Source organism: Pimephales promelas, chromosome 18 (assembly GCF_988280905.1).
Source record: "Pimephales promelas chromosome 18, fPimPro1.hap1.1, whole genome shotgun sequence".
Classification (NCBI taxonomy): Eukaryota; Metazoa; Chordata; class Actinopteri; order Cypriniformes; family Leuciscidae; genus Pimephales; species Pimephales promelas.
In genome coordinates this window covers 7,884,243-8,155,316 of record NC_142786.1, presented here as the reverse complement: position 1 = coordinate 8,155,316, position 271,074 = coordinate 7,884,243, and the positions used below count along the sequence as shown (strand labels likewise).

Sequence of the window (271,074 nt, the reverse complement as noted above, 5' to 3'; positions counted from 1 at the left end):
TCTCCAATCTTCACAAATTCTGATAGAGGGCCATGAGACTTAGACCTGAGTGCAAAAATGGAGGCTCTAGCCCCTTCCAGAGCTGAGATATCGAAACTCAAAAATTCGGCCCGAAAAAAAAACGACAGTGGTACCCCTTACGTTTTTTTTTTTGGGCGAAAAATTAAGTTTCTCCAATCTGCCCAAATTCTGATAGAGGGCCATGAGACTTAGACCTGAGTGCAAAAATGGAGGCTCTAGCCCCTTCCAGAGCTGAGATATCGAAACTCAAAAATTCGACCTGAAAAAAAAACGACAGTGGTACCCCTTACGTTTTTTTTTTTGGGCGAAAAATTAAGTTTCTCCAATCTTCCCAAATTCTGATAGAGGGCCATGAGACTTAGACCTGAGTGCAAAAATGGAGGCTCTAGCCCCTTCCAGAGCTGAGGTATCGAAACTCAAAAATTCGGCCCGAAAAAAAAAACGACAGTGGTACCCCTTACGTTTTTTTTTTGGGGGGCGAAAAATTAAGTTTCTCCAATCTTCCCAAAACTCTGGATTCTGATAGAGGGCCATGAGACTTAGACCTAAAATGCAAAAATGGAGGCTCTAGCCCCTTCCAGAGCAGAGATATCGAAACTCAAAAATTCGGCCCGAAAAAAAAAACGACAGTGGTACCCCTTACGTTTTTTTTTGGGGGGGCGAAAAATTAAGTTTCTCCAATCTTCACAAATTCTGATAGAGGGCCATGAGACTTAGACCTGAGTGCAAAAATGGAGGCTCTAGCCCCTTCCAGAGCAGAGATATCGAAACTCAAAAATTCGGCCCGAAAAAAAAAACGACAGTGGTACCCCTTACGTTTTTTTTTTTTGGGCGAAAAATTAAGTTTCTCCAATCTTCCCAAATTCTGATAGAGGGCCATGAGACTTAGACCTGAGTGCAAAAATGGAGGCTCTAGCCCCTTCCAGAGCTGAGATATCGAAACTCAAAAATTCGGCCCGAAAAAAAAACGACAGTGGTACCCCTTACGTTTTTTTTTTTTGGGCGAAAAATTACGTTTCTCCAATCTTCCCAAAACTCTGGATTCTGATAGAGGGCCATGAGACTTAGACCTGAGTGCAAAAATGGAGGCTCTAGCCCCTTCCAGAGCTGAGATATCGAAACCCAAAAATTCGGCCCGAAAAAAAAACGACAGTGGTACCCCTTACGTTTTTTTTTTTTGGGCGAAAAATTAAGTTTCTCCAATCTTCCCAAATTCTGATAGAGGGCCATGAGACTTAGACCTGAGTGCAAAAATGGAGGCTCTAGCCCCTTCCAGAGCTGAGATATCGAAACTCAAAAATTCGGCCCGAAAAAAAAACGACAGTGGTACCCCTTACGTTTTTTTTTTTGGGCGAAAAATTAAGTTTCTCCAATCTGCCCAAATTCTGATAGAGGGCCATGAGACTTAGACCTGAGTGCAAAAATGGAGGCTCTAGCCTCTTCCAGAGCTGAGATATCGAAACCCAAAAATTCGGCCCGAAAAAAAAAACGACAGTGGTACCCCTTACGTTTTTTTTTTGGGCGAAAAATTAAGTTTCTCCAATCTTCCCAAATTCTGATAGAGGGCCATGAGACTTAGACCTGAGTGCAAAAATGGAGGCTCTAGCCCCTTCCAGAGCTGAGATATCGAAACTCAAAAATTCGGCCCGAAAAAAAAACGACAGTGGTACCCCTTACGTTTTTTTTTGGGGCGAAAAATTAAGTTTCTCCAATCTGCCCAAATTCTGATAGAGGGCCATGAGACTTAGACCTGAGTGCAAAAATGGAGGCTCTAGCCCCTTCCAGAGCTGAGATATCGAAACTCAAAAATTCGACCCGAAAAAAAAACGACAGTGGTACCCCTTACGTTTTTTTTTTTGGGCGAAAAATTAAGTTTCTCCAATCTTCCCAAATTCTGATAGAGGGCCATGAGACTTAGACCTGAGTGCAAAAATGGAGGCTCTAGCCCCTTCCAGAGCTGAGGTATCGAAACTCAAAAATTCGGCCCGAAAAAAAAAACGACAGTGGTACCCCTTACGTTTTTTTTTGGGCAAAAATTAAGTTTCTCCAATCTTCCCAAATTCTGATAGAGGGCCATGAGACTTAGACCTGAGTGCAAAAATGGAGGCTCTAGCCCCTTCCAGAGCTGAGGTATCGAAACTCAAAAATTCGGCCCGAAAAAAAAAACGACAGTGGTACCCCTTACGTTTTTTTTTGGGCAAAAAATTAAGTTTCTCCAATCTTCCCAAATTCTGATAGAGGGCCATGAGACTTAGACCTGAGTGCAAAAATGGAGGCTCTAGCCCCTTCCAGAGCTGAGATGTCGAAACTCAAAAATTCGGCCCGAAAAAAAAACGACAGTGGTACCCCTTACGTTTTTTTTTTTGGGCAAAAAATTAAGTTTCTCCAATCTTCCCAAATTCTGATAGAGGGCCATGAGACTTAGACCTGAGTGCAAAAATGGAGGCTCTAGCCCCTTCAGAGCTGAGATATCGAAACTCAAAAATTCGGCCCGAAAAAAAAACGACAGTGGTACCCCTTACGTTTTTTTTTTTTGGGCGAAAAATTACGTTTCTCCAATCTTCCCAAAACTCTGGATTCTGATAGAGGGCCATGAGACTTAGACCTGAGTGCAAAAATGGAGGCTCTAGCCCCTTCCAGAGCTGAGATATCGAAACCCAAAAATTCGGCCCGAAAAAAAAAACGACAGTGGTACCCCTTACGTTTTTTTTTTGGGCAAAAAATTAAGTTTCTCCAATCTTCCCAAATTCTGATAGAGGGCCATGAGACTTAGACCTGAGTGCAAAAATGGAGGCTCTAGCCCCTTCCAGAGCTGAGATATCGAAACTCAAAAATTCGGCCCGAAAAAAAAACGACAGTGGTACCCCTTACGTTTTTTTTTTTGGGCGAAAAATTAAGTTTCTCCAATCTTCCCAAATTCTGATAGAGGGCCATGAGACTTAGACCTGAGTGCAAAAATGGAGGCTCTAGCCCCTTCCAGAGCTGAGATATCGAAACCCAAAAATTCGGCCCGAAAAAAAAAACGACAGTGGTACCCCTTACGTTTTTTTTTTTGGGCGAAAAATTAAGTTTCTCCAATCTTCCCAAATTCTGATAGAGGGCCATGAGACTTAGACCTGAGCGCAAAAATTGAGGCTCTAGCCCCTTCCAGAGCTGAGATATCGAAACTCAAAAATTCGGCCCGAAAAAAAAACGACAGTGGTACCCCTTACGTTTTTTTTTTTTGGGCGAAAAATTACGTTTCTCCAATCTGCCCAAATTCTGATAGAGGGCCATGAGACTTAGACCTGAGTGCAAAAATGAAGGCTCTAGCCCCTTCCAGAGCTGAGATATCGAAACCCAAAAATTCGGCCCGAAAAAAAAACGACAGTGGTACCCCTTACATTTTTTTTTTTGGGCGAAAAATTAAGTTTCTCCAATCTTCCCAAATTCTGATAGAGGGCCATGAGACTTAGACCTGAGTGCAAAAATGGAGGCTCTAGCCCCTTCCAGAGCTGAGATATCGAAACTCAAAAATTCGGCCCGAAAAAAAAACGACAGTGGTACCCCTTACGTTTTTTTTTTTTGGGCGAAAAATTAAGTTTCTCCAATCTGCCCAAATTCTGATAGAGGGCCATGAGACTTAGACCTGAGTGCAAAAATGGAGGCTCTAGCCCCTTCCAGAGCTGAGATATCGAAACCCAAAAATTCGGCCCGAAAAAAAAAAACGACAGTGGTACCCCTTACGTTTTTTTTTTTGGGCGAAAAATTTAGTTTCTCCAATCTTCCCAAATTCTGATAGAGGGCCATGAGACTTAGACCTGAGTGCAAAAATGGAGGCTCTAGCCCCTTCCAGAGCTGAGATATCGAAACTCAAAAATTCGGCCCGAAAAAAAAACGACAGTGGTACCCCTTACGTTTTTTTTTTGGGCGAAAAATTAAGTTTCTCCAATCTGCCCAAATTCTGATAGAGGGCCATGAGACTTAGACCTGAGTGCAAAAATGGAGGCTCTAGCCCCTTCCAGAGCTGAGATATCGAAACTCAAAAATTCGGCCCGAAAAAAAAACGACAGTGGTACCCCTTACGTTTTTTTTTTTTGGGCGAAAAATTAAGTTTCTCCAATCTTCCCAAATTCTGATAGAGGGCCATGAGACTTAGACCTGAGTGCAAAAATGGAGGCTCTAGCCCCTTCCAGAGCTGAGATATCGAAACTCAAAAATTCGGCCCGAAAAAAAAAACGACAGTGGTACCCCTTACGTTTTTTTTTTGGGGGGCGAAAAATTAAGTTTCTCCAATCTTCCCAAAACTCTGGATTCTGATAGAGGGCCATGAGACTTAGACCTGAGTGCAAAAATGGAGGCTCTAGCCCCTTCCAGAGCTGAGATATCGAAACCCAAAAATTCTGCCCGAAAAAAAAACGACAGTGGTACCCCTTACGTTTTTTTTTTTTTGGGCGAAAAATTAAGTTTCTCCAATCTTCCCAAATTCTGATAGAGGGCCATGAGACTTAGACCTGAGTGCAAAAATGGAGGCTCTAGCCCCTTCCAGAGCTGAGATATCGAAACTCAAAAATTCGGCCCGAAAAAAAAACGACAGTGGTACCCCTTACGTTTTTTTTTTGGGCGAAAAATTAAGTTTCTCCAATCTTCCCAAATTCTGATAGAGGGCCATGAGACTTAGACCTGAGTGCAAAAATGGAGGCTCTAGCCCCTTCCAGAGCTGAGATGTCGAAACTCAAAAATTCGGCCCGAAAAAAAAACGACAGTGGTACCCCTTACGTTTTTTTTTTTGGGCAAAAAATTAAGTTTCTCCAATCTTCCCAAATTCTGATAGAGGGCCATGAGACTTAGACCTGAGTGCAAAAATGGAGGCTCTAGCCCCTTCAGAGCTGAGATATCGAAACTCAAAAATTCGGCCCGAAAAAAAAACGACAGTGGTACCCCTTACGTTTTTTTTTTTTGGGCGAAAAATTACGTTTCTCCAATCTTCCCAAAACTCTGGATTCTGATAGAGGGCCATGAGACTTAGACCTGAGTGCAAAAATGGAGGCTCTAGCCCCTTCCAGAGCTGAGATATCGAAACCCAAAAATTCGGCCCGAAAAAAAAAACGACAGTGGTACCCCTTACGTTTTTTTTTTGGGCGAAAAATTAAGTTTCTCCAATCTTCCCAAATTCTGATAGAGGGCCATGAGACTTAGACCTGAGTGCAAAAATGGAGGCTCTAGCCCCTTCCAGAGCTGAGATATCGAAACTCAAAAATTCGGCCCGAAAAAAAAACGACAGTGGTACCCCTTACGTTTTTTTTTTTGGGCGAAAAATTACGTTTCTCCAATCTTCCCAAAACTCTGGATTCTGATAGAGGGCCATGAGACTTAGACCTGAGTGCAAAAATGGAGGCTCTAGCCCCTTCCAGAGCTGAGATATCGAAACCCAAAAATTCGGCCCGAAAAAAAAACGACAGTGGTACCCCTTACGTTTTTTTTTTTTGGGCGAAAAATTAAGTTTCTCCAATCTTCCCAAATTCTGATAGAGGGCCATGAGACTTAGACCTGAGTGCAAAAATGGAGGCTCTAGCCCCTTCCAGAGCTGAGATATCGAAACTCAAAAATTCGGCCCGAAAAAAAAACGACAGTGGTACCCCTTACGTTTTTTTTTTTGGGCGAAAAATTAAGTTTCTCCAATCTGCCCAAATTCTGATAGAGGGCCATGAGACTTAGACCTGAGTGCAAAAATGGAGGCTCTAGCCTCTTCCAGAGCTGAGATATCGAAACCCAAAAATTCGGCCCGAAAAAAAAAACGACAGTGGTACCCCTTACGTTTTTTTTTTGGGCGAAAAATTAAGTTTCTCCAATCTTCCCAAATTCTGATAGAGGGCCATGAGACTTAGACCTGAGTGCAAAAATGGAGGCTCTAGCCCCTTCCAGAGCTGAGATATCGAAACTCAAAAATTCGGCCCGAAAAAAAAACGACAGTGGTACCCCTTACGTTTTTTTTTTGGGCGAAAAATTAAGTTTCTCCAATCTGCCCAAATTCTGATAGAGGGCCATGAGACTTAGACCTGAGTGCAAAAATGGAGGCTCTAGCCCCTTCCAGAGCTGAGATATCGAAACTCAAAAATTCGACCCGAAAAAAAAAACGACAGTGGTACCCCTTACGTTTTTTTTTTTGGGCGAAAAATTAAGTTTCTCCAATCTTCCCAAATTCTGATAGAGGGCCATGAGACTTAGACCTGAGTGCAAAAATGGAGGCTCTAGCCCCTTCCAGAGCTGAGGTATCGAAACTCAAAAATTCGGCCCGACAAAAAAAACGACAGTGGTACCCCTTACGTTTTTTTTTGGGCAAAAAATTAAGTTTCTCCAATCTTCCCAAATTCTGATAGAGGGCCATGAGACTTAGACCTGAGTGCAAAAATGGAGGCTCTAGCCCCTTCCAGAGCTGAGATGTCGAAACTCAAAAATTCGGCCCGAAAAAAAAACGACAGTGGTACCCCTTACGTTTTTTTTTTTTGGGCAAAAAATTAAGTTTCTCCAATCTTCCCAAATTCTGATAGAGGGCCATGAGACTTAGACCTGAGTGCAAAAATGGAGGCTCTAGCCCCTTCAGAGCTGAGATATCGAAACTCAAAAATTCGGCCCGAAAAAAAAACGACAGTGGTACCCCTTACGTTTTTTTTTTTTGGGCGAAAAATTACGTTTCTCCAATCTTCCCAAAACTCTGGATTCTGATAGAGGGCCATGAGACTTAGACCTGAGTGCAAAAATGGAGGCTCTAGCCCCTTCCAGAGCTGAGATATCGAAACCCAAAAATTCGGCCCGAAAAAAAAAACGACAGTGGTACCCCTTACGTTTTTTTTTTGGGCGAAAAATTAAGTTTCTCCAATCTTCCCAAATTCTGATAGAGGGCCATGAGACTTAGACCTGAGTGCAAAAATGGAGGCTCTAGCCCCTTCCAGAGCTGAGATATCGAAACTCAAAAATTCGGCCCGAAAAAAAAACGACAGTGGTACCCCTTACGTTTTTTTTTTTGGGCGAAAAATTAAGTTTCTCCAATCTTCCCAAATTCTGATAGAGGGCCATGAGACTTAGACCTGAGTGCAAAAATGGAGGCTCTAGCCCCTTCCAGAGCTGAGATATCGAAACCCAAAAATTCGGCCCGAAAAAAAAAACGACAGTGGTACCCCTTACGTTTTTTTTTTTGGGCGAAAAATTAAGTTTCTCCAATCTTCCCAAATTCTGATAGAGGGCCATGAGACTTAGACCTGAGCGCAAAAATTGAGGCTCTAGCCCCTTCCAGAGCTGAGATATCGAAACTCAAAAATTCGGCCCGAAAAAAAAACGACAGTGGTACCCCTTACGTTTTTTTTTTTTGGGCGAAAAATTACGTTTCTCCAATCTGCCCAAATTCTGATAGAGGGCCATGAGACTTAGACCTGAGTGCAAAAATGAAGGCTCTAGCCCCTTCCAGAGCTGAGATATCGAAACCCAAAAATTCGGCCCGAAAAAAAAACGACAGTGGTACCCCTTACATTTTTTTTTTTTGGGCGAAAAATTAAGTTTCTCCAATCTTCCCAAATTCTGATAGAGGGCCATGAGACTTAGACCTGAGTGCAAAAATGGAGGCTCTAGCCCCTTCCAGAGCTGAGATATCGAAACTCAAAAATTCGGCCCGAAAAAAAAACGACAGTGGTACCCCTTACGTTTTTTTTTTTTGGGCGAAAAATTAAGTTTCTCCAATCTGCCCAAATTCTGATAGAGGGCCATGAGACTTAGACCTGAGTGCAAAAATGGAGGCTCTAGCCCCTTCCAGAGCTGAGATATCGAAACCCAAAAATTCGGCCCGAAAAAAAAAAAACGACAGTGGTACCCCTTACGTTTTTTTTTTTGGGCGAAAAATTTAGTTTCTCCAATCTTCCCAAATTCTGATAGAGGGCCATGAGACTTAGACCTGAGTGCAAAAATGGAGGCTCTAGCCCCTTCCAGAGCTGAGATATCGAAACTCAAAAATTCGGCCCGAAAAAAAAACGACAGTGGTACCCCTTACGTTTTTTTTTTGGGCGAAAAATTAAGTTTCTCCAATCTGCCCAAATTCTGATAGAGGGCCATGAGACTTAGACCTGAGTGCAAAAATGGAGGCTCTAGCCCCTTCCAGAGCTGAGATATCGAAACTCAAAAATTCGGCCCGAAAAAAAAACGACAGTGGTACCCCTTACGTTTTTTTTTTTTGGGCGAAAAATTAAGTTTCTCCAATCTTCCCAAATTCTGATAGAGGGCCATGAGACTTAGACCTGAGTGCAAAAATGGAGGCTCTAGCCCCTTCCAGAGCTGAGATATCGAAACTCAAAAATTCGGCCCGAAAAAAAAAACGACAGTGGTACCCCTTACGTTTTTTTTTTGGGGGGCGAAAAATTAAGTTTCTCCAATCTTCCCAAAACTCTGGATTCTGATAGAGGGCCATGAGACTTAGACCTGAGTGCAAAAATGGAGGCTCTAGCCCCTTCCAGAGCTGAGATATCGAAACCCAAAAATTCTGCCCGAAAAAAAAACGACAGTGGTACCCCTTACGTTTTTTTTTTTTTGGGCGAAAAATTAAGTTTCTCCAATCTTCCCAAATTCTGATAGAGGGCCATGAGACTTAGACCTGAGTGCAAAAATGGAGGCTCTAGCCCCTTCCAGAGCTGAGATATCGAAACTCAAAAATTCGGCCCGAAAAAAAAACGACAGTGGTACCCCTTACGTTTTTTTTTTGGGCGAAAAATTAAGTTTCTCCAATCTTCCCAAATTCTGATAGAGGGCCATGAGACTTAGACCTGAGTGCAAAAATGGAGGCTCTAGCCCCTTCCAGAGCTGAGATGTCGAAACTCAAAAATTCGGCCCGAAAAAAAAACGACAGTGGTACCCCTTACGTTTTTTTTTTTGGGCAAAAAATTAAGTTTCTCCAATCTTCCCAAATTCTGATAGAGGGCCATGAGACTTAGACCTGAGTGCAAAAATGGAGGCTCTAGCCCCTTCAGAGCTGAGATATCGAAACTCAAAAATTCGGCCCGAAAAAAAAACGACAGTGGTACCCCTTACGTTTTTTTTTTTTGGGCGAAAAATTACGTTTCTCCAATCTTCCCAAAACTCTGGATTCTGATAGAGGGCCATGAGACTTAGACCTGAGTGCAAAAATGGAGGCTCTAGCCCCTTCCAGAGCTGAGATATCGAAACCCAAAAATTCGGCCCGAAAAAAAAAACGACAGTGGTACCCCTTACGTTTTTTTTTTGGGCGAAAAATTAAGTTTCTCCAATCTTCCCAAATTCTGATAGAGGGCCATGAGACTTAGACCTGAGTGCAAAAATGGAGGCTCTAGCCCCTTCCAGAGCTGAGATATCGAAACTCAAAAATTCGGCCCGAAAAAAAAACGACAGTGGTACCCCTTACGTTTTTTTTTTTTGGGCGAAAAATTACGTTTCTCCAATCTTCCCAAAACTCTGGATTCTGATAGAGGGCCATGAGACTTAGACCTGAGTGCAAAAATGGAGGCTCTAGCCCCTTCCAGAGCTGAGATATCGAAACCCAAAAATTCGGCCCGAAAAAAAAACGACAGTGGTACCCCTTACGTTTTTTTTTTTTGGGCGAAAAATTAAGTTTCTCCAATCTTCCCAAATTCTGATAGAGGGCCATGAGACTTAGACCTGAGTGCAAAAATGGAGGCTCTAGCCCCTTCCAGAGCTGAGATATCGAAACTCAAAAATTCGGCCCGAAAAAAAAACGACAGTGGTACCCCTTACGTTTTTTTTTTTGGGCGAAAAATTAAGTTTCTCCAATCTGCCCAAATTCTGATAGAGGGCCATGAGACTTAGACCTGAGTGCAAAAATGGAGGCTCTAGCCTCTTCCAGAGCTGAGATATCGAAACCCAAAAATTCGGCCCGAAAAAAAAAACGACAGTGGTACCCCTTACGTTTTTTTTTTGGGCGAAAAATTAAGTTTCTCCAATCTTCCCAAATTCTGATAGAGGGCCATGAGACTTAGACCTGAGTGCAAAAATGGAGGCTCTAGCCCCTTCCAGAGCTGAGATATCGAAACTCAAAAATTCGGCCCGAAAAAAAAACGACAGTGGTACCCCTTACGTTTTTTTTTTGGGCGAAAAATTAAGTTTCTCCAATCTGCCCAAATTCTGATAGAGGGCCATGAGACTTAGACCTGAGTGCAAAAATGGAGGCTCTAGCCCCTTCCAGAGCTGAGATATCGAAACTCAAAAATTCGACCCGAAAAAAAAAACGACAGTGGTACCCCTTACGTTTTTTTTTTTGGGCGAAAAATTAAGTTTCTCCAATCTTCCCAAATTCTGATAGAGGGCCATGAGACTTAGACCTGAGTGCAAAAATGGAGGCTCTAGCCCCTTCCAGAGCTGAGGTATCGAAACTCAAAAATTCGGCCCGACAAAAAAAACGACAGTGGTACCCCTTACGTTTTTTTTTGGGCAAAAAATTAAGTTTCTCCAATCTTCCCAAATTCTGATAGAGGGCCATGAGACTTAGACCTGAGTGCAAAAATGGAGGCTCTAGCCCCTTCCAGAGCTGAGATGTCGAAACTCAAAAATTCGGCCCGAAAAAAAAACGACAGTGGTACCCCTTACGTTTTTTTTTTTTGGGCAAAAAATTAAGTTTCTCCAATCTTCCCAAATTCTGATAGAGGGCCATGAGACTTAGACCTGAGTGCAAAAATGGAGGCTCTAGCCCCTTCAGAGCTGAGATATCGAAACTCAAAAATTCGGCCCGAAAAAAAAACGACAGTGGTACCCCTTACGTTTTTTTTTTTTGGGCGAAAAATTACGTTTCTCCAATCTTCCCAAAACTCTGGATTCTGATAGAGGGCCATGAGACTTAGACCTGAGTGCAAAAATGGAGGCTCTAGCCCCTTCCAGAGCTGAGATATCGAAACCCAAAAATTCGGCCCGAAAAAAAAAACGACAGTGGTACCCCTTACGTTTTTTTTTTGGGCGAAAAATTAAGTTTCTCCAATCTTCCCAAATTCTGATAGAGGGCCATGAGACTTAGACCTGAGTGCAAAAATGGAGGCTCTAGCCCCTTCCAGAGCTGAGATATCGAAACTCAAAAATTCGGCCCGAAAAAAAAACGACAGTGGTACCCCTTACGTTTTTTTTTTTGGGCGAAAAATTAAGTTTCTCCAATCTTCCCAAATTCTGATAGAGGGCCATGAGACTTAGACCTGAGTGCAAAAATGGAGGCTCTAGCCCCTTCCAGAGCTGAGATATCGAAACCCAAAAATTCGGCCCGAAAAAAAAAACGACAGTGGTACCCCTTACGTTTTTTTTTTTGGGCGAAAAATTAAGTTTCTCCAATCTTCCCAAATTCTGATAGAGGGCCATGAGACTTAGACCTGAGCGCAAAAATTGAGGCTCTAGCCCCTTCCAGAGCTGAGATATCGAAACTCAAAAATTCGGCCCGAAAAAAAAACGACAGTGGTACCCCTTACGTTTTTTTTTTTTGGGCGAAAAATTACGTTTCTCCAATCTGCCCAAATTCTGATAGAGGGCCATGAGACTTAGACCTGAGTGCAAAAATGAAGGCTCTAGCCCCTTCCAGAGCTGAGATATCGAAACCCAAAAATTCGGCCCGAAAAAAAAACGACAGTGGTACCCCTTACATTTTTTTTTTTTGGGCGAAAAATTAAGTTTCTCCAATCTTCCCAAATTCTGATAGAGGGCCATGAGACTTAGACCTGAGTGCAAAAATGGAGGCTCTAGCCCCTTCCAGAGCTGAGATATCGAAACTCAAAAATTCGGCCCGAAAAAAAAACGACAGTGGTACCCCTTACGTTTTTTTTTTTTGGGCGAAAAATTAAGTTTCTCCAATCTGCCCAAATTCTGATAGAGGGCCATGAGACTTAGACCTGAGTGCAAAAATGGAGGCTCTAGCCCCTTCCAGAGCTGAGATATCGAAACCCAAAAATTCGGCCCGAAAAAAAAAAAACGACAGTGGTACCCCTTACGTTTTTTTTTTTGGGCGAAAAATTTAGTTTCTCCAATCTTCCCAAATTCTGATAGAGGGCCATGAGACTTAGACCTGAGTGCAAAAATGGAGGCTCTAGCCCCTTCCAGAGCTGAGATATCGAAACTCAAAAATTCGGCCCGAAAAAAAAACGACAGTGGTACCCCTTACGTTTTTTTTTTGGGCGAAAAATTAAGTTTCTCCAATCTGCCCAAATTCTGATAGAGGGCCATGAGACTTAGACCTGAGTGCAAAAATGGAGGCTCTAGCCCCTTCCAGAGCTGAGATATCGAAACTCAAAAATTCGGCCCGAAAAAAAAACGACAGTGGTACCCCTTACGTTTTTTTTTTTTGGGCGAAAAATTAAGTTTCTCCAATCTTCCCAAATTCTGATAGAGGGCCATGAGACTTAGACCTGAGTGCAAAAATGGAGGCTCTAGCCCCTTCCAGAGCTGAGATATCGAAACTCAAAAATTCGGCCCGAAAAAAAAAACGACAGTGGTACCCCTTACGTTTTTTTTTTGGGGGGCGAAAAATTAAGTTTCTCCAATCTTCCCAAAACTCTGGATTCTGATAGAGGGCCATGAGACTTAGACCTGAGTGCAAAAATGGAGGCTCTAGCCCCTTCCAGAGCTGAGATATCGAAACCCAAAAATTCTGCCCGAAAAAAAAACGACAGTGGTACCCCTTACGTTTTTTTTTTTTGGGCGAAAAATTAAGTTTCTCCAATCTTCCCAAATTCTGATAGAGGGCCATGAGACTTAGACCTGAGTGCAAAAATGGAGGCTCTAGCCCCTTCCAGAGCTGAGATATCGAAACTCAAAAATTCGGCCCGAAAAAAAAACGACAGTGGTACCCCTTACGTTTTTTTTTTGGGCGAAAAATTAAGTTTCTCCAATCTTCCCAAATTCTGATAGAGGGCCATGAGACTTAGACCTGAGTGCAAAAATGGAGGCTCTAGCCCCTTCCAGAGCTGAGATATCGAAACTCAAAAATTCGGCCCGAAAAAAAAACGACAGTGGTACCCCTTACGTTTTTTTTTTGGGCGAAAAATTAAGTTTCTCCAATCTGCCCAAATTCTGATAGAGGGCCATGAGACTTAGACCTGAGTGCAAAAATGGAGGCTCTAGCCCCTTCCAGAGCTGAGATATCGAAACTCAAAAATTCGGCCCGAAAAAAAAACGACAGTGGTACACCTTACGTTTTTTTTTTTGGGCGAAAAATTAAGTTTCTCCAATCTTCCCAAATTCTGATAGAGGGCCATGAGACTTAGACCTGAGTGCAAAAATGGAGGCTCTAGCCCCTTCCAGAGCTGAGATATCGAAACCCAAAAATTCGGCCCGAAAAAAAAACGACAGTGGTACCCCTTACGTTTTTTTTTTTGGGCGAAAAATTAAGTTTCTCCAATCTTCCCAAATTCTGATAGAGGGCCATGAGACTTAGACCTGAGTGCAAAAATGGAGGCTCTAGCCCCTTCCAGAGCTGAGATATCGAAACTCAAAAATTCGGCCCGAAAAAAAAACGACAGTGGTACCCCTTACGTTTTTTTTTTGGGGGGCGAAAAATTAAGTTTCTCCAATCTTCCCAAAACTCTGGATTCTGATAGAGGGCCATGAGACTTAGACCTGAGTGCAAAAATGGAGGCTCTAGCCCCTTCCAGAGCTGAGATATCGAAACTCAAAAATTCGGCCCGAAAAAAAAACGACAGTGGTACCCCTTACGTTTTTTTTTTTGGGGCGAAAAATTAAGTTTCTCCAATCTGCCCAAATTCTGATAGAGGGCCATGAGACTTAGACCTGAGTGCAAAAATGGAGGCTCTAGCCCCTTCCAGAGCTGAGATATCGAAACCCAAAAATTCGGCCCGAAAAAAAAAACGACAGTGGTACCCCTTACGTTTTTTTTTTGGGCGAAAAATTTAGTTTCTCCAATCTTCCCAAATTCTGATAGAGGTTCATGAGACTTAGACCTGAGTGCAAAAATGGAGGCTCTAGCCCCTTCCAGAGCTGAGATATCGAAACTCAAAAATTCGGCCCGAAAAAAAAACGACAGTGGTACCCCTTACGTTTTTTTTTTGGGCGAAAAATTAAGTTTCTCCAATCTGCCCAAATTCTGATAGAGGGCCATGAGACTTAGACCTGAGTGCAAAAATGGAGGCTCTAGCCCCTTCCAGAGCTGAGATATCGAAACTCAAAAATTCGACCCGAAAAAAAAACGACAGTGGTACCCCTTACGTTTTTTTTTTTGGGCGAAAAATTAAGTTTCTCCAATCTTCCCAAATTCTGATAGAGGGCCATGAGACTTAGACCTGAGTGCAAAAATGGAGGCTCTAGCCCCTTCCAGAGCTGAGGTATCGAAACTCAAAAATTCGGCCCGAAAAAAAAAACGACAGTGGTACCCCTTACGTTTTTTTTTGGGGGGCGAAAAATTAAGTTTCTCCAATCTTCCCAAAACTCTGGATTCTGATAGAGGGCCATGAGACTTAGACCTGAGTGCAAAAATGGAGGCTCTAGCCCCTTCCAGAGCAGAGATATCGAAACTCAAAAATTCGGCCCGAAAAAAAAAACGACAGTGGTACCCCTTACGTTTTTTTTTTTGGGCGAAAAATTAAGTTTCTCCAATCTTCCCAAATTCTGATAGAGGGCCATGAGACTTAGACCTGAGTGCAAAAATGGAGGCTCTAGCCCCTTCCAGAGCTGAGATATCGAAACTCAAAAATTCGGCCCGAAAAAAAAACGACAGTGGTACCCCTTACGTTTTTTTTTTTTGGGCGAAAAATTACGTTTCTCCAATCTTCCCAAAACTCTGGATTCTGATAGAGGGCCATGAGACTTAGACCTGAGTGCAAAAATGGAGGCTCTAGCCCCTTCCAGAGCTGAGATATCGAAACTCAAAAATTCGGCCCGAAAAAAAAACGACAGTGGTACCCCTTACGTTTTTTTTTTTTGGGCGAAAAATTACGTTTCTCCAATCTTCCCAAAACTCTGGATTCTGATAGAGGGCCATGAGACTTAGACCTGAGTGCAAAAATGGAGGCTCTAGCCCCTTCCAGAGCTGAGATATCGAAACCCAAAAATTCGGCCCGAAAAAAAAACGACAGTGGTACCCCTTACGTTTTTTTTTTTGGGCGAAAAATTAAGTTTCTCCAATCTGCCCAAATTCTGATAGAGGGCCATGAGACTTAGACCTGAGTGCAAAAATGGAGGCTCTAGCCCCTTCCAGAGCTGAGATATCGAAACCCAAAAATTCGGCCCGAAAAAAAAACGACAGTGGTACCCCTTACGTTTTTTTTTTGGGCGAAAAATTAAGTTTCTCCAATCTTCCCAAATTCTGATAGAGGGCCATGAGACTTAGACCTGAGTGCAAAAATGGAGGCTCTAGCCCCTTCCAGAGCTGAGATATCGAAACTCAAAAATTCGGCCCGAAAAAAAAACGACAGTGGTACCCCTTACGTTTTTTTTTTTGGGCGAAAAATTAAGTTTCTCCAATCTGCCCAAATTCTGATAGAGGGCCATGAGACTTAGACCTGAGTGCAAAAATGGAGGCCCTAGCCCCTTCCAGAGCTGAGATATCGAAACTCAAAAATTCGGCCCAAAAAAAAAACGACAGTGGTACCCCTTACGTTTTTTTTTTGGGCGAAAAATTAAGTTTCTCCAATCTGCCCAAATTCTGATAGAGGGCCATGAGACTTAGACCTGAGTGCAAAAATGGAGGCTCTAGCCCCTTCCAGAGCTGAGATATCGAAACTCAAAAATTCGGCCCGAAAAAAAAACGACAGTGGTACCCCTTACGTTTTTTTTTTGGGCGAAAAATTAAGTTTCTCCAATCTTCCCAAATTCTGATAGAGGGCCATGAGACTTAGACCTGAGTGCAAAAATGGAGGCTCTAGCCCCTTCCAGAGCTGAGATATCGAAACTCAAAAATTCGGCCCGAAAAAAAAAATGACAGTGGTACCCCTTACATTTTTTTTTGGGGGGGCGAAAAATTAAGTTTCTCCAATCTTCCCAAAACTCTGGATTCTGATAGAGGGCCATGAGACTTTGACTTGAGTGCAAAAATGGAGGCTCTAGCCCCTTCCAGAGCTGAGATATCGAAACTCAAAAATTCGGCCCGAAAAAAAAAACGACAGTGGTACCCCTTACGTTTTTTTTTTTGGGGGCGAAAAATTAAGTTTCTCCAATCTTCCCAAAACTCTGGATTCTGATAGAGGGCCATGAGACTTAGACCTGAGTGCAAAAATGGAGGCTCTAGCCCCTTCCAGAGCAGAGATATCGAAACTCAAAAATTCGGCCCGAAAAAAAAACGACAGTGGTACCCCTTACGTTTTTTTTTTTTGGGCGAAAAATTACGTTTCTCCAATCTTCCCAAATTCTGATAGAGGGCCATGAGACTTAGACCTGAGTGCAAAAATGGAGGCTCTAGCCCCTTCCAGAGCTGAGATATCGAAACTCAAAAATTCGGCCCGAAAAAAAAACGACAGTGGTACCCCTTACGTTTTTTTTTTTGGGCGAAAAATTAAGTTTCTCCAATCTTCCCAAATTCTGATAGAGGGCCATGAGACTTAGACCTGAGTGCAAAAATGGAGGCTCTAGCCCCTTCCAGAGCTGAGATATCGAAACTCAAAAATTCGGCCCGAAAAAAAAACGACAGTGGTACCCCTTACGTTTTTTTTTTTTTGGGCGAAAAATTACGTTTCTCCAATCTTCCCAAAACTCTGGATTCTGATAGAGGGCCATGAGACTTAGACCTGAGTGCAAAATTGGAGGCTCTAGCCCCTTCCAGAGCTGAGATATCGAAACTCAAAAATTCGGCCCGAAAAAAAAACGACAGTGGTACCCCTTACGTTTTTTTTTTTTGGGCGAAAAATTAAGTTTCTCCAATCTTCCCAAAACTCTGGATTCTGATAGAGGGCCATGAGACTTTGACCTGAGTGCAAAAATGGAGGCTCTAGCCCCTTCCAGAGCTGAGATATCGAAACCCAAAAATTCGGCCCGAAAAAAAAAACGACAGTGGTACCCCTTACATTTTTTTTTTGGGCGAAAAATTAAGTTTCTCCAATCTTCCCAAATTCTGATAGAGGGCCATGAGACTTAGACCTGAGTGCAAAAATGGAGGCTCTAGGCCCTTCCAGAGCTGAGATATCGAAACTCAAAAATTCGGCCCGAAAAAAAAACGACAGTGGTACCCCTTACGTTTTTTTTTTTTGGGCGAAAAATTAAGTTTCTCCAATCTTCCCAAAACTCTGGATTCTGATAGAGGGCCATGAGACTTAGACCTGAGTGCAAAAATGGAGGCTCTAGCCCCTTCCAGAGCTGAGATATCGAAACCCAAAAATTCGGCCCGAAAAAAAAACGACAGTGGTACCCCTTACGTTTTTTTTTTTGGGCGAAAAATTAAGTTTCTCCAATCTTCCCAAATTCTGATAGAGGGCCATGAGACTTAGACCTGAGTGCAAAAATGGAGGCTCTAGCCCCTTCCAGAGCTGAGATATCGAAACTCAAAAATTCGGCCCGAAAAAAAAAACGACAGTGGTACCCCTTACGTTTTTTTTTTTGGGCGAAAAATTAAGTTTCTCCAATCTTCCCAAATTCCGATAGAGGGCCATGAGACTTAGACCTGAGTGCAAAAATGGAGGCTCTAGCCCCTTCCAGAGCTGAGATATCGAAACTCAAAAATTCGGCCCGAAAAAAAAACGACAGTGGTACCCCTTACGTTTTTTTTTTTGGGCGAAAAATTACGTTTCTCCAATCTTCCCCAAACTCTGGATTCTGATAGAGGGCCATGAGACTTAGACCTGAGTGCAAAAATGGAGGCTCTAGCCCCTTCCAGAGCTGAGATATCGAAACCCAAAAATTCGGCCCGAAAAAAAAACGACAGTGGTACCCCTTACGTTTTTTTTTTGGGCGAAAAATTAAGTTTCTCCAATCTTCCCAAATTCTGATAGAGGGCCATGAGACTTAGACCTGAGTGCAAAAATGGAGGCTCTAGCCCCTTCCAGAGCTGAGATATCGAAACTCAAAAATTCGGCCCGAAAAAAAAAACGACAGTGGTACCCCTTACGTTTTTTTTTTTGGGCAAAAAATTAAGTTTCTCCAATCTTCCCAAATTCTGATAGAGGGCCATGAGACTTAGACCTGAGTGCAAAAATGGAGGCTCTAGCCCCTTCCAGAGCTATATCGAAACTCAAAAATTCGGCCCGAAAAAAAAACGACAGTGGTACCCCTTACGTTTTTTTTTTTTTTGGGCGAAAAATTCAGTTTCTCCAATCTTCCCAAAACTCTGGATTCTGATAGAGGGCCATGAGACTTAGACCTGAGTGCAAAAATGGAGGCTCTAGCCCCTTCCAGAGCTGAGATATCGAAACTCAAAAATTCGGCCCGAAAAAAAAAACGACAGTGGTACCCCTTACGTTTTTTTTTTTTTTTTTGGGCGAAAAATTAAGTTTCTCCAATCTTCTCAAAACTCTGGATTCTGATAGAGGGCCATGAGACTTAGACCTGAGTGCAACAATGGAGGCTCTAGACCCTTCCAGAGCTGAGATATTGATATATTTATAAGGGCATAAATGTTATGTGGGATCTCAATATCTCAGCTCTGGAACGGTCTAGAGCCTCCATTTTGGCACGCAGGTCTAAGTCCCATGGCCCTCTATCAGAATCCAGAGTTTCAAGAAGATCAGAGAAACTCAAAATTTCGACGCTGTTTTATGGTGTTAGATATATCCTAGTACCTCCGTTATAAATCATTCACCTTCTACCTTATTTTGTTTATTCTCAGGTAAGGTAAAGATGGTTGAATCCTACAATAGAAAATAAGTACACACATTCATACTTACACCCCAGTACAAAGACCCCTCCGTGGCTAAGTTCTTTACCGCAAGCAGTGACTCTTGGCAGGCAAACTTTTTTTTATCTATTATTTGTATTTTTATTGTATAAAGTTTTCCAGAGTTTTTCTTTCAAACAGGTTAACAAAATTAGTTCAAAAAATGCAGTTCACAAGTTACACCAGTAGGTGTCAGGCTTGGATCATCAAACAATGGAGAGTCTGGTCCAGTTTCCAGAGTCTAACCTCATACATTTCAATGTACTTTTTATAATACATTTACATGTCACACCTCTTTCAAGTCATATGCACAATCATAGACCTGGATCCATATTTAACTCTTTCAGTCCCTTCAACAATCTCGGCCTTCTTTAGCTTGATCTTCCTTCTCCTCACACGGTTTCTCAGCATCCTTCGTCTTTTAGTCTGGAACAGAACATTAAGGTAATACATTTTTTCTTTTACTACCTACATGCATAATACTGGTTACATTCCATTAATAAAGCATACTTGTTACAATATGTTTCTGTGTCTTTCTTATAAAACCAATAAACAAATATTACAATATGTTTCTGTGTATTTATTATAAACAGTTTACGTATAAAAACTGTATAACTGGAGACTATCTATAAAGTCTTTTACATATGGTTTCATACAAAAGCTGTTTTACATAAGACTGTTCTATAAAGTCTTTACAAGCAGTTTACATATAGTTTCATAAAAACGCTGTTTTACATAAGAGACTGTTCTATAAAGTCTTTACAAGCAGTTTACTTATAGTTTCATATAAAAGCTGTTTTACATAAAAGACTGTTCTATAAAGTCTTTACAAGCAGTTTACATATAGTTTCATATAAAAGCTGTTTTACATAAAAGACTGTTCTATAAAGTCTTTATGAGAAGTTTACATGTAGTTATTATAAAATAAATTGCATCATTCCACACAACAACGCCAAAAAAAAAAGAAAACGGCAGTGTTACCCCTGTCGTTTTTTTTTTGGTGCAAAAAAATAAGTTTCCCCAATCTTCTCAAAACTCTGGATTCTGATAGAGGGCCTTGAGACTTAGACCTGAGTGCAAAAATGGAGGCTTTAGACCCTTCCAGAACTGAGATATCGAAACTCAAAATTTAGGCAAGAAAAAAAAACGACAGTGTTACCCCTTATGTTTTTTTTGGGGAGGGCGAAAAATTAAGTTTCCCAAATCTTCTCAAAACTCTGGATTCTGATAGAGGGCCATGAGACTTAGACCTGAGTGCAACAATGGAGGATCTAGACCCTTCCAGAGCTGAGATATCGAAAATCAAAATTTCGACCAGAAAAAAACCCGACAGTGTTACCCCTTATGTTTTTTTTGGGGGAGGGGGGGGGAATTAAGTTTCCCCAATCTTCTCAAAACTCTGGATTCTGATAGAGGGCCATGAGACTTAGACCTGAGTGCAAAAATGGAGGCTCTAGCCCCTTCCAGACCTGAGATATCGAAACTCAAAAATTCGGCCCGAAAAAAAAACGACAGTGGTACCCCTTACGTTTTTTTTTTGGGGCGAAAAATTAAGTTTCTCCAATCTTCCCAAAACTCTGGATTCTGATAGAGGGCCATGAGTCTTAGACCTGATTGCAAAAATGGAGGCTCTAGCCCCTTCCAGAGCCGAGATATCGAAACTCAAAAATTCGGCCCAAAAAAAAAACGACAGTGGTACCCCTTACGTTTTTTTTTTTTTGGGCGAAAAATTAAGTTTCTCCAATCTTCCCAAAACTCTGGATTCTGATAGAGGGCCATGAGACTTAGACCTGAGTGCAAAAATGGAGGCTTTAGACCCTTCCAGAACTGAGATATCGAAACTCAAAATTTAGGCAAGAAAAAAAAACGACAGTGTTACCCCTTATGTTTTTTTTGGGGAGGGCGAAAAATTAAGTTTCCCAAATCTTCTCAAAACTCTGGATTCTGATAGAGGGCCATGAGACTTAGACCTGAGTGCAACAATGGAGGATCTAGACCCTTCCAGAGCTGAGATATCGAAAATCAAAATTTCGACCAGAAAAAAACCCGACAGTGTTACCCCTTATGTTTTTTTTGGGGGAGGGGGGGGGGGAATTAAGTTTCCCCAATCTTCTCAAAACTCTGGATTCTGATAGAGGGCCATGAGACTTAGACCTGAGTGCAAAAATGGAGGCTCTAGCCCCTTCCAGACCTGAGATATCGAAACTCAAAAATTCGGCCCGAAAAAAAAACGACAGTGGTACCCCTTACGTTTTTTTTTTGGGGCGAAAAATTAAGTTTCTCCAATCTTCCCAAAACTCTGGATTCTGATAGAGGGCCATGAGTCTTAGACCTGATTGCAAAAATGGAGGCTCTAGCCCCTTCCAGAGCCGAGATATCGAAACTCAAAAATTCGGCCCAAAAAAAAAAACGACAGTGGTACCCCTTACGTTTTTTTTTTTTGGGCGAAAAATTAAGTTTCTCCAATCTTCCCAAAACTCTGGATTCTGATAGAGGGCCATGAGACTTAGACCTGAGTGCAAAAATGGAGGCTCTAGCCCCTTCCAGAGCCGAGATATCGAAACTCAAAAATTCGGCCCAAAAAAAAACGATAGTGGTACCCCTTACGTTTTTTTTGGGGGGCGAAAAATTAAGTTTCTCCAATCTTCCCAAAACTCTGGATTTTGATAGAGGGTCATGAGACTTAGACCTGAGTGCAAAAATGGAGGCTCTAGCCCCTTCCAGAGCTGAGATATCTAAACTCAAAAATTCGGCCCGAAAAAAAAAACGACAGTGGTACCCCTTACGTTTTTTTTTTTTTTTTGGGCGAAAAATTAAGTTTCTCCAATCTTCCCAAAACTCTGGATTCTGATAGAGGGCCATGAGACTTAGACCTGAGTGCAAAAATGGAGGCTCTAGCCCCTTCCAGAGCTGAGATATCGAAACTCAAAAATTCGGCCCGAAAAAAAACGACAGTGGTACCCCTTATGTTTTTTTTTTTTTGGGCGAAAAATTAAGTTTCTCCAATCTTCCCAAAACTGTGGATTCTGATAGAGGGCCATGAGACTTAGACCTGAGTGCAAAAATGGAGGCTCTAGCCCCTTCCAGAGCTGAGATATCGAAACTCAAAAATTCGGCCCGAAAAAAAAACGACAGTGGTACCCCTTATGTTTTTTTTTTTGGGCGAAAAATTAAGTTTCTCCAATCTTCCCAAAATTGTGGATTCTGATAGAGTGCCATGAGACTTAGACCTGATTACAAAAATGGAGGCTCTAGCCCCTTCCAGAGCCGAGATATCGAAACTCAAAAATTCGGCCCCCCAAAAAAAACGACAGTGGTACCCCTTACGTTTTTTTTTTTTGGGCGAAAAATTAAGTTTCTCTAATTTTCCCAAAACTCTAGATTCTGATAGAGGGCCATGAGACTTAGACCTGAGTGCAAAAATTGAGGCTCTAGCCCCTTCCAGAGCTGAGATATCGAAAATCAAAATTTCGACCCGAAAAAAAAACGACAGTGTTACCCCTTACGTTTTTTTTTTTCTGGGGCGAAAAATTAAGTATCCCCAATCTTCTCAAAACTCTGGATTCTGATAGAGGGCCATGAGACTTAGAGCTGAGTGCAAAAATGGAGGCTCTAGCCCCTTCCAGAGCCGAGATATCGAAACTCAAAAATTCGGCCCGAAAAAAAAACGACAGTGGTACCCCTTACGTTTTTTTTTTTGGGGCGAAAAATTAAGTTTCTCCAATCTTCCAAAAACTCTGGATTCTGATAGAGGGCCATGAGACTTAGACCTGAGTGCAAAAATTGAGGCTCTAGCCCCTTCCAGAGCCGAGATATCGAAACTCAAAAATTCGGCCCGAAAAAAAAAACGACAGTGGTACCCCTTACGTTTTTTTTTTTGGGGCGAAAAATTAAGTTTCTCCAATCTTCCAAAAACTCTGGATTCTGATAGAGGGCCATGAGACTTAGACCTGAGTGCAAAAATGGAGGCTCTAGCCCCTTCCAGAGCCGAGATATCGAAACTCAAAAATTCGGCCCGAAAAAAAAACGACAGTGGTACCCCTTACGTTTTTTTTTTGGGGCGAAAAATTAAGTTTCTCCAATCTTCCAAAAACTCTGGATTCTGATAGAGGGCCATGAGACTTAGACCTGAGTGCAAAAATGGAGGCTCTAGCCCCTTCCAGAGCTGAGATGTCGAAACTCAAAAATTCGGCCCGAAAAAAAAACGACAGTGGTACCCCTTACGTTTTTTTTTTTTGGGCAAAAAATTAAGTTTCTCCAATCTTCCCAAATTCTGATAGAGGGCCATGAGACTTAGACCTGAGTGCAAAAATGGAGGCTCTAGCCCCTTCAGAGCTGAGATATCGAAACTCAAAAATTCGGCCCGAAAAAAAAACGACAGTGGTACCCCTTACGTTTTTTTTTTTTGGGCGAAAAATTACGTTTCTCCAATCTTCCCAAAACTCTGGATTCTGATAGAGGGCCATGAGACTTAGACCTGAGTGCAAAAATGGAGGCTCTAGCCCCTTCCAGAGCTGAGATATCGAAACCCAAAAATTCGGCCCGAAAAAAAAAACGACAGTGGTACCCCTTACGTTTTTTTTTTGGGCGAAAAATTAAGTTTCTCCAATCTTCCCAAATTCTGATAGAGGGCCATGAGACTTAGACCTGAGTGCAAAAATGGAGGCTCTAGCCCCTTCCAGAGCTGAGATATCGAAACTCAAAAATTCGGCCCGAAAAAAAAACGACAGTGGTACCCCTTACGTTTTTTTTTTTGGGCGAAAAATTAAGTTTCTCCAATCTTCCCAAATTCTGATAGAGGGCCATGAGACTTAGACCTGAGTGCAAAAATGGAGGCTCTAGCCCCTTCCAGAGCTGAGATATCGAAACCCAAAAATTCGGCCCGAAAAAAAAAACGACAGTGGTACCCCTTACGTTTTTTTTTTTGGGCGAAAAATTAAGTTTCTCCAATCTTCCCAAATTCTGATAGAGGGCCATGAGACTTAGACCTGAGCGCAAAAATTGAGGCTCTAGCCCCTTCCAGAGCTGAGATATCGAAACTCAAAAATTCGGCCCGAAAAAAAAACGACAGTGGTACCCCTTACGTTTTTTTTTTTTGGGCGAAAAATTACGTTTCTCCAATCTGCCCAAATTCTGATAGAGGGCCATGAGACTTAGACCTGAGTGCAAAAATGAAGGCTCTAGCCCCTTCCAGAGCTGAGATATCGAAACCCAAAAATTCGGCCCGAAAAAAAAACGACAGTGGTACCCCTTACATTTTTTTTTTTTGGGCGAAAAATTAAGTTTCTCCAATCTTCCCAAATTCTGATAGAGGGCCATGAGACTTAGACCTGAGTGCAAAAATGGAGGCTCTAGCCCCTTCCAGAGCTGAGATATCGAAACTCAAAAATTCGGCCCGAAAAAAAAACGACAGTGGTACCCCTTACGTTTTTTTTTTTTGGGCGAAAAATTAAGTTTCTCCAATCTGCCCAAATTCTGATAGAGGGCCATGAGACTTAGACCTGAGTGCAAAAATGGAGGCTCTAGCCCCTTCCAGAGCTGAGATATCGAAACCCAAAAATTCGGCCCGAAAAAAAAAAAACGACAGTGGTACCCCTTACGTTTTTTTTTTTGGGCGAAAAATTTAGTTTCTCCAATCTTCCCAAATTCTGATAGAGGGCCATGAGACTTAGACCTGAGTGCAAAAATGGAGGCTCTAGCCCCTTCCAGAGCTGAGATATCGAAACTCAAAAATTCGGCCCGAAAAAAAAACGACAGTGGTACCCCTTACGTTTTTTTTTTGGGCGAAAAATTAAGTTTCTCCAATCTGCCCAAATTCTGATAGAGGGCCATGAGACTTAGACCTGAGTGCAAAAATGGAGGCTCTAGCCCCTTCCAGAGCTGAGATATCGAAACTCAAAAATTCGGCCCGAAAAAAAAACGACAGTGGTACCCCTTACGTTTTTTTTTTTTGGGCGAAAAATTAAGTTTCTCCAATCTTCCCAAATTCTGATAGAGGGCCATGAGACTTAGACCTGAGTGCAAAAATGGAGGCTCTAGCCCCTTCCAGAGCTGAGATATCGAAACTCAAAAATTCGGCCCGAAAAAAAAAACGACAGTGGTACCCCTTACGTTTTTTTTTTGGGGGGCGAAAAATTAAGTTTCTCCAATCTTCCCAAAACTCTGGATTCTGATAGAGGGCCATGAGACTTAGACCTGAGTGCAAAAATGGAGGCTCTAGCCCCTTCCAGAGCTGAGATATCGAAACCCAAAAATTCTGCCCGAAAAAAAAACGACAGTGGTACCCCTTACGTTTTTTTTTTTTGGGCGAAAAATTAAGTTTCTCCAATCTTCCCAAATTCTGATAGAGGGCCATGAGACTTAGACCTGAGTGCAAAAATGGAGGCTCTAGCCCCTTCCAGAGCTGAGATATCGAAACTCAAAAATTCGGCCCGAAAAAAAAACGACAGTGGTACCCCTTACGTTTTTTTTTTGGGCGAAAAATTAAGTTTCTCCAATCTTCCCAAATTCTGATAGAGGGCCATGAGACTTAGACCTGAGTGCAAAAATGGAGGCTCTAGCCCCTTCCAGAGCTGAGATATCGAAACTCAAAAATTCGGCCCGAAAAAAAAACGACAGTGGTACCCCTTACGTTTTTTTTTTGGGCGAAAAATTAAGTTTCTCCAATCTGCCCAAATTCTGATAGAGGGCCATGAGACTTAGACCTGAGTGCAAAAATGGAGGCTCTAGCCCCTTCCAGAGCTGAGATATCGAAACTCAAAAATTCGGCCCGAAAAAAAAACGACAGTGGTACACCTTACGTTTTTTTTTTTGGGCGAAAAATTAAGTTTCTCCAATCTTCCCAAATTCTGATAGAGGGCCATGAGACTTAGACCTGAGTGCAAAAATGGAGGCTCTAGCCCCTTCCAGAGCTGAGATATCGAAACCCAAAAATTCGGCCCGAAAAAAAAACGACAGTGGTACCCCTTACGTTTTTTTTTTTGGGCGAAAAATTAAGTTTCTCCAATCTTCCCAAATTCTGATAGAGGGCCATGAGACTTAGACCTGAGTGCAAAAATGGAGGCTCTAGCCCCTTCCAGAGCTGAGATATCGAAACTCAAAAATTCGGCCCGAAAAAAAAACGACAGTGGTACCCCTTACGTTTTTTTTTTGGGGGGCGAAAAATTAAGTTTCTCCAATCTTCCCAAAACTCTGGATTCTGATAGAGGGCCATGAGACTTAGACCTGAGTGCAAAAATGGAGGCTCTAGCCCCTTCCAGAGCTGAGATATCGAAACTCAAAAATTCGGCCCGAAAAAAAAACGACAGTGGTACCCCTTACGTTTTTTTTTTTGGGGCGAAAAATTAAGTTTCTCCAATCTGCCCAAATTCTGATAGAGGGCCATGAGACTTAGACCTGAGTGCAAAAATGGAGGCTCTAGCCCCTTCCAGAGCTGAGATATCGAAACCCAAAAATTCGGCCCGAAAAAAAAAACGACAGTGGTACCCCTTACGTTTTTTTTTTGGGCGAAAAATTTAGTTTCTCCAATCTTCCCAAATTCTGATAGAGGTTCATGAGACTTAGACCTGAGTGCAAAAATGGAGGCTCTAGCCCCTTCCAGAGCTGAGATATCGAAACTCAAAAATTCGGCCCGAAAAAAAAACGACAGTGGTACCCCTTACGTTTTTTTTTTGGGCGAAAAATTAAGTTTCTCCAATCTGCCCAAATTCTGATAGAGGGCCATGAGACTTAGACCTGAGTGCAAAAATGGAGGCTCTAGCCCCTTCCAGAGCTGAGATATCGAAACTCAAAAATTCGACCCGAAAAAAAAACGACAGTGGTACCCCTTACGTTTTTTTTTTTGGGCGAAAAATTAAGTTTCTCCAATCTTCCCAAATTCTGATAGAGGGCCATGAGACTTAGACCTGAGTGCAAAAATGGAGGCTCTAGCCCCTTCCAGAGCTGAGGTATCGAAACTCAAAAATTCGGCCCGAAAAAAAAAACGACAGTGGTACCCCTTACGTTTTTTTTTGGGGGGCGAAAAATTAAGTTTCTCCAATCTTCCCAAAACTCTGGATTCTGATAGAGGGCCATGAGACTTAGACCTGAGTGCAAAAATGGAGGCTCTAGCCCCTTCCAGAGCAGAGATATCGAAACTCAAAAATTCGGCCCGAAAAAAAAAACGACAGTGGTACCCCTTACGTTTTTTTTTTTGGGCGAAAAATTAAGTTTCTCCAATCTTCCCAAATTCTGATAGAGGGCCATGAGACTTAGACCTGAGTGCAAAAATGGAGGCTCTAGCCCCTTCCAGAGCTGAGATATCGAAACTCAAAAATTCGGCCCGAAAAAAAAACGACAGTGGTACCCCTTACGTTTTTTTTTTTTGGGCGAAAAATTACGTTTCTCCAATCTTCCCAAAACTCTGGATTCTGATAGAGGGCCATGAGACTTAGACCTGAGTGCAAAAATGGAGGCTCTAGCCCCTTCCAGAGCTGAGATATCGAAACTCAAAAATTCGGCCCGAAAAAAAAACGACAGTGGTACCCCTTACGTTTTTTTTTTTTGGGCGAAAAATTACGTTTCTCCAATCTTCCCAAAACTCTGGATTCTGATAGAGGGCCATGAGACTTAGACCTGAGTGCAAAAATGGAGGCTCTAGCCCCTTCCAGAGCTGAGATATCGAAACCCAAAAATTCGGCCCGAAAAAAAAACGACAGTGGTACCCCTTACGTTTTTTTTTTTGGGCGAAAAATTAAGTTTCTCCAATCTGCCCAAATTCTGATAGAGGGCCATGAGACTTAGACCTGAGTGCAAAAATGGAGGCTCTAGCCCCTTCCAGAGCTGAGATATCGAAACCCAAAAATTCGGCCCGAAAAAAAAACGACAGTGGTACCCCTTACGTTTTTTTTTTGGGCGAAAAATTAAGTTTCTCCAATCTTCCCAAATTCTGATAGAGGGCCATGAGACTTAGACCTGAGTGCAAAAATGGAGGCTCTAGCCCCTTCCAGAGCTGAGATATCGAAACTCAAAAATTCGGCCCGAAAAAAAAACGACAGTGGTACCCCTTACGTTTTTTTTTTTGGGCGAAAAATTAAGTTTCTCCAATCTGCCCAAATTCTGATAGAGGGCCATGAGACTTAGACCTGAGTGCAAAAATGGAGGCCCTAGCCCCTTCCAGAGCTGAGATATCGAAACTCAAAAATTCGGCCCAAAAAAAAAACGACAGTGGTACCCCTTACGTTTTTTTTTTGGGCGAAAAATTAAGTTTCTCCAATCTGCCCAAATTCTGATAGAGGGCCATGAGACTTAGACCTGAGTGCAAAAATGGAGGCTCTAGCCCCTTCCAGAGCTGAGATATCGAAACTCAAAAATTCGGCCCGAAAAAAAAACGACAGTGGTACCCCTTACGTTTTTTTTTTGGGCGAAAAATTAAGTTTCTCCAATCTTCCCAAATTCTGATAGAGGGCCATGAGACTTAGACCTGAGTGCAAAAATGGAGGCTCTAGCCCCTTCCAGAGCTGAGATATCGAAACTCAAAAATTCGGCCCGAAAAAAAAAATGACAGTGGTACCCCTTACATTTTTTTTTGGGGGGGCGAAAAATTAAGTTTCTCCAATCTTCCCAAAACTCTGGATTCTGATAGAGGGCCATGAGACTTTGACTTGAGTGCAAAAATGGAGGCTCTAGCCCCTTCCAGAGCTGAGATATCGAAACTCAAAAATTCGGCCCGAAAAAAAAAACGACAGTGGTACCCCTTACGTTTTTTTTTTTGGGGGCGAAAAATTAAGTTTCTCCAATCTTCCCAAAACTCTGGATTCTGATAGAGGGCCATGAGACTTAGACCTGAGTGCAAAAATGGAGGCTCTAGCCCCTTCCAGAGCAGAGATATCGAAACTCAAAAATTCGGCCCGAAAAAAAAACGACAGTGGTACCCCTTACGTTTTTTTTTTTTGGGCGAAAAATTACGTTTCTCCAATCTTCCCAAATTCTGATAGAGGGCCATGAGACTTAGACCTGAGTGCAAAAATGGAGGCTCTAGCCCCTTCCAGAGCTGAGATATCGAAACTCAAAAATTCGGCCCGAAAAAAAAACGACAGTGGTACCCCTTACGTTTTTTTTTTTGGGCGAAAAATTAAGTTTCTCCAATCTTCCCAAATTCTGATAGAGGGCCATGAGACTTAGACCTGAGTGCAAAAATGGAGGCTCTAGCCCCTTCCAGAGCTGAGATATCGAAACTCAAAAATTCGGCCCGAAAAAAAAACGACAGTGGTACCCCTTACGTTTTTTTTTTTTTGGGCGAAAAATTACGTTTCTCCAATCTTCCCAAAACTCTGGATTCTGATAGAGGGCCATGAGACTTAGACCTGAGTGCAAAATTGGAGGCTCTAGCCCCTTCCAGAGCTGAGATATCGAAACTCAAAAATTCGGCCCGAAAAAAAAACGACAGTGGTACCCCTTACGTTTTTTTTTTTTGGGCGAAAAATTAAGTTTCTCCAATCTTCCCAAAACTCTGGATTCTGATAGAGGGCCATGAGACTTTGACCTGAGTGCAAAAATGGAGGCTCTAGCCCCTTCCAGAGCTGAGATATCGAAACCCAAAAATTCGGCCCGAAAAAAAAAACGACAGTGGTACCCCTTACATTTTTTTTTTGGGCGAAAAATTAAGTTTCTCCAATCTTCCCAAATTCTGATAGAGGGCCATGAGACTTAGACCTGAGTGCAAAAATGGAGGCTCTAGGCCCTTCCAGAGCTGAGATATCGAAACTCAAAAATTCGGCCCGAAAAAAAAACGACAGTGGTACCCCTTACGTTTTTTTTTTTTGGGCGAAAAATTAAGTTTCTCCAATCTTCCCAAAACTCTGGATTCTGATAGAGGGCCATGAGACTTAGACCTGAGTGCAAAAATGGAGGCTCTAGCCCCTTCCAGAGCTGAGATATCGAAACCCAAAAATTCGGCCCGAAAAAAAAACGACAGTGGTACCCCTTACGTTTTTTTTTTTGGGCGAAAAATTAAGTTTCTCCAATCTTCCCAAATTCTGATAGAGGGCCATGAGACTTAGACCTGAGTGCAAAAATGGAGGCTCTAGCCCCTTCCAGAGCTGAGATATCGAAACTCAAAAATTCGGCCCGAAAAAAAAAACGACAGTGGTACCCCTTACGTTTTTTTTTTTGGGCGAAAAATTAAGTTTCTCCAATCTTCCCAAATTCCGATAGAGGGCCATGAGACTTAGACCTGAGTGCAAAAATGGAGGCTCTAGCCCCTTCCAGAGCTGAGATATCGAAACTCAAAAATTCGGCCCGAAAAAAAAACGACAGTGGTACCCCTTACGTTTTTTTTTTTGGGCGAAAAATTACGTTTCTCCAATCTTCCCCAAACTCTGGATTCTGATAGAGGGCCATGAGACTTAGACCTGAGTGCAAAAATGGAGGCTCTAGCCCCTTCCAGAGCTGAGATATCGAAACCCAAAAATTCGGCCCGAAAAAAAAACGACAGTGGTACCCCTTACGTTTTTTTTTTGGGCGAAAAATTAAGTTTCTCCAATCTTCCCAAATTCTGATAGAGGGCCATGAGACTTAGACCTGAGTGCAAAAATGGAGGCTCTAGCCCCTTCCAGAGCTGAGATATCGAAACTCAAAAATTCGGCCCGAAAAAAAAAACGACAGTGGTACCCCTTACGTTTTTTTTTTTGGGCAAAAAATTAAGTTTCTCCAATCTTCCCAAATTCTGATAGAGGGCCATGAGACTTAGACCTGAGTGCAAAAATGGAGGCTCTAGCCCCTTCCAGAGCTATATCGAAACTCAAAAATTCGGCCCGAAAAAAAAACGACAGTGGTACCCCTTACGTTTTTTTTTTTTTTGGGCGAAAAATTCAGTTTCTCCAATCTTCCCAAAACTCTGGATTCTGATAGAGGGCCATGAGACTTAGACCTGAGTGCAAAAATGGAGGCTCTAGCCCCTTCCAGAGCTGAGATATCGAAACTCAAAAATTCGGCCCGAAAAAAAAAACGACAGTGGTACCCCTTACGTTTTTTTTTTTTTTTTTGGGCGAAAAATTAAGTTTCTCCAATCTTCTCAAAACTCTGGATTCTGATAGAGGGCCATGAGACTTAGACCTGAGTGCAACAATGGAGGCTCTAGACCCTTCCAGAGCTGAGATATTGATATATTTATAAGGGCATAAATGTTATGTGGGATCTCAATATCTCAGCTCTGGAAGGGTCTAGAGCCTCCATTTTGGCACGCAGGTCTAAGTCCCATGGCCCTCTATCAGAATCCAGAGTTTCAAGAAGATCAGAGAAACTCAAAATTTCGACGCTGTTTTATGGTGTTAGATATATCCTAGTACCTCCGTTATAAATCATTCACCTTCTACCTTATTTTGTTTATTCTCAGGTAAGGTAAAGATGGTTGAATCCTACAATAGAAAATAAGTACACACATTCATACTTACACCCCAGTACAAAGACCCCTCCGTGGCTAAGTTCTTTACCGCAAGCAGTGACTCTTGGCAGGCAAACTTTTTTTTATCTATTATTTGTATTTTTATTGTATAAAGTTTTCCAGAGTTTTTCTTTCAAACAGGTTAACAAAATTAGTTCAAAAAATGCAGTTCACAAGTTACACCAGTAGGTGTCAGGCTTGGATCATCAAACAATGGAGAGTCTGGTCCAGTTTCCAGAGTCTAACCTCATACATTTCAATGTACTTTTTATAATACATTTACATGTCACACCTCTTTCAAGTCATATGCACAATCATAGACCTGGATCCATATTTAACTCTTTCAGTCCCTTCAACAATCTCGGCCTTCTTTAGCTTGATCTTCCTTCTCCTCACACGGTTTCTCAGCATCCTTCGTCTTTTAGTCTGGAACAGAACATTAAGGTAATACATTTTTTCTTTTACTACCTACATGCATAATACTGGTTACATTCCATTAATAAAGCATACTTGTTACAATATGTTTCTGTGTCTTTCTTATAAAACCAATAAACAAATATTACAATATGTTTCTGTGTATTTATTATAAACAGTTTACGTATAAAAACTGTATAACTGGAGACTATCTATAAAGTCTTTTACATATGGTTTCATACAAAAGCTGTTTTACATAAGACTGTTCTATAAAGTCTTTACAAGCAGTTTACATATAGTTTCATAAAAACGCTGTTTTACATAAGAGACTGTTCTATAAAGTCTTTACAAGCAGTTTACTTATAGTTTCATATAAAAGCTGTTTTACATAAAAGACTGTTCTATAAAGTCTTTACAAGCAGTTTACATATAGTTTCATATAAAAGCTGTTTTACATAAAAGACTGTTCTATAAAGTCTTTATGAGAAGTTTACATGTAGTTATTATAAAATAAATTGCATCATTCCACACAACAACGCCAAAAAAAAAAGAAAACGGCAGTGTTACCCCTGTCGTTTTTTTTTTGGTGCAAAAAAATAAGTTTCCCCAATCTTCTCAAAACTCTGGATTCTGATAGAGGGCCTTGAGACTTAGACCTGAGTGCAAAAATGGAGGCTTTAGACCCTTCCAGAACTGAGATATCGAAACTCAAAATTTAGGCAAGAAAAAAAAACGACAGTGTTACCCCTTATGTTTTTTTTGGGGAGGGCGAAAAATTAAGTTTCCCAAATCTTCTCAAAACTCTGGATTCTGATAGAGGGCCATGAGACTTAGACCTGAGTGCAACAATGGAGGATCTAGACCCTTCCAGAGCTGAGATATCGAAAATCAAAATTTCGACCAGAAAAAAACCCGACAGTGTTACCCCTTATGTTTTTTTTGGGGGAGGGGGGGGGAATTAAGTTTCCCCAATCTTCTCAAAACTCTGGATTCTGATAGAGGGCCATGAGACTTAGACCTGAGTGCAAAAATGGAGGCTCTAGCCCCTTCCAGACCTGAGATATCGAAACTCAAAAATTCGGCCCGAAAAAAAAACGACAGTGGTACCCCTTACGTTTTTTTTTTGGGGCGAAAAATTAAGTTTCTCCAATCTTCCCAAAACTCTGGATTCTGATAGAGGGCCATGAGTCTTAGACCTGATTGCAAAAATGGAGGCTCTAGCCCCTTCCAGAGCCGAGATATCGAAACTCAAAAATTCGGCCCAAAAAAAAAACGACAGTGGTACCCCTTACGTTTTTTTTTTTTTGGGCGAAAAATTAAGTTTCTCCAATCTTCCCAAAACTCTGGATTCTGATAGAGGGCCATGAGACTTAGACCTGAGTGCAAAAATGGAGGCTTTAGACCCTTCCAGAACTGAGATATCGAAACTCAAAATTTAGGCAAGAAAAAAAAACGACAGTGTTACCCCTTATGTTTTTTTTGGGGAGGGCGAAAAATTAAGTTTCCCAAATCTTCTCAAAACTCTGGATTCTGATAGAGGGCCATGAGACTTAGACCTGAGTGCAACAATGGAGGATCTAGACCCTTCCAGAGCTGAGATATCGAAAATCAAAATTTCGACCAGAAAAAAACCCGACAGTGTTACCCCTTATGTTTTTTTTGGGGGAGGGGGGGGGGAATTAAGTTTCCCCAATCTTCTCAAAACTCTGGATTCTGATAGAGGGCCATGAGACTTAGACCTGAGTGCAAAAATGGAGGCTCTAGCCCCTTCCAGACCTGAGATATCGAAACTCAAAAATTCGGCCCGAAAAAAAAACGACAGTGGTACCCCTTACGTTTTTTTTTTGGGGCGAAAAATTAAGTTTCTCCAATCTTCCCAAAACTCTGGATTCTGATAGAGGGCCATGAGTCTTAGACCTGATTGCAAAAATGGAGGCTCTAGCCCCTTCCAGAGCCGAGATATCGAAACTCAAAAATTCGGCCCAAAAAAAAAAACGACAGTGGTACCCCTTACGTTTTTTTTTTTTGGGCGAAAAATTAAGTTTCTCCAATCTTCCCAAAACTCTGGATTCTGATAGAGGGCCATGAGACTTAGACCTGAGTGCAAAAATGGAGGCTCTAGCCCCTTCCAGAGCCGAGATATCGAAACTCAAAAATTCGGCCCAAAAAAAAACGATAGTGGTACCCCTTACGTTTTTTTTGGGGGGCGAAAAATTAAGTTTCTCCAATCTTCCCAAAACTCTGGATTTTGATAGAGGGTCATGAGACTTAGACCTGAGTGCAAAAATGGAGGCTCTAGCCCCTTCCAGAGCTGAGATATCTAAACTCAAAAATTCGGCCCGAAAAAAAAAACGACAGTGGTACCCCTTACGTTTTTTTTTTTTTTTTGGGCGAAAAATTAAGTTTCTCCAATCTTCCCAAAACTCTGGATTCTGATAGAGGGCCATGAGACTTAGACCTGAGTGCAAAAATGGAGGCTCTAGCCCCTTCCAGAGCTGAGATATCGAAACTCAAAAATTCGGCCCGAAAAAAAACGACAGTGGTACCCCTTATGTTTTTTTTTTTTTGGGCGAAAAATTAAGTTTCTCCAATCTTCCCAAAACTGTGGATTCTGATAGAGGGCCATGAGACTTAGACCTGAGTGCAAAAATGGAGGCTCTAGCCCCTTCCAGAGCTGAGATATCGAAACTCAAAAATTCGGCCCGAAAAAAAAACGACAGTGGTACCCCTTATGTTTTTTTTTTTGGGCGAAAAATTAAGTTTCTCCAATCTTCCCAAAATTGTGGATTCTGATAGAGTGCCATGAGACTTAGACCTGATTACAAAAATGGAGGCTCTAGCCCCTTCCAGAGCCGAGATATCGAAACTCAAAAATTCGGCCCCCCAAAAAAAACGACAGTGGTACCCCTTACGTTTTTTTTTTTTGGGCGAAAAATTAAGTTTCTCTAATTTTCCCAAAACTCTAGATTCTGATAGAGGGCCATGAGACTTAGACCTGAGTGCAAAAATTGAGGCTCTAGCCCCTTCCAGAGCTGAGATATCGAAAATCAAAATTTCGACCCGAAAAAAAAACGACAGTGTTACCCCTTACGTTTTTTTTTTTCTGGGGCGAAAAATTAAGTATCCCCAATCTTCTCAAAACTCTGGATTCTGATAGAGGGCCATGAGACTTAGAGCTGAGTGCAAAAATGGAGGCTCTAGCCCCTTCCAGAGCCGAGATATCGAAACTCAAAAATTCGGCCCGAAAAAAAAACGACAGTGGTACCCCTTACGTTTTTTTTTTTGGGGCGAAAAATTAAGTTTCTCCAATCTTCCAAAAACTCTGGATTCTGATAGAGGGCCATGAGACTTAGACCTGAGTGCAAAAATTGAGGCTCTAGCCCCTTCCAGAGCCGAGATATCGAAACTCAAAAATTCGGCCCGAAAAAAAAAACGACAGTGGTACCCCTTACGTTTTTTTTTTTGGGGCGAAAAATTAAGTTTCTCCAATCTTCCAAAAACTCTGGATTCTGATAGAGGGCCATGAGACTTAGACCTGAGTGCAAAAATGGAGGCTCTAGCCCCTTCCAGAGCCGAGATATCGAAACTCAAAAATTCGGCCCGAAAAAAAAACGACAGTGGTACCCCTTACGTTTTTTTTTTGGGGCGAAAAATTAAGTTTCTCCAATCTTCCAAAAACTCTGGATTCTGATAGAGGGCCATGAGACTTAGACCTGAGTGCAAAAATGGAGGCTCTAGCCCCTTCCAGAGCTGAGATATCGAAACTCAAAAATTCGGCCCGAAAAAAAAACGACAGTGGTACCCCTTACGGTTTTTTTTTTTTGGCGAAAAATTAATTTTCTCCAATCTTCCCAAAACTCTGGATTCTGATAGAGGGCCATGAGACTTAGACCTGAGTGCAAAAATGGAGGCTCTAGCCCCTTCCAGAGCTGAGATATCGAAACTCAAAAATTCGGCCCGAAAAAAAAAACGACAGTGGTACCCCTTACGTTTTTTTTTTTTGGGCAAAAAATTAAGTTTCTCCAATCTTCCCAAACCTCTGGATTCTGATAGAGGGCCATGAGACTTAGACCTGAGTGCAAAAATGGAGGCTCTACCCCCTTCCAGAGCTGAGATATCGAAACTCAAAAATTCGGCCCGATAAAAAAACGACAGTGGTACCCCTTACGTTTTTTTTTTTTTTGGGGCGAAAAATTAAGTTTCTCCAATCTTCCCAAAACTCTGGATTCTGATAGAGGGCCATGAGACTTAGACCTGAGTGCAAAAATGGAGGCTCTAGCCCCTTCCAGAGCTATATCGAAACTCAAAAATTCGGCCCGAAAAAAAAACGACAGTGGTACCCCTTACGTTTTTTTTTTTTTGGGCGAAAAATTCAGTTTCTCCAATCTTCCCAAAACTCTGGATTCTGATAGAGGGCCATGAGACTTAGACCTGAGTGCAAAAATGGAGGCTCTAGCCCCTTCCAGAGCTGAGATATCGAAACTCAAAAATTCGGCCCGAAAAAAAAAACGACAGTGGTACCCCTTACGTTTTTTTTTTTTGGGCGAAAAATTAAGTTTCTCCAATCTTCCCAAAACTGTGGATTCTGATAGAGTGCCATGAGACTTAGACCTAATTACAAAAATGGAGGCTCTAGCCCCTTCCAGAGCCGAGATATCGAAACTCAAAAATTCGGCCCCAAAAAAAACGACAGTGGTACCCCTTACGTTTTTTTTTTTTTTTGGGCGAAAAATTAAGTTTCTCCAATCTTCCCAAAACTCTGGATTCTGATAGAGGGCCATGAGTCTTAGACCTGATTGCAAAAATGGAGGCTCTAGCCCCGTCCAGAGCCGAGATATCGAAACTCAAAAATTCGGCCCAAAAAAAAACGACAGTGGTACCCCTTACGTTTTTTTTTTTGGGGCGAAAAATTAAGTTTCTCCAATCTTCCCAAAACTCTGGATTCTGATAGAGGGCCATGAGACTTAGACCTGAGTGCAAAAATGGAGGCTCTAGCCCCTTCCAGAGCTGAGATATCGAAACTCAAAAATTTGGCCCGAAAAAAAAACGACAGTGGTACCCCTTATGTTTTTTTTTTTTGGGCGAAAAATTAAGTTTCTCCAATCTTCCCAAAATTGTGGATTCTGATAGAGTGCCATGAGACTTAGACCTGATTACAAAAATGGAGGCTCTAGCCCCTTCCAGAGCCGAGATATCGAAACTCAAAAATTCGGCCCCAAAAAAAAACGACAGTGGTACCCCTTACGTTTTTTTTTTTGTGCGAAAAATTAAGTTTCTCTAATCTTCCCAAAACTCTGGATTCTGATAGAGGGCCATGAGACTTAGACCTGAGTGCAAAAATGGAGGCTCTAGCCCCTTCCAGAGCCGAGATATCGAAACTCAAAAATTCGGCCCAAAAAAAAACGACAGTGGTACCCCTTACGTTTTTTTTTTTGGTCGAAAAATTAAGTTTCTCCAATCTTCCCAAAACTCTGGATTCTGATAGAGGGCCATGAGACTTAGACCTGAGTGCAAAAATGGAGGCTCTAGCCCCTTCCAGAGCCGAGATATTGAAACTCAAAAATTCGGCCCGAAAAAAAAAACGACAGTGGTACCCCTTACGTTTTTTTTTGGGGGCGAAAAATTAAGTTTCTCCAATCTTCCCAAAACTCTGGATTCTGATAGAGGGTCATGTGACTTAGACCTGAGTGCAAAAATGGAGGCTCTAGCCCCTTCCAGAGCTGAGATATCTAAACTCAAAAATTCGGCCCGAAAAAAAAAACGACTATGGTACCCCTTACGTTTTTTTTTTTGGGCGAAAAATTAAGTTTCTCCAATCTTCCCAAAACTCTGGATTCTGATAGAGGGCCATGAGACTTAGACCTGAGTGCAAAAATGGAGGCTCTAGCCCCTTCCAGAGCTATATCGAAACTCAAAAATTCGGCCCGAAAAAAAAACGACAGTGGTACCCCTTACGTTTTTTTTTTTTGGGCGAAAAATTCAGTTTCTCCAATCTTCCCAAAACTCTGGATTCTGATAGAGGGCCATGAGACTTAGACCTGAGTGCAAAAATGGAGGCTCTAGCCCCTTCCAGAGCTATATCGAAACTCAAAAATTCGGCCCGAAAAAAAAAAACGACAGTGGTACCCCTTACGTTTTTTTTTTGGGCGAAAAATTCAGTTTCTCCAATCTTCCTAAAACTCTGGATTCTGATAGAGGGCCATGAGACTTAGACCTGAGTGCAACAATGGAGGCTCTAGACCCTTCCAGAGCTGAGATATCGAAAATCAAAATTTCGACCCGAAAAAAAAAACGACAGTGTTACCCCTTACGTTTTTTTTTTTCTGGGGCGAAAAATTAAGTATCCCCAATCTTCTCAAAACTCTGGATTCTGATAGAGGGCTGTGAGCCTTAGACCTGAGTGCAAAAATGGAGGCTCTAGACCCTTCCAGAGCTGAGATATCGAAACTCAAAATTTCGACTCGAAAAAAAAAACGACAGTGGTACCCCTTACGTTTTTTTTTTGGGGCGAAAAATTAAGTTTCTCCAATCTTCCCAAAACTCTGGATTCTGATAGAGGGTCATGTGACTTAGACCTGAGTGCAAAAATGGAGGCTCTAGCCCCTTCCAGAGCTGAGATATCGAAACTCAAAAATTCGGCCCGAAAAAAAAACGACAGTGGTACCCCTTACGTTTTTTTTTTGGGGCGAAAAATTAAGTTTCTCCAATCTTCCAAAAACTCTGGATTCTGATAGAGGGCCATGAGACTTAGACCTGAGTGCAAAAATGGAGGCTCTAGCCCCTTCCAGAGCTGAGATATCGAAACTCAAAAATTCGGCCCGAAAAAAAAACGACAGTGGTACCCCTTACGGTTTTTTTTTTTGGGCGAAAAATTAATTTTCTCCAATCTTCCCAAAACTCTGGATTCTGATAGAGGGCCATGAGACTTAGACCTGAGTGCAAAAATGGAGGCTCTAGCCCCTTCCAGAGCTGAGATATCGAAACTCAAAAATTCGGCCCGAAAAAAAAACGACAGTGGTACCCCTTACGTTTTTTTTTTTTGGCAAAAAATTAAGTTTCTCCAATCTTCCCAAACCTCTGGATTCTGATAGAGGGCCATGAGACTTAGACCTGAGTGCAAAAATGGAGGCTCTACCCCCTTCCAGAGCTGAGATATCGAAACTCAAAAATTCGGCCCGATAAAAAAACGACAGTGGTACCCCTTACGTTTTTTTTTTTTTTTTGGGCGAAAAATTAAGTTTCTCCAATCTTCCCAAAACTCTGGATTCTGATAGAGGGCCATGAGACTTAGACCTGAGTGCAAAAATGGAGGCTCTAGCCCCTTCCAGAGCTATATCGAAACTCAAAAATTCGGCCCGAAAAAAAAACGACAGTGGTACCCCTTACGTTTTTTTTTTTTTTTGGGCGAAAAATTCAGTTTCTCCAATCTTCCCAAAACTCTGGATTCTGATAGAGGGCCATGAGACTTAGACCTGAGTGCAAAATGGAGGCTCTAGCCCCTTCCAGAGCTGAGATATCGAAACTCAAAAATTCGGCCCGAAAAAAAAAACGACAGTGGTACCCCTTACGTTTTTTTTTTTTTGGGCGAAAAATTAAGTTTCTCCAATCTTCCCAAAACTGTGGATTCTGATAGAGTGCCATGATACTTAGACCTAATTACAAAAATGGAGGCTCTAGCCCCTTCCAGAGCCGAGATATCGAAACTCAAAAATTCGGCCCCAAAAAAAACGACAGTGGTACCCCTTACGTTTTTTTTTTTTGGGCGAAAAATTAAGTTTCTCCAATCTTCCCAAAACTCTGGATTCTGATAGAGGGCCATGAGACTTAGACCTGAGTGCAAAAATGGAGGCTCTAGCCCCTTCCAGAGCTGAGATATCGAAACTCAAAAATTTGGCCCGAAAAAAAAACGACAGTGGTACCCCTTATGTTTTTTTTTTTTGGGCGAAAAATTAAGTTTCTCCAATCTTCCCAAAATTGTGGATTCTGATAGAGTGCCATGAGACTTAGACCTGATTACAAAAATGGAGGCTCTAGCCCCTTCCAGAGCCGAGATATCGAAACTCAAAAATTCGGCCCCAAAAAAAAAACGACAGTGGTACCCCTTACGTTTTTTTTTTTTGTGCGAAAAATTAAGTTTCTCTAATCTTCCCAAAACTCTGGATTCTGATAGAGGGCCATGAGACTTAGACCTGAGTGCAAAAATGGAGGCTCTAGCCCCTTCCAGAGCCGAGATATCGAAACTCAAAAATTCGGCCCAAAAAAAAAACGACAGTGGTACCCCTTACGTTTTTTTTTTTGGTCGAAAAATTAAGTTTCTCCAATCTTCCCAAAACTCTGGATTCTGATAGAGGGCCATGAGACTTAGACCTGAGTGCAAAAATGGAGGCTCTAGCCCCTTCCAGAGCCGAGATATTGAAACTCAAAAATTCGGCCCGAAAAAAAAAACGACAGTGGTACCCCTTACGTTTTTTTTTTGGGGCGAAAAATTAAGTTTCTCCAATCTTCCCAAAACTCTGGATTCTGATAGAGGGTCATGTGACTTAGACCTGAGTGCAAAAATGGAGGCTCTAGCCCCTTCCAGAGCTGAGATATCTAAACTCAAAAATTCGGCCCGAAAAAAAAACGACAGTGGTACCCCTTACATTTTTTTTTTTTTTGGGCGAAAAATTAAGTTTCTCCAATCTTCCCAAAACTCTGGATTCTGATAGAGGGCCATGAGACTTAGACCTGAGTGCAAAAATGGAGGCTCTAGCCCCTTCCAGAGCTATATCGAAACTCAAAAATTCGGCCCGAAAAAAAAACGACAGTGGTACCCCTTACGTTTTTTTTTTTTTGGGCGAAAAATTCAGTTTCTCCAATCTTCCCAAAACTCTGGATTCTGATAGAGGGCCATGAGACTTAGACCTGAGTGCAAAAATGGAGGCTCTAGCCCCTTCCAGAGCTATATCGAAACTCAAAAATTCGGCCCGAAAAAAAAACGACAGTGGTACCCCTTACGTTTTTTTTTTGGGCGAAAAATTCAGTTTCTCCAATCTTCCTAAAACTCTGGATTCTGATAGAGGGCCATGAGACTTAGACCTGAGTGCAACAATGGAGGCTCTAGACCCTTCCAGAGCTGAGATATCGAAAATCAAAATTTCGACCCGAAAAAAAACCGACAGTGTTACCCCTTACGTTTTTTTTTTTCTGGGGCGAAAAATTAAGTATCCCCAATCTTCTCAAAACTCTGGATTCTGATAGAGGGCTGTGAGCCTTAGACCTGAGTGCAAAAATGGAGGCTCTAGACCCTTCCAGAGCTGAGATATCGAAACTCAAAAATTCGGCCCGAAAAAAAAACGACTATGGTACCCCTTACGGTTTTTTTTTTTTGGGCGAAAAATTAAGTTTCTCCAATCTTCCCAAAACTCTGGATTCTGATGGAGGGCCATGAGACTTAGACCTGAGTGCAAAAATGGAGGCTCTAGCCCCTTCCAGAGCTGAGATATCTAAACTCAAAAATTCGGCCCGAAAAAAAAACGACAGTGGTACCCCTTACGTTTTTTTTTTTTGGGCGAAAAATTAAGTTTCTCCAATCTTCCCAAAACTCTGGATTCTGATAGAGAGCCATGAGACTTAGACCTGAGTGCAAAAATGGAGGCTCTAGCCCCTTCCAGAGCTGAGATATCGAAACTCAAAAATTCGGCCCGAAAAAAAAACGACAGTGGTACCCCTTATGTTTTGTTTTTTTTTGGGCGAAAAATTAAGTTTCTCCAATCTTCCCAAAACTGTGGATTCTGATAGAGTGCCATGAGACTTAGACCTAATTACAAAAATGGAGGCTCTAGCCCCTTCCAGAGCCGAGATATCGAAACTCAAAAATTCGGCCCCAAAAAAAAAACGACAGTGGTACCCCTTACGTTTTTTTTTTTTTGGGCGAAAAATTAAGTTTCTCCAATCTTCCCAAAACTCTGGATTCTGATAGAGGGCCATGAGTCTTAGACCTGATTGCAAAAATGGAGGCTCTAGCCCCTTCCAGAGCCGAGATATCGAAACTCAAAAATTCGGCCCAAAAAAAAACCGACAGTGGTACCCCTTACGTTTTTTTTTTTTGGGCGAAAAATTAAGTTTCTCCAATCTTCCCAAAACTCTGGATTCTGATAGAGGGCCATGAGACTTAGACCTGAGTGCAAAAATGGAGGCTCTAGCCCCTTCCAGAGCTGAGATATCGAAACTCAAAAATTCGGCCCGAAAAAAAAACGACAGTGGTACCCCTTATGTTTTTTTTTTTTGGGCGAAAAATTAAGTTTCTCCAATCTTCCCAAAATTGTGGATTCTGATAGAGTGCCATGAGACTTAGACCTGATTACAAAAATGGAGGCTCTAGCCCCTTCCAGAGCCGAGATATCGAAACTCAAAAATTCGGCCCCAAAAAAAAACGACAGTGGTACCCCTTACGTTTTTTGTTTTTGTGCGAAAAATTAAGTTTCTCTAATCTTCCCAAAACTCTGGATTCTGATAGAGGGCCATGAGACTTAGACCTGAGTGCAAAAATGGAGGCTCTAGCCCCTTCCAGAGCCGAGATATCAAAACTCAAAAATTCGGCCCAAAAAAAAACGACAGTGGTACCCCTTACGTTTTTTTTTTTTGGTCGAAAAATTAAGTTTCTCCAATCTTCCCAAAACTCTGGATTCTGATAGAGGGCCATGAGACTTAGACCTGAGTGCAAAAATGGAGGCTCTAGCCCCTTCCAGAGCCGAGATATTGAAACTCAAAAATTCGGCCCGAAAAAAAAACGACAGTGGTACCCCTTACGTTTTTTTTTTGGGGCGAAAAATTAAGTTTCTCCAATCTTCCCAAAACTCTGGATTCTGATAGAGGGTCATGTGACTTAGACCTGAGTGCAAAAATGGAGGCTCTAGCCCCTTCCAGAGCTGAGATATCTAAACTCAAAAATTCGGCCCGAAAAAAAAACGACTATGGTACCCCTTACGTTTTTTTTTTTTGGGCGAAAAATTAAGTTTCTCCAATCTTCCCAAAACTCTGGATTCTGATAGAGGGCCATGAGACTTAGACCTGAGTGCAAAAATGGAGGCTCTACCCCCTTCCAGAGCTGAGATATCGAAACTCAAAAATTCGGCCTGATAAAAAAACGTCAGTGGTACCCCTTACATTTTTTTTTTTTGGGCGAAAAATTAAGTTTCTCCAATCTTCCCAAAACTCTGGATTCTGATAGAGGGCCATGAGACTTAGACCTGAGTGCAAAAATGGAGGCTCTAGCCCCTTCCAGAGCTATATATCGAAACTCAAAAATTCGGCCCGAAAAAAAAACGACAGTGGTACCCCTTACGTTTTTTTTTTTGGGGCGAAAAATTCAGTTTCTCCAATCTTCCCAAAACTCTGGATTCTGATAGAGGGCCATGAGACTTAGACCTGAGTGCAAAAATGCAGGCTCTAGCCCCTTCCAGAGCTATATCGAAACTCAAAAATTCGGCCCGAAAAAAAAACGACAGTGGTACCCCTTACGTTTTTTTTTTGGGCGAAAAATTCAGTTTCTCCAATCTTCCTAAAACTCTGGATTCTGATAGAAGGCCATGAGACTTAGACCTGAGTGCAACAATGGAGGCTCTAGACCCTTCCAGAGCTGAGATATCGAAAATCAAAATTTCGACCCGAAAAAAAAAACGACAGTGTTACCCCTTACGTTTTTTTTTTCTGGGGCGAAAAATTAAGTATCCCCAATCTTCTCAAAACTCTGGATTCTGATAGAGGGCTGTGAGCCTTAGACCTGAGTGCAAAAATGGAGGCTCTAGACCCTTCCAGAGCTGAGATATCGAAACTCAAAATTTCGACTCGAAAAAAAAAACGACAGTGGTACCCCTTTCATTTTTTTTTTTCGGGCGAAAAATGAAGTTTCTCCAATCTTCCCAAAACTCTGGATTCTGATAGAGGGCCATGAGACTTAGACCTGAGTGCAAAAATGGAGGCTCTAGCCCCTTCCAGAGCCGAGATATCGAAACTCAAAAATTCGGCCAGAAAAAAAAACGACAGTGGTACCCCTTACGTTTTTTTTTGGGGGCGAAAAATTAAGTTTCTCCAATCTTCCAAAAACTCTGGATTCTGATAGAGGGCCATGAGACTTAGACCTGAGTGCAAAAATGGAGGCTCTAGCCCCTTCCAGAGCCGAGATATCGAAACTCAAAAATTCGGCCCGAAAAAAAAACGACAGTGGTACCCCTTACGTTTTTTTTTTGGGGCGAAAAATTAAGTTTCTCCAATCTTCCAAAAACTCTGGATTCTGATAGAGGGCCATGAGACTTAGACCTGAGTGCAAAAATGGAGGCTCTAGCCCCTTCCAGAGCCGAGATATCCAAACAACAAAAATTCGGCCCGAAAAAAAAAACGACAGTGGTACCCCTTACGTTTTTTTTTTTTTTGGGCGAAAAATTAAGTTTCTCTAATTTTCCCAAAACTCTAGATTCTGATAGAGGGCCATGAGACTTAGACCTGAGTGCAAAAATTGAGGCTCTAGCCCCTTCCAGAGCCGAGATATCCAAACTCAAAAAATCGGCCCGAAAAAAAAAACGACAGTGGTACCCCTTACGTTTTTTTTTTTGTGCGAAAAATTAAGTTTCTCTAATCTTCCCAAAACTCTGGATTCTGATAGAGGGCCATGAGACTTAGACCTGAGTGCAAAAATGGAGGCCCTAGCCCCTTCCAAAGCCGAGATATCGAAACTCAAAAATTCGGCCCAAAAAAAAAACGACAGTGGTACCCCTTACGTTTTTTTTTTTTGGTCGAAAAATTAAGTTTCTCCAATCTTTCCAAAACTCTGGATTCTGATAGAGGGCCATGAGACTTAGACCTGAGTGCAAAAATGGAGGCTCTAGCCCCTTCCAGAGCCGAGATATTGAAACTCAAAAATTCGGCCCGAAAAAAAAAAACGACAGTGGTACCCCTTACGTTTTTTTTTGGGGGCGAAAAATTAAGTTTCTCCAATCTTCCCAAAACTCTGGATTCTGATAGAGGGTCATGTGACTTAGACCTGAGTGCAAAAATGGAGGCTCTAGCCCCTTCCAGAGCTGAGATATCTAAACTCAAAAATTCGGCCCGAAAAAAAAAACGACTACGGTACCCCTTACGTTTTTTTTTTTTTGGGCGAAAAATTAAGTTTCTCCAATCTTCCCAAAACTCTGGATTCTGATAGAGGGCCATGAGACTTAGACCTGAGTGCAAAAATGGAGGCTCTACCCCCTTCCAGAGCCGAGATATCGAAACTCAAAAATTCGGCCCAAAAAAAAAACGATAGTGGTACCCCTTACGTTTTTTTTTTTGGGCGAAAAATTAAGTTTCTCCAATCTTCCCAAAACTCTGGATTCTGATAGAGGGTCATGAGACTTAGACCTGAGTGCAAAAATGGAGGCTCTAGCCCCTTCCAGAGCTGAGATATCTAAACTCAAAAATTCGGCCCGAAAAAAAAACGACAGTGGTACCCCTTACGTTTTTTTTTTTTGGGCGAAAAATTAAGTTTCTCCAATCTTCCCAAAACTCTGGATTCTGATAGAGGGCCATGAGACTTAGACCTGAGTGCAAAAATGGAGGCTCTAGCCCCTTCCAGAGCTGAGATATCGAAAATCAAAAATTCGGCCGAAAAAAAAACGACAGTGGTACCCCTTATGTTTTTTTTTTTTTTGGGCGAAAAATTAAGTTTCTCCAATCTTCCCAAAACTCTGGATTCTGATAGAGGGCCATGAGACTTAGACCTGAGTGCAAAAATGGAGGCTCTAGCCCCTTCCAGAGCTATATCGAAACTCAAAAATTCGGCCCGAAAAAAAAAACGACAGTGGTACCCCTTACGTTTTTTTTTGGGGCGAAAAATTCAGTTTCTCCAATCTTCCTAAAACTCTGGATTCTGATAGAGGGCCATGAGACTTAGACCTGAGTGCAAAAATGGAGGCTCTAGCCCCTTCCAGAGCCGAGATATCGAAACTCAAAAATTCGGCCAGAAAAAAAAACGACAGTGTTACCCCTTACGTTTTTTTTTTCTGGGGCGAAAAATTAAGTATCCCCAATCTTCTCAAAACTCTGGATTCTGATAGAGGGCTGTGAGCCTTAGACCTGAGTGCAAAAATGGAGGCTCTAGACCCTTCCAGAGCTGAGATATCGAAACTCAAAATTTCGACTCGAAAAAAAAAACGACAGTGGTACCCCTTTCATGTTTTTTTTTTCGGGCGAAAAATGAAGTTTCTCCAATCTTCCCAAAACTCTGGATTCTGATAGAGGGCCATGAGACTTAGACCTGAGTGCAAAAATGGAGGCTCTAGCCCCTTCCAGAGCCGAGATATCGAAACTCAAAAATTCGGCCCGAAAAAAAAACGACAGTGGTACCCCTTACGTTTTTTTTTTGGGGCGAAAAATTACGTTTCTCCAATCTTCCAAAAACTCTGGATTCTGATAGAGGGCCATGAGACTTAGACCTGAGTGCAAAAATGGAGGCTCTAGCCCCTTCCAGAGCCGAGATATCGAAACTCAAAAATTCGGCCCGAAAAAAAAACGACAGTGGTACCCCTTATGTTTTTTTTTTTTGGGCGAAAAATTAAGTTTCTCCAATCTTCCCAAAACTCTGGATTCTGATAGAGGGCCATGAGTCTTAGACCTGATTGCAAAAATGGAGGCTCTAGCCCCTTCCAGAGCCGAGATATCGAAACTCAAAAATTCGGCCCAAAAAAAAAACGACAGTGGTACCCCTTACTTTTTTTTTTTTTGGGCGAAAAATTAAGTTTCTCCAATCTTCCCAAAACTCTGGATTCTGATAGAGGGCCATGAGACTTAGACCTGAGTGCAAAAATGGAGGCTCTAGCCCCTTCCAGAGCTGAGATATCGAAACTCAAAAATTCGGCCCGAAAAAAAAACGACAGTGGTACCCTTTATGTTTTTTTTTTGGGCGAAAAATTAAGTTTCTCCAATCTTCCCAAAACTCTGGATTCTGATAGAGGGCCATGAGACTTAGACCTGAGTGCAACAATGGAGGATCTAGACCCTTCCAGAGCTGAGATATCGAAAATCAAAATTTCGACCAGAAAAAAAAAACGACAGTGGTACCCCTTACGTTTTTTTTTTGGGGCGAAAAATTAAGTTTCTCCAATCTTCCCAAAACTCTGGATTCTGATAGAGGGCCATGAGACTTAGACCTGAGTGCAAAAATGGAGGCTCTAGCCCCTTCCAGAGCCGAGATATCGAAACTCAAAAATTCGGCCCGAAAAAAAAACGACAGTGGTACCCCTTACGTTTTTTTTTTTGGGCAAAAAATTAAGTTTCTCCAATCTTCCCAAAACTCTGGATTCTGATGGAGGGCCATGAGACTTAGACCTGAGTGCAAAAATGGAGGCTCTAGCCCCTTCCAGAGCTGAGATATCGAAACTCAAAAATTCGGCCGAAAAAAAAACGACAGTGGTACCCCTTATGTTTTTTTTTTTTTTGGGCGAAAAATTAAGTTTCTCCAATCTTCCCAAAACTGTGGATTCTGATAGAGTGCCATGAGACTTAGACCTAATTACAAAAATGGAGGCTCTAGCCCCTTCCAGAGCCGAGATATCGAAACTCAAAAATTCGGCCCCAAAAAAAACGACAGTGGTACCCCTTAAGTTTTTTTTTTTTTGGGCGAAAAATTAAGTTTCTCCAATCTTCCCAAAACTCTGGATTCTGATAGAGGGCCATGAGTCTTAGACCTGATTGCAAAAATGGAGGCTCTAGCCCCTTCCAGAGCCGAGATATCGAAACTCAAAAATTCGGCCCAAAAAAAAAACGACAGTGGTACCCCTTACTTTTTTTTTTTTTGGGCGAAAAATTAAGTTTCTCCAATCTTCCCAAAACTCTGGATTCTGATAGAGGGCCATGAGACTTAGACCTGAGTGCAAAAATGGAGGCTCTAGCCCCTTCCAGAGCTGAGATATCGAAACTCAAAAATTCGGCCCGAAAAAAAAACGACAGTGGTACCCCTTATGTTTTTTTTTTTTGGCGAAAAATTAAGTTTCTCCAATCTTCCCAAAATTGTGGATTCTGATAGAGTGCCATGAGACTTAGACCTGATTACAAAAATGGAGGCTCTAGCCCCTTCCAGAGCCGAGATATCGAAACTCAAAAATTCGGCCCAAAAAAAAAACGACAGTGGTAAACCTCACGTTTTTTTTTTTTTGGTCGAAAAATTAAGTTTCTCCAATCTTCCCAAAACTCTGGATTCTGATAGAGGGCCATGAGACTTAGACCTGAGTGCAAAAATGGAGGCTCTAGCCCCTTCCAGAGCCGAGATATCGAAACTCAAAAATTCGGCCCGAAAAAAAAAACGACAGTGGTACCCCTTACGTTTTTTTTTTTGGGGCGAAAAATTAAGTTTCTCCAATCTTCCCAAAACTCTGGATTCTGATAGAGGGTCATGTGACTTAGACCTGAGTGCAAAAATGGAGGCTCTAGCCCCTTCCAGAGCTGAGATATCTAAACTCAAAAATTCGGCCCGAAAAAAAACCGACTATGGTACCCCTTACGTTTTTTTTTTTTTGGGCGAAAAATTAAGTTTCTCCAATCTTCCCAAAACTCTGGATTCTGATAGAGGGCCATGAGACTTAGACCTGAGTGCAAAAATGGAGGCTCTACCCCCTTCCAGAGCTGAGATATCGAAACTCAAAAATTCGGCCCGATAAAAAAACGACAGTGGTACCCCTTACGTTTTTGTTTTTTTTGGGCGAAAAATTAAGTTTCTCCAATCTTCCCAAAACTCTGGATTCTGATAGAGGGCCATGAGACTTAGACCTGAGTGCAAAAATGGAGGCTCTAGCCCCTTCCAGAGCTATATCGAAACTCAAAAATTCGGCCCGAAAAAAAAACGACAGTGGTACCCCTTATGTTTTTTTTTTTTGGGCGAAAAATTCAGTTTCTCCAATCTTCCCAAAACTCTGGATTCTGATAGAGGGCCATGAGACTTAGACCTGAGTGCAAAAATGGAGGCTCTAGCCCCTTCCAGAGCTATATCGAAACTCAAAAATTCGGCCCGAAAAAAAAACGACAGTGGTACCCCTTACGTTTTTTTTTGGGGCGAAAAATTCAGTTTCTCCAATCTTCCTAAAACTCTGGATTCTGATAGAGGGCCATGAGACTTAGACCTGAGTGCAAAAATGGAGGCTCTAGCCCCTTCCAGAGCCGAGATATCGAAACTCAAAAATTCGGCCAGAAAAAAAAACGACAGTGTTACCCCTTACGTTTTTTTTTTCTGGGGCGAAAAATTAAGTATCCCCAATCTTCTCAAAACTCTGGATTCTGATAGAGGGCTGTGAGCCTTAGACCTGAGTGCAAAAATGGAGGCTCTAGACCCTTCCAGAGCTGAGATATCGAAACTCAAAATTTCGACTCGAAAAAAAAAACGACAGTGGTACCCCTTTCATGTTTTTTTTTTCGGGCGAAAAATGAAGTTTCTCCAATCTTCCCAAAACTCTGGATTCTGATAGAGGGCCATGAGACTTAGACCTGAGTGCAAAAATGGAGGCTCTAGCCCCTTCCAGAGCCGAGATATCGAAACTCAAAAATTCGGCCCGAAAAAAAAACGACAGTGGTACCCCTTACGTTTTTTTTTTGGGGCGAAAAATTAAGTTTCTCCAATCTTCCCAAAACTGTGGATTCTGATAGAGGGCCATGAGACTTAGACCTGATTGCAAAAATGGAGGCTCTAGCCCCTTCCAGAGCCGAGATATCGAAACTCAAAAATTCGGCCCCCAAAAAAAACGACAGTGGTACCCCTTACGTTTTTTTTTTTAGTGCGAAAAATTACGTTTCTGTAATCTTCCCAAAACTCTGGATTCTGGTAGAGGGCCATGAGACTTAGACCTGAGTGCAAAAATGGAGGCTCTAGCCCCTTCCAGAGCTGAGATATCGAAACTCAAAAATTCGGCCCGAAAAAAAAACGACAGTGGTACCCTTTATGTTTTTTTTTTGGGCGAAAAATTAAGTTTCTCCAATCTTCCCAAAACTCTGGATTCTGATAGAGGGCCATGAGACTTAGACCTGAGTGCAACAATGGAGGATCTAGACCCTTCCAGAGCCGAGATATCGAAACTCAAAAATTCGGCCCGAAAAAGAAAACGACAGTGGTACCCCTTACGTTTTTTTTTTTGGGCAAAAAATTAAGTTTCTCCAATCTTCCCAAAACTCTGGATTCTGATAGAGGGCCATGAGACTTAGACCTGAGTGCAAAAATGGAGGCTCTAGACCCTTCCAGAGCTGAGATGTCGAAACTCAAAATTTCAACCAGAAAAAAAAACGACAGTGTTACCCCTTACGATTTTTTTTGGGCGAAAAATGAAGTATCCCCAATCTTCTCAAAACTCTGGATTCTGATAGAGGGCCATGAGACTTAGACCTGAGTGCAACAATGGAGGCTCTAGACCCTTCCAGAGCTGAGATATCGAAAATCAAAATTTCGACCAGAAAAAAAACCGACAGTGTTACCACTTACGTTTTTTTTGTTGGGCGAAAAACTAAGTATCCCTAATCTTCTCAAAACTCTGGATTCTGATAGAGGGCCATGAGACATAGACCTGAGTGCAACAATGGAGGCTCTAGACCCTTCCAGAGCTGAGATGTCGAAACTCAAAATTTCGACCCGAAAAAAAAACGACAGTGTTACCCCTTACGTTTTTTTTTTGGGCGAAAAATTAAGTATCCCCAATCTTCTCAAAACTCTGGATTCTGATAGAGGGCCATGAGACTTAGACCTGAGTGCAACAAGGGAGGCTCTAGACCCTTCCAGAGCTGAGATATCGAAAATCAAAATTTCGACCCGAAAAAAAAAACCGACAGTGTTACCCCTTACGTTTTTTTTTTGGGCGAAAAATTAAGAATCCCTAATCTTCTCAAAACTCTAGATTCTGATAGAGGGCCATGAGACTTAGACCTGAGTGCAAAAATGGAGGCTCTAGACCCTTCTGGAGCTGAGATATCGAAAATCAAAATTTCGACCAGAAAAAAAACCGACAGTGTTACCCCTTACGTTTTTTTTTTTGGGCGAAAAATTAAGTATCACCAATCTTCTCAAAACTCTGGATTCTGATAGAGGGCAATGAGACTTAGACCTGAGTGCAACAATGGAGGCTCTAGACCCTTCCAGAGCTGAGATAACGAAAATCAAAATTTCGACCAGAAAAAAAAACGACAGTGTTACCCCTTACGTTTTTTTTTTTTGGGCGAAAAATTAAGTATCCCCAATCTTCTCAAAACTCTGGATTCTGATAGACGACCATGAGACATAGACCTGAGTGCAACAATGGAGGCTCTAGCCCCTTCCAGAGCTGAGATATCGAAAATCAAAATTTCGACCCGAAAAAAAAACGACAGTGGTACCCCTTATGTTTTTTTTTTTTGGGCGAAAAAGTAAGTTTGTCCAATCTTCCCAAAACTGTGGTTTCTGATAGAGTGCCATGAGACTTAGACCTGATTACAAAAATGGAGGCTCTAGCCCCTTCCAGAGCCGAGATATCGAAACTCAAAAATTCTGCCCCAAAAAAAACGACAGTGGTACCCCTTACGTTTTTTTTTTTTGGGCGAAAAATTAAGTTTCTCCAATCTTCTCAAAACTGTGGATTCTGATAGAGGGCCATGAGACTTAGACCTGATTGCAAAAATGGAGGCTCTAGCCCCTTCCAGAGCCGAGATATCGAAACTCAAAAATTCGGCCCCAAAAAAAACGACAGTGGTACCCCTTACGTTTTTTTTTTGGGGCGAAAAATTAAGTTTCTCTAATCTTCCCAAAACTCTGGATTCTGATAGAGGGCCATGAGACTTAGACCTGAGTGCAAAAATGGAGGCTCTAGACCCTTCCAGAGCTGAGATGTCGAAACTCAAAATTTCGACCAGAAAAAAAAACGACAGTGTTACCCCTTACGATTTTTTTTGGGCGAAAAATTAAGTATCCCCAATCTTCTCAAAACTCTGGATTCTGATAGAGGGCCATGAGACTTAGACCTGAGTGCAACAATGGAGGCTCTAGACCCTTCCAGAGCTGAGATATCGAAAATCAAAATTTCGACCAGAAAAAAAAACGACAGTGTTACCCCTTACGTTTTTTTTTTGTTGGGCGAAAAACTAAGTATCCCTAATCTTCTCAAAACTCTGGATTCTGATAGAGGGCCATGAGACATAGACCTGAGTGCAACAATGGAGGCTCTAGACCCTTCCAGAGCTGAGATATCGAAAATCAAAATTTCGACCAGAAAAAAAAACGACAGTGTTACTTACCCCTTACGTTTTTTTTGTTGGGCGAAAAACTAAGTATCCCTAATCTTCTCAAAACTCTGGATTCTGATAGAGGGCCATGAGACTTAGACCTGAGTGCAACAATGGAGGCTCTAGACCCTTCCAGAGCTGAGATATCGAAAATCAAAATTTCGACCAGAAAAAAAAACGACAGTGTTACCCCTTACGTTTTTTTTGTTGGGCGAAAAACTAAGTATCCCCAATCTTCTCAAAACTCTGGATTCTGATAGAGGGCCATGAGACTTAGACCTGAGTGCAACAATGGAGGCTCTAGACCCTTCCAGAGCTGAGATATCGAAAATCAAAATTTCGACCCGCAAAAAAAACGACAGTGTTACCCCTTACGTTTTTTTTGGGGGGGGGGGGGGGGGGCGAAAAATTAAGTATCCCCAATCTTCTCAAAACTCTGGATTCTGATAGAGGGCCATAGACCTGAGTGCAACAATGGAGGCTCTAGACCCTTCCAGAGCTGAGATATCGAAAATCAAAATTTCGACCCGTAAAAAAAACGACAGTGGTACCCCTTACGTTTTTTTTTGGGGGCGAAAAATTAAGTATCCTTAATCTTCTCAAAACTCTGGATTCTGATAGAGGCACTGGTGATTCTAGGGGGTCAGGGCCACCCCTGAAAGCTCATGGCCACCCCTGTGGCCACCCCAGATCTGATAGGTAGTTGGTCAAGTTCGTCAACACAAGAAACAAGAGAAATGCTGTCAATCAATGGTGACAGCTGATCAACCGATTTAGGTCCAGTTTTACCTTTTTTAATAACATAGTCCTACTGAGGCTCTGAGAGCTGATTTCTGCTCAGCAGACGTTTGGCCATGCAGGTCAGGTTACTAATGAGATGCGCGCGCTGGCTGCTGCTCCGTGAAACAGGTGGACAGTCTTGCAACAGCAACAAATACAACGATAAAAACGCGGGAATCTGTAGATTGAGAGGTATGGTAATTTAATGTTTAGTTATATTGTAGTTCCCTGTGAATGTGTAGGAAAACTGAAAAAGTCAAACTACACTGTACTAGCTAGATTAGCATCCTGAGAGAGTGCAGACGGTAAAGAGGACGCGTGCAGCTCTTAAAGGGGCCACACCTTATTTCCACTCATACATCGCCATGAAATATAAAACGCTATTTTCTGGAAGACAGATGGTGGTTTTTGCAGATGTGTGTGTTCAATTATAGCTAATGTTATATTTTTCGCCAACCAGTGTGTTAAATATAGTGTGACAGTAGATTTAAGTTAAAACGACAAAAAAAAAAAAACAAGCTGTGACTTATTTATTTGCTCTGTGGTTTAAGGGGAGTTTAAAAAGGACTTTTTGTTTGTGTCAATTAGCTCATCTTCACAGTCCACATATATTTTTAGAAGTTTAAATAGGCAGAGTAAATTGCATTAAAATGGCACAAATGTCATAAGTTAAATTATGAAGAAGCATCTTAACTATTTATAATTTTGAGTCTTAACTTTTTGATTTTAAAAACATATTAATGTATGCTGAATCAAAGCCAACGTTTCAATTTATACTTTCATCAAGGCCTTGGACATGAATACTGTCTGGGTTGAAAAACACTTTTTGCACATTTTCATAAATCACAAGGCATCCTAATGAAATTATTCAGTCATCAGGCCACTCTCTGTGTTACCTGTGTTTGCTTTACTTATTTAAGTCCCCTCTTGTGGTTAAATAAAAATACTCCTGGCAAAGAACAAACTAAGAAATTCAAATTCCAGTATCTCTAACAAATTATATCTAAGCTAAATAATAACATAAACTAAACATGTAAAGAACAACAAATATTTTGTTTTTTTCCTCACAAACTTAGTTTTTTCTTTTGCTTTTACAGATACACTTTTGAATAAGGTCCTATCTTTAAGCATGTTGGTTTGTCCTGTTGGATTTCTGTGTTTTCATGTAACCACAAGATGGTGCCTCAATTAGTAAAGCAAACTCAGGTAACAATACAGGTGACACAGATGATGAGCTGACGACTGATACATGTTATTGTATAGGATGAGTTAAGAGCAGTTTAATTTTGCTAATCTAATCTAACTTGTGAAGTGACAAGGACTTAAATCCACTACAAGAAAATAGCTCTTAGAAAATATTTACCCTATCCTGACCATAATTACTGATTAAAAATAGACATGTTAAAATAACCAGAGATACTTGAGGACTGTCTGTGATTGGTGGTTAGGACTGTTTTTAACAGGATAGACACTTTTATTTGACAGTTATGAGAAAGAAAATCATGGGAGAGAGAGAGGATGTGACATGCAGCAAAGGACCGGGATTTGATCCATGGTCGGCTGCGTATCGCATTTAACTTCGCTATGCCATGGCCACCCCACTCTAGCTTTGTGTCCCATCTTGGCCACCCCCCAAAAAATGTCCTGGATACGCCACTGCTCTCCACTGGAGCGTGTTAACGCAAACGTGTAAGTTTCACGTTTGAGGGGGTTAAACCGTGACATCTACACATTTTCCAAAGTGGACTATTTAGGCTGCTTCATTAAAAATGTGACATTTAGACGTTTTTTTCGCCGTGGATCGAGGCAAATGAATCCTTTTCACCTTGAAAATAATAAATGTTTTTTGCATTTTAAATAATAGACCATTTCTCAGTGATCGTCAATAAAACAAAATTCCATTTTTCTCGGTTTAATGAAAACCAACAGGTCGTGATGGTAAGTTTCAGTTTAAGTGTAAGTTTCACGTTTGAGGGGGGTTAAACCACGTGACATCTACACGTTTTCAAAAGTGGACCAACGTTCACGTCTTGTCGTGATACCGGAGGGGTATTCCAGAAAGCAGGTTATATGAGTACAGTACTTAAGTACAATTTTGAAGGATCTGTACTTTACTCGAGTATCATTTTTGGGGAGTACTCATGACTTTACTCAAGTATATTTGAGAGTGAAATATTGTACTCTTTACTCCAATACATTTCTATCCATAACCATGAGTAAAAAGTAACTACTTCTAAAAAAAAAAAAATGGAAATAAGAAAAATCTCGGAAACCCTCAAATTGTTGTTTCCCTCTCAAACGTGATTGGATTGTGCAGGATCCACTGATTGGGACAACCTATCAGCAATCACCTTCAGCTTTCCGGCAAAGTCAACTCCATGGTCAGATTTGTATAAGAGACCAAACCATGGACGGACGAAACCAATGGATGAAGATGCAGCAGGTCCATCCCGGGAATGTGCCAGCCCGTGGCCCCATCCCGCCAGACTATTTAAATTTTCTGAATTTTCTGAAATTTTCTTAAATGTTAAATAAAGCAACATGGTAAAAAGATGAATACGACTTGATTTTACTTTCAATTCCTTTTACATTCTCCAAGGTATTGACTTTAACATTTTTCATAACTCCATGTAGGACGTTTCTGTCCATAAATGTAAGCACGGTGGCAGTTGTAATGCAATATTTAGAAAATGTACTTTTGTACTCTTGATACTCTAGTACTTTTAAAAACAAGTACTTCAGTACTTTTACTCAAGTAGACATCTGACTGTAGTACTTTTACTTGTACTTGAGTCAAATTTAGCAAGGGGTATCTGTACTTTTACTCAAGTAAAGCTGTGTACTCTGTCCGCCTCTGCGGAAAAATAGACATTACTCATTAGGCTGCTTAATTAAAAACGTGACATTTAGACGTTTTCTTCGGCGCGGATCAAGGCAAATGAATCCTTTTCACCTTGAAAATAATAAATGTTTTTTGCATTCTAAATAATAGAACATTTCTCAGTGATCGTAGGCTACATAAAACAAAATTCTATTTTTCTCGGTTTAATGAAAACCAATAGTTCGTTATGGCAGAGGCGATTGCGTGTAGAATAGGTCAACACGGGTATCTCTCCACTGGAGCGTGTTAACGCAAACGTGTAAGTTTCACGTTTGAGGGGGTTAAACCGTGACATCTACACGTTTTCCAAAGTGGACCATTTAGGCTGCTTCATTAAAAACGTGACATTTAGACGTTTTGTTTCGGCGTGGATCGAGGCAAATGAATCCTTTTCACCTTGAAAATAATAAATGTTTTTTACATTTTTAACAATAGACCATTTTTCAGTGATCGTCAATAAAACAAAACCCCATTTTTCTCGGTTTGATGAAAACCAATATGGTATAAGTTTACAAGACATTTTCACATAAAAGTTTTCAAGTGTAACTTAGGCCTAACGTTACTGAATCCAAAGCTGTAAACATAAGACACATGCAACCTATTATAAAGTGTTATGAAAGCCACAATTATATTTGACTCTTCGTTCTCTTTTCTTTAGATCATTGTGATATGAAAATAGCATTTCTTCACTAAATCTCTCATCTTTGACAAAGTCCATCATTGATATAAATTATAAAATTAAATTTGTCTGAACATTGGCTTGTTAGAGAGCATAAGCTAATAGAGTAGAATAATGTTTGTTATTGTACAAGCACAATAAGATGAGTTTTCATTCAAAATGCCCTCATTAATTCAAGTTTGAAACTTTCAAATTAATTTTATAATACAGCTTAAAAATACAAATGATTGGCTATATAAAATAAGCATATCTAAAAAGTATCCGGCAGTATATCAATAATGCAAATAGCTCAGATGTGCATTAAAACCTAAACAGAACACACACAAAAACGTACAGGTACTTTCAACAATGCTTTTCTTGTGCTAATTATTTTATTCTTATTTGGCAGATGCTGTGATGACCAACTTCATGACCAGCAACAGAGTTTTCTATTTTATTATCTTAAGTTGTTCATGTTAAAATAATTTTATATTTTTAATTTTAATATGTGGTTTGGTAATTTTTGTTTTGAAGTTACGTAATGTTGTTCTTTTGCTAAATAAAGCCTTTTATGTATATATTTTGATGATGGCTTGTCATTTATGAGAACCTGTTATATTTGAGTGAAAAGAATCTTTTAGCCATTTTGTTGTCTATTCTATGTATGTAGTAATTTAATAGTTGTCTAAGTGATGACTAGTCTATTCTTGGGCTACATTTAGACGTCTATTAGATTTTCACTGACAGCCCAAATTTAGCCTTGTTTTAGCCTAGACCCATATGCACTGTCTATTAAACGTATAAATGTAGTCGTTCAATAGCCGTCTAATTGTTGACTATAGTCTATTCTTGGGCTATGGTTAGACGTCTATTCTTGGGCTATGGTTAGACGTCTATTAGATTTTCACTCACAGCCCAAATTTTGCCTTGATTTAGCCTAGACGTCTGGGCTATGTTTTGACGGCTATTAGACGTCTTTTAGACGCAAAATTGCTTGCTGGGTAACGTTACTTCAGGCAGATTAAAATAGCATCAATTTGTGAAGAACAAGGTTGCAAATGTTAGCAATTACCAGTAACGTTACGTACCCGATTTCAATGGACTGATGGAAGAATAAATGTTATCTAATCAAAGCAGACGAACCGTCACCATCCACTCAGATAACGAGAACTAATAACGTTTTATTTGCGCTATAAAAATACATGTGTAACGGTAACAGTAAATTACATAACGTGAAGATAACTTACCTTCGTCCCAGAATTGCTTCTTTTCCGTCTTCTTGAATGACGGCTTACTCCCAGAATGTACGTTTAGGACTAACCGCCTAAAAATTCAAAATTCAGACCGCGAAGATCCCATGATGCAACGCGGTGGCTGTAAAACCATTGTAAAACTCCAGTGAAATTACAATAATAATACAGGACTGTCCAGTGCATTGCCTTTTACAGGTAAAACGCAAATACAATACATTGTTGTAAAATTTCCTGTAAAAATTACATCAATTGCTAACAGTGCATGAACACATGTATAATGAACTAACAAAATGAATAACAAAGATGGCCTACTCGTATTTGTTGATCCATGCTGTTTTTATTGAGCTTTATATTACAGTCTACATCTGTAGCTACATACATGTAGTACTATTTGTACTCATTGCCTTTAGGCTACATTTCCAATACCTTCATTTCTGTAAGCAAAGTTCAATGAAAGAGTCAATCCAATCATTTTTTCTGGGACCTCATTCTTATGCACTTGTATTAATAGCCCAGTTGCTTCTGGAATTGAGAGAAATAGGGCTCAAACCATTTGTGTAGCTCATCTGCCTTTTCCTGAAGAGTGTTGCTCATATTTTCTGTGGTCTTCTCAACTCGCTCTCTGAGGGCCTGCACTTGTGATTCCAGCTTCTCTTTTATTCCTTCGCCCTGGCTTCTCAGCAGCTCTCCCAGAGATGTCAGCTTCTCGTCAGCACGCTTTTGCATTGCAGTGAAGTAAGGCTCAAGACGACCCTTCACATCCTCCATATTCTGAGCGGCACGAGACCGAACCTCCTCAAAGTATGTTTCCATTTTCCTTTAGATCAGGGGACAAATTGCTAAAAATTTAGATTTTCATAATATTGCAGTATAACTAATACAGTTTTATTAATATATTACACTTTTTTCCATTTTAAACTAAACTTATACAATATTTCATAACATAATTTCATATATTTCTAAACATATCATATTTTATATTATATTTCCCTTCCACAGAAGTAAAAATATCGAAATCAAAATGTTCCACTGTAAAAAAGAATGCGCATTATCTAATCAAAAAAAAATTGGGGCAACAGATTACAAGCAATATTATTAATTCAATTTAACAAACTAGAATTGAGTAATAATTATTCAAATTAATTCCTTAAATTCCTACATTTAAGTTGCCATTATGGTGATCGGTGTTTGTTTAGGTTTCTCCTTCAGTGATTCTGCTTGTTAACATCAGGTGTCTTCAATGTTGGCAATATAAAATAATAAAGAGTTCTTAATTAATCTGTTATTCAGATATTTTTTTACTCATTTTAAATGGTTAACTTTTAAGGAATAATTTGATTAATTACTACTCAATTCTAATGTTGATCAATTGAATTAATAATATTGATTGTAATCTGTTGCCACAGTTTTATTGATTAGATAAAGCATATTCATTTTTACAGTGTAAACAATGATTCCTATTACTAAGAAACTAAATAATCTAAATACGAACATTACGTTATATGTTTGTCTCCTAGTTTATACACTAGCATTCAAAAGTTTGGGATGTTTATGAAATAATTCTGTTTTGCTCAACCAGGCTGCATGTATTTGATCAAAATTACAGTATGAGTAATCTTAAAATTAAATTATTAAATTAAATTTTTTAGCAGGCATAATTCAAGTTCTAATATGCTGATTTAGTGCTCAAGAAATGTTTCTTCTTATTATTAATGTTGAAAAAAGTTGTGCTGCTTAATATTTTTGTGGAAACAGTGACACTTTTCTTTGTTCAGTAGAAAGTTGTAAACCTGCATTAATTTTGAAAGAAAACTTTTACAAAAATCTATTTTTTAATCATTTGAATGCATGCTTCCTAAATGAATAACAAAAAACTTACACAATGGTAATGTACTTTGTATAGAAGTGAAGCAAAAGGTCATGTAAATAAGCTTGAACCGTGACTCACTTGTTGATCTCTTGGATGTCCTTGTTAAAACGCTTCCTTAATTTCTTGGCATAGGTGTTGGCCCTGTTCTTGACGTCTTCAGCGTTCTGTTCCACCATAGTCCGGAGCTCCAGGCTGTATTCAGTGACACGATCCCTAGCTTCCTCCATGTGTGTGCGGAGTTTGCTGGTCAGCAGTTGCAGATCTTCATTGAATCTCTCGGCAGTCTCCCGCGCATAGGGGCCCAGTTTGGTTTGCATGTCATCTTTATACATTTGCAGCTCCATCATGGTGTCACCGATCAGTGTGCTGAAATGAATCTCACTATCAGCTTTCTTCAAACTGGACTTTCCACCAAATGTTTGCTCTGCGGTAGCATTTACTCACTCTAATTCTCTGCCGAGCTGAGTGGCCTTGATGTTGTCCCTCATCTCCTCAGCCCTAGAAGACAGCTCAGACACACGGTCCCAGAACTGATCCACTGCCTTCTCCCAGGGGCTTTTTGGCTCATCCTGAAACAGGAAGTTACCTTGGCAGCCTGCAAAGTCAGATTGGAGACCAAATATTCTTTACCGCTTGGAATATTTGTCCATGTAGTGCCATTGTTGTAGGTACAGCATATGTACAGTCAAGGTCTCAATGAAATCCATCGCATAATACATTCAAAGTATCCAAGTTCTAAGCATATGCATCAAATCAAACTATCAGCCTGGCTTACCTGAAATGACAGCGAGAGCGAGGATTACAGCCACAAACTTCATGATTGTTTTTGGACAGTACACCAGACAGATCCAATGTGTTCTGTAACAAAAGTTTTTGAAGCAGCTGGTATTTATATGACTTGGATCACAGTCATGTTGATAGCCATAATGTGACTATGAACAGATGAATTGGCACCCTGTGTCCAAAGTTCTTCTCTTGAGATACTTGTTTATCACAGTATTCAATTCCACGTTGCATGATTAAGGTTCCAAAGGGACAAGATGTACTATAATTCAAAATTGTTTTGTATAAAATCAATGTAGTTGATTGATTGCCAATTTGAACATTGTTATTGAGCACAACTGAATTATGGTAAATTCAAAACAATCAACGAAAGAGGTGGACCACTTCTTAAAAAGTGAGTTCATTCATTCATTACAAATTCGTTATTATGTAACAAGACATTTGCTACTAAAAAGACATCTTGCCTTGCATGATTCAAGGATCAAAGCTTATCATTTATCTCTCTTCTCTCTACCGTTTTATCACTTTGTACTTCACATTCAACCCATTTGGAATGAGTATTGTAATGCTTAAAATGTAGCTGTGAGTATTACTTAATGACCTGCAAAGGGGTCAATAGATTGGGCATGTGATTAAAGTGAAACTACAACTACTTAGACATATTAATGATTAAAATATTGTGTCTAAACTAGGATATGACTTTACTAACACAAACATATTTTTATTTAGTTAAGTGTATACATGCAACACAAGGATAGTGTTCATTATTTATATTGCTACAAATTATTTTCATGATTTGTCACATTTTTTCTTTTGTCAGGTCAACTTAGAACATATATGTGGTTCAGACAACATAATAGTTTGATTTTAAGTTGATTTCCATTGTATTAACTCAAAAATTTTGAATTTCAATGATCTCTCCATCTATCATTGGCTTCTTTTTACAGACGGTTTTATTTTCAATGTCCATTTTACAATGACCACAGTTCCTAGAAATATCATTGTATTTAAAATAACTAAAACATAAGACAACATGTCAGCAAACTGCTATCATCTCACACAAGAGAGAATGAGTGTATTATCTTGAGCATTTCTTAAATGAAGACTTTGTGCAAGAAGGCTGTGATAAAGTCATTTTGACTCACGCATCACGCATAGTAAATAGATTAAACAATAGGTTGTTTTGATAAAGTTATGTAATAGGTTTCAATTGGAGTATAAATATAAATTTGCAGGCAATGATACATTGTCATTTGCACAATTGACATTATAAGACTTATTGCCTGCCCTGTTTATCACATTAAGTTTATTATTATTATTAACCAGAGATGTATAAAGTAGAAACCCAGACTTGAGTAAAAGTACAGGTGCTCTTTCAAAAAAGTGACTTGAGTAGATGAAAAGTTGAAGTGCTCTTTAAGCACCACACTTAAGTAAAAGTACTAAAGTATTCAACATTTTTTGTACTTAAGTATTGCGAGTAGTTTATTTTAAAATGCACTACGTAAGTACTAAAAGTAAAAGTACAAGTATTGTGTCATGTAATTAATTAAGAAAGTAGTCAAAAGTTTGAACTAGCAATCAAATAAGGCGCTTTGGCGGGATACAAATTTGCTTTGGCGGCCGCCAAAAAAATGTCATTGCAGGACAACCCCTGCATTAGTTGTCAATGTGTGTGTCAATCAATACTATTACCTAAAACTGGCATGTGATTTAGGCAGCATGAAAGCCAACTTGCAACGAATGATTCGTAAAATTTCTATAATTGTAACGAATAACTTAGCAGAACATTAAAAAAATATCTTAGTAAAAGTATTAAATTCATCAAAAATATCTACTGAATAAAAAGTAGAAATATGAGAAAAAAACAATACTCTAGTAGAGTACAGATACAGCATTTTAGTACTTAAGTACAGTACTTAAGTAGTTCTACTTCGTTACTATGGACAATGAAACTGAAACACTGCCAAAATAGTGGTGCAGGCTTCACTATATATGTGTGGCCTAATGGCCAATCTTCACTTATTTCACGATCCACCAGTAAGAGCAAGATTGTGAAGGTTGAATTGGCAAAAACCACATCACAGCTGTACATAACATGACCTAAAGAATTTCTATGGTGTTTCTGACCTAACCCTTGGGGATTAGTCTTAAGATGGGTGCAGGGCAGAAACTGCCTGTAGACCAATGAGAGTTCATTCTCAAGCTTGAGGAATCTGCTGGTGGTGTTGGACATTTGTTTGTGCTAGTTTATCAAGATTCAATCAAAATTGAGCAAACCTTTCTCCACTGTTGCAGTCAGAGAGGGGGGGGGGGGCTGCCTTAAAACCGGGCCCCGGAATTTACTGGTCACTACACTATTTGCACAGTTGGCAATATGATGACGTGTTTTAAAATCTGTTTTGATTATTAAAGTTGTGTGGTGTCTTCCAGCCTTACGTAATCACACTAGGGGTAAAATAAAAGTTCTGAAGCCTCAAGCCTCACACATAAAAATATTGAACATGGACTATGACATTAGAAATTAGAGATGTTTAAAAACCTTTCATGGGGATTATGATAAATTAATGCCTGCTGGAAAGTTTGCAGTGTGTGTGTGCTACTAATGTGTGTGCTAACTTGGATGGGTTAAGTGTAGGACAATGGGTTTACTTCAAGACTATTGAAAAGACATTTGCATTGTCTCCAAATGTAGGCTATATATCTCTTCATGTATAGTAATTGTTTGCATTTATTTAGCTAAAAACAAATTGTTATGGTCAACTCCGCAACTTTACTTCTGTAAAATGTGGATGACTCAAGTTCCTACACTTTGTCCATTAAAAAAACCCCACTTATTAGTCTTACATTAAAGGTCTTGCTATGTCCCAATAACCATTGTAGCCTATGTATTTAATTTCAATTAGTTTTTTTTCTTCTCTTCTTTATTTCCTTCCTTCCTTGTTTTGGTAAGCTAATGAATGGCTGTACATGCTATCATGAGATAATATTGCAAAATATCTTTAAAGAGTAACTAAACACCGAACCAACTTTTTTAGTTAATGATCTGTAAGAATGGATCTTTATTAATACCAGTCTTTCGAGTAACTTTTTTGACATTTGTGTATAAAGTGTTTAATTTCTACAAAATAGGCTATGATGTAAAAACGTCTTAGTGCTGCCCTCTTCAGGTTTAACGGTGGCAACTGCAGTTGAATTTTCCTGTTGGATGTTCCGCAGGTTTCAGTTCACCACACAAGCTACGCCCTTGGCAGTATAAAAACTATCCTGTGTCGTCAAAACCAATGTAGGGAGTCAGTAATTGGAATTATGAGTATTGAAAACGATCAGGATAGAGTGTTTTAGCATCTTTTTCGTCCCCTCTATCTCCGCTGGGGTCTGCCCACTTTTTCAGCATTTTCAAATATTGCCAGTGGGTGAAGTCTGGCTCTGAGTCAGACCAGCGGTTTAGTTACCCTTTAAAAAAAATTGGATATCAATCATAGTGCTTACATTATTTTATTTAGCATTTTTTTCCCTGAAAAACATACATGAGCAACAAAGAAATATATTAGGTGAACCCGCAATGGTAACAGAAGCACACTTTTGCATTTCCAAAAGGTCTCCATAAAGTCTCTAAGGTTTGCTGATCTTGTCAAAAGACTCCCAGAGAGCTGTTAACTGGGCCTTCAGGTCCTGTGCGTATGGATCCAGTTTTCTCAGCTCCTCTGAATAGGGAGCCAGATTCTTCTGAAGCTCCTGACTTCCCTGGGTCAGCTGACTCTGAAAGCTTTGGGCTAATGGAGTCATGCTCTTCTGAAACTCCAAAAAGTGTTGGTCCAGTTTCTGCTTCAGCTCCTCGGTTTGGGGACCCATTTCCATGAAACTTCTCTCCAGTTTTGCCTTCATCTCCTCAGCCCCCTGAACCAGAGTAGATTTCAAGGCTTCAGAATTCAGGGTCTCTGTATAAGTGACCACATCCTTTTTCAGCCGCTCAACCTGCTCCTCAATATCAGCTCTGATCTCCTCAACGTAAGGCTTGAGCTGGGAGTGCACAGATGTCATTTCCTGTTCCAGCCGCTGTTTCAACTGATCCGCATCCTTGGAAAGTTCGGCCAGAAGCTGCTGTGTCAGATGAGTTACTTGACCTTGAATGGCCAGGGTGTATCCATTGATGGCATCAGCACTTTTAGAGATCCTGTCACTGTGGAGAAACGGAGATGGATGTTTGTGTTCTTCGACGTTTTATGATTTGTTTCACAGCCAGTTTATCAGTTTGTCACTTACTTGATTTCTTGACCCATTTCTGAGTTTCGAATCACCTTCAGTGTGTCCTCAGCTGTGAGAGTTGCCTGAGACACGTAATTCCAGAATGCGTTTTTCACTAGATCCATACTGCCCTCTGGTCGGTCCTGCCACATAATACTGGCATGGCAACCTGATGGATTCAACGTAATTTATATATGAATATAAGCTGATTAAATGATTGTCTGACCAGTTTTGAGAGGGGTAAAAACATTCTTAAAGGGTTAGTTCACCCAAAAATGAAAATTCTGTCAGTATTTACTCACCCTCATGTTGTTCCAACCCTCTATGTGTTTATTTGTTCTGCTGTACAGAAAGGAAGATATTTGGAAGAATGTTTTAATCAAACAGATCTCATTCCCCATTGACTACCATAGTAGGAATACATACTATGGTAGTCAATGGGGAATGAGATCTGTTTGATTAAAACATTTTTCCAAATATTTTTCCTTCCTTTGTGTTCAGCAGAACAAATAAACACATAGAGGGTTGGAACAACATGAGGGTGAGTAAATACTGGCAGAATTTTCATTTTTGGGTGAACTAACCCTTTAAGAAATTGGTAAAATTATATGAATGCTTACCAGAGAAAGCTGCAATAACAAACACTACAAGGATTTTCATGGTTATCTGCCAGCTCTACAAGAAGAAAAACATCCTTTTGTTAGACAAGGCCATTATCAATAATAACTTTTGTCTAGTTTTCACTTAAAGGGATACTCCACCTTTTTTGGAAATAGGCTAATTTTACCACTCCCCCAGAGTTGGGTTGGGTTTTACCATTTTCAAATCCATTCAGCCGATTTTCTGACATTTAGAAGAATATCAGTAACCAGACAGTTTCTGGTCTCATTAACTTCCATAGTATATTTTTTTCCTACTATGGAAGTCAATGAGACCAGAAACTACCTGGTTACTGTTATTCTTCTAAATATCAGAAAATCGGCTGAATGGATTTGAAAACGGTAAAACCCAACTGTTTAACTCTGGGGGAGTTGCAAATGAGCCTATTTCCAAAAAAAAAAAAAAAAAGAAAAAAAAAAAAGTGGAGTATCCCTTTAACTGAAAAAGACATAAGTATGCATTCATTTGAGTTTTTGTCCAGTTCCTTACCTTTCTCTTGTCCTCTTCTGTGTGTAAGTGTTGAGATGGTATCAGCACTGTATATAAATGGGTTGCAGAGCTCTGATAAAGGCAGTAAAGTCCAGAAGGTAGTGCCCTGCTGTCAGTTGTACATGCCATGTCACTCATTCCACATCATGAAATCAACTGAACTTAACGGAACTCAGATCTGTGACTAAGTCCTGTATAACAAATATGTCTAAAATGTAAATGTAAATATTTAAAGGACACATTTTCTTGAAATCTATAACATACTTTAAACACAAAACCAAAACGTCAAACTGTATTCAAGACGCATTACGATATAAAAACAACAAAAAACAATTCCGATAGTTTTGGTTTTGGGTTACCAGTACTGTTTTGAGAAATTGTAAAAAATAAATACAAAACAAAAATAAATTAATTCACGTTTTGATTTTGTGTATACAGATTTAGCATATATAGAATCCCCAAACATTCAACCATATATATGTAAAAAATATTTGGATAAAGAATTTTTATAATAGAAATCATGTTTATTAATACTTTATGATTCAGAATTCTTGGTAACATTCTCACGAGCCATATGTATTGGCTATAGAAGGTTTTCCGGCGCATAAAGATTTCTGCTATACATTTTTCAAAATGAAGCACACATTTAACAACTGAATGCAAAAATAATTGAAAGTGTTTTTTAACTGTAAAAAATGATTACTGTAAACTTAAAATTCAACATTAGAATAAAAAAGCGTGTTGTTTCAACTTAAAAAATTATGTGTTCGTGCTTGACTTAAAATTTTAAGCTTAGTTTATTTTGAGTTAAGTTAGATATTTAACTTATCAAGATCTGTTTTAAATCATTTTTGTAATAGTTTAAGATGTTTGGCTTATAAAATTGTTTGTAATGTATAAGGAAAAACTGTGAGAGAATAATTAATGGGAAAACAACATAAGGTTACAATAGGGATCTGCAGTTGTCTGTAAATTCTTATTCCTATTATTTTAAATTACATGTGAAATGTTGATGAGTATATCTCTGCCCTTTTTAAGCATTTAGTTTGCACATTCAAATTGGCATTTCAGCAAGCTATGCTAGCTATATTAGAGTAAAAGAACAAAGTAAACATTTTTCCACAATCTTGATTTCGTTTCAAACTTGACTGTTTATTGGTTTGAGACACACAGTCTAAAAAAAGAACAAATCAACGGTACATCAGTGAGGTAAAAGGTTACTTTAAGCAATACTGTAACTCGTCTTAGGCATTTATCCAGTTACACAAAACTGCCATCAACTCATCAAGAGAGCTTCAGTTATATTGATCTACTTGCATTGAAAGTGAAAATTATGTCTGCATTCCTATGAAAATACATGCTAAAATCAACAGGGACAGGGTACTCAAAAGTGGAAGTCATCATGGTTAAGTAAACTTTTGGATTCCCGTTTGCTCCAATAAAACCATCATAGCGTTTTCACGACTTTTAAAAAGCGGGAAATATATCGAGACTGATTACAGTAGTCAGAGGAAAGAAAGATGTGAAACCGTTGTATTAGAAACACCCTCGTAGCAGCGTTAATTCATTTTTTGTCAATTACCATGGTATAGGCGTTATAAATGTAGATCCAATTTTTTTTTAAATGAAAATATGAACTTTATACACTGAATATGGACAAAGAGTAAAAACTAAAAGTACTCTCTCCCAATTATTCATTTGCAGTCATGTGAAGTTATCTTTAAGGTACAGAGGTACATTTGTGTCTATACATGTTGGTCTGCACGTATTAATGTGTAAGGTTGATGTAATAATGACTGATGTGTCAGGTTTTAAAGAAAATCCTTCTGGACATTGCCCTCCTCATCACAACAGTTATCTGCATTTAAAAGTGCCTGATATCTGCTGAACATACAACACAGAATGGGACAAAGGTTTTTTTTTTCTATATTCTTTTGTCGCATGTATTCACTTAACTAAATCAAATTCTATTTATGTTAGTAAAGTCATATCCTTTACAGACAAAATATTAAGTAGTTGTAATAATCATTTTTTCACCAAAAGTTTTTAATCATACACAACCTATTTTACCACTTTGCAGAAGTCATTAAGTAATATACATATTTATAAAGGCACAGCATACAATGTGGGAAATGTCCGATTTGGGATTAGTTAACAGAATATTACGTGAAAACTTTATTGGCTTAGTTGGATGTTTCGCAACCATTGAACAGAGCTTTAGACAAATATATAAGAAAAAAAAATACGTCCATAAATATTATACCTACATCTCAGTTTGTTAGATATGTTTTGTTTGAATAATTTAGCCATGTTTGTCCAGCAATGCACACATTTTTTATTTATGTAGGTGCTTACATGAGTACAGCAACACTTTTTAAAAAGATTTTGACAATGAAATGAAAAATAAACAAGGAAATAATTTATAAAAAGACCTGAACTTACAAACAATAAAAAAGAATGACAAATGTATGTGTGTATTTGTATTCCTTCTTGGTTTTTACGTTACGTTTTTGGGGGATTATGGAATTGTCATTGCAAGAATAACACGATGAAAACCCTGGGGTTGGTCTGATACATGAAACTAACAACAAATATTTATTTGTTTTGCTTCTTAGTCACTGATTTTGTACAAGTGTGGATATGCAAGTGGGTCCAACCTTTATCGTTTCACCAGCAACAGCACTGGTGTGTAAACCGAAGAATTAACCAAGAAAGAAGGTGGGTTTAACCAACGGTGATGCCAAACCCACACTGGAACTGGTTTTTTCTGTGGTTAAGGAAAGCACAGAGGGCCAGAGACAGAGGCAGAGGCAGCAGCTTTTTTTCAAGCGTAGCTCCAACCACCCAGTTACTATCTAAAGAACCTACAGATAGTGAAAGATTCTGTAAATCAGGGTTTATCACATACTTTGTAACCATAAATTTTTTTTTAAATATAATTTCAGGATTTAGGGATGGATTTAAGTTTAAATATCAGGCAACAATCTTTGGAATGACTAGTTAATGATGACACTAATGCTGCTCAAAGAATGATATGGCTTTCTGATATGGCCTTGTGAAATATTACAAGAAAGGCAATTATTGAATTCATCATCAACTTTACAAAATGATGAAATCTTGATGAATGCATGCATGCATGTGTACCAACCTTTAAAGAGCAGGTTGGCTTTGGGGACGTCCAGCTGGTACCCAAATGACGCACTAGTCTCCTGCATACGGGTGCTCGCTTCAAACTCCACACCAACCTGCAACTGATACAAAAAACAACAAAACAAAGGTCATTATAAAGCAACAAAACAGCATAAATGAATGAATAAAGACATGAATCATTCTGCTGAAGAACATTTACCTGATCATTGGCTTTGTGATAATATGACCCGTGAACTCCAGCTCCTCCTAGTGTCAATGTGGCGATAAAGTTGCTGCCTGTTTTCAAAAAGCCATTATTAAATGAAATTTTTACTTTTTTTTTAATCTGGGTTAAACAAGATTTCTAGACATTGGCTGAAAATGATCAGATCTTTATTATAATTTCTATGTAGTTGTGTACTGTCACACTTCTAAAATTAAAAACTAAAATCTGATTACATTATACATTTTATTGTGTACTATCTTTTTGTTATTGGAAGAAAAAAAAATAGCTTGTTATTAAAGTGCCCCTATTATGCTATTTTAAAGATTCCTAGTTTTGTTTTGGAGGTCTCATACAATAGGTTTACATACTGTAAACCCAAGGTCAAAAGCACTTTCATTTTCTCATTGCAGCATCGCCTCTTTTCTCAGTGTCTGAAATGGTTTGACGAAGGATTCAGCCTTTCTAAAGCCCTCCTTTCCGAGAGATTACTTTGCTCTGATTGGTCAGTTGTCCCAGTCTGTTGTGATTGATCAATAGAACATGTCAGAAGGGAAATGGCCATTACCATTATCCAGGCCTCTGCTACAACGGCAGAGTTTGAGGGTCAAAGTACACATTCTTCGCGAGTAGCCAATGGAGACCACGTGCTGGCATTAAGCCTTTTTTTTTTTCGTGCAGGAAGTAAGATTGGAATTACTGTGACTTGTTTCAGGCAGTTCAGAATCAGTTCTTTATTAAGGGAGACAATAAAAGCGTTTATCATACATTTTGATCTTTTTCAAAATTTGCATGAAATGTAATATCTGAAAAAGCCTAATAGGGGCACATTAACATATAACAATTGATACTCACATGCCTAACTACTACTCTTTCTTTATATGCGTTTACCTGTATATCTGCCTGCCAGAGACATGACTGTGCCCTCGTCTCCTGGCCGGCGGTGGTACACCAACTCTCCTCCTAATGCCAGCGACGAAGTGACAGACTGGAGATAATGAGCTACAACAATTCCTGAGAGAGATGCAAGGGATGAGAGGTGAGAAAAACGGAAAGGAAAAGATTAACTATAGAAAAGACATGACTAAAAACAAATACAGCAACTAAAATAAACTAGAAGACTATTACCAGACCCCACCAACACATCTGGGTTGCCAAAGGTCACAGCGGCAGTGAAATCTTCCCCTTTTAATTCAGCATCTCCTTGCCAGTTAACAAACTTCTGCTGCTGCGTCTAATTGACACAAGTGTTTCAGTGCATCCAGCAATGCTTTCATATTTGATCATAATTAATCAAAAATAAACACATATTGAGCTGGTTTCACAGACAGGAATTAGATTAAGCCAGGATTAGAATTAAATTCAATTAGGACATTTAAACGAGTATGAATGAGTATTTAAAATGGGTCATTTGTGTCGAAGAAATGTGAAATTATTTTTGAATTTGGAGCTTTCTAGACTGAGAAAAGCCAGAAATGTATTTTTGGCTTATGTGGATGAAAAACAACAACTCCCAGAATGCAAAATGATGATTTTTAAATGATGCAAAATGATGACGGTAATTCGAAAATAAAAGCTTAATGCTAAATCCTGAAGTATCCCTTTAAGTAGCTTTTATAAATGTTCCTAAGAAGAAAAAAAAACATTACTGGTGTGCATCTTGAGAAAAAACATTGGCACTGCCAATATTTACAAAATGGCACTGACATGCCAGAGCAAGTTACTTTAGGTTAAAACAGCTCAAACATGCAGTTTAGTCTGGAAGCCTTGTCTGTGAAACCAGGGGAAAGGTTCTTTTTTCACAAATACACACCTGGAAAGCAAATTTAGAGCGCACTCTGTCTGTGATCTGATGAATAACCTGTGCATTTAGGCTCCCTGTGTTGTCCATGTCACCAACAATGACAGGAAAGGCCTGACAAAAAAATGTAAGTAAACTATACACATTAGAGTAAATAGCACAAATTCATTTTTCAAATCAAAAAGTACATTTGAAGAGTTCAGATGCAAAAGCCTCTAAGTGCCATTTGAAATTTTCTTCTAGAATGATCATTTTTATCAAGCTTGTATATTTAAGTTCAGTGATTTCACTTAAATGGCAATGATAATTACCTATTAATTGTTATTTAAGTGGAATTACTGAACTTAAATATACAAGTTTGATAAAAAATCATCATTAAAGAAGAAAATTTCAAATGGCATTTAAAGGCTTTTGCATCTGAACTCTTCATTTGTATATTTATGTATACTGCATTGTAGTATGTACCTCTGCTGGTCCTATTTGTTTGGTCCCCACATAGGTAGCTCCAAACCTGTAACTGGAATCTGCTTGAGTGCTTAACAACACTGTGTGGTTCACCTAGGAATTAAAACAGGAGTTGATGGCTACAACCAGGGACTGACAGACTTTCTTCAACAACATGACTCCAGAAAAGTTCAGCTCCATCAGTGAACACACTGGACTAACCTGGAAGTGGTTGCTCAAGCCCTTGTTGACTGTTAATCTAACACCCTCCATCTGCATGGGGAAAACCTCTGAGGGACAAACAGACATTAGTGTAAAAAAACGGGAATTTGTAATCCCCAAAATTTCAAGCAAAATGTACAATTGAAATGAGAAGACCTTTTCAAATTCGAATGGAAAACCTGAATTTGAATTGATTTTGAACTGGGGAAGCAGGATATAAAATACAGTTCAAATGGTTTATATTTACTGCTTGTAATATTTTTTAACATTAAAAAAAAATCTTATGCTTACCAAGGCTGCATTTAATTGATCAATTGTGAAATATTATTTAAAAAACATATATAAATAATCTTTAAAAAACTTTTAAACGATTAATCGCATCCAAAATAAAAGTTTGTGTTTTCAATATATGTGGGTGCACTGTGTATAATTATTTTATATATATATAAATACACACACATGCTTGTATATACTTAAAAAAATATTTTCATGTATATACTGCATATAGATTTATGTAAAATTTATATTATACATAAATATAAATATTTTATATATAAATAATATTTTTTCTTAAATATACATGCATGTGTGTGTATTTATATATATAAAAAATAATTATACACAGTGCACCCACATATATTATGAAAACACAAACTTTTATTTTGGATGCGATTAATCACGATTAATCATTTGACAGCCCTAATTTTAATATATTTTGAAAACTTTTGAAAAAAATTTCAGCATCATTACTGCAGGCTTCAGTCACATGATCCTTCAGAAATGGTCTACATTTATTTGATCAAAAATACTGGGAAAAAAACAGTAATATTGTGACATAATTTGTTACAATTTGAAATAATGGTTTTCTATTTTAATACACTTTAAAATATAATCTATTTCTGTGATGCAAACCTGGATTTTCATCAGCCATTATTACTCCAGTCCGGTCTTCACATGATCCTTCAGAAATCATTCTAATATGCTGATTTGATACATATTGTTAGAAAAGATTTCTTTTTCAAATAAATGCAGTTCTTTTAAAACATATTATTCATCAAAGAATCTTTTAAAAAAAAAGTATCACAGGTTATAAAAAATATATTAGGCAGCACAAGTGTTTCCAACATTGATAATAAATCAGCATATTAGAATATTTCTGAAAGATCATATGACACTGAAGACTGGAGTAATTGCTGATGAAAAACCAGTTTTGCATCACAGACATAAATTACATTTTAAAATATAATTTATATTAAAAAACATAATTTTAAACTGTAAACGTTTCTGTATTTTTAATCAAATGCATACAGGCTTGATGAGCAAGAGACTTTTAAAAAAAACCCATTAAAAATAGTATTTTGACCTGTACTACATGTACACACACATAATAAATCTAAAATAAATATAAAATAAATATTTTTTGTACAGTTGTTTGAAAACAATGTAATATTCATGAACCAAGGTACAATTGAAATGGCTTAGTTAAAAGTGTTGATTCACTGATTAGTTTATCAGGGACTATACATTATTTATTTATTTTATGAAGTAATTAATTAAGTTTACCTTTGCATTTGCGATGGCACTCTTCAAAGCCACCGGGGTTCGGAAGGGGAGGCTCGGTCTCCTGGGGCCCAGCTGAAGAACTGCCCGGGACAGAGCCGGGTGAGACGGACGGCATCGTGAATCCTGGGGGCATTGACACCAAACCCGCTCCACCTGGCCCTGGTGCAGGAGGGCTGGGGGCACTGGCAGCCAAAACACTGCCCATTCTGAGACAGGACACGAGAAAACAGAGATGGTGAGCACATTCTTTGCTCAGATGGTGAGCAGTAATCAGTAATTTGGGTCAAAACTCAGTGGTATTTATGTGTGGAGGATAAACAGCATGTACGTTAGGGTCTTTTGTATAAATGACTACAATTGTTAGCTGCTGCTGTTTTGTGAAGCATCCAGCTCAAAATGAAACACACGTAACGTTAATTTACTTCAACCAGTACCATTACGGAAACTTAATTCATTGATAAATTAGCTCGAAAGCTAAGTTAAATGCCACATGCTTTTTGTTATTCCTCAGACAATACATCCACTGGCGATATAAATACCGTTTAGATGTGGCACATAAAAGTCTTTCTAGCTGAGTTATACATAACGAGTACTGTAGAATTAATAATAAAAAAGAAGCTCAATGACAACTCACGGTGAGCTTCGTAGAGGACGGTTCTCCTGGTTACAGAACCACGTGTTTCAAGGGATGTTCGATTTGAATTATTCTTTTAGAGTCGGATCTTTTCAATGAATCAGAAGCGGGACGCGTTAGAGCGGTTTTCGAGTCATTATTGTAAGCGACTCTATGTGTTAATGACTTGAATCTAGGCGGCAACAAAGTTCAAATTAAAACATATTCCTCATTAATGAAATGTAATAGAAAAAAAGGTTTTCAAAAGCGAAATGACGCAATTGCATCAAGACCATCTGGCGAAGACGTAAAAGAGTTGTTCGTTCAGATAAACTGTTCGAAAGAACCGATTCGCAACTGTAGTCCTCCTGCTTTCAGCTCGACAAAACCCAAGCTGAATGGCTATTGGTCTGTTTATCTGTCAATCACTACGTAAACATGATGTAGGTTTGAGAGGGGCATTTGCGTGAAGGTCATGAAATGTGCGTTGGAGGTCGCTTATGGTCTTTTAGCCAGAACTGTGAACTTTAATTATAAGTAAAACCAAATAGAAACAATGCTTAGTCATTTAATTTGTGTAATGAATCGCCTTTTAGTGGCGAAATGAAATAAATGTTGACAACCAATGACGAGATGAAAGCTAGTCAGTTCAGTTGAACTAAAATATAGTAATATTGCCTATGACTCTCTCTCTCTCTCTCTCTCTCTCTCTCTCTCTCTCTCTCTATATATATATATTATTTGTATTAACAATTGACATTTGAGTGACAATTGTCAGATAAACCACCTTAAAATACATTTAGATTCACAAAGAGCATTTCAAATATTTTCATTCATTGTTGACAGAATATAAACTGGTATTTCAAGAGTTTAATAATTTAGGAGGGGTTGCCTCTGCAAAATACATCCCCTGGTAGGTACTTAAATCAATATATGGCATAATAAAAAAGTAAATACATGCAGGTAATGGCCTAGGGTTTCACATTGAGTAAAAAGAGTAAAAAGCCTGAGTATGTTATCTCTAATTTAAATGTATTGAATTTTGGGATAGATTACACATTCATTCTATTCCAAGTCTATACATATAACCAAGCTATTTAAATGAAATAAACAAAGACAAAACATAAATCAATCAGACACACTGTCATGACCATTAAAGCATTCTTGCATCAATTAGACTCACAAACAGGGTATCATGCATGTCTGCATATTTGTTGGGTACATACATACGGTACACACACACACACACGCACTTTTGGTTTACTTTAGTTTTTATCCTGAAATCCAATATTAAGTAAACATTTGTCCCCACAAAATCTGCTCCCCCATTTATTAATATTACATATACATTTTCATTTTCAGAAACACCCTCACCATAAACAACAGCAACAAAGAAAAAAACACAGCTCATCACTGCAGGATGGAAAAAAGAATTAAAGTTTGTCCATTTTGAAATATCAAATTTCTTTTTCAACAGCACAGCATCATCAGCAGATATATATAATCTGGCTCAAGGTTTCCTAATTTAACTCTGCAATAAACATTTGCCTGTACTGCTGTTTTAAAAGTTAAAATAACATGCAAACTGAGGTTTCTACACTAAAGCTCCACATATCCCTGCGTAGCAATAACTATTTTTCCACAATAAAGAACATCTCATGGGTGGAGAAAAAAAAAAAAAAAAATCAATCAATCACAGCTGCCTCTCAGAAGATGCTACAATTTTGCAATACAAAAATACTCTGTCTTGATAAAAAAAAAAAAAATCATAAATGAAACAAGGTTATGAAAAGTTCCTCCTGCAAACACCCAAATAAAAATAAAACAAGTTACCTCTCCTTACTGCCAAATAATGTGTATATTTATGTACTTGTCTTTTTTTTGTATTTGTATCAACAGACAGAATATGAATCAAAGGCAAAATTCAGTAAAAGATAAAAGCAACCATTTTAGCAAAAAGAAACAAAAAGAAATAGCATAAAGTCCATTCATTTGCCACTTCGTTCATACATTCATTAATATCTAAAGAAATGAAAACTAAAATATGTAACGTATAGAGGGAACAACAAAACACTCTACTGATCAACCTTCGAATAAATGAAAATAAAAATGAACCAAACAGCCCCTTTTGACAAATATTTGACGTATTTGTGCATACAAATGTGAGGATTTGATTTTTAACATCCTTTGTGGTGACTTCAATCAGCTTTCATGTAGTAGTCTGACATCTTTTACATTATGCCAGTTTTGGCATGCCCATTTAAATTAGAAATAGCTTATGTAGTAGTTTCAAAATCATATAAAAATAATATCAAAAGATACAAAAATTTCCTCAAATCGTCTATCCGTTTAAAAACCACAATTTATACCTCGAAGTTTCTTAATGATTTCCAATGTACAATACTGTCAACCATTTGTCAATGACTGCCAATTAAACTTCAAAAAGCACCAATATTAATGCAAAAGATGTTTTTTTTTCTCAGGCAGTTTAGTGCAATGTTAGTGTCGACACCTCAATCCTGAGCTCTGCAATATTTGAATGGATGCTGGTTTCTACAGCTGCCTCAGACTGAATATGAAAAGAATTTGAAAATGTTTCTCATGTTAGAAGTAAATCAATACCAATGATCCTTTCACAGAATCAGGTAGCACCGACGTGCTTGTCTTTGGGAATACTTCAACATTGCAATGACATACACCAGTCTAAGACAGAGACGATACATATATTAAGGCACTTGGGTTAAACATGTTTTGTTGTAAGGTTTGAGTAAAATTCTCAACTAATGAGGCATGCTATGCTCCATTTTCACCAATACAGTTTTCTATCAAACAGGAACTGTTCTCTGAAAGCTTTGTTTTTATTATTGCATGTCTCAAATGGAATGTGTCATTTATAAAGAGGCATAACTCCCCAAAAATGAACAATGAATGCAAACAAAAGAGCAAAACATAAGCAGGGACTAAAAAAAAAAAAATACTGTGGAGGTGGAAAAGATGAGGAAATATATGAGCCGAGTAGTAACTGGTTTGTGCAATAGGAGATGTTTGTGCAAAAGTCAGGTTCAATTTCTCCAACTGTCCTAGAAAGAGCAGATGGTAAAGTCACTCCAATGATCTCTGATTCAGATGGAAATAACACATTGCAATATTAGATATCGGATCAATAAAGTAACTTTAGACTTGAATGAATTTACCCATTACAATGTGCATAATGTTCTTAACACGCCCACCCAACTGTATGTCTTCACCTGCTCTCTAATGTTGCTCCCTAAAGGGCGTCAGACCCTCTGGCAGGCTTAAACACCTCCGCTTCCGCCTCTGCTTCATCCTCACAGTCAGGGTCCACCGAGTGAAACTCTGCCACATACAGGCTCTTATCGATGCTGCCGGGAATGGGCTTTATGTCCGTCACCAGCTGGTCCTCAATGGTCTTCAGGTTAAAACGATCCTCAGCAGTAATGAGATTGATTGCCAAACCCAGATGTCCATACCTTCCTATAAATGAAACACAGAGACATTAAATTATACATTATCAAATAAAAGCAGTTGTAATTTGAAGTGCTGCACACTAATAGACTAAACGTTAGTTGACTAGAAGAGGCTGAGTCGACCAAAATTTAGTATTATTATTTATGCTTGTCGACTTCACCTGAGCGTCCTATGCGATGCAGATACGTTTCTGCATTCCTGGGGAAGTCAAAGTTGATGACCACATTTACTGCCTGGATGTCAATGCCTCTAGTGAATAAATCTGTTTCAAAAGCACACATTCACTGAATTAGGGATAACAAAAGTCTAATACTATTGAGAAAATGTAATTTTTGTGGTTGGGGTTATCCAAAAGAAAAGAGATAAACTCACCTGTGCAAACAAGGTTCCTGCAGAGTCCATTTCTGAAGTCGTGGAAAACACGGTTTCTGTATTCCTGCCATGTGAATGAAAGGAAGCACAATATGTTTGCAGTCACAAGTAAAGTTTCAAGCACTTGACTAAACAGATTTGAATTAAACCGGATCTAACAACGACGAAACGCGTACCTGCATCATCTTTGCATGAATGTAGAAGCAGGAGTAGCCCAGCTGCGTGATCTTCTTGGCCAAAAGCTCCACTCGCTGAGTAGAGTTACAGAAGATGATGGACTGATTGATTTGCAACTGTGGAGAGAACAAGAGCGTGGGGCCACGTCAACTGTAGAAGCAATCCATTCTGTTGTAATTCACTAAATTGACAACTTAGTTGGGGTCACATAATATTCAGCAATATTACTGATTTGACTGTACGGACACTATAAGAAGAGAACTGAACAGAGCTGCACGATGACTGTTTGGACATCTACAGAGCTACTTTAGAGATGAATTGGACTCATTTCATATTTGATGATCTTTACTGTTATTTAACAGAACTGAATCAACGGTGAATATAGACTTCGAAATTAATAGAAACCAGCCATATTATGATAGTTATGTTAAAGGATTAGTTCACTTTTCAAAAAACTTTTGCTGATAATTTACTCACCCCCATGTCATCCAAGATGTCCATGTCTTTCTTTCTTCAGTCAAAAAGAAATTAAGGTTTTTAATGAAAACGTTCCAGGATTTTTCCCCATATAATGGACTTCATTGGGAACCAAACGGTTCAAGTTCCAAAAGAAACTTTCAGTACAAACTGCAAACTTGTTCAAAGGGCTTTAAACGATTCCAGACGATATATAAGGGTCTTATCAAGTGAAACAATCGCTCATTTATTTTAAAAATAACAAAGTTTAAGTTTTATAAGATCAAACGCTCACCTTGCTCTGTTCTGTGGTGCACGTTCGTGACTCTCCTGTTCGAATTCGTTCAACAAAATGAACAAATCTTTTTCCGAATCAATTCGTTCGTTTCTTTCGCCGAATGAACCAAATGACTCGGAAAAAGATTTGTTCATTTTGATGAACGAGTTCGAACAGGGGTGCGTTACAGAACAGAGCAAGGCAAGCATTTGAGCTTATAAAACTTAAACTTTGTTATTTATTTACAAAACGAGCGATCGTTTCGCTTGATAAGACCCTTATTCATCGTCTGGAATCATTTAAAGCCCTTTGAACAACTTTGCAGTTTGTACTAAAAGTTTCTTTTGGAACTTGAACCGCCTGGTTCCCACTGAAGTCCATTATATGGGGAAAAATCCTGGAATGTTTTCATCAAAAACCTTCATTTCTTTTCGACTGAAGAAAGAAAGACATGGACATCTTGGATGACATGGGGGTGAGTAAATTATCAGCAAAAGTTTTTTCAAAAGTGAACTACTCCTTTAATACAGTAGACTAACTATGAACTTTATTGTTATTGATGCAAACGCATCACTTGTATATTACATAATATACAGTAGCAATGCTTCATACACTACGATATGGTTCTAAAATCGACTCAAAATATCAAATATGTTTTGATATCCTCGGACTGGATGGAATCATAATCTGAAGCTAAAGAAATTGGAGTCTGTGCCCATTATACACTACTTTGTTTTCTGTGAAATCTGTCAACTCCAAAATCTGTTTTGTCTTGTAAATCTGAAAATCAGGGCAAAAATCTTTGCAAACCTTGTGTAGTGTAATCCAGTGTTCACACTTGGCAGGTTTGGTTCAATTTAAACGATTGATGTTGGTGCGGTTCATTTGAATAAGTGTAACACTGTCATCCAATCCTTGGTGCGCACCAATACAGACTTCTCAAAATGTGGGTCTCGGTCCGCTTCCTAACTAACTCTGGTGTGTTTTGACTGAAATATGAACGCAACATACATGGACCAAAGAAGGCTAAACGAATAAAAAACAGCACGTAATGTCACAAGATGCGACCCTAAAAAGGACAGGTTTTTCTCGTCGTAGTTGCAATATTGCCCACTACAATTCAATTCTACAAAAAGAGGAATTTCTGGTGCTGTTTTGACTTCTTTTTCACATTTTATAAGCCCTACACGAGTTCTCAGCTGATAAAAACTCCATATGTATGCGCATACTAATCCAGCACACAGCAATGTTTTGAAAGTTCAGCCCAGTGCTGTTTTTTTTGCATCTATAGGTTAGGTGTTAAAGGGATACTCCACTTTTTTTGGAAATAGGCTCATTTTACAACTCCCTCAGAGTTAAACAGTTGAGTTTTACCGTTTTCGGTAAAATTTTCTGATATTTAGAAGAATATCGGTAACCACACAGTTTCTGGTCTCATTGATTTCCATAGTAGGAAAAAAAATATACTATGGTAGTCAATGAGACCAGAAACTACCTGGTTACTGATATTCTTCAAAATATCAGAAAATCGGCTGAATGGATTCGAAAACGGTAAAACCCAACTGTTTAACTCTGGGGGAGTTGTAAAATGAGCCTAATTAAAAAAAAATAAAGTGGGGTATCCCTTTAAAATTGACATGTGACATGACATTTTACCCAGCCCAAATATAACTTGTTCTATTACCTGATTATTAAATGTTCTAAAGTGAAATTCACTATTTACCCTGGAGAACAGTGTGTTGAGGCAGTGGACTTTCTGTCTTTCCGTGACGTAAGCATAGTACTGGGTAATGCCCTTTAGGGTCAGTTCCTCCATCAGATTAATCTCATAGGGCTTCTGCAGGTGCTTTGCCTACAGACACAAAAGTGAATAAATAGAAAACCTTCAGATGTAAAAAGAGAGAAGCAGAATGTAAGCATAAATGTGTTTAAAAGATTTCTCTGACCATGAATGTCTGTACGCTGATGGGGAACGTGGCCGAATAGAGCAGTATCTGTCTGTTTTTCGCAAGGAAACCAATGATGTCCTCAATAAGAACCACAAAGTCCCGAGACAGCAGCTTATCAGCCTATAATAAAACAGGCAATGAACAGCTTGAACTTTGATATTGGTTGTGTTAACATCTAAACACCTAAATAACTATCTTAAGATGTGCAATTATGACAGTGTGCAACAGGGAATAACATTTTATTAATATTCTGAATGGGCATGCAAGCTTGTGCGATGCTCACCTCATCCATAACCATCATCTGAACTTTATCCACTTTGGCTATACCCTTTTTTATCAAGTCCAAAATTCGGCCAGGTGTTGCTATAACAACATGAACTGCAGAAGAGAGTTTTAAACAACATGTTTTTATTGCAGAAGATCGTCATGTTGTAATCTATTTATGATTAGGTATATTTTATGTGCAAGAGCATTACCTGTCTCATCCAGGCGCATAATATCATCTCGAAGGTTTGTACCACCTGTGGTTGCCATGACTTTGACACCGCCCAGGTGTTTGCTGATCTGAATACTGATCTGACTGACCTGTAGAGCTAGTTCACGAGTGGGAACCATCACAATGGCTGCAGGCAAAATATAGCACAGTAAAAAAAAAGGAGGATAAAAAAAATGTTTATCTATGTGTAATATGTAAAAAATTTTGGGAAAGAGCGATACCCTGAATATGATCCTTTTTCATGTCAATTCTCTCCAGTAGGGGGATCAGGTATGCACCACTCTTTCCTGTCCCGTTTTTGGCACGAGCCAGTATATCACGTCCAGAGAGGGCAATAGGAATACTCTCCTCCTAAAATATTAAGCATAAACACTGAAGATACCAATATCTTTCAGAAAGATTGGTAAATTGATTAAAAATTGTAATTTGTAATAATACAAATAATAAGTATACATTTTATATATAGGGCTGTCAAGTAAATCCATTTTTTAATCTAATGATATCATGTGTCATAGTCTGTTTTGAGATGAGAAAAGCATCAAATAAACATTACAAAAAGTAGCTTTAGAAAGACAAATTGTGTTTGATTCGGCATTTATTACACAAACCTACTACAACTGCCATGATTTATTATTTTCATTAGAAGCTGCATCTGAATTAGTATTTAGATACATTTACAGACCGTTTACTGCAGCTCAGAGGTGGCATGAATGCATTTACAGTGCAATTACTTTTAAATAATGCCAAGATATTAATGGGTTTCAAATCATCATCATTTATTTTTCTGTCATTATTTAGAATTTAATTTAAAAAAATGTGTCTAAGTGTTGTTGTTGTTCATACAATGGAAGTCAATGGTAACCAAAACAGTTAACGGTTTCCAACATTCTTCAAAATATCTTCTTTTAAAATCCGCATAAGAAAGAAAGTCTTACAGATTTGAAAGGACATGAGAATGATTAACTGATCTTTTTTATTATATTATACCCTAAATAAGAAACTGAAATTGTCAGTAGGTGGTGGTAAATGTCTTAATGAGTAAGTTATAAAGTTATTCATTCATTCGATAGTTAAAAAGGCTGATTCATTCAGGAATGAAGCAATCGGCTCTCTCATTGAGAACGTGCTTGCTTGGGGACACTCAACTGAGTTCTACTCTGGCTTTATAGGTAATATTTTCGTTGGCAAAATGGAGCAAAAACAGATAATATTGTGTACAAAAAATTATTAACATAATATTAACAAATTTATTAAACTGTTGTATAAAATTTATATAGAATTTGCACTCACAGGGGAATCTTTTCCCCAATATCTTGAATATTAGGGGCATTTTAACTATACTCTAGACTCCATTCTGCAGTGAGTTGTTGCCTTGCATCATGTTTGTCACTAATCAGGTCTGGGGTGGGGCGGACTCTAATAAAAGAGGCTTAAAAACCATGGCACCATGGATGTTCTACAATGCTTAATACTATTCTAGATAAAGAACAGATAAAGAATTTAAAAAGCGAGGACACTGGTTTTTATCTAGCATATTCATCTGCAAAAATTGTCTACTAGTCTAGGTTTTGCATTTGCCGCATCTATTACCTGAATGGGGGAGGGCTTTTCCCAACCCATCTCAAAAATGCCCATCAGCAGCTCTCTCTTTAAGCAGTAGTCCTCAAACTCATTTCCTTTGGTTGCAGTCACATCCTTGAGAGAAAGAGCATGAAATAGTTGGATCAGAAGGAGATTGTATCAGCATTACACCATTTAAGGACTTAGATTACACTGTTATTTTATATTATATTATATTTCACTAAAAGACTTACGGAAGTTTTGACTCTATTGTCCTTGGAGGGAAGCTGGAGGCTTCTTTTCCAGTCGTCACCAAACCTGTGTGTAAGTAGTATAAGTGATTAATTATGAATATATACAGTATACATAAACAGATTGCACACCACCATTTAAAAGTTTATTTTTAAAGAAATTACTACTTTTATTCAGCAAGGACACATTAAATAAGTAATAAACTTTGACAGTAATGTTACAAAAGATTTCTATTTCGAACTTTCTAAAAACAATCCCATCATAGAATCCTAAAAAAATTGTAGCATTGTTAACTTTCCATGAAACTGCTTTTAACACAAAAGAAAGAAAGAAATGTTTCTTGAGCAGCAAATAAGCATATTACAAACATTGCTCAGAGATAATGTGACACTGAAGAAAATTCATCACAGAAATACATTTGATTTTTAAATATGTTAAAATAGAAAACATTTGTTATTTGAAATAAAAACAGTTTTTAGTTATTAGTCAAATACATTTTTAAAAAGACTTCTTTTAAAAACATTAAAAAGAAAAAAACTTAAAGATAGTGCACACAGACATGTTATATATAATGGACAGATTCTAGCTAAGAAATCAAGTCTGAATGTGACACAATGATAAGCTTACCTGATGCCAGGTCCTTCCTGAATTGCATTGGTTTCAGGTTTCTGGGTCCCCATGGGCTGAGGACTTGCAGTTTGGGGTCCTAATTGAGAAGGGGCTTTAGGCTGTCCTACAAACTGCCTGTTGTGTGTGTTCAACCCCATGACAGCTGGGCCAGCATTCTCCATCCTTGTTGCCATTTTATCACTGCTTTGTGGGTATTTTCAGTTTATATTCTTTTTCCCCCACGTCTTTTTCACTTTCGAATGCCTTACCTAATAAGGTCTAATAAGATCTAACGAACCATTCACAGTGTCCAAGGTCTCAGTAAAAAGGTTTCACTAAAGAATCTTATTTTTTGTTTTAGATATTTACAAATTCAACATATAGCTTAGGCTCTATTAATAAGAGCAATGCTGCCACTCGAGGTGTTTTACAAGAGCTCTTCTAAAAGAAGAGAAATAAATATTTATTTGCATAAATATTGCACACCTGCACGCAGTATAGAAAATTATACCTGGACAGGTGTGATAAATAACTAGTCTGCTAAGGCAATGGGAAGTACAGAAAGACGTAATGCTCCGAAGCCCAGAACTTTCTTTTTGTGTGTCTACACAATATTTACACTGTGCAAATACAGTGCTTTGTGGTCTTTTGGCTGCCGGTTTTCACTCTTTCTTGTTCAAATGCAGTAAAACTCTCAAATGTCCTGATCAGGGAGACCAGTCTTGGTTCATTTATACATTTGCCTGGTAGGTAGAATTCATTCCAGCACACCTGAGAGTAGAATCACACATTCAAAAAATTGAATAGTCAAAGTAACACTTCAGGGGGATGCAGTTCAAAAGTCAAACAGCGCTGAAAACAAGCCAGTTCTATGAATAGCCAGTTGAAAGTCTTGTGTATGTCCTTTCCTCTGTGTTGCCCTCCAGTTGTGTTCACACCTGCAGAGAAACAATATGGAAAAGACATTTCACTCTGCAAATTACAAATTTCCTTGGACAATTCTGGAAGCTTTGAGGGATTCCATATATATATATATATATATATATATATATATATATATATATTAATGCTTTTACATAAATATATTAACTGTTGTGGAACCAATAGTTATTATTGTAAAAAAATAATAATAATAATTAAAAAAATTAAAACTGAATGTTATGAAACTGCTGAATGCTTCCCTGACAAAAAGTACTGTGGTGGTAACAAATGGAGATACAATAGTATCTTGATTTGCACCATAATAATGATTACCATATTACAAAATAACAACTTATTTATGTGATAAGTAAAGGAACTACATTGAATTAACACGGTAGAAATAAATAAAAACATGGTAACATTATTATACTTTTTTTGTCAGCGTCAATAACAGTGCAATTTTCTCCCATTTAAAATATTTTACTTTCCAACAGTTGGTAAATCAATGTCACTGGCTTAGAATCATTATTTACCTTCCCTTATTTACAAATTATTACTTTTTAGCACATTAAAATCAAAACTTTTACGTTACCACATTTAAACGGAAAATACATCAACGGGCAGCGTGTCTCTTCAATAGTTTTCACAACCATCGAATATGAAATAAAAGTCTGGCTTTAACTTTTTAAACACGAGAATCTCAGACACGGAATGAGACAGATAATTGTTTCCAGGACACAAATAATATAAACATCGCTTTACATGTTAATCACTTTAAGGCTAATCATAAAAAAATCTTGAACAGACTGACATCAAATTGTTTAACGTAGCAGATGATTTGTGCTAAGCTAGGTGGTTAACCTTACAATATTACTTCACAATACACGACAGCAAAAACCAAACATTTACCTTTATTCGTATCAATATCCTATGCTGCCTTACATATTAGGTAAATTACTTTGTTATCAATGTGGTATTTATTTCTCACGTCGCTACAAGCAGCTCGTCTCTTTGTTGTATTTCTGTCAACACGGTCGACATGAATTGAACGTCATTGGGGTTCATATGAGCACTGCACAAGTGAAATGCTGCCATCAACGGTACGGAGGCTCTTATGACCCTAACTATTGATTTGTTTACTGTGTTTCTTTTTCTCCTGAAAACGAATATGGTAACCACAGAGTATTTTAGGCATTCTTAGTCATAATAAATAAGGCAAAATAACAATAAACAAATATAAATATTTATTATATTGAAATGCAAAAAATAATATTAATCAATGAATTATTTCAGAATCGTACTGTTATACAAATGTATGGTGACTAATACTTACCACAGTTTTATTCTAGTAACAATTGCTGTTGTTACAACAAAAAAAGAGTACAAACATCTAGTTAAAACATTGCATCTAATTTGGTTATGTTATGAACACCTTTCAGTTGTTAGTTTTCTGCAACAGGAACTGGTAGTATCAGTTAACAGCAAAAGGCCAGTTCTTTTTGAGGAAATGATGAGGTAACATGGTAATATACAGGTTCAACAGTATGAAAGTCTGGCACATAAAGCACTAACCACATCATTAAAGGCAAGTTCACCCCAAACTGAAAATTCTGTCATCCTTTACTTACCCTCAAGTTGTTCCAAACCTGCATGGATTTCTTTTTTCTGATGAACACAAGGATACACTGTATTTCATTATAATTTCATATTAGAGTAGGGGTGTCAAAGAAATTAGGTCATGAGCCGCATTGGCAAATGAGCCTAAATGGCACCTTATGTGGGCCAATAATTTTTTTCAGTAAAACCATGGAGAGTGTATGCGCAATACATGCTCACTAGTGCGGAAGCAACATTACGCTGCTTTAATGAGCAATTTTGAGGTGCAAAGCACAATTCAGAATTGACTCATTTAATAATAATAAAAAGTTACGTTCTTTGGCTTGGGTCATTTAGACCCAGAGAGGATTTTCCCCCCAGAAAAATGCTACTACTTCCCCAAACATTTTTGAGCCAGCCTACTCTCACATTATCCTGAGACCCTGGTCTGGGTATGTGCCCAAGCTTCCCACTTCTTCCTTCAGGGACCAAGTGGTAAACTTGCAAGCAACCTGGAAACCCAGCCTCGTCCCTGTTGTGTCCTGTGCGCACCTGGACCGAGCACAGGTTTTCAGACAATCTGAACAGCTCTTTCTCTGCTCAGCAGAAGGGGAAGGCTATCTCCAAACAGAGAATGGCCCACTGGATTGTGGATGCCATTCTCCGGGCTTATCAAGCCCAAAATCTACTGTGCCCATTAGGAGGGAGAGCTCACTCCACTCAAGGCATTGCTGCCACTTAGGATTTGGCAAATGGTGCTTCACTAGCAGACATATGTAGAGCTGCGGGCTGGGCTATACCCAACATTAATCTCAGAATGACAGTTTCATCTTGAGTGTCCTGAAACCTTCGCCATCATTTAGCACTCTTACTCGAGTTTGGTGGAGGAAACCAGGTGTACGCAACTTTTTTCCTAAAATTAATTCCAAAATCAGAAACAGGCCCTACAGCTACAGTGACCTCTTTGAGGTGCATAGGTCCTTTGGATGGGAGACCTGAGGTAATTTCGGTGTAAGAAGACCCTGGGTGTAAGAAGGTTACAAGTGAACGTTTTTGCACTTGTAATTTGCACGCAGAGGCTTGCTCACATTTGCACCACCTTTTCTCGCAACACAGTACAGCAATTGTGGTGGTATTTAGTAGAGGGACACCTTAGTGTTGTTTCAACACCACGTTGAACGTGACCTAAGAGAAAGGGAACGTTTTGATTACTTATCCTTGTTCCCTGATGGAGGGATCTGTCCTGACACAACCTCGCTCCTCAGCACAAACCTGAAAGGTGTATTGCATTCCAGTGGCTTGCTATCCCCATATGTCAGTAGTCATGGCTTGGCATGCAAATTCTACACGCCAATTCCATTGTCCCGATACTCTCAGTGGTGATTGGGGCTCCCAAAGACGACCCCCTTAGTGTTAGTTCGACACATCCCAATTGTCTCCTATAGGGACGGACGAGGGTTACCATTGATCTGGACAAACTATTTCAAGTATTACACACTTTTCCTAGAGATTAACTTTTATTCTGAACTGCATCCAATATCCATTCATCATCTAACATTACCATACACGTGCGCGCACACACACACAAACTCTGTTTGCTCCACACTGACCTCACCAAGTCTTTCTTTCTTGTTCCTCATTTCATCACATCTTCCAGACAAAATATTATAACAATGTGTTTTGGGATTTTCATGTTTCACAATAAATCTAAAAACAGTAATGGCACAGAGATGATAAATGTCACAAAGCACCCTGCTTATTCATTTAATGTCAGCACAATGGTCAAGAAGCTGTCTGTGTGTGAGCTTCTTGATCAAAGACATTGCAACAAATGATAAGCAGGGTCACTGCAGGGGAAAGACTGCAGTTCAAAAGTGTGTGTCCCGATGTTATGGGAAAATGTTTGATCTTGTAGGGGCTTTTTTTGGTCCCCATGAATAAAACGGCTTACAAATCATACTACCGGTAAATTATGTTGTTGTTGTTGTTGTTTTTTTTAAATAACAGAATTAAGAAAGTAAAGTGAGGGTTGTTTAGGGGTAGGGCTAGGGGATAAAATCTATGGAAACCATACAAGTGTGTGTGTGCACATATGTGGTAATGTTTGAAGTATGAATGGATGCACTTCAGAATAGGATAAAGTTCATCTCTGTGAAAACGAAAGAATGTAAACTGAATGTTTGTGTACATGAACATGCATTTTGTGAATGCACACGTGCTTGCACTTGTCTGTGCCTACAGGTTTGGTAATGTTGGATGGATGATTGGTTGCAGCTCAGAATAGATAAAGTTCATCTCTGTGAAAAGGAATGTGTAATACTCAAAATAGTTTGTGCACAAGAACACGTGTATGTATGTGCATGTGTGTGGTAGATGGGGTGTACATATATGAACATGAATATGATTAACATGCTCCTAAAATTTTTATTTTCAGTCTCAACTTTTAATGGCTTGTCATTTTTGACCAAGAACATAGTGTGACTGTACCATTTTCTACACAATACAATTATTTCAAAACAAACTTCCAAGTAATACATTAAAGCACACTACTGAGATACATTTTTTTTTCTTCCAAATTTTATTCAATATTGCCAAAATTATCCACAAGTAATGCTTTTTTCGGTCAAAAATTGAGGTACATAAGCTCAGATAAACGAGGCCTACGATCCATCAGATCCAAAAAAGAGATGCAAAACCTGTGCTAATTGAAAGAAAACAAGTAGACAAAAGACTGAATCCAATATTTGGTGACAATATAGAGTAATGAGACACTTAGAAGCAGTTTTAAAAGGCTGGTCATATTTGAACAGGGTTTTAAACACAGAACAAGGGTTAAATTAAATGAAAGAAAGTAAGGCTGTGTGTTTGACACCCTCACGTTTAAACATTCAAACCACTGGATTTTAGCTAAAACAAGAAAAACAAGCCACAGTGCAGTTGCTTAAAAAAAAAGTGTTGGTTTGCAGTGCAAAAGCAACTTAGATCTTATTGCATCACTACAGGCACAATGGTGAAATTTTGGTGGACATTCTGTCAGGGCAGAACAGAGCAGAACAGTTAATGGTCATTGCGAACATCTAAAAATTAATCACTCTAATACACTCTAAGCCTTCACAGATATGATGGTGTTGTTGGTACTGCAAGCTGAATCTACAGTTGTTTCCAGAAGTTGAGCTGGTGGATGGACCTTTCACTTTATTTATTAGATGTATTCACTGTATTTCTTAGACAATTGTGCTCTAATTTAGCCCTGGCTGCCTCTTATCAGCAGGTAGTTCCTCTTGCTGGAAGACTTCTCTGATTCGTTTCACACATAGATCTGCTGCTTCCTGGGTTTCTTTGGAGAACTGAAATAGGCTCAGGAAGCCATGAGGGAGATCTTCGACCACAGTGAGCGTCACTGGCTGGTTCATATTCCTCAGCTTTTTGGCAAACATCACTGAATCATCTAACAGGGCATCCAAAGCAGAGGCCTGAGGAAAACAATCAAGGCATTAAAATAAGAGTTACAGCACTATCTCGGGAAATGCAGATTCATCATGTCTTACCACTATATGCACCGGTGGAAGGCCCTTGAGAAGTTTGTCAGGAGCAAGTAGTGGAGAAACAAATGGGTTCTTCATTATTGGTGTGCGAGGTGTCTGTATATCTGACAGACATCTAGACCGTAGAGGCTCAAAATTCTCTGGGTAATCTTGGACTTCCTGTGGTCTCTTAACAGGATGTGACTTGGAAGGCGAAGGACCATTTGATGATGTAGTCGCACCATTTGATGATGGTGGTGCCTTTGGATCTATGAAAGTCTGAATCCAATTTGACGCTCCTTGAGCGAAGCTACTCAACATCTTTACAGTGTCCTGTCCCAAAGCAGTTAGGGTGTCTAAATGCTGAGCTGGCTGTACTGACTGACAATTCGCACCTGAATAAGAAAGTGACAGAGACGGAAAAGACAGTGTTATCATGAAGGTGCTGTAAATAAGACAGAAGGTATAATATTACTTTACATTCTGTCTATAAAGAGCATTCTAGAATTGTCACGACTAGGTGAAACACAGTGCGGTCCAAAAGTACGAGATGAAAAAAGACCGTAAATAACCTGTTATAATGAATCAAAAGCGTTTAAGATTCTGCACTATTTGATAGTGAGCATCTGAACTCAACATGACAACATTTGGACCCCATTTACTTTTATTGCAAGGACAAAAACACGGCAGAAATGAAAGTCGTACAGGTTTGAAAAAAAATATGAGGGTGTGTAAACAACCCAAATACTGAGATATTCTAAAATTCATAATCATTTTTCAATCCAAACTATCACTCAACTCCTCCAATTGTACCATTAATAACATAAAATTGAATGAAAATACTTTAGAAAAATATTAAATATTTTGGTAACACTTTACAAGGTTTAATTAGTTAACAACTACTTGAGGAAACGTGAACTAAAAATACTTCTAAAGCATTTATTAATCTTAGTTAATGTTAATCTCAACATTTGCCAACACATTACCATTATCAAAAGTTCTAACTGTTAATATTATTTAATTGACCTGAGCTAACATGAACTAACAATTAACTTGTATTTTTTATTAACTAATGTTAACCAAGATGAATAAATATTGCAACAAATATATTGTTCAACCAATATTTTTTCTCAATAGTGGTCTCAGACTTTCGGTACCTATATAGTTCCTATAAACCTTTCTTAAAGTGAATTGATTTGACACTATATTGCCTAGTGTAAAACCACTTTATAGTTGAAACTGAAGTTGTAAATACAAACAAACTTATTGTTTCCTATTTGAAGAATATTGCTACATTGATGCTGTTTTTGTTCCTTTTTATAACTGTAAAGCTGTTTTGAAACGATCTGTACTGTATAAAGGGATGTATAAATTAAACACGACATGACTTGATCCAAAAGCTCACCAGCATAGGCATCGATGCATTTGTAGAGCACAATCAAAGGCAGCAGAGGGTCGATTAAAGTGAGTAGTCTGGATGGTGAGGCGTCTGTTGTTAGCAGAGTTGCTGGGTACGCTGCCACAATCCCATCAGGAACGCGTACACCATGAGACACTGCCCTCATAGAGACGGTTATACACAGGTTACCACCTGCACTGTCTCCCACCAAACAAACCCGCTCTGCAGTCGAGCCTGTGTAGCAAGATCAACATTTAAAGAGTCCTGAGGCATAGTTGGCATGCATTGCTTGTCATGTCCACACCTATTATTATGCTCAAATACCTAAAAATGAAGTTCAAATGATTCTTTGCAGCACATTAAGTTATTAAATATATAAAAAGTATATTTAAGTATTATTAATTAATTAAAAGTATTATTCAATTAATTAAAATAATATTAATATTTATAAATAATATTATATTAATAAATTAATTAAAAGGTATTATTAAGTTATTAAGGTGCTATCCTCTTATTCATGTCTTGGCTACAGAAATTAAGTTATCCATCACATCAACATTTATTTCACTAGTAAAGTCATACAATTTAAAAATGTAATTGATTCAGCCATCAAATTTAGGGTATTTGACATAAAATACTTGAAAAAATACTTTTGGGAAGTTTTGTAGTGTGATTTTACACTTAATCTAAAAATATTTGATAATATTAATATTAAAATATAAAAAAAAACAGTAAAACTTTAATATTGTGAAATATTTTAATATTAATATATTTTAAAATGTAATTTATTTCTATGATGGCAAAGCAGAATTTTCAGCATCATTACTCAAGTATTCAGTGTCACATGATCCTTCAGAAATCATTCCAATATTCTGATTTGGTCCTCAAGAAAAATATTATTAACTTATTATTATCACTGCTCAATATTTTGGTGGAAACCATGATACATTTTTTCAGGATTAGAATAGAAATAGAAAGTTGAACTGAATATAAAGTAAAAAAAAAACATTTATTTGAAACAGAAAATTATTGTAAAATTCTAAATGTTCTTATCATGCGTTCACACCGCCGCCTTTGAGAGCGTCAAAGTGGCAAAATTGTTAAGTTCTTCTTTCCATCAATCAATTTCTTACTTTCACATTTAAAAGATTCCATGAGGTTAACTTATACCCTGATTGGTCAGTCTGCACAAATAACGATCACCATGCTTGTTTATTTTGCGGCCCCTTCAAATAAAGTCAGAGCGTCCACAAATCTTTCTACGACGTCATTGGCAAGGTGGCGAGAGCGAATTTGGTCGCTCTCGCCAGCGGCGGTGTGAACGCACGGTTACTGTCACTTGCATCCAGGTGGAAAAAAATCTTCGTCACCGCAAATATTTGACCGGTAGTGTACATGCAGGTTTTTAATATTTATATTATCATTTACTATTAACAATATTCTCATATTAATTGAGAAACTGTATGGAATGTTTGTATTTAACAGTGTTGTAGTCGAGACCACCTCACTCGAGTCCGAGTCGAGACCAGAGAGAGTCGAGTCCGAGTCAAGACCGAGTCCATAGAGAGTCGAGTCCAAGACCAGAGACGGTCGAGTCCGAGTCGAGACCGAGACCAGTGAGGGTTAATTACCTAATACCTAATTTTTTTTTTTTTTTTTTACTGAATTTACAGAGTAGTTTAAAAAATATGATCAGTTTAGGGTAAAAAGGCCACATAGTAGGTGGTGTTAAAAATTTGTCATGTGCACTAGAAAATCACCAATCACTGGGCGTGTCAATCAATTTAAAGAAATATTTTATTAACATACATTAATAATCATGAAAAATATTTTTATTTGAACTCGAGTGGACTCGGGAATAAGTCCGAGTCCTAAAAAAAAAAATGTTCGAGTACGAGTCAATTCCGAGTCCAAATGCACACGAGTCCATGACAAGACCAAGACCATTAAAATATGGTCTCGAGACCGAGTCCGAGACGAGTCAGAGTCTCGAGTGCTACAACACTGGTATTTAAGATTTAATTTGTCATGACATAGGACAATTTACAATGAAAATGTCTTTTGTCTAAGTTGCTTTTGTAATCAGATCGACCAATATGCATCTTAATACCAGGTGTCAATGTGAAAAATGTATGCAACAGCATAATTAAACAAGGAGAAATAAACTAGCATTTCCTATTTAGACAGCACAAAAATCATTCGAAATGTCATCATGTAAAACAATCACTGCCTGCATACTAGTTGATTCTATCTGGTGAGGGGTGTGTTATACAAACCCAGCAAATGGCAATTCTTCAAGGCCCAACAGTAAGCATAGAAACACTCCTCCAGAGCCCGGGGGAATGGGGCCTCTGGAGCCAATGAGTAATCCACAGAGAGAATAGGCACATTCAGATCCTTTGACCAGCTCTTCAAGTAATTCTACAATAAAGACAAAGATAAAAGAAGGCATTTAGCAACAACAACTATATGTGAAACTATACAGGGAGGTAAAACTGCCACAGCCATGCCTCATGTGATTTAGAAGTTTGTGCTACAAAGCCTCCTCCGTGGAAGTGTATGATCAGGCAAGGAGAAAGAGGAGCTGTCTGACGATTGAAACTCCCCGGCAGAGACAGCTGAGGCCCCTCAGGACGAGAAAGTGCCAACAGTTCTGCACTGTCCTGTGTGGGAAGAAGAGATCAAATATGCCGATTATTCAGCGCTAACTTTAGCAGCCGTTCTAACAAATTAGCAGCCGCCCACTCTACCTAAAAACAACCCACAGAAACTAAGGATAGCTGCTTGTCCTACATGTAATTATTTCTTTTTCATAAAAGACACAAACTCAAACCTGTCCTTGTCGGAGTGTGTGTGAGATCAAGCGCACGTTGACTGGCCCAGGGCCCCAGTGTGCAAGTGGAGGGTTCACAGCGACTGAGAGATTGGGGTCAGAGGCCAGTGGCAAACTCAGACCTTCAGCTGGCACGGTTAATGTTACATTCACTTGCACCACACTGGAAGAAATCCTTGTCAAACTCTTTAGAGAAATACAGAATAAGAAAAGACCATTTCACCTCTTATTAGCATATTAGACCATTTGACCTCAGCATATTTAAATATATATTCAAATAGAAAAACTTCCTCGCATAAGAGACATTTAACAACATTAAAAATCATACTGACCACAAACAGTACTGAAAATATCATTGTGAACGAGGGGTGTAACGATACCATCATGTCACGATTCGATACATATCACGATAATGAACTCACGATACGATATTACTGCGATACTCCAAGGCATATGGTAAAAGGTTAACAAAAAAGCACTATTGATTAAAATGCTAAATTTGATATTACATTGTGGGTTTAAATGAATAGGCTTGGACTTGGTGCTTGTAACCTCACTTTTTACTGGAAACATCAGACATTTGGCATTTTTATACATAATAATCAACATTATATATAGTAGTTTAATGTAGTACTTACATTAAAACTCTGAAAACTTTTTGGGGGGACTATCCACAATACATATTGTCACTATTGTTGCATTTTTGTATTGCGATATATTGTGGCACGATATATTGTTACACCCCTATAGTGAACCTACAGTTTAACTTCGAGAACAATATAACAAGGTATGGATGTTGTTTTGTTGGTTCTCACTTAGAATCATGCATAAACATACATGTACTTACTGATAATAGCTCAGACTCAGTAAGGTTCCAAAAGGTTTTCCAAAACTGCATATCTAAATTTTGAGTGATGCGCTCAAACTCTTCCCCCCTCAACTCAGGGTCCACCACATATTTGCCCGATGTGAAGAAAGAAAGAGCAGCCATGCCTGTAAATAAATCAAACTTACTTGACAAAAGGGATAAGTAATTGTGTAAGAATTGAAAGAGACTCATTTCCTCATTATTTTTTTGGCAATAAGTATGGAAGCTTGTTTCTGCCATGGAATAAAAAATAAATTGAAAAGGTAATTGTGACTTTTTCATCTCACAAATTTTTTCCTCTTAGAATTGTGAGATATAATCTTCCAATTGCGAGAATAAAGTCTGAATTGTGAGCTGGCTTTTTCACAATTTTGAGAAAAAAGTACGATTTGCAGTAAGATTACTTAAAGCCACACTGTGTGATTTTTACCCCCATCTAGTGGTGAAAAGGTATATGACCATCCAGTGAATATTAGTTTCTGTTCCTCTCAATTCCGATTTCGTTTTAACTCCTACGGTGGCCAATGTAGTCCAAGATTAACACGGCTTCCAGTTCGACCTCGTCCATGAGTGTTAACTCAAACGTAAACGCGAAAGGCGAAGCTTGAATTAACGGGTATGTCCCTCTTTGGCTAATGTACTTTCAAGATGGAGGGGCAACATGGCGACCGACATTAGAACCCCTTACCCGTATGTATTTTCAATGGCATATTATACACTCACGAGAATACTTTATTACTTGAACGAAGTAAATATAAATTAATGAGGACATATATTTTTAAAAAGAACTAAGTGTTTTTAGCTAAGACTAAACTAAAAGAGTTACACAGTGTAGCTTTAATTTCTTAAAATTGTGACTTTTTTCCCTCAGAATTGTGACTTTATATTGTGTTGTCACAGACTCTTTTCTCTGAATTTTGAGATATGAACTCACAATTCTGAGAAAAAAAAATATATATACAAAGTTAGCTTTTTTATTAGGTTATTTTAGATTATTCCAAGGCGAAAACAAAGCTTCTATAAATAACAGACATAAATGCATGAGAATAATAAATAATGTAGCCCAAATATTATGAGATTTTGATGCAACCAATCGAGCCTACACTTACCAAGCCCAGTCTGCTGTTTCTTGTAGTTTTCACCAAAGGACACCATACTGATGACCACTGTCTGTAGAAAAGGCCTGAGAGAGGGGGGAAACTTGTAGGAGAGACAAAGAAATAGAGACCTTGTGTTTCTGGAACAAATTTGCATACGTCACAAACTGAGTGCATCAGTTAGTACTGTAAAAACTTTTGCAAAAGAAATGTTCACATTATCTCACCTGGAAGCCTAAGCAGCGGCCATAGAAACAAGCTTTGTGCATGGAGATGTACTCTTGCACAAACCTCTTGCTTAAACCCCCTTCGTCCTGTGAATAGAGCTGACCGTGGGCATTGTCATTAAGTAATATCTGTGCCAGGTAAAGTAACGCTCGCAGCTGGCACAGGGCACTACAGTATGCTTCCACTTCTGTCACATTATGGTCCAATCGGAAAAACGCTCCGGTACAGTTTGACGCGATATAACGGGCCTTCTGGATGATGTGGGTGACGCAGGAATGGACCACCTATGGAGAAAAGAAAAGTCAATGACCTCCCTTTGTGTATTTTAAAGCAAATAAATAAGGAATAATCCAAGGCTAGCTGTGCATTAAACGATTTTATGCAAAGAACCACCTGACGCATTATTATCCTGCTCATACCATGGTAATTTGCCAGCTTTGACATGTTAAAGCTGTTATTGATGTTTGAAGAGCAATATTTTGACCAGAAGTGTAAAAATTACTTTTTTACATCAGTTATGGCTTGTTAGATCTAGCGTTCAGTCCGCTTTAAATTAGACACAGAGATCCAGTAATAAACAGAATTTATTTATTTTTTGTTAATTATTCTAGAATTGTTTTAATTGGAGTTTATTCTGAAAAGACAGTCGGCTGGATGTACATTATCCTGCTTATAACACACCTACTTGCCACATAGGTAAATAATTACACACAAACATATAGGTGGTTTGCAGTCACGCGATTGTGTTGACGCGCGGAATGCAGATGGAGGGCAAGGAGTGAAGAGCGCAATGGACGAGATGGAGGAAAATCCGTACTGTACTACTTTAGACGCTATTACAAGAGAAATATATAAACAGAAAATCGAAACATATGTTGGACGTGATCCTTACGTTATGAGGAGGACCGATTTTCAACTGAATTGAGAGATTTGCCTGCCATCGAGGTAGTAGATATCAGCAACTACCTCGTCTTACAGGCATACTTTGAATTTACAAAGTTCGGAAACTGGTACATTACACAAACAGCCACATAAGTGTATTTAAACACCTGAATAATGTAATTATAAGCCACATAAATAATGTATTAACTCACATTTGACGAAGTGATCACTGCACACACACACACACACACACACAGGCATTTTCCCATTTGGCTCCTCCCGACCACAGACCTAGGCATTTTTCATGGTGTTTTTCTGTCAATTTCTTGTATTTTCCCCCCTTATGAACAACAACTTTGGGCACACGATAAAAACTCCTCGTGGTTTGATCGATTTGAGCAACCATAAAAGACGCAAAACATAGGCATTTTGAGTGTGTTATAGTGCTTCCTAATATAGAAAATCACTTCCTCCCCTCCATCTGCATTTCGCGCCATGGCAACGCAGTGGCATGACGTCACGTGAAAACAAGCTATTGATCTGAGTCTAAATATTTTATTAGGTCTTTAAACGCAAAGCTTCTGCAGAGAGAGCAGTTGCTAGCAAGCGGCAAGTTCAAACTAGACGAAAATTTAAGGGATACGGTACAGTCATACCACTTATTACACAGCATTTCGCCACATAAATAATTAAGAGGATATAGCGATCTTGAGATATGAAACTGTTAAACGGTTAAAAATCGAACCTTTTTGTTATCTTATAATCCAACAGTGTACAAAACAATAGTCGCAGAATAGCAGCAGGTGCATTTGTTTGAAACAAGAGAAAGCGCTTCTACGATAGCCTACTAGTTGACATAATTATAGCTGCACGTAGTAGTAGTGTTCAAAACTATCTGCTTGCCGTAGCTTGATTCAAAGCGGTACGTTTCTAACAATGTTTTTAATTCCAGTGGTACTGGTGGATTTCTCCAGGATATTCGAGCATGACTTTGTGACAGTACATCACATCTGTACACATAAAGATGGAGTCTCGGCTAGAAGGCTATATTGCATGTGAGGATGTTGGAGGTGGAGATTTAAAGACTTTTCTCACAGCACTTGATATAATTAAACTTATTTGATGGCGGATCCAGAAAGGTTCAAACGACAGTCACCAGTGACAACAGATTCACCCACTGTAAAAAGCAAAAGACTTCGTTCAGACTTCGTTCAGAAAGAGACTGCAACCAGACCCATGCGAAAACAAGGATACATATCGGAAGGACATTACATGTAGTCACGCAATGCTGACGTTGTTAACAATAACAATTTGAGAACAAAGTATAATTTGCATATGCTGCGATTGTTAAATTTAATCGCGCGATTTACTGCAATGTCAGAATCTGAACAAAGGTAGATGTTTCTTACTTGTTCAGATTACATTTTCCAGTGAAAATTCTTATGTGGTCATATTTTCAAAACAATAAAATGTGATTCTGAATGCCAGTATCCACATCGGCGCGGTGACTGCAGCCTTACACTCTCCTCAAACATTGTGTTCATCCACGCTGCCGTGCCGATGGTGTTGAAGTACAACTTGCGTAAAGTTGATAATTTCGCGAATGACTGCAATTGCAGGTTTCGAACAGAGATGGCGACAAAGAGGAAAAATGCCAGACTGCAGCTTAAAAAAACTACACAAAATATTGATTTGACTAATTTTTTGTATTTTATTAGCTTACCAACTGCAAAACTTCCACAAAGAAAACCGTTCCTAGCAAGTGTTTTTCTGTAACCTGGATGAGACTGTTATTTGTTTTCAGAGGTTGTTATCGGGGAATAAAATAACACTGGATGGCGTGATTGACCAATCAGAATCAAGTATTTCCACAGAGCCTTGTAATAAATGGTTTGAATGCCTACCTTCCAGCCAATCGTAGTATTCAGATTTCAGACAGTCCATGGTATAAAAGACAGAATTTTTTTTTTAATGAATATTTGTAAAATTATTTTAAAAAACTACACTGCTGGTAATATTTTTTTAAAGAAATTAATACTTTATTCAGTAAGGAAAAATATATAATTTGTACATTACCATTCAAAATTTTGGGGTCATTCAGAAATCAGTATAGGCTTATTTATTCAACAAAGAAACAATACACTGATCAACAGTGACTGTATAATACATTAATAATGTGACAAAAATATTCTATTTCAAATAACTTCTTTAGAACTTTATATTTATCAAGAATCCTGAAAAAAATTATCACAATTTCCACACAGCATATTAGAATGATTTCTGAAGGATCATTTGACACTGAATGGTGTGTCATTTCACACTAATGATGCTGAAAATTCAGCTTTGCCATCACATGAATAAATTATTTATTAAAATATATTTAAATAGTAAATAGCTCATTTAAATTTTAGCAATATTTCACAATGTTACTCTTTTTACTGTATTTTCGATCAGATAAATGTAGCCTTTGTGACTATAAGGGACTTCTTAAAAAAAAAAAAAAAGCTTACCAACCCCAAACTTTTGAACTAAATTTTTATTTAAAAAAATTTAACATTTTAAATTTAGATTTACATAATAATAGTAATTAAATAATTTTAATCATATCATTTCATTTAAATATTTAACAAACTCTTTATTTTAAGCTTTAACTCTTACAAGCTAAACCCCAACTTTAAAAAAAAAACAGTTAGCTTTCCTGACTATTAAGTAAGTAAGTTAAGTTACAGTATACTATTGATGCATTCTTACCATACCATAATAAAGCATTACCAGGTATAAAATTACTAAACAACTAAATTACAGCCAAAAGCAAACTTTAAACTTGAAACTTTCCCTTTTTATCCACTCATTAGTTTTGCAACCAACTAGCAGTTACCTTGACTAAGGTCCGATATCCATTGCCGGGCGTCTGCGCATCCAAATCAAAATGGTGATAGACAGTAGTAAAGCCAGTGATCAAGGGTTCAACAGCACGACCATGTTCCTGAACCTGCCTCATCACCCCCAACAGACGGTTCGTAGCGTCCACATGTGAAGGACTGCCGAGAGATCCATTAAGAGCCAAGATAACATCCGAACAGACTGTCTGCAATGCTGCGAATACATCCTTATGGTCCATGTCTGACAAACAGAGAGAGGGGAGAACAGAGATATCAACAATGAAAATGTCAAACAATCCAAAAACACCTTTAAAAACATACAACATCTCTATGAATGTGAATGGAACAGGTATCAAAGCACAAATAAACAAAACACAAACATTAAACTCTGTCAGGCAAAGGCCAAGCTATCATGAATATAAACTATTGTGTTCTATAGAGAGAGAGCAGAGACCGGCCTTTGTCAACAGACACAAAGACTCAATGTGGGATCACAGCATATTCTTGCAGCATCCAACCCTTGCGTCATCAAAGTCCAAAAGAATGTAAAAAACTGGCCACTTACTGAAACCCATGCTTGGAGGAACTCCACATATGGTTATAAGTAATAACTAAACAATATTTAGTGATGTGTGACAGACTTCAGAGAAAAGCTCCAAAAAGGATTTGATTATCCTCTGCAATAATTAGCCTGAATAGGAGTTCAACGCAGTGCTAATGGATCATGTTAGTCATGACACTGGATTTCAGTAGCCAAATAAAAGACTCGATTTATCATTAGATGCAGTAGACTAATCAGTTGTGGCCTGTAATATATTAATTTTAACTCTTTGCCCGAGGAAATGCAAAATTTGTAAAGGAAACCAGACTCAAACACGGCTGGGGAGCATAGCTTAAATGAATTATTCACTTACACACAGCAGCCACTGTTACAGTTGAACTGATCCCTATTCAGCACTCTGCTCAATAAACACTTAAACACTCTGAAATTACAATTTGCTTCCACTGTTTCACAATTAGATTGTGTGGATGAAAACATCTGATCAATAAAAAAAATTGCACCTTGAACTCGCCACCATGTAAGAATTTTCCTTATTTACAGTAGGTCTTGTTAGAAGATAGACTAGTAAAAAGTCTGCTGTGGTGAATAGATATGAAAGAGATTTTGTCAACACTGTAAAAGTCCATAAATAATTATGAAATACTTAAACATTAATGATTTATTTAAATAATTAAAATACAATATTAAAATATTTAAACATTCATTTGTATGAATGACTTCCTTTGGGGAAACTGATTTTTATATCAAATGGATGGAGATTTCACCTAAAGCATTCAACATGTTCTTTCTTCATTGACAAGCGTTTTTGAGTTGTGTAGCCCGTTTTCTTCAGTATTTATCAATACAGGCCTATACTAACCAGTCCTGGAAACAGCATGAAATAGAAAGGGATCTGGCAACCCAATTGGCGCGACGCAGCAGCACTTGCCACACACAGCTCCAGTGTGGGATAGGTTGCCTCTCATTAACTTTCTATGCGATGAAATTGATATCACGCAATGTTTTTGTAACCTGCTCCGAAAAATTGTAGGTGACGGAGGCCAAAACGACAGCCCGCGCACTTAAAAGTTGTAGCTACCTAAGCAAACTGAAATGTTTGTAAAACATCGCTTACCTGCTTACCTGTCACTCAATGCACTGCGCGTTTGCAAGTTGCGTCTGAACTGCGAGCGATCGCTGACAGCAGCACCGCATATCGAACAGCACTGTCGCGAAATGCTATCGACACTCGTGCATTTTCATATCCAAATAGTATGGTAGAGGATGTCTTGTGTTTTTTTGCTTGTATCCTCTTCCGTGCCTGTCAAAGTTTCGACTGACTCACAGCATCATGGGTACACGAGTTCGGTGTAGAGTCCTGTGTGCAGAGTGACGCGACGCGACCGCTTCCATGGCAATCAACGGGACTTTGCTCATGTGCACTCTCGCGGTAGAGGAATCAAATATATAAGTAAGGCTTTATATATATAAAAAATACATAACCAACACACATAATAATATATTTATAAACATAATAATATTTATTTTATCGATAAATACAGTGTAGGCCTGTTTTCAGCACAAGAGTATAATTCATTTATTTTTGTTTGGGGTTTTATAATCCTATATCTGCATACCTATTAGCCTAATATGCTGTATGGCAGATTAATTTAATAAAATGCTAAATTATAGGTACACTAATAGTAGGCTAGCCTACATAAACTAATAGCCTAGCTATTAACTTTAAGGTATGTGCATAGAGAAACTTACAACAAGAAAATAGGCGCACCCTCTGTGTGCCTACTGCCTATTCACTAAAGTAAAAACCTAGCAAGGAAAATAAACAGAAAAATTAGTCTACAACTATAGTAAAACATTATTTTTTTTTAAGTAATCAATAATAATAAAATTCTTTAATCTTCAAATGGTGTTCGTTTCCTATTTACACTTCTGGGCTTCGGGGTCTACGAACCCAACAATTGATTGAGTAATAATTCTACAAAAAACAAAACAAAAAACAAAACATGTTTAATCATACAAATAAAATATCATTTTTTTTGTTTACTTCTATTCTATCTCTTCTATCTATTCATTAATGCTGTGTTTTTGGAGATATAAAGTAGCCTACTTTTGTATCCATATACCACACACAATTCCTCAACTACCATTAGCTTGCATATGAATTTTTTTTTTTTTTTGTATGATACATTGCATTTATGCTCTAGTACTAGGCCTTCATTTCTGTGTAAAAATTTTTTAGATTTATGCCGGATTTTTTTATTTTTTTTTTACACATGAAGAAAATACCTATATTGACCCCGTCATATTGGTCATATTGACCCCGAAGACCAGAAGTGTAAAGAAGTGGGGTTTTTTTTACATACCTTCAGAACAACCGAATCAAGCGCCGTTTGTGTGTGTGTGTGTAGATAGATAATGTATGAAAAGTCACAAAATCTTATTCCACTGAGATGAAGGGAACTTTTTTTTATTTAGTAAAAGTCGATTGGGGTCGTATAGACCCCATGACCTGATTGAGGGCTACATGGGTTTTAGCCTACTATTACTGTTGTTATTTTCCCCCCACAGTTAAATGCTCACAGTGAGCACAAAGTGGCAGTCATTACAAAGATATTTGATTCCATGTTCCATGCTCATTCTCATATGACACCCTCTGGTGGTCAATGGGAAAACTGGCTCCTCTCTGAATGATAAACCAGTGTGTTCTGAAAGAATCAACATGCATATATATATATATATATATATATATATATATATATATATATATATATATATGAAAAGTTCAGATGCAAAAGCCTCTAAATGCCATTTGAAATTTTCTTCTAAAATGACCATTTTTATCAAGCTTGTATATTTAAGTTCAGTAATTTCACTTAAATGGCAATGAAGATTACCTATTAATTGCCATTTAAGTGAAATTACTGAACTTAAATATACAAGCTTGATAAAAATGGTCATTTTAGAAGAAAATTTCAAATGGCATTTAGAGGCTTTTGCATCTACTCTTCATATATATATATATATATATATATATATATATATATAACATAAATTTTTCAATGGGACCATAAATATTGCATAAAAATATTAATAAATTCAATCAAATTGTCTCAAAATACTAATATATATATATATATATATATATATATATATATATATATATATATATATATATATATTACAGAACAAAAATAAATTGCATTGGTTTTTACTGGGCTGGAGGAAGTTTCATTTTTAGGTGTCCGGTCACTTCTGACCGGGAAGGCCCATGTGACTCCTAAATGAAGACCATCAGACGTTTCCAGTAAACAATAGAAATATTAATAAATTCAATCAAATTGTCTCAAAATACTAAATTAAAAGAACAAATATTATAGAACATAAATAAATTGCATTGGTTTTTACTGGGATGGAGGAAGTTTCATTTTTAGGTGTCCGGTCACTTCACCTAAAAAAAAAAATATCACCGGGAAGGCCCAGGACGGGACTCCTAAACGAAGACCATCAGAGGTTTAAATGTCTATCATTGTTTTCCAGTAAACAATAGAAACATGTGAAAACATAATCTACAAATACTTAAGCAGCAAGCTTTGTGAAACACAAAAACCATGTGACAGCAGTCTGAGGACAACAGACCTGGCCAGCCATCTCACCGTTGTTGGGCTATTTAGCGTCATTAAAAGAACAGTTTACTTAAAAATGAAAATTCTGTCATCATTTACACACCCCCAAGTTGTTTCAAACCTGTTTGAATTTATTTATTTTGCTTAACACAAAGAGAATGGACCCCACTGACTTCCATATTAGGTAAAAAATAGTATGGAAGTCAATGGGGTTCATCAACTGGTTACAGCAATTCTTTAAAATATCTTCCTTTGTAATTAGCAGAAACAACTTGAGGGTGAGTACATGATGACAGAATTCTACATAAAGTGTTATAATTGAATGAATAGCATTTTTGATACAAATTCTGGAAAAAAATGGGTATAAAATTTGCTTGTAGCAACACACGCTTGTCTTTCTAATCCAATGTTTGAGTAGTATGAAGCTGCAGACTCGGAGACCTGCATCTACAGTCCCCCACCCAGAGTCCCGCATTCCCAGACATAATATTGCATATATTTTGCAGCTTACAACAGAGAAGCGATTTCGTTGGAGTCACATTTGCACCTTTTTTTCGCTAACCGATGAATGATAAAACACTGATAGCCAATCAAAATCCTTCCTAAGTCAATTAAAAATAAACATTGCATGTGTTTGGTGTCCATGCTAATATAGTTATCATGCTTGGTGTTAATGGGTCTTGATACAAACAATAAATAACATGAAAGAAATAAGAAAGCTTGAAAATTGTGTTGGACATTGAATTGCCTTACCACTGATCTATGAATAAGTATAAAAACACATAATGCATAAAAATACAATTCTTTTTATTGAAAGGGGTGACACTACAACATCGAGAGTGCAAAAAATGATATCTGACAGACTTGTGGGAGTTGTGGCCCGAGGCAGAGCAGGCTTGGGGATGTTCCCAACACCTCCTCGACAAGAGCTCAAGGGAAGGAGAAGCGCAGCCGAATATATGAAGAAGTCAGAGCTACTGTGGAGGAAGGAAGGCTGAGCAGAGCTGCTGGAATGGCTTGGCTTAGCTTGGATATAAAACCTAGTGTTGAAGTTGCTATTTTTGGAGTACCAGAACATGGAGTATCATTGACAAATAAAGTAAAAAATGTTATTGCTTTTGCCACCTTATTAGCTAGAAGGAGAATATTATTGGAGTGGAAATCAACAAATCCACCCAAAGCCTCAATGTGGTTATGTGATCTAGTATCATATTTAAAATGAGAGAAAATTAAATATTTAATGAAAGGATCGGTTGAAAAATTTTATCAGACTTGGCAACCCATGATTACATATTTTGAGAAGATGAGGACTCTCCCACCTATTGATCAATGTTAGATGTGATTGTCAATTGGGGTATTGTTTTGTAGTTATGTACGGACCACGAACATGTCAGAATTTCATTATTGGCTATGTATGTTTATTTATTTATTATTTATTTTTATTTATTTATTTATTTTATTTTTTTTTTTGGGGGGGGGTTATTATTATTGATATTTTAGTTTTGACTTGTATGTAATATATTGTTATTTATTTTGGCGGAATGGGTTATTGTGGGGGAAAACTTTAACTTTGATTGTATCTGCTTTATGTTAATGCTTTCTGTTAATGCTTTGAAAAAGTTGATAAATAAATGTATAAAAAAAAATATACTATAATAATGCATAAAGATTAAAAATCTATAATAATGCATAAAAAAAATACTAAAACTACACAAGTCTGTACTTTCAAAACCTTTGTGCATTACTATAAACATTTTTCTTTGTTTGTTTTTGCATATAAAAAAATTTTACATTACATTTCAAAAAAAAAAAAAAAAAAAACAAAAAAAAAAGAGCTGCTGGAATGGGGCAACAGGAGGCCTGGGATCAGGTGGGAGCAAGGTCACCTGGACGGAGCTCTGGCAAAGCGAGCCGCACCGCATAGCCTTCCTGATTCGGGCAGTGTACGATGTACCGCCAAGCCCAGCAAATCTTTGTACGTGGGGGAAAGCAGACACACCAATTTGCCAATTGTGCCCAGCTCGTGGAACACCGGAGCACATTTTGAGCTCCTGCCCAACAGCGCTCGGCACTTGGCGTCACAACCAGGTGCTGAAAGCTGTTGCAGACACCATCAGCACAGAGATCAGCAAAGGCGGCCAAGGCAGCAACACCATTCGCCCAATCGCATTTGTTAGGGCAGGAGAACAGCCGCAAACAGGGAGGAAGGCACCAGCAGGAATCCTGGCATCAGCCAAGGACTGGAAACTTTCTGTGGATTTGGAGAAGCAGCTGAAATTCCCCCAGCACATCGTCAGCACAACTATGAGGCCAGATATCATTCTAGTCTCAGAGAGCACCAAGAATATAATCATCATGGAGCTGACCGTGCCACGGGAGGACCGCTTGGGAGAAGCCCACGAAAAGAAGATGACAAAATATGAACATCTGGTCACAGACTGCTGAGCACAGGGCTGGAAGGCGAGATGCACGACTATCGAGGTTGGCTGCAGAGGATTTGTGGGGCGCTCCCTCCACAAAGCCTTTACTGCGCTGGGCATTGCAGGAACAACAAGGAGCAGGGCCTTTAAGAACACCACTGACGCAGCAGAGAGAGCCTCGCGATTGGCTCTGGATCCGTAGAGGAGCACCATGGGGGCAAGCGAGTGCTACCTGAACACAAGTCGCGGTCTGATCAGCCGTGGCTGGCTCGCCTGGGAGAGGGTGTCTGACGTTGAAAGACCCGAAACACCGAGGACCCCAGGTTACATCACTGATGATGTGTTCGGGTGCATCTGAAGATGTGTTTCAAGAACTTGAAAGTAATATGTTCTGATATTTTCTTACTTTGTGTCAGTTCCAGCGCACACATGAGTTATTGCATTATTGAGAAGAATTTTAACTCAGTAGTTATGTTCAAGCTGTCACCCAACAACAGTGTCCAATGGTGTGGATGAATGTTTCTTGCACATACTGGGGCAGAACGCTTTTGCGCCCACTTTATTGTCTGATCTCACTGTCACAAACATTTTCAACAAAAGAGCAATTTCTGAAACATCTGGGTCCCAAGAGGGCGCGGTTGGTGGTCGATGACCACCCCAAGCCCCTCTTCCATCGCCAGCGAGCAGCAGTGGGTGTGTCCCGGACGCACTGACACCTCCGCACACTCCCTCTGCCCTTCGACGGAAGCGGGTCCGCGTCGCACCACACACTCAGACCTCCCTCCGGGCTGCTATGCCGTACGGGTCGGGTCCCTGCATCCACCCCGGGTACGTCTGTGGTGTTTTGTGCAGTTATTATACATTGCACAAACTTGATTATAACCGGATTCCATTCGGACTCCATTTTGATCTCTTTTTTCCTTACAGAATGGCCTGAAACAAAATACAGAAAGTTATTGTCTTCAGACATTATATTTAGAGATTTGACTTCGGAATTGTGTCACAAACAATAAAGATACAACATATAAAAACAAATGCATAATAATAAGGAGTCAAAATGTGAATACCTCTTCTGATCATGGGCTCAGTGACTGAAACCATGAATGGGACAGGATTTCCTCCAAACCAATCCGTCGGCTTGGGTCCAGCTGCAGGAGACACTGAATCAGAAGACGGCATTCTGTGCAGAACGATGAGAGACAAAGAGAGACGGGGGAATCAGATTATAACCTTGAACTTTACATCTGCTATCTTTGTAATAAGCTGTAAGATTTGAGATTCTAAACTGTACGTTCAGAACTTCCAGAATTCCTGGCACAGGTTTGATCTTTTTGTGATGAATACCATCTTACCGTGTGACAAGCCAGGCTGATTCCAAGCGCCCGAATTAATCACCCGCAGTTCACTGGGTCCTGGAAAGTGTCCAAACACAATTTTGAATAAGAGGACTCCTAGTGACCACACAGTTGCAGGATTCCCATGGTACCTGCCCTCTGTTTTGAACTCAGGGGGGCGATATTCACGTGTGCCTGAAGGAAAGACATTGTGTCTGATGAGTAGGCTTGAAATATATTCTTAATACACAGTCTTAATACATACCAGAGAAATAATTATATGCAGATTTCTTCAGGAGATCCCCGCATCCAAAGTCTATCAGTTTAGTCTCTAATGTTTGTGGATTGATCAGTATATTCTCCATCTTAATATCTCGGTGGAGAACTCCACTGGCACTGCATGCGATAGAGGCGTGCGTTACTTGCCACATGACAAGTCGCGCTCCAAATTCGCTGAGAGTTCCTCTAAAGTGACTAATGAAGTTACGCAGATCTGTGCAGGGTAAGGGGCGCTCCAAAACCATGATGTAGTAGTCCAGCTCGTCCTGCCAGTCCAGTAGCTGAATGATCTGCTTAACTTTAGGCTCCCTATTATTAACCAGGATTAACAGGGCGACCTCTAATGGAAGGGGTGCGGGATGACCAGGCTAGAAGAAAGATATATTGTTAGATGGGGGTGCTTTCCAAAATCAAGATTTAGCCCAGTCTTGAACCAATTGTTTACATGTGTTAATTTTAAAAAATGTCAAAGAACATGGAAAGAGTAGTCTACTTACAATGGAAATGTACTGCATTTTCCTCGGCTTTCTGGCAAGTTTTACTGCCACCTGATCAACAGAACAAAACATTTGTCAAAACAAGGGCACTAAAAGTGGACATAATATACACTAATATTGTATGTAGAATAATGATACCTCAAGGCCATCCTCCAGGCGTTTCCCTTCATAGACAATGCCGAATCCTCCCTTACCAAGTATTCTGCCGAACTGATACCGGCTCAAAATATCTGGCGGATTTGCAGGCGGCTGGACTTCGAGGCCAATGAAATCTGCCACTACATTTTGATATAATTCTGAAAACATGAATAAATTAAATAATAATGACATCCTTCATTCTCATACATTATGATGATTCTTCAGTTAGAGGCATTTATGATTATGCTTAAGGTTAATTAAGCTTCCATTAATGGATACTCATATCTAGCTGAAGGATTATGTCAAGTTTTTGTTGTACAGAACAAAAACACAATTACAGATTCTAATGGCAAGGTTATCGGATTTACCTTCAGCATGTCTCTCGTATATCAGCACAGCAGTCTCATCCTGACCCTGATCTGAGCTGCCTTTCGGGTCACAGGAAGAGGGCGCGGATGCCACCTCAACACTATTCATCCTAGGTCTCTTTCTCGCAGGCCCCTCGTCCGGGTGAGAACTCCGTTTTCTCTTCTTGCCGGTGGTAACAGTTCTCCATGTGTTTTTAGCTGTGTTTAAAGATTGAACAGAAGTCATGGAATACAAATCTAATCCTGCCCTTAATTAAACTTCAATCAATTGCGTTTTGAAATAACGTACAAAGGTGTGGATTTTTTCTTATGATAATTAATGACACGTGATTCTAGGAACAGAAAATCCCCCTATTCTTCAATAATGGATAGCCATAATTAGGTTAAAGTATTTTTGAAGCACAGAGCTGTAGTTAACAAAACCAGTTACTGGTTACATGTCTCATAACATGTTCATTTGATTTACCATCAGCGCTTCTATCAGTAGTCTGGTCCTGCACTTGCTGAAGCTGACCTGGGCTGGCTAATGTGTCAGAGGAATGAAAAGATGGCAGCTTCTCAAAACTACTCTTTCTCTCCTGACTATCATTTCCCTCACTAACACGGTCATACTGATGGTACAAAAAAAAAGAAGAACGGGTTATTGTTAACATAAACAAATTTAAGAGATTTGACTTCAGATATTTTTTTCTTATGTCACAAAAGATGAACAACATATGAAAACAAATGCAAAAAAATAAAATAAAAGAAAGAAAAAATAAAAGCCATTTGTAGCTGAAATTAGGCTCAGTACCTTAAAACATCCGTGGAAAATAGTTTTCTCCAAGCGGTTTAGGTCCTGCTGAAGGAGGGGTCGAATCAGATGGCAGCTTTCTGTTAAGAACAATGGGAGAGAGAGAGAGAGAGAGTCAGATTATAACCTTAAACTTTACACCTGCTGTCTTTGTAATAATAAACTGTCAGATGTGACTGGTCTAATCTGTAAGGTCACAAAATCCGAAAAAATTCCTGCATTATCAACAAGCATCAACATTTTGGCTCAAAATGTCCTCTATTAAAAGATACATAATTAATAGTTAGAAAAATATTTATAGGGTGCCATGAGGACGTTGAGCAGTGGCAACACCAAAGCAAGCATCCATGGATAATTCTTATGGGGTTCATGGGCTGACTGTCATACACATTTGGATAAATTAATGTGCAAAACAGCAGAATTACCACACAAAAAATCATCTATACTGTTTAAAATAAATAAATAAATAAATATATATATAAAATTATAAAAAAAATGTCAATATCCCATTACACTGGCCATTAAACACAACAAAAGGTTTAAAAAAATGTCTCTGAGCAAGTAAAAATAAATTATTTTACATAGGCCAAGTAGCCTAAATCACAAGTTTAAGTGACATTTTTTCACATTTAAGTGCCAATGCTTAAAATCAGCAGAAGAAATACTGATTATGTGTCTGTGTGTGTGTGCTATACTGTGAAGATTCTGAGGTGGCAGATGGGGTGGCAATGCTTTACTTTAGGGTGGCAGTTGCAACCCAAATTAACATAAAACTTCAGTACTGAAAAGTGTGTAATCTTTGAGATTATAGCAGTAACTCACCCTCAACTGTCAAGTCCACTTTGTTGCTAATTGGTGCTGGACTGACGAAGTTAAGAGATGGCAGCTTCTCAAAACTACACTCCCGCTTCTCCTTTCTCTCCTGGCCCTCATCAAAACTTTCCGTCCTCCTCCTCTTCCTCTTCGGCCCCTCATCAAAACTCTCCGTCCTCCTCCTCTTTTTCTCCATCCTCCTCCTCTTTCTCTCCAGCCCCTCGTTAAAACTCTCCGTCCTCCTCCTCTTTCTCTCCGGCCCATCGTCAAAACTCTCCTTCCTCCTCCTCTTTCTCTGGGGCACGAAAGAACTCATTTTTCTAGCCATGATAATTTCCATTAGAAAACAGAAAGAATTATCGTCAAGAAAACTGAGTCGCAAACTGAATCACCTTTGTATAATGTTTTGTTTGTTTGTATGTATGGCGCTCGGGCTTCGATGAGGTCATAGGCTAACTTACACGTTATTCCGCAAACGAAACGACGCCAGGCTCGTTCTAAACTTTTTCGCTGATATAGCTATCCCTTTTACATTAAACGAATTCTATCCACATTCATTCATTAAATCCAAAAATGTTTTTTTTTATTATTATTATTATTATTATTTATGGAAACAAAAACAAATGAGAGTGATCACACAAGGAAACTACAAACTAAATGTGAAACAGTTCTTATGATTAATATTTCATCTGTTCAATAAACAAGTAATTAAGTCACTCATTCATTTGGACGGTCGCCTGCCGCCACCTACTGGCGGTTTATTTTCGTGTTTTGTCTAACATTTCTTGTTTGACTCTATATCAAACTAAAATACTGCATTAATATTTTTTTTAAAATAATATATATATATATATATATATATATATATATATATATATATATATATATATTATGAGAATGTATACTTTTGAGCCCTTGGATTAAAATACCATGCAAACATAATGTGGTCTCATGCATTTCGTACTACCCAATTATACAGGGAGTCCCTGTGCATTTTGCTGTAAGACTTAATTTTCTCCAAGGGGATGAATAAATTGTTATCTTATCTTTATTATCTCACTTATAAAGAGGCAGCTTCCAGTCTGTGTCTAATTTTAGGATTTCTTATAGCACTTTCATATCATATAGTTATATAGTCCTCAATGACTTTCAAATTCTTCACATCTTTAACAGCTTCTTTAATAGACAGAAAATACTTCACAGGGCCATGAAGCACTCAATCTCTTAATGTCCCACTATGTTACATGAAATATTATTATGCAAACTATGTAGTTCTTTAATATATCTCTGAGCTTTTAGGTATGATGCCCTGACGTTACACTGTTAACATTTGAATCTATTTACTCCTGGTGCCATTCACCAGCTGTCACCAGCTCAGGATCTAGGCCTATTCTTTTGTTTCTCATGTTACAATGACAATTCAGTTTCCATATCAGCATGCTCTGGACTGGCATCACCAATACTGATGGCTACCCAAAGAGAGCATCAATAGCATTGTTCCAGACAGTAGCTTCATGGAAGCTAACTGGAAGCTTAAAGGGACACTCCACCCATTTGCATTAAGCTTTCTAATAATAATAATAATAATTCGTTACATTTATATAGCGCTTTTCTGGACACTCAAAGCGCTTCACATAGAAGGGGGGGATCTCCTCAACCACTACCAATGTGCAGCATCCACCTGGATGATGCGACGGCAGCCATATTGCGCCAGAACGCTCACCACACACCAGCTGGTGGAGAGGAGACAGTGATGAAGCCAATTGGTGTATATGGGGATGATTAGGAGGCCATGATGGACAGAGGCTACTGGGCAAATTTGGCCAGGATGCCGGGGTTACACCCCTGCTCTTACGAAAGACATCCTGGGATTTTTTATGACCACAGAGAGTCAGGACCTCGGTTTAACGTCTCATCCGAAGGTTTCTAGAAACCCAGTATTAAATGGCCGTGCAACACTCTTTCATTTTCCCCTGAGACGAGAGAAATCTGCTATTTACCCTTTTCACTTCCTCCTACAATGACGCAAAAATAATTTCTGTAAAGCACTAGATCCCACCGTTTCAAACCTGCCCATAGGGGGTTGGACCTAATCCGCTAACAAACCTATCACAGATCAGTGCCAGTGCATTTGATTTGATTGCGACTGTAGAACGCAAAAGCCAAATCCCGGACATTTTGGGCGAAACACATTTTTGGGCAGACTCATCACGGAGACTCAATAGCCTTCACTGTTGTTTACCTACTGCGCAGTTACCGGTAGGCGTGGCGAAGCAAGTGCATTCTGGGAGTTGTTGTGTTTCATCCACATAAGCCCAAAATTCATTTTCTGGCTTTTCTCAGTCTAGAAAGTTCCAAATTCAAAAATAATTTCACATTTCTTTTACATAAATAAATTACCCATTTATACTACACATTCATCTTTCCAGAGGTGGAGTGACCCTTTAAGGGTTTAGTAGCCTAACGTCGTCATACTCAGATTCAAGTTCAGAATATAAGTCTGATAGTGCTCCAATGGGGCATGATTATGGAGCGTGTTTTTCAACGGAACCAGGAAAGAAATTGCCTCTGCAACTAATCAGATCAACGGAGTAAGTGATTTACGTTGAATCCCATAGGAAGGACGGCAAAAATATCTTTCCGATCGGCAAATGCCTTGATCGCGGTTCTCTGTTCCTCTTTTAAAATGAATGCGCTGTCTATATCTTCTATAACATACGCGATGACCTCAAATGTTGTGAGGGGGGGGCTAAGTTCGGATGGTATCCAGGCTAGGGGTTTAGCTAATTTAGATTTTAGCGTTCAGAGTTCTTCGCCTGGTATTCACCCTAATATAGTCCCAAATCAATATCTGCCTTTTTAATCGCCTAGTCTTAATTTTAAATGATATTTGTAGTTGTTGTGAATACATTTTGTAGTTGTTTGTGAATACAATTTTTTGTTTTTCTTAATCACTTTTACTCACGACATGCTATTGGCAACATAGGATTCCATTCATTATGTACTTTGGCTAAGATAAGCTAACTTTGGCTAAAGACAATGCATGCACTTAGAAAAAAAATGCTTTTGCCAAACTATTTTACTGTTGGGGACACTGTAAATAAGCCCTATTTTAAAAAAACGGTGGAGTGTTCCTTTAAGAATAGGTGCTGATGTGACTGAATGGTTCGAAACAATAGTAGGAGTACTACAGGGCTGCATGGTGTCTCCACTTCCCTTTAATATCTTTTTAGAGGTGATCATGGCAAGTGCACTGGTCGAGGTGAAGGAAGGAGCAGTCATGAATGGACGAATCATCAACAACCTCAGATTCACAGACGACATCACAGCTTTGGCAGAAAACCAGGATGACCAGTAAAGATCAACAGAATCGTAGAGGAGAGTTCAATGATGGGCATGAAGGTCAACACAGGAAAGACAGAAATACAACATATTGGACGGGAAAAGACCAAAGTATTCATCCAAATAGAGATGAATAGGCAATTCAAACCAAATAGGTACTCAACGAACTATTGTATAATTCAGAAACATGGGACACTAACAGAAGCAGACAAGAATAAACTGAGTGTTTGAAATTAATTGCTTACGAAAAATCCAAGGGGTGACAAGAAGAGACCGAATGAGAAATGTCAACCTAAAGAAGAGAGTTGGGGATGGAAATTGATGTTGTGCAGCGAATTCAGAAAGCCTTGGATACTTTGGACAGGTGGTCCGAATGATAACAGAATGACTTCTAAATGTCGCTCTATTCAATCGCGTCCACGGGACAAGGAGGAGAGGGCGTTATCTGTAAAGTAACACGTTTTATTTTTTGTTTGTCTTAGTTTAACTGTCTTATCTTATCTTTTCTTATCTCATCTTATCTTTAAAGGGACAGCAATAGTCTATTTTTAGGACTTTACACAGTCTCTATTTTTGGCAATTCTTCACTGCTTAAAATAAACTTTCAATTTCTTAATGCAAATTGCTTTAGCACTCTGCAATGCAGTTGTGAGTGAGAAAGGCCTGTGGTTTACCAGTGTTCAGTATGACTGTATGACACCTCTTGCTCAGGAAGGCAATCCTTGCAAAGAGAGGTGGTTATTCCAATTATCTAAAGTTTGTTTCTTAGTGTCTGTGGGATAAATGAGTTCCGATTCCAGGCTTTGTTTTCACTTATTGAACCAAAATGCAAATCCTAAACAAGGATTCACAGTTTTGATGGATAGCATGACCCCACTACACCTGGTAAAACATCTACAATAATATAATGACATTTTGACAATTTACTGTAGGCCTATATGTTGCTTGCTAAATCAGCCTGGACAAGATATTGGTATAATTACTATTTTCCTATTTTAGCTACATTTTAGATCCCAACCCTACTCCAAAACCCAAACATAACTATTTTTTAGAGAAATCTAAACATCGTGTTAAACGTATTACAACGTTTAGTACAACGTATTAAAAACTTGTGTTTTTAATTGTGATTAATCACGACTAATCACAGAAAAAAAATGTGATTCATCTTGTTAATTTTTTAATCAATTGACAACATATAGCAATATATGTATAGGCTATATATAAATAAATTAATAATACTTTTGTTGTAAGAAAAGAAACAGTAAATACTTTGTTACAAAATGAATATATACATAATAATGGTTACATGGCTTCATTGCGTTCTTGGTTCAGTCCTGTGTAACCTGGTTTTTCTGAGTTGTCATCATTAGTCATACATTTCACCGGTTGTGCCTTAATTATCTCATTAGCTCCATTTGTTTGATCCGTCTTAAGTTCTGCCATTCAATGTCCGTCTTTGTCATATCACCTTTTCCAGGTCATGTGATTTCAACGTTACTACGATGCATAAACAACAATTAAATGCTGTTCTTTTGAAAAAATGCATCACAGTTTCCAAAAATATCAAGCAGCACAACTGTTTTTAACATCGATAATAAGAATTGTTTCTTTAGGACCAAATAAGCATATTAGAATAATTTCTGAAGGATTATGAGACACTAATATCTGGAGTAATGATGCAGAAAATTCAAATTTGCCATTCATAGAAATCAGGTATTTTATATTGTACTAATAGTTCACAATATCACACAACCTTGGTAAACATTAAAGAATTCTTTCAGAAAAATCTCACCAACCCCAGACTTTAGTGCAGCCAATATATTTAGTTAGGTAGAGAGTGAGTATTAATTAAAGTAAACTTTTCTTGATTTCCAAGAAAAGGAGAGAGGTCAGCTTTCATGTTAACAAATTGACTACCCATAGTTCTACCATGACACTATTGACACAACATGCTTTATTGTGTAAACTTAACTCTTCTGATTCACCCATGTCACACTCTTGTGTGCGTTTTCATCCTCAAGTTGTAACTTTTAAAATATTTTCTCATCTTAGAAACATCAAAACATTACCAGTAAGATGTGTGAATGAAATTCTGCAGATGTTAATTTTTAAGTTTGTATCACAATAAAAACGTCCTGATTTGGTCCTGTTTGAGAGAAGATTTTAAACTGAGCTCCTATTTTGCCAGTGCAGTCAAAAGTCAGAGATTTCAATAGGAACTATCGAAACTAAATACCATTTTTTTTATTTTAAGAAATAAAACCTTAAAATAATAGTTTTCCTAAAAATACGATTCTTAGAAGAAACCTCAGAGACTAAACTGTTTAAACAGGGACTAAACAGAGCTGTTTTTTTTTTTTTTTTTGTCAAATATGTATTTTTAAAGCTAACTGGTACAATTTTTTTTTTTACTTATCTGAAAGTCGGCACAACATTGACTGGTTGATAAAAATACTGTTGCAGGAACAACAACGGATGTGGATCCAGGAGCATGTCCTGTTTGTGTAAATCACACGAAGCTTCAGGCTTAAATGCCTTAAAATAGTACCTTAAATTACACATACCATGTAAGTGACGGTAAAGGGCGCCTAAAACGTCAAATATTGAAGCATGGTCAAAGGTGACGCCTTGGGGTGAGAATGTGTTGCATTTACACTCAGACAAAACTGTTCTTTTTTAGACAACAGTGCACTCTTAGAAAAAAAAGTTTAAATGGATTTATATGTTTTCGACTCTTTTATGCCAGAACTGTTCTGTATAAGGCCGAAAGTGTTTGCATAATCAATTAGTGTTTGTTATAAAGTATGTTCACACAGTTTAATTCATAACATTTAACTGAAATTAGAAATTGTTCTTGTATTTTCTGAAAGCACACAGAGGAAAATGTCTAAAAGAGAAAGTGATACACTCATCCTTGTTAGTCATCCTTTTATAATCCCATCAACGCAAACAGACCGCAAGTATTTAGCCGAATCCGAAATCAAACCTAAATCCGGAAGTATCAACATTTAGTTAACAGAAACCATGTTTTAAAGCATGACAGCAATGTTTGATTGATTTGATTTTACAATAAAAGACACATAACGGGTGTGTCCTCGTGTAAATACAGGTCAATGCAGGTTCATGGTATTCTGACCTTCTCCTAAATCAGCTGTATTTGTACTTTCCTGCTAGCTGAGAAGTCCTTCACTGTGACAGTAAATATTAGCAAGCTACTCAGGAATCTTGTTAATGACCAAGCCCGTTCCTGTGACACAACCAGTTTCACGAGGCCTGTAAAGTCAAAATAATACAGTATGTTCCACCTTGGGTCTAAACTGTACGCTCAGAGTGCGTTGGGGAAACTGCTGGTACTGAAAAAGAGACAGTATAAAAAACCTTAAGTTTGTTGCTTTCTTGTTTATTATAACAAAGTTTGCAGGGAGCAACAGTAAAAAGGAAAAAAAGAATAAAGAGATAGAGAGGCCTTCTTTTTGTTGAGTCTGTGAATGAAGTCACAGAATTCTCTCTGTGCTAAAAAATAAACTATGCTTTATGGGAATTTATGACAAAGCTTTTTAGGTGCATTCAGTGGTGGTAAGTAACAAAGTAAAAATACTTAGTTACATTACTTAAGTATTTTTTTCGGGGATCTGTACTTTACTTGATAGCCTATGTTTTATTTGCATCTACTTTCACTTTTACTCCACTACAATTTAAAGACAAAGTTTACTTTTCACTCCGATACATTTCCCCATGCCCGCTCCAAGTATTTATTACACTGGCTGTCCAAACCAAAGAAAAGCGTGTTTTTCTTTTGAAAAAAAAAAAAAAAAAAGAACGCGCAAGCTCTTTGCCAGCATAGCAGTCAGTTCACCATTGACCGCAGAAACAGGTGAAGGTACAGCTCTCACTGCCAGCAATGATCCCAAGATTTCCGAAAGGAATCACCCATGGCCATATATCAATGATAGGTTCGAATTCACCGAAGTGGGGAGATTTTCATCGGCTGAAATGTCGTCTTTGCCTGCCACGGGTGAATGAAATTTCAGCATTCCAAACTTCACCCTCAAATCTGAGAAAACACATTGAGGTGAGTTAACGTTAAAGCAGCACTAAAGAATTTTTTTACCTTAAAGCTCCACTGTGTTACTCTTATAGTTTATTGTTAGCTAAAAACACTTAGTTCTTTCAAAAATATATGTGCTCATTAATGTATATTTACTTCGTTCAAGTAATAAAGTATTCTCGTGAGTGTATAATATGCCATTGAAAATACAAACGGGTAAGGGGTTCTAATGTCGGTCGCCATGTTGCCCCTCTATCTTGAAAGTACATTAGCCAAAGAGGGACATACCCGTTAATTCAAGCTTCGCCTTTCGCATTTACGTTCGAGTTAACACTCATGGACGAGGTCGAACTGGAAGCCATGTTAATCTTGGACTACATTGGCCACCGTAGGAGTTAAAACGAAATCGGAATTGAGAGGAACAGAAACTAATATTCACTGGATGGTCATATACCTTTTCACCACTAGATGGGGGTAAAAATCACACAATGTAGCTTTAAAATAATGCTTCCAAAATCATTTCAGCATTTCATCAAGTCGTAACAGGGTGAAAGGCACTTCTGCCTTCGCTTTGTGGTCCTATATCTGCTAGAACCACATTATATAAGTTTGCCATATCGGGTCGCGTTTCTGTAGTTCGAATGAGACATGAGAAAACGACAAATTTGACTTTACGGCAAGCGTTACAATTGGACAACGTTCACTCTGAAGCCGGTTCTGGATACACAGTGGATAAACAGCACGCGACAGTAGGCTGCGGTTGGCTAAATTATTTACGACAGCGGTAACGGACTATGCTGCTTCCAACCTGTAGGGCGCCCGCAAAAGAAAAGTTCTTTAGTGTTGCTTTAATGTTACTATTTTTAGCCAAGTGATTTCATATTGAAACATCTAGCTAACAAAATGCCCTGTAAACAGCTAGCTAACAAATTCTTAATTGCGGTATCTAATCTTATCATTCGTTCAAAAATAAAACATTGCATATCACTCCCAAAACAATTATGATAATTATTGATATTTACAGTTAATTTGAATATTTACTTTTTACTTTCAGTACTTAAGTACGTTTGAAATCGGATACTTTTGTACTTTTACTGGAGTAATTTTTTATTTAGGTATTTATACTTTTACTCGAGTATAACTTTTGAGTACTTTTACCACCCCTGAGTGCATTTAGCTATCATATCATATTCCCTTGGTTTTTGACATACTGTGTGTTTTTTTAAAGCCAATCTGAAACGAGCCTTGAGGTTTATTTGCTTTACGGGTTGCATATCACAAACTCGGCGGTCTGTCAAAAGGATTGCATTACCTCTCTTAACTGTAAAATAAAAGAATTCCTCTGTATTAAACAGAACAAAAAAAAAAAAAAGCAGACAATAATGTCTGTGGCCTGTTTTATGATGAACATATGTTGCCTGGAACAAATTATGGCAAATAAAGGATTGCAACTTTGGACTTTGATTGCAATTACTTTATGTAATTTTTTATATATAAGGCATTGATGTGTAAAGCACGCAAAGATGACGTCCTCAAAGCATCTGAACCAGCATGGAACAACATGTTATACTACCCTCAAGCCTTATTATTTATGTAAATGTTTTTACCTCTATATAACCGCCAAACCAAAACCTTGTAAACCCTGAACTCTTGGGATCCCTCTTGGTATTTTATTTTGAGGTGGAAAGATGACACTGCAACACATTACATAGCACTTTTGCATAGAAGGATAGACCATTATATTCATTTTGTCAATGCATTTCTATTCTTCATGGACAAACTTGAATTTCTATTCTTCATGGACAAACTTGAAACAGAAGTGAATACATTATAGTCTAAATGATGAAGTTTCTTAATAATAGACACATCAATGAATTCATAAATAGATGGAGTGAATGGGAGGATTTTTTTAAACAAATAGCCCTAATTTAATAAACATATTGTAATACAAATAATAAATACATTTATTTATCAAATAAACCATGCATATACAGTATGTGCAAATGTTTATTTCATTATATATATATATATATATATACACTGTATATACATACAGTATATGTAGGCCTATATATATTGTGAATATACATTATATTATATACTATATTATATTATATACTCTTTTTTAAGCATTAAAAAGCAAGGATCTAACATTAGGAACGATTGTACATTTTACTTTGCGATTTGCATTTTGGTTTGTGTAAAAGATTATGCTATTATCAAAAGGTAAATAAAGTGGCACAAAAAGTGGGGGAATTGTGTGTACTTGTCTTAAATTCATTAATCTATTATATTTGTCTGTCTTTGTCTGAATCCGTATTTGGCACATGACTCATTGTTAAAATAGGCCAGAAGAATAATTTAGGAACAGACAATGAGTATGAATTTCTGAGTCCTATAAACACAGATCCATGGGGGTTATGGAGGCAGGCCATACAGTCAGACGTTTCTTCCGGTGTTTTGAGGGGAAGGTGGTTTTTACCTCAAACATAAACAAAGTAACTGGACAACATGAACTTGCCATGCAATAATTCCTATTCCATTTAGGTCTAAATCGTGAATTGACATCTTAATAACAGCTTATAACGCAAACCACTGTTCATTTGTTTCAACAATGGTTGCATTTTATAAACATAAAGTGAGGTTCATGCCCAAAGGAAGGGAAAATAAATAATAATTTCCAAATAAACTTAATTCAATTAATTTTATTTAAAAAATGAATCAAGAAAAATTATCTAATTTGAAGGATGTTAGATATTTCCCCTGAAAAGCAAGACAATCATAAAGGTCAAATGAATAAATAATCGAAAGTGATAAAACTGAATAAATAGTTCCCAAAAATGATGTCCGGCCTGGGAAAAAATAGATCTTGAATGTTTATTCAAATCATTTTTTTAAATGTTTAAAGATTTTGTAATCATATTACGCAGTTGTGCATGCATAACGCAATGAAACATGCCAGATTGTGCGAACATCATTTTTGGCCAGGCTGAAATACAAAGAAATTATGAACTGATGCATAAACAAGAGAGAATGAAATATTAATAACTGATTATGTTTTAGTCAATGCTTTTTCCTGTGAGCTTTTCTATGCATTTTTTTTTGCATAGTAAATAAAACCAATAGCTGTATTTTTTTTTTTTGCCAAATACATATTAACCAAGTTTAGCATTTTGTTCTTCCATCATATTCAAAATATGTGTATATATATATATATATATATATATATAAACATTTTTTTTTATATTTTCCTCAAATTTAATGATTTAATCAAACTTGTAGAGTCATTTAAAACAAATATAGCCTACCCTCTGATTATCACTTTCGGCTACTACTGCTAAAACAAATTGGGTTGTTTCAACCCAAATTTGGGTCAAATATGGACAAACCCAAATGTTGGGTTAAAAACGTAATTTAAAAAAATCACAGTTGAAAGTGAAAGTTGGGTAAAAGTAAATTATAAAAGAATTATATCTTTAACCCAACATTTGGGTTCATCCATTTTTTACCCAAACTTGGGTTATAACAACCCAGCATTGTTTAGTGTGTGCACAGTACTTTTCAAGACAATCTGATGTTTAGGAGACAATGGTTTGACTGTGTCTTTGCCATACTATGGACCTCTGTTTTCCTCAGACTCCTGGCCCAAGGTGTTTGAACCCGCCCCCTTCAATAAAGAAATATGTTGTACAAATCCTTCAGATGAGTCCCACACAAATAAGTACCTGGGAGAGACAACAGGGAGGGGCCACATACTACCTCAAAAGTGAATCTTTTTTTTGTAAAAGGCGGGACAATAAGAGAAGGAATGGACAGCATATACATGCTATAGCCAATCTCAGACTGACACAGCGAGGAGAAAGACAGCTTTTAGTGATAGGAGCTTAGAAACGCCAGGATATAGGATTGACTGCATACAACAGTTACAACATCAATGAGAGCTAATTAATCCAATAGGGATCGAAAAACGTCTGCCATGGCGCTTCTACGACCGTTTGCACTTCTTCTAGCATTATTGATCGTTTTCAACACACCATGCAAGGTTGCAGCAGTAGAAGTAGATATTGCTAAAGTAGGCTCTAACTATTCTTCAAAGTCATCAGCCACTGAAACCTCAACCAACGTCACCACTGCGACCATCACTACATTACCTATTGTCATCTGGAAATGGCATCACGTAGAAACTCCATACCTGGTGGCCCTATGGATATTGACCTGCTGGCTCTGTAAATTAGGTAAGCCGAGCTCATGTTAGTATATTACAAAAACAAAGGAAAATAAGAATCCACCCTACACACTGTAAAAAATATTGTTGGTTTCACTTAAAAAATTAAGTAACCTGGCTGCCTTAAAATTTTAAGTTATTTGAAATGGAAAAAAATTGAGTTAATACAATGAAGGAGATTGATTTAATCATCAGAAACTCAAAATGTTATGTTATCTGAACTATATGAATTATTTAAGTTGATTTGACAAAAGAAAACATGTTGTGATTACAAATCATGGAAATATTTTTTTTACAGTGTAATCATTTTTGTCCGCATATAAAATTTGGCTCTGACTAAGCAAGCTTGAGGAATGCTGGTTAAGTTAAGGTTTGCTCAAATGTTTTGGTAAAGATAAAGCGAGTTTTAAGGTATTCTTTGTGAACATTCTTTCCCGGATAATGCGGATATTTTTCCATGCCATTTGGCAGTCTGTATTGTGATGTTACCTGTTCACTCATTGAGTTTTTAATTCAGATAATTTAAATAGTACCACTGAATGTGCACATCTGCCAGCTTATTGTCAAACGGGAATCAGGTTATCTGATATCTTTAATATCAGATTACAGATTAACAAACTTAAAAAAAAAAAAAGCCCATACAACCTGACAACAAAAATCCCAGTCATTTTACGCCAGACAAAAGCTCCTCAAATTAAACTAATGCAGTCTCGACAAATACAATACAACACAAATATTGTCAAGATTTGTTATCACAACATTTTTTCTTTTGTCAAATCAACTTAAATAATCTATTTAGTTCAGATAACTTATTATTTTGAGTTTCTGATGATTAAATCAATCTCCTTCATTGTAGTAACTCACTTTTTCCAGTTCAATCAACTTAAAATTTTAAGGCAACCAGGTTACTTAATTTTTTAAGTTAAACCAACAATATTTTTTACAGTGAAGCGTTTTTAAACCTTTTGATCCAGTAACTAACATGAAATAACAATAAATATCACTTTTACGGAAATTAAATGGGGGAAAAATGGTTATGTTGAGAGAACAAAGGGGTGAGCTTCAGCTTTTGTCTTTTGGCATGAATTCACAATGAAACCTGGCACAGCTCAAAGACACAATGGAGCATGTATTCTCATAGTAATGGAAGGCCTGAAGTTTTTACAGCGTTTGCGCTCCTCCATCCTCTTCTCACTTAACAGGCAATTTGTTTTTCTATAAAATGCTGCCACAAAGATAAAGCGCAACGAATAAAGCTCGCCGGCTTCTTGACACTTCTCAGACATATTTGGATGATTCAGAAGGCGGATTTCTCCAAACTGAACAGTTACTGCAGTTACTCAGGAATCAGTTTTAAAATAAAGTATGTCTGCCACTTAGAGGCTCCATGGAGGAACTGTAGACTAATGCAAATTGAATTCTCTGACACTCATTTTTACATTCGTGTTTTTTACTAGTGATTGTACTTTTTTTTTGATGGACCCAGCACGCAAAACAAACAAAGTGCCACTAAGAGCTCCACTGAATGGGTGTTAAATCAGGTGTAGAAGTAGGCGTAGATGGTATTAAGTGGTTTTAATGGCAGAGCTTGAATAGCCTTGTCGAACCATAACTGTATAAAGAACTGGGTGAAGATTTGGCTTTTGATACTGGCATAAAATGATGGCAAACGACCAGAGATTTTTAAATATGAAAAAAATGACATCAAAATCTTATAGATTTAAAAGGAGACCGAATGGACAAAACATTTGCTTAAAAGAAGACCGAATGGAAGGAAGTCGAGTTTAGATTTAGGTATAGCTATAGGTCTAGTTTGTATATTGAGACGTGGTCTGGGAACCACATGTTCATGTTCTACTGTATCGAATGCTTTATTAAAATCAACAAATAGTATTAGATTGTCATCATTGAGAAGTTGATTATAATCAATAAAATCGAGAATAAGATGAATATTATTACAGGCATGCCCCTCTTTCATGAAGCCAGACTGAGACTGATCAATTAAGGAGCCCAATCCTAATTTCAACCTGCTAGCAAATATAAGAGAAAACACTTTGGCATCACTGTTTAATAAAGTTATGGGTCTCCACCCATCTAAAGATAAGGTGTCCTTATTTGCCTTTGGTATTAAGGTAATTAGCCCCTGTCTCAGGGATGGAGGTATGGCATTATTTATAGATTAAACATTAAACATAGCTAAAATAAACGGGTAGTTTTGCGTAAGCTTATCATTACCAGGAGATTTGTTGTCCTTGAGTTTCTTAATAATGTTGATAATGTCTGTAATACTAAGCTCTTTCTCACAAATGCTGCCAAATTCATCATTAACAAACAATTAACAAAAACCAATTTTTCTAAAAAAGCACTCCAGTATTTACGAATACTGTACATTCAGAGCACAAAGTTTTATAAAATTCTGCTTTATTTTTTACTGTTTTTGATTATAGCTAAATCATCTGTGACAGAATTATTTAATTATTAATTGATAATCATCACCATTTCTTTTTTCTAAAGAATGAAAAATATCTTGTGTTTATTCACTTGTTCGAGTCAGTTTATTATGGAACGTATGAAAGCAGATTTTGCCTTTTCCTCATAATGTCTATTTAAATTCTTTTGTAATTTTCTGAGATTTTGTGCTTGTTCTTCCGTTAAATCTGTTTTATCACACAGGGCACCAAACTCTTGGATGATGGCTTACATTTTGGCCCGTTTATTTTTGGCAACTGTTTTAATCATTCAAATGTTGTAACGATGTCAACTCCTCTGATATTAACCATAAATCTATTCGGGACTGCAAAGACAAATCATTATTTTTCCACCTGAGTTTTTTGGGGTTAATTTTCTGCCAGATATCAACAAGAAGTTATTGCATAACCCAGAGATAATCTTGCTACTATCATCTTTTACACCTTTGGGAGGACATCTACTATCTGGGACTACAATAAAATCACCCCTGAGAATACATTTTGCATTCATGTATTTAGTTGATAGGTCTAAAATTCGTATTTCTAATTCATGGAGTAAAATCAATTTTGTAGATTTGCAATTAGTTCCATAAATATTAGCAATAATATATTGCTTATGAGAGTCCTGTAATATGGTTTTTAGCCACATTCCATTATTATTACTCTCATTATGAAGAATTTTGTCCCTGAAATTCCCTCTGAGAATAGCGACCCCTGCTGATCTATTTGTACCATGACTCAACCAAATGTCCTGACCCCACCAACTCTTCCAAAAATAATCAGCCTTTGAAAATTTGTGCGTTTTTTGTAATAAATAAAAATCGGATCTTTTGTCTTTCAAAAATAAAAATACAGGCTTTCTTTTATTTATATCGCGGATGCCCCTAACATTAAGAGAAACTAAAGAAAAAGACAGGATAAGAAAAAAAAAAACTTAAACAACAACCGTCCTGTTTACTAGAACAATCATCGGACAACCCTTCTGTGTTAAAATGAACAAAAACTTCCTTCCTTTTTTTTTTTTTTACCTGAACACAGAAATTTCATGAAGTCTGTATCCGCGCGACCAGCGAGATTCGCGCTCGCGCATCACATTAAAGTCCCCGTGAAATCAAAATTGAACCTATTTACTTTGTTAGCGCATATTACTAGTCTTGTGGTGAACAATTAATCCGTGCAAGTGAATATATATTAAAAAAATGTTTTACCTTAGTAATCTTTAATCAAAATCTGAAAAGTTACTTCCGGTCTGGAACAGTTTCTTTCTCTGATGACGTAGGTTTCACAGTTTGGGTGGGGAAACGCTTAACCACTCCCCTCAAACCGTTAGTTTGCTATGAGCGAGAGATGGAGAGGAGGAGCGCTAGAGTAAAACCCTGCCCTCTGTTCAATATTCCGTTTCACTTGGAAACACGTCACAGCACTGGAGAAAAATCGTTTGCAACTTCCGGTTCACGGGGACTTTAACGCACTTTCGTGCTACAATTATGCGCTCTCGACATTTAACAGGAAAATAACGCCATAGTCTGTCAGGCTGTCAAATTTCACAGGCCTGGAACTGTGCTCGTGTTGAATTCTGGAACGACAGCACGACACACCTCCTTATCTGGCCTGTTCTCCGCTAGCCCGTTAAAGCCGTAAATTCCACCTCCTTCCATAACGCTCTGCATCGGACAACCTCTCTTCTTCTAACACCGCAATATCTGTTCATAAGCTTCATGTTTCTGCTTGAGAACGTCCATTTCGATGCTAAAACCGCCCACTTCGTTATGCTAGCTACTTTCTCCCGCAGATCTTTGACGCGCACAGTATTTACAGACACCTTTGATTCAGTTCTGATAAACGATCTCTCCTTTATTGAATTATAGGCTATAAATCAATTAAGGAAAAATCTTTTTTTTTCTTACTCTCGGGGCTAACTTAGGCTACTCGTTCCATCACTATACTTTTCTCATTAAAATTCTTTGCATAAGAATGCATTTCACTCTGTGAGCGCTTTTTCTCCTTTCGCCGCCATGACTAGGCCCACTATACACGGTTCAGTCAAAACACTTGTCGAAGAATAACACGGGATAAAAGTTGATCGATTTCAAAAATTCGATAAGAAGTTTTTTACAGTCTATGACCTATACACCGCTCTATAGTAATTTGAAAGTGATTGTACCAGTTTTGCCCACAATCTTGCATACGGCTCCGATAAGAAGATTTTAACTTTAACTTTTATCAACCACAAAAATTGCAACATGGCATCATGACTTTTGCGTAAACATATACACCACTTTCAAGTCAAGTGGCGTGTTTGTTATCTATACGTATTTTGAGCTATCCCCGTGTATGCGTGTATGTACACACCGTAAATGTCCGAGCGAAACATAGCAAAATGTAGATGTACATCTGGGGAGCGATATTTTGTTTCCTAGGATGGTGGGGAAGACTCATAAATTGTATTAACCCCAGTGAAGGGTCGGTTTAGGGATGGGGCATAAAAGCCCGGGCCCTTTCACACAGCGCGTTTTCCCCCGGGAAATTGTCGGGAAATTGCCAGAACGCCTTCTGTGTGAATGCAAACACGACCCGGGATTGATCGATGCCGGGTTGGGGACCTAGTAACATTGCCGGAATCAGTCCCGGAACGCACTCACAGATCCCGGCAAATCACTGGCAGTGTGAATGAACCGAAATCAAACAATCTCGGGACAAATACCGGGTCACATTATACGTGTATTTCCCGGGAATTTTGTGTGAACAACACATTCTCATCCCAAAAAGTCATATAACTGACGTTTTGGGACGTCTTTTGACCATACGTCAATATTCGTCTTTTTAGGGTACCCTTAAACGTCGGTAGATGGCGATCCCAGGCCGTCATACAACTGACGCTTTACCTTTAACGTCAGTTAGGTGACGGGTTAGGTTTAGGTCTGGGGTAGAGTTAGGATCCCATAACCTCATCTACCGACGTTTAAGGGGGCCCTAAAAAGGCGAATATTGACGTATGGTCAAGAGACGTCCCAAAACGTCAGTTATATGACTTTTTGGGGTGAGACTGCGCTGGTGTGAAAGGGGCTATATTTATATATATATACAGTAATGTAACGTTAAGTCAACGGCGTTCATAAACACGCCGAAAAGTGATTATGCGTGTTGATAGCACGGCAAAAATGGAAATACAAATTGGCATGTCATACATACGCCATTTCATGAGATCAGTCTGAAAATAGAATAAACTGCTAATGAAAACATGGCAATAAAAATCACACAAACAACACCTTTACACCTGTAATGCATTTCACAATAAAATAAAATCCTGTTTATCGCATTTATGCCATAATGACTGACTGACAAAATAAATTAGAACTTACAGAACAGCCAATTTATCTTTAGTTTCACAAACTTAACTGTAAAATGTTTGCTATATAGGCCAAAACAAACAATATTGACTGCTAAAGCCACATTTTGTCATTTTTATTATTTTTGTTCTGTTTAGGCAAATGTTGATTAATTCCGAATTGATTCATAAATTGTGCATATTGTGTAATAAATTGGATTAAATGTTTAATAAATTGACTGCACTATAACTCAAAACATAATGTTAAAGTCTGAAGGTGAGTGATAACTGTATTTCTTCAAGTTTCACGTCAATGTCACCTGCAGTTTTATGTTCAAATACTGCATGTGCAAAGATCCAATGTTCATAAACTCACATAGACTCTGGTAATTGCCTGTTGGCAAGGAGCAAATGAAGTATATAATTCAGATTTAGTTCCAGGACATTATCTGTAACACATGCATTGGCAGTCATGGGTAGAGCTGGAGTGATCTACTCTCTGGGAAATTACAGCGTTGAAACAATACCTTACTGCTAGTTAATTATGTACTACATTAAATAATTAATGGCTCACCTGAATCTTTGACTTTCCTCAAAGGCAGAGTCTCAGGACAGCTTTAGTGCATAATATTAAAAATAAGTCTGAGACTTGACATTAACACAGTATGTTTGTTTTAATGCAATAGTCTAATGTAATGAATAAACCAGACTAACTTTATCACAGACACAACTAAAATAACCACAGAAAAAAGCTAAAATACTAAAACGGGTCTGGCTAGCAATTGTCTCAATCTGTCCTGATCACCCCATCATTTCCTGCCATCCTCAGGCAATTTAAATAAAAATTCTGGTGTTGCCGAGCCAGCATGAGGACTGCATGCTCATTGTATAGGTTGACATTGATTCAAGACATTGAGAAATAACTGCATCAATCATTACTTCAGATTTCCATAAATGATGCCTGCTACTATTTTAGAATTCACAATTGTTAAAACCATTTTAGCTCACTCGTAAAAACATGTCAAGGTCACCTACAATATAATGAATGTGAATGCCCACCCTGATGCTGTAACGCCCTGACTATTTTTAACAATGGGTTTAGTTACAGAAACATACAAGAAGAGAGGGGTCAACAAGGTGCAGAACTCCTTACTAGTTTAAGCCAGATCTGTTTAGTAAGCATTATACAGCCATTATTGCCCAGAGTCAACGGGATTTAAACTGTGTAAGTACTCCAGACCCAATATTCCACATAAAAATCTAATTGTTTGTTGGTCAAACAATTGCAGGCTATGTCACGGCTCAATGGACTATGATAGAATAACGTGGATCAAAGTGAATTAGTCCTGTTACATAATATCGTTTATAAGCTACAAAGACATTGCAAAGTACAGTAATTGGGGACATTCAAAAGCATAATCTCATTGAGAGATGAAAGCATGACAGGCCATGTCTGGCAGTGGCAAAGCTTTTAAATTCTGTAGAAATACACAACACATTCTCATCCTTTGGCGTTATAGGTGATATGCCATTTGATATTTCGCTGAAATACTACGCACATGGCACCCTTTAGCGTCAATATAAGAGTCTAGTAGAGTCTGCGTCTCATATTGACGCTAAAGGATGCCACTCACCTGTATGACGACTTGGGTTCTGCGTGTTATATTGACGCTAAAGGGTGCCATGTGCATAGTATTTCGACGAAATATCATATGGCGTCACCTATATGACGCCAAAGGATGAGAACGGGCTCCACCAGTAAGTAATACCATAGGAAAGGACTCACCACTGTTATTAAATGCAAAGCAAACAGAATATTTTGCTGAAGTCAGATTTGTCTGCAGAATTTATAAAGCTGAGTTTGTGAAGATGAACCAAAGTTTAAGATTTCAGTTTGAGCTTAAAGATTGTGGAAGAGAAGATACAAGTAATCCATGAAACATGGTGCATGGACCGAGTACATTTACTTGAGTACGGTAACACTTTGTAAAGTGTTACCCTTGAGTACAGTATTGAAAGGGATACTCCACTTTTTTTGGAAACAGGCTCATTTTACAGCTCCCCCAGAGTTAAACAGTTGAGTTTCACCATTTTCAAATGCAGAAGAATGTCAGAGAATCGGCTGAATAGATTCGAAAATGATGAAACCCAACTGTTTAACTCTGGGGGAGCTGTAAAATGAGCCTGTTTCCAAAAAAAAGTGGAGTATCCCTTTCAATACTGTACTCAAGGGTAACACTTTACAAAGTGTTACCGTACTCAAGTAAATGTACTCGGTCCATGCACCATGTTTCATGGATTACTTGTATCTTCTCTTCCACAATCTTTAAGCTCAAACTGAAATCTTAAACTTTGGTTCATCTTTGGTTCATTTGGTTCAACTCTGGGGGAGCTGTAAAATGAGCCTGTTTCCAAAAAAAGTGGAGAATCCCTGCAATTTTGAGGGATATGTAGCCTACTTTGCTCGAGTATAATTTTGGGGGAGTACTCATGACTTTACTCAAGTACATTTGAGAGGGAAATATTGCACTTTACTCCACTTCTATCCATAACCATGAGTGCCCGTTACTTCTAAAAAAAGAAAAGAAAAATCTGGGAAACCCTTACTGTAAAAATACGGTGTGTTACTGTTTTTGAAATTAACATCTAAATACCGTACTAAATACAGCTAGTATAAAACTTTAATGTAACAATATGCTCTAATAACACAAAAACAGTAACACACCGTGTAGTTACATGATGCTGGCAACCACAGCTGCCAGTAGTTTACCATTTTTTTTTTACAGGATAATTTTTTACAGTGTTGATATTATAATGTTTTTCGTAAGAATCATGTGACACTGAAGGTGCTGAAAATTCAGCACATCATCACCTGTTTCTCTATCTCTTCTCTCTTTTTCTAGTGTGTGAACTAAACCATAGTTTCACCAGTGTGATCCCGGAGAGTGGTCTTCTCATCATGATGGGCTTTATTTTGGGAGGAATCGTCTGGGGAGCAGACAAGGCGCAGACTTTCAAACTGCTCCCCGTCAACTTCTTCTACTACTTGCTGCCCCAGATCGTCCTGGATGCAAGTTACTGCATGCCAAACAAACTATTCTTCAGTAACCTGGGTGCCATTCTTGTCCATGCCGTTATCGGAACGTGTTGGAATGCGGGCACAGTGGGCGTCGCTTTATGGGCTTGCTATGAGGGGGGCGCAATGGGTAAATATGAGATTGCCACCATATGAATAAATTACATATTAAAATATATCAAAACAGATTGTAATAACATTTCCCAATATTACTGTTTTTTTAATCAAATAAATAAATGCAGCCTTAGTTAGAAGATAGTGCCATTTAATAAAACAAACAATCTGGCTTACCCTAAGGGACCCTGAACATCGGCCCTCTGCAGTTCCTGTTGTTTGGTGCTCTGATGTCCGCCGTGGACCCGGTGGCCGTCATTGCCGTGTTTGAGGAAGTGCATGTGAATGAAGTGCTCTACATCCTGGTGTTTGGAGAGTCACTACTCAACGATGGTGTCACAGTGGTGAGTCTCAGTTTTTCTCAACAACTCTTTTTGAGTAACCATGACCTGTTCTATTAGAACTTTACTTGACTGTCATTTGATGGCTATTGCATCCATGTTTTATAACGCCTTTCTCTTACTCTTTTTGGTCACAGGTGCTTTATAATGTGTTTGATGCTTTTGTGTCTCTGGGAGGCCCAAAGATCAATGCTGAAGAGATCATCAAAGGAATAAGTATGGACACAGACCTTGGGGTCCAAAACTCTTTGATCACTAGTGAAAATGCATCTTTTTTTTCTGCTGTTCCCTAATAAACATCTTGTCATGGCTTTTTATTTTATTACAAATTGAGCCAAATGATGCAGTGTTACTTAAACTAAAAGAAAATGAGAAATGTTGCATTGCCAACTAGCTGAAATTAAATTAAGTTTTTGTATTTTGTTATTTTTCAGTGTATGCTTATTTTATTTAAAGTAATGAATATGTTTATTTTATGATTTAAGATTTCATTTTAGTTAACGATAATCATAATAACCCTGATTGATACCCCAAACACTGGGGGTGTTTTCCGAAACGAAACTAGAAGAAACTTTTCTCCTTTAGTTTCGTTCTTTGTGGTGGCATTTGGAGGCTCGTTGGTTGGCGTTGTGTTTGCCATTCTGATATCCATGCTGACCAGGATCACCAAAAACGTCCAGGTCATCGAAGCCGGCTTCATCATTGTGCTTGGCTATCTGTCTTACTTGACGGCTGAGATGCTCTCCCTCTCTGCTATACTTTCGTAAGGATCTCAATGCTTTTCTGATAAATGCCGATAAATAAATACATTATAAAATAGTAAATGAATGTAAACAATTCCTAATTGGGTTTACAATAATTTGACTCTGGATTTGTGCATTACAGGATCACTTTCTGTGGTGTCTGCTGTCAGAAGTATGTTAACGCCAACATGGATGAGAAATCGGTCACGACGTTACGTTATAGTCTGAAGGTGTTGGCCAATGGCTCTGAGACCATGATCTTTGTCTTCCTGGGAGTTTCGGCCATTGATAAAAACATCTGGGTTTGGAACACTGGCTTCATCCTCCTTACAATCCTCTTCATCATTGTGTTCAGGTTCATGGGTGAGACATAAATTCCTTGTAAATTCTGCTTAAAACTTGTACGTATTTTGATGAAAACTGATGTTTTTAACTTCTTTTTTGATAGTTTTAATAAATCTTTTTTTATAAACAGGTGTTTTCTTCCTCAACTGGATCTTAAATCAGAGTCGACTAATTCCTATTGACATCACTGACCAGATTGTAATGAGCTACGGTGGTCTTCGAGGAGCAGTGGCATATGGACTCGCAGCTGTTTTGGATGAGGCTAAGATCCCAGAGAAGAATTTGATGCTTGGTACAACACTCATTGTGGTGTATTTCACAGTCGTTCTTCAGGTACGTCCCCTCATCCACTGGTTCTGACTGTAGAGAATGCTTGGCATCCCACTGCCATTGCCATCACTCGAATATAAGGCCTGCAAGCAAATTATAAAAGTCAGCTTTTTGTGATGTTCCCATGGTCCCCATCTGACAACAGACATGGATTAAACTAACTTGAAGTCATTGTGTGTGTGTTTTTTTAGGGAATCACCATGAAACCATTTGTTCAGTGGCTGAAGGTTAAAAAGGCAACTATATCAGATCTGACACTCAATGGAAAAATAAACAACAGGGTAAGGAACTGTAATGACACATACTGTATTCCTCTACTGCATGATCAGCATATATATATATATATATATATGAAGAGCTCTTTTCCAAAACGCGATAAACGCCATTTTTTTAAATTATTAAATTATTATTACGCCAACTTTTAAATTATCATTAACAATATTGTTGTTTGATTTAATAATTATTGTTCAAAATGTTCAGACTGAACCAATAAAACATTTAAACAGGATAATTTGAATATTCACAAAATGTGTGGGTCTAGGTAAAAAATGTAGTTTTCCTGAAAACTATTGAAATGGATTTATAGCGTTTTGGAAAAGAGCTCTTCATATATATATATATATATATATATATATATATATATATATATATATAATTTTAATATACATCAAAATCTGTCATATGTACCTTCAAAGATTAATTTAAACAATTGTAATATTTTAATGTAATAATGAAATAAGCATTTAAACAATTTAATCGAGTAATAATCAAGCAATAATTATAAGATATAGAGTGATAAAGTCATTTTGACAAAAATGATGTGACCTAACCTCACTGCTATACTGTCAAGATAAACAGGATTACATAAATAGCGGTTAAGATAACTGGCTATATAGGAGAGTAGGGTAGATTGGTGTAATCGACCCCCGGTCTTACCGCTCTTTTAATTCCATAATAACAACTAAAGTAGCGATATGTCTATTTATTTCCTATTATAACACATTGGCTGATGCATCATCCTGCACATGCTAAACTTATTTCTAAATATGTTACAATTGAAAAAAAAAGTAAATCCACATTGTTATAAGAGAGGCATCTTACCACACGATTCATATGAGTTCCCTGGCTCAATCATGTGATATAAATGAACCAGGTAATAGGTTATTAACTATCTATAAATAAGCACTATAATATTAATTCGCAGAGTCTCCCAAGTTAAACACCATTCAAATTTTGTGGTTCGTCTTGTCATATTAATTGACTGCTGCCTGTCACAGTAAACCTGTGTTGTCACCTCACCTGAATATGTCTTCGTGTTGGATGTTTTAGACGTTGAAAGTGGACTTAAATAGATCATGCTCTTTGGCACAATAAGCAACATAACATTTACTACATTATTTATCTTTCATTCTATTTAAATATATGAGCATTTTAATCTATATAGCGTGTCAGCAATTGGCTCCGTTGAAGAGTGCACAATGCGCGTGCATTAAATGGCAAGCGAACTCCAGAGGGAGTATGGCGTATGAGGGAACCCCGTGATGAATCAAACATCAAATAAAGCAAAATGACATGGAACAAAAGCAGTGAAGTCATTATGTGTCATATAGTTACACCAGTATATCGGAAATCTCAGTAAGATCCAATTAACAGACTTACTACCCCACCACCTGCACGCGACGTCCTAGCAACAGGTCCACATTGTTGAATCATGTGGTTCAAATAGAGGGTTCAAACCAAACGACAGAGGCGCGACCATGTTGTACAACGATTTCGGGAAACAGTCATGGCTAGTTGGTAAGTTTCTCCAACGATGAATGCATCGTGAGGTAGTTACTAGTTATTCAGTGAATTACATTGTTGTTCGGGAAACACACCCGGCCGGGACAATTCAAATTAAACTAATTCATAAACCGATTCATTGAATCACCTGATTCAAAAGAGTCATTCGTTCAGATTCATTCGTTCTGAATGAATAAAAAGCCGACAGAGTAAAATCATAGAGTAGACTTTGTTAAAATGTAAAAATATCTGCAAATGAGATCAAATATTGTGAAGAAAAATGTTAACCTCAAAACTCTGAAAATATATATGATTTAAAAAATAGTAACACTGGTCTGACCTCAGTGCGGAGGAATGTTGTAAACTAACAGTCTCTAGCTATACGTAATACACAGTTTACAGTTTGTGTCATTATGGATTGAGTTTATGCACTGCAAATATGATTTAGTGCATGACATCTAGTTACACTACAATATGTAGTGGTAATTTTCAACATCAAAAAATCATTGTGTATGTTTCTCGATAGACTTTTGAGCACACACTAACAGCAATGGAGGACATCTGTGGCCGAATGGGAGATAACTGGTGGACCAGACAGTAAGCATTTCACTTTATAATATATATACTTTAAATTTGATCACTTTTACTCAGTTTTTTTTTCTTTTCTTTTTCTTAGTTGGAAACATTTTGAAGAAAAGTATGTCTGCTGGCTATTAATGAATAGCGATGCCAGAAAGCACAACGACAATATATTTGGTGCCTTCCACAAACTCAATCTTGAGGACGCCAAAAAATATGTCACTGCGGTGAGAGCAAAACTACTAATTCAGCATAATACCGTCGATTGTATTAATGTTTAATTTACTTGCTAAATGTTCTGTTCCATTTTTAGATACAGTAACTTAATTTTATTATCATTTTATCAGCTACTAAATCATATTAAGAATGTACTCAACAGTGTTTTTCACATTTAGGGTGAAAGCAAAGGTTCTTTGGCTTTCATTCGTAATGATGACAATGCCTCTGTAGACTTCAAGAAGAAGCTTGCATTAGAGTATGGAGATGTTATGCCTGACATCATGTATGACATGTCAGAATATGACTTTGGCATTGACAATGTTCCAGTGACCTCTGTCATGTAAGAATTTCATACTTTATGCATTCACCTTTCCTACCTCACAGATATTGTTGCCCAATCATTTTAGTAGACTACTGAATACAATTCCTATATGTAAAGAAAAGTGCAAAGGTTTTATGAGTTCAAAACTGCACAAATATCTAGATGGCTAAATGTGTTCTGCTTCTTTTAATATAGGAAGAACCAGATTCCATCAGTATCCCTGGATATCCATGAGCAAGACAGGGGGAGCATGCCTGGTGACCTCAATGCCCATCATCTACTAGAGCAGCACCTGTACAAGAGTAGAAGATTTGTAAGAATTGTGCTACTCACAACATGATTCCCTTTTTTTAAAATGGAGTATTGTTTCCTTAACAATATTTGGATCTATGTGGCTGCCTAGTGGAAACACTCATCCGAATCTCATTCCATCTGAAATCAATCCATTTCTCCTGTTTCTGAACAGAACCGTCCCACTTACAGCCGTAGTCACTATAAATCCTCAGAGAATCCAGACGAAATGCAGGAGATCTTCCAGAGAACCATGAGAAGCCGTCTTGAGTCCTTCAAATCAGCTAAGATGGGTGTCAACCCTGCTAAGAAACTCTCCAAACATCCCAAGAAGGATTCCACTCATAAGGTATAAGACTTTAATGTCCTGCTGTCTTCCTTTGGTTAAATATTTTTTGAAATAGAGTTAAATGTAGGTTTAAAGGGATATTCCACTTTTTTTTTTTTTTTGGAAATAGGCTCATTTTACCACTCCCCCAGAGTTAAACAGTTTTACCGTTTTTAAATCCATTCAGCCGATTTTCTGATGTTTAGAAGAATTTCAGTAACTAGACAGTTTCTGGTCTCATTGACCTCCATAGTAGGAAAAAATATACTATGGAAGTCAATGAGACCAGAAACTGTCTGAAATTCTTCTAAATATCAGAAAATCGGCTGAATACATTCAAAAACGGTAAAACTCAACTGTTTAACTCTGGGGGAGTGGTAAAATGAGCCTATTTCCTAAAAAAAGTGGAGTATCCCTTTAATGTAGAGTTAAATGTGAATCCAGGTTTTTACAGATTTTTTTTTTTACATTTTACATTATGACAACATGCTAAAAATACTATATGTTAAACACAGAAAGACGGGGTTAAAATTTTGTGGACTTATTTTTGTTCATAATTGTATTTTTAGCCTAATGGAAAGCCAGCGGACCCAAACAGAACCTATCCATATGGAGATGAAGGTATATTTCTTTATTTGATGCATAGCTATCACTTGTCACTATTTAGTTTTAGCATTTAGCTTACTTTATTCGGAGGGTATGATTATTTTAGTATTAATATACTGATGGAAATTATTTTTTTTCGTCCTGTCAGATTTTGAGTTTTCTGCAGACAGCGCCTCTAGCAGTGAGATTGGTCATTTCCCTAGAAGCACAAACGCACCTGGAGGTAAGAATAATTTTGTGTAGCTAAATACTGAATTTACATGACGTACACTCACCTAAAGGATTATTAGGAAGAACACCTGTTCAATTTCTCATTAATGCAATTATCTAGTCAATCACATGGCAGTTGCTTCAATGCATTTAGGGGTTTAACTCCAGACTGAAATAACCACTCGTTACAACCGAGGTGTGTAGCAAAGCATTTGTAAAGCCACAACATGCACAATCTTGAGGCGGATGGGCTACAATAGCAGAAGACCCCACCGGGTACCACTCATCTCCACTACAAATAGGATAAAGAGGCTACAATTTGCAAGAGCTCACCAAAATTGGACAGTTGAAGACTGGAAAAATGTTGCCCGGTCTGATGAGTCAGAATTTGGATCCATCATGCCTTGTTACCACTGTGCAGGCTGGTGGTGGTGGTGTAATGGTGTGGGGGATGTTTTCTTGGCACACTTTAGGCTCCTTAGTGCCAATCGTTTAAATGCCACGGCCTACCTGAGCATTGTTTCTGACTATGTCCATCCCCTTATGGCCTCCATGTACCCATCCTCTGATGGCTACTTCCAGCAGGATAATCACAAAGCTCGAATCATTTTAAATTGGTTTCTTGAACATGACAATGAGTTCACTGTACTAAAATGGCCCCCACAGTCACCAGATCTCAACCCAATAATTGAGCATCTTTGGGATGTGGTGGAACGGGAGCTTCGTGCCCTGGATGTACATCCCACAAATCTCCATCAACTGCAAGATGCTGTCCTATCAATATGGGCCAACATTTCTAAAGAATGCTTTCAGCAGCTTGTTGAATCAATGCCACGTAGAATTAAGGCAGTTCTGAAGGCGAAAGGGGGTCAAACACAGTATCAGTATGGTGTTCCTAATAATCCTTTATACAGTGAGTGTATGTCATAGTGTGGTGGCACGGTGGCTCAGTAGGCTAGGTGGATTGGATATGTCACATTGGCCGTAGGAGTGTGTGTGTGGCCCATGGTGTAAAACCTGTGCCAAACCTGTGACTATTATAACTATATATATATATATATAATATGTAAATTACAATATAATCTTACATAAAAAAGTTTGCAAGTGAGAAGAAACAATTTTTTTAGAGGGTTGTTTCCATGGTGTCTCATTCATAATTATTCTCATGACTGCAGCTGGTGTAGATAATCCAGCATTCATACCTGAGATGGACAACTCTGCACCCACGCGAAACCCACCCTGGCAAACAGTGACCGGGGACAACACGGCTGTGGCACCTTCTCAGAGAGCTCCGGGACGACTGCCCTGGGAGCCCACCAACCTGAGACCGCTGAGAAGAAGTACCCGCTCCACAGACTCCATAGCATTGGCTAATGCTTCAGTTGATGAGGAGGCACCTGAGGAAAAGCCCGGAAAAAATCATACTAGATTGTAATCTGATATATTTTCATTCACCAACATTAACCTGCCAAAAAAGCGATTAGGTTAATCCTTTCATTTTAGGCTGTTATTATGTCATGAGCCCAGAGATTAAGGAATCATATAGTGTTGAATCATAGCATTATATATCTCATATATCTTTAAAGACTGATATATATATATATATATATATATAATGCCACAAACTAAAGCAAGTGACTTGAAGTCATGCTGGTACGACTTTGTTCTCTGAAATGTTTTACCTAGTTATATATATATATATATATATATATATTTAAAAATCACAAAGGGAAGGAAGAGAATAAAAATACGGATTTAGTAGGCAAATGGTCACTGAAGTACTTATGTTAGTTGTTATGGAATGTTCTTGAGGGGCTTCTTTATACAAGCCCACATATTTGTGGAAGCTATTATGGCACTTAATTGTATTTACACCATCCTAGCACATTTACAAATCTTTCCTCCAATGTGAAACTAAAAATACAAAACCATTATAGTCATCTATACATGATTTGTCAGAGTGCCAAATCAGAACTGTTTAGCAATTGTCTGTCGGTTCTATGTTCAGGTGCATCTTGATATTTTTTTTTGACCTTTGACAAGTTGGTCTATAATGTTAAATTTAACATGTTGCATATGGTTATTTATTATTATATGATTATTCTGTGGGTGCTTCTTTGTAGTATCACAATATCTGTTTCTGCATTTCTTTATCTTACAATGATTTATTTTTGAGTTTGACTCAAAGCTATTCATGTTTTATTAGTAGAACGAAGACCATTAAAATGTAAGTCATTAAAAATAATAGTTTAACAGTAACATATTAATGTATGAATTTCATGCTTTATGAGAACTGGTGAAATCTGTAACTTGTAGTGTCTGATAAAACCTGAATTTGCACTGTAATGTTGTTTGAGTAATACAATTTTAATTGTTGCAAATAAAAAAAAAATATTTTGCTTCAAAGAGCACAAGAACAAAATGATTGTCAGTCCCTTGCATTTAAAGCTCAATTTGAATGATATTAACATTATATTCACCATATAATATTAATATTATGATTGACAGCAGAAGAGAATTGTTGTAGCCTCAAGTGAAAAAGTTTGAGTAATGGTTCAATGAAACAGTTTTGACAAGATAAATAATAGTATCATTGCATGTACATTGCAGAAAGCTTGTTTTGTAAATCATTACACAGAAATAAAAATGTAAAAATCACAGAGCAGGATTTGAACAAACACACAAAACACCAATAAACACTTAAAAAGAACAATTTGCATAATCCCTCACTTATTAACACACAGCAGAACAGGAATGATAAAATAAGCAACAAAAAATACTGTATTTACTCAATTTACAGCAAGAGGAGAGTTATTTGTCAATGACCTTTGTAGATATAAAAAACTGTAATAATAATAATACTTTTTATTATATTTTTATTTTACTTTCAATAAGGTTCCAAGGTGGAGTTGTGTTGTTTTGCCTTTAGCCTTATTTTTCAGTTCAGTAAGTAGTGAAACTGTCATCTTAGGATCTATTAAAGCCAACACACACACACGAGTACAGGCCGTACCGATCACTTCCTTTTTTTTTTTTTTACGTCACATTCACACAGGGACAAATAAAGTAAAAGTTTAACTCAAAATGTGTGGAAACTTTTTATTTAAACTGCTGTATACTAGAACCGCCAGAAGTCAGCAATATGGTTTCACAATGGTTTAACATCCTTATAAATATAACATTAATTTCGTAAATCTATGTAATGGGGGAGGGGAAATTTAAATTAAGTCCCCAATCATTTACTCACCTAATGTTTGATTCAAACCCGTTTGACTTTCTTTCTTCTGTGGAACACAAAAGGAGATGTTTAGCAGAAAACCCAAGCTGCTCTATTCCATACAGGGTGGATAGTGAAAGGAACTGATTAAAAGAAAATCATACAGGTTTAGAATGATGCTTAGAATGAGGGTGAGTAAACGGTGACATTTTTTTATTTATGGCTGAACATTCCTTAAATTGGTCTAAATGGCTATGATGTTTTCAGCCCATTCTCATCCCAAGGCTTCATATACGATCCTTTAGATATCCAACGCACATGGCACCCTTTAGCGTCAATATGACACGCAGATATATATGGGGCAGAAGGTGCCTCCTAGTCAGTGGTGGAATGTAACGAAGTACAAATACTTTGTTACTTTACTTAAGTACATTTTTCACGTATCTTTACTTTACTTAAGTAGAATAAATAGTGCATACTTTTTACTTCGTTACATTTTGCAGCAATTATTATACTTTTTACTCCACTACATTTCTACAACTTCTGTTACATTTTCATTACATTTTCTGATGCCAAAAAGTAATCTGACCGTCCGTTCGTTGCACGGTTTGTGTCACCAGTGACGTTTGGTTGCCATGGATACATCAATGCGTCTCCCACGCAGTGTGTTTATCGTGCAATTTATAAGCGAAAATTAGTTTTTACGTGCATAGGAAACGTCTCTGGTTACTTACGTAACCTATGTTCTCTGAATAGGGTACGAGAGTGAACCTATGAAAGAGAACACACCGTGTACGTTTGGTATGGCAAGCCAAGAGGTTCAGAATTACACCATAAATTAATCGCGTTTACTGCCAAGCATAGTTATTAACATATAGTAAGGATAAGCATGGTTTATATTGCCTAATTGCAAGCTTGTTTCAGAAATGGTGACAATAATTTTTTCCCATCATTATTGAACATCATTATAGGGAGTATTAGGTTGAATGAGTTAGATTTAAATGTTTTATTAATCATTAGAAGAGAATCAATTGTTATGCAAGTACTTTTACTTTTAATACTTAAGGTACATTTAAAAGCAGGTACTTTTTACTTTTTACTTAAGTATGGTTGTCATTGTGTTACTTCTACTTTTACTAAAGTAAATATTTATCTGGTTATTGCAACGCATTCTCATCCTTTAACGTCATATAGAACGCTATATGACAAAACGGCGCTATACTACGCACATGGCACCCGTTATCGTTAATATAACACGCGCTGTGAGGGCTAAGTTTAGGTGTGGGGTAGGGTGTGCGTGTCATATTCACGCTAAAGGATTTATAACGTCTTGGGTTCGCGTGTTATATTAACGATAAAGGGTGCCATGTGCGTAGTATAGCGCCGTTTTTGCATATAGCGTTCTATATGACGTTAAAGGGTGAGAACGGGCTGGTTATTTGTACTTTTACTTAAGTACTGAGATTCAGTACTTCCTCCACCACTGCTCCTAGTGGTCTAACCCTAACCCCAGACATAAACCTACTCTGTGCGTGTTATAGTGACGTAAAGGGTGCCATGTGCGTTGGATGTCTACGCATTGGCAAAAGCGTCGTATATAACGCCGCCTTGGGATGAGAATGCGTTGACGTTTTTCCAGGCTAACTATTGACTGAACTCTACAACTTTCAACTTCAAATTCCTGTATTATATGTATTTTAGAGAGTCTCACAATGCAATTTTCAATGAACACGATGTAGTATCTGGACAGAATATTTGGACCAAAATGTGCAATAAAAACCTTCAACATAATAACACAGCAGTACGGGATGTCAAAGTTGGCTAAACACTAACCAATGTAAAACTTTTCAATGGCAGCAGAAAGAGTAATCATCAAAAACGTGACAGAGTAACAGTCCAGTGACGTAGATCTCAGCCCCCTTTCTATGTAACAAATTAAAGGCTGACTAGAGGTTTCAGCCCTACTCCTATTACGCTCTTACACTACCTAGATTGAACCACTGCTCTCACCAGGACCACAAACGCAGAGACACAACTGATGAAAGCACTGCCAAGTCACTTAGAGAGGGATCAACTTTGAAAATGACTGCAGATTTAAAAGAAAACTAGCTAAAAGGGGAAACTGCAATCCTTTGTTTCTCCATGGACTTTTCATTTCAGGACAATCAAGCAGAAAGAGCACACTGGGAATCTTTACTTGGACTGGATTGTGAGATTTTGTGAAGGACAACTTCAGTCTGGAGAGGAGAATGAGACTGTAACTGCATCTTTAACTGTCATCCGTAACAATGTCGAACTCTACTTATCTCTGCCTGAGGGCAGTTTTCCTGGTGTGTTTTGTTCACCCTTTAATCCAAGGACTAAGCGCAGATGCAAATGTGGTCCAGAGTCCTCGTCCTCGACTGGAACCGAATCTCACTGGACTTCCAATAGTTACGTTTGAATGGCATCATGTTCAGACCCCATACCTGGTGATAATTTGGGTATTTGTGGCTGCACTGGCTAAACTATCAGGTATGTATCTTCCCAGGTCACAGGGGACATTCTCTGAATTTTAGCCAACGTTCTGGCGAGGTTCTTTCAAAGTTATGAACAAATGTTCCTCCAGCTAAATTAATAGAATGTTTGTTCAGAGTTATCTGGTCTTTAATAATGTAACAAAAACTATTTTTACATTGTACGTTAGACATGTTTCTTTTTCTGAAACATATTTACTTTTTTTAAAAATGTTGTTTGTTTCAGAACATCCAGAGAACATTTAAAAGTAACATTCCTATAATGTCTACAAAATGTTAGAGGTCACCTATTGTGGCATTTAAAATGTTCCTAATATTGTTCTGGGAGTCCCCAACAACAGTTTTACATGAATGCAATGACAAAAAAAAACACTTTTGTTGTCTAATAATATGCATTTATTTTTACTTGATTTGCTCACCGACTCCCAAATGATTCGTACGACTCATTTTTCCAAACCACTCCTTTGCGTGACGCTAATCGGCGGCGATTGGTCAGATGATCCAGTCAATTATTGTTTGTTAGCCCAACACATAAACATATTGATAAAGCACTGCAGTACTACAAGATGCTCTATTCTTTATGACAACTCCAATAACAGCGACAAACATTTCACATATTTAAAAAAAAATTGACATTGCGACCTAGAAGCTGCGCTGAGCGTAACTTACACACACACACACATACTTAGACCTTACCCAGATAGCAAACTGACATTGAATCAACGTGGAAACATGAAATCGAAACAATCGAAACAACAAATTGAAATCAACGTTGTTTCAACGTTATGAAAGCAAACCAATTTTCGATTTTCATTTAGCTTTGAAGAATGCCGCGTCTGACGTTGGTTCAACGTTAATTCGATGAGCAAAATCAACGTTGTTTCGATGTCATGAGAGACGTCGTTTCCACGTTAATTCAATGTCAGTTTGCTGTCTGGGTATGTAGCCCCGCCCCTTTTCAGTGTTGTGCTCGTTGTCTTTTGACTTCCGGTCTGTATTTCCAAGCACCTCTCACCACTATGCTCCTGCGCTTCTGCTGCATTCTCGTTACAGTGGGGCCAAAAAGTATTTAGTCAGCCACTGATTGTGCAAGTTCTCCTACTTAGAATAATGAGAGAGGTCTGTAATTTTCATCATAGGCACACTTCAACTATGAGAGACAAAATGAAAAAAAAAAAAAAAAAATCCAGGAAATCACATTGTAGGATTTTTAAAGAATTTATTTTTAAATTATAGTGGAAAATATGTATTTGGTCACCCACAAACCAGGAAGATTTCTGGCTCTCACAGACCTGTAACTTCTTCTTTAAGAAGTTCTTCTGTCCTCCACTCATTACCGGTATTATTGGCACCTGTTTGAACCCGTTATCTACAAGTTTCCGAGGGGCGCTCCTGTAAAAAATAAAGTGGGTGAAACTTCCGGTGAGGCGGCGGAAGTAGCATTCCAATGGTATTTTGTGTGTTAGTTAGCGAAGAGGCTAGCTGTTTTTCTGAGAATTATTTTACTATTGAAAGACGCAAATCTTTATGAGAGATGGTGTTACGGAGCTCAGGGACAACATGTGCTGTTCGCGGTTGTATGTATAACCGCATTAAACTAGTTCAGTGGATTAAACAAGATTGTTTTGAACATAAGCTGAAAACGAAATCAGAGTGATCCTGCCAGAGCCCGTCTCTGATCCTGCCAACGACTGTAGTTTCCATCACCTCCCAAAAGACGACGAATCTTCCTATGTACATTTGTTTAAATTCTTAATATTCTATAAACTCTATCAGCATGTGGTTGGCTGTTCGCTACTGATGTTACAACTAAACTCAGGATCAAAGCCTGTGTTGACAGAAAACCAAATGTGCCAGTTAATGTATTCAAGCAGCACATTCATTTATAATTTTGAATAAACTCCAAAGCACAATGACTAAGTGTGTATTTTTAATTTTTAAAATTATTTGTCAGCTCGCACAACTGTCTGTCACCATGCCTTGATGAGTATTGATTATTAATAATGTTATTATAATACTCCCAATCAACTACTGCGGAGGGTAAAGGTACTGTTATTTCACCCTTTTGAATTTCGTTGAGGTTATGTTCCCACATCGTTAGCTAGTTTGGATCGCAATAACTTGAATGACTGTCAACTGTTGAACGAGTGTGTGGTATGTCAAATCGCGCTTTGTTTACTTCCAACCGGAAGTCGCGCCCACTTTTGACGCAAGGCCTCATGGGGCGTAGGAAACTTGTGGATAAAAGACTCCTGTCCATAGCCCCAAACAGTCACACTCCAAAAGCAACTATGGCCAAGACCAAAGAGCTGTTGAGGGACACCAGGAAGAAAATTGTAGACCTGCACCAGGCTGGGAAGAGTGAATCTACAATAGGCAAGCAGCTTGATGTGAAAAAAATCAACTGTGGGAGCAATTGTAAAAAAATGGAAGACATACAAGAGCACTGATAATCTCCCTCGATCTGGGGCTCCACACAAGATCTCATCCCGTGGGGTCAAAATGATCATGAGAACAGTGAGCAAAAATCCCAGAACTACATGGAGGGACCTGATGAATGACCTGCAGAGAGCTGGAACCAAAGTAACAAAGGCTACCATAAGTAACACACTACACCGAGAGGGACTCAAATCCTGCAGTGCCAGGCGTGTCCCCCTGCTTAAGCCAGTATATGTCCAGTGAACGAAGGAGTGGCTCCATAAAAAGCATTTCAAGGTCCTGGAGTGGCCTAGCCAGTCTCCAGACTTCAAACCCATAGTAAATTTGTGGAGGGAGTTGAACGTCTGTGTTGCCCAGCGACAGCCCCGAAACATCACTGCTCTAGAGGAGATCTGGATGGAGGTATGGGCCAAAATATCAGCTACAGTGAGTGCAAACCTGGTGAAAACTTACAGGAAACGTTTGACCTCTATCATTGCCAACAAAGGTTATGTTACAAAGTACTGAGTTGTAATTAGGGATGGCTCGATACCACAATTTTGGCTTCGGTACGATACCAGAACCTAATACCTCGGTATCGATACTAAATCGATACCACAGTCGGAAAAAAAGAGTCTAAATTTAAGTGAATTGAAACAATTTTATTAAACACTGCTTGAAACTCTCAACTAACATATGTGCAAAGAAAAGTACCCCCCCCCCCCCCCCAAAAAAAAAAAAAACTTTTAAAAATTTTTAAAAATAAAATTATGTGTAGGTAAAATTTTGATTTGGGAAAACCACTGATATTACACAATTAAAATAGGTTAATATAATAGATTAACATAATAGAATAATGAAATGACGTAAACCATTAGCTGTCATGCATCAACAGAGAATTATCAACATTTATTGCATTTATTCATCTTGGTTTGGTTACTGTTTGTGTTTGGGCTCATATTATGCATATAATGCATTGCAAAAAGTAATGTTATGATGCTAAACATATATTAGGATATTACATTTTTAGGTCATTTTATTACTGATTGATCTAGAAGATTAATCAATGCTATATTGTTAGGCCAGGTTCCTTAATGAATGTTGACAAATATAGCTTAATTGTAGGCTAATATTATTAATATTTATATTACTACCCTATCTCTCTCTCTCTCTCTCTCTTCGCCACAGCCTCAGTAATGCCATTCATTTATCACTTTTATGCTTTATTAATTTAAATTAAATGAATATATTTGTTTGAAATAAATTGCAAAAATGAGATCATGAGACGTAAACTGAGATCATGAGACGTAAACTGAATTGGTATAGCGTGTCATGCAAGAAGATTTGAGCTTTCGTGTTTACCATATCATATTTAATTGATAAGCTCTTAGGTATGTGCGCTGTTCAGTGTTCAATAAAAGTCTAAATTAAATCAGTTGAATGATGAACTCACCAGTCGATCTCTTGAACAAGTCAGGATGAGCAACTGACGAGCGCTTTGGCAGATTTGATGTGTTGCCTTCCATGGCAACACATTATTGAAAGCAAAGTTTGCAGAGTGGTTCATTGAGGTCTGTGTCTACACTATTCTCATTACTTTAGTAGGCAAAGTAATGCCTTATTTCACTAATACTGCTCTCTCTATTTAATAATTTCGGGCGTGTAAAAACCCAAATGAAAAAGCTTTATTTCCACCGTGTTCCTTCGTTTGCCAGTTTCGCGTGACTTGCGTCAGTTTCGGTAGCGCACTGCCGCCTAGTGGAGAACTTCGGAAAAGCAGCTCATCAAATACCGAATTTAACAAAATGATGATATTGTACCGTTTTAAATTAATTATATATCGGTATTTTTGCAATACCGGTATACCGCGCATCCCTAGTTGTAATTAACCAAATACTTATTATCCACCATAATTTGCAAATAAATTCTTTAAAAATCCTACAATGTGATTTCCTGGATTTTTTTTTCTCATTTTGTCTCTCATAGATAAAGTGTACCTATGATGAAAATTACAGACCTCTCTCATTATTCTAAGTAGGAGAACTTGCACAATCAGTGGCTGACTAAATACTTTTTGGCCCCACTTACTTCACGCTGGCTCTGAACGAAAACACGCTGTGGAAAAGCGCTGGCCAAGTACTTTTTGTCCCTCTCTGCTATTATAGTTTTTCAAGATGGTGGAACTACATGGAAGCCTCCATGGACCTACCTGTCCCATGTATAATAAAGATAGGCCTAATAAATTCTTTGTTTACGAGGATAAGTCAGATAATTGGCAGAGGTATTTGTAAACCACTGAGGACATGTTTATGAATAAAAATATTGATTTTAAATAATAAAATACAAAAAATAGTACACATTGTTCCTTTAAGAATGTTTTTTTGTTTATTTTAGAACATCATTTTTGTTTGCTGGTTTGAACTATGAAGTAAAAATTGATTGACACTTAAAAAGTAAGAAATGAAATCTGTTGTGTAACATTTGTACTTGCGTACAATATAATTAGAGACAGTGGTCTTCCTCATGAATGAACTAAAGAGTTTGTTCTAAAGTTGATGTCATTCTTTAATGAGAGGTTGAATTTTAGTTCAGTTGAGTTCTGAGAAAGGAAGATGATCTCTTGATTAATACCTTGGAAGTGTAGAAACAATACAGTGTAACTTGACAAGTCCTGCGAAAGCTCAACGATTCACATGAAATAACGTTGTACGCACATTGCTACTCATGTAACTGGTTCATGATGAAGCATGAGGCTTGTGAATAATATGGTTAGTATTGGTATTCTTACCCTCATGACCAAAAATAAGGTCACGAGAAATATAAACTTAAAAAAATCATAAAAAATCATCTGTCTACTGTTCTCTCTCTGTATCTAGTGATTGAACTAAACCATCATGTCACCAGTGTGATCCCAGAGAGTGGAATGCTCATCATCGTGGGCTTTATTTTGGGAGGAATCGTCTGGGGAGCAGACAAGGCGCAGACTTTCAAACTGCTCCCTGCCACTTTCTTCTTCTACTTGCTGCCCCAAATCATTTTGGATGCAAGTTACTTTATGCCCAACAAGCTATTTTTCAGCAACCTGGGTGCCATTCTCATTTACGCCATCTTTGGAACCTGCTGGAACGCAGCCACAGTAGGCCTGTCGCTTTGGGGCTGCTATGAGGCTGGAGCGATGGGTAAATTCAATACTGTCATTTTCTGCATTCACTGTTCTGCTAATCTTCATGTTATTTAATGCACATTGGATGTCTGTTGCACAGATCAAACCCACATAATCCCTCTTTAAACAAAACAAGGATATAAAGCCCTTGAGCCTGAAGGGCAAATATGCCCTGCACATTTTAGCATATGCACCATTATAGAGAATATTAAATTAATTTGACAATTTCTGTAATCATCAGGTGACTTGGACATCGGTCTCCTGCAGTTCCTGTTGTTTGGTAGTTTAATAGCCGCGGTGGACCCAGTGGCTGTGATTGCTGTTTTCGAGGAAGTGCATGTGAATGAGGTGCTCTTTATCTTGGTGTTTGGGGAGTCTCTGCTCAATGATGGCGTCACGGTGGTGAGTATTATTTTCCTAATACGCTTTAAATGTCTGTTTTGTTGCATTGTGTTTGTTCCTGTCTTGACCTGGTTTCTAGTATGCTCGTTATTTAATTCATTTGTTCCCTCATTTAGTTCTGTTATAAATACTCCGTTTTGTTCAGTTCTTTGTCCTGTCTTATTATTGTTTCTGTAAGTGGCAGTTTTCTGAGTTTCCCCTGCCTGTTTTCTGAGTGTTTGGATTAAAAGAATATTTCCTAGAATTCTCCTTCATCATGCGCTTCCAACAGCCACCCGTGACAGAACTTTCCCTCATCCTCATTTACCTTCCAGCAGTGTTGCTGCTCTGCCTTGAGCAGAAAGACGGCTCACTGGAGGACCACACCCGGGACTTTTTAGACTTTTTACCTGGACCGCTCGCTTTGTGCTTTTTACCAAGCCTCAGCGGTCCAAGGGTGCTAGTCAATAACTAATCAGCTTTCACCATCGTCCCTGAGGAGCCCACCAGCCCCACTCCACCTATCCCAGATCCCAGTCAGCCATCACCCAAACAGACGGAGCTGAACTCCACCGCAGACACGGAGCCAGCATCTGCCGCAGAGAACTTGGCAGGAAACAAAGCTTAGCCATGTTCCGCCCCGGAGCCTCATCCCAACAATGCGTCTGACCAGGTACGCGAGTAGGCAACAACACCCATCCCCGAGGGAGTTCTGGTGGAATTCAAGGGCATGGATGGAAGCCCCGCCCACACTCCCATTGTGGTGAATGTGCTAAGCCTGGCCTCTGGGAATTTAAAGTAGGATTTTGGGGAGGTAATTTCCCTGTTTCTCTCGTCCCCTTTGATCCTGCCCAGCTCAGAGTTTCTTGTGTCTCCCGAGTTTCCTGTTTCTCCCATATTTATTGTGTCCCCTGAGTTTCTTGTGTCTCCCAAGTTTCCTGAATGCCCACCCAGCCTAGATCGCCCATCTCTCCCCACTCCTATACCCGAGTCAGCCAAGTCCCCAGCTTCGCCTTGGCAAGGGGATCCCCTGTCTCCGATTCCAGCCACAGAGCCCTGGACTTCGCCTTGGTCCTCCAACCCATCAGCTCAACTTTGGCTCAATGCTTCCTCGGCTCCACCGTGGCCCGCCATCCCACCAGCTCCACCAGGCTCACTTGTCCACCAGTCTCTTCCTAGTTCAAATGTCACCCTGGTTCCACGACAGGATTGCAGACTGCCGATTGCACCTCTGCCTTTCCCTATGGCTCCAACGTTGTCCTCAGTCCCAGGCGTCTTCCAGATCTTTGCCTCCGCCTCAGTCCGATTAACCGTAGGCTCCACCTTGGACTTCCAGACCTGCAGTGTTACCCTGGCTCTGTGTCTCCTCGGCTCCACCTTGGCCGGCTTTATCGCAGGAGATCGTACCCTTCATCATTCAAGTCCCCACCTTGCCTCCTCCGTCTTGCAACTCTGCCCTGAACCATCATGCTGACTGTGGCCTGGGTCATCATCTGACCCCTTCTGCTTCTGGATCCTCCCTCCATCCACTCCCCCATGGACTGATTTTGTTCGCCCTGGACTTTTTTTTTCTCTCATGTTCCACATCCTCGTCCAGAGCCCTCGCCTTCCCTTCTCAGTTTGACCTTGTACGGCGCAAGGATGCGCCTTTCCAAAGGGCATACTGTCAGGAGTATGTTTTGTTGCTTTGTGTTTGTTCCTGTTTTAGTAGGATGTTCATCTATTGTTTAAATGATATTACTTTGTATCAAAACGTTTAGAGAACATTCAAAAGTAACATTCCCATAATGTTAAAAAAAAATTAAGTGGAATGTTTCCTTAACAAGCGCATAACCAAGAAAAAAAAAACATTTTAAAAACTGGGATGTTTTCAACATTCAGAAAACATTTAGAAAAAAATGGTATAATACATTTTTTGGGGAACATTAGCAAAACATTTTCATGTCAAGTTTTTTTTTTTGTCTTTCTTTCGTATAGGTGCTTTACAAAGTATTTGATGCTTTTGTTGCTCTTGGAGGACCAAGGATTGACGCCACAGAGATTTTTAAGGGCATATGTATGAACACTCAACTCCACTCCCCATACATTTATGCAAACACAATAATATCCTTTCTTTTAACTTAAAACTTATTACTGTTACAGTTTCATTTGTTGTGGTGGCATTTGGAGGCTCGTTTCTTGGCGTTGTGTTTGCCATCCTGCTGTCCCTGCTGACCAGATGCACCAAACACATTCAGATCATCGAAGCCGGCTTTGTCTTTGTGGTGGGATACCTGGCTTACCTGACAGCAGAAATGCTCTCTCTCTCTGCTATTCTTTCGTAAGAGAACAATGTAACACATACAGACAATTTGGGAATATACAGTAAACATCAGTAATGCAGGAATTTAGGCTCAATGCATAATGTTTCAAGCAATAAATTTAGCTCATGAAAAAGATTGGCTTTCTGTGTCACAGGATCACTTTCTGTGGTGTTTGCTGTCAAAAGTATGTGAACGCCAACATGGACGAGAAATCGGTCACAACAGTTCGTCATGCCATGAAGGTGCTTGCGAATGGCTCCGAAACCATGATCTTTCTATTCTTGGGCATTACAGCCATTGATACGGAAATATGGGTTTGGAACACAGGTTTCATTCTCCTCACTCTCCTCTTCATGTTTATCTACAGGATCATAGGTGGGTTTTTTAAAATACAGACAACTCTATTTAAAAAAAACCCTTTCCAAAATAGGCAAGGCATCCTTCTTGAACAGATTTATAGATTTATTCTATATTTTCAGGTGTTTTCTTGTTTACTTGGTTGTTAAACAAGTTCAGATTGGTTCCCATCGAGGTCATTGACCAGGTTGTAATGAGCTACGGTGGCCTGCGGGGGGCAGTAGCGTACGGATTAGCAGCAATGCTAGACAAAGACAAGATCCCAGAGAAGAATCTGATGATTAGTACCACACTCGTTGTGGTGTATTTCACTGTCATTATTCAGGTTAAAAACACACCCATCACTCTTATAATAATTATGAGACTCTAATATATATATATATTTCGTACTGTCCTGTAGTTAAATAATGTGTCTTGCTTGTTTTTAGGGAATCACAATGAAGCCATTGGTTCAGTGGCTCAAGGTCAAAAGAGCAGCTCATTCGGACTTGAAACTTGTTGAGAAACTGAACAATAGGGTAACTATAACTGGCAATTTTAATATTTAATATAATATATATAATATTTTAAAATTGTATAGTTACATCAAACTATAATTTAAATAAACACATTTAAATATATATTTAGACGTGTATGCATATATATGCCTATATATTATACCATATTTGAAAACAAATGAATAAAATATATATAATCATGTATTAGTTTGTTTACATGTCAAAATTTTGTTTATTGTTTATTAGTTTTATTTTATTTATTTAATATTGTTTTCTTAGTGTTTTTATTTTATGTGTTAATGTTACTCAACTAATTGTTTTTAAAATTATGAATATTTTTTTAATTAGGCATTTGACCACATACTAGCAGCAGTGGAGGACATTTGTGGTCGTATTGGAGATAACTGGTGGACCAGAGGGTATGCTTTTCACCCTTCTGTGAATAACCTCAAATATTTATATGAATTAAATAAAATGAAATGTGTTGACACTTGCTCTCAGTTGGAACAGGTTTGAGGAGAAGTATATCTGCAGGATATTGATGAAACCTAAGGCCAGAAAAAACAAAGACTACCTCTTTAATATCTTCCACAAACTCAATCTGGAGGATGCTATGAACTACGTCAGTGAGGTGAGATCATAGACTGGCTTCATATGTCGCATAATATTGCCTTTTCTATTTTAATTTCATATACAAGCATGGTAGATTGCATTGTAATACACATTTACTTCAGTACTGTTACTGTCAACAATGAAGAAGATCATGAAAACTGTATGTCACTTCTTTCTGTCTTCATGTAGGGTGAACGCCAAGGTTCTCTGGCCTTCAGTCGTAGTGATGAAGCAGCCAACATAGATTTCAAAAAACAATATGGTTCAGAATTTTCAGATGTGATGCCTGATATAATGGTTGATATGTCAAATTACGAGTTTGGAATCGAAAATGTGTCAGTAACCTCCATTGTGTAAGTGCACTGACTATGTTGGAAACACATTTAAACAATTGCTTAATCAAAGTTGATCATAAAAGAATTATGCCTAATGAAGGAGAGGAATCAGATCTAGCTACATGTGGGACTAAGAATCTTTGCCAGGGTTGCAATGCACAAAGAGCTGAAATTTGACAATTCAATTCCCTAGATGGCGAGACGTGGCAATAGTAAAGATTGTTTTGCCTCTTGTTGATTAGAAAAGACACTATTCCCTCAATATCCCGGGATATCCATGGACAAGACAGGAAAAATCCGGTGGATGACATCAATGCCCATCATCTTCTACAGCAGCACCTGTACAGGAGCAGAAAGCATGTATGAATCGCTCTTCACCAACACGCGCGCACACACACGCATATAGTTTGCATCTCATTTGGCCAATCTGTGCCTCTCTTTCTGAGCAGCACCGTCACAAATACAGCCGCAGTCACTTCAGCATCAACCAAAGTGAAGACGAGGTGCAGGAGATCTTTCAGAGGACCATGAGGAGCCGCCTCGAGTCCTTCAAATCAGCTAAGATGGGTGTCAACCCTGCTAAAAAGATCACTAAGCACCACAAGAAGGAGCTACATCAGGTATTAGACCTCCATTACATTTCTTTCAACCAAATCAGTCAATTATAGGATTGCACCTCAAACTTTATACATATTTTCAGATGTCTAATGGACACCAACAGGGCCAGGACCATCTATATGGAGATGAAGGTAACAATATTTTATTTATAAGCATCATTTATTAAAACTTATGACACTGAGAGACTGGCTGCAATTAATTGCATTTACATATTTTTAAATATATAAATTATACTTAAATATAATTATACATATAATTTTAAATAGATAAATTGTAACAATGTATAATATATAAAGATATTTCATTTAAATAATTATATATTAATATACACATATATAATGGAATATAGTAGACTAAATAAACAAAAACATATTAAAAAAAATAAAAATCTTAATCTTACAAAATACAAAACATAAACAACCTCAACATGGGATTCCCTCAAGTAAAATGTATTCTATATAAGCAATGACATTTTCCACCATTTATTTGATTATTTATACTTATTTATTAAGTTATTCTTCTCTATTTTTTATTTATATATTTAGTGTTTTTGTTTTTTTAGTTGACAGTGCTGTGGGTAGTGAGACTGGTGCTGTGAATAGTACTTTTATGAGAGACACATATACATTTGGAGGTAAGAAAAGAGTCTGACTCTGAACAGATGTTGCTTTGTACATAAAGAGCAATAAATCTATTCAATAATGTTAACCATTCTAAACTATTCATTTGGGATGTGTTGTTTGGGTCAAGACCCGAGACAATAAAATGTGATTTTGTCACATCATAATGTAATATTTTTAATACAAATGTAAAGTCATCCACTTTATTAATGTTTTTACTGTACAATTGTGCAGTGTTTGTGGAGGTTTTAGGTATTTAAACAATTTTAACATAAATAAATGATTTTTTTAAATAGGTTGTATGCCCCTTTATCTTGTGTGTTTTCTGCATTTAAACTGATTGTTTTATTGTTGTTGACATTGTGTAACAAAAAGCAATTTTCATAGTCTCCTATTGAAGTCTCTAAAAAAATAATTAAATTAAATTATATAAATTTTAAAAATTCCTCAAATTCACCCAACACTGCACAAATGTAGGGTAAACATTAATAAAGTGAGCGATATTACATTTGTTTAAAAAAAAAAACACGTACATTATTATGTTACAAAATCAAATTTATTGTGTGGGGTCTCACTATAAAAAATATTTTCAAGATTTGTTATCACAACATATTTTCTTTTGTCAAATCAACTTTATAATAATTTATTTAGTTGAGATAACTTATTATTTTGAGTTTCTGATGGTTAAATTAATCTACTTCATTGTATTAACTCACTTTTCCAGTTCAATCAACTTAACATTTTAAGGCAACCCAGGTTACTTACTTTTTTTAAGTTAAACCAACAAAAAATGTTTACAGTGTAGTAATAATCACAACATTTTTTCTTTTGTCAAATCAACTTAAATAATTTATTTAGTTCAGATAACGTATAATTTTGAGTTTCTGATGGTTAAATTAATCTCCTTCATTGTTTTAACTCACGTTTTCCAGTTCAATGAACTTAAAATTTTAAGGCAACCAGGTTACTTACTTTTTTAAGTTAAACCAACAATATTTTTTTACAGTGTAAAGACCCCAAACATCTGGAGTGTGACCTTTTTTTCACTCTCATACTAACATACAACAAAATATGATTCCAATTAAATTTTTTTTGTTTGAGCAAGTGTCAACCACCACATCAAGTCTCATGCCATTTATATTTTCTTCAAAAAGACCCTGAATAAACACATTTGCATAAAAGGTTAAAGCTTTTTTTTATGTTTCCTCCATATCTCATAAAAGCTGGCATAGAGAATCCAGCATTCATGCCAGATATGGAGAGTCCTATTCACAGCCCACCCTGGCTAATGGAGACTGAGATGGACATGGCTGTCGCACCCTCCCAGAGGGCCCAGAGACGCCTGCCCTGGACGCCCAACAGACTGCGGCGTTTAGCACCCATGAGGATCAGCACCTGCTCCACAGACTCCTTCCTGATGGCTGATGTTTCTTTAACTCTAGAAGAGCACGAGGAACCGCCCCAGGGAGACGATGAAATGTGAGTACGCATTCACCTGTTAACCAAAACTTGTCTGAAAAAAAATACAAGTGTATTGTTACTGACCATTATTTCTGAATACAGACGACCAGTCTTTGAATAGAAACTGGGACAAGTAGATTTGTCACAAAGCACATCCACAGACTTGACTGTTCCTGTACCGTCTACAGTGAGGATGTCTAATTCTGCTCATGGAGGGCCACTGTCCCTCAGAGTTCAGATCCAAACCTAATTAAACACACCTGTCCCAGTTAAGCAAGGTCAAAGTTGGAGCTGAACTCTGTGGGACAGTTTGGACACCCCTGGTCTACAGATTACAGTCCGATCTAAACGAGGTGGAACAGGAGGAATTGCTGCAGGAAATCCCATCGAAACTGCCACACGCCAATGAAATTGCTGCAACAGTGAAAGTATATTAAAAACAGGGCATATAGGTCCCCTTTAAAATAGCCAAAAACCTTCAGTTTACATCATAGCCATGAACATTATTTGCTTGTTTCTTCTAGTAAGTTTTTAAATGCATACTGTATTTTGCTGTAAGGGTTTTCTTAACCTTTACTGTACTACACTAGCCGATAGATGTTCTTAAATCAAATAAAAACTCCAATTTTGATTTCTTTAGAAAATGGTGTGTGGGGGAAAGGTTAAGACAGGGATATATTTTGTGCAATAATGCTGATAGTGAGAGCAAAGCCATTTTGTCTTTCTCAAGATTCACCTTTTGGTTTAATTTTTAATGGCACTTTAAAACAGTGATGTCACCTCTACAAGGCACATTCTTCCCTGCACCGGAAAATTAATGTAGCTACATCGATGGTTTTAAGTAAATAATTATACAAAGCGAGTTTTTCATTCCTCTGGAAACTTGTAGAAATCAGTGACGATGTTAGTGTTTTAGTCTGTATGTGAGTGAAGGTGTCAATTGTTATGTTTGTACATGGAAAAGGTCATATTATTTTAAATCAGTTGTTTTTTCTTGTCATTTAAATAATGTATTTCTCTGGGCATTTTACTTTCTTTTGTGGAATTAATAAAGAATTTATCAACATGTTTTATGTATCTAATGAATCATATTACATTAGCCTCATCTTCATCTGTTCGATTTCTATGATAGTTTTATTTACATCTATGAAAGAAAATGACACTGAAAACAATCACACTTCAGCTATTGTTGCCTTACTATTATTTATATATTATTATAGCATTTGATAAAAAATGAATGCATTTTCAAATAAATATTTAATTAGTTTTAGAATTTGTTCTGTGCTTTAATATTTTTTAAATTATGTATATTTAGCTTCATGTCTATTCAGATTAAGTAATTATAGTACTTCAACTTATTTCAGTTAAGATTTCTAATTTTCATTGATTTATTTGCTTTCAGCCTTAATTCAATTTTAGAAAATAATTTAAGTTAATAACAACACTGAGATGCACACTCCTTTCTTGCACAGTAAACAGGAATGCATACATTCAATATTTATTCATTAATTAAGTATAATTTTTTGTCCAAGACAAACCATTCAAAAGACATCCATCAAAGTTTGCATACATACATTTTAATTGAAATATTGACAATTAAATAGAACAACCAAATAAAAAGACCCAAGGAAAGACCACGATTTGAAGGGTTGAGATAAAACAAAAGAGACAATAATATATTTTAAAACCGGACAGTTCTGTTAACAATATTTCATCACACTATAACTAAACCGTTATGTCAGAGCATTGAATGCGTGTTCACAATGGAGAGAGTGATAAATAGTAAATATTATTTATAATACAAAGCAAGATTCTCATCTTAAAGAAGCTTGCATTGCATGATAAATCTGGATGTTGATACTCCTGCTCATCTGTAATGTGCTATATTTAATCACAGACATAAATATCATTATATAATCACCAAATCGATCTGATTAAACATGTTAGTAAAAGTAACCGTTGGATTCATGGAGTTCATTTATGTCAAAAACTGGAATTCAGGCCAAATATTAGTGAAATTACCAATTACGTTATTGCTATTTCATCATGAATAGAGAACACAGATTTGACACTTTTGGAGACAAAAAAATAAAATAAAGGGAAAACATCACTTGGGATAAGTTTCCAGGCTTCATACAGTATAGGTTGATCTATTTTTGCAGTGCCAAATCTTTATAAAAAGTGTAGAAATTTTGGTCCAGAGACCTTATAACTGGCAAGCTCTGTGATTTGATGTGTTCTTGGCGAATAAAGAGGCACAATCACACCCACACATACAGTTTTAACACTCTTAAACACACATTATACAGTATATCATATCAATATAACTTCAATATAGGCTTGTTGGGCCCTTGAAAAGGGATTTTTTTTTTTCGGTCTGAAAACAGCACCATCAGAAAAGGCACATTCCACTAACTCATCTGCCCAAAGGATGAATCTTCACCTCAACAAAGTCAGGAAAATAAAGTCAAGAAGCAAATCCTCTAGGCTTGAAGAAAACAGTTTATCACTCATCTATTCAGACACCAATAACATGACGAGATCAAGAGGACCAGTAGCCTACAGGCTTTTTCAAATGTGCTTGTGTGTGAATTGCCATGCTAAATAGAAATATTTGAGGCGGTACCTTCATGTTTACGTCGATAAAAGCAATGAAGAATAAAAAGAGGACTGAAGGTTCATCCCTTTGTGAACAACATCATTTCTGTCATAAATACCGTAGGACGATGCAGAGACACTCACAAACGACTTTTGAAAAAATACGAGACGAACCTAATAGTCTATTGCATATTAGCCATTTTTTTTATATTAGTCACTATCATGATTAACATCACTATTTTCATCTTTTGCTAAATATTTCATAGACTTTGTTAGCAAAAATAATTGATGTGCATTATGCAGTTACGTTATTTTAAAAATATACAAATACACTTCTCTGAATTAAAAACGCTTCAAGGAATCCGCCGTCCAGCTTTAAGCCAAGGGGTGGAGAGTGTCGTGTCACAGTTGTAGTGCGAGGGGCACTTTAAGCCAAACCCACTAACTAGAATAGCACCACCCCTATGCAATGCCCCACCTACTTTTTATTTTTTATTCGCAGTTTATTCCGTGGCAACTTCGAAAGGCTGTATAAGCTGCCATAAAGCCAAACATTCATATGGGTGCAGGTTCTACTGATCACTCCCCTTTTTCAAGTAAGTTCAAATGCTGGTAGCGGCAGAGAAGTAACAGTTCTCAGCACATTGAAACAAAAGAAAAAGAGCACCGAAGCAAGAGCATGTTTTTGTTTTTTTGACAAAACAGACCTAAATTCCAGTTTACTCGCTAAAACAGACATTTTGTAAGAACAAGTATGCGTGTATGAGTATTTTTGTATAGAAAAATGAGTGAACTAACCAAATATCACAAATACCAAACAAGGCTCTAAAGTCCTGGTGAAACACTCCATGACAAGTGTTCACACTAAAGATTAGTGTGGTTAACATCCCCCGAATTACAGCACCACACCTCTTAGCACCTCGGGCGTTTCGCCAAATCTGAGACTATACAGATTTTTAAGTGCAGCAATATATTTGTCAGTCATTTCTCAGAACCTCTCTTTCTCTCTCTCTCTCTCCACATATAAAAGCAGATGTAATTTATTATCATGTAAAATAGCAGCTAGACTGGTCAAGACGTATTTGTGGGTATAGGGCAAAAAGACTACAGTGCCATTCACATTAAAGGCGATGTGAAAGTGTGCCAGAGGCCACAGAGTTAACAAATATAACCCTCCACCTGCCCTGCTACAATCCAAATGCCTTTACTCAATACTCCCTGCCACCCCTGTTTTCGGAGGCACATTGGTTTGGTCTGTGTGGAATGCAAGATGAATACACAGAGACTTTGAAAAAGCAGGGACTTTGAAGAAAAGAGATCCAAATAAACAGAGCTTTAAAGTTCAAACGAAAGTTTAAAAAGTATGATTGAAAATTCAGAGCAAATGTTTGAAAATTCAAAACAAATGTTTGAACATTCAGAACAAATGTTTGAAAACTCAAAAGAAAGTTCAAAAAGCTTTTGAAAGTTCAAACTAATGTTTGAAAATTCAAAAAGCTTTTGAAAGTTCAAACAAATGTTTGAAAATTCAAAAAGAAAGTTCAAAAAGCCTTTGAAAGTTCAAACAAATGTTTGAAAATTCAGAACAAATGTTTGAAAATTCAAACGAAGGTTCAAAAAGCTTTTGAAAGTTCAAAAAAAATGTTTGAAAATTCAAAAAGAAAGTTCAAACAAATGTTTGAAAATTCAGAACAAATGTTTGAAAATTCAAAACAAATGTTTGAAAATTCAAAAGAAGGTTCAAAAAGCTTTTGAAAGTTCAAACAAATGTTTGAAAATTCAGAACAAATGTTTGAAAACTCAAAACATATGTTTGAAAATTCAGAACAAATGTTTGAAAATTCAGAACAAATATTTTAAAATTCAAAAGAAAGTTCAAAATGCTTTTTAAAGTTCAAACAAATGTTTGAAAATTCAAAACAAATGTTTGAAAATTCAAAAGAAAGTTCAAAAAGCTCTTGAAAGTTCAAACAGATGTTTGAAAATCCAAAAGACAGTTTGAAAGTTTGAAAGAAAGAAAATGACCCGGGACTTTTAGTCAGTTCAACGATTCAAATTGCCCTTAACAACAAAATGACCTTAATAACAAGTTTCAATAGCTAAATATCTGTCCAACCGTATATACACGCCACTTACTTTAAATATAGATTTAACTAAAACGTACCCCAATAGAATTGCATTTTAGGGATATTTCCTATAAAACAGGCACTTTGTCTCATTTGACTTTTAACATGAAAGGTCTGCCCAAGATCTTAACAGCAAACTGAACCTTTTCCATTCAACATATCAATAAGAGTAACCATCCCCGCTGCAAACTCAATCCAGCATTCCAGCCATAAAACACATCATTCATTTCAATAAAACCTGCCAAATCCATGGCGTCCGAGTTCACTTACACAACGCCACATACAACAAAAACATTTTTAAAATGAAAGCAGTCACTCATAAGGTACTGTTTGCATTGTATATGAAAGTCTACGACAGAGCCGTCAATAATTGGCTTATTGCACTAAAAGGCTTATGGGACAGTTTTTTTTGTCAAAGTTCACAGGGCTAAAATGCTCAATTAAGAAACTGATAAGTTAAATAGATAATTTACAGATGCACTATTGCACTATATTGACAATGCAAGTTAAAAGCAACATTATAAATAAGCTCAAAGAACAAATGAGAATGAATGAAATGTCCAATAATAATGGATAACAGGCCTCTGAGTTGCCTTGGGTGGAATTATATGTGCACACACATCCATCGAGTGTGTTACGGTCATGCTCTGACTGATTCGAACAATTGCGTTGTAAGCGCACACAAACCGAACGAGGCACAAAGCGTTCAACGCACATACAATAACATATGGTTAACTACGTGGAAACTTTTTTACCGACTCTTGAGTTTCAAAGTTCAAAGTTCCTCTTTTGGTGATTCTGCAGCCCTTAGCTAATCTGTCACCTCTGCTTAATGAGCGAGCCGACAGGAAAGACGGCAGGAACCGCAAGGAGCTCAATTTTCCAGGCAGTGCATGGGCCAGAAAGTTAATGTATCACAGAAGTATAAAGAATCATTTGAAAGAAGGAAGAAAAGTGGTGTCTCCAATGTTCAAAAAGCGGAATAAGACATGGACACATGGTAAATGAGACGTAAAGGAACAAATGTGGATGTCCGACAGGTTGGAACAAAATGGAATGACATTTCAGTTGTCGTTTTTGCAGATTACAGATTTTTTTTTTTCTGGAAAAACATGACTTACTAGTAAGAGTAACTCGTGAAATATCAAGCCTGGTCACAGATTAGCGCAATAAATGTCCAGAGGAACAGTGGAGGACCTACAGCAAGATGTCATTGCAAACTATTAGCAAAACCTTACACTGCCCTCTAGTGGCATTCCACCAAAATCCTTCACCAAACCTAATAAAATACTAATCCTAAACCAAAGGTGTTCAAACACACTTACTCTGAACCTGAAGATATTGATGTTCAGCTTCATGTGTGTTTGATTAGTTGTGAAACTAAACTTTGTAGGAGATCTCGGCATAAGCAGGGCTAATCACTCCTGTCCTAAAGAAATAACACTGCCTCATTCGCTGATCTAGCATGATTTGATCGAGCCGACCTTTAAGCTTGGTTTTGTGACCTAAGCAGGCAAAATGAAAAGTTAAACAGATCTACAAATCTAATAAATAATGGTATAGCTGCGATCTACATATTAAAAACAATCAGTAAGCGAAGGCAATTGGAAAGATTGGCTGTTTTTCTATTGCATTCCTCTTGTAAGTTCGGTTACATTTGGTTCTCTTTAGCAGCCTGTGATTGGGAGAAGCCTTCCTCCTCTAAGTGCATGATGAATGGTGATTGACAGGTCTGTGGAGGCGGGGCTAAGCAAAGTACATGGTCCTCAGAGTGTCGTGATGGATCTGCACAGCTTTGGCCAGGGCCTGAGGATCTCGGCCGTTACTCTGACCCGACACATGGCTGCCTTCCGCGCTGTGAAAGAGGAGAAAGCAATGAGCAGACGCCAACATTTACACTATGAAATCATACATTTTCCCTGACATCCCAAGGAGATGAAGGTACACTACTATTGCTGCATAGAAACCTGTGACTGAATGAATGCGACAACTTCCTGAATTCAAACCAAGACTTTGAATCATTGAAATGATGGATATTTTGGCTCACTTTAACAAAGGAGCGCCTATGGCAAGCAAGAATATGCAAAGCCTATTCAAATCAAAGTGATTGACAGCTTCTAAAAGCCTTTCATTTAAACAAATTGAATTTCTACTTCTATGTACATAGACATCATCAACTCACCTGTCATGCTCTTTATCCACTAAATGGTAACGGGCTCTAAAGGCCACCAGGTGGGCATAGTAGGCTGGTGCAGGGATGGAGACGGAGCGGGTACAGCGCACGTATGTGTGGCACAGCTGGTAGGTCAAGAGCTGGAACTCATCGGCTGTAAAGCAGTTGTCGTCCCATAGCACGTGGTAGTGTGAGGGTCGGCTTGTACCCTGGGTAAACGTGGAATTTAATGCAATTTACTCAATTCTTCCAATTTGTGTAATTGTGAATTCAATTAATCAGTCGTGGCTTTGTGTGTTCATACCTGTATTCCAGCATGACTGCACAGATAAAAGTCAAATTCATAAGGATGGGTGATATCAGTGTCCACTGTGGTTCCTGCTGGAATGTTACCACTGCGGCCCACCTTTGAAAACAAATAAACGAATATTACGAAAAAGTGTGTGTGCGTGTTGCAAAAGTGACATCGTTTTTAAGAGAACTCTCTCATATTCACCCTCTCAGTACGGTCAGCGCAGAAGAGACGAGTGTGGTGACGTTTCTGTACGACGATGTAGGTGATTCCCGGTTGATAGTCCTTCTCAAGGCTGATACAAGCTTCACGTATGGCCAGCAACTCATAGTACAGCACCTAGAAGGCAAGATGTTGAAATGGCTTTAGGGCTGTCGGTGAGTGTGAACTCTGATTGGATGTCTAGTTAAGTGAACGAGTCAGTGCTCGAGAATTAAAGCGAAAGTGATGAAAGAGAGCAAGGAAGTCAATGATATGTCTAATGATATGTTATCCTACCCGAGCATTCCAAAAAGCGACTAGCAGGTGCTGCTTTTTTACGTTTCATATGTCTGAGTAAATCTCGGATATCTTTGTTTCGGTTCCTCTTTTTGAGTGACTAAAATAGACTGCAATCGGCTGTAGTCTGTGCTGTGTGCTCACGCGGATCTTTTTGGCCTTGACACAGCCGACGAGAAACGACAACCCATGATTTACTCACCCTCAAGCCCTGCTATGTATATATGACTTTCTTCTTTCAGATTCTAGCTTCCGGCCAAACACAGTCTACTTGCGCCTAAAGTGCAACTCATGACATTGGAAGTAGCGTAGTGCGTCAATCCGATTGTTCGTTCGCTGGAAGCTAGTTCCTTAGCTAATTTTACTTTATAAAGTTGGATATTTTTCATACAAAAACTCATCGTTTCACTTCAGAAGGCCTTTATTAACCACCTGGAGACGTGTCAATGAACTTTATTGAGCTTGAACTGTTGGTTGCAATACACTGCCATTAATCAAGCTTGGAAGATCCATGATTTTTTTATATAACTCCAATTGAATTCGTCTGAAAGAAGAAAGTCATATACACCTAGGATGGCTTGAGGGGGAGTAAATCATAGGCTAATTTTCATTTTAAAATGAACCACTCCTTTAAGACCTGAATAAATGAAAATGAATACTGTTCATAAGACAGAGAGTGTAACTGGAGTGCCTCACCTGTCTGAACTGTCCCTCAGACACGCCGTCCCTGTAGAAGATGATTCTGGTGGGTTTGTAGTGGGTGGACTTGTAGAACTGGATGAGCAGCTCTCGCACCATGGACGCCAGGTCCTGAATCACTTCCTGTCTGGGCCTCTGGACACGGACTGTAGCACAGTACCTGCTGGGGTGAGCGTCCATGCTACCCACCACCTGTTCAGCAACAAATTTGTAGTGAGGAGAAGGAGAAAAATAGCAGTATTTCTTTAGTCACCATGAAATAATTTGTATTGCAGTGTTTATTATTATTAAACTTATTATTATAAATTATTATTTATTAAATTATTATTATTATTATTATTATGAATTATTATTATTACAATAAATGATTTATCCGTGCACATCATTTTTTTATTTATTTATGTGCCCTCGTAATCTTTTATTAAAATAATTTCCCTCCCTTTTGCTTTGTTCTCTAATCTCTTCTCTAATGACAGGACAACCTGTCATTCACATGAACCAAATCAAGTCCCGCTCTACATTTGTTCTTGTTCGAGAAGCCATTTCACTCAACTTTTGTACTTTGATTTCAGACTTTAAAATATCCATTCATATATATGGACACAGAAATATCTGTTCAACAATTTCCAGGTCCCTTATTATTATATGATTTGAGATGTGTATGATGTAGTGCTGTCAAACAATTAAAAAAAATTAAATCGCACATTTTCTTTAATTAATCACGATTAATCGAAGGCCAACATTCAAGTTGTTAATATATTTTTATATTATCCAAATTTCACATTTAAACTCCAAATCAATGTAGAAAGAAATCAATGTGGTCATTATAATGTAACACTTGCCAAAGGATGATTTGTAAAAAACTGATTATGCATTAATTGCATTAAATATTTTTAACGTGTTAAATTGAAAAAATAAATAAATAAATTATCGCATACACGAACGAGTTAATTTTGATTGCACTAGTATGATGTGATGACATTGTAAAGTGTCTTATGTATATGTGGTCGGTCTTTCTCACAGCTGCAATGGAGGGTTTCTTTCCATCTCCTGCGGGCGGATGAGTGACATCAGCTCCCAGAAAAATGACGGGCTGCTGGAAAACAGACGGGCTAAAAAACAAACAATATAAATGCACACAAACAAGATGTTTAGTACATTTAAGGAAAGCATGTCCAAACAAGAGAATTAAGTTTTCAGTGAAATGAATGGAGTGACTTAATTCACTTTTGATTTCTCTTACCGCTGATGGGGTACCAATATGTTGTTGATGCCGCCAAGTTTGACATTGATCTTGAGACACAGGTTGGAGAGGGTCTGAGGGGAGGTCTTCACTACATTCTTCACCTGAACGCATTGAGTTGCCATTCCCAGAAGTGTGTCTCCAACGCGTTTCACTTCCGCTGGAGAACGAGAGCACAGACTTGAGTGCAACAGCCAGCAACTCAAAGAATATATCATGGGAAAATAAACACCAAATTTAAATCATTTAATTTGACAAAAACAAGATGGTGGCGAGTATGACTGACGTGTTACAAGTTCCAAACCAGTTTGGAAGTTTTTCGCGTTGGAGGTAAAACTGTATATAGTTTACTACTTGTACTTTAATGTGTTCACTGTGTATATTGTAATTTGTATACATGGTTAACTGCACGTGTGTATTTACCATATACTTCTCATCCATACTTCTAAAAATATGTTGACTAAAATATGTTGAACTGTTGCACACATCTGGGTGTCAATTATACAAACAACACATTTTTTGTGTATAATCCTGTATAATACTTCATTACAATATATAATTACATATTTCACATATACATATTATTACACATATACACTACCATTCAAATGTCTGGGGCCATTAATTTTTTCATTAAAATAAAATTGATACTTTCATTCCACAAAGATGCATTAAATTGATCAAAATTTCCAATTCAAATAAATGCTTTCTATTCATTATATAATCCTGAAAAAAATTAATCATGGCTTCAACAAAAATATTAAGCAGCACAACTGTTTTCAAAATTAAGAATAATAATAAGAAATGTTTCTTGAGCACCAAATCAGGATCATGTGACAATGAAGACTAGATTAATGGCTGCTGAAAACTCAACTTTTCCATCACAGTAAAAAAAAAAGTAACAATTTTTTTTTTGCAACCAGAAATTTTAAATATTTGCTGTAAACAGGGCTTTATACTAACACCCGCCAAATGCGGTGGATTTCATGTGTGGTGGGCCTATATAAAGTTGTAATCCTGTTGCCTTAATTGTGGATTTTTTATTAGAAAAAATTATTTATTCTTTGCTCATCATTTCTATTGCAGATAATTGTTCTACTCTGTATTACAGTATTTACTGATGTAAAAAAGTATTATTTTATGTGTTTATCTTAATAGATAACATGTTTTCAAAAAAGGACCTTTACAACCTTATCAGAGCTAATGCTAATATTAGTCAATTTTAGCATGTTTTAAGCCCCATTGTCAACTTAAATTATATAAAACGTAATTTTCCAACAACAAAAATGTGGCTAGTTAAAGTGCTGTGTGGCAAGTAATTTTGGAAAATCACTAGCCACATTGGCTAATGGCTAGTGAGCAAAAAAGTTAATGTCAAGCACTGGCTGTAAATATTTTTTTTTTTTACTAACACCCCTTAAATAATGGCGCAAATGCATAGTTGAATCAGAGGTTGGATATTGATTCACAGTAAAAAGGCAAAATTCAAAGAAATATTCATGCCGTCTTTAGGAAGTTGATGACGAAATAAAAAGCACATTAAAAAGGGCCTGCATCTGTCCATCCATATATAGTTACCATAGACAGGAGTTTTCCCAGGCAGTATGACAATGATGAGTTGTAGGCCGGCGTACGTGTTTTTCAGGTGACGGAACATGGGCTCCACATTATCTGCTCCCTGAGCGTATTTGCAGAAACATGGCTGGCCTTGGATGGGCATCCCTGCATCCTTAGAGATCTTCCGCAGCTGGTCTGTAAAGCCCCTGCAAAAAAAAAAAAAGCAGACAAAAGAGAGATGCTTTAGTGTTTTGGTTTTAATTCCAATTATTGCTTTGTTAATGACCAAAAGATGGAGAAAGCTTTACTTGAGAACTTCCTCTCTGCATTGTCTCTGAGTGGCAAAGCAAGCAATGGCCCACATCTTGATCTCCACACCAGTGTGAAACTGCTTGCCTCTCATGTCCCACACGCCATGGCTTGGGGTGGCTACTGTACGATTCTGTAACGCATGTATACAAAGGTTGTCTTAATTTACTGAGATTAAACAGTGTACAAACTCTATAGGAGTACTATAGGATATAATTATTTGGATTAACTTTACAGTATATAATGATATAAACGCTGGCAAACTTTGGGATCTTAAAGTGATAGATCACCTCAAGTTGTTCCAAACCTGTATGAATTTCTTCAATGGTGCTCATCAAGTGTTAGGTTACTCATATTCTTTTGTCTTTTAGCAGAAGAAAGAATTTTACACAGGTTTGGAACAATTTGAGGGTGAGTAAATGATGAACTATCCCTTTAAAGCAAATCTGCTAAATGTTGGTTTAGACTGAAAAATATTGAAAAATATTTTTAGTACATACAAAGTTATATCCACAAGTTTCCGAGGGGCGCTCCTGTAAAAAATAAAGTGGGTGAAACTTCCGGTGACGCGGCGGAAGTAGCATTCCAATGGTATTTTGTGTGTTAGTTAGCGAAGAGGCTAGCTGTTTCTCGGAGAATTATTTTACTATTGAAAGACGCAAATCTTTATGAGAGATGTCGTTACGGAGCTCAGGGACAACATGTGCTGTTCGCGGTTGTATGTATAACCGGACTAAACTAATTTAGTGGCTTAAACGGGATTGTTTTGAACATAAGCTGAAAACGAAATCACAGTGATTCTGCCAGAGCCCGTCTCTGATCCTGCCAACGACCGTAGTTTCCATCGCCTCCCAAAAGACGACGAATCTTCCTGTGTACATTTGTTTAAATTCTTAATATTCTATAAACTCTATCAGCATGTGATTGGCTGTTCGCTACTGATGTTACTCCTAAACTCAGGATCTGTTGACAGAATACCAAATGTGCCAGTTAATGTATTCAAGCAGCACATTCATTTATAATTTTGAATAAACTCTAAAGCACAATGACTAAGTGTGTATTTTTTATTTTAATTGTTTGTCAGCTCACACAACTGTCTGTCACCATGCCTTGATGAGTATTGATTATTAATAATGTTATTATAATACTCCCAATCAACTACTGCGGAGGGTAAAGGTACTGTTATTTCACCCTTTTGAATTTCGTTGAGGTTGTGTTCCCACATCGTTAGCTAGTTTGGATCGCTATAACTTGAATGACTGTCGACTGTTGAATGAACGAGTGTCAAGCATGTCAAATCGCGCTTTGTTTACTTCCAACCGGAAGTCGCGCCCACTTTTGACGCAAGGCCTCATGGGGCGTAGGAAACTTGTGGATAGTTCAAGCTCAAAGAAGTAATGATCGTTTACTCAGAATCTTGAATTTCCTTCTATGGAACAGAAAGTAATTTTTAAAAGGCATGTCAAACACAAAAAAGGCCAAAATAACATCATAAAAAGTCTATACAACAATATTCTAAGTCTTGCTTGACAGCAGAATTTGTTATTTTGTGTTCCACAACAGAAATGTTGAGGATAAGTTACATAAAACCATTCAAAATCATACATTCAATGCTATATTAACATTCCTATAAATAGCTACACATATTCACAATATTTACACTAAATCACACATAACACACAATAAAATCACACATAAAAAATGAGAAAATAATTAGTATTTTCCAAATGCAAAAGAAAAATGTGTAAACAGAACAAGCAAGCAATTGAACATGAGCAACAAACCTCATTGCATTGAAAACAACAGACAGAGAAACTAAAGGCTCGTTCACACCAAAGACGATAACGATAAAGATGTAGTTCTAAAAATCGCTCAAAATATAAAGGAATAGAGTCTACACAACTATAAAAATAACACCACAAATTGTTGGAATCAATTTGAATGATAAAAACATTGACAGCCAATTAGAATCCATTCTGCTTTAAAGAGCTTGAGCATTTCAAGCAGAACAATGTATCTGAATAGGTAAAGAGAACGATATCATCCACTGGTGTGGATGCTAATATAGTTAATGTTATTGGTGTGCACGGCGATTAACTCTCCTTCAAAATTAGCATACACATTAATTATAATGTTAAATCTAGACACAAACCATGGCAAGTTTCTAGCCTTCTACTCAAACACAAACAAACATACGGCGCATGAGTGAAAGGGGACGGGTACCATAAAGTGTTCAGAGCTCACCCTGCCGCCGTACTGCAGCATGGGGGCGGGCAGGACGCGACCCGTCACCTCCTCCATCTCGTCCCGCACACGGAACTGGAACTCCTGCACGAAGGGGTCCGAGTTGTAGTTGGCACTGCGCACCTATGGTTTGAGCAAAAGATTTATACATGAGAATCGGGCCTTGTGACGGTGTTGGTTTTCCGCCACTGAGGATCTTAGATCATTGAGACTAGCAGAGATGTTGTGGAGTCTGTTTTCTTTATTGTGTTAGTGTTGAACTCACCAGTCTGCTGATCTCCTCTTGTCTGTCCGGTGCCGAGCGGGCCGTGGCTTTGATCATGGTGGAGGTTTGGTTGTCAGTTAATTTCTTAATGCAGCGCTGGCCTGCCACAATGTTGCACACCTGAGTGATGAAGAGGATGGCCAATATGGTCACCATTAAAAAGGATCAAGACATCTAAAATCTTCTAAAGGTGCCGTTAAAGGGATAGTTCACTTTGAAATCAATTTTTGATATGTTTTAGCTTACCTCAAGGGCATCCAAGGTGTAGGTGTCTTTGTTTTCGCAATATGTTCAATTTTGATATTTTTAGGTCAAACCGTTCAGAAAAGAACAGTCAGTCATATAATGCAGGTCTATGGTCACCACCTCAAAGAGCATGCACAGAGAAGTCCAAATAAACATGATTTAATGACTTAAGTGATTTAAGTGCACATTGATGGCCTAAGACACGAAATGAGCGGTTTGTGTAAAAAAAAAAAAACTAAGGGTATTTATATAGTTTTTACCTTGTGTAACCACATCTGAGGGCACGGGGGCTTTGTGGCTGTGGTTACAAGAGGTAAAAATGATATAAATACTGTTAATTTTCTAACACAAAACGCTTGTTTCGTGTCTTAGGCCATCAATGTGCACTTAAATTTACGAGTCATTAATTCATATTTAATTTGGACTTCTCTGTGCATGCTCTTTGAGGTGGTGACCATAGACATGCATTATATGACTGACAGACAAGAACGGTTTGACTTAAAAATATAAAAAAATTAAACTAGTGTGAAAACAAAGACAGCTACATCTTGGATGTCCTTGAGGTAAGCTAAAACATATCAAAAATTAATTTCAAAGTGAACTATCCCTTTAAGTGTCTAAAAATTATGCTTCAAAAATCCACAAATCAGGGAAGAGATGGCGACTGCCATATGAATGTGTGGAAGGAAATGGTTCCTGCTAACATACAATAAGTTATCAAATCTCTTGACTCTTACCTCCAAAGGCAGGTACGTGTGTTTCTGCTCCTGCCCCACTTGCAGACAGGGCAGATGGGGGTACTTGAGCTGTAAGTTGTACTTTTCCCTGAAATATTGTGCAACTGTTCTCTCTACAGTCTGTCCATTTTCCAGCTGTAGAGGAAACCTGACAAAGTAAAAGAAAAAAATAATGAAGCACTGGAAAGATTAACTAAACAGAATTGAAAGAATTCTGAGACAGTTTCTAAAGTGTTCGCTCTTCGGAAGTCAAATATTTCCTGTAGTGACAGTACAGACTTATTGACATGTCTGCTTACAGAGACCCAACCTCACATTATCATAAGACAGATGAACGAAGCTGCATATACTCTTACGTCTGGTGGCTGGCCGGCCGTCGAGTAACATTACACACCCTGTACTTCCTCCGCATGGTGCCACAGTGGGTGACCTCCACCTTTAGACCTGATGAGAGGAGAAGATCAAATTTACACCACTATACAGAGACAACTGGGCAGTTTACAGCTCAGCATAAGACTGATATAGGTCTAAGTCAGAGTAGAGTAGTGGGTTTTCACTATTAAATCCACTACAGTGAATATCATGTATAAATCCAAGTTCCAAAATGTAATTTAGGCAAAAATCTAAAGGAACAATTTGCAAATAAAGCAGCATTTCTTTCCCATGTATCCAAGAGAACAAAACTGGCAATTACACATCTTTGTATTTCAACTCAACGTTTTTATGTTATCCCGAAATGTGCATTAAAATATGTCAATGGAAACCAGCTACTGATTAATCACATTTTTAAAAAAATCTGCATTTATCTAATGTAAAAAACAACAACAGTAGTATCAGTAATATTGTGAAATATTGTTACAATATATACAATAAATTATAAATTTTATTTTAAAATGTAATTTATTCCTGTGATGGCTGAGCCGATTTTCAACATCACTACTCCAGTGTCACATTATCCTGTAGAAATTATTCAAATTTGCTGCTCAAGAAACCATTTCACTATTAATGTTGAAAACCTTTTAACAAGTTAAAAAGCATAGCATGTATTTGAAATAGATTTTGTTTTTGTAACAATGTAAAAGTCTTTACTGTCAAAGGTTCAGAAAGTATTTTGTTCCATTGACCTGGATTTGCTAATTAGCACAGTTTTTCAGCCAGGAGATATAACTAATTAGTGAAATTAGTGAATTCATGGGTGGAATAAACATATGGCAGGACTTTTACTTTCTGACCCCTGGACTTTACACCTCTGCTGTCAATTTTGACCAATGTAATGCATCCTTGCTGAATAAAAGTATTAATTAAAAATCATAATGACCCTAAACTTTTAAAATGGTATAGAGGGAATGCATTGACGTCACTTTCCCACCAGAACAACCCATTCCAGACTGACTGAGTGGCAAAAGATCTGCTGCGTGACTGGATTTAATAGGGGAAACTGCGAAAATGCGACTAAAACGAACAATTTTATCAATTAAACTAAATGTTGGACTCAATATAGTGTTCCTTACAACTTACTAAAGATCCAGTGATCCATGGATATTGGCATGCAGCCAGGAATCATGTTGCCTGACATTTATGTTTGCCTGAATTCGACACCGGGGAAATAAAAGCAATATAGACCTAAACATAAAGCAAATTTGCCTGTTTACGCTTCATATAAATACAATATAGGTAGGTCTAAATCCGGGTGACCACTTATATCAGTGTTATATATAGCCTATATCATCATATCGTCCAGCCCTAAAACTTTATAGTTTTTTTTTGGTCAGTGTTTATTAAAAAACATCCAATAATGAAGAATATGCAATGATTAATATTTAATTGATGAGTTGTTGTATAACAACACAAAATATATGGGTATGGTTTTACACCTAAATTCAGAAGAGACACAAAATGATAACTGCAAATCCAGCTTTAGCTGACTGGAGTCCAGTTGTTTCTGTGAATTGCAGCGATCCATTTGCTCCTCTTTCTATAGCAGTCAGTAAATATATAGCTCCAATTTTTTGTCAAATCTAGTTGTACAGTCAATCGCAAAGCTCTTTCGCACTTTATATGTGTTGTGTTTGTTTTTCGAGGCATTCAAGCTCAGTCTTTTTGCCACTCACTGCAAGTAACTGCATGCACTCCGGCCGACGGTGACGTCACGGGCATACCGTCTATTGCCTTCACGCTATACATATCATGAACTTCCCGGGTAATCAAACCTACATAATGACCCATAGTCAAATCATTAACATTAGAGTGCAATGCTAACAATGTGAGAGCTACTATAATTCATAATAGAGTTCTGACAATGGCTTTAGCGGATCAGTCAACATACGACAAAGAAAACTCTAGAACTTGCCACCATGTTCACACAAACCTTTGATCTCTTTGGTGAATTTGACTCTGTGGGAATCCGTAAGAGGACGAGGCTGCTCATCAATGTTGTGGATATCCAGAACCTCACACATAAACTGAATCACAGGTTGAGCTTTGTAGAAAGCCGTGGCAGACACTATGGGGAAAATAAAACTCGGTCAACGTTACATCAACAGTTAATTAAATAATTCATTTGAAGGTTGAATCCACCCAAAATACACTGCAAACGCTGTAATGCTATTGAAAGTGGCAATGCTTTCTGCTTGTTGGACCAATGACAGATAGGGGAAAACGTTTTTATTCGAAAACTGTTAATGGCACATAAATTACATACTTAACATTGCTGAGAGACGGTGATTAATTTATCTTTTTAATCTTTAATAACCACATCCAGATCATGTAACTGGATAAATCAAGCAAAAGTGTGTTTTTATAATCTTCTCTGACTTACCATCAATGTTCAACATCATTTTCCACATAGCTGGCCGCACAGATTGGTGGAAACCAAACCACACCTCCCTCCCCCCACCCAGCGGGTGATCATAGCCCTCGGGGGAGGAGAAAAAAGACCGTCCCACTGGGGTGTACCTGAAGCCAGAGAAGACAAATAACACAGATGTTACCTGCAGAACAAACATGTGCACTCCAAAATGATCCTTATCTAACTGCTACACACTGATCCTTAAGAAAACACTCGTCTCATTTGACTAGGTATGCATTGCATCGCTGAAGACATAAGCACTTTGTTTCTAATTGTATTAAAAGCCCTGTAAGAGTACTCATGGGGAACTCTTACCTCATAGAGGGCAGATGGCGCAGAACAACATCTACAGCGTGTATGGGATTGGTGCTGATTGGCTTATCCAGCTCCAGTGGATCAGACGTGCTTCGCCCAGTGAGGACCTCATGCAGCATGTGCCAGCTGACCAGTGACACGAATTTAATGGAGACCTTGAACAGCCTGTCCTTCCCACCTTCACCTGGCAAGGTCACATCCAGGTCCACCTACAGATATTTCACAAATTTGCATTGATATTTTATCCAGCCATACAGGATATAGTCATGAAAACCTTCAAAAGTATGAGATGTTCCTTTAAATTGTAAAAAAAAAAGTGTGAAAATACACAAGTCTTCATTAGGGTTGCTAACGGTTAATTGACGATTGATTAATTGTCAATAAAAATGTAATTAATAAAACTTATCGATGTTAATCGATAAAACTATGGTGGATTAAGCATTAATCATTAGAGTGCATAGTTTTGAGGTGCGTGTGGTGCAGCTCGTGCACAAAACAAGTGCAGCAGACACACAAGACACACAAAACTAAAACGAGCACGCATGTTGTATTTAAATATTCAAAGGCCTGGTTTCACAGACAGGGTTTAGATTAAGCCAGGATTAGGCCTTAGTTACATTAAATGGTTCACCCAAAAATGAAAATTCTGTCATTAATTACTCACCCTCATGTTGTTCCAAACCCATAAGACCTCCGTTCATCTTTGGACCACAAATAAAAGGAGTAATTAAAGGAGTAGTTCACTTTTGAAAAACTTTTGCTGACAATTTACTCACCCCCATGTCATCCATGATGTCCATGTCTTTCTTTCTTCAGTCAAAAAGAAATTAAGGTTTTTGATGAAAACATTCCAGCATAATGCACTTTAATGGGACCCAAAAGGTTCAAGGTCCAAAAGACACTTTCAGTACAAACTGCAAACTGTTCAAGAGCTTTAAACGATTCCAGACGATGAATAAGGGTCTTATCAAGCGAAACGATCGCTCATTTAAAAAAAAATAATAATAAAGTTTAAGTTTTATAAGCTCAAATGCTCGCCTTGCTCTGTACTGCAATGCATGTTCGTGACTCTCCTGTTTGAACTCGTTCATCAAAATGAACAAATCTTTTTCTGAGTCATTGAATGAACCAAATGACTCGGAAAAAGATTCGTTCATTTAGATGCAAGGCGAGCATTTGAGCTTATAAAACTTAAACTTTGTTATTTTTTTTTTAAATGAGCGATCGTGTCGCTTGATAAGACCCTTATTCATCGTCTGGAATCGTTTAAAGCCTTTTGAACAGTTTGCAGTTTGCACTGAAAGTGTCTTTTGGACCTTGAACCATTTGGTTCTCACTGAAGTGCATTATATGGAGAAAAATGCTGGAATGTTTTCATCAAAAACCTTAATTTCTTTTCGACTGAAGAAAGAAAGACATGGACATCTTGGATGACATGGGGGTGAGTAAATTATCAGCAAAAGTTTTTTTCAAAAGTGAACTACTCCTTTAATGACAGAATTTTCATTTTTTGGGTGAACTAACCCTTTAAGACATTCAAGTAGCTTTTATAAACATTAGGGGAAAAAACTACACTATGTCTGATAAGAGGAATATCATAATGAACACACAATTTAATCAAGACGCAAGTTATTTCCCACCAACCCTGGTATCTATTTATGGGGCCATTTATGTGTCTTACCCCCCCGGAGGCCACTGGTAACGGCTGGGCGGTGTAGAGGCTTTTCTTGCCATCATAGACTGGTCTTCTGTCTCCAAAAATTGTCACCTTGAAGTGCTGAACCATGGTATCCACCACCTCCCTAGAAGACATTACAGAAATAAAACCAGTTTTTAATTTGACTGTATACTGATTAATTCACGAGTCTCTTAATTGTAAATATGCTGTTTGTAAAATAAATAAGTGTTGAAAACAATGTATATCAAATAATATATTCTCAGTATTTGGCACCTGTTAACACGCCGTGGACACTTTTCTGGATTGATGTCCACCTCGTACAGGTAGACGTCCATCTTGGGGATGTCCACCTGGAAGCAGTTGGCCAGCAGCTTGATGGGCTTCCCCATGGTGCCATAGCCTGGCCTCCGAGGAACGGAGAACAGGGGCGCAGCCCCAACGGCTCCTGTCAAGAAAATCACAGGGGATTTCCATCAATACGAGTTCTCAAAACTTATTAGATTACTAAGAGTTTCAACATCGGTTATTACCACTGACATAAAAGTGAAAACCTAAACAAGCTCCCACAAAAAATTATGTGTAAAAGCATGTAACTGATACCATCAAGAAATTCAAGCCACAACCTTTGTATGGACCTACAAGTGTTATTTCTTATCTGTCATCATTGACATTTCATGGAAATGAATTAATATCCAATTAATAATAGCGCAGCAATCACCCACTCGTTTCTTGACATTGACGTTCAAAAGAGGGGGTGGTATCGGAGTTATTATTCTAAACGCCTACTCATTGGAAACAACACTCAGCATTCTCACACCACACACACACACTACAGATTACAAACACATTTTTCTATACCATTAGACCTGCAGAACAAATAAATTCACAGTCGGCTAAGATTTCCAAAAAATCGACCTTTACAGATATTTATCAAATAGAACACATTTTTTGAAAGCAAACGTGTAAATTTTTTCGTTTTTTTTTTTTAAAAACCTGCTGCGGTTTTTAATCCACACATGAAACAATTAACACTAATTTGGCAGAATCAGCATTTGTAATCAAATGATGAGATGGAAATAAAATAATTGCCATTAGTGTGTGACTTGACTGCACTCACACACACTCATAAAAATTGTTTTCATGTTTCATGGGGACATTCCATAAATATAATGATTTTTATACTGTACAAACTATATTCAATCCCCCTACACTAACTTTACCCACCACAGAAAACTTTCTGCATTTTAACATTTCCCAAAAACACCACATTTATACAATCAAATGTAACTGTAACAACAAAATTCAACTTCGAAGGAGGTGGCGAATGTTAAACATAACTTAATCGTAACTTTAATTGTAAAATAAGCATAAACAACAAAATGGTTGGAGCAGCAGCAGCCAACTGTGGCATATTAGCCCCAGACTCTCAGCCCCATCCTGCTTTACACCACAGTAACGTTAATAAAAGTTTAATATATTAGTTCATCCAAAAACTCGAAGTGCCGTTGGATTGCTTTCTATTGGCTGTGAAGGTGAAGACGACAACACCCATGATTCCACATTCATTCACAGCGTTATCAATCTACGGTCGTTTTGAATAAGCGACTTCTAGCGACTAAACTTATATACTGTGCCTTTAACTAAGATAAAAAAACATTTATTTCAAAGTTAGTTAACTGATAAATTTTCGTTAACTAATGAAACTTTAATGACAAGTGATACTGGAAATATATATATATATATATATATATATATATATTCAGTAAATATCTATGGCATGTTTTAGTCCAGATTATAATGTAAATAGCCTACTAAGTTTTTAACTCTTTCCCCACCAGCATTTAAAAAAAGTTGGCTGTGCCCCTCCAGTGTTTTAACAAAACACAGAAAGCTGTAAAAACTTGTCATTGGCGGGGACATCCTTTCTCATAAAAGACGAAATAACTTGTCAATGGCAGGGAAAGAGTTAGGCTAAGTATTTAAGTATTTTTTTGAAAACCATAGCAAAAAAAAAAAAAAAATGGATGGTTGTTTGAAACATTTAAATAGTGTTTAGAAACAGACAGTGCACTCTCCGAGTAGACGCATTTGATTTTACTTCACGCCCGTAAAATAAAGTGTGCTCTATATATAGCATGAATATGGGTAGTATGAAGGAAATTAGGATGTACTACATCCACCATGTAGTTACTATCATGTGACCTGCCAGCGTCAGTTGTGTTGCAACTTGCTTCACTTTCATTCATATATCCCCTTCAATGGCCTCATGGAATAGTAAAGTGTCTGTCCTCTAAATCATCTGTAGACTTTTCGCCTAATGTTTTAGTTAATATTATGTATTCGGACATACAATGCTTTTGGTGTACCGTTTTTCGCACACTACATAGTAGGGAAGTGTTTGATTTCCGATGCAGCGAGAAAGTAGTGCAGCCTGCTTTGTTCACGAGGTTAACAAACGTGGTTTTCGCTGATCCATAAGCGCCATCTACTGTCAGAGAGTGAATGTGAATTTTGATTTAGTGCGTCTTCATTCGTTCCACCATGCTTCTCAACCAAGCTGGGCTTGTTTACGTCAAAGTGTACATTCCTTTTTGATGAAGAATACACGCAGTGATGTACATTTTAATCGAAAATAGGGGTGTCTATGGTTAACCGGTTAACCGATTAACCGTTTAAAATTGCACAACCGAGTGAAAACTTTTTGCTTGGTTAAGTGGCGTCAATACATATTTGTACAAAACTTTTGCGATTTTTTTTTTTCCTGAATGTCGATAAAAAATATTGTGAAATGACGGCGTTTCCATAATACTATGCCTCGTATTATGTCCAAACGGTCAGTGTACTTTTGTGTTCATTCGTTTCCCCTTATTTAATCCGCAGGTCTAATTAGAAAACGAAAAATTAACGGTTGTTGTATTTTTTAAAAACGCAAAGTTGAACACCAAAATGTTCATTTGAACTGGATGGCGCCTTGTATGGCTGACACTGCCGTCGGTGTGTGAATGTGAGGCAAAAAAGTAAAGCGCTTTGATGGCCATAAATGCAGTCCATTTATCATTTAACAATAACGTATATGTTCATTATCGCGATATTTAACTGTATATCGACACGTCTAGTGTCTATCATTAGTTTAGTGTCTATACACGGTACTCGTACGGTCTACTTTTTATGTAGAAGTAGTACCGTTTGACAACCCTAAGTGGGACATTGTGTTGTAACAGTAGGCGAGACTGTGTTACTGCTGTTGAACAGATGCTTTAGAGGGGGGTAAGTTAACAGAACAAAACTGTAACTGAGAGGTGTGGAAGGGGAATTCGACTGCAACCGCTTCTTACACATCCCAGTGTGCCGTTGCCATGCCGGTTGCACTCATGTGGCTTCTTTTCGCCATGGCAACCATGTCTACACTTACAACCAATTAAAGGAAAAACAGCTGTTTCTATATATAGGCACAGGACCAATTGATCTCAAAGGTCACGCATCAACGATTGTGCACAAATCTGACCATGAAAGAGTTGATTGTACTGTTCACAGTCTTTTTCTCACTTTAGTTGAAATCCCTGAGAGTGTGTGCTAAATATAGGAGTTTCTTGACGACACAGACTAAGAGGAACTGCATGTTTGACAGTGATGTGGTAACACATTCAGCTGAGTTTGACAGCCTATTGTGTTGCTTGGAGTGTAACACTCACTTTACTGGCAAATGGGGGACTGGCACATTTACAACAGGGGTTTCACTCATTCCGAGAATGAGACATCTCCTTTCTCATCATTTAATTGCTCAAAGCTAGTCAAGCAAAAAAAAAAATTAAAGTTGTCTGTTACTGTTCAGTCAGACAGTTTTGCACTAGATAGCAAATAAGCTTTTATTAATGACAGACTGACATAGTCGAGGGAACATATTTTATCAGGGGGGTGCTGGGGGTCAGGGCTTGATATTGCAGGGTGGTGGATTTTAAACAACACATACAGAGGGAATGAGCATTCAAATGAACGAGGACAGAGTTACGCGAGAATGCTCAGAATTAAATAAATGTTAAAGGGATAGTTCACTTTGAAATTAATTTTTAAAATGTTTTAGCTTACCTCAAGGGCATCCAAGATGTAGGTGTCTTTGTTTCCACAGTATTTTTAATTTTGATATTTTTCAGTCAAACCGTTAATGTCTATCTATGTCTATACACTGGAGGCTAAGGGGGTCCACCAAAGAGCATGCACAGAGAAGTCAAAATTAAACATGATTTAATGACTCGTAAATGTAAGTACACATTGATGGCCTAAGACACGAAACGAGCGGTTTTTGTGAGAAAACGAACAGTATTTATATCTTTTTACCTTGTGTAATCACAGTGACGTCCAAGTGATCTGAATCAGTTGTGCACTGTCCAACTGAACTGAATCAGTTCAATGTTACGCCGGAAGTGATCGCTTGCGTGTGACGTCACTCAATATTTACACTGAGATTTCGGAAGTTTTACCTAAACATATTTAGATATACCGAAATCGTCTTCCATTGCGGTTTCCTGTATATCTAAATATGTTTAGTGAAAGGTAAAACTTTTGAAATCTCTGTATAAACAAAGAGTGACGTAGACCGAAGCGCCCGTGCCGTCAGATCATTTTGTCATGGCTATGATTACAAGAGGTGAAACGATATAAATAGTGTTCGTTTTCTCACACAAACCGCTCGTTTCGTGTCTTAGGCCATCAATGTGTACTTACATTTATGAGTCATTAAATCATGTTTAATTTTTACTTCTCGGTGCATGCTTTTTTGTGGACCCCCTTAGCCTCCAGTGTATGAGTGATAGACAACAACGGTTTGACTGAAAAATGTCAAAATTGAAAATACTACGGAAACAAAGACTACATCTTGGATGCCCTTGAGGTAAGCTAAAACATATCAAAAATTAATTTCAAAGTGAACTATCCCTTTAAAAACACTGCATATTTGACTACCTGGCAGCACAAAAATCAGCATCTTACCTTATGATATCCAAATGTAATTAGGCGCTCAGGAGTTAGGGGCGGTTCACACAGAAAGCAAAGACTTTCAAAGCTAACACACAAGATGTGTGCAGTGGAAATGGGGAAAAAGAAATGCATATTTTCGAGTGCCGCATTTTTAGAAAGCCGTGTCATGTGTGAGACGCTGCAAAAGTGTGCAATGGTTAAACAAGTCAGTCTAGAATGTTTACAAAGAAAAACAATGGAAAAGTAGCACAGTGGAATGGAAAAAACGTGAACGGCCCATAATCCCAATCAATGCTTTAATCGAGACTTTAATATTTAGTTTTTCACCAATGTCTGCATGAACTTGCATAAGTGTCAAATGAATTCTGTGACATGCTGGTACTCAACTAGAGAAGTCAAGTCACTCACACAAATAGCCATTAATTCATTTCTCAAAGTCATAAGACCATATTCGACAACATATACAAAAACGAAATAATCAAGAGTAATTTTACAAATAAAGCCTTTAAAACTAAAAACATGTTTAAAAACAAAACTTTAATTTAAGTTGTGTCATCTTAAATACCAATGAAGTGAACCAGACTGATATATCCGCCGGGCCAGTTAGGCTACGTTCAGACTGCAGGTAAATGTGGCACCAATTTTCTTTGCTCGTGTGAACAGCACGAAAGACATGGATTCTGAGCTTTTCTATTCTGATTTGGGCCACCTCAACATGCGTCCTAAATCCAGTACAGGTCAGTCGTTTTGCAATGCAACCTCAGTCTGAACAGTCAAATCAGAATTCATGCACAATTCATCATCATTCACCACAATTCTGCGCTCATGAGTCACTTCAAATATTTTACATACCAAAAGTTCTCAAGAAAATTGCGAAAGGTAGTGAGTGATGTGTCAGAACTCATTACTATTACAGTGACAACTCCATGAAAGCAAAACACGAGGGCACGTATCATAATAAATGTTTCAAAATGGGTTTTTTTCACATCCCCGTCAGTTTTTTATTGCCTGTGAATGTATTCCCTGGCTTCAGTGGCAAATCTCGCTTTAAACAAATGAGTAATTGCTTGTTTAATGTGTGATTATTTTCATATGACTGCGTGCTGTGTGACGTCTTTTTATCATAATTTTACAGATGAGGTCAGTCCAGGACCATGTTATGTTCTCACTGGAATCTATCTGATATTAGCCACATTTGTTTATATCATCATCTGATATTGCCCACATGTTGAAGTTAGCTGGTAGCCTGATACATGATTTAATAACATGAATCCTCCTGACCCAGATAAATTTTACCTTTGTTTCTGATCACTCCTCAAGCCCAAGTTGGGCCACTTTGGACAAAGGTATTCGGCGGGACAAAACTCCCAGCCCATTAAGGAAGGCCTAATGAGGCTTGATCAAACCCAAGAAGAGACAGTGAAAATGCGATTGGCCCTGGCACACACTAGCACGCTCAGTGCTCAGTACTTATAGCCGACAGTGGAAACCAACCCGATCTCACGGGAATTCGTACGAATTTTACGAGGTGGCTAATTCGTAACAATTCGTACGACCTCACTCGCACGAATTAGTACGATTTTGCTAAATCGGACATATTTTACGAATTAGCCAATTCGTATGAATTTGTACGAATGACCTACCCCTGACCCCGCCCCTGAACATAACCGTCACGTGACGTGGGTTTAGACAAATCGTACAAATTCGTACGAGTGAGGTCGTATGAATTAGTACGAATTAGCCACTTTTGAATCACTCGTACGAAATGGTCGTGAGATAGCGTAGACCAGTGTTTCCCAACCCTGTTCCTGGCGGCACACCAACACTGCGTGTATTCTTTGTCTCCCTTATCAAACACACCTGATTCAACCCATCAGCTCATAATCAGGTGGGTTAATGAGCTGATGGGTTGAATCGGGTGTGTTTGATTAGGGAGACAAAGAAAACACGCAGTGTTGGTGTGCCGCCAGGAACAGGGTTGGGAAACACTGGCGTAGACAGCTAAGGTGAACAGCTACAAGAAAATCAGATCTGAGCAATCAATCGGAGTTGTGCCCCAAGGCTCGCAGTGTGAACGTATAGCTTTATTCTCAAATATGTCTAAATAAGTAATATTTGGCCATTGTTATATTGTCAGTATTGATTAAAGGAATGGTTAACCCCCAAATTTTAAATTGATCCATGATTTACTCACCCTGAAGTCATCCTAGGTGTATATGACATTCTTCTTTCAGACGTTTGGCGTGCGAACGGCCGTCTGCCAGAAGCTAGTATTTTAGTCGATAAAGTTTTAAATATGGATATTTTTCCTTACAAAAATGCATCGTCTTGGCTTCACTTCACTTCAGAAGGCCTTTATTAACAACCAGAGAGGGGTAGAGCACTTTAATCATAGATGTTGGTGCTTTGATGGACTTCCAAAGACATACACCCATTCACTCCCATTATAAAGCCAAGAGGTTTTTTTTTTTTTTTTTACCCTGATTGTATTCGTCTGTAAGAAGAATGTCATATACACCTAGGATGGCTTCAGTGTGAGTAAATCATGGGCTAATTTCCATCTTTGGGTGAACTATCCCTTTATTGTCCTTAATTGCTAGCTTATTTATACAATTTCTAATTGAAATTTTCAATTTTCAGTGCGTCTTTGTGTAAAATACCTTTAGATTTAGTAATGCAATTTTAAAAATCTTCATACATTGTGTTGACATTTTACAATGACTTGCCAATGACGCTTGACTTTTCTGATTTCATCTTGCACAAGCCAAATTGTTATTTGGTGCCCTTCGCACAGTCAACCAAACGTCAACTATGTTAAAGCACTAACGTTTCTTACAATATTTGTTTATTATAATGAAGTCATAAATAATAATTTGATAAGCACTCAAGCAGTACCATTGCTATGGTTACCTTTGCAGGTGAAAACCACTGATCTATGTAAATGATTTAATAATTTAAATAGATCAGTGCAAACAGCCCATCCTTCTATAGAGTGCAACTATTGGGTTCTGGAAGTACAAACTCCATTCACTTTTTTCCCATATGGAAATTGATTTTGAACAATAACTTTTTCAAATTTTTTTTAAAAAAAACGTGGTATTTGCTTCTGTCAGCACACATTATGTCAGCTTACAAAAAAATAAATAATCATGTTTAAGTGGAATTACCCATGATGTTGTACAGAAAATTACACCAATCAGAGCGTCGAAAAAAGCAAGCACTGTGAAAGAAAACACTATATATATATATATTGCAATAAATGTAAAATATATTGTTTTTATACATATAACATTTTTAACTACGCCGTTTTATATCCCTATTTTCAAACTGATTGTGCTGTTCGCAATGCATCATGGGATTGTAGTTCTTTCCCTAACTAAAAATGTTAAATACACAAGTCTTGTACGTACCTTTGTCTTTTTGTCTGATTTTCTATTATTTTTTTGCTTCAAAACAAAGTTTGTAGTGTTGTGATCATGACTGATAGACTTGGTCCATGTGGCATAACTCTGTAACATCCTAATGGGAAACCTTTATGAAAAAAATACTTGTGGGAGAAAAGCACAACAAATTAAAGTTGTTGCACTCTATATCAATCAAGACAAGGTCCTGGTTATTTATTTATTTATTTAAAGTGACTTGGGGAAAATAATTTCTATAGGGTCTTATATTTATCTATTTAATTATATTTATATAGCTCCTTTCAAAAAAAAATATTACAAAGTGCTTTACAAATAAGAACATATAATAAAACAAATAAGATGCATAACTATATGCAATCTGATATCTTGCACAAGCTAAATTGTTATTTGGTCCTCCCTGCACACAGTAGTCGACAATGAAAGACTTTATAAAAAAAAAATTATAAAAAAATAAAAACTAACTTTTTTTTTTGAATTTCCATATATATTCCAACGGACTAATAAAATGTAACCCCACACGTCCCAAATACATAGTCTACAGTTTTTGCGCTATACATTATGAGAAATCTATCAAAAATACATTTTACTTGGGCTATTAAATAAAGAACGACTTCCAAAATTCAAAATCCTACATGAGATCGTTCAGATTGATAGCAGAAAATCAGTGATTCAATGACAGTCGCTATGGCAACGGTCAATCAGAAACACGCCCCTCCCCCCGGCACCTGACGAACGCAGCACCTGTGCGTGTGCGTGTGCGTGTGCGTGACAGCTGGGCCACAATTGTGTGACGTCAGCAGAGCAAGTGAGTCAGGAGGATCTTCCACACACTGCATATGATACAAAAAAAAAAAAACCTAATCAAACTCTCATACAAATGTGGTTGCTACGCCCAAACGTAACTGAGTAGAAACTCAGAAACTGGCTACAGTAAATGCTTATTCATATCTCGAAAAGCAGTTAGTTAGTCATTGACCAAGAACTTTTGCTAAGCAATGAATGTGTGTTGTACTGACGGTGGACGTAACGTTAACAAAATTACACCGAGTACGGAATCGACAAATCGGTATGAAAAGCACAAGAGCGACGTAATTTACCTGTAGTTCCGATTTCCATTCATGAGGTCTCTGTCCGGATTCTAGCCGGCTCCAGGGGATCAAATGCCGGGTGAAGGGTGTTTGTTTTAAGCCGCTGAATATCCTCCGTAAATCGACCTACAAACCCAACTCCTACTGCGGGTGTTGAAGCGGGCCGCTCGGAGGCTGTGCTCTGGTCTGAGGTCCACCCAACCAGTACGAGTCAATCAACCAAAAGTCACGAACTCCCCCCGTGTCTCCAACCGAGTGTCGCAGATCCGTAAATGTTACAAGCTGACAAGACTCCAATGAAAATATTTGTAACAGCCGTCGCGAAAACAGAGTTTGCCAGGAGCCTCGAACCCTTCGCTCTGTGTCTTGTAAAGTGAACAATCTCTTATAATTTAACGACAAACACACATATATGAGGCTTATAGCTTAATATCCCTCACTGAGTCGAAATTGTGTCTTTTATTCCAGTCGCTTTAGACCGAGTTTGCCAGCGGTCGTTGACGTCTCATCGACTCCGTGTTACCGGTTTGCCTTGGTTGGGTTTACCATCTCGGTACAGTCCAGGCTATGTTGCCAGATCGCTACGAAAACTAGCAAGCTGGCCTGATAAAATCAACTCGGAATAAGCGACTTGCCTCGCCAAAATCAGCCGTAATAAGCTTGTTTGTGTTTTATGTTATAGTTTTAAGTATGTTATGGAAATAAGACAACAAACCCTAATCTCTCATTCTAATAAGCGACTCAAGCGAGTTTGTGAAGCAACAAGCACAACGTGACATTAAAAGGCGCAGACATGGCAACAATGAATCAGGGAGACCCACCGGAAATACCAAACGCAGGAAATGCCGTCACTTCCTAGATAATGGCATTTATTTGATCTGCATTTTATTGTTATCTATAAAAAGTTTTTTTTTATTGTGAAGAAAGAATATATATATATATATATATATATATATATATATATATATATATATATATATATATATATATATATATATGCAATGCATTTATTTAATGTCCATTTTGAAGTGTTAAGTTTCAAGGTATGTTATAAAATGAAAAAAAAAAAACGTATTTATTTTCACATTTAGTGTTAATCATTGTGGTAATCTTATATTTTTATTTTGTTCATGTTTAATTATATATTTTTTATATCAGTTTACAAAAAACTTTGGTCTACAGATGGCAGCAGTGTGCTTAGCATGCATGTCATTACCAGTGAAGAAGATCGAACTGGGATGTGTTCCGCACTGTAAACGTGAGAACAGTAAATTAATTATTTTGTCTATGATCTATAAAATAAAGAGGCATTCATTCAATTATGAAAGATTACATCATGTGGGAACAAAACAATGGCTACATATCGAAATATGTAGTCTAAATACAGCTAGTATTGAGATCAGTAGCCTACTCAACTCAAACTTTATGTAATAAAATGTTTTCTTCAGGTAAACAAACAAGTGTAATTCAGGGTCAGTTCTTGGTCAATAACTTTTTTATGTTTTTTGTTCATCTTCCATATTTGCCATCAGTTATACTGATCAGACATAATATTTATAGGTATTTTATATATTGACAGTTTGCATAGGATTCATTATTCTTAATGTTATTCTTAAGGTTTCAGAGGGATGGATAAAATCATTACTTGTTTCAACAAGTGCCCAGATGCTTCTGTCCGTCTCATCTGTTTTCCCTGGGCAGGTGGAGGCTCGATCCACTATGCTCGCTGGGCCAAAGCTCTCAACAGCTCTATTGAAGGTAAAGATGAATATATAGATGCAGTAATACACAATTTCACTTTGAACATTGGATAACTTTCGTGAGGTTAAACAAAGCTAAAAACATAGGGCCTTGCATCTTCTTTTGTGCTTTAACTCAAGCAGATTAGTGGAGGAAGTGGAAGCTACAGATCAGTCACGTCACATTTAAGAGCGTCAAAACGCAATTTGTTGTTTGAATTTCGTGATAAAATTGGACATCATTTGAAAGCTGTGACTTTGTTTCTTATCAGAATTACTTTAGAAGTATAATCATGCGATTGTAAAATGAGAGACAGGCTACAAATAATGTTTTATAGGGAAAAACAGCGGACCTGGCAACCCTGGCCTAAACATTGGAGCCTGCTTTAAAGGGTTAGTTCACCAAAAAATTAAATTCTTTCAGTTACTCACCCTGTCGTTCAAAACCCATAAGACTTTTGTTTATGTTCGTAAGACAAATGAAGGTATTTTTTAATGAAATCTGAGAGCTTTCTGTCCCTCCATTGATAGTCTACGCAACTACCAAACTACCAAACTTTTGAAACTACCGCTTCAAAAGTTCATAAAGAGATCGTAAAACGAATCGATATATATTGAGTGGTTTACTCCAAATTTTCTGAATAGACACGACCGCTTTATATGATGAACATATTTAATTTAAGCTTTTATATTTACATATAAACATTCATCAACACATACATCTGTAATGGTAAACGGAAGCTCAAGCATTTCTCGGATTTCATTCAAATTTCATTTGTGTTATGAAGATGAATGAAAGTCGTGGAACAATATGAGAGTGAGTAAATAATAATATAATTTTTATTTTTGGATGAACTAACCCTTTAATGTCAATGTTTTTAACTGTTAATGCGCTAATATTGTCACGTTAACTTCGACAGCCCTAATTTCAACACAAGGCACACTTCTTCACACACAGAATGAGACCCCTTTTGATTAACAGGATATATTCGGCCCTGATTATTGGCTGTTTTTAAATACAGTGAAAGTTGAAATTTTTATTTTATTTTATTTTATTTTATTTATTTGTTTATTTCGAGCAATATACAGTTACACATGACAAGGCAATGCGCAGCATTTTGGTTAATCTGTACAAGCCTTTAAATTCATAATATTTACATCGACTTTAACCAAACCTAAATCTATTGCTCGAAACGGAGTGGATAGAAGTCAAACTTATTTGAACCCACCCCGGTTACCAAAAACAGGAAAAACAAAACGATAATAATTACTTCCTTACACAATATCATAATACTCGATAGCAATTCTGAATATAAGTACATAAATGAAAACATAAGAAGGGAAGGAAGGGAAACCCTTTCTCCCTCATCAAAGGCAAAACAATACCAAAACAAAACAAAACATATCCTAAATACGCACCATGATCATGAACTCAGGTAACAATTATAATAATACCAACAATGGTAATCAATTACCTACAAGGTAAAATAAAACAGAGTATAAACACATGGATACATCTAAGAAAATACCAACAATGGTAATCAGAATACCTACAGGGTAATATTAACAAAATACAATGAATACAACTCACAAATTTAAACCATTTCCGACATATATTGCGATAAAACCTTCTGTTTATAATGTACTTTAAATTATATTTAAATATAATTTAAATATAATTAAATAATTGCTTTTATCAGCTGATACCTATCTTTGGCCCATCAGACCCGCTATATATATATATATATATATATATAAATATATATATATATGTAATACATTTAATTTTTTAAATGGTTAGTTCACCCAAAAATGTACATTCTGTCATCATTTACATCAATTTGTCACATCAATAAGAACAACTCATGTCGTTCCAAACCCTTAAGACTATTGTTCATCTTTTGAACACAAATGAAGATATTTGTAATGAAATCTGAGTGCTTTGATTCACATATAAGCATTCATCAACTCACACATCAGTTGTGATAAACAGAAGCTCAATTATGTTCGCTTGACGTGCGAGAACCAATGAGGTTCATTCTCGCGTTACGCAGCACGTTTGAGCTTCTGCGAGAACCAATGAGGTTTGTTCTCGCACGTCATCAGGTTTAGGTTGAGCTTCTGCTTATGTTCGCTGATTTATATGTGAATAAACTCTTAAATTAAAGGCTTAAAGACAATTTAAATATCTTCATTTGATGAACTCAAGATGAATGCAAGTCTTACGGGGTTTGGATCAACATTAGGGTGAGTAAATGATGACAGAATTTGCATTTTTGGGTGAACTATCCCTTTAACCTAATTTATTTGAATTGTTCATATATTTTCAGTATACTCAGTTAGACTGCCAGGAAGAGAAGGGAGAACCAAAGAACCATTTTTCCAAAATATGCAGGAAATCATTGATGAGGTCATTGGTGTGATACTTCCACAACTCAAAGAAAAGCCATTTGCACTCTTCGGACATAGGTATGTGAGACTGTTGCTAAACTATACAGGAAATTGTGACAGGTTTTAAAAAGTTTGTAATGTCCTGATCCTGATGTGTAGGGCCAGGACAGTGACAGCATAATAATGCAAATATATATATTTTTTTTTTTTGTTGTAGTTTTGGAGCAATGACCTGCTTTGCCTTTGCCGAGCATGTAAAGAAAGTCCACAATCTTGAGCCGATTCACTTGTTTCTCTCTGGAGCTTCTGCACCATATGTAAGTGTGATTTGATCTGTATTGTCATATCTGTCAAATATGAATGGAATTATGAGAAAACAGCTAGAACCATTTGCCACATGAAAACAATTATAAAGCATGATCACCCCAGATTATGTGAAATACACAGTATCTTCAAAAATCCCAAAATGAACAAATTTCATAAAACTATTACATAACATTGAGTGGTTAATCCATTCGATTTTTGTTTTGTTTTTGTTGATATTTTCATTTCTTTCTTTATTAAAACAAATATACTTGTATGTATAAATGTATCTAAATGTATTTTTATGTAATAAAATGACATTTTGTGTAAGTCTGAGACAAGACTACAGGCACCAAAAAGAAGTGATTTGTCAGATCAAGACTTTCTTATATGGGTATCTTCCATTGGAGGCACACCACCAGAGATACTGGCCAATGCTGAGCTTGCCAAACTCTTCTTGCCTGCGCTGAAAGCAGACATCGGTATATTGGACAACTATAGGTGGGTTTTTGAGAAGAAACAGACAAAGTATTTCCTTGTGTACAAAACATCAGCATATGTGGCATAAGAACTTACATCTTTATATTATAAAATATGTTCGGCAGGTGCAGCAGACCATCAACACCTTTCCTATCATGTCCAGTATCATGCTTTGACGGAAAAGATGATGTACCCCATGACTTACAAGGCGAGTGGTTCAGTTTTTTTTTACAAACTACAACAATTCTGCAACGTCATGCATGGGTTTGATTTTAGATTTATATGTAAGTTTTGTATTGTCTTTCGCTTTATAGCTTGGAAGAACATGACGAGTGGGGACTTCACTGTGCAGATGCTTCCTGGATCTCACTTTTACTTGAAAGAAGCAGCAAATGAAAAATATATCCTGGACCACATCACGAAACATCTTGAAACAGCAGAGATGGACTATCTATGAAAACTTTCTTTCATTAATGTGACTGCAACCATGATAAATATATGCTATAACTATGTAGGCTACTCTTAATTCATATTCACTAATGGAACACAAAGAGAGAACAGACAGAGAGTAAACCAATTAAAGGAGTAGTTCACTTTTAAAAAAAAACTTTTGCTGATAATTTACTCACCCCATGTCATCCAAGATGTCCATGTCTTTCTTTCTTCAGTCGAAAAGAAATGAAGATTTTTGATGAAAACATTCCAGGATTTATCTCCATATAATACACTTTATTGGGAACCAAACGGTTCAATGTCCAAAAGATAGTTTCAGTGCAAACTGTTCATAGGGCTTTAAACGATTCCAGACGATGAATAAGGGTCTTATCAAGCGAAACGATCGCTCATTTAAAAAAACAAACAAAAAAAACAAACAAAGTTTAAGTTTTATAAGCTTAATCGCTTGCCTTGCTCTGTTCTGCGATGCACGTTTGTTACCCTCCTGTTCGAACTCGTTCATCAAAATGAACGAATCTTCATTTGGTTCATTCAACGAACGAAATTACCAAATAGACTCAGAAAAAGATTTGTTCATTTTGATGATCGAGAACAGAGAACATCACAGAACAGAGCAAGGTGAGTGTTTGAGCTTATAAAACTTAAACTTTGTTTTTTTTTTTCATAAACGAGCGATCGTTTCGCTTGATAAGACCCTTATTCATCGTCTGGAATCGTTTAAAGCCCTTTGAACAATTTGCAGTTTGCAATGAAACTGTCTTTTGGACCTTGAACCATTTGGTTCCCATTAAAGTGCATTATATGAAGAAAAATGCTGGAATGTTTTCATCAAAAACCTTAATTTCTTTTCGACTGAAGAAAGAAAGACATGGACATCTTGGATGACATGAGGTGAGTAAATTATCAGCAAAAGTTTTTTAAAAAGTGAACTACTGATTTAATGCCAGAACTATCCATTCCATTAATTAAACACTGAAATGACCAATATATCATGATTATATACAGTATTTATAGGCCTACATACAGATAGAGGATAAAAATCTGGCATAGGCCTATGGAATTGAAAGTAATCAACCTCAACCTGTACAAAATATATAGCTAAAATATTTGTATGAAATAAAACTGACTGAGCCATTTGCTTCATGTTTTTTTTTTTCTCCCTTCAGGGCAAACATGTTTCTGACTATTTTTTTAAAAAAAAATACTTTATTTATTTATTGAAAAAATGCAAACGATGTTTTGGGTGACGACTTGGCACGCCGTTTTTTAATTGTTCTTAGTGGGTTTTTTTCGCTGTTCTACGACGTTCACGTCGGACCTCGTCACCTGATATTCGGTTCTATTTGCGATTCAGGAAAAGCACGTAGCCTATTACTTGCAATAGCTGAGACTAGTGGTCGTAGAGTATGTCACGGTCATATGATGACACTGTCTCAATGAGTGAGTAATTGTTGAGCGTTACTATGCTATTTAAATTATTGAGGGAGCTGCGGTTGCGTCGCCCCGTTACCAGGAGACCCGCTTACTGTGTCTCTTCACTCACAGCAGGCAAACAACACTTCTGAAAGTTTCATCCGTCTCGGTAAGTCACAAAGTCAAATGTCACATAACTTTTTATTTTGCCGTGTGACAGTTCGATCTTTAAAAAGTTCAAATATTCAACAGTCTCTCAATTACGAGGTCATGAAAAGTAAAAGAAATGAAGTTTAAGGAAACATCTTGAAATCTCACGCCATTGCTTGCTCATTATGATTATATATTAGGCCTATAGCCTGCTATATCTATTATCTTCTTGTAAAATGTGACACTGAAGACTGGAGTAATGGCTGATGAATTCAGCTTTGCATAACCGAAATTAATCTTAAGTATATTCAAAAACAATTATTTTAAATTCTAATATTTTTTCACAATATTAGGCTGCTTTTTCTGTATTTTTGATCAAATAAATGCAGGGTTGCTAATGATGAGCAATCATTCTTTTGAAAATATTCTTCTTTGAATAACATAAAAAATAGTAATGTTTCCAAAACATACTGCATACTACATACTGCATATGTAGGCTATAAATGTATTACTGTGGCCTTTAAGAGCAAGACATGGCAAAAAACAAAGAAAATGTAAAAATAAATAAAAATCAATAAAAAATACACTGAAATACCACCAGTTTTATTATCAATTTGGTGAACATTATATAGTGGTTTCTTTACATAGTGCTTTGACCCTGATTTATGTCTGAAGTAGTTTATGTAAAACCAAAATGTTTTCAACAGTGAATTTGATAAACATTTCTGACATTTTGTCCAATAATAATAATTGTAATTTAAACTATAGATTTTATCAATGCATTTCATGCATGAATAACAATCAGAACGGTTAACACAAACAGAACCTTTAGATTCAGATGGTAAACCATTTTCCTGTTTGCCAGAACTACTACTTTTGTGTTTGTCATTTTGTTTCTATGAGACCAGATACCAGCAAACATGGCCACCCTGAGCTCGAAGCCAAGCTTGCGTTACAGTGTGTCTGATTGGGCAACTGGCAATACACAGATCTCCAATGTTGCTGAGCACAAGCGCAATATTTCACACGAGATACGGCAGGCAGGAAGAGATCTGCGTAATGAGACGGCCAATAAGGTAATGCATTAAAGATCAGGGTGGGAATTTGTTTGGCAGGTCAAAAAATTACTTTATTTTAAGGTGACATGGTTACATTGTCCTCATTCAAATAAGTACTAATATTAATAACATACACTTACTATAGAGGTACAGTTAGGGTTTGGTTTAGGGTTAGTTGTAATTATGCATAATTTACTCTCATTGGTAGGCCTACATATAGTAACGTGTCACTACATAAACTTAAAAATACTAATTAACACATTTGTAACACTTTATTTTACAGTGTTCCTTTTACACATCTTACATTTACTTGGTAGTAACAGTAAATTATGCTAAATTACAAGCAACCACCTATAACCAAACCCTAACCATTATTATGCCGAAAGTATATGTAGTTAATTAATGCCCCCCTGTGGTGAAAATCAAGTTTTAATGTTGTTTATATGCCTATGTGGTGTTTTTAATGTGCTTCAAGACAAACCATGTGTGAATTCATAAGTCAACACCATTGCTGCTGAGTATTTTCTCTTTAAAACTGCAGTGAAACAAAGACACGGATTAAAATCGCTGGTGTTTCTGACGTCATAAACTACCTTGAAACCATGTGATCGTCAATATAGATCTCTGAGCTGGTGTGAGCAGGTGGAGGCAGGGCCAATTCCATATTCATAGAACTTATACTAAATGAGGCAAGGGTGTACTTACATATGCACGAAAAAAAAAACACTTAAATATGTAATTTTGGTGATCAAAGATGAGTTTTAAGGGATACAATTATTATACTTTGACAAAGACACCTTAAAATAAAGTTGAACCAACAAATTCTTTTTCTCACTTGATCAGACGAACTGGGAAGAGTATGACAGCAGCCGGCGACTGAGTGACAGAATCAATGACGTCTTACGCTGGAAGGAGAATCTGAAAGCCTGTGCACAGGAAGTGGATACAGAAATGGACGCACTAACCATGGTGATTAAAAACATCTTTTTTCCATCTCTTGAAGCTATCTAAAATGGCAAGCCGTTTTGACTTTTATTCACTCCAAGGAAATGAGTTCTTGATATCAACAATTATTTCAGTAGTTAAAATATTGATATCAAGAATTAGATTTCTACTAGTAATAATGGCAGTTTTCGATCAGGAATTACATTTCCATAAAAGAAAAATGGGTAACACTTTAGAATACGGTTCCTTCGTTAATCAATAACTACACAAGAACCAATAAGTAACAATCTAGTAACTATTATTAACTAACAAGAAACTCTGATTAACGAACTAGTAAGTAATAGCGCACAGATGAAAGTGGTAGTTCACTATTAAGTAATCAATAACTACTATTTTTTAATACTTCCCAGAGGACTAGTTTATTAACAATCTAGTAACTACTATTAACTAAAAGAAACTCTTATTAACGAAGTAGTAAGTAATAGCTCACAGATGAAAGTGTTACTAGATACTTCTGTGGGAATTACTAATTATTTGGATTCGTATTATAAAGTGAAGATCATTGGAACTAACTAGTAATGACTCAAGTGTTACTAAAGACATTTTCTAAAAGTATACTAAAGTTCACCAAAAATCTCAAACGTTTGCACAAATCATGACTAGATCATGTAGTAACACTTGAGTCATTACTAGTTAGTTCCAATGATCTTCACTTTATAATATAGATCCAAATAATTAGCTATTCCCACAGAAGTATCTAGTAACACTTTCATCTGTGAGCTATTACTTACTAATTATTTGGATCCGTATTATAAAGTGAAGATCATCAGAAATACAATCATTACCAATCATTATGTGGTTACTAGTCTTGCATAATCGTAAGTATCAGACATACCTGAATGTCTTTACAACACTGAAAAAATGTTGGTGAACATGTAGACAATTTTCATCCAGAAATTGCTGTAAAGACACCTCAAGCAACACATTAAACATGAAACTCTGAAATAGTCTTTACCATAAATTTTTTTTACAGTACAAAATATGTATTGTGCAAATAATATACTGTAATGCAAAATAAATAATGCAATTTAAGAAAAATGTGTCTTCTAAAAACACAAACAAACAAAACATCTCAAGTGTATTCATGAACCCATAAACCATTGCTAAGTCCAAGGAGGAGACAGAACGAGCCCTTGCTGCCACTGTTCTGCCCCTTGAAGTCACTGCGGAGTGCTTGACCCTGAGGGAAGGTCGTCGTGGCAAGGAGCTGGTCAGTGACCCTGTAGAAGCTGAACTTAAGAGGGAAGTAGAGGTGATCGATGGAGCACAACGCTCCCTTCAGCAGTGCATCGATCAGGCCTTTGAACAGCTGTGGTAAGTATAGCACAGTCCGATAGACCTTCATTGGTTTGAAGCACTCAATAGCAATCTGCTAGGCATCTCCTCAGATCTTCTCAGTCTTATCAAACCTTCTCAGTCGTCTACAGGAAGCACGGCAACAGCTGACCATTGACCTTCAGGATAAAATAGAGGCGCTTGATGTGGACATGTCATGTTTGTCTCTCACTATACGGTCACCTGAGATCTCCCTGAAGCCCAACCCGACAAGGGTGCCCCCTGGGTGAGTAAATGTGCTATCTTGGTATAATAATAATAATGTCCAGAGAGTATGTTATAGGACAATTATAGCTATTATGTATTTAGTTTAAAAATCGGCATAAAAAGGAAATTGCGTTAGTCGTGTCTTCCTATCGTGACGTAAAATCACTAAAAGTCTTCCTAAATAAAATAGTCCCTGGCCGTTTAACGTCCAGCACCTCTCAATAATAAAACACAGCTATTAAGGATTGTAACTAACCGTTGTATAAAATATTTTAAAATAAATAATATAATATAATAATGTACTATTTTGTTCACTTTGTTTGCAGTTCCACAACTCCTCAGCAGTGGGAGCAGTTCAGCCGATACAATATTACTCGAGCCAAAGAAGAGATGCAGGCCTCTGTGCAGATAAGAGACAATAACAGCATCACAAGAGCACAGGTGCAACACCTGGACTACAGATTTAATCGGTTACTGTATTTAAAAGCTTGATTTAAAATATTCACGAAACTTATTGACTTATAGTTGAACAACATTTAGTATGATCACCATTTACTACATAAAGGCTACATGCCTCTTCTCTCTTAGGTGCGGAATGAGCTGGAAGCCCAACGAATGGCCGTAGAGTTTGCTCTCCGTAAGCGGACTCACCACCAAGAACAAGCCCATCATGAAATGCAATGGCAGTTGAAAACTGTGAGGCTTCATCCTTATTCTCCCCTCTTTTTTTATATATATTTTTCTGGTGGTTTTGAATATGCAATGAAACAGAGAATCTTGGCCACAGCATACTAACCACACATGAACTGTCATACAAAGTAATAAGTGTTTAAAGAAAGTGCTTTACACTCATTTGAAATGTGAATTTTGGAAGTTAGTAATGACATATACACTCACCTATATATGATTATTAGGAAGAACACCTGTTCAATTTCCCATTAATGCAATTATCTAATCAATCACATGGCAGTTGCGTCAATGCATGTAGGGGTGTGGTCCTGGTCAAGACAATCTCCTGAACTCCAAACTGAAATGTCTGAATGGGAAAGAAAGGTGATTTAAGCAATTTTGAGCGTGACATGGTTGTTGGTGTCAGACGGGCCGGTCTGAGTATTTCACAATCTGCTCAGTTACTGGGATTTTCACGCACAGCCATTTCTAGGGTTTACAAAGAATGGTGTGAAAAGTGGCAGTCATGTGGGCGAAAATGCCTTGATGATGCTAGAGGTCAGAGGAGAATGGGCCGACTGATTCAAGCTGATAGAAGAGCAACTGACTGAAATAACCACTCGTTACAACCGAGGTATGCAGAAAAGCATTTGTGAAGCCACAACAAGCACCTTGAGGCGGATGGGCTTCAACAGCAGAAGACCCCACCGGGTACCACTCATCTCCACTACAAATAGGAAAAAGAGGCTACAATTTGCAAGAGCTCACCAAAATTGGACAGTTGAAGACTGGAAAAATGTTGCCTGGTCTGATGAGTCTCGATTTCTGTTGAGACATTCAGATGGTAGAGTCAGAATTTGGCGTAAACAGAATGAGAACATGGATCCATCATGCCTTGTTACCACTGTGCAGGCTGGTGGTGGTGGTGTAATGGTGTGGGGGATGTTTTCTTGGCACACTTTAGGCCCATTAGTGTCAATTGGGCATCGTTTAAATGCCACGGCCTACCTGAGCATTGTTTCTGACCATGTCCATCCCTTTATGGCCACCATGTACCCATCCTCTGATGGCTACCCAGCAGGATAATGCACCATGTCACAAAGCTCGAATCATTTAAAATTGGTTTCTTGAACATAACAATGAGTTGACTGTACTAAAATGGCCCCCACAGTCACCAGATCTCAACCCAATAGAGCATCTTTGGGATGTGGTGGAAAGGGAGCATCGTGCCCTGGATGTGCATCCCACAAATCTCCATCAACTGCAAGATGCTAGCTTATCATATGGGCCAACATTTCTAAAGAATGCTTTCTGCACCTTGTTGAATCAATGCCACGTAGAATTAAGGCAGTTCTGAAGGTGAAAGGGCGTCAAACACAGTATTGGTATGGTGTTCCTAATAATCCTTTAGGTGAATGTAGGTTAGTTGGTCATTATCCTCAAATAAACCCCACAGGGTGATAAAGTGAGGCATCAACCTGAGTTTATTTTGCGATAATGACCAGCTGACTGCATAATATCCGCTTATTATATTACTTCCCACCAAAAAATCAATACATGTCATGGACATTGATTTGAGTGTGTACTATTTGATTATGTTAGAAGTCAGACTTTGCCGTGATATGAGCGACATGATCTTGCAGTGTTGGAAATTGGTTGTTAGGGACAATATAGGCAATTATTCCGAAATATCTGATAGCAGAATGATACGATTGATCAGTCAGAAACAGGTATTCCAGATTGCCATGTGGTAATGGATGAATAGGGCATTTTCTTTCTTTCAATATGTCCCACTGTCTCTCAGACTCATGATGAGATTGCTGAGCTGGAGAAGGACATTAGTGGCCTGGAGGAGGACATGCATGCCAAGATGGCTCCTCTAAAGCTGGTCCACACCCGTCTGGAGAACAGGACAAAGAGGCCCGGCATGGACCTGTGCCGAGATGAGGTAAACTCCACAACCAGTTGAGTGGAAACATGCATGAAGTTAATTTTTTTGGTCCAAGACCCTAGGACTTTTGTCTCACTTGAACCACGAATACACACACACACACACACACACACACAAGTTTTGTGGTTGAAATTTAAAAAAGTAACAAATCTTATCCTCATGGATCAATTTGATCCCTTAGGAATTAATGGAATGCGAGGAATGCATCAGTACATATAGAAAAACCTAAATGTGAATAATGTACTTAAATTATTATTTATTTATCATAAAATCTTGTAATTTAAAGGTAAATAAAATATCAAAATGAAATGAAAAAAGCTTTCTGGATAAAAAAAAAAAAAAAAAAAAAAAAAAAAACTATAATTCTAGGGCGTCAGATCATTTTGACCCACGAGGGAAGGATGAGGTTACAGCAAATCCATTGCAAAACCTTTCGCCCTCACACAAAATACTTCAAATCCAGTGAACAACTCAAACCATGAAATTCCTGATCGGATAGATTTCCATCCACCTTATTTTGCACTGCGGAAATATTGTCTGTGAATATGCGAGACTTCCGATTTGCAATAGATAAATTATCATAAAGAACAAAGTGTAGTAAATACTAAATTTATCTGCGCTACAAACCAGTGTGTTTATTAATATGAATATAAGAAATGAATATGAAAAGAAATACCAGTTTGCAATATCAAGCAACATAACAGGCTGTTTTTGTACAGCTAAAATATCTGGGATGACACTGATAGCCTCACATAATCAAGTTACGAATGGCCATGCTTGCTCTTATGGTAAAAATATGTAATAATGTAATGAAATGACTGGATTTTGCCGAACAACAGTAAATCAGACAGCACTCATGTCATCTGCAATGATGCGTGACCTTTGTTCTAGTTAATTAATATCACCCTCTGAAACACAAACACAATCCATCTTAATCTTCTGTGTTTTGATTGGTTATCTCATAACTTATTACTCACAGGTACAGTTTGGTTTGGTGGATGAAGCCAAGCAACTGGAAGCCACCATTCTAGCACTGAAACAGAAGCTAGCACAGGCCCAGTGAGTCCAATTCCTCCTTTCATTTACAATATATAAATAATGTAAATGCAAAAGGAATCTGAACATCTCTGAAACTGTCTTGTCCATGACCAGGCACACTATGCAGGCTCTGAAGCAGCATGAAGCTCAAATGATAGAGGATCTGTCTCGTAAGCAGGATGCCCTGTCTCTGGAGCAGCGCACCAGCCAGACCCGCCAGCACCTGACTCTGAGGGTCCAGACTGAGGGTCTACGTTCAGCTGTGGTGCCGCTCACCAACTCTAGTGGCAGATCCAAGCTGGACCTCGCTTGAGTCGCCGTCCTAGTTCTTACCCCATACTTAAGGTGCATTTACTGTTGCTCAGTGAAATTTCACTGGCGAAATCCAAATATCCCAATTATATCCCAATTATCCCTAATTACCCCAATAGGAATTTGCGTTTCATTTGAGCTGTGCTTTTTACATCTCTACGCAATTGACAATTGATTTGGAACACATCCAGAACACATCCGGGTATTTGAACTGGACTGTGAACTTTGAATTGGAACAGTACTTGGGCAGTGACTGATGACGTTTCCCAAGTCCACAAGAACACAAGTACAGACAAGAACGCATATTGAGAAACGGCCATCGTCTTCAAGATTACTAGAAACTGCGAGACTGGTGTTTTAGAGCTGGTTGGAGCAACACTACTGGACAGTGGCCCTCCAGGAGTAGAGTTTGACACGTGGTCTAAATTTAAAAGAGTCATATCATGGGATATCAAATTTTAATCTATCTTTTGAAATAAGAGTCAAAATTCCTCATCAGCCCAATGGCTTGTTCGGAACTTCTGCAACTTTTTTGACGTCACACAGATGAACATATTGACACAGGATCATATACATTTATAAGTCAGTGATAGCAGTTTGATATTAGCAACTTCTGCCCAGTCCTGGTGAAGTAATAAAGAGGAAGTAGGGTAGTTATTACATGTTTGGCAGACAGTTTAATCCAAAGCGGCTTATAGTGTGTTCAAACTCAAAGGATACATTTTTTTTTTCAGTACTTGCATTCCTGGGCATCAAACTCAAGACTTTTGAGTTCCCAGTACCAATTTTGTTACAGCCAGAGCTGCAAAAAATGGCTAGATTAATTGGCAAGAGAGAGGGTGGAAACTAGTCAGGGACAACTAAATAAGGTGAATCAATACAATGAATAATTATTTGATAACCTAATGATTACATTTAAAAAAATGTATTGCATAAATAAATGTGGTATGACTTTTTTAAATTGTATTTTTTTTTTTTGCTTCATTCCAGTATTTTACAAATTTCTATTTCCTCTTCCCATGTCTACCAATCTTAAGACAACTTTTTTTGTTGATGTGGAAATGAGTTTTGAGTGTAGTATTTCAAATATTCATTTGATTTTATGATTAAGAGTGGAGCAACCTCAAATAAATACACACTAACTCGCAAACCACATGTGAATTGTGTTGTATTGTTAAATTCATAGTTCAAGTTTCATAGTTCTTTCCAACAATCCATCTGTCAACAGATTTTTATTTAATGTGAGGGAAGAGAAGCTAATGTCATATGAAAGGCTCTATTTAGATTGGACTTTGACTCTCAGTGATGAATGAGATAAAAGAATGGGTGACACAAAAATCTACGCAAATCCATTGGTGAGGGTTTATCAATTCTGTTGAAGTTAATAGCTACACTAATGTCTCTAAATGGTACCATTTGAGTCTATGCGAAAATAACAGGGAGGAAGATATTTCCCTACGAGTTAAATGCATGGCAAATATTACAGAGCTCAAATCATGCTTGATCACATTTTGTTAAAGCGTAAGATCAGTTCATATTTAAATGCAATTATATAAAGTCTAAGATGCTACTTTTGGCGTTAAAAATATTGTTGGTTTAACTTAAAAAAGTAAGTAATCTGGTTGCCTTAAAATTTTAAGTTGATTGGACTGGAAAAAGTGAGTTAATACAATGAAGGAGATTGATTTAATCATCAGAGACTCAAAATAAGAAGTTATCTGAACTAAATAAATTATTTAAGTTGATTTGACAAAAGAAAAAAATATAAAAAAATATTAAAAAATGTTTTTTTTTTACAGTTGTTTTTTTTCTGTTTATTGCTAATATTGTGAACCTAAAATTGAGGTTGTACATTGTTGTTGAAGCTCTCTGTTTTCTTCAGTTCTCATGCTCAGTGTATATATATATATATATATATATATATATATATATATATATATATATATATATATATATATGTACCCACACAAAAAGATAAAGATGCATGATATACAGCCATGTTTAATAAACAGATCCAAAGGCCTTTTGCATGCCGCTATAAAAGCGTCAAGTTAATTCATTCATTATATGCAATAGTCAATGCTGAATGATAAACCCCTAAACAGTCTCCTAGTGAGTTTACAGCTTCAGTAGTTTAACCATCCAGTTCATTTCATGTGACAAAGTCACGGCTGGATGGGCAATGCTTCCTGTAAAGCCCAATTATTCTGAATCATTTCACTAAAGGGGCCTGATCTGATGTGTGCACCAAGGACAAATAAGGCAACATGAGACCATATAAATGCCATCTTGCTACATTAAGTACCCATCCCCTTCCCTCATATCAGACCAATTCAAGCTCTTAGAAGCACTAACCACCCATCATACACCCCTCCCACGCCCCCTTTTTCTCCCCACCCTACTTTGCGCTTTCCAAATAAATACAAACTTCCGTGCAAATACGAGCTTCTCCATTGTCTTCATCTATTTTTTTCTCTCACACAGATTGGAAAGTGTTCAGCATTTTATTGATTCAGGGACCGCAATTCTTCCACACGGAATAACGAGGAGGGCAATGGAGAGCCTGTAAAAAGGAGTATCTGGTATTAGTTAATTGAGCAACAAATCTAGAAATTGATCTGACATGGAGCTGACTGCGTTCAGCTATGTCTCGGTGTTGATCTACTTCTTCACCTTCTTGCTTGGACTTCCCGGCAACCTCCTCGTTCTTTTCGTGTACATCCGTAAGGCTCGAAAACACGGCGCCACTCCCAATGTGGTCTACGCTCTTAACCTGTGCGTGGCCAACCTCGCTCTAGTGTTGTGGATGCCAGTCAAAGTGGCCGAGACGGTGCTCCAGGGTTGGGCGCTTCCAGCTGCCGTTTGTCCCATTTACAGCTTCTTTCTGTTCTCCTCGGTCTACGGTAGCAGTCTGATCCTCACAGCAGTCGTCGTGGGCCGTTACCTGAGTATCGCCTACCCCATATCTTACAAGATCTACCGCCGGGCCCATACTTCTTGCTTGGTGAGCGCCATTTTGTGGGCTTTAGTGCTCTTGCACGTGGGTTTTGCTTTTCTTGCCGAAGGAGGGGGACATTTTGTGTCTTTATCTGAGCATAATGTCTCTGCTTGCTATGAAAACTTCACCCAGGAGCAGTTGGACGTGCTAGTGCCTTTACGCCTAGAGATGGCACTGCTTCTCTTCCTGGTGCCACTTGTTTTGTCAGCTTTCTGCACGCTGCGCTGCCTTATGCTTGTCAGACACTCTTCTTTGCCCTCTGGTGGGAAAAGAAGGGTATTAGCCATTGCACTCTCCACATTAATAGTATTTGTGGTCTGTTATGGACCCTACAATGTTTCCCATGTGGTAGGCTTTGTCTATAACACTAATGTGGAGTGGAGAAGCGAAGCCATGCTTTCCAGCTCCTGCAATGTCTTTCTAGAGCCCGTGGTTATGTTGATGCTTTCGCCGTGGACGCCGAGGGATTTGATTGACAGACTGTGCCGTAAGAGAAGAGACGCAACCTGCAAGTTGTGGCATCAGCATCACTGCAGTATGGCTTCCAGGAACCCTCAGACAACAACTACACAGGCAATGTCAATAATAAGCCATGGAGGATCTAAAGATGACAGAGCAAACAGAGCAAACCCGTCCATAAAAGTGACCTAATTAGGGTGCTGCAATACACTCATGGCGCAAATAAGAACATGGAATTTTTTTGTAATCTATGAGTCACCCAAACAGACCTATTTAGGAGAAGGATATGAGCTGTAAGATAATGTTTTGGTGGTCATTAAAGATATTGTATGAGAAAGTGCACATTCTTTTAAAACTCAGCAGGGACCAGGCACCAGCTGTCTATGCACATCTTCACCTATTCAATAATGGTTGCTTCTGTATTATAACTAGGGCTGTCAAACGATTAATCGCGATTAATCGCATCCACAATAAAAGTTTGTGTTTACAAAATATATGTGGGTGCACTGTGTATAATTATTTTGTATACATATAAATGCAGACACATGCATGTATATTTAGGAAAAAAATATTATTTATATATAAAATATTCATATTTATATATAATATAAATCTATATACAGTATATACATGAAAATACTTCTTAAATATTTACAAGCATGTGTGTGAATTTATATATATGAAGAGTTCAGATGCAAAAGCCTCTAAATGCCATTTGAAATTTTCTTCTTTAATGATCATTTTTATCAAACTTGTATATTTAAGTTCAGTAATTTCACTTAAATGGCAATGAAGATTACCTATTAATTGTTATTTAAGTGAAATTACTGAACATAAATATACAAGTTTGATATAAATCATCATTAAAGAAGGAAATTTCAAATGGCATTTAGAGGCTTTTGCATCTGAACTCTTCATATATAAAATAATTATACACAGTGCACCCACATATATTATGTAAACACAAACTTTTATTTTGGATGCGATTAATCACGATTAATCGTTTGACAGCCCTAATTATAACATAACATTTTTAGGGATTTTATCCAAAAGTATAAACTACAGTAAATAAATTGCTAAATATTGTAAAATAGTAATATCTAGTATGCAACATTTTAAATACTGATAATGAACCATGTACTTCATTTTTACCTATTCCGTGAAACTCTTATTCTGTAATTATTATTTCTACTATAATAAATAATGTGAATGTGTATTATTAACATGGGCACTGTATATATAAATTAAATTGCTCTTACATTCTCTGGTATTATTTCATTTTCAGTTTTTTTTTTTTTTTTTTTTTGATATTATGAATTGTAAGTATAAATTTAAGTATGTTGCCACATACAGTATTATAAATATTTTTAAAATGTGTACACCTCTGCATTTTACAGGTTTTACAGGCCTAAAAAAAAGAAACAAGTGTCCTCCTTTTTCACATTACGCACTAACTGTGGATAAAAACCCATGTGACAGTTTGTGGTTTGGAATTAGGTACGTCCCTTGTGCGACATAATAAACATACATGTTAAAAGTTAGTACTTAAAACGAGAAGGAAGACGGGTCTTGGTGAGTGTCTTTAAATATATTCAGATGTAAATATGTTAGACTGGAATACACCCGTTTTACTTTTTGTGTTTAAAGACTATAAAAAACAGCAGTGATAACAGTCAAATTTTGATGTAAAAGATAATAGAAGTGCAAATTTTGCTTTCACATGAACTTTCACCATTAGCTGTAATTTGTTTATGGGCATGCACCAGAATATTATATTTAATTATTAATTAAAATTGAATCTTATTGTTCGCTGTTTGATCCACTCTCAACTACCAGACAACCACACAACTCTATACACTGTAAAAATGATTTTTTGGTGAAGTAAATACTGAAAAAAAAACCAATGTCATTTACATGAAAAAGATTGTTCAGGCAGGAATTTAAAAAAAAGTAAATTCCATATCAGTACTTAATTCAAGCGAGTAGAAATGAAAGTGCAAATATCAACTCAATAAAATTAAGTAAAAATTACTCAACTTTTCTGATACTGGGGTCCCCATCATGCACTGGACCTTGAATAATTAATGAGGTTCATTTTTCACTGGTTTCCAGCTGTATTTACACAGTTTTCATATCATTGATTTTTGTTGTCAGTATTGGTAACTTGCCATTTTGTGACATTTCGAGTAAATTTTTCCTCAAAATGACACATTCAAACACAAAAACGACCCATCAAATGTTACCGCCATGTGTATTTTCTACCAAGTATTGAGGTCTTTGCATTCACATGATGCTTAACATCTGACATGATGCAATATAAATTACTTAGATGATCTAAGTAAAGCACATTATTACTAAAAAAATGAAATATTATTGTTTTAGTGAAATGTAATGCAAAGGCAAAGGAAATTTCAACTAAATCGACATTAATCAACCTTCTACCAAGTTAAAATTACTTATTTTCTGTAAAGTTTACTTAATTAAATTTTCCAAGTAAGTTTTAAAGCTACTGATAAACATGTTTAGGTTTTTACTTGGCAAATCATTGTAAATTTACTAGCTTTTCTGAGTGAAAAAAGTTGCCGACACTGTAAAAAAATATTGTTGGTTTAACTTTAAAAAAGTAAGTTTAAAATTTTAAGTTGATTGAACTGGAAAAAGTGAGTTAATACAATGACGGAGATTGATTTAATCATCAGAAACTCAAAATAATAAGTTATCTCAACTAAATAAATTAAGTTGATTTGACAAAAGAAAAAATGTTGCTATAACACATCTTGAAAATATTTTTTTACAGTGAATCCTACTCCGATTTTTTTCAGTGAACCCGATTGTATAAAGATTCAAATTAACAATTTAATTTATATTTTTGTTTGCACATTCAATTGACTTGTATTTATCAGTACAGCATTTTTTTCCAAAAAACTCTGTCCTTTGACCCCAGCACATAATTAAATAAATATTAAATCATTTTATCAAATAGTCATTTAAAATATAAAAAATAATTTAAAAATAATACTTGTCATTCCCATCTTTTATGCTTTGAACAAATTCTGATTAAATTTTTATGTGCTCTTGCAAACAGTTGTGATCAAAACACTTTTTCTAGACTTTAAATAAACTATTGGGAACATTGACTATTAAATAACTTTAAGGTGTTTGTGTGTCATTTTGGTTTGATCATTAAGGTGATCACACTTGAGAAGAGTTAACAAAATGAGCAAAAAGAACATAGGTTTGCAATAACATGAGTGTGCAATATAATAATAATAATAATAATAATAAAATCACTTTATTTCAGTCTCCAGACTTTAAGTAATTGCTCTTTTGCTTATCACAGATCATGGAACATAAACCAGTCTGATGCTGTGTAATTTTATTAGCATTAGCTAGGCTAATGGGTAAAGCCCTAAGGGTATAAACGTGTCGTGCAGTAAAATAAAAACTAATTTTCATAACACAATGAATGCAAATCTCACAGCATGCTGTATACTGTCCAGGTGGTTTGGGTGTCACGGAACGGCATATCAAAGGAACCCGTTGTCTGATAACAGAAAAATATATCTTGGTAAGTCACATATTGAACCAAAACAGCTGATAGCCTACTTTTTTACTAGTTTTCAATGGTTTTAATAATATTGAAAAAACTACGAGAATACATTTAAAAGAAGTGTATCCATTAGGTAGTGTCTTCAACTGAACCTCGGGGCTGTTTTCTAAAGTAAAGAACATTACCACCACAACCACAAGCCGACAACAATATGTCAGAAGATCCGCCTCAGAAGGTGTTACTTTCTACTTATATAATCACATTCCTGATTGGGTTTCCTACTAGTGTGCTGGCTCATGCATTCGCAAGATTCACATTAAACCCATCCCCATTGACATCATCATGCTGAACCTCGTTATTTCTGACCTCATCTTCCTCACCTGCCTGCCCATCAAGATGAAAGAGGCCGCGGATAACGTTGTTTGGAAAATGCCCTCTGGTGTGTGCCACTCCAATCTGTTTGTCTACTTACTTCCCGTCTATTCCAGCAGCCTGTTCTTGACCGCAATAAGTGCTGAGCGCTATGTATGTATAGCGTTTCCAGTTAAGTACAGAAGTCCGAAGAGAATCATTTATACAATACCTATATGTATAGTCATCTGGGTGCTTGTTGCCGCAATTTTTACATACAAGGCGGTATCCACGGATTCTGGTGTAGCGGTCAACACCACAAATCAGCAAACTCAGAGATGTTACAGTAACTTCACAGAGAAACAGCTCGCAGAACTGCTTCCAGTGCAGATGAGTTTAGCAGTGGTGTTTTTCTTTCTACCCCTCCTTACCTGCTGCTTCTGTTACATCAGTTTCATTCGTAATTTGTTAAAGCTTCCTCTCATCAAGCGACAACGTAGACTCCGGGCAGTTGGAATGGCTCTGGGGACTCTCCTTGTGTTCGCCAGCTGTTTTGCACCCTACAACATATCACATGTAGTGGCCTTCATCAAAAAAGAAAATCCAAAATGGCGCACGGCAGCTTTAATACTGAGCACTTTAAATGCATGTTATGATCCTATTATATTTTTCTGTATCTCTAGGGAGATGAGAAGTGCAATCAAAGTATGTGCTAAGGCTTTTTTTCGGTTGTATGCCTATTTAAAGGGTTAGTTCGCCTATACATCAAATAAAGATATTTTTGATCAAATCTGAGACATTTCTGTTCCTCCATTGATAGCTACGCAACTACCACTTTGACACTTCTCTTAAAGAGATCATAAAGCTTAAGGAACTGATTTAATTTAGGCTTTTATTCACGTATAAACAATGAAATTTGTCATTCACAGGTTCAAAAAATATGAACACCGGTAACACAGGTAAATGTTTGTGTGGAGCGAGCAACTGAGTAAATAAATGCGGAGGCAACGTTGCTTATGCTTATATAGTGTATATGTCTATGATGAGTGTCAGCGGCAGGTAAATACATTTGTGTGATTGTCGTGTGGACCGACTCTCGGTTGCCCAGGTAACTTCATATCACTTCGCCGCTGCTGTAGACTGTGCTAATAAATATAGGTAAAACAATATAACTATTGCAACGCAATGAAAGGATAGTTTGATTTCTAACATTATTCTCTCAACAGACACTTACATTGATAGTCTGGCGTTCTAATTGATTTGCTTTTGGTGTACTGTGGAGTGGGTAAAATCATTATAATTGCATGCTAAAAGTTACCGTTGACTCGCACGAGCCTAGCCCCGGTGAACTATGCAACTCGTATGACTGGATGAATTTTTTTTTTTTTAACTGTCTCCACTGATAAATAACACTAAGGCTCACTTGGAAATGAGGCCCAATGTCCAAAATTCCGAACCACCCCTTTAAGGTGAACCGAGGGAGGACCCCCTAAACCTCCAGTGTATGACTGATATAGACAACAACGGTTTGACAAAAAAATATCAAAATTGAAAATACTGTGGAGACAAAGACACCTACATCTTGGATGCCCTTGAGGTAAGCTAAAACATATCAAAAATTAATTTCAAAGTGAACTATCCCTTTAAGGCCAAAACTGCTTTTCATCTTGAAGTAGCATCGCCTGGCAGGTACTGTACCAAGCCAGGCAGTTTTCAGGTTACAGACCAGTTTAAAAGCAGCATTGCCATCACTACACCCATTGTCAATGATTGGAAGAAGATATTTGTCACACATATGAATGGTGTTTTTGCCTATGCAAATTAGGACTTATTCAATAAGTGTGGAGCTCATGTGCATATTCAAATTCGTGTCAAACTTGTAATACAAAAAAAGTTACTTTTCAAGTAAAAATTAGCCTATTTTGGTGTATTTTGGGCATATTCGATGTATAACTCATTTGCATATTGCAATTATTTTTTAAAGAAACTTGCAATACAAAAAAATGTGCTTTTAATGGGTACTTTCATTGTGTAAAGTTTTATTTTGTCAGGAGTAAAGGAAAAAATAGCCCCATATCTCGCTTACCTGCCGTCGTGCGTGGTTGGAGCTCAACCTCTGTCTTGCATGCTCGCTCTAGATAAGATTACAGGATATTTTAACTAATTTGCGGTCAAACTAGTCAGTCGCGAGTGCCTCAACAGATAGACTACAGATAAACTCATCCTTCAGGCTTAACACATCAGCGTGAGAAATCAGCAGTGTGGCGTGACAGCGTGAGAATGGGCTATATGCACGCATAAGTTCCGCATTTGACGTAAGGATGCTCGTCCATTTCCGGTTGTGGAGATTAAAGCGGAGGAAAACCGGAGAAAACGGGATTATGGCAGAGTCTTCAATATTTACTGTCCTCCCGTCTTTGAAACGAAACGTACATAGATGTAATTTTATATATAGTTATGTTTATTTAATATAAGTTTAAAAAGAAGCATAAACACAACGAGGGGTGTCTGTTTTATCTGTTTTTGTGACTAACGTTTCATTAGTATAACCATGGAGTATAATTCAATATTAATTCTCGGTATTGCATTGGACTCTATGATCGGCGGAAGTTATCGAGCATCCTTAATCCTTCACCGGAAATAACGCCGTGCATAGAGCCCATTGGCTCAATTGTGTGAGTCTCAAGCAGAATGCGTGAGAGTTTGCAGCCCCTGAATTAATATCAGAATATGGCTGTCTGTGTCTGAAATCGCAGAGTTCAGCTCCAACCCTGCTTGGCTGTGCATGTGCCCGAAATCACTCCCTCATTCACTTTTCCCTTATTAGCCCAATAATAATAATAATAGTTAACTTGAGGGAGTGAATGAAAACAAGTGAGCGAATTTAAAAACTGATGTGCCAATAGGGCTGCCGCTTTTCGATAGTTTGTGCTTGCTGTTTAATAATCATTTGAAACTGGCAGCTTCAGTAGTATTAAAAGAATGTTCTTGAACTCTGTTATGGAAAGTAGGCTGTGTATAAACTTTAATTAAGAAATGTGATAATAATTTAATCGGAATTTATAGCTGTAACTCAACAATTACTTGAAATTACAGCCAGGTGGTGTGTGGAACTAAACTCTGCAGGAAGTTAACTCTCCGGTAACCCTGAGCTACAGGAAACAGAAACTTTTGTGAAAGTTGTAAAATTAACTTTTAATAAGTCTTATAATGAACCTACTATTAATTTTTCTGTTTAACTTAAGATAGCCTATACTTTAGTTAAATTAAGTAGTAAAATTTTGTCTTTTTTTGTGTGGCTTTACTGAAAAGGACTGGCCATATACTCATATTACTGACAAATGTCTAACATAAATAGCCTATATCAAAGTGAGTCAATTTCCACATTTTAAAGGTAGGATAGCCATTTTTTTAGAAACATTTTGTAGGCTATACTAGTTTTAACTCTCCTCACATCCTGATAGCAATCAATAATAGAAGTGGTCTATAAGTAAAGTCTCAGGACAAAAAAAAAGTTCATCCATCAATTATTTTTTTCCAGGGTATTTTCAACAGATATCACGTCATCAGTGCGTTGCGTTAAGTATAGGCAGAGTTATTATGCTGCATTCACGACATAACCATAATTACAGGACGGCAACAGGTGATGTTCTACAGGAGCTTTCTGTGTCAATCTTTGTCATCACTATCAACACCGAAATGAAACTGCAGCAGTCAGGGCTGCGTTTCCCAAAAGCATCGTAAACCTAAGTTGATCGTAGAGACTATTGGTGGCAATTGTTCTACGAACAACTAAGCTTACGATGCTTGTGGGAAACCCAGCCCAGAGCTGTAAGTTGTTTATTATTATGATATTTGAGACATGAGGTCATTTAAAGCCTTCTCTCAACTTGTGATGCTATGCAAACTGCCTAACAGCTGAATCCTTTCACATTAATACAAAATTTCCATGTATATCACTAAACACTGGACGTCGGATAGACGTGCAGATCATGTCTATATTGGGTCCGTCGGTCCTTGACCAATTCTGGACATCTATTCGACATCCAAACTAGATCCACGATTTGGACGTCTAACCATGGCCCAATTTGGACGGCAACATTTGACGTTCAACATTTGACTGTGATCTAGGTAATTTTTTTGGGACCTCATTTGGACGTCTATTACAGGTTATATTTAATTATTTAAGATAGTTTTTTTTTAATTATTTAAGGTAGCAGCTAGCTATACCACTAGCAGAAGCTGGTAATTGACACATACAGAGGTGTGATGCTGTAGCTCAAACAGTAGAACATTAGTGCTTGTGAAACGGCCACCTAGTGCAATGCTTAGATAGATCATGGGTTTGATTCCCAGGGAAAGCAGGAATGTAAATGTATAATGCAATGTAACTCACTGTGGATAAAAGCATCTGCCAAATGCATAAATATATGGTAGGCTACAGACATTCTTTAAAAATGTCCTCTACCTTTTTGAAACATACAGTTATAGAAGATACTAAATTTGATGTTGAAAAGACGTCCACAAACGACCACATTTCGTCCCACTGACGTCAATATTAGACGTGCAAAATACGTCAAATAAAGACGTCGCCTGGCATTACAAAACAACCCCTTCAGTGGACCGAAATTGGACGTCCAAAAATGACATAGAAAAGACGTCACTCTAACGTCACAGTGGGTACACACAAACACACACAACAAAACAAAAAACATCACTAAGTATGATAAGCTGTTTTCCTCATAGAGGATAAAAAATTCCCCACAAGGACAAGGATTTCAGATATTGCCATCTAAGTGGGGATTGTCCCCGCATAGTGTTTACACACACACACACGGCAGTTATGACGGCTTCCTGTGTTCTCACAGACTGTTCCTAGGGGGGTTGCCAAGAGACATTGTTTGATGAGCTTCAGTGTTGCAGATTATGTTCTGAATTTATTAAATTTCCGCTCTTTTGAGACGTTGCACACATCAAGTAGTCTAATTATGCAGTCGAAATGCCTAGGACAGAGGTGAAGGGAGCTTGCAGACACTTTGTGAAACTGATGAGACAAAATGCTGAGGATCCTAATTTTCCTACATTGTAAAGGTGAGTAATTTTTGTTCGTTATACTTCATGAGCAGAATATTCCCTCAACATGCAGGAATGTTGCAAGGATTGATTTGTATAAAAAAAACTAAAAAAATAATTCTTTGTTATAGGAATTCAGATCACATTGGAATTTTATGTTTATGTAATATTTTACACTTGTCCCAAATAGTGAAATAAATATAAACAATTTAGATTTATATTGTATGAAAATGATTTATGTAAATATTTCAGAAATTATGACAGTACCACATTTGGCAGTAGAATTTTGTTATAATAAAGTTAGTAGAACTTTGTTGCCAAGGATGCAATGAAGAGCATTAGCAACATGGTATGTGGAGATAAGTAAAAGCAGAGTAAATGCCATTAGTATTGTGAGGCATCTACTATTAAGCTATGATTTTGAAAAAATGATATCAATGATTAATAAAATTTATGATTTAATTATGATTAAAAATATTATGAAAATAACACTGTGCAAGACAAAGGATTCAATCATTTTATAACAAAAATCTCATTTCATACTTTCATTTCCATCGCAGATACTATTAAACACAATGCATCATTTAAAAATTTAGTGGTAGCAAAGTTTGTGATGTCATTCTCATTAATGTAGTTAAAACACTTAAACTACATGAAATCATCACTGAGAAGGTACAATATATATATATATATATATATATATATATATATATATATATTTTTTTTTTTTTTTTTTTTCAGTATATAGAATTTGTTGGGGATGCCAGGCTTTTGAACACTTTCCCTCCACTTTCCCTCTGGCATGCTGGTTAGTTCACCCAAAAATGAAATTTAGGTCACAGACCTTCGTTCATCTTCAGAACACAAATGAAGTTATTTTTTATTAAATTTGAGAGCTGTATCACTACCACATAGGCACCCTAAGGGATTGAAACTTGACGGCCCAGAAAGTCATTGAAGAAAATGTTTAAAATATTCCATGTGACAACAGAGGCTCAACTATAAGTTTATCAAGCGACGAGAATACTTTTTGTGCGAAATTTTTTTTAAAAATAACGACTTTATTCAACTATTCCTTTTCTTTCTTGTAGGCCTGAGACGAGAGTTCAAGAGATTTCCACGACGCATGCGCGAGAACTGCGATCTTCTTCTACTCCTTCTAGTTCAGTTCTCGCGCATGCGTCGTAAACTGTTCCATGCAAATAACGAACAACCATGACTATCTGTTTCCATTAAAAATATTAATTAATTAAAAATACTATTTGGCCCGTGGAAAAGATTGAGAAAATCTGTATTTTACACTATTTGATTTATTCATTCAAAAACATAGGCTACTATACAAAAAAATTGTGACACGGCACATCTGTATTTCATATTTTCCTAACATCTTACCTTAACATGGTATCACGCGGATGAATAATCATATGCAAATGATATGCAGATGAGGATAAGCATATTTAAACTTGGCGTTGTAAGCTCCATGTATGGTTATTTTGGGGAGGAGACGCATGTGTGCACAATCTCCCACTGACTGGGATTTCTAAAGTGAATTCTGCGCACTGCGCAGTTTCTGGCGTACGAACGGTTTTATAAATCTGAATATTTTTTGGCGTACGCCATTTTTGGCTTTCGGGCGCACGTACACTTTTAGTAAGGAAGGATCCTACGCACAGTTTTATAAATGAGACCCCTGTTGATTTGTTTCAAAATGTAAGTAAATTTAGAGTTAATTTCAACATTATGTTTTATTTAAATTGCTTTATTAAACCCATTTTTGATCATTATTAACCACGGATAATGACAAAAGTTTTTCAATTTTTGTTTTTCAATTTGTCTGTTATCACCATATTGAATCTTACTGACTCCTGCTATTCTGTTCTCTGCAGTGTTTCTACCACCTGTTGACCACCTGTGAGGTACAGACCAATGGCCAAGTTGATCCACCACACTCTCTTGATATTCTACATCCTCACCTTCTTGTTCGGCCTTCCTGCCAACATCCTAGCGTTCTTTACATTCTGTCGAAAAGTTTACCGCAAACCCACCCCAATCGACATTCTCCTGCTAAACCTGACAATATCTGACCTCATCTTCCTCGCAGTCCTGCCTTTCAAGATGAAGGAGGCCATTGACAACTTACACTGGAGCCTTCCCTATTACCTGTGCTCCATTAGCAGTTTCCTTTTCTTTTCCACCATCTACACCAGCACATTATTTCTGACTGCGATTAGCATAGAACGCTATCTAGGCGTTGCTTTTCCGATCCGGTACGCTTTGGGCCGCCGGCCGCGCAACGCTGTGATCGCAAGCTGCTTCCTCTGGCTTCTAGGATCTCTCAACCTCAGCATCGTGTACATCGTGCCATACATAAACTCGACTGACAACTCGAGCAACAGCATGCTACAGCCCAATCCCCACGTGAGAATTTGCTACGATAATTTCACCAAAGAGCAGCTGAAAATTCTACTTCCTGTTCGTCTGGAGCTTTTTCTCATGCTTTTCTGTATACCCCTCCTCATCTGCTGCTTCTGCTACATTAACTTCATTCGAATTCTCTCCAAGCTGCCCCATCTCGGAAGACGTCGTAGACTCAGGGCCATTGGGCTTGCGGTTGGGACGCTGTTGGTTTTCACCATTTCTTTCAGCCCCTATAACATCTCGCATGTGGTTGGTTTCATCCACGAAAATAGCGAGGGGTGGCGTCACTTGGCGTTGATCTCCAGCACCCTAAACGCCTGTTTGGACCCAATCATCTTTTATTTTTCTTCGGCTGCCGTTCGCAGTGCCATACGAGCATGCGTTAATGGTCTGAAAGAGAAACTGCACATTGTGACATGCAGAAGATGCTGTCCTTCTGGCCCTTCCAAAGCTGAGGCCAACAAGGAGACAAACCCACCTATTGACCTGGGGTGAGCAACGAGACACAGACAGTATTTCATTTCACTTAGGACTATAGAAGGTGTTGTGTGCATGTACTGGGAAGTTTAATTGATGAGAGGTAAATTAAATTGGTTATTTGGATTACACAGAAAATGTATTTATTTATGAGAAGAACTGTGATGGTCCCCCTCTCCCCCAACATAAATTATCAGAATAAAATGTATTTGAATTCACCACTTTGTTAGTTCATTTTGGTTCTGCGGTGTGACTAACTTTAAAAGTACAAATAGTCTTAATTAATATGTGGTCATAAAGGCTGCAAGCACTATAATTGTAAAGTAACTCGCTCAGGAAAAATTGGTCTAGAAACAATTTTTCACTCACAAATACATTAACAAAGAATTGCCAAGTTTAACACTCTGAAGTAAATGTGAAATTTTGATACACAAAAACTGAATTTTGATTGTATTTACAACAGTGTATGTTTTCTTTCCAAAAGTATTTCATGTCAAAAATTCATTAATGGAGGTGAATTTCTATAAAAATAAATAAATATTCTAATTTTAAAAATAAATACAAAAGTTTAAGTTTTATAAGCACTCTTGCTCGCCTTGCTCGACTCTCCTGTTCGAACCTGTTCATCAAAATGAACGAATCTTTTTTCGAGCCATTTGGTTCATTCAACGAACGAAATGACTCAAAAAAAGATTTGTTCATTTTGAAGAACGAGTTCGAACAGGAGAGTCTCGAAACGCGCATCACAGAACAAACCAAGGCGAGCCTGTGTGCTTATAAAACTTAAACTTTTGTATTTATTTTTAAAATGACCGATCGTTTCTCTTGATAAGACCCTTATTCATCGTCTGGTGTTGTTTAAAGCCCTTTGAAGCTGCACTGAAACGGTCATTTGGACTTTGAACCTTTTAGTCCCAGTAAAGTCCATTATATGGAGAAAAATCGTGGTATGTTTTCATCAAAAACTTTGATGAAGAAAAGAAAGACATGGACATCTTGGTGGGTAAATGACATGTGGGTGGGTAAATTATCAGCAAAAGTTTTTTTTTAAAGTGAACTACTCCTTTAAAGAAGGAGCTGATAACCAAAGTTTACCTATGCAGACTTCATTATATTGAGCCTTTAGACTCTTTAAGGATAGCAGCACAATATTTACATTTGCTGATAACAAATGTCTAATGAATCATTCTTATACCACAGCTTGTTTAATTGTATTGTCTTACTGTTATTAAAATCATACTGTTATGTTTTTAGTATTTTTTTCACATCAAATTGTTATCACCCCTCCCATTTAATACATTTTAATGACCAGTCACAAAATGACAATAAGTCAAGTCAAGTCACATTTATTTATATAGCGCTTTTCACAATACAGATTGTATCAAAGCAGCTTCACAGTGATAACATGAAAGTAATACAACACAGATCAATAATATTGCTAAACACTAAATAACCCCAACTGAGCAAGCCAAAAGCAAGGCGACAGTGGCAAGGAACCAAAACTCCATCAGATTGGATGGAGAAAAAACCTTGGGAGAACCCAGGCTCAGTTGGGGGCCAGTTCTCCTCTGGCTTACATTTATATACAATATAAATATATATACAATATATATTACAATAACAAGATAAATAAATATTTTTTTATTAAAGAAACAATAAATACATTTAAGTATAAAACATATTGAATATATAAGTATAAAACATATAAATATTATAAATAAACAAACATAATGAAAAGTATAAATTAGGGGGCCCTCTTTGGGTGAGGGTTGCTGCGTGTTCAGCACCCGTACCCTAAAAGCATTTCCCAAAAAGAGCCCCCAAATTTATATTTACATTATCATTGGCTTATGCACATAAAGAAACTTGGAATAGAGTGTCTCTTTTCCCCTCATCCCTTAATATCTTCTCAGCACAAGACAATATGTTTTTATCTTTTCTTTTTTCAACCTTTTCCGACCTTTCTGTCTTTCCCTGATTTTTCCATGACCCTCCTGTTACCATCGGATGATAGTCACAAAACTCATTCCATGATTTATAATGCGCCATCATTAAGATGTTGTGGAAAAACATGTCAGGATACCTAATCACTTCTGAGAACAAAATGGCACATATTGCAGTTGCATCTTGAGGGGTCTGTACATATGAATTAACTTTGTCATGGTTCCCCACCATGTAGTTCCAAACCGTCTCAGAAAACCTTTTATTGAACTGTTTTGATGTTTTCATTGTTGCATAATTAAGATTTCTGTCATCTTTCTCACCATTTTGGACTGGACAACAGTACAGATCGCTTGCTCGCAAGCAAATTGTGAATTTACCAACTGATAAGATGATATCATGCTTATACCAACATTCAAGTTGAAAAATAATTATTTTGGCATAGTGGAAAAAACTGATTGTTCTGATTGGTGCACCATTGTTGTTTAAGTCTAAGTCTTCGTTGCTCCTGTCAGCAATGTTTTTAATTTTCTGAACCGCACACCCTTCCCAGGACGTACGCACTTCATATGGTTGGTCAGGCATTTTTGCAGTGGAGTTTTGATCATCTGACTTTTGATCAAACGTATCAGGAGTGTCATTCAAAAACTTCTTCTCATTCATAACCTCTAGCTCGAATGACAGAACGACTTTTGGCTTTTTTTCACTCCGCTCACGTTTAGACTGCTAGAAAATTTAAAAATGAAACATGAGTTTGCACAGTATTGATATTGATGTTTAAATAATAATTGCACAACAGGTCTAACTTACATTGTTCCCACTTTCCAAACATGAGCTTATCTCAGGCTCTTCGTAGTCCTCAGGCTGACTGCAGTCACTAAAATGTACAAAGAAGTTAGGTTGTGTGGTAGCCTCATAAAATACGAGATGGGAATCATTTTTTGTCAAAGGAAAGCAAGTGTCAATCCCAAATAAAAGTGTTGAGTTAGCTTACTCTTTTCTTTTCCTTTTGCCATTTCCCGCAATGAAAGTTTTGTCTTTAGGTGGACAGTTAAATAAAGGTCTCCTGATTATAAGAAAAAATAAATGAAACAAAAATGGTTCAGTAGACAACAATATCATGTATGTTACAACATGCATCTGCTATACATTTACATTATAATAAACACACAAACGTGGAAACTCATTGTAGTGTAAAATTAAATTAATTAATTAGATAAAAAAAATTAATGTTCGAGTTTGAGATATAAACCTCCAAGAGAAATTAAACTTTAAACTTCATCAAATTATGTAAATGTTTATGATCAAACTGAGGGAGTTAAAGAACCTACTTTGGTGACTTGAGAGAAGACAAACATCGCTCTTCTTTACAAGACGGCGAAGTGATCTTGTGAACATCTGTTTAACAGGCAAGGAAGAAGTAATTCAAATTGCCTATTGTGTCAAATTTAGCCTGTTAGTTCATATTTTTTGTCCAGTCCATGATAGAAGTGCAGTTGCCCCCCCCCCCCCCCCCCCCAAAAAAAAAAAAAAAACTGCTTATATCACAGGTATTTCCTGCATTATTGTGTTCAAACACCTTCATTGTAAAAAAAATCTTTAAAAAAGGGTAAAATGACTGGCAGCATATAAAGTAAAATATGCTAATTTAAGTAAATATGCAGAAATTTGATGTCACCATGACTGAGATCAGTGTTCGCTTTAGTTGGGCTCTTGACCCTTAAGTTTTTAACAATAGTGTTTCTCTGGCTGCTTTAACTGTGGTTTTGATACACATTTGTTATGGCAAAAAATGTGGGAGAAGATATCAGATGATGTTGGTCATTTCTTGATGATGTTACAGTCATCAAATGGAGACCTGATTCACTGATGTGACAGTGAAATATCTGAATATGTCAGTTGAGATTACATTATGTACAGATGGACTTTAGTTTTAAACTGAGTCTATGATTGTCATAATGTTCCCCATAAATATTGAAATATCAGTATTATACCAATCCGAAATTAGAATTTTTTTTAGCTGGTTTATTTTTTTAGGAGTATAGAAACATCAATTATCAACATATGAATCTCAACAATGGTGACAATCAACAAATCCTTTATGTGACTTTATAGTAGTTCAGAGTTGATCACCATTGTTGTGATTCATATGCTGATTCTTGATGTCTGTGTGAGTGCATGATCCTATCAAAACATTTTCTGTATAATGACTAAATAAAATCTTAGTATCACAGTGCTACATGATCTTCTATTGCAGTACTGGCTTGCAAAATTAACAACTTATATTTAACGTCACAGTAACAGTATAGTCACAGTAAATCATGCATGTAGTTACCAACATGTTATTTAGTAAAGAATTCAGGAAATATGTGAAATAATTGTTTCTGTTAAAAAGCTTAATGGACATTTCTGCTTTTGCACTTATTTAAATTACGATATTTTACATTCATTTTATGCTTTTTGTATAGTACCCATTTCTGACAGTCATTGACTGTTTTTTATGGGATTATTTTTATAGTTAGATTGTTTGATCATAATAATCCAGATAATAGCTGTAAAATAACAGTGTTTTTCTGTAAAACATGTAAGAAAAATATCTGTAAAAGTTTTTTGCACTTAATTTAAATTAGGACATTTTACTTTTATTTTTACGGTTTTTGTTTGGCAGCCTTAGCTGCCAGTCATTTAACCCTTTTTTACGATTTTATTTTTACAGTATACTTGTCAAATATGATGCATGCTTTGACAGAGTGATGAATATAATTTACGTATATCCTCATATAATGCCATCAAACATTTAGCAACAAATGAATAACAATAGACCTCTTTTGTTCAGTTGGGTTGGGTCATCCTCCTCAGATGAAGGCCCAGCATTCAGGTTGATCTCAGCAAAACATGCTTCCTCTGAATCACAGCCCTGATGTTTGATGTCAAAAAGACAAAATGAGTCTTTTTGTTATCATTATCAAACTACAGTTCCATAACTAAATGTTACTTACCTCCAGGCTTTTGGGAGATGAATTTTCAACTGGGACTGCATTTTCAGAAGAGGTCTTCACTGCTTTGTTTATTCTGAAAAATGAATGATGGTTACTGAAGATCTAAACTATACATTAAAGTGGAATCAATCACAATTGCACATTTTTCTTACCTAGAAATGGTCTTCTTTGTTTGGTCTTTTTTTTTCAATTTGCGGAACGCTGAAGGTGATGTGGATGGTTGCGTACGTGTGATTTTCGACGAGTCTTTGTTGCATGTTCTTGAGAGCGAGAACAAGAAGATAGAGAGAAACCAGTCAGAGCCCATGCTGGAACATGGTCCAGTTTTAATGATGAGGAGTCCATGAAGGAGGAAAAGCTGAAGCAGAACATTTTCTCAAAGAAACTGAATCATGAGCTGCATCATTAATACAGTTTTAAAAAGCGTCAGTTCTTTCTCTTCAAAACAGGAGAAGTATCCCCAATAATTTTGGATGGAAGCTTCTGGATACATGCTGCCATACATGTTGGATAAATTTTTGGATGTTGTTGGCAAGTAAAAGATCCCTTTCAGACAGTCAGATTCCACATCATACAATACATTCAGTGATATTAATGTGGCGATCAAATGTTGCAGTTCTTGCAGTTCTTGTCCTTGATAATGTGTTGGCACAGGGTTGGTTAAGCTTTGCTTTTTCAGAAAGCAATCATCCAGTCCTTTGCCCACTGCATTCTTCTTCTATTGTATCTCAAACATTTGACAAAATAGTGTTTGACAAAAACTTGTTCTTGCCTATACCAAGGCAGGGGATGAGAAAGTGTGTGTCCTCCAGTATAAATCATACTGATGGGTATTCATTTTTCATAATGTTGCAAGTTGCAAGAGATTCTTCAATATTTGTGATTTCTGCAAAGGTTCTCATTCCAAATCCATCTCGCACTCCTCTTGCTATCCAATAATGAATAGTGGCCTTATTTCAGAGATCTTCTAAGATGATGTGGCTTTTTTTTTTTTTTTTTTTTTTTTTTTTGACTGCTGAGTCCATCTTCATTCACCAAAATTATATGGCAGCATGGGCAACTGAGGTGTATTGTCCTTGGTATCCCAATAGGAGTATAATCTCACCGAAGGTTGCACTTACATTTTTGCGGTGGCTTTCCCTTGCATAGCCTCGTCTTTGGACTGCTTTTCTCCCGTAACCGACACGCCCGCTGTAGTTCGTGTATCCAAGTAAAAAATGCTTTTTATTTTATTTTTTTAATAAAATGTACTCTAGTCATTTTGTTGTAGTTTTTTATTCATTTTTGTAGTTTAAAAGGTGGTTCCATTTGAATCATTGGCTCCAAAGAAAGAAGTATTACAGTTTGAACAGAGTACCTTCAGAGAGTACCACCCTTTTCATATCCATACATCCAGTGCTTGAAGTGAAAAGTGACCTAACGTGTCCGCGCCTACCTGTCATGCACGCCAGGGAACCTGCAGGTTCTGTGTCAATCAAAGGACATGCAAAGAGTATACGCTTTCTGGCACTGCATAGCACATAATTGCCAGTACCACATGAGTACCATCCCACTTCAAGCACTGACTACATCTTAACATGGCTTGATAAGTATCAACACCTTGGTGACAGATTGGTTTGTCCATCACTGTATTCCTCGTTTAGCTTGGCAAATCTTCAAACTGTTGAGGATCGGAGCGCATCATCATCATTGGTCATTTGCTGGAACTGGCAGCACGATAATGGGCACGTTATTCGTCAGCACGGTCGTAAAGGCATAAAAAAGGCCAGTGTTCATCACAAGATCCTGAGAAGGGATGAGTTATAGCCCCGCCTCCTCCAAGACAATGTGGCAGCAAGACTGCTTAGAATGGTTTTTGTTTTGTTTTTGCTTTCCTCAGGCATAGTAGCCGGATTTAGTATATTTTGTAGTCCATCAAAGCTGTCGGTGACCTCCAGAAAAGTTTTCCAGTTGTAGCAACCTCAGCTGTCGGGTTTGTATGGAGTTTTTAAAACAGCCTTGACTACGAGCTTTCTGGTGGATGGAATGCAATTTTGAGATGTCAGGTGTCATGTTCACCTGGCTCCGGGAGGAGTGGGTTGAATACTTATCAAGCCATTTCAGTTTGCATTTCAGTCTCTTTTCTTATTTCCATGATCTTCTTTTTCTGATTTTTTTTTAAAGAATGATGACTCTCTGTAGGCGCTATGTACTGTACATCTGGCTGCAAAAATGTAATGTTTCCAAGAACATTTGTTCACATATTTATGCTTTAAATGATGCCAAATCGTATGATCAATTTTGTTTTAAATTCCGCAGCCAGAAATACACCATCTCCATCCAACCAGACTTGACAAAAAGAAACAAAACTCTCTTGAAAGTGCTTGTTTTTTTTTTTTATTAACCCATTGGCAATACTGGGTTATTTGGGGTTTGAAAAATGCATAAATTGTGAATGGGTCTTAAAATGTATTTTTTACCATATATCCAATACTATTATACCTGTAAAACAAAAATTAATTGGTTGGGATTTAAAGCCCATATTTTGAAAGTGTAATAAATTGGGTATTCAACCCACCGTTTCAAGAGAGCAATTGTGGAACCACCCTTGAAACAGATACACAGTATAAAACACATATAGTACAAAGGTAGCATTTAAACATTTGACAAGACAAAACAAACCCATTGCACTTTTGTTGCTCTTGTTTCCATCCTTGGAGCAACACTGGTTTTGACAGTGGAGCTTTGGATGATGGCACATCTCATCCAAATGTGTTTTTTCTGATTAACAGAAACACATAATGCAAGTTTTTTTGAGTAAATTTGAGAGCTGTATCACTACCATATAGGCTGCCTAAGGGACTGGCTCTTGACGGCCCAGAAAGTCAATGAAGAAAATGTTTAAATATTCCATATGACTACAGTGGCTCAACTATAAGTTTATCAAGCGACGAAAATACTTTTTGTGCGAAAAAACAAACAAAAATAACGACTTTATTCGACTATTCCTTTTCTTCCTTGTTGGCCTGAAACGAGACTTCAATAGATTTCCACGACGCATGCGCGAGAATTGCGATCTCCTTCAACTACTTCAGTTCAGTTCTCGCGCATGCGTCGTGGAAATGGAAGTCTCGTTTCAGGCCAACAAGGAAGAAAAGGAATAGTCGAATAAAGTAGTTATTTTTGTTTGTTTTTTCGCACAAAAAGTATTCTCGTCGCTTGATAAACTTATAGTTGAGCCACTGTATAGTCACATGGAATATTTAAACATTTTCTTTATTGACTTTCTGGGCCGTCAAGAGCCAGTCCCTTAGGCAGCCAATGTGGTAGTGATACAGCTCTCAAATTTAATCAAAAATAACTTCATTTGTGTTCCGAAGATGAACGAAGGTCTTACGGGGTTGGTACAGCATGGGGGTGAGTAATTAATGACTTAATTTTTATTTTTGGGTGAACTAACCCTTTAATTCAGTTGTGGTTCTGCACTCCTTGCTCTTACCTTCATCATTGATGGCCACCCTCCTTTTCTTGCCTCTCTGTAATTCCTGCAAAGGATTAATTCAAGGTGGTCAAAGTTTTCATGTCTTAAAGTCACCCTGCAGGCTGCAGTCAATAATTGTATCTCTTAAAACCCCCCAATGAGCATCAAAATGACATAATTAAATGTTGTTGTTTTTTTTATGCCTTAAATAGCTTGAATGCTTGAACCCTCATGTGGAGTTTAAGTCTCTACCTCCACTCAATCGCACCAGCTCGGACTGATCCACTTGTGGAAAGTGGAAATATTGGTTTAATTCAGCCATGCTTGAACCAGAAACTGATTTAGAAGAAGTCAACAAGTCGAAGTATGGTAATGTGTTGTATGTATCACTCTCTACAAAGTCGGACACATTAGATTAGCCTTTGACTTCATTACGTTATCAAATAGCTAATAATGTGTTGCTAATGTTACATGTTTCCATTTGCCATCTCAGTCAGAGAGCTGCCTTCTAGAAATCAACATCCTTAGAAACGCTTTAAACATCAGTTAAAGGGTTAGTTCACCCAAAAATGAAAATTAAGTCATTAATTACTCACCCCCATGCTGTACCAACCCCGTAAGACCTTCGTTCGTCTTCGGAACACAAATGAAGATATTTTTGATCAAATTTGAGAGCTGTATAACTACCACATTGGCTCCTAAGGGACTGCCTCTTGACGGCCCAGAAAGTCAATGAAGAAAATGTTTAAATATCCCAAGTGACTACCGTGGCTCAACTATATGTTTATCAAGCGACGCGAATACTTTTTGTGCGAAAAAACAAACAAAAATAACGTGTTTATTCGACTATTTCTTTTCTTCCTTGTAGGCCAGAAACGAGATTTCCTTAGATTTCCACGACGTATGCGCGAGAATTGCGATCTGCTTTACACTACTTCAGATCGCAATTCTCGCGCATGCGTCGTGGAAATCTAGGAAGTCTCGTTCTGGCCTACAAGGAAGAAAAGAAATAGTCGAATAAAGTCGTTATTTTTGTTTGTTTTTTCGCACAAAAAGTATTCTCGTCGCTTGATAAACATATAGTTGAGCCACGGTAGTCACTTGGGATATTTAAACATTTTCTTCATTGACTTTCTGGGCCGTCAAGAGGCAGTCCCTTAGGAGCCAATGTGGTAGTTATACAGCTCTCAAATTTGATCAAAAATATCTTTATTTGTGTTCCGAAGACGAACGAAGGTCTTACGGGGTTGGTACAGCATGGGGGTGAGTAATTAATGACTTAATTTTCATTTTTGGGTGAACTAACCCTTTAAGAAAGGCCCTGCTCAGCATGTTGGCGGGATTAGTAGAAAACAGGGCGGTTCCAAAACAATTTTTTGAGTCTTTGGACGCTGCAGTTGAGGAGAAAATACTCAGCAATAGGCTCTTTGCACGAACCCTGCTGACGTATGTCCGAAAGAATCTCAGTCAGCTTCTTTACTTCCAAAAGCTCGTTCTGCAGGCCAAGTGTTTAAAGGCAAAACTTTAATAAAATCCGTTTTCTCAGAAACGGAGACCACAATTTTAGAAACACTGATTCGCTAGTCTGATTTCGTACGATATTAGAGAATACTAACCCTCAAAGTTATTGATAGCTCGAAATATATAATTTAAATAACTTCTCTTTTTTTACTCTTGTGTGACAGCTAACTGCCTCACAGTGTTGTTAACATCATTCACGTTAACCCCGGGACGTTTTTATAAACAGCAAATGTAATTTGACACTATCTCCACCTAACGCAAAACCGGCTTTTGACGCAGCACCGGATATAACTGGGCATGCTGAGACAAACCCGGAAGCGATTTTATTTTTTTATTTTTTTGTTTCATTGTTGTAATTGATGTTGTTGCTGTCTTTTGCTCTCACTGTTGCGATCACCACTGCCATCATCATTGTCATTTATTATTAATATTATTATTATTATTATTATCATCAATATTGCCATTGTCAATGCTGTATTAGAATTAAGTGTCATTGTCATCACTACTGCAATAACTTCCCCCTTATCTCTTCATGGGTTTTTAATGCACCACAACATAGAATAGGGGGGGGGGGGGGGGCGGGAATAAGTATAAATGGAAAAACCTCACAAACACCAAGGCAGGCAAGACCGGCAAGAAGTGGTTTCAACGGGACAGCATCTCTGTCCCAATTTGAGACACTCTCGCACTGTACTCCCTATTTTAATGCACTTTAGACATTGCACATAACACACACAAAAAGAGAGAAAAAAAGGAAAAGATAGGGACTGATGAGATGTGGGGGAAGGTTATCGTGTATTATCTTATATCATATTTTATTTTATACAAGATTGACAATGGCAATTGCTACATAGGAGGAAGGATGGAAATAAAAATCTACACAATATTGGCAGTATGGTGGTAGTGGGGAGTGGGATGGTGATGGTAATGACAATGGTAATAAATAATAAATGGTTACTTTGTTTACGCATACACACACATACACATACCCACACTCACGCCCACCCACATACACACTTAGATCAAACACTTAAATCACTCTTGTCACTGCTGGAATTATTTACAAGATTGCTCACTACTGCACTATGTTGGTTTGTTTGTATGTACGTCTGACTGTTAAATAAAAAAAATATATATATATATATATTTAACAGCAAAAAAACAAAAACAAAAACAAAAAAACCCGGAAGCGATCGTGCATAGAGCCTAATGTCTTAAAGCATATAAAAAAACCCAGACATATAAACAACATTAAAAACTGGATTTTCACCAAGGGGGTATTTAATAGAATACATATCAAGCACTGTCCCTATTTTTATTGTTAAATTTTAATGGATTTCTGATGTATCTTTGAAATATTTGTTACATTACATTAATGTACAATGCATATACCTGTCTGATGGATTACTAAGAGTGTTTAAAATTATTATAATTTTCCACTATAATTAATAAATAAGAAATAAAAACTGAAACACTGCATAGTGAATTACCACATCATTATACAAATCAGATCATTAGCAAGTTATATGAAAACTATTAAAAAAAAATCCTTTGTTTAAAAAATTACCATTTTTGGCATGTGTGAAGATCGTCCTTTACTGTATCTGTGAAAAGATTTCAGATTGATGTTATTTGCAAATAGTTCAAATTTTGTACATCACCACTGTTTAAATGTATTACAATTATTAAGTTGGCTTGAGAAAGCCAACTTACTGAAATCCTATTTAAACTTATTATTATTCTTCTTCTTCTTATTTTTCTTACCCAAAATTTTCTGACTGCTACTCCTCCTAGAGCTTTAACTCTACAAACTCCAAACTCGGGTCAGACCTTCAGACTGTTCTGACTCGAGTTGCTATATCTTTTTAGACTGATTCGACTTTCAGATTTCTTAAAAATTAATATTAAAAATCATAAAAATCCCATTGACTTTCATTGCAGCATGGTCAAATTGAGCCAAGACTACAGTGGCCCAATAGCGTACAGCAAAAACTCAAATCTAAATTCCCTGAAGCCCTAGACTCAATTAAACTACCATTCTATATGAACTAATGAACTTATCTATCTATCTATCTATCTATCTATCTATCTATCTATCTATCTATCTATCTATCTATCTATCTATCTATCTATCTATCTATCTATCTATCTATCTATCTATCTATCTATCTATCTATCTATCTATCTTTCTTTCTTTCTAACTAATCTATCAATCTTTCTTTCTACTTAACTAATCTATCCATCTTTCTTTCTAACAAATCTATCCATCTTTCTTTCTAACTAATCTATCCATCTTTCTTTCTAACAAATCTATCCATCTTTCTTTCTAACTAATCTATCCATCTTTCTTTCTAACAAATCTATCCATCTTTCTTTCTAACAAATCTATCCATCTTTCTTTCTACCTAATCTATCCATCTTTCTTTCTACCTAACTAATCTATCCATCTTTCTTTCTACCTAACTAATCTATCCATCTTTCTTTCTACCTAACTAATCTATCCATCTTTCTTTCTAACTAATCTATCCATCTTTCTTTCTAACAAATCTATCCATCTTTCTTTTTACCTAATCTATCCATCTTTCTTTCTACCTAACTAATCTATCCATCTTTCTTTCTACCTAACTAATCTATCCATCTTTCTTTCTAACTAATCTATCCATCTTTCTTTCTAACTAATCTATCCATCTTTCTTTCTAACAAATCTATCCATCTTTCTTTCTACCTAATCTATCCATCTTTCTTTCTAACTAATCTATCCATCTTTCTTTCTACCTAACTAATCTATCCATCTTTCTTTCTACCTAACTAATCTATCCATCTTTCTTTCTAACAAATCTATCCATCTTTCTTTCTACCTAATCTATCCATCTTTCTTTCTACCTAACTAATCTATCCATCTTTTTTTCTAACAAATCTATCCATCTTTCTTTCTAACTAATCTATCCATCTTTCTTTCTAACAAATCTATCCATCTTTCTTTCTACCTAATCTATCCATCTTTCTTTCTACCTAACTAATCTACCCATCTTTCTTTCTAACAAATCTATCCATCTTTCTTTCTACCTAATCTATCCATCTTTCTTTCTACCTACCTAATCTATCCATTTTTCTTTCTAACTAATCTATCCATCTTTCTTTCTAACAAATCTATCCATCTTTCTTTCTAGCAAATCTATCCATCTTTTTTTCTAACTAATCTATCCATCTTTCTTTCTAACTAATCTATCCATCTTTCTTTCTAACTAATCTATCCATCTTTCTTTCTAACAAATCTATCCATCTTTCTTTCTAGCAAATCTATCCATCTTTCTTTCTAACTAATCTATCCATCTTTCTTTCTAACAAATCTATCCATCTTTCTTTCTAACTAATCTATCCATCTTTCTTTCTTACTAATCTATCCATCTTTCTTTCTAACTAATCTATCCATCTTTCTTTCTAAATAATCTATCGTTCTTTCTTTCTAACAAATCTATCGTTCTTTCTTTCTAACAAATCTATCGTTCTTTCTTTCTACCTAACTAATCTATCCATCTTTCTTTCTAACAATTCTATCCATCTTTCTTTCTAACAAATCTATCTATCTTTCTTTCTAACTAATCTATCCATCTTTCTTTCTAACAAATCTATCGTTCTTTCTTTCTACCCAAGTAATCTATCCATCTTTCTTTCTAACAATACTTTCTTTCTCTTTCTTTCTTTCTTTCTTTCTTTCTTTCTAACAAATCTATCCATCTTTCTTTCTAACTAATCTATCCAGCTTTCTTTCTAACAAATCTATCCATCTTTCTTTCTAACTAATCTATGCATCTTTCTTTCTAAAAATTCTTTCTTTCTCTTTCGTTCTTTCTTGATGCTAATAACATGCTAATCATGCTAGCTTTCTGCTAATCATGTTAGCTTCTTGTTAAAAACATGCTAGCATGATGCTAGCTACATGCTAATCATGCTAGCATGATGCTAGCTACATGCTAATCATGCTAGCTTCTTGCTAAAAACATGCTAGCATGATGCTAGCTACATGCTAATCATGCTAGCATGATGCTAGCTACATGCTAATCATGCTAGCTTCTTGCTAAAAACATGCTAGCATGATGCTAGCAACATGCTAATCATGTTATTATGATGCTAGCTACATGCTAATCATGCTAGCATGATGCTAGCTACATGCTAATCCTGCTAGCTTCTTGCTAAAAACATGCTAGCATGATGCTAGCAACATGCTAATCATGTTATTATGATGCTAGCTACATGCTAATCATGCTAGCATGATGCTAGCTACATGCTAATCATGCTAGCTTCTTGCTAGCAACATGCTAATCATGCTAGCATGATGCTAGCTACATGCTAATCATGCTAGCTTCTTCCTAAAAACATGTTAGCATGATGCTAGCAACATGCTAATCATGCTATTATGATGTTAGCTACATGCTAGTCATGCTAGCTTCTTGCTAAAAACATGCTAATCATGCTAGCTTGATGCTAGCTACATGCTAATGATGTTAGCTTCTTGCTAAAAACATGTTAGCATGATGCTAACTACATGCTAATAATGTTATTATGATGCTAGCTACATGCTAATCATTGTAGAATGATGCTAGCTACATGCTAATCATGCTAGCTTCTTGCTAAAAACATGCTAACATGATGCTAGCAACATGTTAATCATGTTAGCATGATGCTAGCTACATGCTAATCATTCTAGCTTCTTGCTAAAACATGCTAGCATGATGCTAGCATGATGCTAGCAACATGCTAATCATGTTAGCATGATGCTAGCTACATGCTAGTCATGCTAGCTTCTTGATAAAAACACGTTAGCTTGATGCTAGCAACATGCTAATCATGCTATTATGATGCTAGCTACATGCTAACAACATGCTAATCATCTTAACTACATGCTAATCAAATTAGTATCAAGCTAGCTACATGCTAATCATGTTAGCTTCTTGCCAAAAACATCTATCTATCTATCTATCTATCTATCTATCTATCTATCTATCTATCTATCTATCTATCTATCTATCTATCTATCTGTCTATCTATCTATCTATCTATCTATCTATCTATCTATCTATCTATATTTCTTTCTAACTAATCTATCTTTCTAACTAATCTATCCATCTTTCTTTCTTTCTTTCTTCAAACTTCATTCAAACTTCAAAACTTCAAACGCTCTGGTCCGGCTTTCTCAAGCCAACTTAAAGTTTGTCATCAAACTTTTTTTTCTAGTTAATGATTGCATCTCTTCCTGCTGTAAATGTCATGTAATAGTCAGAAGCATAAACATTTATCATTGACAATTACCACTAAAGACAAGCAATTATTTTGTTTTTACTTTAATAATTTTTAATGACAATATTATAAATCACAGTGAAATAAATTACAGTAAAAGTGACAGTTATTATTGCTTAAGATATTTTACACATACTATTCTATGAATATACAATGTATGAAAAAGTGACATTTGAAATGTAGAAAGGTCATTTCTACAGTTTATGAAAATGTCAATCAAGAAATGTTATTCAACTTTCATGCCACAGAGTTTTCCATGCACTTAATAATTAGATACTGGTACTAATTCATTACATATAGTACTTACTTATTATATACAATTAATTTTCATTCGATACTAGTACCTATTCAGTATCTTTTTTAATTGTTACTGGTAACATTTCTTATCTTAGTCACAACTGCTTTTTTACCCATCATAGAGTCAGAATGGCCACTGTAGAGTTCAATTAATAATCTTAATTTTAAAAATAAAAAGTCTTACAAGTAACATTAGGAATAAATTATATCTATTGAATAAGTAGCTAATTTATACATACTAGTATCTAGTGAAGTACAAGTAGCCTATCTATTTAATAGGTACTAAGAACTAGCATCTATTAAATAAGTAGGCTAAGTGTATTTAATAGGTAAGTACCTAATGAATAAGTACTAGTACTTCATATTTAAGTACTAGTTTCTAGCAATAGGTACCAGTATCCAAAAAATAAGTACTAGTTCCAAATCAATAACTACTAGTATGTACTAGTCACAATTGGAATACTAGTCAAAACTGAATATTTGACGTTTGAATGACAGATCCCCATAGAAATCAATGGAATTTTTTTTCAATGTGTTAGTAACTGAAGAAGAGTTTCTAGTCACTATATAAATAAGTTCTAGCATGAAATCATGAACTATCCATTAAATGAACAAGTACAAGTTTCTGTAAATAAGTACTAATGAATGTGTACTATTAAAAACTTAATAGTATAATGAGTACTATGATCTAATGAGTATCTAATGAATCAGTGCCATTAATGATTAAGCAGGAAGTACTAGGCAATTTTTTTAAAAAGACACTAGGTTTCCTAGTTCCACACATTAGGTTTCCTAATGAATAAGCACTGGTACATAACAAATTGGTACTAGTAGGCTACCTAATGCAGTGTTTCCCAACCCTGTTCCTGGCGGCACACCAACACTGCGCGTATTCTTTGTTTCCCTTATCAAACACACCTGATTCAACTTATCAGCTCATAATCAGATGGGTTAATGAGCTGATGAGTTAAATCAGGTGTGTTTGATTAGGGAAACAAAGAATACGCGAATACTACTATACTAAGAATATATGGGGATCTGGTGTGCAGCCAGGAACAGGGTTGGGACACACTGACCTAATGAATAAGCACTGGTACATAACGAATAAGTACTAGTAGCCTATCAAATGAATAAGCACTAGTGCCTTACGAATAATAGGCATGGGGTGGGTTAGGCATGGGGTACTTTTCACAAGATCCTCTCATCTTGCCTTAATTTGATTGTGATTTCAGACACCTGTCATGCCTGAGGCGTTCCCCAAAGCGTTATTCGACGCAGTTTTACGTCATAACCTGAGACGTTCCCTTTACAAAGGGAACTCCCACTGCGTCAAATGACGCTTTGTGGAACGAAATACCCACGCCGCCAAGCTAAGGGGAGTGCATGCCCATTGGCAGTGACACCTGTCTGAACCAGCAATTCAGTGAGATGCGAGAACCACTCACCATTAGGTCACACCTCAAACCACAGTTTGTGGGAGCTCACCTTCAGGGAGGCCCGGTGAGGCGTACTACCCGATAGTAAGTCAGGCTAGCTGTCCAGTTGCCTGTTCTTGGGGCTTGCCTCCAGAGAGGCCTGGTAAGGCCTACTACCTGATAGCCAACATAAGTGGGAAATTTGCCTTCAGGGAGACCGGGTAAGGCCTACTACCATCTTAAGTGTGAATTCACCTTCAGGGAGGCATGAGGAGCCAACTACCTGATAGCAACTGGTAACTATGAGCCCTGAGTCCGGGTGATAGTTCTAAGGCAGCCTGCTAAGGCCAGCTCGCCTATCAGAGAGGCCTGGTTGGGCCTACTAGCTGATAGAAAGTCAATTCTGCTACAAAGGTACACTGTTGGGAACCATACTACATCAACATAGCTATTGGCTCCAGCCACAGGAGGCCTTATACGGCTAGCTACCTGGTAGCGGCTATAAAGTATATCCCACAATGTTGGGACTCACCTCCGAGGAGGCCTGTTTAAGGCCTACTACCCATCAGTGAGTCAACTGCCTGAACCACCATGGCCAACCACGTGAAGTAGCTGGCCTACTGCGCTCTCTTGCGGGCTGCCCATTCAAGGACTGCTGAGGCCTACTAACTAATGGCGCAGCCTTCGTTGGCAGATAAGCTGTTTACACAGCGCCAACAGCATCCTGGTGCCTGATCACATTGCCCATGGCAGTGTACTCAGCAAGAAAGCTAGTACTATTGTACACAATGAGGGGAGTACAACATACGCCACTCTGCTTCAACAGAGGCACCAGAGTCAGGGGCCAACCATCTGTACGCATGGGCATCAGCTCATGGCAATGCCCTGGCTTCATAGGAGCGTACTTTGACCAAAAAAAAGAAGTGAAGGCTAGAACTTTCCGCTCGACCCGAGCCATAGTGGTGCGAGGTAGGACAATACAGAACTGAAAGTGAAGTACTCCGACCTACCCTGTATCACAGGGGAATACTCCCACCTGGGCTTGTTTGTGAGCCAAACCACCTACAACCCAATGCTCGAGCAGTAGCTCAGCGAGGTAAGAGAAGCCTATACTGGCTGGCGGCCCAGATCCGTATGCTAGTTCATTACGGCAGGTTCGGGCAGACAGACAGACTCGGTCTCTTCGTTTGAGGCGGACTTCATCGGCGGGCTTCATCTGGGAACCTGACAACCAGACAGTGAACCCTCTTCTTCTCTCGAGAAGAGGGACAGACGAGAGCGGAGAGTTCACAAAGAAAAATACTGACAATTTGTACAAATCTCCATCAGCCCCATAACCTGACACGCCCTGTCGAAATCACGTCTTGCCAGAAGTGTAATTTCCTTCAATGAAAGCAACTCTCAGTTATGAGCTTATAGCATAAAACACAATATGTCCACCCTTTTGTCAATACTGAACGTGTAAATGTTTTTTTTCTCAAATTTTATATAGCCTATCTATTAACATTCTTTCTAAACATCCATCTTCTAATTGATTAAAAAACAAGAAAAAGAAAATCAACAAATTTGCTTAATCCAAAATCCACCAAACCCATAACTGAAACATTATGTGTAATTTCTCAAAAAAAAGTTTTTTGACCTTGTTGTGGAAATTCCCTTGTTGAGACAAGTGTTGCAATAGGCTATGAGATTTGTTTAAAACACTAAATTCCTCAGCACATCTATTTTACAATGCAATACAATACAACTCTAAAACACATCTCTTAAAAACAACAACAATAAAAATTTAAAAAATTAAATAAATAAAAAAAGATCTTGCCAGTAGTTTTGTAGGACCTACCTGTTCATCGTTTGTGTTGTATTCTGAGGAAGACACAGGGAAGCCCCGCCTCTTAAAATCTTTACCGTCATAGATTATTTACATAGCCAAATCTAAAAGTGTATTGGAGAATGAATTATGCGTTTTATATCACACCTTGATTAAATTTGATTTGACAAGTCGGGAAATTTTATGGGACATATGAAAATGGCGTTTGCTAAAGAATTCCAATGTGAGGCTCAAGTTTCCATTTATCCAGAAACGAAACTTAGTGGCTAGCCTAACAAACTATGGCAAGCCAGCTTGACATTTAATCCTTAAATGTATCTATTTTCATACTACTAGTATAGTACTTTTTTTTTGATATCCCAGTATATCTGTTCCATACTAGTACTTATTCTAGCTAATAGTGCTTTTTCTTTAGCTATACCTTTTTTAAAGATATAGTAGCCTACTTATCCATTAGGCTACATCCTATAGTTATTATGAATTAGATACAGGAACTCAGTGCATATTTGTTAGATACCTATATTAAATAGATAATAGTGCTTATTTATTAGACACTTTTACTTATTCACTAGATACCAGTAGTTATTATTAAATAGATGCACCAATGTATAGGCCACAGATATCCATCGGACGATTTTTGATCTATCTACAACCATCGGCATATTGACTACATAAGGCAGATATGACAAACCGATGGTTTATTAATTAACTGAGTGAAGTCACTGAGCTGTATAATGTCTTTTTCATAATCTAACGTTTCTCTCTGGGTAAAATCATTCAGTACTTGCCAAAACAAAATTAAATCTGTACAAAATTCAGAAGGGCTCATCAGTAAGGTCCATCTGGGGTCAGTGTGAATAATGTTTGGGACAATTGAATTGTGCAACACCGTCACTGTCCTGAGCGGCCCAGTGCTGCATCTTCAAAATGATATCAAAATGGCAGTCTTGGTAAGTACCCTTGTAAATATAATTGGTTATGTCTTAAATAAACATAAACAGCTGAGAAATAATACGCTCGTGTAACCATATATAGGATCCGTGCAGCTCTTAAAGTGACAGCAGCCTAATATACCTGATTTGCTGCCGTCTGCGTTTAAATGTTAATCAAACAACAAAAGGCAAATAAAAATCTCTCACCAGTCTTGACTAAATCAATTTTACAACTTTAATAAGGATTAATATGTAATTAATTTATACAGTGAAGAATATGAAGTTAAATACTAACACTTATTAAAGACTTATGCATTAGATATAGTATTTATTTTGATAGTGACTAACTATTCTGTTGTTACAAGAAACACATTTCAGATTTTTACCATCGTCTTCTATGGGGATCTGTCATCTATAGCAATGGCCAAACAATAACTAAATCACAAATAGCTGTCACTGAAATGGTGGTCAAATTATTTTAGCCACTAAATTAAGATAATTCAAAGACATTATATTACTGGGACGAATAAAGGCATGGATGAGACATTACAAAAACTGACAATCACAGATTGTTTATTTCCACATCACTGAACATAAATCCCTAGTAAACAGATTATCCATATATAATAAATTGATATACTCGTACAATGACATTAAAGTGAATGGAAACTATTTTGGTTGTACACTTCCTCCAACTCTTCCGGGGGGACACCGAGGTGCTCCCAAGCCAGCCGGGAGACATATAGTCCCTCCATCCCAGTGGGACGCGCCCAGAACACCTTCCCAGGAAGGCATCCGGAACAGATGCCCGAGCCACCTCGACTGGCCCCTCTCGATTTTGTTAAAATTTTCTTCTTTACAAATTATTACTTGTCCATTCCCTCATACAGTTGTAACAGTCCCTCTGCTGCTTTGCATTTGCCCCACATGTGTCTCTAAGCCAGTTCTTAAATTTCCACTCATCCTTGTTCAAGACCAGGAATCGCCCCAGGACGTCTCGTGCTCTCATTATACCCCTGTTCTGTAGTCGTCCGCCCAGCACAGAACCAATTCCAGGAATCTCATAAACAAGTTTATCCCCCATTGGCTCAGAACAGAAACGTCTGTGTTTCAGGGACGTTGTCATTGCAGCTAATTGTGGGTCGACAACATTTGTTGTTAAAACTGTCTATAGAGAAAATAAACAAGAAAAGGTCTGTATTGTCAAAGGTTCACGATTGATACTAAATATAGTCAAATATATTACACATAGATCCAGAAATATATTCCCATGCAATAGTTCTCATCCAAGTAGGGAATATTTAATGCTGAATTTTAGAAATGAACAAAAAAATATTAACATAATGATTGATGAAGCATAACTTTAAGAGTAGTATTAGTAGCATCCTATAAATATTCAGGAAACTATAAATATTGACAATGCATCCTCCACAGCGTAATAAAATTAGTTTTAGCTTTATCTTTAAAAATCTTCCGACAATTCTGTTACGCACTCACCCAGTCTTTTCCTTTGTATCCTCAACACAAACATTTAAAGCCACACCTTTACAGAGGTGTTTCCTGCCTGTCCTGCTTTTCATTTCATTTAAGTAGATACGTGTCGTGAACAGACCATATATAGAGTTCCTCTAGAAGATCTCTATGTCTCAGCTAGTGAGAACCAGTGAAAACACATTAAGTTGTAATTTTCACAATGAATCGTCATGCGAAATCACATTTATTTCAGCACTTTTGTTTTTATTTCAAAGAAAACTACATATTGTAATTCTGTTTTTCTCTTTTTTATACAAGTACATACATAAACATCAACAGTCATTAGGTAAAAACAAAGCAACTGTGTTGTATAGCTTATAGATATCAAACCAGTGGTAAGAATGCCATGCTAAGTGTACATCAATCTAACCAGACGTACATGAATAAAAATATTCTCTTACTATACTTTGATTTTAAAAGCAGCAGTGCATTAGACTATGATTCTGGACTCTGTAAATCAACAGTCGTTCAAGTTCAGCATTAATACTGTGAAGAGGACAGTGTTTTAAGGGTTATCTGTGCGCTCTCTGTATTGCTATGTGGAATATTTCAAACATATATTGGTTTCACTGGTTCAACACACGGTTTGCTATCACAGATTGTTTAATGCTTTTTCTAATCTGTTTAAAATCTGTCGCTTTTTCCCCCTAGACCATAAATGGGTGCTGCTAGTACAGTCAAATACAGCATTATATAATTCAAACCTTGCAACAAACCCGTCTGACAACGAAAGGGAAAAACTGGCCTGAATCAGCCTTAAAACAAGGAGATAAAACAACTAAAACTAGAAAGATCAAGAAGTATATGAAAATAAATTTGGTTAGCTTTTAAACTAGGTTTGGTTTCCTTATGCATAGCTCATTAACAATAACGCCCAATAAATAGTGGGTTTTCTTCCTCTTTATAGCTCACCTTTGATTTTATTGTTCAAATGTTGTTGTTGTTGATGGATATTTAAACTAAATAGAATTGTTACAAAATAAGATGGAAGATTAGCTACAACAAAAATGAGCCAACACTACAAATAGTAGCATTTCTATCCGCTTCCAATGTGCATCTTCCATTTTATTTGCTGTACATAAATGACCCTGGGATATATAGGACTTAAAAAGAACATTTCTTTGAATTAAGTAATGACTTCAGAACAATTGGTTGAAACATATATATACAGTACATGTTTAGAATCTAGTATGTTAAAGCCAACGGGCAAAAAGTGCAGGGTTACAAGGTTAGCGGGGAGTTCCACAGCCTCGGCTATTGTCCAGCACCTCAAAACCCTGAGCTACTCGTTCATCCTTCACTAAAATCACAGTGCATTAAATATGATGGACTCTGAAAACTGAAATTCATAGGTAATGCAGTTTTAGGTATCATACGTCTCTATTTCAAATGAGAACATACACTTTCATTTGCATTCTAAGCATATTCATACTGTAAATTAGTCTTGATGTGCCACAAAAGTCAAGCCTCTGATCAGCCTGACGAATATATGGAAAGACTGCAGGATAGAAAAACAAAATCAAATGCAAAGGTTTTTTGTACCTGCTGCTGCACAATTTCTTGAAAGCTAATAAATACGATATAGACAAACCCTTGAAAAAAGACCTTCTGTCGTGTCAGAGACAGTATAAAAAAAATAAAATACACAAAATATTTCAAACAGAACAAAAGATGACTATTAGGCATGAGCAGGCATATTACTGGTTCACAATTCAAGGATTCAAACCAAAGACAAAGACCTGTGACAAGCGGGATACTTCTGGAAGAAGAGGGTTATTCCATGTGGATCAGAGTCCAGGTTGTAGAGTTCTCACGGGGGTGAAGAAAAAAAACAAAGTGTGCTTTTACAGCAGATCTTATTTTCACAACGGTCAGAGAGTCTCTCTTCAGAAGGAAGTGTGTCTGTGTATCAAACAAGCATTCATACACTACTTGAGTTGCAGAACATCTTAAGTCTGTGATGAGGCGTGAGCAAGTGGGGTTATTTCTCCACTTGAAACTGTTTATTCGTGATAATGATTTTTTTTTTTGTCACTGTGATGTAGTTTCACTGATTTCCAGGCCATGCTGTTGTAGTTGCGCTCTGAGAAGTGCGTTGTCATTCTTCAGGTCTTCAATCTGCAGGACGATAGACATTCAACATATTACTATTTGCCCAATCAGAGTTGGTCAGCAAACCACCACAGATCTCATAAACTTAATAATCTGTGTTCTAAACCTTACATAATCTCTCAGAAGTCAACAGAGCACATTGAAAATCAGTTTTAGTTTTTTCCTGAAAATTAACTTTTAATATCTCTTAACTCAGCATTTATTTATATTTGCATTATTACTTGCATCTATTGAAAATCCAAGATTCAACCTGATCTAGGGCTCTATGTATTCTACAATGCGTAAAATGTGGATGGAATCACAAAATCCAGTCACAAAAATATAATTTTCTGTATAACATGGAATGGCACAGAATATTGTACAATTTTTGTATGTAATATTGACAGCTAGCTGTTGAAATGGGTATTGCAGGCCAAATTCAAAATATCGGAAAGAGTCGTTTCCCCTGATCCTCCACCTCAGACTCGATGCTCACTGGTTGCCAGATTGAGAACACTCAACAACAGGAAGGAGCGCAACTGACAATGGAAAGTGACAAGCCTCACACTGCAAGTTGATCAGCTAATGTATAGACCATTTCACAAGAACACTGGTCCAGAAGCACTTCCTGTTTCAGTTTGTAACTGTTTTCTTTATTTCACATGTAAAGAAAACATCTTAAAGATGTTTGTTTAACTTTTTGATTCAGTTTTAAATGTTCTGTTGGTTGTATTTTATCCCAGCTTTCATGTAGTGTTAAAAAACTGAAACAGGAAGTGCTTCTGACCCAGTTCGATTGCTGACTTTCATGGCTGCTTTTTTGACGACTCTGGCGTGTCAAAATACTATTGGGTAAATTGGCAGTGGGCGGGATCACATGTGCCAAAACAAAAACAAACATTCCGACATGAAATGCACATTTCAAAGTTGAATGACTGGCTGTACTATTATTTTTTGGAGAAACGAGTTTTTGAATTTAGCATGTGTCCTAAATCTCAGTATTTTTGTGCTTTAGGACAGTCAAAGAAAAAAAAAACCTTTGATTTAAACTGTAAACCTCCACTTTGCTTGCCCCAAAAATAAGAAATTGTTTAAAGGTAATTTGATTACGTTTTAATTTATTTGATTAAATTATTAAAGTTATGTGTTCATTTTATGCATCCACTTTATTAGATTAAATCGTAAAACACAGGATCTAGAAAAAAAAATTATAGGGACCTATTATGAACATTTTGATAAATTATCAATTTGTTAAAGTTTTATGAAGACAAATGATTAGACAAACTTTAGAAAAAAATAAATAAATAAAATAAAATAAAACTGATTTTATAGGGCCCTAATGATCATCAGGTTTTTACACAGTTTTTACTCATTAAAGCAAAAAGAGTGACAAACTTAATACATGTTCATTTTTCAAGTCAACTAGCACTTGTATTGTCATGTTTACAATACATTTTGCAATTAAAAAAATATAATGAGGAAGAAAAGTAGCAAGTGGTTGTCTGACTTTGAGACCCCACTGTATCTCTTACATATTCAACGTTACCAAAAAATATACCTGTTGTCTTAGTAGCTCATTGTCCACTTGTATTCTCTCCACCTCCTTGTAGCTCTCCTGTAACCTCTGGTTAGTCTGTCGGAGTTCTCTAATGTAATCGCATGCTTTCGACAGGATGCCTCCTTTACTCTACAGACGAAAGGTTTTCAATAACATTAGCAGGTGAAAAGAGCTTATATATGTCCCAGAAGAAAAGATCTGGTACTTACTGCTCCAGTTTTGGTATTGTCCATATTGCAGTCTGGGATGATTTTAGACAGTGTGACAATCCAGTTGTTGATTTTGTCTCTTCTTCTCCTTTCCACTACAGAATGAAAAACATTTAGCAACAGTCCAAATTGATCCGTAGTCCGAATTACTCGATGCGTTGCATAGAAGTAGAAGTCAATATTTCAGATGGATACAATTCCTATCCTTCAGTTTGTTGTTGCCGTTGTTTTCTAGCTGCTTTAAAGGATTAGTTCACTTTTGAAAAAACTTTTGCTGATAATTTACTCACCCCCATGTCATCCAAGATGTCCATGTCTTTCTTTCCTCAGTCGAAAAGAAACTAAAGTTTTTAATAAACATTCCAGGATTTTTCTCCATATAATTGACTTCAATGTGAACCAGACAGTCCAAGGTCCAAAAGACAGTTAATAATAGTTTCAGATGCAGCTTCAAATGTCTTTAAACGACACCAGACGATGAATAAGGGTCTTATCATGCGAAACGATCGGTTATTTCAAAGCTTATTCCAAAAATGTAACTTTTCTAAGGACAAATGCTAGCCTTGCTCTATTCTGTGAGGCGCGTTTGTAACGTCACGTATTACGTAATTACGTTCAAAAGGTCACGGGCGACGTAGCCGGAAGTACAGAGTCAGTGTTTACAAGTTGAACGCATAGGTTGAACGTGCAAACTAACTCAAACGCCGTTTACAAAAAAAAGGAATTAAAAGGTAAAACAACGATGTCGGACGATTTTGATTCTGTACTTCCGGCTACGTCGCCCGTGACCTTTTGAACGTAATTACGTATTACGTGACGTTACAAACGCGCCTCACATAATAGAGCAAGGCTAGCATTTGTCCTTCGAAAAATTACAAGTTTTGAAATAACCGATCGTTTCGCATGATAAGACCCTTATTCATCGTCTGGTGTCGTTTAAAGACATTCGAAGCTGCATCTGAAACTGTTAATAACTGTCTTTTGGACCTTGGACTGTCTGGTTCACATTGAAGTCAATTATATGGAGAAAAATCCTGGAATGTTTTCATCAAAAACCTTAATTTCTTTTCGACTGAGGAAGGAAAGACATGGACATCTTGGATGACATGGGGGTGAGTAAATTATCAGCAAAAGTTTTTTCAAAAGTGAACTAATCCTTTAATTGGACACGTTAGAGTTACAGAAGTGAAATGTGCTACAAATGACGTTTCATGTTGATTATTTTTACTGCCATGGTGTAGAGAATAGTTAGAAAGTAAACTGAATATATTTTGAGCTATAAAAAGACATGCATTAGTTCACCTTCATTGTGTTGTGCTCTCCTCCTCTCATCACGAGGTGCCCGGGGGCCATCAATCTTCCTGCGCAAGCACAGAGAGAAGAGAGAGAAAGAGAGAGAGAGATTAAGTTAACTAAACTACCAAAACCACCAAATGAATCTGCACAACACAACACAGCTGAAGCCTATTTGCAAACAAACATTTCTCCAGCCCGTTTACTGATATCACAACAGTTGAAGCACAAATTTCAGTCAGTTTAAATTAAATTTATTACCAAAGATTTGCTGAAATCTGGACAAAAAGGTAACAAGCCTGAAAGAAACATTTAACCCTTTGATTTTTCCTCATTTCGTTTTATTCAGAGGCAAGAATTAATTCAATTTATAATCGGATGTCTTCCGAATATGAAGAAAACTCAAACACCATCATTGAATTAAAAGCCAGCAGCCCAGTAGTGATTAATGGGCTAGTGCAGTGGAATCTGGAGGAGAAGGACGGGCTGGCGGTTGAAAGGGGGTGGGGATGTAAAAGGTCTTCCTCACCAGTCTGATCTGCTGTGTTGAAGAGTCTCATGTTCACCAAGGTCTCTGGGGATGGCAGGCAAGTGGGACAAATTTTTTGGTTGTTTTTCTGACTGTACTCAAACTGATTGGACAATACTTTGCATATTTGTATTTGAAATCATTGCATTGGACAGTTTTTTTCATATTTAAATCAAATTCCACACTCTTTGTTTACAGTTGTTCTGCAAACTGAAATAATTGAGGGATCAAAATAACGTTATGTACAAAGCATTGGGTTCAAAGGATGGACTGGGCCGTGCAGACTGGGTAAAGGGAAGGATGTTGACCCATGAACGGTACTTACGTTGAGTATGTGTGCGTACGAGGGGCGATAGTCCGAGGTGTTCCAGTTTGTAAAACATCTGGTGGACTCATCATCACGTAAAACTGACCTAGAGTAAACAATAAAGGTTAAAATAATATTTTATGAGCAAGAAAGCAGACAAAATACTACTGATTTTAGCAGCTAATACACATTAATTGCTATGTAATAATACACTATACACAATCTTACCGTGTACTAAATGCAATGTGAGATGCTAGAAACACTGCATCTGCGCTGACATACTAGAACCAACATTACCGACTAACGGTGTCAATGGCGAACTCTGTTTTGTGGACTTTGGCATGTGAAACTGACCTCCAGCCTGTGTGAGGGTTGGATCAGACGTGGCCTGCACTGAGACGGCTGTAGCTGTACCGTCACTGACAGTGGCTGCTGGGAAGTAGGCGAAGCGTGTCTCCCCCCCCACTGTTTCCCCTGCTGGACTGCCTCCATTACTAAAAGGGTTCTGGATGACAGCCTAGAAATAGATATAGAAATATAAGATGTGTGCAGGCTAATTTGACACTGCATTCATGTTACTTTTTGAATACACTGCTTCTTTTTCTCCGTATATCCTTCCAGTCTGGTCCACACCTGTGCTACTGCTTGCTGTGTGCCAGTAAAAGCGGCCGTAGACACAACACTGACTGCTGCTCCTCCATCTGCTGCTCCCTCCAAATGGTCCTCTGTTACCTGGACCACGCGATACGTTACCTGTATCAGAAAACAACACAACGAACTTTGATGGGAGACATTTTTGTATCTTTAAGTCAAGCAACCAAAAGAAAGTTTATTATACTCAACACGACTTGCCATATTTAAGTTAATCTACGATTTAAACAGGATGTTCAAAAACAAAAAAGGCAGGATGGGAATTCATTTCATAATGAACAGTGGGTGTTACATACTTAGAATGCAAGTTTGCTAAAAGAATGGCTATTTGCCTAGCATGATACTATCCATTATACAATTAAAGCCAATTCAAAATTTGAATTAATACTATAATTGTATACAAATAGTGTTAAAATACCACTTGGGCGTAAAAGCATTCTCATAAGAGCCATTACTGGGACAGAGTACTCCAAGTCATGTTTTATTACAGAATGACCCCAGTTTGAACCCCTGGAAAGGTCAAAGGTCGCACTGACCTGTCCACCAGAGTTCTCTGTGCGAAACTGGTACTGAACATTGTGGTCTCCAAACGCTGCTGCTTGTTGGACACTCGCTATGGTAACCGCTGCCTGCTCCTCCGCCCCCACCCCCTCTCCTGAGGAATGCACAAGAAATGTCTAAATTAACTGCGTTATATTGATATATGCATTTTTTTTTCTTCTTTTAAACATTCATTTGATGCATACATCCTTTAGCACTGCATGTTTTACTCACCCTCTTGCAGCTGAACAACTTCCTCAGTTTCCTGTTTCTCGTGACTGCAAAGAGAGAGCAAACGTTCCGGGTCATCTTATGAAACCACTCACATCTCTAAGGAAACTCTAGAGATGCAGATAAAAACCAAATAGAGTTTTGGCAGATTCTAGTGATGGAAAGTCAGACCCAATTCTGTCAAATGATTAAATCAAGTAATTTTTTTTAACAACACAGAGTCAAAAACAATAATATTGTTTATTAAAATTGTGTTTTTTTGTAGTTGTACGGTATGTATCTCAGTGTTTTAGTACATGGGGCCAGCTTTACAAACAATGCCATTTTGTTATGACTGTCTTATTAACTAGTTTGACCAACTTGTAGTTAGTTAACGGTAATCACTCTTACTTGTCTGTACCAAATTAGATCAATATACGTTTTTATGTAACTGACTGTGTTGAAGAAAATAATTAGATGACTCTATTGGAAGACTAGTCTAAACAGCCACTGAATATAACTTGAATTTACAATAAATAACACTAAAATTAATGTACATGTCTCAATCACATGTACTGCTTTTCAAATTCCCTCATTTTGCTAATTTATTCTCTCCAACCGCTCAAACAGATTTCCAAAAGAATCGCGAAGAGCGGGTTTGCGAATCGGTTCAATGCAAAGATCCGACTTAAGAACTATTCGTTAAATAACCGGACATCACTAGTACATTATCGAGTCTTAATGCAGAAATTAGAAGGCTAAAAGCGATTTGAAAATCAATTTAAAAACGCCAAATGAACGGAATAAGATGTTCTAGCTATACATTACGATTACCTCCATCATCTATTCTAAAGAGTCAAGAGACCTGTCCAACTTAACGTTACTTAGCAAGGAAACGGTGAACGCCCCCCTTCATTAGCATCATCAAACAACTTGTGAGATAAAAACTTAAGTGAGATCAAAAAAACTACCACCATCAACGTTTCCTTCCTTTGTTATCACAAATGTAGCCAAATAAATATCACGGAATTATAAAGGGGAAAAAATGCTTCAAAATGCATGTAAGTTAAAGCCTCTGACTGCAAAGACTGTGGGTTGGTTGCAGGTTGCAGAGAATGTAACGTAAATCAATGCATTAAACTGCTGAAGAGCTTTTGTTTCGACAGCACTAAACGCGAAATTTCCATTTAATTCCTTTAAAGTGTATATATTTTATTTCTGAAAAGATAACTATTGAATTATCTTGTTAAAATGAAATAAACACCGGTTTGGGGTCATGCATTTTTAATAACCACAAATAGACAAATCACCAAATTAGCAACCGGGCTAATAGTGATATAAATACGACGACGATCAATGTTAAAAGGCCTGCGATCTGTTGTTTTTCTCCCTGCTATTCACATCTTACGTTTGACCCAACAAATTGATGGCATGCATAAAACTTAATAAAAGTCAAAAAATAAAGTTAAAAGATGATTGCTAACTGCCTTGCTATGAAAACAGAGCAGAAAATGGTTGACTGGGGCCTTGAGGGTGCCCGTACATAAAGGACGCGCTCTCACCTCGTCGAGGTGTCCAAGCTCTGATCGAGCATATCCATGAAGGCGAGCGGATTTTAAAATGCGATATTCAGCGACACTTGAAATACGGGAGATGGAAGCGCTGATCACGGGGACAAACACACGGGTCATGTGAGAAAGACAGTCCAGGACACGTGAGGTGCAGGCTGGGCGAGGAGTTAAAATGGAGACCGCTGTGGAGGAAGACGGAAGGTGTACCGGTCGCTGTTTCGCTCACTGCGCGCCTTTGTCGCGTTTGTTACTTCCTCCCGCCCTTCTATCGAGTCGAGCTCTCGACCTGTTGAGTCGCTTAGTGGTTTCTTTTCAGACGTTTTGCTTTCGAGTTAACGTTAGGCATGTTTGTTGGTTTGCTCGTAGGCTTTAATAAATACATTAAAAACTAATTTTCTCCGTATTTCGAAACCGCGAGCTGCATTGTTTCGCTATCTATCTTCTCGTATCCTTCCGCACGCGTTTTAATAGCGGCCACATTTGAGCGCTGCCGCTAATAAAATATGGAGTGGAGTGTTTATTATAACACGTATGAGTTAGGTTGAAATAAAAGAATAAAACATGTTTGGTTGACGTGACAACACGCTTATGGTTGTGTACGTATTCTAACACGGGCTGTATTTCGCAGGTCCGGGGTAGAAACATAAACACGAAGTATAAATTATAGCGATATAACGTTACTTTCAACGTTGAAACTGGAAATTGAATTTCAAATGAGATATAACTAACTGACCAACTGTTAGCCTATTGCTACTACAACCTCGCATGTTTCATAATGAATGACATTAACTTGACGCTTTCAAAACACATTTAATAATTGAGTGAACTTAAAACCTTACATTGTGCCTTAGCCACGATTTAAAGCCTGTCCGTGTGTAAATTCACAACATATAAAAAGTACAAAATACGTGTTTCCTTTGGTCATACCATGGGTCATACTCACAACAGCAAAATGAATCGCAAATATGACGAGTGAGGATTTTTCCTCAGGTGACCCCTGCGATCCAATCCGGGTTTTTGGTCAAACCACATGACACGAATGCAAAAGCAGTGGATAGGAAATAGACATTATCAATCTCTGACATTAATAAACTCGACAATAGAAAATATCTACACAGATTATAAGAAATATGTATTCGATATACATGTGTAACACGTTAGCATTAATAAACATGAGATTGTGTTGCTAGTAAGAGCGTTGTTTTCCCACTTCCCTGTTCAAACCATGGTTCTAACCCAGTCTGTTCTAATCACGAGGCTGTGCTGCATGGCAAATTGAGCTGTTGAAATCAACACAGATACATTTATTACCGTTTAAGATCGGTCATTTAAAAAAAAAAAAAAAAAATGTTCTAAGAAGTCTCTTTTCTGCTCTCCGCATCTGACTAAAATTGAAAGCTTTTGTAACATTATAAATGTTCACCTTTGATCAATTTCATGCATGGCTTACTTGCTGAATAAAAGTATCAATTTCTTTAATAATAATTTAAAAAATCTTTTGAACAGTAGCCTATGTACAAAATCTTTCTAATTCAGATAAATGCTATTATTTTGAACTTTTTCATTAAGGAATCCCAAAAAATCGCACACACCTGTTTTCAACATTGCTGATACAAATAATAATAAAAATGTTTCTTGAGTAGCAAATCAGCATATTAGAACAACTTCTGAAGGATCATTTGACACTGAAATCTGGAGTAATTTCAGCTTTGCAGACAGAGTAAATTACATTTTGAAATTTCACCATAAGACATTTTTTTAACTGCAGTAAATATATTTCATATACAGTGTGTGTGTGTGTGGGGGGGGGGGGGGGGTATATTTATATAGAAGAGGTGGATTCTGGAATCCTGCTGCTTAAATATAGGCTAATGAGTGATTAAGGTATTAATATTTTTCCTTCTAAATATCACATGAGTTGAATAACTTCTCTAGGCTTATGCGATTTATACATATGAGAAATATGAGGCTTATGAGAAACATACATATGTTTTTCTGGGGTACCCTGACAGCAACAGTCACAGGGGTCATTGGAACAATATTTGAGTGACCTTTTTTTTTTTTTTTTACCAAGTCTTTACTTTACTGTGTTTGATTAAAGTGTCCTCTCACTGAGAGAAAGAACATGTTATCTGGGTGTTTTGGGAAGAGTCTCCTGTTGATAGAGCCTGACCAAATCAAACCTTGAAGAAGCTGTGTGTTTTAGTATTCTTGGTTGCAGGTTAAGGAACAAGTTGCATTATTGGAGATTGACTGACTTGTTTTCTTTGACATGTTGGCACCTTCTTGTAACTTCGGAGGACCACTCGTCCCTAACTCAGGGTCCTGGTGGCAGCCGTACAGATGGAGATGTGCTACTGCCTATCAGTGTATGTGTGGGAAACTACTATGTTTATCTATTTCTTATCTCAGAATTATTCAACCTGAAGCAAGGGCATAGACCTTGGTGAAGGGTTTAATTGCTGTAAGGTGATGATACACAGGGCAACTTTTTGAGCAATGTTGCTGGGCAATCTTGCCCAAGGATTGTTGCTTGTGCACTTTCTCATTGAAACTGGGCAATAAATTTCTATCTGGATAATTTAGATTGGCCGTGGGCCCTGTGTCTCATCTGGTTGTCCATTGATGGCAACATTGCCCAGCAACATTGCTCAAAAAGTTGCCCTTTCACCTTAAGAGGGGCGACCTACAAACTCCCTGTGAGTCTTGAAGCTGACTTCTGCCTGATGAAACTGCAAACTAACTTCTCCCTAACAACAGTAATGTATAGTTCATTGGAATAAAGTCATGTATTTGACTACACCGCTGTAGTGTCTATAAACTGTTTTGTGAAAGTTTTTTTTGACACACCAATTGAGTTAAAGGGATTGTTCACCTAAAAATTTTAATTTGTCAATAATGTTCTGTCATTAATTACTCACTCTCATGTTGTTCATCACGATCGCTTTGATGGACAGATTGAATTTAGGCTTTTATTCACTTATTGATCAGCAAACAGAAACAGTCAAACCTTCATCAAAAGCGACTGTGTCTCTTCAGAAATTTTGGACTAAACTGCTCAATTCATACACTCTAAAAATGCTGGGTTGTTTCAATCCAAATTTGGGTCCACTATGGACAAACCCAAATGATGGGTTAAACAATATGTAATTAAAAAAAAATACTGTTGAAAGTGAAAGTTGAAGTTGGGTTAAAATTTGAAATGACATTTTTTAACCCAACATTTGGGTCTGTCCATATGTGACCCATATTTGGGTTAAAAAAACCCAGCATTGTTTAGAGTACATAGTTTTACAATCTCTTTATGAACTTTTTGAAGTGTCAAAGTGGTAGTTGCATTGCTGTCAATGGAGGGAAAGCTTTCAGATTTCATCAAAAATATCCTTATTTGTGTTCTGACGATGAACGAAAGTCTTACGGTTTGGAACGACATGATGATCTCTTTAAATGCATGGGTTCTCTACAGCTTGCTGCCTGGTTCATTCACTTATTGATAGATTTTTTCAGATCATAATTTAATCCACTTGAAGTTTTTGCTCATGTGTGAACTTTATTGAAAAACTGATTCAGTAATTCGATTTTGGATTGGGACACATTGGGTTTATTGCATTTTATAGGTATGCCTGTGGGTAGCCACGCTGTGGCCCCTGTCAAAGCAACCATGCAACTCAGCATTTTGCATTGACCGCTGCACCAAAGCAATCCATTGAATATGTGCAGCTACAGAACAGTCTACTCTTCAAACAAAAGAAGGACCATTGACATCATGCATACTCACAGTGAAAAGTCAGACACACCAGGGCCCCTGCCCTAACCAGTTCAAGTGTATTTGTTTCAGAGACAGAGGAGGTAGCATTTAAAGGATTTTGCCACCATCAACAAAAAAAGGGCAACAGAGGTTGTCCATTTCTCTTTTGCCTCTTAACATCTCTCCCTCCCTCTCCACTCTCTCACTCCCTCTTTCCCCAGAGGATAAGCAAAGAGGGATTTGCCTCAGAAGCAACAAGGTAAGCGATGAAAAACTTGCATGTTTTTTTTCTGTTTATATATGTAAATATTCTTAATATTTGATTCGCTGATTGAGCCGTCAATGTAGTGTGAATGGAAGTTATTTTATGACGAGCATTACAGAAATTTCGGTCCCACTTTAGATTAGGGTTCTCTCAAGGGAAAGAGGGATTTGCTGGGAAAAGAGGGACACTTTTGTACCCTAAACTTGTGTTTCTGATTTTTTTTAATGACTATCTAATCTGGAATATCCTAAAGTTAAAATGTCTCAGTGGGACAGGTTTCTTTTTTTTTAGTATATTGAATTATAACGAAAAGGCCATATAGCATCTGTATTGAAGTTCTCTGTGCGAAGAAAATAATAAACAAATTGACATAAATATAAAGAAAATCTAGGTAACACTTTACAATAAGGTTTCATTTGTTAACATTGTAATGATTTATATATTTACAGGCCTATATATTTTTATGAGTTAACTACATTAGTTAACATTAGAAAGTTGCTGCAACATTTATTATTCTTACTAATATATTTTTACGTTCAAATGTTCTGTTCGAATTAGTTAATGTACTAACATGAACAATTTTTATTGACTGACACTAACAAAGATTTAATAATCTTTAATAATGCAGTAAAATATATTCCCCGTTTGTTCACGTTACTCAATGCATTGGCGAATGTTAATAAATTAGATCGTATTGTGAGTGATTACTGAAATCGATTATTGTGAAGCTTGAGTAATGCTAATTTGCACATTTATAAAAAATAAATAAATCAGTGTTTAAATTGAGTAACTGACACTGCACTTAAAATTTTAAAAGAGTAGTTCACTTTAAAATAAAATTGCTGATAATTTACTCACCCCCATGTCATCCAAGATATCCATGTCATTCTTTCTTCAGTCAAAAAGAAATTAAGGTTTTTGATGGAAACATTCCAGGATTTTTCTCCATATAGGCTAATTCACGTTACTGGTAACCAAACGGTTCAAAAAGACAGTTTCATTGCAAACTGCAAACTGTTCAAAGGGCTTTAAACGATTCCAGACGATGAATAAGGGTCTTATCAAGCGAAATTTAAAAAAAAAACAAAAGGCAAATTTTAAGTTTTATAAGCTCAAATGGTCACCTTGCTCTGTTCTGTGATGCGCATTTCCTGTTCGAACTCGTTCATAAAAATGAACAAATCTTTTTTCGTGTCATTTGGTTCATTCAACGAACGAAATGAACGAATTGACTCGGCAAAAGATTCGTTCATTTTGATTCATGAACGTGCAGAGTAGGCGACCATGTGACCTTATAAAACGTAAACTTTAAAAAAAAAAAAAAAAAAAAAGCGATCTTTTCTCTTGATAAGACCCTTATTTCATCGTCTGGAAACGTCTGGAAAATCCTGGAATGTTTTCATCAAAAACTTTAATTTATTTTCGACTGAAGAAAGAAAGACATGGATATCTTGGATGACAATGGGGGTGAGTAAATTATCAGCAAAAGTTTTTTTTTTTTTAAAGTGAACTACTCCTCTAAGGCAGTAACTTTGATATTTAAGTAATTTCAACTTAAATCAAAAACTAGTTGAATCTTGTATATAATTGTTTGAATTATATATTTATCACACTTTTGTGTACACATGAATTTGTGTACAGTATAAGCACCTGTATGTGAAAAATCAAAACTTTTTCATGACTCGTTTCTCATATCTCTTTAGTCTTTATCTCCTTGCATAGTCGCAGCGTGTGTCAGGATGTACAGCTTTATGGGCGGCGGCCTGTTCTGTGCCATTGTGGGGAACATCCTAATAGTGGTCTCCACGGCAACAGATTATTGGATGCAGTATCGCCTCTCGGGCAGCTATGCCCATCAGGGCCTGTGGAGGTACTGCATGGCCAACAAGTGCTACATGCAGACAGCAAGTATAGGTAAGCACATTTTACTCATGCAAAACATATGTTTACATGTCTATAATTTGCTCTATCGCTATTTTTAAAGTCCCCCATTACATTATACAAGAATTTTGGCACCTGCATTTGAGCTTTGAGACCATTTTTTGCCTGTAGATGGCAGTGGTTTCTTCTTTTTGCTATGCAGAGCTCCATACAGTGGTTTGTGTTGCACATTCATATTCTGAACAGACGCTCCAAAGTGGTCTAATAAGATGGCATCTGAGATTGCAGGAACTGCACTGTGGTTAGTTCAAGGTGATTCCGCAGGGACAGTTTTTTAAAGATCAAATGAGAAAAATAATTTCTGGGGGGATGATAATGATAATAGGAAAAAACCCATCTTTAGGCTTGCTTTGAGAACATGTCTCGTCTCTTTCCTCAGCATATTGGAATGCCACACGGGCATTCATGATCCTCTCAGGAATGGCGTGCTTTGCGGGCATCATGGCAGGCATCCTCTCGTTTGCCCATTTTTCTGCCTTTGAGAGATTCAGTCGTTCCTTTGCTGCAGGAATCATGTTTTTCATCTCCAGTAAGTCATAAACATATGCAAAACGAGCTGTGACATTTTAGCATATTTAAATGTGAATAAAAGGTCAAGGTCAAATTTTTCAATCCATTGCTTTGTTCACACCCAGCTCTGTTTGTTCTGCTGGCTATGGCGATCTACACTGGCGTAACCCTAAGCTTCCTGGGCAAGCGTTTCGGAGACTGGCGCTTCTCCTGGTCCTACATACTAGGATGGGTGGCCATGCTCATGACCTTCTTTGCAGGTGATAAAACATAGAAGCTCTTCAATCGTAGAACAGAAGGAGTGTTAAAAGTAATGAAATGTTCTAGTGGTGCAGAATGTAAAGAATCCAGGACATGTGCATGCCTCAGCATGTGGTTGAAAGACCTTATAGACCTCATGATGAAGTTCTGCTATACATGCAGACCAAACTCATGAGAAAATGGGTAACCCTTAACAAAAAGGTTCAACATTAGTTATAGTTAACATGAACTAATAATTAACTGCACTTTTACAGAATGTATTAATCTTTGTTAATGTTAATTCCAGCATTTACTAACTATTAAAATACATCAACTAATGTTAACAAATGAGACCTTATTGTAAAGTGCAAAAAAGCATACAATACTAAATAAATGAATCATCCTCATTACTTATATATATCCTATTAGTGGTTATTTTAGCCTATTCATGGTCTTGAAGAAATGCTCACACTTGTTTGCATGTTTGTGATTTGGAAATTGTCTGTTGCAGGGATATTCTACATGTGTGCTCACAGGATGTATGAATCCAGGAGAGTGGTTGGAAGTCGTTAACCTAAAGCAATTGAAAGATTTGGCCCGGAAATCATCAGATCTATGAGGATTGCTTAACATTATGCCTTAAAACACTCATCTGCAAAACTACACCATCTCAATAGCCTAAACCCCACATTAAAGGACTTTTTTTACACATGCAAATATATTTGTATAATTCTGCACAGATATACCAGTTTTCACAAATGTTTATTTCACTTTTCATAATTTTTTTTCAATAAAAATCCACATCAAATCAAATCATTTTCTGTGTTTAAGTTCCTCTCTTGATATATCGGAATATATTTATGACCTCACATTACTTGCTATTTATCGTTTTTAGAACATCTGTCCATGCAGTTAGAAGAAGTTAGAGATTGCACATGTAGTTATGTAACTACTGTTTTTGTTTTGCAACATAGTTTTACCTTAGCCTCTTTGCGTTTAAGCATTTATTTCACAATGTGGCCTTAAGTATCAGACTGACAGTTTCACACTTGCAGCTTAATTTCCTAGTCAGCAAGTGGGGAGCATCCTGTGTTAAACACTGTGTATGTGTGAAAAAAAAGAAAAAAAAATTATATAATATGTGTTTGAATGTTTTATTTTTCTCCCATGGTAATTATTCAGAGCTTTACTTTCATCATGTCAGCAGTTTTTTTAAATGCACAAAAAGTAGGCTAATATATAAACGCATTGCCTCAGAATTATCTGGATTTTTATTCATAGAAATGAGATAAGATCCTTCCTGTTCTGAATTCTTCTGAATTCTTTAAATAAAACTTTTTACCAAGTTAGTTCAAAAAAGAAACAGCTGGCTTCAAATACTTAAAAATGCAATTAATTTCCTCGTTTGGGGTTTCTTTGAAGAAGGTCACATGTTTTAAAGTAAGATAAAGTGGTTCCATATATTCTGCATCTTTACAAAACATAGTGAACAACGGACAACTTTGAAAACTCAGTTGTGCCATTAGGACTTGGAGAAATGTTTGTGTATGTAACATTTTATCACAAGAAACATGAATTGGGAAAACATTGATGACAGGTGATCAGATTTCAGCAAACATGTTAATTCAGTCCCCACAACAACAACATACGTTCTTCCTGTTTAATTCAAGGTTATGTTAAGCGATAAACAAATCTATTCACCAAGTGTTGTCCTGACTAGTCAAACACATTTGAATAAAGAATTTCAAATTGTCAAAAAAACAACAACAACAACAACAAAACATTATTTTTTACCATAAAAAGCACCCTATTTTTAACTTTTGTCAACAATTCCTTAATTGTTTACACTGTAAAAATGAATACGCTTTATCTAATCAACAAATTTGTGGCAAGAGATTACAAGCAATATTATTAATTAAATTCAACAAATTACAATTGAGTAATCAAATTATTCCTCAAAAGTTAACCATTTAAAAAGAGTAACGTTTAAACCAAAAAATAAACAAAAATATCTGAATAACAGACAGATGTCAAAGATTAATTAAGAACTCTTTATTGCCAACATTGAAGACACCTGATGTTAACAAGCAGAATCACTGAAGGATAAACCTAAAAAAAAACACTGATCACCATAATAGCGACTTAAATGTAAGTTTTTTTTTTAAGTTTTATTCATTTTAAATGGTTTACTTTTAAAGAATTAATTTGAATAATTATTACTCAATTCTAATTTGTTAAATTGAATCAATAATATTGCTTGTAATCTGTTGCCCCAATTTGCGCATTCATTTTTACAGGTTAAATGTTGCTGTATTTCAGTAGAAAAGTACAGCTCCCATTATTATGGGGAAAGGCTGATAGTTCCAATTGGACAATATAATGGTGAATTAACTTTTCTTATTTGGATCTGGGTTCATTTTTTAAATATATGTCTTTAGATTGAACCTGCAGAGCACGCAAAGCAGGCAGCATAGGATAATTTTAACGCTATAAATCTCATCTAAAAACTAAAAAAACATAAAAAGCAGGATATACATTGCAAGATATACATTTTGTTTCTATTTACAATGCCAAACTGGATAGGCTAGGGAAAAAGTTTCAAGAACAAATTTCTCTTAAACATTAGTCATATGCGCAGTGTCAGCAGTCTTTGAAAAAGAATTACAGCTTCCGTTCCTTATGCGTTCCTGAGACTGCATGAAGTGACTTTCCTCCATAAGAGCTCTATGAAAAATCCCTGACAGGTTTTGGTTACATTGCCGTCTAACATCCAGTCCCATGCAGAAGTACAGCACTGGGTTAACGCAGCTGTTGAAATAGGCTAAGTTCGAAGCCAAACTCCATCCTATTTTTACTGACGTGTTGTCTGTGTGCGCCAATTTGACCAGTCCTAGAAAGTGGTAGGGGGCCCAACATAGGAAAAAAGCACTGACCACTACAGCAAGAATCCGCAGAGGCCTCGATTTGCCAGAGAGCCGCGTCCTGCGTATCCCAACCGCAGCTAGTATGTAACTGATAAGGATGACCATGAAGGGCAACAGGAATCCACAGATGAAACGAATAAAGTAGTACGCATTCTCTGCTCTTCCTTTCTCCTGTAAATGAAATCACAAATTTATTTTCTATAGATGCAGATGTGTGAGTAAAAACTAATCACTCAGGCATTTGTGCAGCCTTTCTGACCTTCAGTGAGCACTTGGTCAAGTTGTTGTCACCAGGGTAGACCTGCCGGTACACAAAGAACGGTGAACTAAAGATCACGGCCACAATCCAAACTCCCACACTGACCACACGAGCTGCACATAACGTCCGTCGTTTCCTGGTGAACACTGGGCGGCAAATGCAAAGCGCTCGATCCACACTGATGACAGCCAGAAGGAAAACACTGCAGAACATGTTGGCGTACTTGAAGAAACCATTGAACTTGCAGAGAAAGACTCCAAAAGGCCAGTAGTCAAAGAAAAGGCTTGAGATTGATAGGACTCGTGTCAGGCAGAAGATCAGGTCAGCTACAGCGAGGTTGACCAACCACACATTAGTGACACTGGGCTTCATGCGGAAGCTGGCAACCCAGATGACCACAGAGTTCCCAGTGGAGCCGAAGAGAATGATGATGGAGTGGAAGACAATGCTGACTGCTTTTGTAATGGCTTCAGGGTCCACTGTAGTGTTCTCATGCTGGTTTGAGACCTCAGAGTGGGCATAATGGGAAAGTGTTGTATTGAAAGTCATTCTACAACCAAGACAGACAAAAACATTAATGATCCTTCAGTTCATTCATGATGTCTATTTGTAAGGCAACTAGGCAGACTAATTTTCTAAAATGTTCAAAGAGATATTCAATATCAAAAAATGGTAATGGTAAATGGACTGCATTTATATAGCGCTTTCATAGACCTAATGGCCACATTTTGCCTCACATTCACCCATTCATACACTCATTCATACACTGACGGTTTATATTCTTGTATCAATATTTTCATTTAATATCAATATAAATGTTGCACATGGAAGATGCACCATTATCTGTGTCAGACAAAAGGAAACCCTTGCGTGTTTGCTACACCACAAGTGTATTCTTGTAAACTTGTGAACGAGAAGTGTAAACTCGAAGTGTTAAAACCTGATATAATGCACAAAAGCGTACAGAATAAATCTGTAATGCATTAAACAAAGTAATTATATGTTACCAGTTATTAAAGAAATTGGAGGCAGTACTGTACATTAATTAAGAATACAATGTGACACTTTCAGAAATATATGAAGAGTTCAAATGCAAAAGCCTCTAAATGCCATTTGAAATTGTCTTCAAAAATGACCATTTTTATCAAGCTTGTATATTTAAGTTCAGTAATTTCACTTAAATGACAATTAATAGGTAATCATCATTGCCATTTAAGTGAAATTACTGAACTTTAATATACAGGCTTGATAAAAATGATCATTTTAGAAGAAAATTTCAAATGGCACTTAGAGGCTTTTGCATCTGAACTCTTCATATATATATAATTTTTCCCTGATAGTGTCAAATATTGCATGGCCTGGAAAATAAATAAATGAAAACTTAATTAATAAATGCATAAAAAAATATTAACTTTTAATAATCTGTGAACGATTAGATATGGGTGTCTTACCTTACACAGCAAGTGTTTTTACAAAACTGAAGTTATCCTTCATGAAGGAGTCAAAGGAAGCGTGACTAATAAAGTTATATTTTTCGATGCCAATTAATAAGTCAGGAAGTGGTTCGTTGACATCACACCAGGGTGTGCTCATCTGTGCTTTTCAGTAACTTTTCTAGTAATTAATATGAATATTTTCTGCAAACAAAGAGGAGACAAGCAGGAAGGGGGAGGAGACATTAACAAGTGCATCTTATCTATCTATCTATCCGTCACGACCCTATGTATGTGTTTACTTTTTTTATAATCTTGTACTGCCTGTTCAGTATCTTTGCGTTAAGTTCCACCAGAAAAATTTAGAACAAATACCGTAACAAGTATGCATTTATTAACAGCTCAGCAAGCACAATTTGGCGTAGGCCCTGTCCGTAGCTCGCATTCCCAGGGTACAGAATCTGCATTTCCTGCCTGAAGACGAAGGCAGGGACGCAATCAACCCCCTAGGAGATATACGAAGGGAACATCTTGGTGGTGGTGGGGAGGATGGAGATGAATGAAGGTGTCAGCATCTGTGAACTCAGACATGTGTAAGTTTCGATCTTTTACAAGTATTAGTAAACGTTGAAATTAACTAATAAATGCTTTATAAGTATTGTTCATTCTTTGTTCATGTTAGTTGACTAATGTAAACTAATGATCCATATTGTAAAGTGTTACAGATTATTTTAATTACTTTGCAATGTATCAATAAATACGGTATAGACTTGCAATGATATAGGGCAACATTAGTTGATTTATTTCAGTGTGCTCAGCTTAGCAATGCCATGAGGACCCAAATGTTTTGGTTTTTCAATTATCACAGAAGACATTTGAACTGGGAAAACGTGTTGTGGCCTTTTTGTTAACTGCAGATAAACTGAAGCCTTTTTTTTCGTAGGCATGTATTTATTTCACAGGTAAATATTACAGAAATAATAGAAACAGAGTGATAAGTAAACACAGATGGACCCCGATCATCATGCAGACATGGTCTAAAATTGTGTCCCTTTCCATATGTTAGGTCAATAACAATTTCCTCTTTTCGCCTCAGATAGTCTTATCTACATCATCCTAATAATTAACAAACCTAGACATAGGCTGACATAAGCAATCTTTAAAATGAACTGTTGCATAAACACACATAAATTATAAGCAGTCTTTAAAATCCACTGTTGCATAAACATACATAAATTATATTACATATAATACATTACATACATGTTATTACATGTAATACATTACAAATTATTTTCATTTTAATTGTAAAATATTTCATATAGGCTCAACTTCTTATTAAAGAAGAGCACGCTCTGAGGTACAATCATTTTTTCATTCTGTAAGATATGATATATATACATATATATACATATATATATATATATATATATATATCGGGTTTCGGTACCCATCCCTATATATATATATTAAAAATACGTTTAAATTGTTAATTGATGGACTGGTTAATGAGTATGCTCCCAATTATTGTGGATTCCTCTCAGGTGTGTATGCCATGTGATGTTCTGTACCAATAAATGATTTGATCGTGTTCTTTCACTGCAACCTATGTGAAGTATAATTCTCTGTCTTTAGTCTGTATCCAGTCAAGCTTTGTTTAACAAATGTTATGCTATTTGACAGACATGATAAACGAACTATAATAATAATAATAATAAACTTTATTTTATATTGCACCTTTAAAAAGTATCTCAAAGTGCTTCACAAAAATAGAAACATAATAAAACATAAACAATGCATTTCTGACAGAAAAATGCAATAACATACAAACTAAACAATGCTACCCCAAACAAATGCCTAATCTCAATAGGCAAGGAATACCAAAGTTTTGGAGCATTCGACGAAAAGGCCCTATCGATCATGGATTTTAGTCGGGCGTCATATAACTGACGTCTTGGGATGTCTTTTGACCATAAGTCAACATCCGCCTTTTTAGGATACCCTTAAACATCGGTTAGATGACGATCCCGGGCCGTCATACAACTGACGCTTTACCTTTAACGTCGGTTAGGTGACCGGGTAGGTTTAGGTCTGGGGTAGGGTTAGGATCCGATAACGTCATCTAACCGACGTTTAAGGGTACCCTAAAAAGGCGGATGTCGACGTAAAGACGTCCCAAGACGTCAGTTATATGATGTCTTGGGATGAGACTGCGAGTTAACATGCTGGTGTGTAGGTTAAAAGTTCAGTTAGATAATGAGATGTCAGTCCATGCAAGGCCTTATAAGTAAGCATTAAGATTTTAAAATCAATCCCTTGTCCTGTTTCCAGACAGAATTCAAGTGGCAGAATTTTGTACTAACTTGTTAAGGGTAGTTTGTTAAGGGTAGCTTTTGAAACCCCAGACAACAAAGCATTACAGTAATCTATACGTGAAAAAACAAAAATGCTAATTAGCTTCTCAGCCACTGGGAGTGACAACATGGGACGCAATCTGGCTATATTTTTGAGATGAAAAAAAGATGTCCTGACAGTGCTCTGAACATGAGGAACACATGTCAAATTATTATCAAATATCACCCCCAGATTTTTTTTTAATTTAGTCTGAAATTGAAGTATAAAACCTTCTACACTAAAAGTGGGTGAACCAGCCTTCCGTAGCTGGTGAGGTAAACCAATGAGCATTACTTCCGTCTTGTCACTGTTTAGACATAAAAGTGAAAACTGAGTCCAAGTGATCTTAAAAGTTGACCAAGAGGATACATGTATAGGTTAAAAAGTATAGGGCCCAGGATAGAACCTTGAGGGACACCAGAATGCACGACTACACCAATAGCAGACCTGAAACCACCCATAGCAACAAATTGCTTTCTATCAGAAATATAGGACCTACACCAGCTTAGTGCAGTATCCAAAACACCAAAAACAGATTCTAACTGAGCAAGTAAAATATTATGATCAACTGTGTCGAAAGCGGCACTAAGATCAAGAAGAACAAAAATAGAGAGACTGCCAGAATCAGAAGCGATTAAATCATTAGTACCCTTAACTAATACAGTCTCAAAGCTGTGTAGTTTATGGAATCCTGATTGAAGGGGCTCATAAGAAAGGGAAGATTGGAAATGGAACGGAAATTATTTAGATTGTCAACGTTTGTGTCTTTTTTTTTTTTGGTACAGGAGTCAAAGCAGCAGTTTTAAATGTTGCTTTGACCACACCAGTGCATAGAGAATCATTTATAATAAAATTGCAATACATGATTGGAACAGAATAGTTGGTACAGGATCAACTATGGAAGTGGCAGCTTTCATTTTTGAAACCTCGTCACCAGTGTTGTGCAAGTTACTTCCAAACTGTAATACATTAGGTATTACTTGTTACTGTTATTTAAAAGTAATTCATTACCTTACAATATTACTGTCTCAGAATTGTAATGCGTTACATTACTCATGTATTACTTTTGAGTTACTTTGGCCAAAATAACTAAGTAGAACTTAACTTTTGGGCTGTAACGATATGCAATATGAAACCGAAATCGCGATTCGCCACACGACTCAGATCCACGAACCTACAGAATCGCGACACACCTCTTCCAACTCCAGCGTTATTCTCCTTACGTCCATATCCAATGCTGCCTTATCTTTAAATTAGGCTATTAGTATTATTTGAAGTTAACATTATAAAATACGTAGACCTACACCACAAAACTAGTTGAGGATAAATTATTTAAAATTGGGGAAGTCCAGCATTATGGACATGACATTTGCAGTCAACGTGAAATAAAAATTCTCAGAAAATACATGTATTGAAACGTATATAGGCTACTTCCTTAAAGGACTCAAGACATTAGACAAATATCAGTCTATGTTTTATTTTTAATATTAGGGAAAAGACACACATTCATGTGTGACAAAAAATAGGAGGCAAAATACATTTTTTGTAATTATGTGAATTACACTGCGCAAATCGAATTAGGAAGGGTTGGCTCTCCAGTCTCCATAGAACTTAAAATATTCATTTTATTTTAGTTTTCGTGTTCGCATTTATGAGGAAAAAACAATGTTACAGACGCGACCGCTCTGAACTGGCACTAAAAGACTGCTTTAAAACTTTCACATAGTCTGTTGCCTTTAAGAAGTAAAAGCAGACAATACACTGTAATACAAGCCTCACTGAACATGTAACGAGTAAAATATTACTGAAAATTGATTAGTAATGCCTTACACTACTGCGTTACAGCAAAAAGAAATATGTTACTGTAATGTATTACTTTTGTAATGCGTTACTCCCAACACTGCTCGTCACAAAGAGAATGAAGGTCCAATATGGAATAATTGGACCTTTCTTGGAATATAAACTCTTAAAAAAAGTTTTTAGATACACTTGCGCTTGCAGTGTTTGGAATGGAATTATATTTTTCGTCCCAAGTGTCCCGCTGGGTTTGACCTTCCTCCATAAAAGCTCTGTGACAAATCCCAGACAAACTTTGGTTGCATCTTTGACTATACTTCAGCCCCATGCAGAAGTACAGCACTGGGTTAATGCAGCTGTTGAAATAGGCTAAGTTTGAAGCCATTTTCCATCCTACTTTTACCAGCTTGTTGTTTTTATCCACCAATTTGACCAGTCCTAGAAAGTGGTAGGGGGCCCAACATAGGAAAAAAGCACTGACCACTACAGCAAGAATCCGCAGAGGCCTCGATTTGCCAGAGAGCCGCGTCCTGCGTATCCCAACCGCAGCTAGTATGTAACTGATAAGGATGACCATGAAGGGCAACAGGAATCCACAGATGAAACGAATGAAGTAGTAGGCATACTCTGCTCTTCCTTTCTCCTGTGAATGAAATCACAAATTCATATTCACATATTTTCTATACCACATGCAACTATAGTATTCTACTTGCTTCCCCTGCAAATTAATTTATAATTATATATTCATAATAACAAAATCAGATTTGTTTTATGCTGTAATTTTTTAAAGCCTTTCTGACCTTCAGTGAGCACTTGGTCAAGTTGTTGTCACCAGGGTAGACCTGCCGGTACACAAAGAACGGTGAACTAAAGATCACGGCCACAATCCAAACTCCCACACTGACCACACGAGCTGCACATATCGTCCGTCGTTTCCTGGTGAACACTGGGCGGCAAATGCAAAGTGCTCGATCCACACTGATGACAGCCAGAAGGAAAACACTGCAGAACATGTTGGCGTACTTGAAGAAACCATTGAACTTGCAGAGAAAGACCCCAAAAGGCCAGTAGTCAAAGAAAAGGCTTGAGATTGATAGGACTCGTGTCAGGCAGAAGATCAGGTCAGCTACAGCGAGGTTGACCAACCACACATTAGTGACACTGGGCTTCATGCGGAAGCTGGCAACCCAGATGACCACAGAGTTCCCAGTGGTGCCAAAGAGAATGATGATGGAGAGGAAGACAATGCTGACCTCATTCATGATGACTTCGATGTCCACTGTAGTGTTCTCATGGTGGTTTGAGACCTCAGAGTGGGCATAATGGAGAAGTGTTGTGTTGGAAGTCATTCTACAACCAAGACAGACAAATCAGTAAATGTTCCTTTAGTTTAAACATCTGTCTTGACGTTCATTTTTAAGACAACTTGGAAGACTTATTCGGCATAGGTTTGCTCAGAAAATTCTAAAATGCTCAAATGTATAATATTTTGGAGTTGTAACCCTGATATGTATCATGCAGTAGAAACTTTTCACTTTTCACAGAAACAGTAGATCACTTCTGGTATTGTGAGTGTTGATGAAAGCACATTCGATCACAAAGTACAAGGGATAGCAATAACAAGGGATGCATCGATGTATCAGCCACTTGTACCGTCCGTTTGTTTAAAACTGCTGATGATCAGGGACGATTCACACAAAACTATCTGAACTATCGTTAGGCTATCGTTATCAGTATTGGCAGATTGTCATTCTAAATAATCGGATATCAGTATCCTGCCGCATACATTTTATATTGGTGCACCAAAAATAACAAGGTCAGTTATAGATTTCAAATTACTCTGAAATCACGATACAAACATTTAGGATTTCATAAATCATAGTTACTTAGTCCCATTGTTGTAGTTGTTGTTTGTTGCCCTGCTTCAGATATGTTAGCTGTATGAAAAACTGAAGCTTGCATAAGAAAAATGTTGAAATTAACATTAACAAGGATTAACAAATGCTGAACATAATAAGTTCTTGTTAAAGGGATACTCCACTTTTTTTTGGAAATATGCTCATTTTACCACTCCCCCAGAGTTAAACATTTGAGTTTTACCGTTTTCGAATGTATTCAGCCGATTTTCTAATATTTAGAAGAATATCAGTAACCAGACGGTTTCTGGTCTCATTGACTTCCATAGTAGGAAAAAAATATACTATGGAAGTCAATGAGACCAGAAACTGGCTGGTTACTGATATTCTTCTAAATATCAGAAAATCGGCTGAATGCATTTGAAAGTGGTAAAACCGAACTGTTTAACTCTGGGGGAGTGGTAAAATGAGCCTATTTCCAAAAAAAAGTGGAGTATACCTTTAACTAATGTAGTAAACTAATATTAACTAATGAAACCTTATTGCAAAGTGTCATTGTAATAATAATAATATTAATTTTACAAATTTGGTACAAAATGAGGACAGAAATAGAGATAATCTTGTGATGAATTGATGTAGATGTTCTTACCTGTACACATCAGTGTTTTCACAAATCAAACCAATCCATCAATCTTGAGGGGGAAAAACAGCGAAATCCTTGGTAAATGATTCAATAGGAGCTGTGTATAACTATTAAAATATCATTTTGCTATGCTTAAACAATGAATCTGTGGCTAGTTCATTGATATTGCAGTTGCTCTCTTCCTTTTGCTCCTTAGCCTAAAAGAAGACAGATCCCTGAAGACAGATAAGAGAAATAGGAAGGGGGAGGAGACTTACACGAACATAAATATATAATTTTATTTTTACATTAACAGAATTGTTGTAAGTGAAGTGTGGTTTTGGCACAATCATATATTATTTATATAAACAACCTGACTGTACTTTGTTGAATGAGAACTGAACTGAATGATGACATCATTTTTTGTAGAACTGCTTAGAGATGAAATGAACTAATTTAATAATTGAAGAGCTTTACAACAGAACTGATTCAACACTGAACTGACTTCAGCTGAACAACAGCCGTAATGCATAATTTTCCTGTTTTCAAATTATAACTTTGAAACATTTTAGGCATTGAAATATTGTGTAAAGCGCTACATAAATAAAGGTGACTGTACTTGACATGGCATATTTAAAATACAAAGAAACAAGTCTGAAGTCTGTACTTTTGACAACATTACACAGGATATAGCCTCAAATCCAGGGTCAGGGGATTATGCTGTCGACTACAACTAAGGGGCAAAAATATACAACACAGTTTTCGTTGTTTTCAACAATGATATTTTTGGTTCCCAAAAACACAAACCTTTGACAATAGGATTCAAATGGCAAGTTTTAGGAAACACTACCCAGACAGCAAACTGACATTGAATCAACGTGGAAACGACGTCTCTCATGACATTGAAACAACGTTGATTTGCTCATCGAATTAACGTTGAACCAACGTCAGACCCGGCATTCTTCAAAGCTAAATGAAATCGAAAATTGGTTTGCTTTCATAACGTTGAAACAACGCGTTGATTTCAAGTTGATTTTCCGTTAGTTTTGAAAGAATGACGCATCTGACGTTGGTTCAACGTTAATTCGATGAGCAAAACAATGTCAGATCAACGTTGTTTCGATGTCATATTTCCATGTTGATTCAATGTCAGTTTGCTATCTGGGTACCTTTATCATCTCTGTGTAAACTACAAAATGCAAATTTGTGACAATGTTAACATCACGCACATGCATATTACGTGTTCAATATAGGCACATTGTTTTTTCTTTACAAAGTAACATCGCCAACTACTGGCCTGGCAGTAAGGTTTGTGAACCAAGGGGGTAATCCATCAACCAGAAGTTGAAGTCTTGTGGAAGCCGCCATTTTAGCAGAACTTTACCTGCTGTTAGCATTCCACTGACTCCCATTCATTTTGGTGTCACTTTGACAGCGAATACTGTCTATGAGGCAATCGGGGGGACATGGAGACACTAAGTAAAGAGAAGCCCAGAGAGTCCATAAAAGCAACGGAACAAAATATTTCAACAACGTTTTTGAGGAATTGGGAATTGGGCTCGAAGATTTACAACTGTCACACTGTCATCACACTCAGTTTGAGCCTTCACAAACTGGAAGTGCAATAATCTGGCTTCAGTCTTCTCTGTTGAAATCAATGGGGTCACTGTGTCCTTTTCTTTTACTGTCTATGGTGTGAACGGGAATAGTTTTGACAACAGAGAAAAACGTTTCCCATTTTAGTAGGCTACATCATTATAGCGTATAGATTACCTTAATCAGATGGGTATACATGGAAATGTATTTAAAATAAAACATACAAAATACTGTGTGGGAAAAAAATAAATAAATACAAATGCAGTATTGTAAAAATAATATACAAAATACATATGAAATTGGCCATCCAGCAGGTGAATGAAGAAACTACAAAGGCCTACTGACTTTTAATTCCTAACCTTATCTCTGCCCTCTCTTTTTTTTTTTTCTTTCCTGCTGGCAATTACAAACAAACTTATGCAAAATAGTAGCCTGGTCTCTAACCAGGTTACAATGTAGTCTATTATTTGTAGAGAACACTATTAAATTTGTCATACTGTACTAGTCTATGTAAAACTGTGGGAACCTTTTCTGCTATACAAAGAATAGGCCTATTATACCTATGGCCTATACATTTGCTTACCCCACAAATAGGCCTATGCATGTAAGTTACGATTTAGAAAAAGTTCCATATCATCGCTATGATAGTGTCATATCACCCAGTTACAACATGCATGTTGTAATTCATACTTTGCAGTCACGTGACTACCATGGAAGCCTCATGCCTGGCGGGCGACAAACGGGTATTTTCAACGTAGAGTCTTAGACCCCGTTTACACCTGGTATTAAAATGCGATCTGTATCCAGATTAGTTATCCGGATAATAAAAAACGCATGTTAATGCAAGGTGTAAACGCGTTGTGATCGGATCGTGATCGGATCTGCCTGACCACATCTGGAGGTAGTCTGGCTCGCATTGTGTCCGGATCTTTACTAGGTGTAAACGCAATCTGGTTGTTGAAACCACATATGTATATTTTACTCCTCCCAAAAATGTTAAAAAATAAACGAGTGAGAGCGTGTTATATAGGCTATATGTCATGTTATAGCCTAGTCAGATGCGACACGCGACACGCATCACCGCAGATGAGCAGCTGAGCATCTATTCAACGTGCAAACATCGCAAATAAAAGTGAAAGTAAGTCACAGACGCAGTTAACACATCTTCAAGTAAAGAAACGAAATTATCTTACCAGGCCTGTTGCCACTCTCTCTTATTGATGTCTCGGATTTGGAAATTAGCTGATGATCAATAAAATGCCGCTCAGATCTGTTGCTTTTGGTGGCGTGCAATCCAATAAATCTGCATAACGCAGGAGGTGAAGATCGGATTTATATCCGTTTTGCAAAAACACATTTATGAGGCCAGGTGTAAATGGAATCAGTACTTATTATCCGGATAACTTATCTGGATACAGATCGCATTTTAATACCAGGAACCAGGTGTAAACGGGGTCTTAGTTCCAGGTCTTTAGTTGCTATTAAGTCTGTTAGCGAGCTGTGTAAAGCAGACAAGGTTTATATATATATATATATATATATATATATATATATATATATATATATAATCGAGCAGTAATAATTCTAGCTCTACTGTGCTCATAGAAAACCATAGATAACACAAACCTAAAAACAACCTATCATCATCACACACTTTTATCACAACGTACAACATCATAACACAAACAGCTGACTCGCTGAACCAGCTGGTGGCGTTGATTGACAGAAAGTACAGGTTAACTTAAAGACAGTAACGATTAATTACATGATCATTCACCCATTCATTGTATAAAAAAAAGAAATTACCTTGAGTGATGATCACAGACGTGTAACGTTATAACGTTACTGTGAAGGTTGATAATCTCATCTGGTTAGTGCAACCAATCGCACAACAACTATTTGGCGTGTCATTTATGCCTCGAAACACCAACTTTTGTATAAAAACTGGCGACGTCCTGGCAAGATCCTTTACTAATACTGGGTTTCGTTGCTGGAGAACGGCATTCTTGCCCGCCAGCCAAGGTAGCCTACTTGTGACGTCAGGTGGAAAGTATGAATTGCCGTTTAAAAATCAACACCAACAAAACTAAATAAATAAAATAAAAATAAAAATCAACAACCGGGCAAGACTAATTGACGCTATTTTCCCACTTGTCTGTCCTCTTTTATTCTTTCATAAATGAAGGCAAATCTGAATAATACACAATTTGAACTTTCAAATAGCAATAAAATAGCAAAAACAAGTAGAAGTGATCGTGACATCCTCACCTTATTCCTGAAAAGTTGCGGATCCAATGCTGAGTAACGTTAGTAGCCGACTGCAGTCACATGAATGAATGTCAGGGTTGGGAAGAGGAGGATCTGAACTAGTTGATTCATGAAACCCGATTAACAGAATGACTGGCTTGACAGAATGATTCACAATAAAATGGTATTTTGTATTTCATATGTCTGAAATACTGCCCATCCCTGCAGTTAATGTATAGCCTAATCAATGGCTATGTATAAATTCATTCTTGCTCATGTTCATGTCTCTTGCACTTCAAGAAATCTTTTGAATGTTGTTTGAGCTTTAATCAGGAAATTCCCAATAGACATCACCAAGAGACACTTTGTACATAAATCTATGTTTTATTCAAACACTTTACCTGTTTTGTTTTTAAATTAATGACATGTAGGCTTTCTAATGTATGGCATAGGCCCTAATTTCAGTCAGTCACAATAAGCCATGTGTTCTCTAATTCTCTAAAAGCCTATTACGAAGTGCACATGCAAAACAAAAATGCGTGTCATCATTTTGCAATATTGCACAACCTTTAATGTTTCACTGTCACTGCAGATGATAGATTACAGACCGGAAAGTACTGCGTAATTAAAGCGATTTTACAGCGTAACCTTCGGTAAATATAGTGTAGGCTACATAACATATACTTACAATATTTAAGGGAACAATATTTTAAGTTTGGGGAATAGAATAAAGGGGTAACAACCAGGAGAAATTTAAAAAAAATGATTTATACTGTAAGTATTATAGAACTAAGGGGTACTTATGATACAACAATCTCACATTTGGGAGCAGCAAGAACATAGGCCTACCATTTTGAAATAATGGTGAACCAGCCTACGCACTTTAGGCTATAGGCTTTATAAAAATTACAGGGTATATATATCGATGCATTTACAAAGTAATCTTTTTAACAAAAGTGCACTGAAAACGAAAATTATTGTAACTTTTGCTTAAATATTGGGGAAAGATTTGTTTCATGTAGGTGCTAGTTGTTACCGTATATATCTATATAAAAGCTATGTCTCAAGGCGGAGTATTTATCGTCATCACCGGCAGCCATCTTGTCACAGACAGGCTTTCTGGCGGGCTCTGATGTAAGAAATACTCTTATCTCGTTGAAATCTTGACGGATTTACAAACGGTTTGGTTTCTTACAAACGTTATTAACGTGGCTATAATTCTGGATGATTATTTATTTATACACTAATAAGTATGCAGTATCATAACTACATCTCTGCCGTTTATAACAAACCAGACCGTTTGAAAATTGGTAGAAAGTTGAGCAAGTTACGGTGATTTAAAAAGTACATGCATGCACCATTAAAACCAGTGAGCGAGCTGCCTGTGACAAGATGGCCGCCAGGTGCTGACCTCCATTGGCCAGCAGCACGGACGAGATATCTAGCCTTTATATAGATATCTATGGTTGTTACCCTCTTGTTCCAGGGTAAGTGTGACATTGTGGGCTGGTGTTTGTTTGTTACCCTCTTGTATGTAGTTACTGGGTAATAAAAATGCATACACACAATCTTATGTCACTGACTCAGAAACCTTTATTTATTATAGGCTACAAGCTCCCTGTAACCACATGAAACCATATTTGCCAGTACATTTAAAAAAATTGCAATAGTCTTCACTCTTCAATAGCTTTTCTTCCCTTGAAACATGTTAGCCCAAACTTAAATATCTGCACTTTTGCTATCAATTTTTTTTATTTTATATTTATTTTTTTATAAATGCATAGATGTACCCTGTCATTTTTAAAAAGCCTACAGTATTTATTGGAATATTTTCTATACAGAGATATCAACATTGGTATATATCGGTATCGGCCATAACAGCAATAGTAATATTGGTTATCGGCCACAATTTTCAAATCGGTGCATCACTAAATTTCCGATTCCGGCTTATCAATCCTGTTAAATAACAATCATACATGTAGACAAACATAGCTGATCATAAAAATGCTGAATTATTTCATAAACATTTGTATAAATATCATTACCCTTATTGTGAATTATTTTAGTTTAAATATTTATATTTTATAGATTAATTTGTTATATACTAATAAAAAAAATGCATTAAAAAAGTTAGCTGCTAGACCTGACAAATGAACAAGAAATAGAGTAAAAACTCTTAAAGATTAGTGACACTCTCAGTCTTTGGAATGGAATCACAGCTTTCTTTACCAGTGCCTTGCTGTGACAGAATTTGGCCTTCTTCCATAAAAGCTCTGTGACAAATCCCAGACAAACTTTGGTTGCATCGTTGACTAAACTTCAGTCCCATGCAGAAGTACAGCACTGGGTTAACGCAGCTGTTGAAATAGGCTAAGTTTGAAGCCATTTTCCATCCTACTTTTACCAGCTTGTTGTTTTTATCCACCAATTTGACCAGTCCTAGAAAGTGGTAGGGGGCCCAACATAGGAAAAAAGCACTGACCACTACAGCAAGAATCCGCAGAGGCCTCGATTTGCCAGAGAGCCGCGTCCTGCGTATCCCAACCGCAGCTAGTATGTAACTGATAAGGATGACCATGAAGGGCAACAGGAATCCACAGATGAAACGAATGAAGTAGTAGGCATACTCTGCTCTTCCTTTTTTCTGTAAATGAAATTACAAATTCATATTCACATATTTTCTATAGCACATGCAACTAGTATTCTACTTGCTTCTCCTGCAAATTAACTTATAATTATATATTCATAATAACAAAATCAGATTTTTTTTATGCAGTCATTTTTTAAAGCTATTCTGACCTTCAGTGAGCATACGCTCAGGTTGTTGTCATCAGGGTAGACCTGCCGGTACACAAAATACGGTGAACTCAAGATCACGGCCACAATCCAAACTCCCACACTGACCACACGAGCTGCACATAACGTCCGTCGTTTTCTAGTAACAACTGGGCACCAGATGCAGAGCGCTCGATCCACACTGATGACAGCCAGAAGGAAAACACTGCAGAACATGTTGGCGTACTTGAAGAAACCATTGAACTTGCAGAGGAAGACCCCAAAAACCCATTGCTTAAAGACAATTTTTCTGAGGAGCGGAGTGACTCGTGTCAGGCAGAAGATCAGGTCAGCTACTGCCAGATTGACCAACCAAACGTTAGTGACGTTGGGCTTCATGCGAAAGCCGGCCACCCAGATCACCACAGAGTTCCCGGTGGTGCCGAGAAGAAAGATGATGGAGAGGAAGACAATGTCCACTGTTGTTTTCTCATAGTGGGTTGAAATTTTAGAGTTGAGGTGTAAGGACAGAGTTGTATTCGAGGTCATTCTACAAGCAAGACAGATTAAAAAAAAAAGCTTTTCAGTTTTTCTTCTGAAGGCTTAAGGTGAGCCTACGTTCGCATATGCACTCAACTTTATCTGTCTTCGCATTCTGCTCGACCTAAGTGTGTGGTTACCATGCTAGTTTCACGAACGTCAGCACACAGTTAAATAAACACGATGAGAGTTGTCTGGCAACCAAGAGGGTCTAGGTTATTAAACTGATATGAGTTTACTTAGAAGTCATAATAGGAACATTGATCGGCTAAAGATTTTGAATTACCCTGTTAAATAATTACCAGTAGAACTTTTTTGACTGCTCTCCTCCTATTTCATTTAGGATTTGATTTACACCATATCCACACTTATTAAAAAATTATTTTATAAATTATAAATGTGATAAATTTGTATTTTATTTATATTATTAATTTTAAAAATTTTTTGAAGCTTTTTAATATATATATATATATATATATATATATATATATATATCAGATTATTGCAATAAATTAGATTTAAGCTCATTATTTATCCTATATTGTTTCAAAAAGGTGAACTAAATCTGGTGATGAATTTTAATGTTCTTACCTGTTTTTTGGTTGTTATTTATTTTTTTATTTTTTTGCACTAACCAGCCCAGTCTTGGGATAAACAGCTTTCCATAATCTTTTGTGAATATGTTCAGCATGGACTATGTTTGAGAATTAAATAGTCATTGTTCCACCAGTGTGCAGATAAATATACAAGCAACTTCATTGACATCTCTTGCAGTTGCTTTCATTTAATTCTGAACAGGCTTTTTTTACTGCATCTTTTGCACAGTCATTCTAAGGCATGCTATTTGGCAATAAAGGACAGACAGGCAGGAAAAGGGAGGAGATGCGCAATTTTTATCTGCAAACAGATCAAATTCTTTTCTGCACTGGATATCAGTACTCCAAAAAAGCCATTTAAAGGGATAGATCACTTTGAAATTAATTTTTTATATGTTTTAGCTTACCTCAAGGGCATCCAAGACGTAGGTGTCTTTGTCTCCACAGTATTTTCAATTTTGACATTTTTCCGTTAAACCTGTGTCGTCTATCAGTCATATAATGCAGGTTTAGGGGGTCCACCTCAAAGAGCATGCACAGAGAAGTCAAAATTATATGATTTAATGACTGTAAGTACACACTGATGGCCTAAGACACGAAA

The 271,074-nt window shown here is 37.5% G+C and overlaps 20 protein-coding genes and 1 pseudogene across 35 annotated transcripts; 8 read left to right on the top strand and 13 right to left on the bottom strand.

Annotated features, from left to right (window-relative positions):
- Window positions 1–57,785: 57,785 nt before the first annotated feature.
- Window positions 57,786–60,223, bottom strand: apoea (apolipoprotein Ea). The gene is made up of 4 exons (XM_089122842.1): window positions 60,114–60,223; window positions 59,783–59,933; window positions 59,417–59,704; window positions 57,786–58,285 (listed from the first exon to the last, which is right to left on the bottom strand). The coding sequence occupies exons 1-4, from the start codon at window positions 60,154–60,156 to the stop codon at window positions 57,973–57,975; spliced, it is 795 nt and encodes a 264-aa protein (XP_088978968.1). The 5' UTR covers window positions 60,157–60,223; the 3' UTR covers window positions 57,786–57,972.
- A 3,382-nt stretch (window positions 60,224–63,605) lies between these two features.
- On the bottom strand, window positions 63,606–65,671 carry apoa4a (apolipoprotein A4 a). The gene is made up of 4 exons (XM_089122740.1): window positions 65,519–65,671; window positions 64,990–65,044; window positions 64,388–64,538; window positions 63,606–64,304 (listed from the first exon to the last, which is right to left on the bottom strand). The coding sequence occupies exons 1-4, from the start codon at window positions 65,654–65,656 to the stop codon at window positions 63,737–63,739; spliced, it is 912 nt and encodes a 303-aa protein (XP_088978866.1). The 5' UTR covers window positions 65,657–65,671; the 3' UTR covers window positions 63,606–63,736.
- Window positions 65,672–67,901: 2,230 nt separating this feature from the next.
- tomm40l (translocase of outer mitochondrial membrane 40 homolog, like) lies at window positions 67,902–73,676 on the bottom strand. 2 transcript variants are annotated; one of them, XM_039678845.2, is made up of 10 exons: window positions 73,535–73,676; window positions 72,901–73,106; window positions 71,338–71,405; window positions 71,137–71,229; window positions 70,684–70,785; window positions 69,999–70,104; window positions 69,762–69,884; window positions 68,868–68,944; window positions 68,667–68,769; window positions 67,902–68,382 (listed from the first exon to the last, which is right to left on the bottom strand). In XM_039678845.2, exons 2-10 carry the CDS (start codon window positions 73,103–73,105, stop codon window positions 68,243–68,245), a joined length of 1,017 nt encoding a protein of 338 aa, XP_039534779.2. In that variant the 5' UTR covers window position 73,106; window positions 73,535–73,676; the 3' UTR covers window positions 67,902–68,242. The 2 variants fall into 2 exon arrangements, with proteins under 2 accessions (XP_039534779.2, XP_088979128.1); XM_089123002.1 differs by having other exon boundaries at window positions 73,440–73,539.
- Window positions 73,677–74,526: 850 nt separating this feature from the next.
- On the bottom strand, window positions 74,527–85,136 carry LOC120483518 (putative ATP-dependent RNA helicase DDX6). Of its 4 annotated transcripts, XM_089123001.1 has the most exons (15): window positions 84,981–85,136; window positions 83,894–84,088; window positions 83,169–83,843; window positions 82,544–82,607; window positions 82,320–82,424; window positions 80,951–81,080; window positions 80,710–80,856; window positions 80,517–80,611; window positions 80,231–80,353; window positions 80,008–80,136; window positions 77,551–77,667; window positions 77,375–77,438; window positions 77,163–77,264; window positions 76,762–77,008; window positions 74,527–76,593 (listed from the first exon to the last, which is right to left on the bottom strand). In XM_089123001.1, exons 3-14 carry the CDS (start codon window positions 83,342–83,344, stop codon window positions 76,782–76,784), a joined length of 1,479 nt encoding a protein of 492 aa, XP_088979127.1. In that variant the 5' UTR covers window positions 83,345–83,843; window positions 83,894–84,088; window positions 84,981–85,136; the 3' UTR covers window positions 74,527–76,593; window positions 76,762–76,781. The 4 variants fall into 4 exon arrangements, with proteins under 4 accessions (XP_088979127.1, XP_039534516.2, XP_039534514.2 ...); XM_039678582.2 differs by having other exon boundaries at window positions 74,527–76,630; window positions 83,169–84,088; XM_039678580.2 differs by having other exon boundaries at window positions 83,169–84,088.
- A 3,090-nt stretch (window positions 85,137–88,226) lies between these two features.
- On the bottom strand, window positions 88,227–146,870 carry lipea (lipase, hormone-sensitive a). Of its 3 annotated transcripts, none has more exons than XM_089122999.1 (11): window positions 146,509–146,870; window positions 99,377–99,621; window positions 95,616–95,900; window positions 95,401–95,491; window positions 94,271–94,416; window positions 93,424–93,609; window positions 93,101–93,253; window positions 92,867–93,011; window positions 90,597–90,824; window positions 89,216–89,586; window positions 88,227–89,140 (listed from the first exon to the last, which is right to left on the bottom strand). In XM_089122999.1, exons 1-11 carry the CDS (start codon window positions 146,579–146,581, stop codon window positions 88,907–88,909), a joined length of 2,157 nt encoding a protein of 718 aa, XP_088979125.1. In that variant the 5' UTR covers window positions 146,582–146,870; the 3' UTR covers window positions 88,227–88,906. The 3 variants fall into 3 exon arrangements, with proteins under 3 accessions (XP_088979125.1, XP_039534511.2, XP_039534512.2); XM_039678577.2 differs by lacking the exon at window positions 146,509–146,870 and adding an exon at window positions 101,057–101,262; XM_039678578.2 differs by lacking the exon at window positions 146,509–146,870 and adding an exon at window positions 101,065–101,262.
- Window positions 107,062–108,516, bottom strand: LOC120483331 (serine/threonine-protein kinase pim-1-like). Its single transcript, XM_089123006.1, has 6 exons — window positions 108,513–108,516; window positions 108,234–108,391; window positions 108,096–108,146; window positions 107,585–107,966; window positions 107,338–107,514; window positions 107,062–107,165 (listed from the first exon to the last, which is right to left on the bottom strand). Exons 1-6 carry the CDS (start codon window positions 108,514–108,516, stop codon window positions 107,062–107,064), a joined length of 876 nt encoding a protein of 291 aa, XP_088979132.1.
- slc9a3.2 (solute carrier family 9 member A3, tandem duplicate 2) lies at window positions 121,337–138,626 on the top strand. Its single transcript, XM_039678261.2, has 16 exons — window positions 121,337–121,832; window positions 130,522–130,824; window positions 130,992–131,152; window positions 131,287–131,365; window positions 131,735–131,912; window positions 132,035–132,255; window positions 132,368–132,570; window positions 132,759–132,848; window positions 134,876–134,946; window positions 135,026–135,155; window positions 135,324–135,487; window positions 135,665–135,782; window positions 135,936–136,109; window positions 136,658–136,709; window positions 136,843–136,917; window positions 138,080–138,626. Exons 1-16 carry the CDS (start codon window positions 121,574–121,576, stop codon window positions 138,337–138,339), a joined length of 2,538 nt encoding a protein of 845 aa, XP_039534195.2. The 5' UTR covers window positions 121,337–121,573; the 3' UTR covers window positions 138,340–138,626.
- slc9a3.1 (solute carrier family 9 member A3, tandem duplicate 1) lies at window positions 142,080–156,471 on the top strand. The gene is made up of 17 exons (XM_039678935.2): window positions 142,080–142,635; window positions 147,932–148,234; window positions 148,460–148,620; window positions 150,577–150,655; window positions 150,742–150,919; window positions 151,057–151,277; window positions 151,382–151,584; window positions 151,688–151,777; window positions 152,105–152,175; window positions 152,258–152,387; window positions 152,558–152,721; window positions 152,946–153,063; window positions 153,153–153,323; window positions 153,404–153,452; window positions 153,884–153,955; window positions 155,165–155,420; window positions 155,505–156,471. Exons 1-17 carry the CDS (start codon window positions 142,410–142,412, stop codon window positions 155,521–155,523), a joined length of 2,511 nt encoding a protein of 836 aa, XP_039534869.2. The 5' UTR covers window positions 142,080–142,409; the 3' UTR covers window positions 155,524–156,471.
- A 486-nt stretch (window positions 156,472–156,957) lies between these two features.
- On the bottom strand, window positions 156,958–185,502 carry ago3b (argonaute RISC catalytic component 3b). Of its 2 annotated transcripts, none has more exons than XM_039678561.2 (19): window positions 184,724–185,502; window positions 175,504–175,675; window positions 175,234–175,354; window positions 173,553–173,761; window positions 173,208–173,344; window positions 172,758–172,892; window positions 170,746–170,833; window positions 170,390–170,537; window positions 169,407–169,526; window positions 169,121–169,264; window positions 166,897–167,030; window positions 166,610–166,794; window positions 165,032–165,191; window positions 164,810–164,900; window positions 163,786–163,980; window positions 162,796–162,930; window positions 162,604–162,705; window positions 162,309–162,508; window positions 156,958–161,981 (listed from the first exon to the last, which is right to left on the bottom strand). In XM_039678561.2, exons 1-19 carry the CDS (start codon window positions 184,740–184,742, stop codon window positions 161,873–161,875), a joined length of 2,604 nt encoding a protein of 867 aa, XP_039534495.1. In that variant the 5' UTR covers window positions 184,743–185,502; the 3' UTR covers window positions 156,958–161,872. The 2 variants fall into 2 exon arrangements, with proteins under 2 accessions (XP_039534495.1, XP_039534496.1); XM_039678562.2 differs by having other exon boundaries at window positions 169,142–169,264.
- Window positions 185,503–185,898: 396 nt separating this feature from the next.
- olah (oleoyl-ACP hydrolase) lies at window positions 185,899–190,879 on the top strand. 3 transcript variants are annotated; one of them, XM_039678559.2, is made up of 7 exons: window positions 185,899–185,972; window positions 186,332–186,472; window positions 188,784–188,922; window positions 189,062–189,161; window positions 189,479–189,648; window positions 189,753–189,835; window positions 189,942–190,878. In XM_039678559.2, the coding sequence occupies exons 1-7, from the start codon at window positions 185,921–185,923 to the stop codon at window positions 190,082–190,084; spliced, it is 828 nt and encodes a 275-aa protein (XP_039534493.2). In that variant the 5' UTR covers window positions 185,899–185,920; the 3' UTR covers window positions 190,085–190,878. The 3 variants fall into 3 exon arrangements, with proteins under 3 accessions (XP_039534493.2, XP_039534494.2, XP_088979124.1); XM_039678560.2 differs by having other exon boundaries at window positions 185,942–185,981; window positions 189,942–190,879; XM_089122998.1 differs by lacking the exon at window positions 185,899–185,972 and adding an exon at window positions 186,049–186,162 and having other exon boundaries at window positions 189,942–190,879.
- Window positions 190,880–191,446: 567 nt separating this feature from the next.
- Window positions 191,447–200,648, top strand: tekt2 (tektin 2). 2 transcript variants are annotated; one of them, XM_039678558.2, is made up of 10 exons: window positions 191,447–191,665; window positions 192,555–192,722; window positions 193,548–193,673; window positions 194,818–195,023; window positions 195,127–195,270; window positions 195,578–195,692; window positions 195,840–195,947; window positions 197,725–197,868; window positions 198,851–198,930; window positions 199,024–200,648. In XM_039678558.2, exons 2-10 carry the CDS (start codon window positions 192,567–192,569, stop codon window positions 199,220–199,222), a joined length of 1,278 nt encoding a protein of 425 aa, XP_039534492.2. In that variant the 5' UTR covers window positions 191,447–191,665; window positions 192,555–192,566; the 3' UTR covers window positions 199,223–200,648. The 2 variants fall into 2 exon arrangements, with proteins under 2 accessions (XP_039534492.2, XP_088979122.1); XM_089122996.1 differs by lacking the exon at window positions 191,447–191,665 and having other exon boundaries at window positions 192,186–192,722.
- Window positions 200,649–201,844: 1,196 nt separating this feature from the next.
- LOC120483330 (free fatty acid receptor 3) lies at window positions 201,845–203,133 on the top strand. The gene has a single exon (XM_039678290.2). The coding sequence runs from the start codon at window positions 201,845–201,847 to the stop codon at window positions 202,868–202,870; it is 1,026 nt and encodes a 341-aa protein (XP_039534224.2). The 3' UTR covers window positions 202,871–203,133.
- A 3,239-nt stretch (window positions 203,134–206,372) lies between these two features.
- On the top strand, window positions 206,373–207,462 carry LOC148970896 (free fatty acid receptor 2). Its single transcript, XM_089123024.1, is given in 3 exon segments — window positions 206,373–206,524; window positions 206,527–207,284; window positions 207,400–207,462. Coding segments are annotated over 3 exon segments (906 nt in total). The 5' UTR covers window positions 206,373–206,439.
- A 3,982-nt stretch (window positions 207,463–211,444) lies between these two features.
- LOC120483501 (free fatty acid receptor 3) lies at window positions 211,445–214,765 on the top strand. Its single transcript, XM_039678556.2, has 2 exons — window positions 211,445–211,670; window positions 213,539–214,765. The coding sequence occupies exon 2, from the start codon at window positions 213,579–213,581 to the stop codon at window positions 214,563–214,565; it is 987 nt and encodes a 328-aa protein (XP_039534490.1). The 5' UTR covers window positions 211,445–211,670; window positions 213,539–213,578; the 3' UTR covers window positions 214,566–214,765.
- A 1,112-nt stretch (window positions 214,766–215,877) lies between these two features.
- LOC148970895 (uncharacterized) lies at window positions 215,878–223,269 on the bottom strand. Its single transcript, XM_089123023.1, has 8 exons — window positions 223,200–223,269; window positions 222,045–222,073; window positions 219,488–219,589; window positions 219,312–219,405; window positions 217,820–217,886; window positions 217,483–217,554; window positions 217,299–217,365; window positions 215,878–217,214 (listed from the first exon to the last, which is right to left on the bottom strand). Exons 1-8 carry the CDS (start codon window positions 223,267–223,269, stop codon window positions 216,396–216,398), a joined length of 1,320 nt encoding a protein of 439 aa, XP_088979149.1. The 3' UTR covers window positions 215,878–216,395.
- Window positions 223,270–235,085: 11,816 nt separating this feature from the next.
- Window positions 235,086–235,806, bottom strand: LOC120483697 (barrier-to-autointegration factor pseudogene; annotated as a pseudogene). The gene is made up of 2 exons (XR_016147290.1): window positions 235,736–235,806; window positions 235,086–235,406 (listed from the first exon to the last, which is right to left on the bottom strand). The product of XR_016147290.1 is annotated as a barrier-to-autointegration factor pseudogene (transcript).
- A 1,849-nt stretch (window positions 235,807–237,655) lies between these two features.
- On the bottom strand, window positions 237,656–245,777 carry usf2 (upstream transcription factor 2, c-fos interacting). Of its 3 annotated transcripts, none has more exons than XM_089122737.1 (11): window positions 245,674–245,777; window positions 243,184–243,227; window positions 242,946–243,064; window positions 242,392–242,511; window positions 242,113–242,275; window positions 241,777–241,864; window positions 241,452–241,496; window positions 240,932–240,990; window positions 239,630–239,724; window positions 239,421–239,549; window positions 237,656–237,889 (listed from the first exon to the last, which is right to left on the bottom strand). In XM_089122737.1, the coding sequence occupies exons 1-11, from the start codon at window positions 245,760–245,762 to the stop codon at window positions 237,803–237,805; spliced, it is 1,038 nt and encodes a 345-aa protein (XP_088978863.1). In that variant the 5' UTR covers window positions 245,763–245,777; the 3' UTR covers window positions 237,656–237,802. The 3 variants fall into 3 exon arrangements, with proteins under 3 accessions (XP_088978863.1, XP_039534732.1, XP_088978864.1); XM_039678798.2 differs by lacking the exon at window positions 245,674–245,777 and adding an exon at window positions 244,722–244,904; XM_089122738.1 differs by lacking the exon at window positions 241,452–241,496.
- A 4,473-nt stretch (window positions 245,778–250,250) lies between these two features.
- On the top strand, window positions 250,251–252,241 carry lim2.4 (lens intrinsic membrane protein 2.4). Of its 2 annotated transcripts, XM_039678519.2 has the most exons (5): window positions 250,251–250,657; window positions 250,871–250,936; window positions 251,064–251,213; window positions 251,320–251,454; window positions 251,946–252,241. In XM_039678519.2, the coding sequence occupies exons 1-5, from the start codon at window positions 250,483–250,485 to the stop codon at window positions 252,005–252,007; spliced, it is 588 nt and encodes a 195-aa protein (XP_039534453.2). In that variant the 5' UTR covers window positions 250,251–250,482; the 3' UTR covers window positions 252,008–252,241. The 2 variants fall into 2 exon arrangements, with proteins under 2 accessions (XP_039534453.2, XP_039534454.1); XM_039678520.2 differs by lacking the exon at window positions 250,871–250,936 and having other exon boundaries at window positions 250,255–250,657.
- Window positions 252,242–253,935: 1,694 nt separating this feature from the next.
- LOC120483737 (formyl peptide receptor 2-like) lies at window positions 253,936–255,416 on the bottom strand. The gene is made up of 2 exons (XM_039678933.2): window positions 254,618–255,416; window positions 253,936–254,529 (listed from the first exon to the last, which is right to left on the bottom strand). The coding sequence occupies exons 1-2, from the start codon at window positions 255,164–255,166 to the stop codon at window positions 254,050–254,052; spliced, it is 1,029 nt and encodes a 342-aa protein (XP_039534867.2). The 5' UTR covers window positions 255,167–255,416; the 3' UTR covers window positions 253,936–254,049.
- Window positions 255,417–260,999: 5,583 nt separating this feature from the next.
- On the bottom strand, window positions 261,000–263,831 carry LOC120483379 (formyl peptide receptor 2-like). Its single transcript, XM_089123022.1, has 2 exons — window positions 262,747–263,831; window positions 261,000–261,591 (listed from the first exon to the last, which is right to left on the bottom strand). The coding sequence occupies exon 2, from the start codon at window positions 261,588–261,590 to the stop codon at window positions 261,000–261,002; it is 591 nt and encodes a 196-aa protein (XP_088979148.1). The 5' UTR covers window position 261,591; window positions 262,747–263,831.
- Window positions 263,832–267,030: 3,199 nt separating this feature from the next.
- LOC148970894 (formyl peptide receptor 2-like) lies at window positions 267,031–270,860 on the bottom strand. Of its 2 annotated transcripts, XM_089122974.1 has the most exons (3): window positions 270,469–270,860; window positions 269,362–269,887; window positions 267,031–269,206 (listed from the first exon to the last, which is right to left on the bottom strand). In XM_089122974.1, the coding sequence occupies exons 2-3, from the start codon at window positions 269,884–269,886 to the stop codon at window positions 268,739–268,741; spliced, it is 993 nt and encodes a 330-aa protein (XP_088979100.1). In that variant the 5' UTR covers window position 269,887; window positions 270,469–270,860; the 3' UTR covers window positions 267,031–268,738. The 2 variants fall into 2 exon arrangements, with proteins under 2 accessions (XP_088979100.1, XP_088979099.1); XM_089122973.1 differs by lacking the exon at window positions 270,469–270,860 and having other exon boundaries at window positions 269,362–270,220.
- Between the last annotated feature and the right edge of the window lie 214 nt (window positions 270,861–271,074).

Excerpts from the sequence above, each read along its gene's own strand:
- apoea (XM_089122842.1), bottom strand. The coding sequence starts at position 60,156 with ATGAAGTTTGTGGCTGTAATCCTCGCTCTCGCTGTCATTTCAG. Across the intron at positions 59,934-60,113 it reads CGCTCTCGCTGTCATTTCAG|GCTGCCAAGGTAACTTCCTG; the intron begins GTAAGCCAGGCT and ends CTGACTTTGCAG. Across the intron at positions 58,286-59,416 it reads GACATCCAAGAGATCAACAA|GAAAATGGAAACATACTTTG; the intron begins GTGAGTCACGGT and ends CCTGATCTAAAG.
- apoa4a (XM_089122740.1), bottom strand. The coding sequence starts at position 65,656 with ATGAGTGACATGGCATGTACAACTGACAGCAGGGCACTACCTTCTGGA. Across the intron at positions 65,045-65,518 it reads CAGAAGAGGACAAGAGAAAG|AGCTGGCAGATAACCATGAA; the intron begins GTAAGGAACTGG and ends TTCTTCTTGTAG. Across the intron at positions 64,539-64,989 it reads TGTTATTGCAGCTTTCTCTG|GTTGCCATGCCAGTATTATG; the intron begins GTAAGCATTCAT and ends TGAATCCATCAG.
- tomm40l (XM_039678845.2), bottom strand. The coding sequence starts at position 73,105 with ATGGGCAGTGTTTTGGCTGCCAGTGCCCCCAGCCCTCCTGCACCAGGG. Across the intron at positions 71,406-72,900 it reads GTGCCATCGCAAATGCAAAG|AGGTTTTCCCCATGCAGATG; the intron begins GTAAACTTAATT and ends TTTGTCCCTCAG. Across the intron at positions 68,945-69,761 it reads TCTGGCAGGCAGATATACAG|GCAGCAACTTTATCGCCACA; the intron begins GTAAACGCATAT and ends TTTTGAAAACAG.
- LOC120483518 (XM_039678582.2), bottom strand. The coding sequence starts at position 83,344 with ATGGCAACAAGGATGGAGAATGCTGGCCCAGCTGTCATGGGGTTGAAC. Across the intron at positions 82,608-83,168 it reads CAGGAAGGACCTGGCATCAG|GTTTGGTGACGACTGGAAAA; the intron begins GTAAGCTTATCA and ends ACTTACACACAG. Across the intron at positions 80,137-80,230 it reads TCAGCGTACAGACATTCATG|GCAAAGCACCTGCAGAAGCC; the intron begins GTCAGAGAAATC and ends TTGTGTCTGTAG.
- LOC120483331 (XM_089123006.1), bottom strand. Across the intron at positions 107,967-108,095 it reads AAATGCAGTACATTTCCATT|CCTGGTCATCCCGCACCCCT; the intron begins GTAAGTAGACTA and ends TCTTTCTTCTAG. Across the intron at positions 107,166-107,337 it reads TCAGCCTGGCTTGTCACACG|AATGCCGTCTTCTGATTCAG; the intron begins GTAAGATGGTAT and ends CGTTCTGCACAG.
- slc9a3.2 (XM_039678261.2), top strand. The coding sequence starts at position 121,574 with ATGGCGCTTCTACGACCGTTTGCACTTCTTCTAGCATTATTGATCGTT. Across the intron at positions 121,833-130,521 it reads CTGCTGGCTCTGTAAATTAG|TGTGTGAACTAAACCATAGT; the intron begins GTAAGCCGAGCT and ends CTCTTTTTCTAG. Across the intron at positions 135,488-135,664 it reads GTTCCAGTGACCTCTGTCAT|GAAGAACCAGATTCCATCAG; the intron begins GTAAGAATTTCA and ends CTTTTAATATAG.
- slc9a3.1 (XM_039678935.2), top strand. The coding sequence starts at position 142,410 with ATGTCGAACTCTACTTATCTCTGCCTGAGGGCAGTTTTCCTGGTGTGT. Across the intron at positions 142,636-147,931 it reads TGCACTGGCTAAACTATCAG|TGATTGAACTAAACCATCAT; the intron begins GTATGTATCTTC and ends CTCTGTATCTAG. Across the intron at positions 152,176-152,257 it reads GATAACTGGTGGACCAGAGG|TTGGAACAGGTTTGAGGAGA; the intron begins GTATGCTTTTCA and ends ACTTGCTCTCAG.
- lipea (XM_089122999.1), bottom strand. The coding sequence starts at position 146,581 with ATGGAAGGCAACACATCAAATCTGCCAAAGCGCTCGTCAGTTGCTCAT. Across the intron at positions 95,492-95,615 it reads GCCGCTGCTTAGGCTTCCAG|TTTCCCCCCTCTCTCAGGCC; the intron begins GTGAGATAATGT and ends CTCTCCTACAAG. Across the intron at positions 93,610-94,270 it reads CTGAGTCTGAGCTATTATCA|AGTTTGACAAGGATTTCTTC; the intron begins GTAAGTACATGT and ends ATTTCTCTAAAG.
- ago3b (XM_039678561.2), bottom strand. Across the intron at positions 173,345-173,552 it reads CGCCATCTGCCCTCTATGAG|GTACACCCCAGTGGGACGGT; the intron begins GTAAGAGTTCCC and ends CTCTGGCTTCAG. Across the intron at positions 163,981-164,809 it reads AGAAACCCTCCATTGCAGCT|GTGGTGGGTAGCATGGACGC; the intron begins GTGAGAAAGACC and ends GTTGCTGAACAG.
- olah (XM_039678559.2), top strand. The coding sequence starts at position 185,921 with ATGTCATTACCAGTGAAGAAGATCGAACTGGGATGTGTTCCGCACTGT. Across the intron at positions 188,923-189,061 it reads TTTGCACTCTTCGGACATAG|TTTTGGAGCAATGACCTGCT; the intron begins GTATGTGAGACT and ends TTTTTGTTGTAG. Across the intron at positions 189,649-189,752 it reads GGTATATTGGACAACTATAG|GTGCAGCAGACCATCAACAC; the intron begins GTGGGTTTTTGA and ends TATGTTCGGCAG.
- tekt2 (XM_039678558.2), top strand. The coding sequence starts at position 192,567 with ATGGCCACCCTGAGCTCGAAGCCAAGCTTGCGTTACAGTGTGTCTGAT. Across the intron at positions 195,271-195,577 it reads CCGACAAGGGTGCCCCCTGG|TTCCACAACTCCTCAGCAGT; the intron begins GTGAGTAAATGT and ends CTTTGTTTGCAG. Across the intron at positions 195,948-197,724 it reads TGCAATGGCAGTTGAAAACT|ACTCATGATGAGATTGCTGA; the intron begins GTGAGGCTTCAT and ends ACTGTCTCTCAG.
- LOC120483330 (XM_039678290.2), top strand. The coding sequence starts at position 201,845 with ATGGAGCTGACTGCGTTCAGCTATGTCTCGGTGTTGATCTACTTCTTC.
- LOC120483501 (XM_039678556.2), top strand. The coding sequence starts at position 213,579 with ATGGCCAAGTTGATCCACCACACTCTCTTGATATTCTACATCCTCACC.
- LOC148970895 (XM_089123023.1), bottom strand. The coding sequence starts at position 223,269 with ATGGCTGAATTAAACCAATATTTCCACTTTCCACAAGTGGATCAGTCC. Across the intron at positions 217,887-219,311 it reads AACCCAACTGAACAAAAGAG|ATGTTCACAAGATCACTTCG; the intron begins GTCTATTGTTAT and ends CCTGTTAAACAG. Across the intron at positions 217,366-217,482 it reads GGCAAAAGGAAAAGAAAAGA|TGACTGCAGTCAGCCTGAGG; the intron begins GTAAGCTAACTC and ends TGTACATTTTAG.
- usf2 (XM_089122737.1), bottom strand. The coding sequence starts at position 245,762 with ATGTGGTTTGACCAAAAACCCGGATTGGATCGCAGGGGTCACCTGAGG. Across the intron at positions 243,065-243,183 it reads AGTTGTTCAGCTGCAAGAGG|GAGAGGGGGTGGGGGCGGAG; the intron begins GTGAGTAAAACA and ends TGCATTCCTCAG. Across the intron at positions 242,276-242,391 it reads CACAGCAAGCAGTAGCACAG|GCTGTCATCCAGAACCCTTT; the intron begins GTGTGGACCAGA and ends ATCTATTTCTAG.
- lim2.4 (XM_039678519.2), top strand. The coding sequence starts at position 250,483 with ATGTACAGCTTTATGGGCGGCGGCCTGTTCTGTGCCATTGTGGGGAAC. Across the intron at positions 250,658-250,870 it reads CATGCAGACAGCAAGTATAG|ACGCTCCAAAGTGGTCTAAT; the intron begins GTAAGCACATTT and ends TATTCTGAACAG. Across the intron at positions 251,455-251,945 it reads GCTCATGACCTTCTTTGCAG|GGATATTCTACATGTGTGCT; the intron begins GTGATAAAACAT and ends TGTCTGTTGCAG.
- LOC120483737 (XM_039678933.2), bottom strand. The coding sequence starts at position 255,166 with ATGACTTTCAATACAACACTTTCCCATTATGCCCACTCTGAGGTCTCA. Across the intron at positions 254,530-254,617 it reads TGACCAAGTGCTCACTGAAG|GAGAAAGGAAGAGCAGAGAA; the intron begins GTCAGAAAGGCT and ends TTTCATTTACAG.
- LOC120483379 (XM_089123022.1), bottom strand. The coding sequence starts at position 261,590 with ATGACTTCCAACACAACACTTCTCCATTATGCCCACTCTGAGGTCTCA.
- LOC148970894 (XM_089122974.1), bottom strand. The coding sequence starts at position 269,886 with ATGACCTCGAATACAACTCTGTCCTTACACCTCAACTCTAAAATTTCA. Across the intron at positions 269,207-269,361 it reads TGAGCGTATGCTCACTGAAG|AAAAAAGGAAGAGCAGAGTA; the intron begins GTCAGAATAGCT and ends TTTCATTTACAG.